The sequence below is a fragment of the Notamacropus eugenii genome, chromosome 4 (genome assembly GCF_028372415.1).
Source record: "Notamacropus eugenii isolate mMacEug1 chromosome 4, mMacEug1.pri_v2, whole genome shotgun sequence".
In the NCBI taxonomy this organism is placed as follows: domain Eukaryota; kingdom Metazoa; phylum Chordata; class Mammalia; order Diprotodontia; family Macropodidae; genus Notamacropus; species Notamacropus eugenii.
In genome coordinates, this window is record NC_092875.1 from 387,468,173 (window position 1) to 387,756,530 (window position 288,358).

The 288,358-nt window shown below is 35.5% G+C and overlaps 1 pseudogene; it reads left to right on the forward strand.

Annotated features, from left to right (window-relative positions):
• The first annotated feature begins 267,918 nt into the window (after positions 1-267,918).
• Positions 267,919-268,453, forward strand: LOC140502633 (large ribosomal subunit protein eL21-like; annotated as a pseudogene).
• Positions 268,454-288,358: the final 19,905 nt, after the last annotated feature.

Below are 288,358 nucleotides of genomic sequence, written 5' to 3' on the forward strand. Positions count from 1 at the left end.
AGATCCGGGACCATCTCGAGGGCGGGGAGATCTCTCTCCCATCACGTTTCTCACGGGAAGAGGGGGAATTACTAGAGATAGCTCGGTTCACCTCTATTCCCTGCCATTTCCTGGGAGGGTCTCGTGGGAGCTCTAAGATTTAGAAGCTCCCACCTTTACCCGCCCGAGACTGTCCACACAGAATTGAGCTTCCAATCCCAACACTCAACTGTGAGATCCCTTTGGGCTCTGAAACTGTCATTCTATGTACAAAATGGTGAAATTATAACTAGACAGTTGTTTTCCTGAAAAATATCTGGGATCTGTAGTGCATTGCACATTTAGTATAAACAACATTATGGTATAGTAACCTCCTCTCTGTTTCAGGAATTACATTCAGTACTCAATAAGGAAGAAAGAGAGGAATTAAAGCTCTTGATAAGGGTGAAAAAAAGAAGAGTGTAAAAGCTGACATGAAACTGAAAAAAAAAACAGTAATATCTTGACAGTTGGTCCCATTTCTTCTTGGTAAATAGGGAGAGAAGAAATGGAAACAACTTCAGACTTTATATTCTTGTATTGAAAGATCACTACCGATGGTGATTGTAGCCATGAAATAAAAGATGTTTGCCCTTTGGAAGGAAAATTATGGCAAGTCTGGCCTGCATACTAAAAAACAGAGACATCACCTTGCTGACAAAGTTCCACATACTTAAATAATAATAATAATAATAATGATGATGATGGTGATGATGATAATAATATATACATAGGAATATATGCATAGTGCATATGTACACATCTGTATATACATGCACACACATATATATGCATATATCTCCATCTATAAATACACACGTGTATGTATGTATATCAAAAAGTGAGTACTACAGAATCAATGCTTTCTAATTGTAGTGATGGAAAAAATGTTGAGAATTCCTTGTACAAAAAGGAGATCAAATCAATCAATTCTTAAAAAATGAATTCAGACTAGTCATTAGAATATCAAATGCTGAAACTGAAGCATAAACACTTTGTCCACACAATTAGAAGTCAGGGCTCATTGGAAAAAGATATTGATTTGGGAAAGATTGAAGGAAAAATGGGGGAAAAGAGGATAGGATGGATAGTGTCATGGAAACATTGAACAGATTTTGAGAAATAGTAGAGGATAAAAGGGTCTAGCAGACTATTGTCCATGGGATAATTAAGAGTCGGATGTGATTTAAGCTTGAACAAAAACAACAACAATTACTACTACTAAGACTACTACTACTACTACTACTACAACCACAACCCCCTCTCTATTCCCCTCCCACTCAAAAAGTAAATGCTACCCTTGGCTATATAACCATAGTCCCAGAGGCCATTGTTATGGTCTTTGGTGATGCCCTGATCCTGGATGAAGAGTGGGGTGGAGCTGGTGAGAGTGAGAAAGAGGATAGCTCTTTAGTTTTCCTTGAATTGCTGTGTTGCTTCAGACCTTCTTAAAGTATTGTTTGAGTTCTGAGGTTCCTTTGGGGTATTCTGGCTTCCATCTTTGAGAGAAAACATGTAAGATACCACTTCAGATGGATTAAGGTAATATGAGAGGAGTGAGCAATATCCATTATGACACTATTTTCTTTTTGTTCACACTGGAGATTGTGAAACTTTCCCTTTGTATGAGACTGAAGACTCTTATCTTTTTTGAACTGAGTTTTCCCTGTCCCATTGGCAGTGTTTTCTGCTGTTTATTCTCTTAAGTGTACTTTCTTTGATTTGTTTCACTATCATTTGGATAAATGGGTTTCTTTGTTAATTGCTGCTGAAAGTGGAATTGATATTTTATGGGAAAGGGAAATAAAATAGTTGTCAGAAACTGAATTGAACCTGAAAAATCACAAAATTCTAGCTTTATACTCCCCTTCTCAGAAGAGATGCAAGTGGCCAAGCCCACTATTTCCTATCGCTTTTCTTCTTAAAAGAAATTGAAATTTCCTTTAAAGAAGGGTGGGTAAGAGAAGTGAGGAGAAAAATCTATTCTGCCTTTCTTCAATCTACAAAAACATTCCCATGTTTCATGTGTGGGAGATAACCCTCACAACAACTGCTTTAAGAAATCTATAGGCATACTAAGATGGTGGAGTAGAAGGACAGATCTGTAGAAACTTCCCCCTCCCCCAATAGCCCATAAAATACCTGGAAAAATCAAGTAGGATAAGTAGAGAAAAAACTGGGAAAAGAAATGAGAGCACCGCAAGAAAATCATGAAAAGTGATTCAACAGCTTGCAAGAGGAGATCCAAAAACTGCTGAAGAAAATGATTTTTAAAAACAGGCTAACTCAATTGGAAAAAGAGGTCCTAAAAGCCAATGCAGAGAAGAATACTTTAAAAAGCAGAACTAACCAAATGGAAAAGGAGGCCTAAAAGCTTACTGAAGAAAACAATTCTGTAAAAATAGAATGGAGTAGATGGAAGATAAAAACTTTATGAAAAACCAAGAAATTACAAAACAAAACCAAAAGATGGAAATCTTTTATGGAAATCTTTTGCAAAACTACACGTATATAGCCTATATTGAATTGCTTGCCTTCTCATTGGGGATGGGTGGGAAGGAAGAAAGCGAGAGAAGCTGGAACTCAAAGATTTAGGAGCGTATGTTGAGATTGTTTTTGCATACAACTGGGAAATAAGAAATGCAAGTAATGGGGTATACAAAGCTATCTTGCCCTACAAGAGAAGAGAGAAGATGAGGATAATGAAAGGGAGGGATGCAATAGAAGGGAGGGCAGATTGGGGGAAGGGCTAATCAGAATGCGTGGTGTTTTGGAGTGGGGGAGGGGAAAGATGGGTAGAAAATTTAGAACTTAAAATTTTGTGGAAGTGAAGGTTGAAAACTAAAATAAATAAATAAACGCTTAAAAAAAGAAATCCATGGTGTCTAGATTTAGTGCAAAGATAGTCCTACTGTACTCTCTCCAGATCATATCAAATCTTTCAGTTTTGGTTACCACATTACAGCAAAAAAGCTAAGAAAATGGTGATGAAAGTTAGATAAATTGATCTTCCTTCCCTCCCTCTCTTTCTCCCTCTTACCTCCCCTAACCACTGGACAATTGTGTAAACACCTTCCCTCAACTTTGCACAACAGAGAAGGACATTCTGCTCCAGTATGCTTAAATATTAAAATTTCCTCATGTGAGTAGAAAACGCTCTTCATATTACTTTGAAGTTGTTTTCTGAACTTGATGAGAATCAGGATTGCATACAACAGAACCTACTGATTTCAGGGGGTGTTTTATGAAGAGCTATTTTGATGAAAATAGAAGGATGACTGCTGTGTTCTCCCTCCTTGAAGGTTTAGGGCTCAGCTTTGTAGACCCTGAAGGATACTGTGTACAGGAGATAAAGGAAAAAACCTGGATGCTATACAAGATTAACTTGGCAATAGTGATAAGAACATTTAATCAATCTTAAGAAAGCTTCAGGAAGTAGATCAAATCACAGTGATTAGAAAGCAAGGTACAGCATCTACAAGTGAATGATTGTTATTTACCTTTTGAAAACAATGACAGGGAGAATTTTAGTTTCCTTGGCTACTTTGATCAGAAATTTCAAAACGTATGGTGTATGCTAGTGTGCTAAGTCCCCTATCACAGGTATGGGTTCACTTAGCATTCTCTAAAATCTGAATGCATATATTAACATTATTAAGCCTCCTCCCATAGGTATGTACTCAATTGGTATTTTCTAAATGATAGGCAAGTTGGTTTTCTGATAAAGGAAATATAAAATGAGTGGTGGATTACAAACGCTTTTTGAAAAATATTCCATACTTCAATCACTGTGGATAAGGGTTTTTGTTTCACATAAAAAGGACATTAAAACTCAACTCAAGACACTCATTCAGAGTCTCTGAATATGTACTTGTGATATTGTCATGCAGTCTAAAAACACTAAAGTCATCTCTAGAAGTGAATAGGTTTTATATTAATTCCCATAAACGAAGGCCCTTAGAAGTCTTGAGTGAGGTGAAAAATTCAATGAATAGCCTTAAGTCAAAGAAAATATAAGATGATCTCAGGTAGCATGCAATGCAGAAAAACAAGAACTTATTTGGATTAATTGGATGTCCACTTAAAACCTAACTGCATTACCTGTGCTTGCTACTTATGCAGCAGAAATAAGAAGTAGTAGAGAGAATCCCAGGTAAGTTTCTGAAACTCCTCTCAACAATAAGCTGAAGTCACTCTTTTTTTTGCTATGTAAATATATAGCAAAGAATTTAAAGAAAACAACCACTCTTTTCCAAATTCAGAGCATACCATAAATAGTATAGGACATGAGGACAAAGATAATTTGATGTAATGGGAAAGTCTCTGTTTTACTTGCATTCTAGACTTAACTCTGCTATTAAGTAGGGGCATTTAAAAAGCTTCTACATCATTTAAAAAATCAACTTCCTAATTCAAAACTTCAAAGAAAATTTCATTTATAAGACAGGGTTCTACTTTGTTTTTTGTTTTGTACTGTTTTGCTTTTCTGCTTATGTACTGTATGACACTAGGGACTTTCTTAGAATAATACTTTTAAATGAATAAAAAATTCATGCTATTACAAAAGAAAAAAAATACATACAAGCACATACACATAAACTTTGTTCTAAGATCTTTTCTAGGTCTAGTATTTTAAGTTCGAGGAGATGTAAACAGTCTATTTCTTCCTTTATTCCTCTCTTTCTTTTCCCCCCTAACTCCTCTTCCTTCCTCCCTCCCTCCTTTCTTTCTTTCCTCCCTTCTTCCTTTTCTTCCATTCTTTTCTTATTTATCATTCTATCTTACAGAAAAGTCATTAGCTATATAAACATGAATACTGTATAATTCAACATATAGAAAGAAAAAAACTGTAAAAGTCAAATAGCAATTGAAAATATTTAGTACAGTTTGTCTCTTTCTTTTACAAAGTATCTGCAACTAACCTATCTTTTTCTAAAATTTAATATTTCAGGAACACAAATGCAAAATATTGCCATGTAATTTTCAGTCATGTCTAACTTTTTACGACCTCATTTGAGTTTTTCTTCATAAATATACTGGACTGATTTGATATTTCCTTCTCCCGTTCATTTTACAGATGAAGAAACTGAGGCAAACAAGGTTAAGTGACTTGCCCAGGGCCACACAACTAGAAACTGTCCAAGGCCAGATTAGAACTTAAGAAGATAAGTCTTCCTGACTCTGAGCCTGGCGCTTTGTTGTGCCCCCTAGCTGCCCCTATATTGTCATAAATCATTGTATTTATTAGTTATAACTTAATATTTCTTAAGCTCATACATTTTGTAGAGATTTTTGTGCTACTGTGATGCTAATTGATATTAATATAAATTTTAATTAATTTGATATTGATTTGAATATAACAATCCCTACTTGTCTCAAGGATTTTCAATGTTTTGTTTTGTTTTGTTTTGCTGGTCACATTAATTATTTGAATGAAATGTAAAACCTTTCATTTTCATTATTTTTAAAGAGCAAAGGGACACATGACATTGCCACGTGATTTGTTACAGATTGTTTTACTTTTAACAAATATAGAGGACTGCTATTATTCTGAAATCAAATACATCTGCCACCTAGATACCAAAACTATTGATATTTAAGATTAAATCCACATATAGTGCCTAAGCAGCAGAAGATAACTGTGAAAAAAAAAATTATCAATAAAGGAAAAAAGTCTAAAAAGTCATTTTCATTAGCATTTAACATTTGCAAAATGACCTATATTCAAATGTATAATATATATTTTTGAGATAATAGAAGTGAATAAAGTGTTGGATTTTAAGTCAAGAAGATTTCATATTCTATCTCTGATATCTATTAGGTAATAGACCACTAGGCAAGTCACTTTACTTCTTTGTGACTAATATACTATACTATATAGATAAGTTGCCATTCTTATTCTGAAAGGAAATTCCTACACAGAGGAAATCATGGATCTTTCATGTTTTTTAATCTAACTGTAGCAACATATTTATTATATATAGACATACCATTTGCTGATGGCCTAAAAGTCAACTTCTTAACATAAAAAATATATTTTTCTAAGCTTTGGCAGATAGACAGCTGTTTCTATATTTGCTAGGAACTCTAAATTAATACTTTCTGCTGCCATTCAGCAACTAGTGCAAATTGGTGTCAGTTGTCCCAGAACTCAGTTATACTCCAAAAAATAAAGATTAATAGAAACAAAGGCAGCATACATATACGTTGAAGTATGAATAATCCTAAGCAAAAGAGGATGATCTCATAGCCACTACCAATAGATGAACCTTTTTTTTGACCTGATGCTTCTTCAGGGACACTAGCATAGGGTACTACTCTCTGTGATTAATACTATACTCTCTGTTGGGATCCTCATAGTCCAACTTAGGCCATTTTCCTGTGCTGAAACCCAGAAGGTTCTTCAATTGACTGAAGTTTTTCTGAAGCTGGATATTTTTTGAAGGATGATTTCTTATGGACCAGCCCTTGGTTAGATTTGTGCTTTCTGTCATCTCTACAGGAAATATAAAGCTTTTAGAGGGAATATAGCTAAATAAAATATTTTTTCATTTGATTTATTTTTTTAATTTTTTAATATATAAATTAGCTATTTTTCAGTTCTTAACAAGAACTTCCACAAGAATTTGATTTCAAAATTTTCTTTCCATTTCTCCCCACATCCCATGCCAGGAAAGCATGAACCCCATCCAACCCTTCCTCCAGTCTGTCCTCCCTTCTATTACCCATCCTTATTCCATTCCCATTTCTCTCTATTTTCCTGAGGGGCAAAATAGGTTTCTATACTCCATTGTCTGTATAGCTTAATTTCCAATTGCATGCCAAAACAATTTTTAAAATTCATTCTTAATGCTTTGAGTTCCTTATTTTCTCCCTCCCTCCCCACCCACCTTCACTGAGAAAACAAGCAATTAAAAATAAGTCACACTTGTGTAACAATGCAAAACACTTCCATTATAGTTACACTGTAAAAGACTAACACATTTCCCTCTGTCCCATTCTGCCCTCTGGAGTTTAGCTACAATATTCCTAGGAGTTTTCCTTTTGGGATCTCTTTCAGGAGGCAATTGGTGAATTCTTTACATTTCTATATTATCCTCTGGTTTTAGAATTTCAGTGCAATTTTCCTTGATAATTTATTCCACTCTCTCTCTTCATCTGTCCACCCACAATTGTGTTTGCTTCTAATTATCCCTTTCCCCATTTTCCTGTCTCATCTATTATCTTCTCTCTCCTATTCCCTTATCCCTTGCTTTTCTGAAGAATAAAATAGATTTTCATATCCAATTGAGTGTGTGTTATTCCCTACTTAAGCCAAATCCCATGAGAGTAAAACTCAATTATTTTCTTTCATCTCCCCCCTCTTCACCTCCATTGTAAAAAGCTCTTTCTTCCTTCTTTTATGTGACATGATTTGCTACATTTTACCTCTCCCTTTCTCTTACTTTTAGTACCTTTGACTCAAGAGTAAATTTAATTTTTTTAGGTATTCACCCTGCATATTCAGCTCAGCCTATGTCCTATGTGTGATATGTACATATATATATATATTCATATGCATACACATGTGTATACGTATGTACATAGGTAAATATGTAAATGCATATATATGCACACATACACACATATGTATGCATGCCTACACATACATAATATACACATACATACATACTCATACACACTTGAATATTTATATTCCCTCGAACTCCCCTAATACTGAAAAAGGTCTCATGAATTACAAATAACATCTTTCCATGTAGGAATGTAAACAGTTCAACTTTAATGAGTTCCTTATGGCTTCTTTTTCCTGTTTACTTTTTCATGTTTCTCTTGATTCTTGTATATGAATGTCAAATTTTCTTCTCAGCTCTGGTCTTTTCAGCAAGAATGCTTGGAAGTCTTCTATTTCACTGAAATTCCATTTTTTCCCCTGAAGTATTATACTCAGTTTTGCTGGCTGGGTGATTCTTGGTTTTAATCCTATCTCCTTTGACTTCTGGAATATCATATTCCAAGCCCTTTGATGCCTTAGGGTAGAAGCTGCTAAATTCTTTGTTGTCCTGATTGTATTTCCACAATACTTGAATTGTTTCTTTCTGGCTGCTTATAATATTTGCTCCTTGGCCTCAGAACTCTGGAATTTGGCTACAACATTCCTAGGAGTTTTCCTTTTGGGATCTGTTTCAGGAGGCAATTGGTGAATTTTTTCCATTTCTATTTTGCTCTCTATTTATAGAATGTCAGGGCAATTTTCCTTGATAATTCCTTGGAAGATGATGTCTAAGCTCTTATTTTGATCATGTTTTTCAGGCAGATGAATAAATTTTAAATTATCTCTCCTTGATCTGTTTTTCAAGTCAGTTGTTTTTCCAATGAGATATTTCACATTGTCTTCTATTTTTTTCATGCTTTTGGTTTTGTTTTATAATTTCTTGGTTTCTTATAAAGTCATTAGCTTCCATCTGCTCAATTCTAATTTTTACACAACTTTTTATTTTTTTTTCAGTGAGCTTTGAACCTCGTTTTCCATTTGGTCAATTCAGGTTCTTAAAGAAAGAAATTCTTCTCCTCATTGACTTTTTGGACCTCTTTTTCCATTTAGTTAGTTTATTTGTCAAGGTGTTATTTTCTTCAGCATTTTTTTGTGTCTCCATCAACAAGCTGTTGACTCGTTTCTCATGATTCTTTTGCATCACTCTCATTTCTCTTCTCAATTTTCCCCCCACCTCTTTTACTTGATTTTCAAAATCATGTTGAGCTCTTCCCTGGTATAAGAATACTGCACATTTTTTTGGAGGTTTTGAGTGTAGAAGTCTTGACTTTTATATCTTCCTCTTAGGACATCCTTTATTATTCCTCATCAGAAAAGATGTAAAAAAAAAAAATACCTTTTAACCAATAAAGAAACCTTCTGTATTCTTATTCTCCTCTTTTGTGAACATTATTCCAGCCAGTTGCTTGACTTTTTAGTCCTTTCTCAAATGGAGGGTATACTCTGGGATGTGGGGGGAGGGAGCTAGGTGGATATAGCACCAGTGCAGGAGTCAGGGGGACCTGACTTCAAATCTCACCTCAGACACTTGATACTCATTAGCTCTGTGACCTTGGGCAAATCACTTAACCCCAGCTGCTTTATCCTGGGTCATCTTCAGTCACCTATCCTGATGAATATCTGGTCACTGTATTCAGATAGCTCTAGAGAAGTAAGGCTGGTGACCTGCACAACCCTCCCTCACTCAAAAGAGAGTCAAGTGCAAGTCATGTCATTATTTCTCTGATGGTATGGTCTTCTTCAGAAACGAAGGATGAACACACACTGTATGAACCAGTAAGTTCTCAGTTCCTCCAAGATGGCACAGTCAAAGGAGAGAAGTTTACTCCTTTCCTGGACTGCACTCTGGTCTGTGAGCAATCACAGGCAGTCTTTTTTGCTCAGGATCTGAGTATTGTCTCTCCATAACGTCCACCAGCTCTACTACACCGGTCTCCTCCTTACCCCAGGACTGCCACTCAGAGCTGAGACTCAGATCAGCTGCTCAATTCCCCCAGAGCCTTTAGGCCAAGAACTCTAAAAGTGGATGCTGCTGCAGCCCTGGTGCTGGGGCTGGGATCCAACTGAACACCTCTCTTACCCAGATAAAAGACCTTTCTTACTGACCTTTGAAGCTGTCTTTGGCATTTGTGGGTTAAGAAATCTGGGAACGGGGGCAGAGCCAAGATGGCGGAGTAGAAAGATGCACATACACATAGCTCCAAACCCACAACCCATAGAACGGCTACAGGGAAGTAACTCACGGCGAATTCTGCACCCAGAGGCCACGGAACATTGGAGCGAGGGAGATTTCTGTTCTGGAGAGACCTGCAAACCTCTCGCAAAAGGTCCTTCGCGCTGCGGACTGGGCGCCGGGACTGGGAGCTGAGTACAGCCCTGCTGCGGCCACAGCACCAAGAGGAAAAGATCCGAGCGGGCTTCAGGGACGGGATCTCCAGCGGCCACGTGGGTCCCTCCAACCACAGAGGGACCTGCAAACCTCTCGCAAAAGGTCCGTCACACTGCAGACGCGGAGCCCAGCCCAGACCTGCCCCGGCTGCGGCATCCAAGAGGTACAGATCCAAGCAGGCTTCAGGGACGGGATCTCCAGTGGCCGCACAAGTCCCTCCACTGACAGGTGACTGGGGTCGGTGAGAGAGTCTCATTGGTAGGTCGAGAGGGGAGTGGGGTGCCCCCATAACTCAGGCCCCCCCCAGGAGGTAGAAGCTGAGGGGCGGCGGCAGACTGGGGCTCCCCAACCAGGCAGGAGCCTGGATCCATTGTGGAAGGTCTATGCATAAACTCCCTGAGGGAACTGAGCCTGAGAAGCGGCCCTGCCCCCACCTGAGCACCTGAACTTAATATCACACTGAATAGCAGCCCTGCCCCAGCCAAAAGCCCTAAGGCTGGAAGCAGCATTTGAATCTCAGACCCCAAACTCTGGCTAGGAGGATCAGGAGGCGAGGTTGGTGTGAGGAGAATATTCAGAGGTCAAGTCACTGGCTGAGAAAATGCCCAGAAAAGGGAAAAGAAATAAGACTATAGAAGGTTACTTTCTCGGTGAACAGGCATTTCCTCCCTTCCTTTCTGATGAGGAAGAACAATGCTTACCATCAGGCTAAGACACAGAAATCAAGGCTTCTGTGTCCCAGCCCACCCAATGGGCTCAAGCCATGGAAGAGCTCAAAAAGAATTTTGAAAATCAAGTTAGAGAGGTAGAGGAAAAGCTGGGAAGAGAAATGAGAGACATGAACAGCGGATGAGCTCCTTGCTAAAGGAGACCCAAAAAAATGTTGAAGAAAATAACACCTTGAAAACTAGCCTAACTCAACTGGCAAAAGAGGTTCAAAAAGCCAATGAGGAGAAGAATGCTTTCAAAAGCAGAATTAGCCAGATGGAAAAGGAGATTCAAAAGCTCACTGAAGAAAATAATTCTTTCAAAATTAGAATGGAACAGATGGAGGCTAAGGACTTTATGAGAAAGCAAGAAATCACAGAACAAAGCGAGAAGAATGGAAAAATGGAAGATAATGTGAAATATCTCATTGGAAAAACAACTGACCTGGAAAATAGATCCAGGAGAGACAACTTAAAAATTATGGGACTACCTGAAAGCCATGATCAAAAGAAGAGCCTAGACATCATCTTTCATGAAATTATCAAGGAAAACTGCCCTGAGATTCTAGAACCAGAGGGCAAAATGAATATTCAAGGAATCCACAGAACACCGCCTGAAAGAGATCCAAAAAGAGAAACTCCTAGGAACATTGTGGCCAAATTCCAGAGTTCTCTGGTCAAGGAGAAAATATTGCAAGCAGCTAGAAAGAAACAATTCAAGTATTGTGGAAATACAATCAGGATAACACAAAATCTAGCAGCCTCTACATTAAGGAATCGAAGGGCATGGAATAGGATATTCCAGAAGTCAAAGGAACTAGGACTAAATCCAAGAATCACCTACCCAGCAAAACTGAGTATAATACTTCAGGGGAAAAATTGGTCTTTCAATGAAATAGAGGATTTTCAAGCATTCTTGATGACAACACCAGAGCTGAAAAGAAAATTTGGCTTTCAAATACAAGAATGAAGAAGAACCATGAAAAGGTGAACAGCAAAGAGAAGTCATAAGGGACTTATTAAAGTTGAACTGTTTACATTCCTACATGGAAAGACAATATGTGTAACTCTTGAAACATTTCAGTATCTGGGTACTGGGTCGGATTACACACACACACACGCACACACACACACATACATAGAGACAGAGTGCACAGAGTGAATTGAAGAGGATGGGATCATATCTTAAAAAAAAATGAAATCAAGCAGTGAGAGAGAAATATATTGGGAGGAGAAAGGGAGAAATTGAATGGGGCAAATTATCTCTCATAAAAGAGGCAAGCAAAAGACTCATTAGTGGAGGGATAAAGAGGGGAGGTGAGAGAAAAACATGAAGTCTACTCTCATCACATTCCACTAAAGGAAAGAATAAAATGCACACTCATTTTGGTAGGAAAACCTATCTCACAATACAGGAAAGTGGGGGATAAGGGGACAAGCAGGGTGGGGGGGATGATAGAAGGGAAAGCATGGGGAGGAGAGTGCAATTCGAGGGCGACACTCATGGGGAGGGATAGGATCAAAAGAGAATAGAAGTAATGGGGGACAGGATAGGATGGAAGGAAATATAGTTAGTCCTATACAACACAACTATTATGGAAGTCATTTGCAAAACTACATAGATTTGGCCTATATTGAATTGCTTGCCTTCCAAAGGGAAGGGGTGGAGAGGGAGGGAGGTAAAGAAGTTGGAACTCAAACTGTTAGGATCAACTGTCGAGTAATGTTCTTGCCACTAGGAAATAAAAATACAGGTAAAGGGGTATAGAAAGCTATCTGGCCCTACAGGACAAAAGAGAAGACAGAGACAAGGGCAGAGAGGGATGATAGAAGAGAGAGCAGGTTGGTCATAGGGGCAATTAGAATGCTTGGTGTTTGGGGGGGGAGGGGATAAAAGGGGAGAAAATTTGTAACCCAAAATTTTGTGAAAATGAATGTTAAAAGTTAAATAAATAAATTAAAAAATTAAATTAAATTAAATTAAAAAAAAAAAAGAAATCTGGTAACTACAGCTGCCACCCACAATTATGTGCCCTGAAGCCTGCTCTGGTCCTGTCTGTGCCATGCTGTGTGGCCAAAACTGGGCTGTGCTCTGCTCTAAGCCTGGTGTGATAGACTTTTGTGTTGGCCTTCCAGGCTGTCTTGGGCTGGAAATCTCTTTCCCTCTATCATTTTGTGGCTTCTTGTGTAGAGTCATTTTTACAAGTATTTTATGGGCCATGAGGAGAGAGCTAGAGCAAGTCTGTCCTTCTCCTCTTCCGTCTGGGCCTTAATTTATATTTTTGAAATGTTATTGAAGAGTTTTCACTTCTTTCCTTGCCTTTTTTATATTACAGCATCCTACCATATGGTATCATATTTATGGGAAAAATAGATTTGAGACTTGTGACTGTTGGTGAAATTATTTGTATGGTGCACTTAATCAAATTCTACTTTAACTTATACAAAAACTCTGAAAGCATTTTAATCACCTACCATATAGTACTGCCAGGTTATGTGAAAGGTGCTGGTGATAGAAGAAAACATTGAAACAGACCCTACAGTTAAAAGCATTACATCTTAGTGAGTGAAAGAATATGTGTGCAAATAAGTACACTTTGGAAGAAGTATGTTTCAGTGAAAGCAGTACTGATTGACTTTGTGAAGTAAAAGACTTGGTTTTATAGTCAAAATCTGATGACTATCCGTGTGACCTTCAGCTAGTCACTGGAACTCGTTGGATTGTGATTTCATCATCCTATATCTAGATGACTGCTGAGGTTCTTTCAGTCTCTGGATCCATGGGTTTTTGCTAATATGAATTATAGAGGATTAGTTTAAAGTATTTTTAACAAGCTATGGAAAGTATTATCAATTATGGAACACTAAAAAACATAAGTGTCAAGGGCGAGACCCCGACCACCGCATCAACTTACCCTGCCCACGGGTCTTCAGACATCTCTGGCTCCCCCCTTGGGGATCAGGGGGAGAAATTACCAGGCAGAACTCCGGAGGTGGATAAGAGCACCTTTATTACATGATGGTCAGCAAGAAGTCCCCCCGTCCCCTTCCGTGTTGTGCCTTATATCCCCCAGAACTCGCCCTCCTATTCCGGGTAAGCCCCTCCCCAGTTCCTCCCTGAGGGCGGAGCCCAGCCCAGTAGAGCTGCCCCAGTGCCACCATGGCAAAGCCACGTCAGCAGGTCCAGACTCTCTGGCGTCTCCTGTCCTCTCAGGGGGCCCAGGTCCAGAGCGCCCCTCACAACTCCCCCTTTTTGTTTTAATGATGGGGGCGGGAGAGTTCTGCCTTTATGGACTCAAAGGACTCATGGACAGCTCTAAACAAACATGAGATGAGGCACGGTAAGCATAAGCATACAAGAAACCCAAGAATCAACATGACGCCCCCTAAGGACACCCACTGGAGCAGCTGGTGCAGGTTCAACCCGTCCCACCAATCCCTTGCACCATTATAGTTTTTCTCCCAGTCCTCATGGAATTGTATTGTTGCTTTCTCCATAGCTCTAATCACCAAATCTAGTGCTGCTAACTCAGAGGTAAAGTTAGTGACCGTAGTGGCAGTTTTCAATATGTCCTCGAGCTCTTTGTATCCGGCAAGGGGGCCCTTGCTCCCCCCGCAATGAGGGTGGCATTCCCCGTCACTATGAGCGGAATTGCCTCATGGTGCCAGGTCACTAGCTGAAACACTGGGAGATGGGGAGTGACGGCCCAATGTGTAGGCGGCTGCGACCGGGCGGGCGCTAGAAGGGTCTCGTTAAAGTGAATCCCAGTCGTCAGGGAAACTGCCTGGACTAGCGTCAGGAGCTGCAGCATCCTAGCCATCTGCATCTTTCACTGACTCCGAGATTTCCTCTTCCCCCTCTTTCCTCTGCGCCATCTCTTGCTCTTCTGTGGCAGGTGGTGCCTCTCTCGTCCTTCGGAGGGGGACCCAGACTCCAGGTTCTTTGTTGCCTGTGGAGACACAAAGATACCCTTTCGCCCTCACAATGACCTCGTTGGGACCCTGCCATTCTCCCTGGTCGTCTTTCCACCAGACTTTACTCCCTACCGGACAAGGGGGTGCTTTATTGCATTCGGGACTTTGGGGGCTCATGCTTTTACAGTGCCCGTAGAACCTCATGGATGGGGTGAGGCCATCGTCCCGGAATTGTAGAAAATTTAAGGTATAGACAGCGCGGGCTAGCTGTGCGCATGTCAGCTGTCCCGCAACTCCCCCTTTTTGTTTTTTGAGCATGTTTTTTAAGGTTTGGTGTGCTCGCTCAACAATGGCCTGTCCGGTGGGGTTATAAGGGATCCCAGTGACATGGCGTATGCCAAATTTGTCAAGGAAGGTGGCAAAGCCATTAGAGGTGTAGGCAGGGCCATTATCGGTCTTAAGGACCTTAGGGACGCCAGCGATGGCAAAGCATTCAAGGAGATGGGCAATAATGGCTGAGGTCGTCTCTCGGGGTTGTAAGGTGGCCATAATGAACCCTGAGGCGGTATCTACACACACATGGAGGAGAGACGTATGGTAGTGGGTAACGTCCATTTGCCAAAGATCATTGGGATGTTCCCCTTTGGGATTAACGACCTGATCACGAGGGGGTGGACGGAAAGGAACACACGCAGTACAGCGCTTTACAATCTTTCTAGCCTCGTCACGTGGGATGCCATAGAGCATCCTAAGGGAGCGCGCAGAAAGGTGGAATCTGTTATGCGCCTCTGTGGGGGTGACATAGAAAATGTATGAGGCTGGGGAGTAGAGGGAAGAGTCAGCAACATGATTACCATGAAAGATAGGGCCTTCACGAGAAACGTGAGAACGAACATGAAGCACATAGATAGGGTGCGAGCGACATTGAAGAAGACTCTTAGCCTTGGAGAGTAAGTTAGCAATAGTAGAGCGAGATGGCACCACAATAGCTTCTTGCAGCTGGAGAATAGCATTAGCACAATAAAGACTATCAGTAATAAGATTAAAAGATTCTGCGGAGAACATCTCAAGAGCACAAATGATGGCGGCCATTTCATTCTTTTGTGCTGATGAGTATGGAGTAGAAAACACATGCAAAATTTTCCTCTACGGAACGTAGACTGAAGCCCTCCCAGCCTTAGTAGCATCTGTGAATACGTTGGGTCCTTTTACTGGCTGTGATGCTACAATTGGCGGTGGCCTGGAGAGGGGTAAGGTGTGCCAACCGCGTAAAGGGAGTGGTAGTGGAGTATTTGAGAAGTCATGGTTGACATAAAGTGCAGCCCACTGCAAGGAGGCCTGTGCAAGGGCACGCAGGGCCTCGGGAGAGGTCGACAGGTTTATGATAGGCCGGACCCCAAAGTTCTGCACGCACTTTTCACTAGCTCGTAAAAGGAAAAGTGCGCGTACCTCCCACTCATTAGGCAGAACCTTCTTCTGCTTAGGGCTGTAAATCCACTCTAGAATTCCATGGGATTGGTAAAGGGCTGCGATGCCTCCAAAGTCCTGTGGTAAGGCCAATTGAACAGGTTTATCGGGATCAATGCGAACCAAGGAGGATGAGGCTTTTTGATACACTAATTCTATAACACGATAGGCCTCTTCCGTCCATTGACGAGGGGACATAAGGTTGGAGTCACCCCGCAGAATACGATATAGGGGCTCCATCTGTTGGTCGGTGAGGGGAATGACTGACCGGAGCCATTGAATGGATCCTATAAGCTTCTGAAAATCATTGAGAGTTTTTACTTCATCAGTTCGTATATGTGGGACGGAGCGAGTGATCCTGTCCCCATCAATGTGATGACCAAGATATTGATAAGGGGAGGTGATCTGAATCTTTTCAGGAGCTATGTATAGTTGGTAGGCCTTAAGGGCGTTGATGACCTCCTGTAAAGCCCGTTGGGTTTGTTTTTCGGTGGCACATGATACTAGGATGTCATCCATGTAATGTATTATCATGGCCTCTGAGTGTTTCTTTCTGACTGGTTGTAGGATGGTGGCTACATACGCCTGGCACATTGTTGGGCTATTTGCCATCCCCTGAGGGAGGACTCTGAATTGATACCTCTCTGTGGGGGCGGCCAAATTGATAGAGGGTATCGAAAAGGCAAATTTCTCTTTATCCCTAGGGTGCAGTGGTATTGAATAAAAGCAATCCTTAATGTCTATTATTGTCATAGACCAATGTCTGGGGATTGCGGTTGGCGTAGGGAGGCCAGGTTGCAGCGCACCGAAAGGTAGGAGCGCCGCATTGACTCTTCTCAGATCAATGAGCATGCGCCATTTGCCACTTTTCTTTTTAATCACAAATACTGGGGAGTTATAGGGGCTAAAGGATGGCTCAATTTGCCCCTTTTTCAACAAATCACTAACAATCTCTCGGAGGGCCATTAGTTTTTCCATTGTAAGGGGCCACTGCTCAACCCATATAGGGGTGTTATCTTTCCACTGCATTCGAATGGCCCTCACTGGAGGAGTGACCCCAACTAGTTTAAATGGCTCTCTGTGCAAAGGTGGGCACCCATAGCGCTCAGAACGTCCCTTCCCCATAAGTTAACGGGGAGACCAGGCACGCAGAGCAGTTTGAATTTCCCTTGTGTATCCTCATATTGCCACGCCAGAAAGCTCTCCGACTTCCGAGCTAACTGGGTTCCCCCTACCCCGGCCACAGTTTGCGAAGCTCGCTGGGTAGGCCATTGGGAGTCCCAATCTGAGTCTTTGATCACCGAGACGTCTGCCCCGGTATCTACCATTCCCTCCAGGGGGCCCCCATCCACCATTAAGGTGATTGTGGGCCTCTCTGACAGAATTTGTTGTGTCCAATAGAGAAAGCTTCGTGGGCCCTGTGGACAGTGATCCTTATCGAGCCAAGGTAGATTGATGGCCTTTGCTATTTCAGTTTCGGGAGTCAGCGTCACTGACCAGGAGTGAGGGTTGGTGACCCATATCTCTCTTTCCTGGGGGGAGAGGAGTTGGCTGTGGACCACCACGGAGGGACAATGTTCTGATCCAATTACCAAGCGGGGGAAATTACGGCTCAGGACTGAGACCGACACGGTGGTCCAGGGAGGGATTTCTAATGGGCATTTATTCTTTTGGTCTACCATTAAAACCTCCATTAGTTTCAGGGGTGTTGCTGAGTCCTCTGAGATGAGTTTCGGGGGCCCCCTCCCCCTGGAGACCTCCTCTTCCCGTTTCCCGACCCCTGTGGGTTGGATCTACAATACTTAGCTATGTGCCCGGGCTTTCCGCAAGAAAAGCACTGAACTCCTTTGGGGGTTTTTCGGCAGGCAGCCTTGAAATGCCCTTCTCTGCCACAATTAAAGCATGTTGGCCTGCCTCCCTTCTTGTCCAATACTGCCGCCAGGAGGCGCTGTTGGCCCTCCAAGGTCTCGGCTATGGCTGTAAAGGGGTCTTTCTGGGGGAGGTCCATCAACTTCTCAACTATTTGCTCTAAGGTGGGTGGATACGGGAGTGAGGAAAAGATGGTGCCAAATTCTGGCTTAAGCCCTTCTTTGATTAATTGCACCACTAAATGGGGGGCTGCTCCCCGGTTGCCTCCAAACGTGGCATGGACAGTTTCCTTTACCCTGCTTACAAAGTCAAGGGGGCTCTCGTTCTTTCTCTGTTTTAGGGAGGACAACATGGTCCCCGCCCCAGGGGTACCTAACCTCTCCAGAGCCCTAAGATAGACCACATTCACGGCATGCCTGACGTTCCCATCAAAGTTTAACTGCCTTTGTAGCGTGGACCAAGTTCCCGACCCGGTGATCATCTCTATGGCTTCCTCGGTGTTGGCTATTCCGGCTTCCTCTATATAGGCTTTAGCAGCGCGACGCACATAGGCTTTATAGGCTATGAAGGTGGCTGGGTCAAGGATCGCCTGCATCACCTCTAGGAAGTCATATGGAAGCCAAGGAAAGGCTGCCACCGAGGAAGCCAATGCCTTCTGTACGAATACTCAGCCTAGGCCATACTTGGACACGGCCTCTTTCAGCTCCTTCATAAACTTAAAGGGAACTGGCCGATGATGTCTAGTTTCATTTTCCTGGCCGGGATTCTCAACTAAGACCGGGTAAAAGCCTGTCCCCCACTCTGCCCATTCTACATCTTCCCCGTCTCTCGCAGCTTGCTGGAGGCTACGAGTGAGGAGGCTCTTTGGCGGGGGTGCTGTCTGTGAGGGCGGGCGATATTCAAACCCTGCATTCTTACCAACCTGCTCGGACTTATACTGAAAGTTCACTGGGGGCCCGGTGGATAACTGGGCCATAAGAGTAGTAACTTCTCCTTCCCCGCCCTCTTCCTTTTGTCCTGCTCCTCTGTGGGTTGTTACCCCTTTAGGCGTTTTCTGAGCAGCCTGAGCTCCCTTTGGAGCTTTCCACCGTTCCTGTTTTTCTAGCTGGTCCCAATCGGGAGGCGGAGGAAAGTCCCATTTAGGGGGGTCAGTATTCTCACTTCGCCTCATCTCTTCCCAGGGGTACAGTTTCTCTCCCTCGTCCTCGCTGTCCGACCCCATAATGGAATCTCCCACCTGAGTACTCTGATTTCCAGAAATGGGAGGCAGCACGGGGTTAAATGCCACGCCAATTGCCGAGTATACTACAAAATCCTTGGGCATTAAGAGCGAAGGATTATCCTTATGGTAGGAGGCCATCTGTTGGCCCACCACCGCCCATCTGCCCGGATCTATTCCTGCGTGCTCTATCCAAGGGCTGACCATCCAGATCTTATTCACCCATTCTCAGCAGTCTCTGATGTGAATCCTGATGCCTTGTTCTTTACAGACTTTATAAATCTGACAGGCGAGAAAGCCTTTATCCTCCGGATCAATGCAGGCTTTTATCTGCTTCTGTCCCATCCTTCCTAAAGTCCTCCGACTCTAGGACTGCCTGATCTTCCCCCACCCGCCTGCGGTCTGGGGGGCTAGCGGTCTCCTACGGCGGTCCCTGTCAGGGGCGAGACCCCGACCACCGCATCAACTTACCCTGCCCACGGGTCTTCAGACGTCTCTGGCTCCCCCCTTGGGGATCAGGGGGAGAAATTACCAGGAAGAACTCCGGAGGTGGATAAGAGCACCTTTATTACATGATGGTCAGCAAGAAGTCCCCCCGTCCCCTTCCGTGTTGTGCCTTATATCCCCCAGAACTCGCCCTCCTATTCCGGGTAAGCCCCTCCCCAGTTCCTCCCTGAGGGCGGAGCCCAGCCCAGTAGAGCCGCCCCAGTGCCACCATGGCAAAGCCACGTCAGCAGATCCAGACTCTCTGGCGTCTCCTGTCCTCTCAGGGGGCCCAGGTCCAGAGCGCCCCTCACACATAAGTACATATGTAGAACTTGTGCAATAGCGTCTCTAGGGAAATTGTTCATAATGAAGGATTCTGGATAGTATCTACCAGCTCTATAATTTCTATAATGGGAGGAGTAAGATTAAATTCTTCCCCCCCAAGCAGTCTAGGAAAGCTAGAGAGTTAAGAGTGGCAAGGGCTCCCAACACCTGAATTATCTGTGCGGCAATTTATATTCACAGATTAGCATTAGATCAAAGAGAGAATCATAGATCTAGGGAAAGGACCACCAAGAATACCTAGTTCAACTTATACTTAACAAAGATCCCATTTTTGAAGTCTTCCCTGTGCCCTGCCCCATGAACATTCATTCTCTATGTGAAAAACTCCAGTAAAGGAATATCCATTACTTCCTAAGGCAATTCATTCTATATTACAGCAGATGACTTGATCAAAATTTGCCATACTTGAGCCTTTATCCTTTTTTTTTTATCTTTGTTTTAAAAGTGAAGTCTTGAAAATAGATGGCCTCTGAGGTTCTGTTCTCTTCTAGATCTATGATACTATATGCTTTGGGATAAAAACAAATATTTATGTACAATTCCCTTTCCTCTTGCCAACCAATCAAATATTTAAATAAAATGACCTTGTTCCTTTTCCAGGCTCAACTCTTTCAAGTGACCCTCATTTTGCAAGGTCCTGAGTCTCCTCAGATTTATGGTTCCCCTCTTATGGACACAGATCAAATTTTCAATGACCCTTCTAAAGTTTGGTACACAGAATTGAATGCAGTGGTGCAGATGTGCTTTGACTAGAGCAAAATACATCAGTATAATCACCTATCTCAGGTTTTAAACTCTTCCAGACTCTTCAAGGATAACATTCAATTTATGGAATATCATATTTAACTCTATCCATATTTACCTATGAATGTACCTGCACATAAACTGTCTTGTAGCTACATCTCCTCCATACTGTACTTTTGAGAATATTTATTCCAGATGTACATCTCTACCTCAATCACCATTACATTTTATCATTCCATTCAGCCTATAATTTTAGCTTTTCAAGATGATTTCATGGGTTTTCTTTTTCCTGTTTCCCCAATGCCTTAAAAGGGCAAACATTTGATACTTAAAAAATATTTATAGAATGTTATTTGTTGATTGAATAAAGCATATTGTCATTAAAGGTCCCTTATACTTAAGCTTCAAATAAACTTTTTATCCCTTTATTATGCTACTAATCTTCCTATTTTCTTAATTTCAGACAAAAAGAATACTCATCAACCTGCTTCTCATACTTCCCTTTACCAACTCCAACCCCTTTTACAAAATGTATTCTGTGTGTTGAATTCATTCTTCTCTCTCAACCTGTTTGAATCCTAAATTCCCTTCATATTGCAGCCAATTCTACAATTCCTTCATGAAACTTTCTTTTCTTTTCTTAGTTTAAGTTAACCTCCTCCTCTTCAAACTTTTTCCATTAATTGTAGCATGTATGCTCACTTCAAATCAATCTATGCCTTCTATGAGGTTATTAATCAACAAAAAGGACTTGTTTTTATCAATTTATTCAAGTGCTCATAATACTGAAAGATACAATGTCTGTTTAATACATTGAATTCAACATGAGAATTGAAAGGGATAGGAAAATTCATCCATTCCCCCACACACACATACTATGAGACCAACAATTTGATATCAGACCCCACTTAAAAGTTTCTAGTGAAGCCTCTTCAGGCAGCCAGTTTTATTTCGAGAAAATCCTGATTAGTAGGAAGTGTATTCTTCAATCAAAGATAAATTTCCCTTTCTGCAACTTTTATTCACCACTCCTACTTTTGCCCTCAGGATATAAGCAAATTGAAACCTGCATTATATGACAACCTTTCAAATTCTTGAAGACAGAAACCATGTTTTCCCTAAATCTTTTATCTCTAGGCTAAATATCCAGAGTCTCCTCAACTTATTATCATAAGTTGTGTTACTCAGTCTCCTAATCATTAGAGGAACCCTGCTCTAAACCACTCATTATGATCCTTCCCAAGCTATAGTGCCAGGAAGTGAACACAATAATCTAAATGTATTATGGCTACAGGGGAAATGGCACAATCGTTTATTAAACAGTTACAATCCATCTTTTAGGCACACTGTTAAGTGCTCTGAAAATATTTTCTCATTTGATCCTAAAGGAGAGGCTCATGGGGCTACCATCTCCACATACTTGTCTTGTATAGGTACTCAGTTAGTTGGACCCAAACTTACACAGGAAAGATTGGTCAAGATTTCATAAGACAAATTAAATAGAAGGAACTAATATAAAGAAGTCACAGATAAGGGGATATAATAAGGGATATAATTTAATCACATAAAATTTATTAGATAATGGAAATGATAAAGGTGAATCTAAAGAGACAAGGGAAGATAAAAGAAAATTTCTTTGGAGAACAAATCTGTCAATGAGCAAAAAGATGAAAAGAAGCCAGTCAAAGAGGCAAAAGAGAAGCCAGATGTAAGAAGGGAATCATTAAAATTCAGTGTCACAGAACTCAAGAGAAAAGATTTTGAAGGTCTGTTATGTCAAATACTTCATCTTATGACTAACACAGAAAACCTTGTAGTTGTTTACTAATATGTTATCCTCCTCTTTATCCATCTCCATTCTCCTAACATATTTACTTAGAGAAATACTAACCATTCATTTTCCAAATTCAAATGTCATTTCTTCCATGATATTTTTTCCCTGAAGAATACAGTAAAAGTAATCTCACCCTCCTATGAAGTTTTAAAGGACTTTGTATCTATTATGGATTAACGTTTTTTCTTTCTTTCTTCCTTCCTTTCTTTCTGTTTGTCTAGTTTCACTTGCAATTTTATGATCTTTTTGAAGTAAGGAAATAATAATTTATACACTATTGGATACCACAATCTCTTCACACTGTACTTTATCTATAGTAACTACTCAATATGGTTAATAAATAAATTAATCTAATGAATAATTGAATCTGTGCATGAATTTAGTTTTATTTTTGTGGCTTTGTTACCTAGTTTAGTCCCTACATTCCTAAATCTATGAGAAAGCATGTTTTTGAAAGAAAAATGATCAAATATATTTCTAAAACAACTATGCTAGGTACCTTTCTCTATTTATTATTCTCTTTGTGGTAAGCATAACTATTAATTAATAACTATTAATTAAATATGTAGCATTTTAAATTACAAAGTACTTTGCATGCATTATCTCATTTGATTGTCTCAATGATCTTGTGAAGTAGGTACTATTATTATCACAATTCTATAGGTAAAATGTACAAGGTGTAATGGAAATGATATATGTTGAAGAGAAAGAGATAGGAGAACTGGTTCAAAATGTGAATGAATTCACTTAGACCTTCTCTGTAGCCATTGGGAGCTTTACTGACTCAAAAGCAGCAGGCCTAAGATTTAGCAAGATATAGGAATGGTATAGGAAAAGGATCAGCCTTATACATAATGAATTTAGGGTTTCCTTGTGGGGGTTGGAGATTTAGAGTAAGTCTTGCAATATAAAGTCTTGCAAGATAAAGGCACAGGGTGAGGACGATGAATGGCATACAAGGAAATCCCATTCCCCAGGATGAGGGGTGGGGCCATGGAATTATATTGTCTAGGATAAGGAGAAGTTGTGGTAAGGAGAGACTTTAGGGGACCAAGGGCTTCACAAAGTTGGTCAATAATATTTTAACTCTTAAGGCACTGTTCATATCCACATCAACATGTACAAGGTTAAACTACTTGCCCAAAGACACATAACTATCAAATTTCTGGGGAAATATTTTGATCTCAGGTCTTCCTGACTTGAAGTCAATCACTATTCAGTATGCAATGTGGCTGCCTCTATTATACTTAAGTTTATGTCAACCTATGTTAGATCATAAGTAGAGCTATCTTGAATATCAATAAAAAAATCAAATCTAGTGTATGTCTAATTTTCAATTATATATTGTTCATTGTATTACTTCTAATTGCAAAGAATTTATGCTTTTCTTTTAGATTTATTTCCATATATGAATAAGGTATTTCCATAATAAATAAATGTTTAGATAGAATTATTTTTATTATACTATAAACATCAATTCTTGCTAATTATCACAGGGCACTAAAACAAAATTTTTGACCTTGTAGGCATTTCTCTACAGAGGTAAAGACTGAAAAATTCAATAAGCATAGTTTAAGATCAGTCCTTATTTTTTATGTCAATGATGAAGAGGGTTTCAGGAAATACACTATAATAAGTAAGTGTCAAATATCGTACTATTGGTATATAGTTTGCTTCTTCCATGGTTGTTTATTTCTAATTACTAGATATTGTAAATGAATCCAGAAAGAATATTTTATTTTTCCCCATACGTTCAGATTTATTCAATATCCCTTGTACAAGATAAATGCTTAATTGATGAAGAAATGCTATATGAAAATACCCATGTTTGATTTGATGTTTGCCATTAATTAGCATATAGAGTGCTTCTTAGAGAGAGACATTCTTGAAGAATGGCATTAAATCATTTTATATATAATGGTGTATTAAATAGCTATCTATGTAATGAAGGATCATAAGGAGAAATTCAGGGGAGTAATTAGATTCCTACTTAGGGCCTAATTATGCATTCCTAATGGAGCTTTTAACCACCTACTGAAGTTGATGGGTACCACACCTGCAGAAGGGGATATGTTAAGTATGGTTCTACTATAGTACTGGTTGGTAAAGAATATACATCTGCAGATTTTCTTTTTTATCACTTAAAGTAATGAAACTATTATTATTGGGCTAGATTAGAAAGCACTAGAAGTGAGAAAAGATACATTCTTTAGAACCAAGAGTTTAGATGTGTTTTCAAAATGATAATACCTTTTTGTACTTATTCCTTGTCAACTTGAATGTGTAATTAAGAGGGAAGAGGGTTTATATCTTTATAAAGATTACATCTCTATAAAGTTCTCCAATGTTACAAATTTTTTGTTTACTGTTTCTCAATGTTATAGTCAATAGAAAGTAGGATACAGAATTAGGAAAATCTGATTTCATATCCTGCATATGATATTTAATAGCTGAGTGTGTAAACCTCTTAATCTCTTTGAGCCTGTTTCCTTATCTGAAAAACAGAGAAAATGCCAATAAGACATAGAGAGAAAGAGAGAGACAGATAGCACACAGAGAGACAGACAGAGACAGAGACATAGAGAGAGAGACAGAGATAGACAGAGAGACATACGGACACAGAGACAGAGAGAGAGAGAGAGAGAGAGAGAGAGAGAGAGAGAGAGAGAGAGAGAGAGAGAAATAATACATAGAGTTTTCCTTGAAGTCAGTAAGAATTAGGTTCATATAAGTTGTCTGACACTTTCTGCCTGTTAGTGGACAAAAGCATGTAACCTAGGCAACTTTCTAAGAATATAATTTCAGAAAAAAAGCTAACTTTTATTGGTACAGAGTTTCTTCCCCTGGGAGTGCCTTATAACAATGAAATTTAAGTTCAGTACCTTCCTTCCTATTCCCTTGCCCCTCTACATTTGTAAATTCTATCTTACAATTTTGTTCAGAGGATTAATTGAAATGATGAATGCTAAGTGCTTTACAAAGTTTGACATACTATAAAAATAAAAATTACTATCTTAACTCTACTAAAACAATTTTTGTTCTCTCAGAATGTCCCAATCGGTCAAAATTTTTGAAGGAGGAAGGCGGGAGCTACATACAGGCAACAAATTACTAATAAGAGCTATATTCTTCATTGGGGATCATCAGATAGTTCTTGCTTCATGTAAATTAGAATTAGGCAAATTCGACTTCACAGCAGGTAGAACCCTGCTCTTTTACCAGAAGGAGAGCCAGCAACAGTAACATCAGTCCCCTGCTCTGTAGTAAGGTCCACTTATGTTAAGGGAAATATGTTTAACTGGGCAGAATTGGATCTTGTTTATGGGTGACGCCTGGGTATGCAATTCTGAAATCAATAAGGTCTAACTTACTTAGGTGTTAACTTTAAACTTCCAAACTGTAGACAGATATGACAGATGTGACTTGCAAGAAAATTTTTGTAGGTAAATTTAATTTTCCTGTCATAATTAATAAAAATTGATATCTACCTTTCTATAATCCCAGAATAGTGGAATTTATCTAGTTCGTTTAGTATTATTGATAGTTGTGGTGCTTATAAGAAGGGCTGAATTGTCAATATGCTTTGGTCAAGGAAAAGGACACTCAGTCTCCCTCCTGTGAAGAAGCCAACTTTCCCTTCAGTTCCATTTTCCCTTAGGGGAAAAGCTTGTTTTATATAAACACTGGACCACAAGAAATGGCAGCCACCAGTGGTTTGATAGTGAAATTAAATTTATCTTTTTTTCTCCTCTTTTAAATAAGGTATTATAATCAATTCACATTTTAGGAAGAATCTGGCCCTGTATATTATTCTTTTTCTCTATTTAATAAAATGTTTAATCAATGTAACATGCAACCTAAGGCTGCAGTCAATTACTTAAGTATATACAACAGGATTTGTCAAACTCAACACTTTCAATTTGCTTTTCTAATTCATTTTGTCTTCACACCATTCCCAGTCTTATATTTACCATTCAAGACAGGAGAATTGGGCCAACCATATTGGGATGGTTGTCAGGATTTTAATTCACTTGTTATCATACTTACACTGAGAAAACACTTAGAAAAATTTACAAAGATGACAGTTTTAAGTCACCATAACCTATAGTCACATGCAGAGAGAAGAAAATAGGTCACCAGCTTCCTTTCTAGAACAACAATATAGAATTCACACCAAATAATGGGAATTTTTCCATCATCTTCATCACACTAGCTGAGTACTTCCCACAGTAACTGTTCACTTCTCATCTCTCACCAGACTTTTTAATTTGCACTTTGCATAAGCTTGATTTCACTTCATTCATTCATCTCCTCCTTATGTTAAGGTCAGTTACTCAGGTCAATTTGACCGTAAGTCAAATCAGAACATATTTAGAATTTAGCAAATTCTGGAAGGTAACTGATCAGCAATGAGTTGTATTGCTTTTTTCCATGTCTAAGACTTTTGAGAGATTCCAAAATATCACATTATGGGAGAGAAAGAATTTTCAAAGTAACATTAGTAAATTTAATTTTCTTATAATAAACAGGTCAATCTTCAATTTTCTGCAGTTACAGAATTATTGAATTTCCCAATTAAATCTTTATTCTTCTTTCTGGTCAGAATGGACTTTTCAAAGTATCACCTTATTAAAATAAAATTATGAGTAGCTGTTATTGATTAGTTTATCGATTACACATCATCACTCACTACAAATTATTCATTGCTTGTCACTATTTTGGAATTTCTGCATCTTGGGATTTTCCTACTAATTCATGGAGTCCCCATTTTGCTTTTGGTTTTGTGTTTATTTGCTTGAGAGGAGGTTATTGTCACATCTGATTGGGAAATTTACAAAGAATTTGCATATAGAAAGGATTCAAAAACTCTTATATCACTCTGATATCTTAGAATGACCTCATTTGAATGGCAGTCAGCCTGTGCTACAATGTGACAATACACGTAACACTTCTCATTGATTTTTACTTTCCATCACTTGATCTACTCTCAGTAGTGAAGTGTCCAATAGAAATTAAGCACCACATTCTTACTACTCAAAAGAAATGACATTTTAAACAATGGGAATATGCTCAAAATGTTATAGATGTATACACACATCTAACATCTTTAGCGATCTATCTAGCTCTACATCTCTATAGGTGAATGTATACACAAACAAATGTATACACATGTGTATGTGTGTGTGTATGTACACATGAACATACCCAGCATTCAAGAGTTTTGCTACGTAATTTTAGATAAATTCCACCATGCCTGGCAATGTAATTGTTTCAATCATTCTCTCTCTCTCTCTCTCTCTCTCTCTCTCTCACTTTCACTCTGTCTCTTTCTCTATTAATTTATTTTTTATTTATATATTTTACAAATTACAAAAAACTTTTCCATATATACATAATTATTTCTAATAATAATAGCATTTACATAGACTCTACTATGTAGCAGATGCTGTGCTAATTACTTTATAAATATTATCTCATTATCTCAACAAACTCTAGCTTTAAAGGGTATTTTACAGGATGAAGAGTAGGTAGCAGGGCACCTGAAGAGATGCCCAGGTTTATTTAGATTGTCGCTTAGTGGATGAGAGCAGGAAACATCTAGCTACTCCTTACTCCCCAGTTCTAGAGCCCCCTTTATCAGAATCACTTAGTAATCCTTGAAGTTCACTCTATCTCTATATGTTACCTTGTCCAGATTCTTGTTACTCTCATATACAGTGCTTTCACTTTCCCCCACGACATTCAGCATTTTATTCATGGATTCCCTCTTGTTCATAGTTGGGAATCACTGCTCTACCTTAATATTGTATTGCCATAGAGATCATCAGATTCCTTACCCACCATGATCTACATTTCCATTCTAATAGATGGTGGAGTTTGGATACTAGAACTGGGCTGAATTTAGTCAGTCAAGCATATATTAAACTCCTATTATATGTGCAAAACTTCTAGAAATAAAATGAGATGTCCAGTGAGTCAAGACAGTGATACCATTGACCTGTTGGCCCTGAAGCTGAAGTAAAGAGTACTGCTTCAATGAAGGACAAATGCTTCTCCAGCCTTAAAGTTCCCAGCCTCCTATTATCAGAGACTATAAAATGAGAGAGACTATAGGAGGGAATAGCTGCAGAAGCATTTCTAATGGGTAAAGAAAGAAATGGAACTAGTTTGTTAGTCATGCACACTTTTACTTTCTCTCAAAGATTTCCCTTTTATTTCTCAAACTTTCCTTTGGTCTAGAGGGCATCAGTATCGAGATTGGGGCTATGGTGTACAAAGGAAAACCTTCTATCTCCTTTCCTTTCCCAGCTGATTGTTCTCAGGCACGATACCAAGATTTGTTAGTCAGGATGAACCAGGGCCCTGGAACAAAGCTACTTTTCAAAAATCTTACTGGAAAAGTTTTAGACTCTAAAGCAAGAAAACTGGGTTCTAGTTAAGATTTTGAGAATAATTTTTTTCTTGTTTCCTTTTCTGTTAAAATCAGAAGATTTAACAAGGTGATCTATAAGGTCCCTTTTAGCCTTGTCTGTATAGCTATGAGAATTAGATTCACTTCAATTCTGCTCTGATTTGTGACCTGGGGCAAGTCACTTTAACCTTCCAGGGCTTCAATATTTTCCGCTGTAAAATGGAGTTAGACTAAATGATCTTAAGTTCTTGTCCATCTCTAAAACGATACTTAGAGGGTGTGATTGCTTAAATTTCCTTTTTTTGTTTGTTTACTATCATAAAGCATGTATCTGCTTGCTATAAGGATTAACCTTCTACAACTTTTCCCCTTTAAATGTTCTTGTGAGGTTATGAGAATAGGAAAAAAATAAATGAGCTGTTAAACTGTTAACCTTTACTCTTTCTCTGAAACTCATTTTCTAGATACAGTTTGTAGCACTTGCCCCAGGTAAAAAGAAAAAAAAAAAGCCTTCATTACCACTATGCTTTCCCTCCTCTCTGTTGTTTAAATTCCTTGAAGTAGGGGCAATTTTTTTTTTTTGTATTTGTATCCCAAGATCTAACACAGAATTTTGTTCATGGTAGTTAGTGATGTTTTGTTTAGTTTTGTTTTTTATTTGAATTGGAGACTGTTGCCCAATATTATGAATATCCATTTTTTTCTATAATATTAGAAGCATGTTATAAAATACCTCCAGTTCTCTGCCGCTACTGATTCCAGATTGTACTGTTATACTTATTATATTATAAACTCCATTGATCATCTTTTTAATCAAATTAAATTATACCCTCACTTGTTAAAGTAATTGATAAAGATCATAGATTGACCAATATCTTAAACTTAGACATAGAAGTGTTGTCCAATAAAGAAACTGCCTGAGTAATTCACCTATTACTACATTTTAAAGACATACCCATTGTACCATTATTGCAAGTTTTCCGCCCATATGTAATACTTTTTTATAGAAAGTTCTCCCTTCCCATATGATGAATGTCACAATCCTTTTGTCAAGTGTAGAAAAATGCCAATTCTTTTCAACAAAGTGATGAAAAGATATTTCTCCCACAAGGCTTAACACAGTTACTGCCTTCCCCTTTTCAGGAAATAAGTTGAATAGGTCAGGAAACCACATCCAATTATTTGGAATAATTTATTTTGATAGTCAAAAGACAATAAGAGATGACAGCATATAATATACTGATCTATGCAGTATAACTTACCAACTTCAGCCACTTTTTTATGAGAAATGAACAAGAAATCTCAGTCACAATTATGTGTTGATTCTATAAGACTCTCTCAAGGAAAGCATTTTTTTTTAATGTATGCCTTTAATTTTCAGTTCTAAGATATCTGCAGAGGAAAACTGTAAAAAAAACCCAACAATTTATAACCCTTGGCACTAGTAAAGTGGAAACACCTGATATTTCTTTACTCCCCAGCATGATAAAGACACAATTTGTCAAAAAGGATACCAATTGTTAAGAGATAACATGATCTAAGTGAAAGGTGTGATGTGAGTACTTGGTATACTATGGGGAAATGTTAGTATGTTTGCTGTTTGCTTGTTTGTTTTTTAACTTTTCTTTGGAATTTCTCTTTGTGTTTTTCCCAAATGAAAATAAAAAATCTTTTCATCTGGAGCTGCACATATTGTACCACAAAATCTAGTCACTTTGCATTTAGATATGTGTGAGTACAAGCAATTTATCCCATTAGTAGTCAATCAATCAATATTCATAAAGTGAATAGTATTCTCCAGACACTGTGATAAGGGTAAATATATATGCAAACAGGTAAAAAAAAAAAAGCACCTGCCCTCAAACAGCTCACTGTCTAATGGAAAAGACAACATGCAAATAACTGTGCAGATAAGACAAATACAATATAAATTAGGAGTAGTTTAAGAAAGATGGTAGTAAGATTAAAGAGGACTAGGAAAGGCTTCTTTCAGAAGGAAAGAATTTAGCTTAAACGTCTTAAAATGCAAGCTCTTTGAATACATATTTTGTTTCTATTATTTGTATCCCAAGCACCTAGTAGAGTGCTTGGCACATCGTGGACACTAAATAAATGCTTGTTGAATAAACACAATGAATGTTTTAAGGCAAGGAGAGCAGGGGAGTGTTCCTGCACAGGCTTATCAAATGACATTATATATTGGTCTCTAGGGCAAGTCTGCATTGTCATGTGTCATATTTTTCTCCTTTTATTGGGAGATCATCAGTGTACATAATTATCAAAGGGGGCATCCCCTCAGTCCTAGTCAATGAATGTTTGGTAAGAAAACACTCTCAACATCTTTGTGCTCCAGAGGAGGGTCCTGGTCCTTTAACATGACTTTCCTAGGGCTAGGTCTTACACACCATTATTATATAGAAATAACAAAATAAAATCTAAGGATTGAACAAAAAGGAAGGAAAAAATGCAAATGATACAAATATACAGCCATAAAGAAAGAGTTCTTGCACAAAGGATTAATAGTGTGGTCATACAAGATTTGGCAGAAGTTTTCATAAAGTATAAACTTACAAGGCAAAAAGTAGACTCAAAGAAATTGAGAATTTCTGATCATTCCTGATGCTGAACTGAGTATGACAGAAAGGCATGTACTGGAAAGGATTATACAGTGGGGAATTTTTTTTTTACATGCTAGTACGGGGAGAAGAAACAAATGTTCTCTCACCTCAATATATTCACATATTATGAAGATGAAAAAGAGAAGAGGTAAGGAGAGGAAAATAAGGAGAGAGAGAGTTTCTATGAAAGAGAGAGAAACCAGGTATGGTTTTGTTCTATTTTTGATGATCTTATGGGAAAACAGAAATGGGAGTCATTTGAACTATAATGGGAATTTACTGGTTCACATAATAAGGATTTATATAATGAATAGTATACAGATATTGAGAGATGCATTGATAAAATGAGCATCACATGAACCTGATTTTCCTTTGAACCAAATATGGAAGAGAGATTGAAATTCATCTTTAAAAACTTTGCTTTATATGTACTCACTAATAAAGAGATAGGATATGTAGGTGGCACAGTGGATGGAGTGCCAGACCTGGAGTAAGGAAGCATCATCTTCCTGAGTTTAAATTTGACCTCAGACTCTTATTAATTGTGTGAACTTGGTCAAGTCATTTAACCCTATTTACATCAGTTTACTCATCTGTAAAATGCAGTTGAAATGGAAATGACATACCATCCCAGCAGCTTGTCCAAGAAAACCCTAAATGAGGTCCTAAAGAATTAAACATGACTGAAAAGGAACTGAACAACATAGACACACACAAACTCACACAAAATGTCATGGAAAGCATTAAACTTAAGAAGAAAATATGTAGGGATAACAAGAGGAGAGAAGAAAGTTGAAGAGGGAAAGTAGGATAGGGAAGGAAATAATCATAAACAAAACAAACTCAATGGGGAGTCTAAAGACTGGATTAAATTGAGTGGAAAAAAATTAAAACTGCAATCAGGTAGACATAATGGAAAAGGAAGGCAATGGAATAAAAACAGACAATTTGATTATAAATAAAACAAACTGTGATATACTCTCCTGTTCCTCTATACTATTTCACTGGTGATCTTCGCAGATCCCATGAATTCAATTATTATCTCTAAGCTTAACATCAGTTTTACTTATCCGGACCCAACTTCTCTTCTTTCTTATAGTTGCACAGTTAGAACTAGCTACTGAACATCTCAAACTGGTTGTCCCATACGTAATTTAAACCAGACATGTCCAAAACCAAACTTTTTCCCATTAAATTCTCTTTAACTGAATTTTTCTGTTACTGTTAACATTAACATTCCCCTCAAAGTTACTCGGTCTCAGACCCTAAGTGTCATCTTTGACTCCTCACAATCTCTTTCACCCATAGGTAAGTTTTTGCCAGACTTTATTGATTGTGCCTTAAAACTTCTCAGATATGCCCCGTTTTCTACTTTGACACTACCATGATATTGTTGCAAGCCCTTACTACCACACATCTGAACTATTGCAATACCTTTCTGGCTGGTGTCTTTGACTTAAATCTCTAACCATTCCATTTTTTTCTCTGTTTCACTATCAAAGTGATTTTCCTAAATCTTAGGTCTGAACATGTTAGTTCTCTATTCAACAAACACCCATAGCTCCTTATCACCTCTAAGGTCAAACAAAAGAACTGATGTTTGGGTTTTAAACCTACTCATTCCCATACTGTTAGTTTTTCTTTATTTCACACACTGGCTCATTGATTCTGACCTCCTTACTATTAGTGGATGAAAGCACGATTTCTCAACTTAGTGCACTCCACATTTCCTACATTTCCAGGTTCTTAGATGATATTTCTTTTTGGCCTCTTTACAGATTCTCATTTAGGAACTTACCAGCAGTACAGTAGTTGAATTTGATGACATGTTCATACTCATTGAAAGCCTTTGGCAACATGGCTGAAAACATCATGCTAAATAGCATGGGAGAAGCACACGGCCCTGTTTCACTCTGTTGGTGACTAGGAAGGTACTAGACCATTATCCACTATCCAGAACCTGGGCGAACATGCCATCATGAAATTGACGTACAATATAGATGAAATCTGGGCAAGCAAATTTTGACATAATTTTTCATAAGCTCTCATGACTAACAATGTCAAAGGCCAGATTCAGGTCGACAAACTTTGTGCACACACCTCTGTTCTGCTCCTGGCATTTCTCCTGGAGTTGTTGTGCAGCAAAGATTATATCAACTGTTCTTCAGCCCTTTCTGAAGCCACACTGGCTCTCAGGTATATGACCATCTGCCAGGTGAAGGATCAGCCTAATAAGTAATACTCTAGCAAAAATTTTGCCAGCAATGACTAAGAGAGAGAGACTCTGTGATGATTGTCGCAGGACAATTTATTCCCTTTACCTTTATAGAAATGGACAAAGGAGGTATCCTTGAACTCTTCTTGCCATACAACCTGGAAAATTTCAATTACCTTTTGTATGAGCAATGGTCCACCTACCTTGTAAATCTCAGCTGTAATGGAATCAGCGCCAGGTGTTTTGCCACATGAAAGGAATTAGCCTCCTTTATGGAGCCTAATTGTGGCCCTCAAAATCTCTTCTTCAGATGGAAGTCCAGCTAAGGAGGGGTTGACTTCAACCTCAGGTAAATGGTCAGTGACCTCAGCATTGATTGATGATGTTCTGCTGAGAACACTATGAAAGTATTCAGCCCATCTCTCCAGGACCATGTCCTTGTCAATAATCAATGTGGCTCAATCAGCACTGAGTAGGTGTTATATACCTTAGGTTTTTGGTCCATAAACAGCTTTCAGAGAATCATAAAAGCACTTTCAATTGTTACTACCAGCATAAAATTGAATTTCATCTGCCTTCTTACTGAGACTGGAATCCTGCATCTCTCTAAGCTTTTCTTGTACTTTGCTTTTGATGTAATTAAATGCTGCCTTCTTAGAGATGGATGAACTATCCTACTGGTATATCTTATGGAGTTCTCATGTTTTGTTTAGCAGCTTCTGAATTTCCCCATCAGTTTCATGAAACCAGTCTTGGTGTTTGCGAGTGTTCTGACCCATATGAGCAAATGCAGTGTTGCACACCAAATCTCTGAAAGCTGCCCACTCCTTTTCTGCTCCACTCTAGCCAACTATGTGTTGGCTCAACTTTGCCTCCATGTTAGCAGCAAACTGTTCACGCTCAAAGAAGAGCTCAAATTTGTTGACATTAATTCTTCTGGTGGTCATTTTGCCTTGGGGACAGCCCTTTTGATGAATGTGAATATTTAGCTTGGAAAGGATGTCTATAATCAGTCCAGCACTCTGCACCACACATTGTCTTTGTCACAAGTTTGCAAGCCAAGACCAAAGTGGAGGGAGTGTTGGTGCATGATTTTCTGTTTGCAGATGATTGTGCACTCAGTGCAGCCTCTGAAGATGAGATGCAACAAAGTATGGATCAATTCTCTGTGCTAATTTTGGTCTAATAATTAACACCAAGAAAACAAAGGTGCTCCATCAGCCACCACCACACCACCTATACATGGAAACATTGATTACAACACATGGAGAAGTTTTGAATGCTGTGCATAAGTTTGCTTTACCTTTGTAGTGTACTTTCCAGGGATGTACATATTGACAATGAGGTTAATGCACACATTGCCAGAGCCAGTTCAGTATTTGGGAGACTCATAAGAAAATTTGGGGAGAGAAGTATTAGACTGACTACCAAACTGAAGATCTACAGAGCTGTTGTGCTGACCTCATTGTTGTGTGTCTGGTACTGTATGGATAGCGTACCAGTGCCATACCAGGAAACTGAATGCTTCTATTTGAAATGTCTTAGCAAGATTCTGAGAATCACCTAGAACAATAAGGTACCAGAAACTGAAGTCCTTGTTGGAGTTGAACTGCTAAGCTTTAAAACTATGTTTCAGAGAGTGCAGCTCTGACATGCTATTCACGTTGTTCGAATGCAAAATATAAGCTTGCCAAAAAGACTATTTTATGGAGAACTCCCATGGGGCAGGCAATTACATGGTGGTCAGAAGAAACAATACAAGGTCAGTCTCAAGATCTCTCTCAAGAACTTTGAATTTGACCCTTCAACATGAGAGGCACTGGTGCAGGACTACTCAGCATGATGTGCCCATATCATAAAGGGTGCTGTGTTCTATGAGCAAAGCAGAATTGAGACAGCACAAAATAAACATAGGATGTGCAAATTTGGCATATCCACCCCAAATATTAACACAGACTATCTGTGCCCAACCTGTGGTAGCGCATTCCGAGCTCATATTGGTCTGATCAGCCACAGTCAGACACAGTGAATTTTCACTCTATCGTGGTGATGTCATTTTGGTCCTCTTCAAAGATGAAGGACAGCCACCAACCAACCATTTCTCATACACAGTACTTCAACTTCCTACTTTTTACGAATATTGCTCATGCTTAAAATATTCTCCATCCTCATCTCTAACTCTTGGGATGCATGACTTTTTCAATCAACTCAAATGTTATCTTCTTCAAGAGCTCTTTCCTTTTCCACTTCAGTATTAGTACCCTCACTTTCCTAATTCTGCCCAGTATATCTTGTAAATGAACATAGTTGTTTGTATATGCTAATGTCAGCAGTTGAAAATGAGTTAAATATTATTTTAGAACATTTTCAATCTAATAGCTGTATGAAATTTTTCTTATAAAGGAGATTGTCCTATGGGATTGCGAAATGTTTTCCCTTTTCTCCCTGCTTTTGAAATTTTTTATGTCTGAAATATGTTAATGTGTTATGAATGTAGATTTATTTTGGTATTATTTTTAATCTTTTAAGATTTATCAAAATATATGTTTTTATACTAAAATTATTTTGTGGGGATTTTTTTGTTAATATTAAGAAAGTTTGCATATTTTATTTTTGTGATAGTATATATAAACATATAATATTAATTAAAATAATAAACTTTAAACTTATTTAATTTGGGCTATCTTATATTTCTTTGGAGTATCTCTTTAGCTAAAGGCTTTTGTTTATTAATTTATTCTGCTTTTATCTTGTCAGTGAATTCTTCTATCTAAAATAAAGTATCATATCTTAGGCGAGTAACTTTGGATGTGATACTACTTTTGAGACATATATTATATTAAACTTTTCTATTATTTGATTATTTAACAGCACTGTTTTTCATAAAAACAAACACATATTTATAAAAATTTTCATATTCCTAGATTTTTTCATTCCATAATTTTATACTTTCTTAATGATATGTGTTGCTCTATTATATATGCACATTGTTTTTTTCTGTGTATTCTTTCAGATATCAATAGTTTTAGAAAGTTTAATCACCTTTCCCACTTTAGAATTTTTCTTTAATCAAGTCCTTGAATGTTGATTTAAGAATGACTTTGACTGAATAATTTATTTTGTCTATTAATTTTGCTTATTTTAATATCTTAATAAACTATAAAGGATATATGAAGAAACATGACATCTATATCCAGAAAAGGAACTGATAAATAGAAGTATGTATAGAATAATGTTTATATATGTGTGTATGTATATGTATATACATATATGTGTATATATGTATATATGTATGCATACATATATAAGTATATATGCATATGTGTGTATATATACACACAAATATTCATTCATATATAGGTATATATATATATATATACAAAAATATGCATTCATATGCATGTATACACACATACATACATATATGAATGTGCACATACACACATTCACACACATATACCTATTTGAGTCTAATAGTAGCCAACTCTAGGCAAGATAGGATAGGGAAGAAATAAAGAAAAAAGAAATTTACATGATAATTTTTCTGCATGTTTGAAAGAAATATCAGGTTTTGCATAGTAGATTTGCAGTTTCAAGTACAATCATTTTTATGGTACTATGCTATGGAAATGCTTGTTTTACTGTATTTTAACATAAAATAAAAAAGAATTAATGCACTAAAAATTAGGTCCTCGAATAATATGTGCAACATCTTCTTTTTCTTAATTGTCCTTATTAAATCTCTCCTAGTATCTTAACTAAACTAATATTATAATTTTCCCTTTTCTGGAAATTATGTTATGTTTTGACACATACAAAACCTTTTAGTTCTAAGTTGTGTCATTACATTTTCTTGTGTGTCTTCTCACTCTTGTTTTAACTTCAACTGTTGTGTTTATTTGCCACATTAATATTTTTGTTGTCTATAATTTTATAATTTCCCCCAATCACTCCATCTTTTTGTATTTTTTATCAAATATAATTATATTATTTAATAAATAAGTAAATTAAATTATGCCACAAATATCAAACGACGTATCTTTTTTTTTACTTTTAACATTTGTGATAAAATTTCATTCATCTTTTATTATTTATAACATAACATCCAGTGATATTTCAATGTGACCTGAGAGAATTCTCCACCTTAGGTCTCTCATATTGAAAACATTTCTTCAATTAAATTTTTGGGGGTTTTGTTTTAGTTTTATTTCTTATTCATTACACTATGATGCAGTTACAATGATCAGGTTAGAAAAAGTCTAAAAATCATTTTTCCATGTATTGAACAATGCAAAATTTTTGTAAGTTGCAGGCATGATTATAGAGTTACTTCCTTGGTCAACTAAATATAGTAGGGAATAGAGATAGAGGGAGGTTGGGAAATCACCTTAGCACAAGATGAAAGAGTGTTACAGATATTTCAGGTCAAGACAGCTTTGTGAAAGGTGATGGGAAGGCTAATTGAGATAAATACCTATTAACTTCTTACATTGAGTCAGATAAATACCTATTAATTTCTTACATTGAATGTAAGAGGGAAGAGATGGGTTTGCCTCTGTTGGGGCAATATAAAGTATCACTGGGAATTCAAACTATCATCCAAATTTCTAGATGATGATATACTTTACACAGAGCTAGAGACAAATTTGCCTTTAGCAAAGCTAGTAATGAGACTGGTTTATACCTGAGATTTGTGTTAGGACTCTCAGAGAATCTGAGGCATTCCAAATGACTGTGAGGATTCATAGGGCTGAGTAACAGCTGGTGAAGAGTAAGTACGTCCAAACATTAGGAAATAGTAAAGCTAGAGGACTGTGGAGATGAAGTTAAAATGTGGGATTCCATGAAAATTTTCTGGGGAGAGGGAGGATAGATAGAATTCTCAAGACTTTATATAGCCAGGAAAGAAGAAAATGGCAGAGGGTATCAATCAAAACTTCTATCAGGTTTTGGAATTAAGGAATGGAAAGAACCTCCATGGTTGTAGCACCTCAAGAGAAATAATAATGAATAGTGGGTCACAATCTGATCCAGGACAATGGGAAAGAACTTATGTGAGACAGAACTTTAATGCTTTGACCCACCCTAGCAGTGAGGTCTGATGGAGAACCATTATCTAGATAGTAGAGTCTCTGAAAATAGAATGGATCAAGCAAAACTCAATGGCTGCTTAAGACAAGAAATATTTTTTTTTAAATAAAAAGAATAGAAAATAAAACAAAATATAATAAAGAAAAAAACTGACTCAGGAAACAGGTTTAGCAGAGAACATTTAAGAATGGTCATATATTTTTAAATATCTTTAGTAAATAAAACAAATTCAATAACATATTTCAAGCAATCCTAAAACTGCCTAGATCTATTAGAACCAAATGGCAAAAAAACAAATAGAAAGAATCCACGAATTACTATCTGGAAAGAAAGAAAAGAAAGAAAGAAAGAAAGAAAGAAAGAAAGAAAGAAAGAAAGAAAGAAAGAAAGAAAGAAAGAAAGAAAGAAAGAAAGAAAGAAAGAAAGAAAGAAAGAAAGAAACACTCCATGAATGACAAAGGCAAAATCCAGAGCTTAAAAGTAAATGAAAAAAAAATAATGAAAGCACCTAGAAAAAAATTAATATCAAGAGCCATTCTAGAGTTGACTTTGAAGTTGTTGATTTGGAAGCACATGTCAAAAGGTAAAAATATAAAGAAGTGCAACCAAAAATTTGTCCTACATGAGTAATTCATTATCCTACAGGAGAAAAGGAATGCACTTTTAGAGAAAGAGAGGATTTTATGGCATTCAAGATAAATAACATAATGAGGCAGAATCACTTACATGAAAACACAAGAGATAAGAGAAATCTACTCAGATAAATATACTATACTTGAAAAATTAGTGTAGCTAATTGATAAGGAAATGCTTACATTACAATAAAGGGAGCAGTAAGATCTCATCAGAACTCCACCATTTTCAAGGATTATGGAGGAACATGTTGTAAGACAAGCATTATACTAAAAGTAAGGTTGTTTTATATTACAGGTTTTAAGAAGGGAAGGAAAAAACAAATAGACTAGAGAAAAATGGGAAAGAAATGAGAAGAAGTTAGGTTCACATAATTGACACATAGTAGAAGAGTATCCTAATAGGACGGAGGGAATTTCATCAATTTTACTCCTATCAAAACTTGGGGAAGAAATTTTGAACATACGAACAACAATAAAAAAAATTGGAGAAATATACTAAACTCAAGAACAAAACAGGCAAGGACGAAGAAAGAAAAAGGAGAGTGAGTTTAAGAGTCAGGAAAAAGTAATGATGGGAGGTCACAGACATACATAATTCAACTTTTGAGGGTGAAACATAAGGAGGAAGGGAATTGTGAAAGGGAGAAGGGGAATAAGAAATAAGATAAGACCATTTAACTCAACGTGGAGAGGTGGAAGAGAAGGAATAAGATCAGACCACTACAGTAATAGATTTCTAGCGTTCATCCAGTCATATATTTTCTACCACCTCCTTTTGTTTAAAGAGTGAGTTGGTGGCAAAGAAGAAGAAACTGTATAAATTACTATGGTAGGGAAAATATCACCAAAACAAAGTGCAAGTAAAATGTGAATAGGATGAATTTGCCTCCAAAACAGAGCAAGGTGGTATAATAGATTGTTTCTTTGGTGATTATTCAGTGGTAGCTTTGTGGGGGGGGGGGGGGAATGACTATATGATAGGGCAAAAAAACTTTGTAAACCAATACAAAACAACCAAAAATATTAAATATACCCTTTATTGACCAAAGGGTAATACAAAATTTAGTCAATAAAGGGCTTTTGAAGAAAGTGTTCGAACTAAAAAGAAGAATAAATAATTTCATCCTAAATAATTGATGTCAAACAACAAATCAAAGAAATAACAGATAATTTCATAAAAAAATACAATTAAACAATATACCAAAACTTTTGAAATAGAATGAAATTATTTCAATGTGGCAGTTAAATAATAAAAGTTTTCCTCAACAAGAGAGAATCTTTAAAAAACAGGTGAATTGGATGTAAAGCTTGAAAAAAATCTGTTTTACAGGCCACAAATCAGCAATACAAAACAACGCAAAAATATAATTTGGAATATCAAACAAAAAATAAATGAAAAGAAAGCTATTGACTTATAAACAAAACAAAGATGATATTATGAAATATCTGATAAGTAAATCAAACATTATCTCATTTTATTTTTTAAGATATAGGAAAACAATTTGCCAGACAAAAATGAAAATGGAGACCTCACAAAAGATGTAGAAGGACTCAAATTTATTAGAAATTATTTTTATCCAAAAATTTGCCTTGACAATGTTAACCTTAAAAACCGGAAAGATTTTAAAAATAAAATACATATGTGTCATCAGAATAAAAACAAATTAAATATAGATCCTAGACAGAGAAAAATTAATTGATTAAGCCATAAATGAATTGCCACAGGATTAGGAGGGAACAGTACTAAATGGTTAATAACAATGAATTTGGTTAGAGAACAATTAATCCCAACTTTATATAAATTGTTTAGAAAAAAGGAAAATATATCTATCTAAACTTTCTATGAAAAAGGAAACATTTATTAAGCACGTACTGTATACCAAGAACTGTGCTAAGTAGTTTACAAGTATTGCATCATTTAATCCTCACTGCAACCTTCTGGTTTTAGTGATATTATTATCTTCACTTTACAGTTGAGGAAACTGAGGAAAACAAACATTAAATGACTTGCACAGGATCATACATATGAATGCCTGAGGTGAGATATGGATTCAGTTCTTCCTGGTTCCACACCCAGTCATCCACTCAGCTATCTTTTTCAGAACTTTACTTTCAACATTTTGTTTTCTTCAATGAAAACATATAGGTTTCCAATATGTAAAAAAGGGAGATACAAAAGGGGAAAAAGAAAATTATGTAGCAAGATCTCTAAGGAATTCCATGACAAATGTATTGAATAAGCCATTAGCAAACATACTACAGTGCCTTATTAAAAAAATATTGCAGACTCTGCCTAGGTTGTATTTAATCAAGGTTGCTGGGTTCGTTAGGAAGTTATAAATATAGAATACATTAATTATAAAAACAAGAAAAATTATCATTGTATCAATATATATTATTTTATGTCTAAAATATTACAAAGTAGAGACTTAAATACAAATTTCTTTAAGACAAAATGTATCTATCTACAACTTAGAGTCAGATGGTTTCTATTGAAAAAACAAAATACTAGAGGCTCTTTCAATAGTAGCAAGGGTAAAACATTGCTGTTCGTTATGACAACAATGATTTGATAATGGTTCTAAAACAACTAGCTATAGAAAGGATACAAAAAAATAAACAGAAAACAAGCAGAGACAAAAAGGGAGGATTATATTTTCAAAATGATATGATGGTTTGTGTACAAACTGTAAAGATTCAATTAGAAACAATTTAAATAGAAATGATTAATAATTTTACTGTTATAAAATAACCACCAGCCAAAACAAAAACAAAACCAGCCTCTCTGAAGAATGAAGAAATGTAAAGGGAAATTTCTTTCAAAATAAATACAAAATGTATGAAATATCTTTGAGTTCACTCATCATGGCACCCACAGTCAGTCAATATGCTTTTATTAAATACCTGCCAAACATAGGAATTGTTGTTGTTACATGTATGTTCTTATAAAAAAATGATTCTTGTAAATTTAACACATTGTTTACCAAAATAAAGACAAGTAGAGATTAATCTATTACTTATTTGGGAGCTAAGGTAATATAATGACAATGCAAATTTTTCCTAAACTGATTTACATTTCCAGTGCTGTTCTAATGAAACAATTAATAAAATATTACTTGAGGGAATTATACTAAAAGACATTCATCTGGAGAGGCAAACGTTTAACACTCAAGAGAACTGGTGAAAACAAAAGGTGGGAAGAAAGAGGACAAGATGCAAAATTTTACTGTGATGAAATAATCTTTCAAAATATGCCATACAGGTATATAATTTGCAACAACAATTAAGCATAGTTAAATGGCTTTTGGTAAACCCAAAGACACACATTATTTTAGTAATATACACTATTTAAAAAACTGAAAATGTGGGAAGAATTTTGCGAAAACTTCTGGTTAGATTAACTTCACACCTCATATCATTCACCTCAAATAGTTCCAAAAGGAACTTACCATCAAAAAGTAATTTATAAACAAATTAGAGGAAAATGGAAGGAGATACCTTTCAAAAATATGGAAAGGGAGGAATGTTCATAAACACATAAAATTTAAAATACTTTATATACAAAATTGAAATGTTTCACTTTGTTTAGTGCGAAAAAAATCTATAGTTATTATGAGAAAGGAAAAAAGTAATTGGTAAAAAAAAAATCACAGTTAATTAATCTTTAAAAAAAATTTGATATTCCAGATATATGGGAGATTTGTAAAAATATAGAAAAGGAAGAAAAGTCCCTGATAAATAAATGTTCAAAATTCATGAACAGGAAATTTCAGAAGAAATCTAAGTTACTTCCAAGCATATGAAAATTCTCCAAATCACAATTAAAAGGAAAAATGCAAATTTAAACAAATCTGATATTCTATATCATTCCTATCTAGCTGGCAGAAAATAGACCTTAATTGGAGAGACTGGAGGTAGGAAGGAATATTAATGCAAAGTTGTGGAAAGTAATTTGGCACTATAACCAAAATGTCACTGAGTTGTCTCCCTTTGACCCAATGAGACCATTACTAGGTATACAGTTCTAAAAGGTCAAAGATAGAGGAGAAATGAAGTATATATACAAAAATAGTTATAGTAGCAATTTGTATTGCAGGAAAGAACTGGGAACAAAGTGGGTATCCATCAGTGATGGAATAACTGAAGAAATTATGTTATATAAAAGTTAAGTAATATTATTGATTTTAAAAAAAGATAAATAAGAATGATTCAAATAATACTAGGGAGATGGATATGAATTGATGTGGCATGTGGTAATACCAGATTAAGTATTTATTCACAGAAAGATCACAGCAGCATAAAATAAACAACTCTGAAAACCTTAAGAATTCTGATCAGCATAATGACCAATTAATCACATCTTCAGACCATTAGCAATAGACAAGTCTTCTATAGCTTAATGTAGGAGAAATAAACTGACCAGTGGAATGAGTTGAATTTGGAACGTAACCAATACAACGCAAATTTCTTTAGTTTGACAGTTGTAATCTGTTAAATGGGGGAACGTTTAATTGTTAGGTTTGTGTTTGTGGGTAGTAAAGGAAGGTTAGAAAATGATCAACAAACAATAAAACACTGACTAGTGCAGAATAAAGTTCAGAAAGTATACAAACAGGGCAATATTAGTACTATCATGTGAAATTTTAATATTGTATATGCATAATATTATTAAATATATTTAAATTTTTAAAATAAGATTTATATTAGATTTATATACATATAGAACTAAATAATAAGTTTTATTTACATTAAAATACATGTTAATATGTTAATATATGTATATCAAGCTGTGTAATTCACAGTTTCATATATAATTCTCATTATATGCTTTCATTTATGCTTTAAAATGGTCATTTTTTGATACATTTCTAATTCATTGGAAAAAAAAACCACATCATTGCTCCTCATATTGGCTTGTCTAGGTATATTATAAGAAGGGTAAAGAAGTGATTTCCTATTTTTCACCTTTCAGTGCTATCCTTTGGCTCACTTAGAATTAGAAGATATAAAATACAGTCATCTTAGGCAAGGGTAGTGTACAAATATAATTGAAAATTAGAAGGGAAATGGAAAAATGTAACACTTGGGAGCTCCTAGGAGGTACTGAGTGTATTTGAAAAAAAAATAATTTTGGATAAATTGATATTTTTAATCTTATTTCTCCTCTCAGCTCATCTTATTCTTTTGCATATTTTTTTTAAACGTCAAGAAATTTGTATTTAACAATTTGCAAAACTAACTAAATGTATAAAAAGCAAATGGTCTTTTTATAAAACTCATCTGTTTTTATAGAAATCAGGGCTCATGCATGTGTTCAACCATTATGGTTATGATTTGGTTCAGTGTTGTGTTCTTTTTTTTTCTTTTTAAGTGCCAAATACTTATATCAAATCGTCCTAGTCTCACTATCCTTTCCTTTCATGGCACTTTCAGCAACATTAACAACTCTTGAATTTTCCCTCTTTATATTTGAATATCCAGCTGTTATTTTAATTAAGTCTGCCACAGGCAAGGATTTGGCTCTCTATACCTGTGGAGAGACTCCTCATGACATTTTAATGACTTACTATGTAACTAGAGGAAAGGGACTCTAAAAATAGCATGAACTATCGTTAGTTCAAATAAGAGCCAAACCTGTCAATTTCTAATTAAGGTATTTCTTTTTTTTACACTAGCTCACCACTAAATGTTATTTTAGAATTATTCATTAATCTCTCATCTTACAAAGAAAAGTGAACCAAAATAATTTCAATTTTCTGTTTCAGAATACAAAATTGTTAATGATTTGATTCTATCAAGTTTTGATATAAAGACCTATGTGAAACAAAGAAGAATGAAGCAAAATATTTGGGTCACCCATGACATATCTCAGATACACAGAAATATATGATGGGAGATGGAATTATGGAATAAGGTTTTGAACTTAGAGATAGAAATAGCAGTTCCAATCCTGCTTCAGATAGGAAGTCATTTAAAGTCTCTAGTCTTCAGTTTATTCATGTAGAATTAATATTGTAGCTGTTTTTTTCTTTATCTTCTAGCTCTGAGACTATGACCTGTGATACAAGGAGCTCTCATGGAAGAATGGAATCTTTTAACTTATTATGATGAAAATGAGCACTAGAAATCCCAACCTAGGAGAATAGTGGGGTGATGGGGAGGTGGATAGAATTCCTGCAGAGGAAAGTTGGAAAAATAAAGGACAAGTAGAAACAACTCCAGAAAGAATGGAGTGACTGGGCCAAAGCTGAAAGGGTGCTCAGCTGTGGATGTGTCTGGTGATGAAAGCAAAGTTTGATGTTGCAAAGATCAATATTGCATAAGAACCAGAAATGTAAGATCTACGAACCAAGGGAAACTGGATGTGGTCAGATAGGTGATGGAAAGATAAAACATAGATATCTTGGGTGTCAGTAAACTTAAATAGATGAAAATGGGTGAATTTAATTTAGGTGATCATTACATATATTACTGTGGGCCAGTATTTCTTAGAAGAAATGAAGGAGTCCTCATAGTCCATGAAAAGAGTCAGAAAAGCAGTATTGGGTTATAATCTCAAAAAATGATAGAATGGCACCTGTTTGAATGCAAGCAGAAGCACTAACATCACAGTAATTCAAGTCTATGCTCTATCTAGTGATTCCAAAGAGGGCAGATTGGATCAGTTCTATGAAGACCTTAAAGAGATGAAAGTAAGAAATCATATTATTTATCTTCCTGCAATTGTAGCAGCATGCACCTGACCATCCAGGATGGCCTGCTTTTAGTTCTTAGGTCTGCTTTTTTAAAAGGAAAGCAACTTTTGAAGGGTCAAAAGACTTCTTTAATCACATAAACTAGGTAGAAACAGGGATCTGCTTGAGTTCTCACCCCCAAAACCCCTCAAAATACCTGTAAAAAATGATTCTAAAGAAATTCTAGAACAGCAGAAGTCACAAAATGACAGAGTGAAACAAATTTCCCTTGCAGGACAATCTGGAAGGTGAACAGGAAGAGCCTATTGCAGTAGACTCAGAGCTAAGTGCGTCTGAACAGAGGGGACTGGAGCAGGCCTCAGGTCACTTAATTGCTGGCAGATGCTGTGGGTTTCAGACTTCTCAATGCACAAATGCCAAAGACAGTTTCAAAGGCCACCTAGATGAGAGGAAAGCATGGTCTGGCCCCAGTAGCAGGGCGGCAGCAGCCACTGCCACAGTGGCAGCAGCTGATTCTGCAGATCACAGCTTACAGACAATTCAGGAATCAAGCAGTTGATCTGGGTCACAATCCAGAGTGGTGGTCCTGGAGTGAGGAGGAGCACTGGAGTGGCAGAGCTCCTGGTGGTTGTGGAGAGGATATCCTACTCACAGTTCCAGAGCAGAAAAGAGTGTTTGTGTTTGGTCACAGTCCAGAGAGCAGACCAGGAGATGAGTAAACACCTCTGCATTGATTATACCACTTTGAAGGAACTGAGAACTTACTTGTCCCTAGAGATATCTCTGAAAACAGTTTCACCAAACCTCTGAAATTTGGGGTTAATACATCCTGTGCTCAACAAGGTGCTCAAAAGTCAAGCAGTTGACTCGGAAAATATTCAAAAGGGGAAAAATAAGATTATAGGAGGTTACTTTCTTGATGAAAAGGTAGTTTCTTCCACCCTTTCTAATGAGGAAGATAAAAACATACAATTGGAGAAATATCAAAGGAAACAATTAGAGGAAGATAGCAAGGTCAAGCCTCCTATATCCAAAGCCTCCAAAGAAAATGAAATAGTCTCAGCCCATGGAAGACCTCAAAAAGGATTTTGAAAAGCAAATAAGAGAAGTAGAGGAAAAATGGGAAGAAAAATTAGAGTGATAGAAGCAAATCATGAAAAATGAGTCAACAGTTTGCTAAAGGAGACCCAAAAAAATACTGAAGAAAATAGCAACTTTAAAAATAGACTAACCCAAATGGCAAAAGAGGTCCAAAAAGTCAATGTGGGGAAGAATGCCTTAAAAAGCTGAACTGGCCAAATGGAAAAGGAGGTCCAAAAGCTCACTGAAGAAAATAATAATTTCAAAATTAGAATGGAGCAAAAGGAAGCTAATGATTTTATGAGAAATCAAAAAATTATAAAATAAAACCAAAAGAATGAAAAAAAATGGAAGACTGTGATATATCTCATTGGAAAGACAACTGACCTGGGAAATGGATTGAGGAGAGAAAAACTGAAAATTATTGATCTATCTGAAAACCATGATCAAAAAATGAGCCTAGACATCATCTTTCAAGAAATTATCAAGGAAAACTACCCTAATATTCAAGAGCCAGAAGATAAAATAGAAAAGGAAAGAATCTGCCAATCACCTCCTAAAAGAGATCCAAAATGGAAAGCTCCTAGAAATACTGTAGCCAAATTACAGAATTCCCAAGAAAAAAATTTTGCAATCAAACAGAAAGACACAATTCATGTTTTGTGAATATACAATCAGGATAACAGGAGTTAGCAGATTAGTCTCCGATATTCCAGAGGTCAAAGGAGCTAGGATTAAAACCAAGAATCACCACGTAGCAAAACTGAGTACAATACCACAGGGAAATAAATAGAATTTCAGTGAAATAGAGGACTTTCAAGCATTTTTGTTGAAAAGACCAGAGAAACATGAAAAGGTAAACAGGAAAGACAAGTCACAAGGAACTCATTAAAATTCAATTGTTTGCATTGCTACATGGAAAGATAATATTTGTCACTCATGAGACCTTTCTCAGTATTGGAGTGCTTAGAGAGAATGTATGTGTGTGCATGTGTGTGTGTGTATACACACACACACATGCACACAAGCATATACATAAATGTATATGTGTATACATACATATGTATATATACATATATGTGAGTATATATACATATATGTGTATATATACACATGCATGTATATGTGTATACATGTGTGTATTGTGTATATGTAGGTATGTGTGTTTATACATATATATGTAAACATACATATTTGTATATATGTGTGTATATCCATATCTATCTCTCTATATCTATATCTGTCTATTTACATATATCTGTATAGATCTATACATATTGAGAGAGAGAGAGAGAGAGAGAGAGAGAGAGAGAGAGAGATGCCACAGGGTAAGGTAAATATGAAGAGAGGAAATCTAAAAAACAAAATTCTAGAGATAAATGTTCTGGGAGAGAAAGGGAGGGGTAGAATGTAGCAAATCATCCCACATAAAAGAGATAAGAACTTTTGCAATGGAGGGCAAGAAGGGAGAGTTAAAAGGCTTTAAGTGAGAATTACAATTATCAGATTTGAATTAAGGAAGGAATAACACAATAATACAAACTCAACTGTGTATGGAAATCTGTCTTAGTTAGAAGGGGTTGTAGATTGGCAGAAGGGGTAATCAGAAACAAGCACTATTATTGGGAATGGTTCAAGGGAGATAATGGAATAAGTGGAAGGCAGGACAGGATAGAGAGAAATATGGTTAGCCTTTTGCAACATGACTCTTATGGAAGTGTTCTTCATGGTTACTCATTTATATCCTACTTCGAATTGCTTGCTTTCTCAATGAGGATGCCTGGGAAGAAAGAAGGGAGAGAATGTGAAACTCAAAGTTTTAAAAATAAGTGTTAAAAATTGTTTACAATATAGAAATCTATCTTGCCCTTCAAAAAATAGAGGGGAAGGGGAATCTGAGAAGGGGCTGATAGAAGAAAGGACAGGTTGGGGGAAGAAGTAGATGGGCTGCCCACTGTCCTGAGGTGGGGAGAAAATTTGGAATTCGAAATCTTGTGAAAGTCAATGGTCTAAACTGAAAATAAATAAATTATATTTACAAAGGTGAACTGCAAAAAAAAAAGAAAAAGAAAAAGAAAACAAACAGTTCCATAGCACAGTAGAATAGAAAAATAAAAAGATGATTGCACATGAAATCACAAATCTATTAGGTACCACTTGCTGTTCCTTTTAAATATATATTAAAGTTATCATGTAAAAAAATCACATACCAATAGAGACAATATAAGTGGAGAAATAAAACCAATAGAGGAAGCTTCTAACTGTCTGACCCTAAGCTATATATGCATCACAGATCAACAGACCTTTCCAACTGTCTGACCATTACACACTTACATAGCTACCAGAGAGACAAACAACAACATTTGGGTTTTCAAATTGAGGAGAGGGAAAGCTCCTTAACTACTACCTAGAATCTCATCTGACACATGAACCTTCTTCCAAAGAGTAAACCCTCAAAGCAAAATCTCATTTGCAAGCATATACACACTTTTGAGAGCCAGAGAGCATGACCTTCAAGACCCAGTGCCTCATTAGGTGTGAGCCTTCCTACAATATAAGCCTCCCCTAATCAAGTTTCCCTTAATGGGCTCCACATGAGGCCTATTAATAGGAGGGGAGGTTCTTCAACTCCCACTAATATAAATCTCATTAATATTATAGGAACTTGTACATAGGTAAAGAAACCATATTTAGAACCAAACATGTAACAGCTGAATGATTTAACATTGGGGAAAGACTACAACAAGGTCATACATTTTCTCCTTACTTATTTAACTTATTTGCAGAATTAATCACATGAAATGCCGTGTTGAATACTCATTTGACTCACATCTAAAGCTGGAATTAAGGTTTCTGGGAGAAATATCACTAATCTCATATATGCAAATGATACCACTTAGATGGGAGAAAGAGAAGAATTAAAAAGGCTCTTGATAAGATAAAAGGATAACATCTGGCTTGAAATTTAAATTTAAAAAAAAATAAAAACTGAAACTAAGACCATGACTACTTGTCTTGTTAGACAAGATAAGTGTAAAGGAGTATAGTATATCTTAATCTAGCCTGCATATGATCAGTCCGTGAGTAGTAAATGGTGTTATGACCCAGTACATAGCCAGTACAACCAGTACAAAACTGGTTCAAACTAATAAGTTCTATAGGTGCAGCTGGCTACTGTATCAGGAAAAGAGATAACTCTTTTTGCTGGAGCAGGCTGTCTTTGGACTGGAGAGAAACTGCTTGAGACAGAGTTTAGAGGCTAGGGAGAAATGTGATTTTTAGAGAGAAATGTGATTTTAGAATTGTGGTTGAACATAGGTGCCCAAGCTCCCCATCCACAGTAAGATTAGAGCAGAAACTGAGTCTTATAGAATCAAAACTTTTGAATTGTGATGTTAGAGAAGACTTTTGTGAGTTCCTTGGACAACAAGGAGAACAAATTAGTCAATTTAAAGAAATCAGTTCAGACAAATTAAAAGAACAAATACTTTGTTGGGGGACAGCTCTGGACCGGGGTCCCCCGTGAGGACCGTGAGACGCCTGAGGGTCCAAACCTGCTTACGTGGCAGGCTAGCTGGTCTAGCAAGCCACGAGGTACTGGGATGGCCCTGGTAACAGGCTGGCTCCACCCACGGGGAGGCACTTGGGAGGAGCTCGCCCGCCCATGGGAGGTACGGGGGAGGAGACAGGGGATAATAAAAGAGGATGACCATGAGAGCTGGAGAGAGAGAAACGGAATAAAGCTTGCTGGCTGCAACTCCTTTCGGGTGCTCTGCCTGTTTATTCCCCTTCCCCAACAGGGAGAGGGAATTCCCTCCCCCGAACCAGGAGGAGGGCCAGAGACGTCTGAGGACCGGGGATAGGTAAGTAGAAGGCAAAGGCCCGGGAGTCGCCCCGGGCAATACTTAAGCTGAAACTTAAATATTTTTTTTTTTTACAAAATGAAAAGATAGAACTCTTTGAAAAAGACCCTAATGTGAAAGATTGAAGACAAAAAGAAAATGGGAAAGCAGAGGATGGGTTGGACAGACTATTATGAAAGCAATGAACATGAGCTTGGAGAGATTCCAGGAGATAACGAAAGATAGAAGTGTCTGGTGTGTTATTATTGTCCATGAGATCATGAAGAGTCAGACATGACTAAATGGCAGAAGAGCAACAAAAACAAATTGGGTCACATAAAGAGCATTTTTTTTTCAATTTCTAATTCAGTGGAAGTTGAAAGAGTTAAAAAGCAAGCAAGAGTAAGGGCCTGATATGAAGTTTGATCAGGGGAATAGAGACTGGTTAGGTTGTTGCCATTCAAACATATCTCTCTAGTAGGACCTATTGGTTTTTTTCTTTTGTTATTTAAAAGAAGAAGTATGATAGAGGAATTTTTCAATTTTTATGCTCTGACATTTAGAATTGCAAGTTAAATATTCACAAATATACCTGGTAGGCTTCCTGATTTTCTGTAAGGTTATTAATGAAGAGTGGCATCTGGCATTATGTACATTTCAAAGGAAAATGGTGAGGAGAATGGAGAAGGTTGGAATCATAACAAATGAAAAGAAAATTCAATGTTACAATGAAGTTCATGTCATTCAATTTGTTCTTTGAAATTTGAGAGTCAATTTAAGACGGTGAAGCCTGAGAAAAAATGAAGCATGCAGTGAAGTCATTTCAAGACACCTATATCACACTGAGTGGCCTCACAATAACACTAACTGTATTGAATATACAGATTCTTACTAAATTTTGCATAAAGTTTTTGTAGGCTGTTACTCTAATCCATTGACTTAAGGAATCAGTTAAAACACATGTACTCTCGGTCTCTCTCTGTCTCTCTCTCTCTCTATGTATGTATGTATGTATGTATATACAAACATATGTATGTATGTATGTATATTTCCACACATGACAAGAGGCCTAATGAACATTGTCATATCTTCACAGTGTATTTCCCCAGTTCTCATCTTATTCAACTTTTACACGATTGTGGAAAAACAAACTACTATATTTCTTAGATTTATAAGGGAAAATGAAGCAGATGAAGATATACTCTTTCTCCTCCCTTCATAATAAATAAAATGTAGGTGTTCATATCACAATTAATATTTGAAGTGGTATAGGTGAGGGCAATTACCAGTAGAGGCTGAGTTTACTGAAAATCTTTTCAGATGTTAATAAAAGTTCTTTTTGCTTAAGTGACTTCGAGGCAATGTTTTTGCAAGAAAATAAATTCCTTCTAGGAAATTAACTCCCATGTAACATTAAGTTTATAAAGTGACTAGTAAACATTACTTAGGCTGATCAAGCTTGCCCATTTTTCTCCATACTTCCTATTTCAAACACTGAAAGCTGCTGAAGGAAAAAAAAAATTTTACCTCTTTTAGAGTAGTAGGGCATTTGTTTTCTTCTTTTATGTGTTACTGAATCTTTGCTGCTATAAATGCTTCTTCCTATACTTCATATACAAAGGTTGACAATGGTTATCATGTTCCCTAGGAGTAATTTTTAAGCTGAATTTTATATTTTCCATTTTTTTCCAGTCCACTCAACCCATCCCCCAAATAATTATAAAATAAAAACAAAACCCTTATTACATATATGTATAATGGAGAGCACAAAAATGTGTGTACGCAAACATGTATGCATGAATGCATGCATATATACACACTTGTGTATATGTATATAGGTGCATGTGTCTCTATGTATATACACATATGGATGGGTGAGTGCGTGTATGTGTATGCATGTGTTTGCACTCATGATTGGTGATTAGAGTTCCTTGGTCTTTCATAGTTTTTGCCTTTGCATGGTTGTTATTGTTATAAACATTTTTCATATGTTTTGTTCACTTCATGCTGCATCAATTCATAAAGGTGTCCAGTTTCCTTGAAACTTATGCCTTCATAATTTTAATGACAGAAATATTCCACAAATATTATATGTAACAAATTTTTCAGCCATTCCTCAAATGATGAGCATGAAAAAAGAGTTGCTATAAATATTTTTTGGTGCATTTCTAGAATTTATTTCCTTAGAATTTATCACTCTTTTTCTATCTGTTTCTAATCTTCACTTTCCTTCCAATTTCCGTGCTGAGCAAAATGAGTTTCTTTAGCCGATGTTGTGTGTTTACATGTGTGTATGTCTTTGTATCTTTCAAATCTCTAAACGATTTTTGATGAGAATGAGGTTCAACTGACAGCTGTGTTCCCATCACTTCTTCCTTGTGTGTGTGTTGTGTGATAATTTTCTTTAAAATTCCTTTCCTTCCTTTCATAGGGTTTTTCTCCTTTCCATTCTTCTCAGATCAAGATATAATAAAATCACTCTGTGGGTTTCTCTCTAATTACATGCCTCATATTTCCCCATGATTCCTTACAATGATAGACCTCTGAAGGAACACATGTGTCATTTCCTGATATTGGAATGTACACAGTTCAAACTGCTTTTAGTTTCTTATGAGTGTTAATTCATGTTCGTTTTATGCTTTTCTTAATTTCTGTATGTATGTATGTATATAAGTAGGTATGTATGTATGTATGGATGGATGAATGGATCAATGGATATGTGTGTTTTTTTTGTTTCATTTATGATCTGGATACTCTTTATTTTGTCCATAATTTTCTTAGAAATTTTAATTTTAATGTTTATTTCAAGAGTGACCCAAGGTGGAGGAAATTACTTACCTTATTTAATATTTTATTTCCCCCCAGTTACATGTAAAAACAATGTCTAATTTTTAAAACTGTGAATTCCAAATCCTCTCCCTTCCTATCCTCTGCTCCATTGAGAAGGAAAGCAATTCAATATAGGTTATAAACATATAGTTATGCAAAATGTTTCCATATCAGTCATGTTGTAAAAGAAAATATAGACAAAAAAGAACATGAATACAAGTAAAGAAAGTCAAAAAACAGTATACTTCAACATGTATTCAGACATCATCAGTTCTTTCTCTGGGGATGGATAAAATTTTTCTTCATACATCCTTCAGAGTTGTCTTGAATTATTGTATTTCTTAGAATAATTGACATTCAGTTGATTATCTGATAATACTATTATTACTTTGTGGAAAGTGCATTTCACTTTGCATCAGCTCATGTAAGTTTTTCCAGGTTGTTTTTTTTTTTTTTCCTGAGAACATCCTTTTCATCACTTCTTATAACACAAGAGTATTCCATCACAACCACGTGTCACAATTTTTCAGCCATTGTCCAATTGATGGCCATCCCCTTGATTTCCTATTCTTTGACTCCAGAAAGAGTCATCATAAATATTTTTATGGCATTTTCCTTTTTTTTTTTTGTTTCTTATCTCTTTTGGGATACAGGCCAAGTAGTGGTAGATCAAAGGGTATGTATGGTTTTGCAACCTTTTGGGGAAAGTTAAAAATTGTTGTACAGAATGGTTGAATCATTTCACAACTCTGTCAACAATGCACTAATGTCTCACTTCCCCCAAGTCCCCTCCAATATTTGTAAGTGTCCTTTTCTGTTCTATTAGCCAGATAATCCAGTAGGTATGATGTGGTACTTCAGAAGAGTTTTAATTTACATTTTTCCAATAAATAATGAGAATATTTTTCCCCAATGTGGCTATAGATGGCTTTTATTGCTTCATCTGAAAACTGTTAAAATATTTTCATCACTTATCAAGTGACGGATTGCTCTTATTTTAATAAATTTGACTTAGTTTTTCATATGTTTGAGAAATAGGGAGCTTATCAGACAAGCGTGCTTCATTTTTTTTTTCACAGTTACTATTACTAACCGTATTTTCTCCATCCTATTCCACCTGTTTATTCTATTCTCTCTCTCCTTTTACTCAGGCTCTTCTAAAAAGTGTTTTGCTTCTGCATGTCCACTCCTCCAATATGCTGTCTTTCTTTTCACAAACACTCCCTTTCTCTTTATTTATCTTCTTTCTCCCTTCTACTTTCTTGTAGGGTAAAATAGATTTCTATACACAGTTGAATATGTATGCTACTCCCAATTAGAGCCAATTCTGATGAGAGTAAGGTTCACTCACTTCCCTTTAACTCCAACATCTTCCCCTCTACTGCAAAAGCTTTTTTCATGCCCATTTTATTTGAAAAATTTACCCCATTGTACCACTCCCTTTCCCTTTCTCCCAGTACATTCTTCTCCTACATCTTAATTCAATTTTTTTTTGGGGGGGGGGCATCATCCCTTCATGTTTAACTCATGCCTGTGTCCTCTGTCTACATATTCTCCTTTTAACTGTCCTAAAAATGAGACAGATCCTGTGAGCTACAAGTATCATCTTCCCCTGTTGGAAGGTAAAAAAACAGTTTAATCTTATTAAGTCCCTGATGATTTCTGTTTCCTGTTTGCCTTTTTATGATTCTCTTGAGTCTTATATTTGAAAATCAAAATTTCTATTAAGCTCTGGTTTTTTCATCCAGAACACTTAAAAGTACTCTATTTCATTTAATGTCCATTCCTCCCCCTCCCCCAGCATATAGTGCAGAGCTTCACACAAAGTGTTTAATAAATGGTTAATATGGGTGGAGCCAAGATGGTGGAGTAGAAAGACACATACACTCTAGAGTTTCCCCCACAGCCCACAAAATACCTGTAAAAATGACTCTCAACAAAGTCTAGAGCAGCAGAAGCCATAGAACAACAGAGTGAAAGAGGTTTCCAGACAAAGGTAACCTGGAAGGCGAACAGGAAAGGTCTATCTCATGGGATGCTGAGCAGAGCTGAGCCCAGCCCTGGCCACATGGCACTGGGAAGAACAGGATCTGAACAGACCTCCAGACAGAGTTCCTAGCAGGGAAGGTCCCAGATACCTCAACCCACAAGGGAAAAAGAAAGCTTCAAACATCAATGGGGGAGGGCTTTTTCAACTGGGGGAGAGAGAATCAGTTTTCTCCAGCAATAGCCTCAGGTGATGGCAGAGGCTGCAGTAGCAGGTCATAGGCAGCTAGAGAGGCTGGAAAACAACCTGGTGCATTGATCAGACAGCTCAGCTTAAAGCCTCTGGTGATAGGGAGCAGCTGATCTAAACCCCAGCCCTGAGTGACAGCCCTACCCCCACCCAAAGCCCAGGGGAACCGAGCAGCTGAGTCAAATCTCTTCACCAGTGATTCAGAAGTCAAATAACTGCCTGGGAAAATGCCCAAAAAGGGAAAGAAATAAGATCATAGAAGGTTACTTTCTTGGTGAACAGGTGTCTCCTCCCGTCCTTTCAGGTGAGGAAGAACAAGGCTCACTGTCACAGGAAATTAAGACCCCTGCTTCCAGGGCCTCCAGAGTGAATTTAAATTGAGTTCAGGCCATGGAAGAGCCTGAAAAGCCAGTTAGCGGCCTACTAAAGAAGAACAAAAAAAAAATGTTGAGGAAAATAACACCTTTAAAAAGAGGCTAATTCAATTGGAAAAAGATCCAAAAAGTCAATGAGGAGAAGGAGGCATTACAAAGCAGAATTAGCCAAATGCAGGAGAATGTTCAAAAGCTCACTGAACAAAATAGTTGTTTGAAAGAGAGAATTGAGTTCAGGAAAATGAGTGAATGTGAGATAAATCAAGCAGTTAAAAAACAAAACCAAAAGTTTGAAAAAATAGAAGATAATGTGAAACATCTCATTGGAAGAAACAACTGACCTGGGAAATAGATCCAGGAGAAACAATTTAAAAATTATGAGACTACTTGAAAGCCATGATCAAAAAAAGAGCCTAGACAATATCTTCCATGAAATTATCATGGAAAACTCTCCTGATATTCTAGAACCAGATGGTAAAATAAATATTGAAAGAATTCACCTATCACCTCCTGAAAGAGACCAGAAGAGAGAAACTCCCAAGAATATTGTGGCCAAATGTCAGAGTTCCCAGGTCAAGGAGAAAATAGAGACTAGAAAGAAACAATTCAAGTATTATGAAAATACAATCAAGGATAACACAGGATCTGGCAGCTTCAACATTAAGGGATCCAAGGGCTTGGAAGAGGATATTATAGAAGTCAAAGAACTGGGATTGCAACCAAGAATCACCTACCCAGCAAATCTGAGTAGAATACTTCAAGGGAATAAATGGTCATTCAGGGGTATAGAGGACTTTCAAGCATTCATGATGAAAAGACCAGAACTGAAGAGAAAATCTGACTTTCAAACACAAGAATCAGGAGAAGCATGAAGAGGTAAATAGAAAAGAGAAACCATAAAAGACTTTCTAAAGCTGAACTGTTTACATTCCTACATGGAAAGAAAATATTTATAACTCTTAAGACTTTTCTCAGTATTTGGGTAGGTGGAGGGACTGTACATACACACACACACACACACACACACACACAGAGTACAAGCTGTGTTGAATCAGAAGAGATGATTTCCACAAAAGAATAAAATAAAATAAAAATTAAGGGGTGAGGGAGGAAATACCGGGAGGAGAAATGGAAAGTGGCAGGCTATAACTCATAAAAGAGATAAAGAAAAATCTTGTTCAATGGAGGAGGAAATGGAGAAGGGGAGAGGGGAAAAGTGAAGCTACTCTCTCCACATATGGCTTAAGGAGAGAATAACATGCTCAATAAATTTGATATGAAAATCTATCTTATACTGCAGGAAAGTAGGGTAGGAGGCAACAAGTGTGGTGAAGGGCATGATAGAAGGGAGGGCAAATGGGAGAAGGGAGTAGCTAGAAATAAACCCTTTAGGGAAGGGACAAGGTCAAATGAGGGAATAAAAAATAAGGGGTGCAGAATAGGATAGAGGGCAATATAATTAATATTGCACATCATGATTATTATGGAAGTCTTTTGCAGAACAACACATATTTAGTCTGTATTGAATTGCTTGCCTTCTCAGTGGGGATGGGTAGGGAGGGAGGGAGTGAAGTTGGAATTCAAATTATTAGAAACGAATGTTGAGAATTATTGCATATAACTGGAAAATAAGAAACACAGGTAATGGGGTATAGAAATCTATCTTTCCCTACAAAAAAAGAGAGAAGATGGGGATAAGGGGAGGGTGGGGTGTGATAGAAGGGAGGGCTCATGAGTGAAGGGGCTATCAGAATGCAAGGTATTAGGAGGTGAGGGAAGAGGAGAGATGGGGAGAAAAATTGGACATGTTATAAAGTGATGTAAAAGCAATTAGTATTGAAACAACTGAATTAATTACTGAAAAATCAGATACATCTTTAGTTTGGGGAAAAGAATTTTAGTCAAAGTTTCCTAGAGGCAGGTAACTTCGGGCAAAATTTGGCATTGGTGGAAAAGTTAAGGTTTTAATGGTAAATTTGATTTTATGATTGTTATTTAAGCAGTAACTAGAACATGTATAGAAAGGCATGTAAGCCACTTAAGACTTGCCTCAAAAGATGTTCCTTAGCCAATGTGAAATTATAGTCATATCTGAAACCTGGTTATTGGAACTCGATATTTAAAGATGCTATAGGTCTATTAACTTACTGTTCTTCTGAGTATAACTCCAGGTATGGATAGCAAGAAAGGCAGTCTGAATCTCCACTCCATAATTCCAGTAAGCCTGTGAGATGCTGGTATGAACTGAAAAAGATGATCTCATGGGAAGAGTGGGAGAGCGACTGTTCAGCCTGGGCTGAGGTAGGTTTCTCCTGATTCAATTTCCCCACTGAGGCCTGGCAGACTTTAAGCCTCACTGAAAGCAAGTTGACAATCTACTCCTGCCTGGAATTGACATGAAGTTGGGGAGATATTGTTTCCCTGCAATATCCCTACTCTTAGTGACAATTTCTTATAGTCAAAAGGTTTGTAAGCTTAATACCAGATATATTAAATAATAGATTGTTGGTAGGAGAACATCCGAGGCTAAGTCTAAAATTAAGCTATTATGCTTAGGACTTTAGACCAACAGGAATAAGTTAGGGTCCTTTAATTTTTAGTAATAATGTGGAGACAATTGGGTCAAGGGCTTATGAAGTTAGCATACATAGTTATTATTTTTGTCTCAGTTGGTTAATATTAAAAAAATAATAATTTGTGGTCCATATTGTAAATGGTTTAAAAGAAGTGTCACTTAACCAAAAGTTGGAATTGTTTTATGTGATATGACCTGTGTTAAAAATGAAAAATAAAAAAAAAAATAAATGCTTAACGCCCCCCTTCCTGTTGTTCTATCAGTTTATGAAGTTGGTGCATTGTTTCATCTTGGACAGAGAAAAGAGACAACAACATGAGTCAATGACTGGAGTCAGATAATAAGTTGAATTGCCTTTGGGTAACTGCATAGTATATTTAATGAGCTCATATTTCTCCTGGAAACAAATACCCATTGCTTTTGTATCAGTAATCTTCCACTGATACTACATAACTGCCTATCATTGGGACTCCAAATTTCTCTGTAGATATAGGTCAATGGGTGTGAATGTGGAAATGTCTTATAACATATTAGCATAATTGTTAAATAGCAAAGGTCCCATGTATAGAGAGATTTAAGGTTTTCATAGAACTTAGTGAGTGAACCAATTCAGATTCAGTTAATACAGAAACATCAGAAGTGGAAGAATAGAAAACTGTTATCAGAGAGTGGAATTTCAAAGGATTTTGTAGATCATGCAGACATTTTTGATCGTGAACATATTCTTGTGTGGCTAAAGATGACTGGAGAAACAGATCACAGAGAATGAAGACCTATGGTGGTTAGTGTTTTAGATAGCTTCTCAGATAACTATATACTCTTTTTAAATGATGACAGAGGATGGAGAAAGAACTTCAAAGAGAATTGATCTGTTGAATTGGGGAAATATAAAATTAAATTAAGCATTTAAAATTCTTTAGAGCACTATATTTATTTCAATCAGTGATTATCTCTTTGCTGTCTATTTCTCTGACTGTTTTTCTTGGTGTTTCTGTCATCTCTTTCTCCCTCTCTCTCACACTCCCCACTCCCATGTCTATGTCTTTCTATTTAAATCTCCTATTCTCTAACCATCATATTTATCTAAGGATATATATTGATGGGGTGCTTGTGTTTGGGCCCCAACTATTGGTGTCTCCACCCAAGGCACCTGGTCCAACCCAGACTACTTACCACTCTTTAATCCCATGAAGCTCTTCCACTGCCCTTTTTGTATATGAGCATCAGTCTCATCTTCATTAGTTTGCAGTTTTCCTAAGAACCTTACCTGCTTTATTGGCATTATAATAAACTTTTCCACTTGACTGGAAGATGGTTTAAATGCATGAATTCATTCCAAGGGGATACCACTCTGTACCCTGACATTTCATGGTTCCCTGAAACCCTCATCATCATGATATGTTTTTGTATATACATACAATATGAGTATTCAAGTTTATGCATCTGAACTGCATAGCACATTGCATTCAAATATGTTCATATGTACTTATTCAGTAATACATGCAAACACATATGTAACATGTACACACTTACACTTTTCTTAGTCACATCCAAAAATTAATCTCAAGAACACTTTGAATATATTTATAGGCCATAAATCATAATTTTTGTGTAACATGGATTTCTCTGGTCCTACTGAGGGTCGAAATTATTTTATTTTCCCTCTCCCTAAGGATTTTCAAGTATCTGATGCTGGTTTGGGAATTTTTCTTCTATGTTATTAGCTTAAATTGTGAACATTTGTATTCAGTTTTACAGTCCCAATGAATAACTTTCAATTTTATTCAAACATTTCAAATTTGATTAAATTTTACAAAGGGAAAATGGGTAACTCTGTGGATAAAGTATTGGGCTGGGAGTCAGGAAGGCTGATCTTCATGTGTTCAAATTTTACCTCAGAAACTTACTAGCTCCATGAATTTGGGCAAGTCATTTAATCCTGTTTTCTCAGGTCCTCATCTGTGAAATGAGTTAGAGAAGAAAATGGTGAACCACCTCAAAATCTTGGCTACGAAAACCTCAAATGTGGTCAAAAAGTGTCTGATATGATGAAACAGTAACAAAAAAAATGGTTAAGCAGTTTTAAAGATGAAGACCATTCAAGCTAATGGAAAAAAAAATACCTACTAAATAATAGGTTGACACTAGAAAGATGTCCCAGTACAGTCACATGGGTGATGCCATCTTCAGTGTGCTAAATATGTATTTAAACTCCGTTATATATGTATGCTTGTGTGGTTTGAATCCACATGCATGTGAAATATGTATAAAATGCATACATCAAATCAGATTCCCATTCTCTTTTCTTAAAACATTACACTCTCTAATTCTATACAGTAACTATAAAGCAGGAATGCTTTCATATAGCTGGAAAAGGTTTCCTAGATCATCCTTAATATTTCTAGGTAATATGGGTGGATGTTTTACAGCCATATTCAGAGTTCTCAGCAGCAAGTTGTACTTATATTTCTAAGTATTTGATGTATGTTATCACTATTTACACTGAATATCTGAAATCAAATTTCAGTAGTTTTTAGGAAAGATCATGAATCTAAGAATTAGCTACATATTTGCTTCAATTGAATATAAGGTTTCGTAAATATTATAAAAATAAAAAGGCTAAGAGATAAATGTAATCACAATGTATATGTGCTCTTAAAAGCTACAAAGGAAACTAAAGGTTTGAACGTCACAGCTATTTATATTACAACCATACAGGCTATCTTGAAGAATGTGGAAAAAGAAAAATCTCCATGGGAACAGAATGCCTCATCTCAACAATGGAGAATGAAACATTAGAAGAGGAAGAAAAAATGATTATTCTATAACAAAACCCTTCTTCATTATAAAAATGGAGTATGTTTCCTACATGTATTTTTAAGAAATTTCCCTTAGTTCCATTAATAATGTTAATTGATTGATTAAAATCATCTTATGGGTTTTCCAAACACAGCTAAATCAACTTATTTGAATAAAGATATTTGAGACATGGATTTCTTTAAGAATAATAAAAAAGAAAACTCTTGCTACATATAACTTCCAGAGCAGAGTGGGGTGTGTTATGGAGGTGTGCTTAGCTCTTTCACAAACTGTTATTTTCCTGATAGTTGGTTATGCTGGGATACTCCTTTTCATTTTCCATTTACTAATTGTCTTCCTATATTCCATTCAGTCTTTCTAATCATTAAGTAAGAATCTACAGTCTATTATTGGTCTGCCATAAATATATTGCAGACCATGAAGACTTGAAGTGAAAAGTTGTAAAATAACTTAAACTATGAAATAATGATATAATTACTATTAAATATGCATACTTTTATAGAATTCATTTCTATTCAGCAAAACATTTTATTTCTCCAAATATTTGGTAACATTTTTAGACACAAACTCAGTGTTAGATGCTGAGGAAATATGATGAAATAGCATAGCCATACCCTGCTAGGAACTTATATTCTACTCAAGATTGGGGTCACAATATTCTCACAAATAAGCATATCACAAGGTAGAAGTGATAGGAGCAATGCTGAGACTCAAAGTGCTCAAAAAATTGAAGTGGGAGAAAATACTTCCACTGGGGAAGAGATACAATGAATGAAGCTTCCTTGTAAGTATCGATATTTGTATTCAACTTCAAAGTAAGAGAAGTTTTAAAAGGCAAAGATAAGGAGGAAATGCATCACAGTCATTGTGGCCAATTCCCATGCATATTTGAGGGAACATGTTGCATGACGGGTTCAGGGAAGATTTAGTACTAATTTGGTTAAGATTTGGAGTTTGTGAGAAGGTCTAATGGGAAAGTTTGAAAGACATGTTGGAACCAAATTTTTGGCAGCTTTTCCTCGGTTAACGAAGTTAAGGTGTCAATGATACGAAAACCAGCAAGTTAGGTTCTGAAGCTAGGAGATGCATGAGATAATCTGTTCTCCAAGAAAATCTAATGGTGGGGGGGGGGGGGGTCATTTACACAGTGATTAAGATAGAATGGAAAGTTTTATGTTACATATAAACTGGGATATATTTTGCTTTAATTTTGACATGAGGGTGTCATTAGTAATCATAAACTGAACTATTTCAGTATCAAAGTTGGGAAAAATGAAGGTTGCAATGAACTGTGGAATATCTGGATGGAAGAGAACTGCAGGTAACAATGGTAGGATACTGTTTTTATAATTTAAGTAGGAAGAGTAGAAAAAAAGTCTTAGGGTTTTAGATCTAGAGCTAGAAAAAGTCTCAAAGGCTATTATTTTGCATTTCAGGAAACTAAGGTCCAACTATAGTAAGTAATATACAATGTTACAGAGGTTTTAAGAGTCAAAGATGGGGCAAGATAATAGATTCATGGGGTAACAGGATCAAGGAATGATTTATATGTGTGTTGGTATGTACAGTCATATAAGTGCATGTAACATTTTCTTTTAGGTTTGGAGAAAAGCAGTTTTGTAATTTATAGGGAAGGTTCCATAAAAGATCAACAGACCTCAGATAAATTAGAAGAATGATAGATAGACCAAGTTCAGGTAGGTGTGGACGGCACAGGAATAGCAAGACCTTAGAATACCAGATTTGTCTTAGGCATCTATTGAGTTTGCCAGCAAAGGAGCCCCACTAACATGGGTATAGCCTCCCCAAGGTGACTTTATATTGTGTTTCTATATGGTTAAACTACAAAGTTTCAGCTGAAAGACATTGGGAGGGAATGTTAGAGCTAGCTGATTGGATAAGTAAGATATCGACCTGAATGACCAAACTAATTCCTGAAACAAGGGAGCTTTGAAGTTTTCCTGAACAGATGTTATCATACAGAATGCTTTTTTGGGGAGATTATTTGGGGTGAGGAGGTCCTTGAATTGGTGAGTTAATGCTTAGCAAGAGATAGAGGGAATTGACATCCAAATAGACAACAGAGAAGGATGGGATCCAAGATATAGGTTGAGGAAATTAGTGTTAGTAAGGAGGATTACCACTTCATTTCAAGATTATAGAGAATGAGAAAAAATAGTAAAGGAAATAATGATGTCTAGAGGACCGGAAGAGAACTAAGGAAGTTATTAATATATATCCTCAACTTTCTCAGTAACAGTGGGTAAAGTTGGTTTTGTGATTTTTATGGCCTTGATGAGAGAAGAAAATTTTGACATGAATTCTGAAAAAAATGAGACAGGCAAGTTGAAACTGCCAGGATAGATTAACTAACACATGGGCAAATGACATTCATATAGTTTCCTTACAAATGATTTCTTAGAATAGTGTGAGTTATTCTAAGCTAATTATTTCATCATGTTTATGATGATGATGGGACTCCAAATGATTAAACCACACATTGGAACAGTGCCTAGCAAGCAGGTAACTAAAAACCCAATATTTTATTCTGTGAACTAAAAAAACCCAAATATTCAGGAAGGAGACAGACAACACAAAAAGAAGAATAACTGGAGACAAATATCAAACAGATTAAGAATCATGTGATTACAAATGTTACTACATGAAATTAATGGATGATTAGGTCTTGCTAGAGGTAGAGCCAAGATGATGGAGAGAAACCAAGAAGTTGCCTGAGCTTACCTTAGTTTCCCTGAGAAGCAACATTAAATAAAATCTCTAAATGGATTCTGGAAAGACAGAACTCACAAAACGGAGTGAAAACAATTCAGTGAAGTAAGCAGAACTGGGTGAACAATGTACACAGTAATATGAATATTATGCAATGATGAACTATTTTAGATTTAGGTCTTCTCATCAATACAATGATTCAAGACAATTTCAAAAGTCTCATAAGGAGAAATGTTATCTACATCCAGAGAAAGCACTGTCTAAGCTGGATGCCATTCAAGGTAGACTATTTTTACTTTTTTTGGTGTTGCTTTTTTCTTTCTCATTTTTTCCCTTTTATTCTGATTCTTCTTTCACAATATTAGTAATGTGTAAATATGTTTAACATGATTGTACATGTGTTATCTATATCACATGCTTGCTGTCTTGGGGAGGCGAGGGAAAGGGAACAGTGACAACAATTTAAAACTCAAAATCTTAGAAAAATGAATGGTAAAAGCTATCTTTAAATGTAATTGGAAAAATATATAATATTAAGTGCAAAAAAGTAGAAAATGCTGATGCTATTTGACTTTAAAGAAAAGATAGTCTGGGAATTTTAATTGGTGGAATTAAGGCAGGCAAGTTTTCTTCAACAGATTGAAAGATTGAAATTTTGATACAAGTTGACTTTTCTGTGCCTAGAAGTTACTTTCATACCTACCGTTCCCTCTTCAGAAAGTTCCTGTCTCACCAGTATCATTTTAATTCATTACTCATAGTCCTTCAGGATAACTTTAAGGATTTGAAACTACATGAAGCTTAAGTGTAGGTTAAGTGCTATGAGAAACCCAGACCACCCATAGATTACAGAGATATGTAAAATTGATTTATAGGTGAACCTCATTCAATGTAATGATATTAATTACTAATTGGACTCTTTTATCAATTTTTTTTTTTTTTAGACAGGAAGTGGTGCAGTGAATAGAGCACCAGTGTTAGAATCAGGAAGACTCATCTTCATATATTCATATCAAACCTCAGATACTTACTAGCTGTGTGACCTTGGACAAGTCACTTAGCCCTGTTTGTCTTAGGTTCTTAAACAACATCAACAGAATTACAGAGTTTCTACTTGAACATAAAGTCACAGACACTGATACTATCTGTAAAATAACCTTGTAGAGATAACATATATTACTGTTTATTGAAATATAAAATAATCTACATATTACTCAAATTTCATCTGAAATATCCTACCTTACCTGGTAGTATTTTCCCATTCAACTAGCTAAGGAATGACAACTGCAAAGATGAATAAAATTGAATAATTAGGAATTTTATATAAATACTTTTATATCCCATGTATAGTATAACACTGTGACCTCTAAGTTTTCCATTTTTCTCATTTTGATAGTTCTCTCAGATCCTTTAAAAAATGCAAGGCTTTGCTTTTCCTTTTTTTTTTTTTTTTTTTTTTTAGGGGAACTCAGGTATCTCAAAGGAAATTCAAGACAAAAGGCTGGTGGTTTACTACTTAATTAATTTTGCTCATGCCTCAAACCAGATTCTGGAGAAGTCCAGAAGTAATTGTAGGTATAACTATTTAAGGGAAATTTTCCAATTCAATCCTGTTTCCCCTTATTAATTAAAATTATATAAATATGTTATAAGGTAGTTCTGTTTTTTATTATGTTAATTGAAATTATATGTATTTCAGTGTTTGTTATAGATTCAGACATTTTATATGATAGAGCACAGAGCAGGAAATAGTTAGTCTTAATGTTATAGATGAACTTTGTTAAATAGCATTTTAATTATGAAGTGAATGATGGATTTTTGTAACCATTAGTATGCCAAAGGGGTAAGGAAAACTATCTGTACCAATTGTAATATAACATTCATTTGTCAAAGTCAAGAACTTCTCTCTCTGTAGGTGCTAATTATTATAGACATGACTCATTGTTCTCTACATGTGAATGTAATATGTCAAATTATTATGCTTGATTTAATGTTGAAAACCTATGCATAAAATTCAAGAGATCTTCATACTTGAATGAAAAAAGAAAAAAAAAGGAATAAAAGCACTGCTGTTTCCATAGGCAAACCTTCATCCTATAAAAAGCGATGACTTGTCTGACACATAGGTTTGTTCTATTTTTTAAAAGAACAGGAGAAGAAAATTCATTAATTCTAAAAGATTTAATGTTAATAGACTACTTAGTCAAAAAGAACTTTAGACAATAGCTCTTTAGTGGTTCTCTTGAACTCCACTTAAGGCCAAATACAATATCCATATATCATCAAGGAACTTAGAGCTTTAATTGCTCCTTATCATTTAACAACTTATTTAGAATCACTTTTCCTTTGCTATCTGAGTACAAGAGAAAGAAATCACTGCCTGCTGTATAGACACATATGAGCTATGTGACTCTGGGAGAGTCACTTAGTTCTCAGTGATCCAGGAAACTCTGCAGCATTACAGGGAGCAAAATGTTGTCAATCTTTATTGGTAGGTGTAGTTTCGTCATCAGAAGTTTCTGATTATTTGGTTGTCATATCCTGACAGAGGACCAAAATGGCATTGTAATTGCAGTCAAGGTACAGTATATCTGACTGTGACTGATTAGACCAATACAGGCTTGGAATGCTTTACCACAGGTTGGGCACAAATGCTCCATATAAATATTTGATGTGAAAATATCCTTAAATTTACATATCTCACCTTTCTTTTGAGTTATTACAAGTCTGTTTTGTTCATAGGGCACAGTGCCTTCCGTAGTTCCAGTATATTGCCAGCATCTCTCCAAGTCATGCAACTGATTTCAAAGTTCCTCAGAGAGACCCTGAGATTGTCCTTTATAACTTCTTCTGACCACCATGTGAATACCTTCCTTGCATGGGTTGTCAGTAAAATAGCCTTTTATGTAAATGTACATTTGGTATTTAAATAACATGGCCAGCCCATCTGAGTTGCACTCTCTGCAGCAGACTTTGAATGAATTTTCCATAAGCCTTCATAACTGACAATATCAAAGACCATGGCAAGATCAGTGAATTTTGTATATAGACTCCTGTTCTGCTCTTGGCATTTCTCCTGGAATTGCCAGGTCGCGAATACCATATCAACTATTCCTTGTCCCTTCCATAAGCTACATGACTCTCACATAGACGGTCATCCTCCAGGTGAAGAATCAGCATATTAAGGAGCACTCTGGCAAGAATATTGCCAATACTGACTAAGAGGGAGAATCCCCTGTAATTGACCCAGGACAGTCTATTTCTTTACCTTTAGAGATGGAAAACAGAGGCATCCTTGCACTCCTAAGGGATAACTTCTTCTTGCTATATAACCCAGAAAATTTCAGTCAGCTTTTATATGAGCAATGGACCTCTCACCTTGTAAATATCAGCTGGAATAGCATCGTCACCAAATGCTTCAACACAGGAGAGGAGCCTAATGTCATTCAAAAACTCTTCTTATGCTGGAAATTTGACTGAAGAGGGAGTGACTTAAATCTGAGGTAAATGGTCAATGTCTTCGGTATTGATTGATGACAGTCTGTTGAGCAAAATATGGAAGTATTCAGTTCATCTCCTTCAGGTCATGTCCTTCTCACTAATCAATGTGGCTCCATCAGCACTGAGTAGTTGAGACGCAGCATAGTTCTTTGGTTCATAAATAGCCCTCAGGGAATCATGAAAACACTTTGGATCTGCTTTCTTACTGAGCCAAGAATCCTGCATCTCTCAAAACTTGCACTTTAAATTTGATGGAGCTAAACACTGCCTTCTTAGAGATGGATGAACTATCCTGCTGGCAAACTCTGTGGATTTCTTATTCTTGTTTATCAGCTTCTGAATTTCCCCATCATTTCCATGAAACCGATCTTGATATTTGCTAGTTTTTTGACCCAGATGAATCCATGAAATACTGTGCACCAAATCTCTGAAAGCTACCCAGTTCTTTTCTTCTCTATTGTTACCAAGTGTGTGTCAGATCAGCTTTTCCCGAAAACTGGTAACACATTATTCCAACTTGGAGAATTGCTCTAATCTGCTTACATTGTCTTCAGGTAGTGGTCTTCCCTTGGGACCATTGCTTTCATTTCATGCTTATATTTACCTTGGAGAGGATAATTCTATGACTAGTTTAGCACTCTGTACTACACATTGCCTTTGTGACTCTCACATCCTGTTTGACACTTCTCCTTAGAATGACATAATTTACCAAGTGCCAATGTTTGCAGTGAGGGTCCATCCATGATGTTTTATTGCATTTAGGTAAACAGAAAACAGTGTTGGTGATGAGAAGGTCATGAGATGCAAAGATCTTTTGTAGGAAGTGACCACCGCTCTTACTGTTTCTGATTCAATTCTTCTCAAAGACTCCCTAACGTGTCTAGTTGTCTGTGCCTAATTTTGCCTTAAAGTCACTCATAATTAAGTTTTTATTCTTTCAGCATATTGATGATGAGGATCTCCAGGTCTTCCAAACATTTTTCTTTGATTTCATCAGGGTTCATCAAGGTGGGAGTACATGCAGTGGTGATGGTGGCATGGCTCTTTCCTGTAAGTGTCAATCATATTACCATGAGACTGTCATTCACTACTTTTGGTAGGCATACAAGTTTGTTGACTGGATTAGTTTTGATTGCAAAACCTACGCCAGCTTTTCGACATTACCCTTTACTGTGATAACTCCAGAAAAATGTGTATCCAATTCCAACTTTGGTATTTGCCAGCCTTATGTCACTTAGTGCTCTTATTTGGATATGATATCTGTTGAGTTCTCTCAAAACAACAGCCATTTGTCCTTCAGATTTACTGAATTTTATGTTGTCCATAAATGTGTGTACATTCTATGTACCAATGGTGAGTAGAATCACCTTTGCAGAAATTTTTGAATATTTTGTGACTGTGTTTCCAGTATACAGTGGCATCCTTGCATGTTGCAGCAAGCAGGCCAAAGTTGGGTAAAGTAGACAACTTTTAGGGCACCTTTTCTAGCCACTTCCTCACACCAGGGGTTGAGCAATATGATCCTTAAAAGGCTGCTCAGACACTGAGGGAGCGATGAAATCTCACTGCTATTTCCACTAAGAAGATGACCCTATGACTTGGACCACCTGTGTACAGGGTTGTAATGATAGCTCCCAGTGTATTTATGGCTGCTTCTTCATCACTTGCCTGTCACCAGAAGACTTTGAGATAGGTAAAAATGCAAAATGGGATGGGTGATGTCTTTTGGTTTGCACATAAATTGGATTTATGTGAGCCAGAATTGTGCAAAGTTTTTAGCTTCACTCTCTTCTCTCGATGCAGCAAGTGGCCTTGGTGTCTTTGATATCTAGGCAAAGCTTTAGGTGTTCCAAAGGCTGCTTAAGCTACTTTCATGACCCTTGGAACAAATTTTTCTCATCCAACCATTCAACCAGTTCCAAGAGGAACTCTTCACATACTTGGGTAGACATACCTCTAACTCATCTAAAGTTTTGAGACCCTTCAGTTACACTCAACAGTTTACCTGAGTGTGACCACTGTTGATGCTAGAGTTTCTGAGAGACATAGGTGAGAGTTGGGTGGATATTATGGACACCAAAATTGGAAAGAAGTCCTGAAAAAAGTTCAACAGCCCTCACACCAGAGGTGCTAGTCTTCCCTGAATATACCCTACACCTGGAGTTCATGATACCAGTGAAATCATAGGTTAAGTTTTAAAAAAGAGCATCAAAATAAGACAAAAAATTCCCAATGTCAACAAAAATTCATAAAATAGAAAATGATTATAATTGTTCTTTACCTTAATTCCTATTTGTTCAAAGAAGCTCTAATTTACACAGTTTTGTTTCCTTTGGATGCTTCTTACACTCAAGATATGGTAATAGGTATAATAACTATAGATCTAATAATTTCAGCATTTTTTGCAACATTTCTGATTTGTATCATTTAAAAAACAGAGCACAACAGAATAAGCCCAAAGCAAGTGTGAACTGCAATTAGTGCTGAAGAGTACATTTTATAGTATGATCATTCCTTGTTATCTATCACTGTTATGCAAAAATATATTGTAACCCAATGAAAATAAACAAATATGCATATTTTGCAACATGGATCTTTCATTTTTATTACTCACAGATTTTGAAACATAAGAAATCTCAGATAGAAAACCAAGAACCAATGCGGATAGATGAGTGATTTATCCAAGATCATACAGATAGTAAATAGTAAAACTAAGACTTGATCTTAGCCAATTTGTTTACAAAACTAAAGTGTTTGCTGGTACATTACAACACTCCTGGTTTACTTTTTAACAAATTAAGCAATCTTACTCATGGCATAAACAAAGATATCAAAGTAATTCAGTGTTTTCCTAGAAAATTTACACTTTAACATTGCATGGATTTAGTGAATATGGGGTTCTTAAAAGGCAATTTACAACATGTTGAATGAATCGTTGCTAGAAAAGATTCATACTCCGTCTCTTTCTTTCTGTCACTATCACTCTGTGTGTCTCTCTTTTTCTCTTTCTGTCCCTCCTTTTCTCTTTGAATCCCTCCCTCTCTGTTACTCTGTCACGGTCTTTCCATCTCTCCCTGTTCCCGAGCTGCAACATTTTTAAAGAAGAGACAAAATAATTGAGGGAATTTCTTTCAAAATATTGCCACATTATTTGATTTTCCTATTATCTCCCTACTTATTAAAGAAACAGTAACGAATAATAAAAATAATTTAATACATTTTAAATTTAAGAAATGTGGCAGGGACAAGGGTATCCTAAGGAATATGATTCAGTTTGTTATTTTTGGTTGTCCATATTGAAGTTTTGGGAATAGATTTTGGCACAGTGCTAAAGGACACAAAAGTCCTGAGTGATCCTTTGGTCTTGAATCTACTCCATGAGAGTGACACCAGGGTTCTGATCAGTTAAGAAAACATTTTGTTCAGAATTTTTATTGGACTCTCAAGTGTAGAAGGTCTACCTATAAGAGGAGTGAATCAAAGTAAATATAATTTCTATAAATCAGGAGCCTGATTTTACTGATTTTACTGACTTCTATTCTCACATGTGCAACTGTCTTTCAGACATCTTAAATTGGCTTCCCAGTAGATATCTTAAACACAACACATAAAAAATTGAACTCATAATATTTTCTTCTAAGTGCCCTTCTTTCCCCTAGGTTCCCTGTTACTAGAAAGGGCAATTTCAACCTCCTAGTAACTCTAGTTTTAGGTGTTATCCTTTACTTTTCAATATTTTTCACCTTTCCACCTCATATCCTATCTGTTAATAAACCTGTTGATTGCAGTTTTGCAATTTCTCTCAAATTTGTATGTCCTGTCATACACACTCCTCTTACTGGACACTTCCACCACTCAGGTACACACCCTACATACTTCATACTTAGACTGTTGTAATAACTTACTGGTGGGTCTTCTTGCTTCAAGTCACTCCCTACTTTAATCCATAATCCCTAAAGTCAACTATGCAAGTTTTCTGAAGACAGATAGTTCCATGTTACTCCTCTACAAAATGAACTCTGTTGATTCCTTATCGCTTCCACCATCAAATACAAAGTCCTATCTTTGGCATTAAAGTCTTTTTCAAACTTGTCTTTTCTGATCTTTCTGGGCTTTTTACATGGTATTTGCTTACTCAAACTCTTTAATGCTCTTCACACTGGGTTCCTTGCTTTTCTATGAACAAGATACTCCATCATATACATTAATATTTATTGACAAGAGACTATCATTGATTATACCATAGTAGCTTTCCAAAAGATGATACTGAGTGCAATTATAACAGTGAAAGCTTGGCATTTAAATATAATTCGGATTACTATCATTTCTCATGGAATTTGAGTTTATATAAAAGAATTGACATGAGAAGTAGGAAAAATGAACTGAAATCCAACTCAGCTAGCAAATATTTTATTTTGCCAAGCACAGAGACTTGGCAGACAAAGTCTGCACCTCTTGGAATTTAAGATCATTTACAAATACTCTGGAGGAGACAGTGAACATTTATAAACAGTATTATATTACAAAAGATCAAAAGGTAAATAAGGTAAAAATGAGTCTTTAGTGTGACTTACATTATCTCTTTGCCTTTTTTTCTTTACCAAGCAAAGAGAATTTATAGCTAACTAGCAAAAAGAGATATTATTAAAACTATTGGACAGATTTGAGAATTTTTCGTTAAAAAATATTGAAGATGATTTAATTACTACAATTGGACTCTACTATCTCAGAACCCAGTGTCCTACACAAGGAATTGGAAATGACACTTGTAATGGTAATTTAAATGGGAAAATCTTTATCATTCATTAATAGTCCCACCACACTACATGAAGCCTTTGAGGGGAGGAGCTTGCAGAATGGGTATAAAAAGAAGGGTGGAGTAGGAAGAGACAGAGTTAGAGCAGAGCTGAGAGGAAGTTAGTCTTGAAAGAAGCCAGAGATATAAAGGATGCAGGCTGTTGGCTAGTGTGAGTAAAATAACTTGTTTGTGATTTTGCTTAAGAGATCCTGCTTGTGATTTGTTTAATGGATCTGGTTTGTGGGAAGCCTAGCAGGTGTAAGGTTTGGGGATGGTGTTTTTCTTTGCATTGTTATTGTGTATAGATTTTTGTTATTGTGATGACTTTGGCTCTCAGGTGTCTAAATAAATGTTTTGGTTCTGCCTTCCATGTGGAAGATCTGTGGTATTTCGTAATTCTGAACTGTGCCACAATATTCATGGCTGCCTTGGGTGCTGTGAATATCTCATTGGTGCTATGACACTTGAGTAGATAACTTTTGGAAGAAGTTCTAGAAATGATTCTAATTAAAGCTAAAATTTTAAAGGTACTTATTTTGAGATAGAAATTTTTTTAATCTTCAAGAGGAGATCAACCAAAAAAATGAACTGAATAATTGCCTGAATTATAAACAACAAAGAAAAATAACCAATGAAGTGAGAACATATCAACTCAAATGCATAATTTTCATGTCTAAAGTATCCTCCTAGACTAATCTAGATGCATATGGAGGATACCCTTCATAACAATTTGGTGAATGTATATGCAAGCTATTGCATCTGTAAAGGTCATTTTTTTAGAGACCTCTCTGCTTTAGGAAAATAAAGGAAAAGAAACACTGGAAATCTATTACATAGCTGTTCATGGAAAAATAATTATATTGGTGCAAATATCCTACTATAATTTTCTTATTTTCCTATTATATCCAAGGGTACTTCTAAGGAAATAGCCTTAAGCTTATTCTCAAATGAAAAGATTAAAAGGTTTTTGTTCAAAAGATTTGTAGCTTTAATTTGGAGTTTTACAAGTTTATATTAGAGGTTGGGGTGTGGTTTCTTCAAGGAAATATAGAATTGTATTATTCAATCTACCAATATTAGAGACTTCTAATACAGAAGAAATATAAATTTAGGTGCATGGAATTATTAACTATTAATATCCCTGCATATTACCGTGGGAAAATCATTTAATCCTGTTTGCCTCCTTTTCCTCATCTGTAAAATGAGCTGGAGAAGGAAATGACAAACCACTCATATTCCCTAAGAAAACACCAAGTGTATTCATGAAGAGTAAACCACAACTGAAAGGCCTAATCAACAAATCCACAAATGTAAATTTGCATATGCTTACTTGTGTTTTTTTCACAACTAAAGTCAATTCATTTACACTTACAAAGAAATTAAAACTTCCATTTAAAAAAAAGAAAACCAAAATGAAATAAAAACAGTTAAATTAAGAGAAGTATTTTAGCAGCTACAAACTGTGAAAATAAATATAAAGCTTGAAGCAACCTTAGAGGATAGCTATTCCAAGTCTCTCATTTTTGTACTTAATAGTAAATAAATATTTAATAAGAGTTAATTATGTGCCAGACACTGGGCTAAGCACTGGGCATAGAAATAAGAAAAAAAAAAGATAATCCCTATCCTCAAGGAACTTGCAATCTTATGAGATAGGACATTATGCAACAGGAAGATGAAAGGAATCAGTCAGGATTCAGAAGTTTCCTGATGTAGGGGGTATGGTGAAGAAGTAAGAAAGAACAGTAAAAGAGAATTACAGTCAGATGAGAAATAAGGAAATGTCTTAGGTGAGCTCTCTTCTAAAAGGAAAGATTTGGAGTTCATCACCTCCCCTTTCAATCACAGAGTTATTGAATGGTGATGTGGAGTACTAAGGCTGAGGGAATTTAGGAGAGTAACAAGGTTTTTCAAAGCAAGAGTTTATTGGAATATAGTAGAGAAGTGAGTCAGAAAAGTCCCAGATGAATGCAGCAATATAAGAAATGAGGAGGAAACTAGCTCCCACATGTGTTATTTAATTTAAACAAGTGAGAAGACAATAAATGAAGATTTGGGATTTAAATTTAAGTCCTCTGACTCCAAACACAAGGTCCTTTCTACTATACCATACTGAGCCTCAAATGGACAATATTATTTTTTGTAGCATTCGTAATTTGGCTGGTATTAATTCATAACAACACCATAGAGATCAGTGAACTCTCTAATCTTCCTCACCCCACAAATCTAATCATTTCTGAAATTTTATCATTCCTCCTCTCATAATATACTTCTTAACTCACATAGTCACCATCTGACTTCAAATCCTCTTCACCGCTTACCTGGACTACTACAATGTTCTTCTAACTGGCTTCCCTACCTGAATTTTCACTGCAATTAAATGTAGCTTTCACATGATTGCCAAAATAAGTTTTCTAAAGCACAAGCTGACTATGGTCAATTTCTTAAATTAAACAAAAATCAAAAAAAAAAAAATCAGTGGCTCAGTATGACCTAGAGAATCAAATATATAATCTTCTGCCATTTAAAATTTTGCAAAATCTGATCCCAATTTGTGCTTCCAGCTTTAGGATATTTGCCTTTACACACAAACCCAGGTAGTAAAGAGTGGTCACCTTCCTATGACACAACCAAGATACTGAAGTTCTAGCTCTATAAATGAATTAAAAAAAATATTCATCCCGATCAGCAACTACGTAGTGCAGCAGAGTGCTGAACCTGGAGTTCAAAAGACTCATCTTCATGAATTCAAATCGGGCTTCAGATTACTATTATTAGTTGCACGTCCCTGAGCAAATCCTTTAGTCCTGCTTACCTTAGTTCTTCATCTGTAAAATGAGCTGAAGAAGGAAATGGCAAGCCACTCTAGTATTTTTACCAAGAAAACATGAGATGAGGTCCTATAAAGAGTCAAACACAACTGAAACAACTAAACAATAAAAATTCCTAGAAGTTACCACTCCTCTTGAAATGTTCTTTCTTTTTGCTTTTGAATAGTGCAGAGAATAATTCATTCACCCAAACCATATGCTAATACATCGAAGTGACACAAACTATAGTTGACTTGAAAAACAAAAGTTCCCTCTTACTGACATTTATCAATGACACGTTTCCTTATTGTACTCTTCTAGCCTCAAAGAAAAACAAACCACATTAGTGCCTGTTAGTGAACTATATCTTCTTTCTGGCACTAGACATATACTAACTCTAAGTGTCTTACTGATCCTTTCATCATAGCTCCCTTCCTTTGTTACCACTACCAACTAGCAAATTATATTGTGCTATAATTCTGTAATACATCATTTATTGAAATGAAAAGAGACCACATTATAATTGTGACATGAGTACTGTCTCCACTATGTGTACTCCTAGAGAGAAGGTACTGTTTTGAAGTTATTTGTTCACCTTTATTTTTTTTTTTATTGAGTCATTTATTTGTTTCGCCTTTCTTTTTGTTCATAGCACTTAACACTGTAGGTGTCACATAGTAGGAGTTTAGTTAGTGCTTGTTGATTTGTCTGTAAAGATATCAACTAATATCACTTTATGAACAGCAACTAGACAAGCCTATTTGAACATACACAAACACATAGTCCACACAGCTGAGAAAAAATACACTTTATATATGGGAGCCTATTTGCAGAAATATAGAACATAATTCCAGATGGCTTATTTTTGGAAGAATTTTTTTTAAGCCTTGATGCCTTAAAAAACATTGTCCTTGAAAAGTTTTGCATGATTTGCTTCATAAATGGCCTATTATTTTCTTAGTGTGTATATTTCAATAGAGCTTTCATCTTAAAGAGTCACTGTTGGCAAGGCTGTTGGTAAAGAGTGTCCCCAAAGCCATGGTCTCCAAGTCTAGAAGGCCCTTTGTTTCAGTTTCTTTATACTTTTGCTTACATTGAATGAGTTTCGTTGGATTGGTTTCTCCTAAATTTTGGATGGATTGACAGTTAAAGTTATCTACTCTTACTTTTTTTTTTTTATAAACAACTTTGAAGGAACATTTTTTAAAGAGTTTTTTCCTTGTAATAGTGAATCTTGTGAATATTTCTTTTACTTTCTTTCTTACCTGATTTTTTTATTTATTTAAATATATTTTGTTTTTCCCTAATTACATATTAAGTTGCTTTTTTTACATTTTTAATGTAAATTCTATCCCTGCCTCCCTCCACTCTCCCCTTTCTAAGATAGTAAACAAACAGATGCATGTTATACATATGAAATCATATTAAGCATTTCCATACTAGTCATTTTATATAAGAAGACTCAAATAAAAGAAAAAAATAAAGTGAAAAATAGCATACTTTTGTATGTATGTATTTATATATATATGCGCATATACATATGCACATATGTACATATATCAGTTCTTTCTCTGGAGACAGATAATATGCTTCATCATGAGTCCTCTGGGATTGTCTTAGATCATTGCATTGCTGAGAACAGCTTAGTCATTCACAGTTTTTCATCATGAAATATTGCTGTTACTGTGTACAATTTTCTCCTGCTTCTGCTCACTTCACTTTGCATCAGTTCTTGTAAATCTAGTTTATTTTTTTAAAATCATCTTCCTTGTCCTTTCTTACAGCACAACAATATAACATCACAATCATATACCAGAGTTTGTTTAGACATTTCCCAATTGATTCCCATCCCTTAGATTTCTAATTCTTAACTATCAAAAAAAGAGCTGCTATAAATATTTTTTTTTGTAATAGTAGGTCTCCCCCACTTTTAATGTCTATGGGATATAGAACTAGCAGTGATATCTCAGAATCAAAGTGTATGCACAGTTTTATACACCTTTGGGTGTATAAATTATTCCAAATTATTCTCCAGAATGGTTGGATCACTTCATAACTCCACCAGTAGTACATTAGTATCCCAGTTTTCCCACATACCCTCCAATGTCCATCGCTTTACTTTTCTGTTGTTAGCCAATCTGATAGGATGAGGTGGTACCTCAGAGTTATTTTCATTTATATTTCTCTACGCAATAGTGATTTAGACCATTTTTCATATGACTACAGACAGCTTTGATTTTTTTGCCTGAAAACTGCTCTTTCATATCCTCTTTTTCATTTATCAATGGGAGAATCAGTTGTACTTTAACAACTTTGACTCAATTCTCTACATATCTAAGAAATGACACCTGTGTGAGAGATACTTTTAATTTCCTCCCTCCCACCTCTTTTCTCCTATCTTTTTAATTTTGAATGCATTGGTTTTGTTTCTGCAAAAACTTTTTAATATAATATAATCAAAAGATCTACTTTAAATTTTGTAATGCTCTATATATTTTCTTTGCTCTTAATTCTTCCCTTATCCACAGATCTGAAAAATAATCTGTTTGATGCTCTCCTAATTTGCTTAGAGCATCAAACTTCATACAAAAATCATGTACCATTTTGACTTTATCTTTGTATACCTAGATGTTGGTATATACCTAGTTTCTGCCACACTGTTTTCAAGTTTTACAGTTTTGTCAAAAAATGACTTTTTTTATTCTTCTACATGAATTTTGTTATTATTTTTTCTAGCTCTATAAAATATTTTGAAAGTCTGACTAGTAGGGCATGGATAAATAAATTGATTTAAGCAGAATTGTCATTTTTATTACATTGGCTCAGTCTACCCATGAGCAACTGACATTTTTCCAGTTGTTTGGATATGAATTTATTGTGTGAAAAGTGGTTTGTAGTTATGCTCATCAAGTTCTTGGATTTGTCATGGAAAGTATACACTCAATATTTTTTTTTTTGTCTACAGTTATTTTAAATGGAAAATCACTTTTTATCTCTTACTGTGGGACTCCATTGGTAATATATAGAAATGCTAATGATTTATATGGATTTATCTTTCATTTTGGAATTTTGCTAAAGTTGTTATTTACTTCAACTAGTTTTTAGTTGATTCTCTAGTGTATCCTAAGTATACCATAATATGATCTACAAAGAGTGATAATTTTCTTTATACATTGCCTCTTCTAATTCTTTCAAGTACTTTTTTTCAAAAGCTTGGGGTTTCACTCTTCAGGAAGTGATTCAAGGCCTTGAATAACAATTAATGGTTGCAGTTCTTCCAAGGCTTTGGGCTTAATTAGATATTGACTGTGGTGGAGGAACCCTTTAGGGTCTGGGAGGCAAATAACTGCTGGAGTGGCCCAAGTAACTTGTCCAGGAGTTGTTGGATCCCAAACAATTGGCCTGACTGTCTCCTACACTTTCTTTCTTTTTTCAAATTATCATTGTTTTATTTGTTTTCAGTGTTCTACAATCACTTCCATATATCTTAGTTTTTTCTCTCCCTTCCTCCCACTCCCTCCCTTGTATCTCCTCCCTCCCTCCCTGAGATGGAATATAATTTTATACAGGTTCTACTCATAAATTTCTATTAAATACATTTTCAGTTTAGTCATGTTACATAGAAGAATCAAAATGAATGAGAGAAATCATAAAACAAACCAAAACGTAATACAAAAAAAAAAAAAAAACAAAAAATGATCAGCTATATTCTGCGATCGAATTTCATTTTCCCTAAAGAGACCACTGGGAATTTTTTAAGTCCTTGTATTGCAATGAAGTTCTAAGTCTACTAGAAAATAATTCTCACACACTGTGGTTGTTGCTGTGTACAAATTTCTCCTGGTTCTGCTCCTTTCACTCAGAATCAGTTCATATAAGTCTTTCCAGGCCTCTCTGAAGTTTTCCTGTTCATCATCTCTTACAGTACAATAACATTCCATTACATTCATATAATACAATTTATTCAGCCACTCCCCAATTGATGGGCATTCCCCTGATTTCCAGTTTTTGACCTCCATAATGAGAGTTGTTATAAATATGTTTGTATATGTGGGACCCTTTCCCATTTATATGCTCTCTTGGGGATAGTCCTAGAAACGGTATTGCTGCGTCAAAGGGTATGGATATTTTTGTAGCCTTTTGGGCGTGGTTCCAAATTGCTCTCCAGACTGGGTGGATCAGCTCACAGCTCCACCAACAATGAATTAGTGTTCCAACTCTCCCACATCTTCTCCAATGTTTATCATCTTCCTGTTTTGTCATGTTTGCCAATTTGATAGGTGTGATGTGGTATCTCAGGGTAGTTTTGATTTTCATCTCTCTAATCAAAAGTGATTTAGAGCATTTTTTAATATGACTAAAGATAGCTTTAATTTCTTCCTCTGAAAATTTGTCTCCTACACCTTCAAGAGAACATGGTGATATCTAGTAAACAGAGGGAAAAGGGAGATGGGAGGTTTAACTAGAGAAAACTGACTCCCCAATTTCACCATCAGGTCCTTTCTCAACAAGGAGCAGGGCAAGAGGAGATCATAAGGAAGGAGCGTTTAAACAACAGATCCTCAAGCAGACAAGGGAATGGGTATGTCTGGAGATACCTCTTAATTTCTCCTTCCATTCTCAGGACCTGACTGGTTGAGGGAGAGATAGAGTTAGAGCAATTGATTAAAAGAAAGAATGTAGCCATGTTAAAAGTGGGTAACCTTACCTTCAGCCTCTGTTTTTTTTCCCAGAGCTTTGGCAAGAGAGGTAGAGAAAGTGGGAGCCCTGCCAGGTCCCAGTCTTTTCCATGTTTCTCAGTCTTGAGAAGACTGGAGGACAGGGTGCTCGGAGGTGACTCCATCACTTTTCCATCCTTGAGGACAATCCTTCCTCCAATATCCCTTCTGGTCACATGGGCTTGGTTCCACAGGCTTTGGTTCCTGGCACTCCCTCTGTGGTGGGGGGATCCCTGGAGGGGTATGGCTTGGTTCTATTCCAGGCCATGGCATCAGCCAAGAATTGAGCATGTTCTCTTTTCTTTCCTCTGCTTCACCTAGGTCTCTGTTGTTAAAGATTTCAAAGGTTGCCTCTAGTAATTGGGCCTGAGATGTTTGGGGTTCCAATGCCAATTTCTGTAGTTCTTTCCTAATATTTGGAGCAAACTGATTAATAAAATACATGCTAAAAATTGCTGCCCCTTATATATAGTTAGGATTCCAATTTGTGTACTTTTAATGGCTTCTACTAGCTGGTCTTGAAAAAGGGCAAGATTTTCCTTTTCTCCATGTGTAATTTCTCTCGCTTTTTGAAAATTTGTTTGCTTTTGAAACGCAGTTCTTAGAACTTTTAACGGGTAAATCACCATATTTCTCCTCTATCCTCACTCTTTTAGCAATCCCATCTTGTGTCACTAGTTGGAACAGCAAACAGGGGGATATTTTGTGTGTTCATCACTAGCAAAACAATCCCCAAAATTCTGTCCTTGTTCTCACATTCTCCTCTTCTCCTCAGTGGTACAACAGGTGAAGTAAAGGACACATGAATTACTCCAAGAAAGCTCTGGTTGTAGGGATATGTGCCTAAACCCTCCATAAAATTAGTGACTTCTGAAAATCTCCCCAGTTTCTCTTTAACCTGAATGAGGTCTGAATATGGAGAATGGGACATGCACTCTAGTTGTCCTACTAGGAGAGGTAGGAACTTCGCTCATGGGAAAATGTCCTGAAGTCCTCCTGAGGATGGTAGCTTGGGAAGAGATAGGAAGTCCCATTTCTTGTGAGGGAGGGGCTAGCCAATGCTGCCTGAACTGGATTAAGCTGCAAGGCAGGGGAAAGTTATGAAGGAAACTTCTATCCATTTTCCATCTCTGTGACACCGTAATTTTAACTGCAAGAGAGTATTAATTTTTAAAGTTCCAAAGATGGGCAACTAGGTGATACTGACATAAAACAGTGTTGCAAAAGAACACCAACTTTTTCTTTTTAAATTTTTTAGAGAAACTAAATTTTTCATAATTTTGTAAAAGGCAACCTAAAGGCAAATTTTTGGGAATTTCAAAGGAATGATCCATTATCCTCCATAAAGGAAGATCTAGGAGTAAGCCTTAAAAATAAACAGAACAAACCAAGGGAAAAAAGTGCAAAAAGGTACCTGAAGCTTTCCCATTTGCCTAGTGCCCAGATAATTGAAAAACTCTGGCATACACTTTTGATTATGGCATCTGTCCCCATGTTCCATGTTTCAGAAAGTGTTCCCAGGTCTATGGCCTCGCACATAAGCACTGGACCAAAAAGTTGCCTGAGACAGCCCCCTAGCTGTTTCACCTACTGAGACCTGACAGGTCAGGCCCGAAAACCACTTCCAAGTCACTTGGAGAGAGAGAAGGGAATAGGGAGAGGGGGAGGTTACATACTTTCCAGTCTTGGCTGTGGTTCCTTGTTCAGGTAGCCACATGTTGATGTTTGGGAACCATAATGTTGAGGTTAGGGGAGCTAGAGACTCCAAAATACCGACACAACGTTTCATGCCAAATGAATTTGACCTAAGCCTTCTTTCAGCCATAGTAAAACAAAGTTTATTAAAAGTTCAATATATTGGGTTGACTCTTAAGGAGCTTAGCCATTTGTGACACTTGCATTGATAAGTGCAACAGGCAGAATCCCAGCTCGAAAAATTCAGAGCTGGATTGAGTCTGAGCCTTTCTTACCTCTTTGAATTAGATCTATTTTTGCTTTTGCTTCATTTGAAACCATGACTGTTAGTCCTGCCTACTTAGCTTCAGCAAAAGCAAAATATATTTTACTCCAGCTCATTAACTTTACTGTGTGTGTATGTCTGTGTGTGTGTGTGTGTGTGTGTGCTTCAAATATATTTCTAGTACACAACATATTGCTGGATTCTTGTTTTAAATCCATTCTGCTATCCACTTCCATTTTATGGGTGAGGACACCCCATTCACATTTATAGTTTTAATATCCACCTGTTGTATTTCCTTCCATGTTAATTTCCCCGTTTTTATTCCTGTCTTTCTCTCTTACCCTCACCCTGTACCTCCTCAAAAGTGTTGTTTTTGTTTTTGTTTCTTTTGTTTTTTTCCCTTTCTAATTACCGCCTCTCCCAGTTTGGACTCCTTTTTAACAATCTCCTCCTCCTTCCATTATACTATCCTTTTTTACTTCCACATAGGGTAAAACAGATTTCTGTATTCACCTAAATGCATATATTCTTCCTCCTTTAAGACAATGCTGATAAGAGTAAGGTTTAAGCTTCTGTTTCTCTTTTATAATTAATTAAGTAATTTTTAGTTTTCAGCATTCATTTACACTCGATTTTCAGTTCCAAATTTTCTTCCCATCTCTCCCCTCCCCTTATCCCAAGACATATTGCATTCTGATTAACCCTTCCCCCAATCTGCCCTCCTTTCTATCTCAGCCCTCCCTTCCTGTTGGGGGTGTAAGCTCAGTTCCATGTGGACAGTCTCGGGAGGGTAAAGGTGAGAGCTTCTAAACCTTAGAGTTCTCATGAGGCCCCCCAGGAAACAGCAGGGAATTGAGGAGTGAGATCTCGTGTATTTCCGCCTCTTCCCATGAGAACGTGATGGGAGAGAGCATCCCCGCCCTCGAGACTGGCCCGGATCTGGGCACACCTATTGTAATCTAACAGGCATGGTATTCAGGTGCAAACTATGTGGCAGGAGAGCTTAAGTAGGGTCAGGAAAGCCCGAAGGTGCTCTTAGCGCTGAGGGGCCCTTACAGGACAGAAGGCCCCTTTTCCTCTCTTCGCTCTTCCCTCCCCCCTCTGTCCCCACTTCCACTTCTGCTTCCAATCTCTTACTGTAAGATCTTTGCCTCCTTGGGAGATTTCTCTCTCTCTCCTAAGGAAGAGTTCCCCCTGCACATGTAACCAAGACCCTGAATAAAGCCTAACCCTTGTTCGACTCCGGAAAGTCTCTTCTCTCATACGTTTATCCGGTTTGGCCAGCCAAAGACCTGTGATAGGTAAGGTAAGACTCGGGTAGCCCTCAGGCCTCTAGGCCTGGCACCTTCCCTTATCCCCATTTCCTCTATTTTCTTGTAGGGTAAGATAGATTTCTATACTCTAAGTATTCCATACTCCAGTATTTCTTATTCCACAGTTGCATGTAAAAACCATTTTTAACATTTATTTTTAAAACTTTGAATTCCAGCTTCTCTCAGTTCCTCCCTCCACACCTATCCTCACTGAGAAAGCAAGCAATTCAATATGTTATACATGTGTAGCTATGCAAAAGACTTCCATAAAAGTAATGTGAAAGACTAACCACCTACCATCCTATCCTGCCCCCATTTATTCTATTCTCTCTTTTGACCTTGTCCCTCCCCCAAAAGTGTTAACTTCTAATTACCCCCTTCTCCCATTTGCCCTTCCTTCTATCATTCCCCCCACAAACACCACTTATCCCTTTCTCTCCTACTTTCCTGTAGTATAAGATAGATTTTTCATACCAAATTGAGTGTGCATGTTATTATTCCCTCCTTAACCAAACGTGATAAGAGCAAGCTTCACTTTTTCCCTCTCACCTACCCTCTTTTCCTATCCATTGAAAAAGTTTTTTCTTCTCTCTTTTATGAGATAATTTTCCCCATTTCACTTCTCCCTTTTTCCTCTCAATATATTTCCCTCTTATTCTTTATTTTTTTCATGTCACCCCTTCCTGTTCAACTCACCCTGTGCCCTCTGTCGATATGTTTGCAATCCCTCCAAATACTCAAATACTAAGAAAAGTCTCAAGAGTTGCCAATATTATTTTTCCATGTAGGAATGAAAACAGTTCAACTTTAGTAACTCCCTTATGATTTCTCTTTCCTGTTTACCTTTTCATGTGTCTCTTGTTTCTTGTGTTTGAAAGTCAAATTTTCTATTCAGTTCTGGTCTTTTCATCAAGAACTCTTGAAAGTCCTCTATTCCATTTAATGACCATTTTTTCCCCTGAATTATTGCACTTAATTTTACTGGGTAAGTGATTCTTGGTTTCAATGCTATCTTCCTTGACTTCTGGGATATAATATTCCAAGCCCTGCAATCCCTTAATGTAGAAGCTGCTAGATCATGTCTTATCCTGACTGTATTTCCATAATACTCATCTTAGTGTTTTGTTTTTTTTTTGTTTTTTGTTTTTTGTTTTTGTAGCTGCATGCAATATTTTCTCCTTGACCTGGGAACTCTGGAATTTGGCTACAGTATTCCTAGGAGTTTCTCTTTTTGGATCTTTTCCAGTAAGTGATAGGTGGATTCTTTCAATATTTGTTTTGCCCTCTGGTTCTAGAATATCAAGGTAGTTTTCCTTGATGATTTCATGAAAGATGATGTCTAGGCTCTTTATTTTTTTTGATCATGGCTTTCAGGTCCCCCCATAATTGTTAAATTGTCTCTCCTGAATCTGTTTTCCAGGCAAGTTGTTTTTCCAAAGGGATATTTCACATCGTCTGCTATTTTTTCATTCCTTTGGTTTTGTTTCATAATTTCTTGATTTTTCATAAAGTCATCAGCTTCCATCTGCTCCATTATAATCTTTAAATAGCTGTTTGTTTCAGCGATCTTTGGGATCTCCTTTTCCATCAGGCCAATTCTGCTTTTTAGGACATTCATCTCCTCATTGACTTTGTGGATCTATTTTGCCATTTGGGTTAGTCTATTTTTTAAAGTGTTATCTTCTTCACCATTTTTGGGGGATGGGTCTCCTTTAGCAAGCTGTTGACTAGCTTTTCATGATTTTCTTGCATCACTCACAGTTCTCTTCTCAATTTTTGCTCTACTTCTCTTGCTTGATTTTCACAATCCTTTTTGAGCTCCTCCATGGTTTGAGACCAATTGGGGGTTTTGGATGAAGAAGCTTTGACTTCGTTTTCTTCTGTTTGCATGCTTTGGTCTTCCTTGTCACAAAAGTAAGATTGTATAGTCTGATTATTTTCCTGGTTTTTGCTCATTTCTCCAGCAATGTGTTTGAATTTTGGGACTTTGTCAAGGTGGTTCTCTGCTTCCAGTGGGGGTAGAAGGTGAAATATCAGCCACTGGATCTCCCCACAGTCTGTGGTCCTAAAACTCCAGAAAGAATGGTTGCAGTTGCCCCTACTGCTGCAGTGGCTGCTGCAGGTTCCTCTGCCCCCTTCTCTCTCAGTTGCACTGGGAATGGGGCCAGACCATTCCACTCTCCTGAATTAGTCCCACAAGGTTTTACCACTGACTTTCCAATTTGTCCTCTGCGTTTTTGATTCCTGATTTCTGGAAACTACCACAGCTGTGAGAGATTCAGTCTCCCCAAGACTGGCTCTGGTCCCCTCTCTGCACTTGCAGTCTACACTGGACTGCACTCTGTTCCCAGTGTGGCATGGTAGATACTTCCTGGAAATCTTCCAGGATGTCTTGGGCTAGAGATTTGTTTCACTCTGTCATTCTGTGGGTTCCATAGCTCCAGAATTCAGAGCCATTTTTTACAGTTATTTGGCTGGGCTTGGTGGGGGTACTCTAGCAATTCTGTGCTGTTAGTCTGTTCTCTTGGCTCTGCCCCGTTTGCTTCTGTTTCTAATACATGAAGGAATTTTTCCTTGACAATTTCTTGAATGATACTGTCCAGGATTTTATCATTATTATTATTATCATGATTTTTAATTAATCCAGTAATTCTTACATCATCTATTCTAAAGCAGTTTTCTAGATCAGTTGTTTTTCCAATTAGAATTTCGCATTTTTTATGTTTTTTTAACTTTATAATTTTGTTTTATCACATATTGATATACAATTGAGTTATTATATTCTTTTTTCTCAATTCTAATTTTTTTAAGGAATTATGTTCTTCAGTGATATTTGTATTTCCTTTTCCATTTGACCAGCTTTATTTTTTAGGGAATTATTTTCTTTGTTGAATTTTTGTATATCTTTTTCCATGCTGTTAAGTCTTTTTTTTTTTAAAGGATTCTCTTACATCACTCTCACTTTTTCCTGCAATTTTTCTTCTTCTCTAATTTGCTGTTTAAAGTCCTTTTTAGTATCTTCTAGAAATTCTTTGTGGGTTTCAGACCAAAATACATTTTTCTTGGAGGCTTCACATGAAGCCATTTTGACACCATTGTCTTCTTCTAAGTTTGTACCTTGATCATCTTTGTAATCATAGTAACTTTCTACAATCAAGTTCATATTTTTTTGCTCATTTTTCTGCCTATTTTGTGACTTGGTGTTGTTGCGGGTATTTTTTTTTTTTTTTTGTGAGAGTTGGATTCTGGTCCTGCACTGTCCCAAGCTTTTTTTTTTCCCCTGGTACTAAGGGTCTTGCTAGTGGTATTAGCTGGACTTCAGAACCTAACTGCTTGCCTGTTCTGAAGGTTATGCTTTCCTTCTGTCTTGTACTGATATTAGGGCACTCCCTGTTGTCCTCCTCTGGGTGTATGCTTTTGCTGCTGTTCTGCTACATGGATAGGGCCTTGCTGTTGAGTTGCTATGGAAAAAGTTTTTCTGTTGGTTGAGTCTAGAGGAGGGATCTTGCTACTGGTTTACCCGAGGGTCAGGACCCTGCTGCTGAGTTGTTATGGAAACAAGCCCTTTCCACTAGAAGGCCCTGTAGGTTTGGTTTCACTTCTGGGTAGTCGTGGGGGTGAGGTCTTACTGCTGGCAGGTTCCAGGGGCAGGGTCTTGCTGTTGGCTAGCCCTTGAGCAGGGCCTTACTTCTAGTCAGCAGTGGAGTTACAGCTTTGTGGTGGACTGAGCCGGGGGTGGAGCCATTGGGTTGGGGTCTTGTGCTGCACCAATTGTTCACTTGCCTAGGGGCTTGCTGCTTTTTGGGAAAGTGGGGTCTCACTGGTGGGTCACCCCAGGCTTGGAGCCTTGCTGCAGTCCCCTGTTGAGAAGTCAGGTGCTGCACTGCACTTGGACCTTGGTCTCTTTCCACTCAGTCAGACAAACATTTCACACTGTGCTTGTAAGCTGCTTTCCCTCCCAGAACAGGTCTTTGTGAGGTAGTTTTCAAGTTATTTGGGGAGGAATTTGGAAATGTTTCAGGGAGTTCCTTCCTCACTTCACCATCTTTGCACTGGAAGAGCTGCCTGGCATTTTGTCCTTGAATAGGGACTGTGTCAAATTAGTAATTTTAATTGCAGACAACATTTTGACTTGGAAAATTGCATATATTGTTGCTATGGCTAATTTTTTTCCTTTTCCACCAAATTATGGAAAACCAGCTAGATCTTATTGTTGGGACTGTTCAGTCCCATTAACTGTCCTTGAAGTGTGAACCTCAGATAAACTTTAGACATGAATCCTAAGAGCACCAAATCACCAGTAAATGTTATCTTACTAGACTAACACTAATGTCTCCAGGTAACTTCAAGATGATATGGATATGTTAATGAATGGAACATGCATTAGTATTAGTCTGTCACCCAGTATCAAAACTCCATAAAACTGAGTTCCCAAACTCCTATCCCTCAGCTCTCTTCTATCTGCTTGGAGTTAAGCTGCCTGAGTTCATCTAATTGCAATCTCTGATTATGTAAGTGACTGTGTCCCTCTCCCCCTCCCCATTCTCTTTCCCACTGCTGCCTAACTCCTTCCACCTCCCCATTCTATATTCACATGCTGTCTATCTGAACCTTCCTCCCCCATCCTCTGACTGTTTACTTGTTGTGTCTTATTAACCTATGATGACTATTAGTTCAACTTTCTATCAACACTGTTTTTCCTGGTGATTATCCAAAAATGAGGGGTGAAGTCTGGTCCCATCTCAAACCAGAGTTTCCCTTAGACATAAACTGGGGAAACTAGGCCTGAGACTATATTACTCATAGTTGTACCAACCTCAGAAGAAGCGTGGCACAAAGAATTCATGGTATAAAGTAAATGTGTGCAGCTGATCCTCATCTCTTCTGTCAGGAGGAAAATGTTTTCCTTCATTTGGGTTGCAATTAATCAATCAATGAAATTAACTGGTAATTCATATTGATATATGAAAATGTCATTAGTATTATTTGTGCACATTGCATTAATCTAATCAAATTACTGAACATTTACTTAATTACCATTTTATCAGTACGGGAAAGCATTTAGCAACTTTTAGAAAAAATATGGGAACCATGGTGGTTAAATGATAGTATTTTATTTTTGCAGTTTAAAATCAGGTGGAGGAGCCAAGATGGCAGAGTAGAAAGATACACATATGCTAGCTTCAAACCCACAGCCCATAAAATGCCTGTAAAGAAGAACTCCCAACAAATTCGGGAGCAGCACAAGCCACAGAACAATGGAGCAGAGGAGATTTCTTTTCCAGAGAGACCTGAAAAACCAACATGAAATGTCCCTCACGCACTGGACCCAGAGCAGAGACCACATAATTGCTAGCTAAGGAGTTTTTGAGAGTAGTCCTTTATATACAAAGTATATGAGGCAAAAATGGGAAGCACAATTATTTTGTGATATTGCTATAGATTCCATACTGAAGGAGAAATAAATATTAAGAAACTCTACAAGGTCATGGTAAAGCAGATGATCTCTAAAACTGTAATAACAATTATTTACTGCTTTTGGATAAAAGAATCTGCCATTTTGTTGAAAAAGACTTCTTTCACAAATTGTTAAAAAAAAAAAAGGTCACTCCACCTTTTCTCCTGCGTTTGAACAATGTTTTCTTATTATGATAAGTGAGTGACATTACAATTACTCTCCTTTTATCCCCTCTTTCTTTCACTCTCCTTATCCTGTGAAATGTTTATTTATCTTTCCTAAATTGCCAGATATTACTAATGATTGGCTATGTACTCTAAGTGATCCTGAAAGCTTATAAGAACCAGATCTGTACCTTAGGAAGTTGAATCTGATATTAGCAAAGGCAGTATTCTTTAGCATGCTAACACAGCTCTTTACTTTTAATTTCATTTCTGATTTTTGCCCACAGTCATGAGACTACCCTTTGCAAATATGCCTCACCCAATAGTTCCCATTCTTAGTCAAGATAATTCCCTGAGAAGAAAAATGGTCACTAGAGGCCAACTGAATTCTCCAGTAAAAGTTTGACAATGGGTGGGGTAAAGATGGCAGCATAGAAAGATGAACATGCAGAAGCTCCCCTCCCATAGGCCATAAAATACCTGTAAAAAATGACTGTAAACAAATTCTATAGCAGCAAAAGCTACAAAACAAGAGTGAAAGAGATTTCCAGATGATGACAGCTTGGAAAGCTGACAGGAAAGGTCTATCACACCAGCCATGGAGCACAGCTCAGTATTAGTAGTGTGGCAGGGACAGGACTGACCCAGAACAGGCTTCAAGGCACCACCAGCAGCAGTGGTTCCCAGATTGCTCAACTCACAAATGCCAAATACAGCCTCAAAGGTCAGTGAGAAAGCTCTTTCACTTGGGTGAGAAAAGAATGTGATCTAGACCCAACAACAGCAGCCACAGCAGCAGCAGCATCTACTTTTGGAGTCCTCCGCCTAAAGACCCTGGGGGAATTGAGCTGCTGACTTGCATCACAAGGTCAAAAAAGAGAATAGAACAAATGGGGGGCACGATAGGATGGAGGGAAATTGGTGTTAGTCTTACACAGCATGACTATTATGGAAATCTTTTGCAAAACTACACATGTATAGCCTATATTGAATTTCTTGCCTTCTCAGCAGGGATGCATGGGGAGGGAGGAATGGAGGGAAGTTGGAACTCAATGTTTTAGGAATAAATGTTAAAAATTGTTTTTGCATACAACTGGGAAACAAGAAAAACAAGTAATGAGATATAGAAATCTATGTTCCCCTACAAGAAAAGAGAGAAGATGAGGATAAGGGAAGTGAGGGGTGTGATAGAAGGGAGGGCAGATTGGGGAAAGGGGCAATAAGAATGCAAGGCATTTTGGGGTAGGGGGATAAGAAAGATGGGGAGAAAATTTGGAACCCCAAATTTTGTGAAGATGAAAATTGAAAACCAGAACTAAGTATATATAATCTTCCATCATAAAAAAGTTTAACAATGTTTCATTTTTAAAAATTACTCATTTTCAGTTTTCAGCATACATTTCCTCAAAATTTTGAATTTCATATTTTCTTCCCACCTTTCCCCTCCCCCACCCTAAGACAATATGTGTTTTGATTACCTTGTCCTCCAATCTGCCCTGTCTTCTATCATCCCCCTTTTATCCTCTTCCATTCTATTTTCCTGTAGGATAAGATAGATTTCTATAACCCAATACATCATATTTCTTACTTGCATGTAAAAACAATTTTTAACATTCATTTTTACAGGATTGAGTTCCACATTCCCTCCCATCACTCCTCCCCATCCACCTTCAATGAGAAGGCAAGCAATTAAATAGTGTTTATACATGTGCAGTCATGCAAAACACTTCCATTAAAGTCATGTTGTGAAAGACTAACTATATTTCCCTCTCTCCTGTCCCACTCTCCATGTATTCTGTTCTCTCCTTTGATCTGTCCCTCTGCCCAAATATTTACTACCTATTACCCCTTCCCCCAATCTGTCATCCCTTCTATTACCCACCCACCCCCTCTCTTATCCCCTTTCCCTCTGCTTTCCTGTAGGGTAAGATAAACTTCCATACCCAACTGAGTGTGTATGTTATTCCCTCCTGAAGCCAAATCTGATGAAAGTAAACCTTAATTTATTCCCTCTCAGTGCCAATTTTTTGTAGCTGTTGCCATTGCTGCTGCTGATGATGATATTATGTAGTTACAAACTTTTCCCAGCTAATTTTTCAAGGGACTGTAAAAAGTTTCAGCCCAAGGGAACAATGTAAAACAGTGTTCGAGTTCATTTGCATAAGACAGTTCTTCTTTTGGAGAATTACCTTATGATCTGGCTATATGTGAGAAGTAAAGTTAGAGAAAGCTTTAGAGAATTGAAATCCTAGTTTTCAAGGCTTTCAGTCTTAAGAGAGAATGCATGAAGTTCTAGCCTTTTTTCAGAGAAAAGTCTCTGAAGGGAGTGAAAGATCTCTCTGTCAATTTATATTTATTAAGCACACCAGGTGTTGTGCTAAATGCTGAGGAGACAAGTACTGAAAAGAAAGACTGTCTTTAATATCAAGAAACTCATAATCTGTTGGAGAAGACAATAGACAAAATAATAGGTGAATAAGGAACATATGATCAGGATGGAGGCCAATTCAAAGTAATGCAATGGGAAATGAAGGGCTAGCTGACCTGAGAGCTCTCCTTAAATGGATGTTTTGAGAGGACTGCTTTTCTTCTCCCTTCCCAACCCTCCATTCAGAAGAGAATGACTTGGTCTGTACAACAACCTTATAAAGTAGTAGGTACTATTATTATTATTCCCATTTTGCAGCAATATTGATATTTCAGTTAAGATGATTCTGGGTGCTATGACAATATCAATGAAATAAAGCAAAATTCATGAAGGCATAATTAAATCCAGTACAATCAATTCATTTCAACAGATATTATTTAGCCACTTCTGGGGCAAAGAACTATGATAGGTACTAGGTATATAAAGATAAAATAATCACATAATACGATTTGGGTGTTGTAACAAATATCGATAACAAAAATAAAACTATAACTTTTACATAAGGACAGTTCATTCAAATGGTTCTAATAATTAAAGTAGAAATTAACTAAAATCTATTAAAATGGTCAGGGAAAGATTAATTAGACAGGTAATAATTGAATTTACTCTTGATGGGAAGAATGAATGAAGGAAATCTTACTAAGGCTACATGGAGGAGACTACTTCAGTTAAATAAATGATAGGGAAGGCAGAAAAATGCAGGATGCTCTTAGGAAATGGCAATTCATACCACAGAGAGTACATTGAAGTATAATGAAGTTCCTGAAGAAATGATAAAGCTGGAAAGTTTAGGTTGAAGACTTTTTCTAAAAGGATTTAAATAACAATAAAAGAATTTCATCTTTTATTCAGAAACCAATAGGAAATTATGGAAGGATTCTTTATCAGACGAGTGAAATAATTGGGTGGAGGAAGAAGATCATGAGTTCAAATCTAGCTTAAGATACATAAAATCTGTGTTTACATGGGTAAATCTCTTAATTTCTTCTCATCTCAGTTTCCTCAAATATAAAGTGGGGATAATAACAGAACATATCTCAGATGGTTCTGGTGAGGGTCAAATGAGATAATCTTTTTTTAAGTGCTTAGTACAATTCCTGACACATAGTAGGTACTTTATAAATACTTATTTGCTTTCTTTTGCGCTGGGGCATGAGAAAACACGAAAACTTCAAAGTCATGGAATTAAAGGAAGGACAACATGGATAAGGAAGTATAGCTTAAAGATTCTGATTTATTGAGGAGTTAAGGAAAGTGATGTCTGAAAGAAGAAAGGTCATTGGATTTGATAAGGGTAACCATAGTGCTTTCTAGGAAGCAGATTCTAGGAGTATATGGAAAAAGTAGTGGAAAAGTGGAGGCAGTAATTCAAGTATGTTCATTTCAGAAGTTTATCAAGGAATGGTGGTAGTAGGGGATGGTGACAGGAAGGTATGTCATCTTTTCAGACAAATATGAGGAGACCATGAGAGAGGACAAGACTGGAGAGGAAAGAGCTAGAATATATAAGTGATGGTCAGGTCTAGGAGAAGATGGGTGGAAATAAAGGTAAGGGAAGACTTCTAATCAGTAGTCTCTGGGTTAAAATTTATACTTCTATCCTGCTATTCTTGCTGTATTGTCCAAACTCAATCACCAGAGAACATGCCTCAGGCCATCTAAGCTATTGGTCTCTGTACTCCCATGGTGCAGAATCCTGTCTTCAAGCAGAGCATTTTCAAAGCTGGCAGAGTGTACTCACACCCACACATGCCTGTCCTTCACCTCAAACACCCCTTGCACACACACACACACACACACACACACACACACACACACACATACACACATACCCCTTTTCTCCTTTTGCTCAGAAATGACCAAATCAGCACTAATAACACTCTGGAAAAGGTATAAATGGATTTCCTTGCAGTTGAAGTTAGAGTGACTGTAACATAGGAGTGATTAATAAATGTTCATTGACTTGACTTGAGTCAAAGAAAAGTGACTTCAAAGTCTCATCGAAAAAAGCAAAGGTAATTCATGCAAGTTACTTAATGAATCTAAAGTAAATTATTCAGTTTTTCTGGAATATGTGTGACTTTCTACTTTAAATAATAAATGCAAATCATTTCATAAAGGTTATACTTTTTCAGGCCTTTCTTTAATGACATATATATATATATATATATATATATATGAACACATAAATCAATATAGGTATGCTAACAGTCCATATCTGGAACTTCCAAATTCAACCAGTTAGCCATATCGATGAATAGCCATGTAGGATATATGCAAGTTTAAATAATTACCTTTTAGGAACTATCTCTAGATAAGAGGTCAGTTAACTCTGTTTCAGCCAAAAATAAATATTCTCTTGCTCACATGAGAATGAGTTTTCTGACTTTCAAAGTTATCAAGGCTATTGATGGTTCCAAGATATCTCCCAGTTTAATTGTAACATATATTCTGTTTACCAGAAAATACATATAACTTCACTGTACAGTGTTAAAACTAAGTTTCAAAGTGCATCGATATTTTATTTTTGAAAACATACATGCACTTGGGCTAGGCCATTTGCAAGTTTTCCAGTATAATTCAACATATGTTTTTATGTGTACATACTAGAAATATTTCTATACATGCAAAGTGGGGTTATAAAATGTTTATTTCATTCATGAAATATGATTGTATGTTTTGGTTTGCCCTCTGAACATCAGGAAATACAAATATCCTTTCTCCAGTCCATGATACATTTACTGCCTCATGTGGTAGCTTTTTCTCTACTGATATAAATTTGAATATACATAAGTTGTGTTTCCCTCACTGTTAGTGTGGTAGTAACTAGCATTCCAACAAATTTATCCACTTATATTTATTAGCTTTAATCAGAAGATATTTACTTCAAAGGCAGGAATAGAGTAAACATACCATTTTTTCCCCTAATATCTCTAGAGCATTCTCTCTTCCACATCACATTGGTTCTTGGAGGGTAGTAGATCTACCTAGTTGAATCCCTATATAATATTGATTCCAAGAAGCTTATGCCAAAAGCAGCAGCAACTCTGTGGGATGTAAAAGATGAGAAGAGGACCTAGATTTCTCTCTGGAAAATCAACTCTTGTTTTTTACAGCTTGGTCTCTGACTTATAGAACCCTGTGACTAGCTCTCCTTACTTTTCAAAAATCCCAAGCGTTTTGCAGAAGATGCACTCCCTTCATCAGACACCTTATGCTTGAATAAATGATTCACTGGCAGAAACAAATGAGCCAAATACATTTATTTGAATCTGATAAGCCTCTTTGAATGCTTCTGCAGCCTGTCAAAGAACCTCCTTTTCAACATGTGGTTAACCAGAACTAGTGATGGGATGTTTTTGCGTTCTCCATAGTCTTTCCTAAGTACTTTCTGCTCAACACCATTTTCCCAAGAGTTGCCTGATTCTTCAAGTGGAAATATTCTTTTCTAGGTACTCTACCATTCATGTACCAGATCTACATTACAACAGGAGTATTTTCATTTTGTCTCAGGCAACACTCTTAGTTATAAGTGGACTGGCCATCCGAGTCCCTGCAAGGAATTTTTCATGCCTTATATATCACAATTCTATGGCAGATCATTATATTTTAAATTATCTCTTCAACTATTGGAGTACAATTATATTTCTCTAGAGATTTAAATATATAATGTGGGAACAATAACATAGCAACATATTTACACTCATGTATCATAATTAGAGATTTATAAATTACATTACTCACAATAATGTAATTATTGATAATAAATAATAATTGCAAATATATTTGAAGCATTTCAGGTAGAATTAAAATTGCAGATTTGCATTTAATTACTGTTTTGACCTGAGGATTATTTTTTTAAAGCTTAAATAAAATAAACCTTGTCTTCTTCCTGTGCTTTCCATTCCCAATAAATCTCAGGAGAGTTCTTGTTGGAACAGGGCAAATTGCTTACATTTCACCATTATGATAGTGTAGGTACATTTGTTTTTCTGGGAATCAGAAAAAGGTTCCAGTGATCTTAACTAATTAATGAACTTATCCATTAGTATTTTTCTTTGCTCCCTTAAGATGTAGAGCTTATGACATTAATATGTTCTCCTCTATTTGAACTGTAGGAACTTAGTATTCAATCATGCTTTTGGTGTAAAGATCTACACTACTCTCCCTTTCTTAGCATTGTAAAGGAGAAAAGTCAAACAAGCTTTAAAGAAGTTTAAAATTACAAAAAATATTTCCATGAACAAATAGGTGTTACTAGTAGTCATGTGCATTCCTAGAGTTAATGTAACATGTCACACAAATCTAAAGATATATTTAAAATGTCTCTGGATAGTCACTGAAATGAGGACACAGGAGGAGAACGTATAATGTGCCATCCAATTTGGATAATACACATTTTATAACGTTTAAAGATATTTTTAAAATATGAAAAGATTTTATGTAATCAAAACAATATTTAAGGCCTTTTGTTCACTTGACAAGAACAAAGAAATTCATTCTCTGGAGCTGACATTCTTAACTTCTATGCTGACTTGTTGATTCACAAAGGCTTTTTAGATGGATGTCAGCTTTAACTTATCTTTCCTTAGTTTAATTCAAATCCTGGATGTTATTAAAGTTAGTTTTTTTCAATTTAGTTTTCTTTCCTTTTGTTATTGAAATGAATAACTATGATATTTTATGCCACAGCCACTATGGTATTGTCTAAAAGAAGTGGGAAAAAGTTTTGGGAGAGAAAGAAATAATATAATAGAAATATTCAGACTGGTATAGCCTGTCTGTGGTGCTCATAAAGAGCTGGTATTTTACTATTTTTGATTATAAATTCAATAGTATTTCAATATTTGTTCTTTTATACGTTATTTTTTCTGATGTAAAGTTAGAAAAACTACAGACGATCTAATCTAACCCTTAACTGAACAAGAATATTTGTATAGCATATCTGATAAGTTATTCAGCCTTTGATTGAACTCTCCAACTAAGAAGGAAGCCTCTGTATCTTAACAAAATCCATTGCATTTTTGGAAATATCTAGTTGTTAAGAAGTATGTTCTTAATGTTTCCTTATATCAACTATAATTCACCTCCTTTACAATTTCAGCCCTTACCTTTAATTTGGTCATTGGGGTTCACTCAGAGAAATAGGGACTGTTTATCTTCCCAGTTGCTCTTGTCTAAGCAAACTCAAGATTTTTGGTATCCTTTAGAAAAAATGTTATTCACCAATGACCTTGACTTCAAACACAATCTGACAAGGTCAGTGTATAAACTACTAATTCACTGGGCAAGAACACTATTTCTTTTATTCATTCATTCATTCATTCATTCATTCATTCATTCTTCCATTCATTTATTCATTCATTCATTCATTCATTCATTCATTCATTCATTTATTTATTTATTTAACTTTTAACATTCATTTACACAAAATTTTGGGTTCCAAATTTTCTCCCCTTTTGTCCCCCCCCCAAAACACCGAGCATTCTAATTGCCCCCATCACCAATCTGCTCTCTCCTCTATCATCCGTCTCTGCCCTTGTCTCCATCCTCTTCTCTGTCCTATAGGGCCAAATAACTTTCTATACCCCTTTACCCGTATTTCTTATTTCCTAGTGGCAAGAGTAGTACTCGACAGTTGTTCCTAAAACTTTGAGTTCCAACTTCATTTCCTCCCTACCTCCCCACCCCCTCCTTTTGGAAGGCAAGCAATTCAATATAGGCCAAATCTGTGTAGTTTTGCAAATGACTTCCATAATAGTCATGTTGTATAAGACTAACTATATTTAATTCCATCCTATTCTGCCTCCAATTACTTCTATTCTCTCTTTTCATCCTGTCCTTTCCCACGAGTGTTGACCTCAAATTACTCCCTCCTCCCCATGCCCTCCCTTCCTTCATCTCCCCCACCCTGCTTATCCCCTTACCCCCCACTTTCCTGTATTGTGAGACAGGTTTTCATACCAAAATGAGTGTGCATTTTATTCCTTCCTTTAGTGGAATGTGATGAGAGTAAACTTCATGTTTTTCTCTCACCTCCCTTCTTTATCCCTCCTCTAATAAGTCTTTTGCTTGCCTCCTTTATGAGAGATAATTTGCCCCATTCAATTTCTCCCTTTCTCCTCCCATATATTTCTCTCTCACTGCTTGATTCCATTTTTTTAAGATATGATCCCATCCTCTTCAATTCACTCTGTGCACTCTGTCTCTATGTGTATGCACATCTGCATGTGCGTGTGTGTGTGTGTAATCCCACCCAGTACCCAGATACTCCTGAATAGTTTCAAGAGTTACAAATATTGTCTTTCCATGTAGGAATGTAAACAGTTCAACTTTCATAAGTCCCTTATGACTTCTCTTTGCTGTTTACCTTTTCATGCTTCTCTTCATTCTTGTGTTTGAAAGTCAAATTTTCTTTTCAGCTTTGTCTTTTCATCAAGAATGCTTGAAAGTCCTCTATTTCATTGAAAGACCAATTTTTCCCCTGAAGTATTATACTCAGTTTTGCTGGGTAGGTGATTCTTGGTTTTAGTCCTAGTTCCTTTGACTTCTGGAATATGATATTCCACGCACTTTGATCCCTTAATGTAGAAGCTGCTAGATCTTGTATTATCCTGATTGTATTTCTACAACACTTGAATTGTTTCTTTCTAGCTGCTTGCAATATTTTCTCCTTCACCAGGGAACTCTGGAATTTGGCCACAATATTCCTAGGAGTTTCTCTTTTTGCATCTCTTTCAGGCGGTGATCTGTGGATTCCTTGAATACTTATTTTGCTCGCAGGTTCTAGAACCTCAGGGCAGTTTTCCTTGATAATTTCACGAAAAATGATGTCTAGGCTCTTTTTTTGATCATGGCTTTCAGGTAGTACCATAATTTTTAAATTGTCTCTCCTGGATCTATTTTCCAGGTCAGTTGTTTTTCCAATGAGATATTTCACATTATCTTCCATTTATTCATTCTTTTGGTTTTGTTTCATGATTTCTTGGTTTCTCCTAAAGTCATTAGCCCCCATCTGTTCCATTCTAATTTTGAAAGAACTATTTTCTTCAGTGAGCTTTTGAACCTCCTTTTCCATTTGGCTGATTGAGCTTTTGAAAGCATTCTTCTCCTCATTGGCTTTTTGACCCTCTTTTGCCAATTGAGTTAGCTTATTTTTCAAGGTGTTATTTTCTTCAGCATTTTTTTGGGTCTCTTTTAGGAAGGTGTTGACCTGCTTTTCATGCTTTTCTTGCATCTCTCTCATTTCTCTTCCCAGTTTTTCTTCCAGCTCTTTAACTTGATTTTCAAAATCCTTTTTGAGCTCTTCCATGGCCTCATCCCATTGAATATTTATTCTGGATGTTTGGGATACAGAAGCCTTGACTTCTGTGTCTTTCCCTGATGGTAAACCTTGTTCTTCCGCATCAGAAAGGAAAGGAGGAGATATCTGTTTACCAAGAAAGTAACCTTCTATGGTCTTATTTTTTTTTCCCTTTTCTGGGCATTCTCCCAGCCAGTGACTTGACTTCTGAGTTTTCTTTCCACTCCCACCTCACCTCCAGATCTGCCCAGCCAGCACTTTGGGTCTGAGATTCAAATGCTGCTTCCCAGCCTCAGGGCTTTGGGCGGGGGCGCGGCTGCTATTCAGGGTGAGATTAAGTTCAGGTGCTCAGATGGGGCAGGGCAGCCACATGGGGCTCAATTCCCTCAGGGGCTTTATGGGGATACCTTCAACAATGAATCTGGGCTCCTGCCTGCTTGCGGAGCCCCTGTCTGCTCCTGCCTCGGCTGCTGCCTCCAGAGGTGACCTGAGCCATGGAGACGCCCTGCTCCCCTCCCAGCAAGCCAAAAAGGCTCTCTCACTCACCCTGGTCCCTGTAGGTTGAGGGACCTGAGTGGCTGCTGGAAATTCCATTCCTGAAGCCTGCTTGGATCTTCTCCTCTTGGTGCTGCATGGCCAAGGCAGGGCTGCGCTCCACTCTGGGTCAGGTGCATGACAGACCTTTGATGTCTGTTTTTCAGGACTCTCTGGAAGAGAAATCTCCTCCACTCCATTGTTCTGTGGCTTCTGTTGCTCCAGAATTTGTTGGGAGTTCTTCTTTACAGATATTTTGTGGGCTGTGGGTTTGAAGCTAGCATATATGTATCTTTCCACTCTGCCATCTTGGCTTCTCCCCTCCCATTATAATCTTTAAGGTATTGTTTTAATCAGTCAACGTTTTGGCCTTCTTTTCCATGTGGCCAATTCTGTTTTTTAGGGCATTCTTCTCCTCATTGGCTTTTTTGGTCTCTTTAACCATTTGGGTTAGTCTATTTTTAAAGGTGTTTTTTTCTGCAGTATTTTTGGGTCCCATTTTGCAATCAGGTGACTCAGTTTCCACGATTTTCTTGCATCATTCTCATTTCTCTTCCCAATTTTTGCTCTGCTTCTCTTACTTGATTTTCAAAATCACTTTTGAGCTCTTCCATGGCCAGAAATCAATTAATATTTTTCTTGGAGACCTTACATGTAGGATCTTTGACTTTGTTGTCTTCTTCTATTTGTATACTTGGAACTTCCTTGTCACTAAAATAAAATTCTATAGTCTGATTCTTTTTTCCATTTTTTGCTCATTTTCCTAGTCATGTACTTGACTTTTGAGCTCTTTGTCAAGGTAGTACTCTGCTTCCAGTACGTTTGGGAGGTTACTGTCAGCTACTTGATTTTGCCACAGTCTGTGTTCCTAGGGCTCCAGAAACAGTGGCTGCAGTGGCTGCCACAGGTTCCTCCACCCCCTCCTCCCTCTGCCACTTTGGGGCTTGTGACTGACCACTTCATCCTCTCTCACAGTTGCCACAGGTTATTGCCACTGACCTTCCAATTTGTCCTTCATTTTTTGGGGTTGTGAAATTTTGAAAACCCAACAAGTGCCACAAATTGAGTCCCCTGATGCTTACTCAGGTCCCGTCTGTGCTGGTGTAGCCCATGCTGAATTGTGCTCTGCTTCCAGCAGGGCGTGATAGACACACCCTGTCAACCTTCCTGGATGTCTTATGTTGGTAATTTGCTTCAATGTATCATTTTGTGGATTTGGCAACTCCAGAATTTGTTTAGAGTCATTTTTTTACAAGTATTTGCCTGGATTGGTGGGGAGAGCCATAGAAAGTCCATGCTGTTACTCTACCATCTTGGTTCTGCTAGTTGTTCCTTTTCATACCTATAATTTGCTTCTTCTGTCTTCAAAATTTATTATTCAGAAACCCTTTCCTCTGGAATAGTTACTCCTGGAGAAATTTCTATTTTTATTTCCTACCTAGGCTTTCTCTCAACCCTTTGAAATCACTTCTTTCTAAAGCAGGGGCACATATACATCAATCTATTGATGATTTTGTTTGCCTTTATTGTCACCAACTCTATAATAGTTCACTCACTCAAGGTTTCAATAATTTCTTTCTCAGCTTTCCAATCAAACTCTTTGGTGAGACTCAGAAAGAAAATAGAATTCTTCTCCCTTATTTGTTCATGCACCTTTTGTGAGAATAAACTAACACTGAGGCAATTTGAATTTTGCAGAGAGAATGTTGGCAGATGTATAGAAACTGGAAATGCCCATTATTACTGTATCATTCATCAATTCTAGGAGTGCCATCTATTTTCCAAACACTTTTCTCATTCCCCAGGACAGATGTGTTGCATTTTCACTTATGATATTATACTCAATGTTCTGACTTCATAGCTTTTCATTCAAATGCTGTCTTTTTTATTTCTCCTTGTCTTCCCACTCCAGTCCTATGATCTGGTTTTCTTCTGTGAATATTCCTTTTAAGTGTATAGCATTAACCTTTGGCCCATCACCCTTTTTCAAATGAAGCATATTATTCAAGATGATTATTCTTAACTTTGATCTTATTTTACTACATCTCATTTATGTTTTTCAGAACAATTTCACCTACTTTGTTAGAACTTCTACTTTATCTTGTTTATTATTTCTATTTTCGGCATTTGTTCATAATCTTCTGAGTTCATGGGTTTTGTTATTGTTTTCATTGTTGGATTTTGTTTCTTGTGAACTTCTGGGTGTCTAATATTATTCTTTTTTATATTTTAGTTATTTTCTATTGTATCTAGGTATCTAAGTTTTAAATATTTGTATTTATTAATACATAAAAATATGCCATATGAAATGCTTAGCTTCATAAAACATACATATGAACAGTTACATCCTATTTCTTTTGAGTAATGCTTATATATACACATACATGTGTATATATAATGTGTATATTTATATATACACACATACATATACACATATGTAATATGAATTTTTTAATATTTATCTATATCTGTATGTATATAGAAATAAAATGGACATATATATGAAGGTAGAATGATAAAGGTAATATAAAAGTATGCATATAGATTCTCACTTGTATCCCTTAATTTAATTTTAAAGGTGTGTAAAAATTTGGCCATTTATTTGAGGCAGCATTTATTATGGATTTGTTCCCAACTATACAGCAAGTTGTAGTAGGCTGAGGAGAGTAACAAAGAATGGGCAGTTGTAACCCATGCGATGATACCCTTGTATCAGTGAAAAGAGAGGGCAATATCTTATTTACCCCCACTACATATATATGTCAGAGACAATTTGTTAATAGCTACAAACTCAACCACATTCCTGACAATGCACTGCTAAATGAGAATCTGTCTAAGCATGACTTGAACCACTATAGGCATATAAAAAACAATGTTTTCTTCCATGAACTGGAATCACTGTGTTGTAAAAGGATATTTATACAGTGGTCATTTGCTTTAAAGGAAAATTGCTAATGGCCATAGGTAGTTGATATAAAATCTTTTGGTAGGTGGATAGTCTTCATTTTCTCATGACTTCACCCTACCCCATGAATAAAAATAAGGATCAAAATTTAATTCAATGAGATTAAAAATAAACATTTATATGTTTGTTGTACACGGCATTGGGCTGTCTACGGTACTGGAGATATAAAGATAAAAATTCTGGGGGCTCTGCTCTGAGGAGCTTTCAATCATTTTTTGGACATAATATAACATATACATAGATAAGCCAGTGCATAATATCATATCATATCATGTCATTTATATATGTTTATGTACACATATACCTACATGTATACATGTATACACATGTATATGTAAAATCATAATCATTTTAAGAAGGCAAGGGGAGATTTCTGGGAGACAAAATGATGGAGTAAGAGTAAGTTGATCACACTCTCTCTATTTACCTTGAAAAACCCAGAAAATACCACCCCATGAAAAATCTTGGAAGAGTAGAGCCAGCAGAAAGACTGGGTGCAGCAATCTTTTACCTCATAAGACTAGGGGATTAATGAGAAAGATCCGTCTTGCTATAGCCTAAGGGAACCATTACAGGATGGCAGGAGTCTTGACAAGTCAATAGCAAGTCCCACCTCAGCAGACCAGAGGGAGATCCTGAGCCCCAAGGCAGTGGGATAGGCAAGGAACAACACCAGAACCCCCATCCCCATCTCATATACCTTGACAGAGCCAGGGACATCTGCACATGATGGTGCAGGAAACTACCACTTGCATCAGGATACATATGTACACCAGTAGGTGATCATACCCTTGCTCTAGCGAAGCTTGGAGTGAGGAAACAGTCTCCAGTGGTCAGACCACCCCCACTGCCACACCTCAAACCATGAGCTTCAACTGACCACCCCCCCTACAACTCCAGTTCAACACCAGGTAAACTACATCTTCTACAGCCTCCAGCTGCCAGCACCTGAGGCCCCAGTATAGAAAGCCAGTAACCAGGCTCTGAATCCCCAGCAGAAGAAGCATGGGACAGTGGCTCTTGTGCCTGAAAAGAACAGTTTAACTTTAAAAGTGAACAGAAAGAAAAACACCATGAGCAAAAAGGAACACAGAAAAATAAAACCCATAATTTCTTACTATAGGGACAGAAAAGATCAAAACACAAATTCAGAAGAGGGTAATATTGTCAATATACCCATCTGAATCATCAAAGGGGAATATGAACTGGTCTTAATCCCAAAAAGCCTTCTTGGAAGAGTTCAACATGGATTTTACAAGTCAAATTACAAAAGAAGAAGAAAAATCAAACAATTCCTTTACAAATAAAATTGACAGAATGGGGGAAAAGTACAGTGAAGAAAACAACTCCTTAAAAAGTAGAATTGGCCAAATGGAAAAGGAGGTACAAAAGGTAACTGAAGGAAACAATTCGTTAAAAATTAGAATTGGATAAGTGGAAGTTAATGACTCTATGAAACATCAAGAATCAGTAAAAAGAAAAAATCAAAAGAATGAAAACTTAAGATATCTCACTGGAGAAACAACTGACCTAGAAAACAGATCTGTGAGAGATAATGTAAGAATTATCATTCTACCTGAATGTCATGAGTAACAAAAGAACCTGGACAGAATCTTTCAAGAAATCATCAAGGAAAAATGCCCTCAGATCCTCGAACAAGATTGGAAAATATTGAAAGAATTCACCAATGACCTCCTGAAGAAGATCCGAAATTAAAAATGCCAAGGAATGCTATAGCCAAATTCCAGAATTATCAGTTGAAGGATAAAATATTTCAGGCAGTCAGAAAGAAACAATTCAAATATCGTGGAACCACAGTTAGGATTATGCAGGACCTTGAAGCTTCTATATTAAAAGATAAGGGACATGGAATATGATATTACATAAGGAAAAGGAGTTTGTATCACAACCAAGGATCAGCTACCCAGACAAACTGATGACAATCTTTCAGGGAAAAAGAGGGATATTCAATATAATGGGGGACTTCCAAACCTGTCCAATGAAAGAACCAGAGCTCAATGGAAAATTTGATATTCAAATACAAGACTCAAGACAGCCATAAAAAGGTAAATAGCAAACAAACAAATATATTATTCAGTAACGGAAAACTGTTCAGTCCTTACATGGGAAGATGATACTTATAACTCTTGAGAGCTGTATCTTTATTATGACATTTGTAAGGGATATACATAGATGATGTGGGTATAAATTGACTTTGATGTGATGATAAAACTTAATTATGTGAGGAAAAATGATTGTACTTGGAGAAGAGTAAAGGAGGAAGCAGAAAAGAGCAATCTATCTCACATGAAGTAGCAGAAAAATATCACATTAGTGGGAAATAAGGTAGGGAGGTGAGCATTGTTTGAACCTTACTCTCATTGGAAATTTGCTCAAGGAGGGAATAATATAACCAGCTAGGTAGAGATATCTAACCTGCCCTAAAAGTAGTAGAAGGGAAAGGGGGAAAGAAAAGGGAGGGGTGGTTAGAAGGGAGGGAAGAAGAATTATGGGAAAAAGAAAAGAAAAGGGAAGGTTGACAGAAGGGAGGGAAGTTGAGGGAGTAGGCAGTCAAAAGCCAAACTCTAGTGAGGAGGGAAAGAGAGAATGGAGAAACAAAAGCATAAACTGAGGCAGAGGATAGGATGGAGAGAAAGACACAGATAGTAATCTTAATTGTGAATGTGAATGAGTTGAACTCTCCCATAAAATGGAATTGGGTAGCAAAATGGATTACAAACCATAATCATACAGTATGTTTTTACAAGAAACCCATTTGATAGAGGAATACACACTGGATAAACATAAAAGTCTGGAGTAGAATATATAATGCTTCAGATGAAGCAAAAAACAAAACAAAACAAAAACAAAAACAAGGATAGCAGTCCTGATCTCAGAAAAAGCAAAAGCAAAAATAGATCTAAACAAATGAGTTAAACAAAGAAACTATAACACTAGAAGACACCATAGACAATGATGCAATATCATTACTGGACGTATATGCACCAATTGGTATAGCATTCAAATACTTAGAGGAGAAGTTAAGCGACTTACAGAAAGACATAAACAGAAAACTATACTAGTAAGGAACTTCAACATTCCGTTCTCTTAATTAGCTAAATCTAACTACAAAATAATAAGAAAGAAGATAAGGAGATGAATTAAATTTTAGAAAAGTTAGGTATGGTAGACGTCTGGAGAAAACTGAATGTGGATAGAAAGGAATGTACCTTTCTGTCAATAGAGCATGGAACCTATACAAAAACTGAACAGGTATTAGGACATAAAAACTGCACAATTCAGTGTAGAAAAGCAGAAATATTAAATGCATCCATCTCAGATCAAGATGAAATGGGAATTACATGTAATCAAGGGCCATAGAAAGACAGATTGAAAACCAATTTCTAAATAATCTAATCCTAAAGTATTACTAAGTCAAACAAGTCATAGAAACAATCAGTAACTTCATACAAGAGAATGACAATAATGACACAACCTACCCAAACTTATGGGATGCAGTGAAAGTGGTTCTTAGGAGAAGTTTTATATCTCTTAATGCTTATATGAATAAAATTAAGAAAGAAGAGATTAATGAATTGGTCATGTAACTAAAAGAAGTTAAAAAGTAAAAAAAAAAAAAAAAAAATCCCAATTATATACCAAACTAGAAATACTGAAAACCAAAGGACAGATTAATAAAATTGAAGTACAAAAATTATTGAACTGATAAAAGAAAACTAAGAACTGATTCTATGGACAAAATTTAAAAGTAGATAAACCTTTGGTTAATATGATTAAAAAAGGAAAAGAAAGAAGAAAATCATTTTACCAGTCACAAAAATGAAAAGGGTGAATTCCAAACAAACACCAAACAAAGAGGCAATTAAAAAAATAATTAGGAGCTATGTTGTCCAACAACTGTATTCCAATAAATCTGAGAATCTTAGTGAAATAGAAGAATATTTTCAAAAATATAAGTTACCCAGATAAAGAGAAATGGCAGTGAAGTACTTAAACAACCTCATCTCAGGAGGAAAAAAAAGAAAAGAAAGTGAACAAGCCATCAAGGAACTCCCTAGGAAAAAATATCCATAGCTAGATGAATTTACAAGTGAATTCTATGAAATGTTTAAAGAACACTTAATTCCAATACTATCTACACTATTTGCGAAAATAGGTGGAGTCCTATCAAATTCTTTTTATGATACAAATATGGAACTGATAAGCAAACCAGGAAGAAGTAAAACAGAGAACTACAATTATAAACCAATTGCACTAATGAAAATAGATCCAAAAAAGTTTAAATAAAATATTATCAAGAAGATTACAGCAATTTAATATTACATAATTATATATATTTATATTTTATATATTTATAATTTATAATATTATGTAATTATGTAATATAATATGATATAATTATATAATATATTATATATAATATAATTATAATACACTATGACCATGTAGCTTTTATTCCAGGAATGTATAGATGATTTAATATTAGGAAAACTATCAGCATAATTGGCATGTCAAAGCAAAACTTACAGAAATCGTATGATTTTCTCAATAGATGCAGAAAAAGCATTTGACAAAATACAACATGCATTCTTACTGAAAACACTAGAGAGCATAGGAATAAATGGAGTCTTCCTTAAAATGATAATTAAAATCTACCTAAAACCATCAGCAAGTACTATATCTAATGGGGATAAGCTAGATGCATTTCCAATAACATCGAGGGTGAAACAAGGGTGTTCATTGTCACCACTGTGATTCAGTATGGTACTAGAAATGCTAGGTTTGGAAATAAGAGAAGAGAAACAATTGAAGGAATAGAAATAAACAAAGAAGAAAAAAAGCTATCACTTTTTGCAGATGACATGATGATATACTTAGAGAATCCTAGAAAACTAAGCAAAAAATGAACCTATCTGAAATAATAAAGGAATTTAGCAAAGTTGCAAGCTATAAAACAAACCCACATTAGTCATTTGTCATATCTATATATTACTAACAAAGTCCAACAGCAAGACATAGAAAGAGAAATTCTAATTAAAGTTATTGTAGACATTATAAAATATTTGGGAATCTATCTGCCAAAACCAACCCAGGAACTATATGAAAACAATTACATAACACTTTTTCACTCAATAAGTTCAGATCTAAATAATCAAGAAAACAACATGTACTTTTGGGTAAGCCAAGCTAATATAATAAAAATGACAATTTTATCTAAAATCATTTACTTATTTACTGCCATGCCAACTAAACTACCAGAAAAGTATCTGCTAGAGCCAGAAGAAAATAATAACAAAATTATCTGGAAGAAGAAAAGGTCAAAAATGTCAAAAGGATTCAGTGAAAAGAAATTCAAAAGAAGATGGGCTAGCCACACCAGATCTTAAACTGTATTATAAAGCAGCAATCATCAAAACTACTCCATACTGACTAAAAAATAGAATGATGGATAAGTGGAATATGTTAGGTACACAAGACACAGCAGTGAATGACTATAGTAATCTGCTGTTTTATAAAACCAAAGGCTCTAACTTCTGGAATAAGAACTGACTATTTGACAATAATTTTTGGGAAAGCTGGAAAATAGCATGGTAGATAATTTTGATTATATTAAATTGAAATATTTTTGCAGCAACAAAGTCAATGCAACCAAGTTTGGGAGGGAAGCAGAAAACTGGGATAGATTTTGTTAGTGCCTCTTATAAGGGGCTCATTTCTAAAATACATAGAGGACTGAGTCAAATTTATATATATATATACACACAAGTCCTCCCCCAATTGATAAATGGTCAAAGGATATGAACAGGCAGTTTTAAGATGGAAAATTAAAGCTATCTATAGTCATGTAAAAATACTTTAAATCACTATTGATTAGAGAAATGCAAATCAAAACAGCTCTGAGGTATTACGTCACACTTATCAGATTGACTAACATGATAAAACAGGAAAATGAAAAGTACTAGGAAAAAGGTGGGAAAATTGGAACACTAATGCATTGTTGGTGTAGTTGTGAACTGATCCAACCATTCTGTATAGCAATTTGTAACTATGCCCAAAGTGCTATAGAACTGTACATACCCTTTTTTCCAGTAACACTCCTTCTAGGTCTGTATCCCAAGAGATCACAAAAACTGGAAACAGGGCCCGGATGTGCAAAAAAAATATTTATATAGCAGCTTTTTTTGTGGTGGCAAAAAATTGGAAATTGTAGGAATGCTCATCAATTGGTGAATGACTGAACTAGTTCTATTTTATGAATATAAGAAGATGAGAATACTAATCCCTGGGGAAACCAGGAAGAGCCCTGTGTGGAAAGAGCATTTGATTTGACTTGTCTCAATTGAAATGTTTCAGAAAAATAAAGTTAGAGATATCTCTGAGCTTGGTATTATTTATGATAAAGCTCATTTGACCTGATAATAAAAAAATAGGTCTAGTGGCTCTCCCTCTGGTCAAGAGACCTGAAACTGAGGGTGCAATGCATTTTTATAAGCATAGAACAATCATATCAGAAATTATCTAATTGGCCAGCATCACAGAAATGAAAGATCACTGTTGATTGCATTAAAGTGTGTGTGTTTGTCCTTAGTTGCCAAAGAAGACCATGCCATCAGAGAAATAATGACGTGACTTGCACTTGACTTTGATTTGAGTGATACAAATCTCTATTTCCAAGTTTGTTCCTCACTCGTACTCTGATCCTATATTTCCAATTATTGAAAATATCGTTCTGTTGCTAGTGCTTTTGCCAAACTATGTCGTAACTATTGTTTGAATGCTTACTTCCCTCCCCAATATGAGCCATGTTTATTAAGATATGATATTATATAACATAACATAACATAACAATATATCATAGCATAACATACTATAATACAATATAACATAAAATAATATGATACAATGTAATGGAACATAATACAATACAATGTTACATAACGTAATACAAAGTAATATAATGTAATACAATGCAATGTAATAATATGTGTAATTGCAATATAATATACTTATAATGTAGTTGAAATATAATGTAATTAAAATACAAATATAACAAAATTCCTGATATTGAATAATATTATTTTACTGTTCCTCATCCTCATCAGAGCTTTTTATTTTTGCAGTAGGCACAATGCAGTTATGACCCAGGTCATTCACTAACAAAATGGATTTATTAGAGCGGTTATACAGTGCTCAAGGCAAAATCATGGATATTACGCCTCTTTACTGCTGGAAACTTCCTTACAAATAATTCAGTCTTGAAGCTGCAGGTCAGAGAATTTAAAGTATTTTGAAGGAAGAGGATCTCTGAGCAAATTAGACATTAAAACAAGTTATTGAAAGACAATTGCATACTCCTCAATTTGGGAGTAAATGAACAAAAAGGACATGGAGAAAATCTCTACTTGCTCAAACTAAATTGATGGTAATGAGGTCATTCTCCATTTGTCATTAAGTTTTCTTAGTCAAGGTCCCAGAGGTATAAGAACATAGAAGTTCAGTTGTAGCTCTAGAGTGAAAAGATGTCTTACCTCACCTATTAAATTCCAACCTCCCTGCTTTCAGGAACTTTACAATCGCCTTCTTTGTATAGATTTTTCATACTATACTCCATCAGTATCATGTTTCCCTACAGTATTATTATAATAAATTCACTTCCTTAGGTTGGGATGTTTTTTGTTTTGTTTTTTTTTTTATGAAAACCTAACACACCTGACTGACTCATAAAACATTTCCCCCTGTACAAGGAACAATAAACTAATGAGAAAATAGAGGAAAATTTCTTGACATAAATATCTTGGTATATAAGCATTAGTTAAAGTTGATTATTACATAGGTTCCCACTTTGGTGGATCAAAAACAGTTGTCCTTTCTCCATCACTGTACTTCTTCCCAGCATCACACATATGAAAAGGGAAGTATGATGATATTAAACTCCATTCTCTGCTTGGAAATCCTGATAATTACATTACTTTGTTTATGGTATAATCCTTTAGCATCTGAGTGATAGCATCACCTTACTTATATAATTGAAATTAAATTTGCAGTGCTCTAAAATACACTAAATGTTTAAGATTAACAGTGGTAGCAGGCATTGCATTTCTCTGATTCACCTATTCTCCCTTCCTAACCCTCCTCACACATAAAATCATGCTCATTTTGTTCAGTTGAATTCCAGGTTATAAACTACATTGAATACCTCCCTATACCTCTGGCTAAAGTAATCATCTTTTATTTCTCTTTCTAATGTCTAAAAACAAAATGTCCTGCCATTGTCTCCTTTTAAAAACTGTATTAATGTGATTTTGTTGGCATAAAAGCTCTACAAGGAGTAATCCATTGTTATGAGAAAAGTACCTAGTACAGGCTCCAAGATGCCAAATATAATGACCAATAGCTGCTGGTGTTACTTTCTTCATTTTTATTGTCCCGAGCTGGGCTGGAGTCATAGGACTGTAATTTCTAGGGAGCAATGAGTGGACTCTCTGTTCAGCGTTTTTGGTGGTTTATGTTACTTTGTAACTATGATTAGTGAGTTTCCTCAGATTTTAGGAGGGTGTAAGTGCTACTACATCACTGATTTTATTCATAAGATGGATACAACAGTTACATTATAGTTACAGGATTTTTGCCTTGCAGAATATGCCTATACAGGCAAAATGCAATGCAGTATGGGGAGAAATAATTGTGTAGTTCAAGCTATCTATCTTTGTTGCCTCCTGTAAACTCCTAGTTTCTTGCAGTCAAGTGTTTTCCTCACTCACCCCACCTCTCAGTTACCAAAATGGATTTTCTATATCTTATACTTCTAGCTTACTTTTAAACCTTTACCCTTCCATAGGGCTTTTTCATACTATGTTCCATAAGTCATGTTTCCCTACAGTATTATATAATATCCTCATTTCATAAGATTGAGCTAAGTTTTTTATTCACAGGACCACAGGTAAACATGATTGATTCATAAGAAATGATAAAACAGGGAAAAATTCCTATGTGATAATCAAGGGTTAGAAAAAACCCTAGAACTCAGATGCTGTAATCTCTTTGTTTTGAAAATTAAGAAAAAAAGAGATCCAGAGAAGTTAATTAAATTTTCCAAGGTTACAGTCATGAAAACAATTCAGATTCATATCCAGATCCTTATTTTACATGGTCTTTCAATTTTCCAGCATTTATAAAATAAAATATAAAATAATAAAAAATAAATATAAAATACTTATAAAATATAAAATAAATATTATCCCTTGAGGAGAATATTAGAGAATTTTCTTCATTTTAGATAAGTGAGATAGCATATTGGTCTACATAAAATAGGAAATTCAAATTGTAAGCTAACAGCTGAAAGGACTGAATGTCAAGAGCCATTTGATTCTAAGCAATATAGACTGCATAAGGCTAATTTGAGAATCATCAGCACAGAAATGATAATTGAATGCATAGGAGCTGATTTGGTCATCATGTTAAATAGTACAGAGGGAGAAGAAAAGAGAGCTCTGGAAAGAGCCCTGAGGGACACCAAGTTAGTAGGAATGAAGTAGATCCAGGAAAGGAGATTGAGAAAGAGGGGTTGGAAAGGCAGGAGGAGGAACAGGAGAGAGTAATGTCCCAAAAACTTACAGAGAAAAGAGTAACAAGGTTAAAAAGTGTGACCAAGAGTGTCATTGGCTACAGAGAGGTTAAAAGAAAGAAAGAAGAATGAGAAAAGTACATTCAATTTGTCAATTAGATATTTGGCAACTTTGGAGAAAGCAGTCTCAATTGAGTATGAGTTCAGAAACCACACTGCAGAGAACTAGCAAGAAAATGAGAGAGGAGGATGTGGAGTCACGGATTATAGACAGTTTCTCTAGAATTTTAGCCAGAAAAGGAGGAGGATATGGGATGACAGCAGGAATGGGTGGATGTAGAGAGAGTTTTTTTGAACATGGTTAAGAAACAAACATAATTGTAGATAATAGGGGAGTAGCCAATAGATTGGGAAATATTAAAAAAAATAGGTTGTAGGGATGAATGAAGGAGACAGGATGGAATAGGATGATTTATGCATATAGAGTGAATGGCTTTCACAGTTATTTGAAATGGAGAGGAGGAGAGTTTCAGAAAGTTCTTGAGTAAGGTTGTATAAGGAAAAGGAGATAAGATAAAGATTTAGCAAATCGTCTCAATTTTTATCAATAAAATATGAGGGAAAAGGGGACAGAGCCAAGATGGTGGAGTAACAGCACTGATATTCTAGAGCACTCCCACCAAGCCCAACTAAATACCTGTGAAAGATGGCTCTAAACAACTTTTAGAACTAAAGAACCCACAGAATGATGGAGTGAAGCAAATCTCTAGCCCAAGACAGACTGGAAGATCAATGGGAAGTGGCTATTGCACCACCCTGGGAGCACAGTGCAGTCAGGTATGGGCCACTAGTGCACAGAGGTGACCTGATCATACCTTGGGGAGACTGAATCTCTCACACTTGTGATGGTTTCCAGACTTCTTGACCACAAAACGCTGAGGATAAATTGGAAGATCAATGGGAAAAGCTTGTGTGACCAGTGCAGGAGGATGGAGTGGTGCAGCCCTAGTCCTGGGGTGGCAGAGGAGGATGTGGCAGAGGAAGCTGCAGCAGCCATGGCAACAGGAATGGCAGCTGCAGTCACTGCTCCTGGAGCTGTAAGCCCACATATTGGGGAACTGAGCTGCTGACAGTAAATCCCCCACCCCCACTAGAAGCAGAGAACTACCTTGACAAAGAGCTCAAAATTGAAGTAAATGACTGGAGAAATGAGCAAAAACCAGAAAAAAGAATCGGACTATAGAATCTTACTTTGGTGACAAGGAAGACTAAAGCATGTAAACAGAAGAGAACAAAGTCAAAACTCCTCTATTCAAAGCCCCCAAGAAAACTATGAATTGGTCTCAGGCCACAAAAGAGCTCAAAAAGGATTTTGAAAATCAAGTAAGAGATGTAGAGCAAAGATTGGGAAGAGAAACGACAGTGATACAAGAAAATCATGAAAAATGAGTCAACTGCTTGCTAAAGGAGACCCCAGAAAATACTGAAGGGACTATTGCTTTAAAAATAGACTAATCCAAATGCCAAAAGAGATCCAAAAACCCAATGAGGAGAACAATGTCCTAAAAAGCAGAATTGACCAGATGGAAATGGAGATCCAAAAGCTCACTGAAGAGAATAATTCCTTAAAGATTAGAATGGAGTGGACAGAAACTAACGACTTTATGAAAAAATCAAGAAATTGTAAAAGAAAACCAAAGAAATGTGAAATATCTCACTGGAAAAACAACTGACCTGGGAAATAGATTCAGGAGAGGCAATGCAACAATTGTTGGACTATCTGAAAGCCATGATCAGAAAAAAGGGACTAGACATTATCTTTCATGAAATTATAAAGGAAAATTGCCTGATATTCTAGAACCAAGGGTAAAATAAATATTGAAAGAATCCACTGATCACCTCCTGAAAGAGATCAAAAAAAGAAAAAAACTCCTAGGAGTACTGTAGTCAAGTTCCAGAGTTTCCAGTCAAGGAGAAAATATTGCAAGCAGCCAGAAAGAAACAATTTGAGTATTGTGTAAATACAATCAGGATAATACAAGATCTAGCAGGTTCTACATTGAAGGATCAAAGGGTTTCGAATAGAATATTCCAAAAGTCAAAGGAGGTAGGATTAAAGCCAAGAATCACCTACCCAGCAAAATTAAGTATAATACTTCAGGGGAAAAAATGGTCATTCAATGGAATAGAGGACTTTCAAGCATTCTTGATGAAAAGCCCAGAGCTAAATAGAAAATTTGACTTTCAAACACAAAAATCAGGAAAAGCATGAAAAGGTAAAGGTGAAGGAGAAGTCATAAGGGACTTACTAAAGTTGAACTCTTTACAATCCTTCATGGAAAGATAACCTTTGTAACTCTTGAGTCTTTTCTCCATATTTGAGGAGTTGAAAGGATTATATACGTATAAAAGTAGGGCACAGGGTGAATTAAATAGGAAGGGATGTTATCTAAAAAATAAAATTAAGAGGTGAGAGAGGAATATATTGGGAGAAGAAAGGGAGAAATATAATGGGGCAAATTATCTCACATAAAAGAGGCCAGAAAAAGCTTTCTCAATGAAGCGGAAAAGGATTGAAGTAGGAGGGAAAAAGTGAAGCTTACTCTTCTCACATTTGATTTAAGGAGGGAGTAACATGCACACTGAATTGGGTATGAAAATCTATCTTACACTACAGGGAAGTATGAGAGAAGGGGAGAAGTGGGGTGGGGGATTGATAGAAGGGAGAGAAAATGAGAAGAGGGGGTAATTAGGAGTAAACACTTTTGAGGGAGGACAAGGTCAAAAGAGAGAATAAAATAAGTAGGGGACAGGATAGGATGGAGGAAAATATAGTTAGTCTTTCACAATATGACTTTCATGGAAGTCTTTTCCATAACTACACATGTATAACCTATATTGAATTGCTTGCCTTCTCTGTGGGGATGGGTGGGGAAGGAGGGAGAGAAGTTTGAACTCAAAGTTTTAAAAACAAAGTTAAAAATTTTTACATGCACCTGGGAAATAATAAATAATGGGGTGTAGAATTCTGTCTTGCCCTAAAAGAAAATAGAGGAGATGCAAATAAGGGAAAGGATGGGTGTGACAGAAGGAAGGGCAGATTTGGAAGGGATAATCAGAATGTATGGTATCTTGGGCTGGATGAAGGGGAAAGATGGGGAGAAAATTTGGGACTCAAAATCTTGTGGAAATGAATATTGAAAACTAAAAATAAATTTTAAAATAAAAATTCAAAAATAAAACAAGATTTAAAAAAATTTTAAATTTAAAAAATTTAAAAATTCTTTTTAAAATAATTTTTAAAAACTAAAAATAAACTTTAAAAAATTTTAAAAATAATAAAAAAGTACTTTGCTGTGCACATGGCAGTGTTTTTTTGAAAAAAGTTCTGTGTCATGCTAAAGTTTTTAATTTTTCTTTTCCTTTTATTATTTTGTATGTAAGTTTTAGTGTTTAAGTTTAAAATAAATTAGTTAAAAAGAGAGAGAGAAATACAATAAATTACAGCTATTCTTATTTTATCATTATTTACCCTACCAATTTTTGGTTTTGTTGTCTGATGATGACCTAAATGTCACCAGAGTGTGCTAAAGAGTGCTGGGTTCAGATTTCTACAGTTTTGTACTTCACAAAATACATAAGCCAGATCATCAAATCTATTTTGACAGCCAAGGAAATCATCTGGTAGAATACTTTGTAGGTTATTAAACCCTATACATGAATGCTCAGAATTAGAAGAGATCCTGAGGCTTGCCCTTGAAACCACCATTCAGTATTTCCTGTTCCTTGTTTTTAGGCACCTGACTTGGCTCTTAGCCTAGATGACTGAAGGGCCTAGGCAAGAGATGAAATATGGTCATTCCCTTTCAGATGCCTCCAGTCTCTAGAGAGAGGAAGAGAGGGAGAGTGAGGGGAAGCAGTTAGTAGAGAAAGTCCATCATAAGCCAGCCCAAGAGACAGAAATGGACCAATCTGGAAATTTTTAATTATATTCCTTCTATGCAAGGAGGCTATCAGCAGTGAAAAGGGCACAGACAGACCACTGGTCCAATATGCCCTAGGAGCTACATTACAAAAGGGAGAGAGAGAACTAATATTTTTTGGCACTATGGCAATGTCAGGATACACTTGGAATTGTTGGACTAGAGCATATCTCATGGAACTATACCAATGTTCTGGCCCCTTAAGGAAATACACTTGATGGGATGAAAAAGGAACTCCTGTTTGGTCTCTAGCAACTAGGGAGTGGTATCAAGGATTTTCCAGGATAGAAAATCAATGAGAGGAGATTATTGATGAGGAATTCGCTGTAGCCTATAAAACCTAGGAAGAAGATAGTGTCTCCATTTCTTTCCTTGATTCTTCATCATTTATACAGTCTTTCTCTTCTTTTTCCCTCCTTTTTAATAGCAATAGGCATTGGCACATGACAACGTGAGAGACGATTTCCATTCCCTGACTACTTTCTTCTACCTAACTCATGACTTCCTTGGGCATAGGTTGGCAATTATGGATCCCTAAGAAATAGATAATTACAGACTTAGAAATAAGGATCAGGAATTACTGAGTTGATTTAGTCATGAGCCAACCAGAGGAAAAAGGATTTCCCTAATAATAAACTTCTCAGAAGAGAAAAATTTACAACCACTGAAAAACTAAAGAAAAATCTGTCAGGGCCTCCATGGAAAGAGCATCTCACTGTTCCAGTGAGTTGATTGGACAGCAAAATGGAGGTTGATAATAAATGTGAAATATCTATTCAGCAGCTCCATAATTTTACTTGTGGGGCCTGTTTGTTTTTTGCTTTTTTTTTTTAATGTGTTATTTGACAATATTTGTTATTGTCTCTATTTGTGGAAATATGGCTTAATGCTTTATGTAATGTTTCTGATGAAGAAATCAATGGCACTCCTAAAATTGATATTCATATTGTACAACAAACATTTTTATATAACAATATTTTACCCTCATTTGGGGATAATCTAGACATAATCCACATCTAAATTTTAATTTACAGGATTCCCATGAGATTTACTTTAACTGACTGTAGGGGAGAGGAAGAGCACTAACCAAGAGTGCATGTGAGAGAGAGATTTGAAATCTTTAGGGTCAGCCCCCATCCCAAGATAAAAATGAGATCTGTGTACACCTGGAGCCCTTTACTGGGGTTCCCTGGGACATGTGCTACAAAGATAAATTATAAACTATACCTGTGGAATCCATAAGTCTTTATTCTGTCAAAGATGAATTATTATTATGAACTGACTTATTATGAACCCACTATTTTTGGTAGAAGATACGTAAAAACTTTCTTCATGTGCAGTTATATCTGTGACCTACATTTCCAGAGTAAGGCAGAAGGATGTGTGAACACACTCTCACAATTAGTGGTTCTAGATTGTTTTATGCACAGAGGTCTGTCCTGTGACTCCAAATCCAATATTGTTTTACCACACTGGCACTAAAGAACTTTCCGTATTAAAGTTGATAATAAATTTCTTTCACAATATCTAGTAAATTTTCTCCATGAATCTGAGGCACCTGATTTCATCATATATTAAGTCAGGCATATGCAGCAACAACACGATATTCACAGCACCTATAGCAGGCATGAATATCATGACAATTCTAAATTGTGAAATACAACAGACTCTCGACGTGTAAGAAAGAACCAAAACATTTATTCAGACACCAGAAAGCAAAATCCATCATAGTAACAAAAATCTGCATACCTTAACAAAGTAGAGAACAACACCAGGCCCAAGGCCTCCTCTTGCTAGGCTTCCCACCAACCAGCTCCCTTAAACAAGTTACAAAGAGCTTCCCTTAAACAACATACCTTTCTCAAACTCACAGCCAGCTGTGGGTTTTCCTTATCCTTCCTTTCTAACTGTTCCCATGACTAATTTCCTCTCAGCTCTGTTTTAGCTCTGCCTCTTCCTGTTCTATCCTTCCTATTTGACCCATTCAGCAAAATCCTCCCACTACAGACTCCATGTGACTCAGACTCATGATACTCAGACTTCCTTGTGAACCAGTCAGGCCACATGGCCCTATTAACGAATATGAAAGATTTTACATTTAAATTACCATTATAACATATTTATCAATGTAGCAATTTGCCATATTACCCATGGGAAAACCAAAAAAAGAAAAATTCTAAGATTCTAATGCTTTGCTCAGACATTATTTGCTAATAACAGAATCACATATGTAAACAAATATCTACAATGTTTGTTAACAATGAAGAACAGAAAATGATAAGCACCAGAAGAGTCGCACAAAGTTTGAGATTTCAAAGGAGGAAGTGATCACTTTTGACTAAGGGATCAGGAGGGGCTTCATGGAGCTAGAAGCTTCTGTACTATGCTGTTAAATATGAAGAACATATTTGAAAAGAGTTGTATGAGCTAAGTAGTCTGTACTGGAAGATTAACTTCTCTTTCATCACAGAACATATATAGATAACTCAAATAAAATGCACTGGAATTTGAGGCTTAATTGTCTAGCAGACTTTCCCTGTCATGCCCCCTCTCCTCTCCATGCAACACATCCTCTGAAGTTAGAATGGGAAGTATTTCTTCAGTTCCATATAATATAATCGCAAAGGGAATTTGGTGACAAATCGGCTTTGACCTTAAAACTAAGCATTCTTATACTGGGCATATGACATCATTTCCTGACACTGAGTCTACAATTAAATCAAATTAGCATACCTGTTTGCAGTCATTTTTATAAAAGCTTCAAATGGAAGAAGCTTTAGGAAATGTATTCCATTTGCCTCAGTTTGCAAGAGGACTGGAGTGCTTAAACTTTGAATTTACATTTATTGTTGCCTCAAAAGGTAAAGTTAAGTGCAGTCTCAATAAGCACTGTGATAAGGAAAACTCTGGGCTGCTGAAAGATAACCAAAGCTCATGCTTAAATCCTTCTTAGAAACTTACTTTGAATTACAGGAGCAGAAGCAAAGAGGAAAGGCTAAACTGAAGCTTTTGGGGGAGGGGGCCAGTGAGGAGAGCAGACAAACAAAATGTATAGCTGAAGAGAAGGCTGAGGAAAGCAATTCCAATTAAACACCATAATGACATAAGCCAGAAGGATGGGATCAAAACCAGTTTGGGTTTTAGGCACTTACAGAAAGAAATAGAGAGGGGAAAACACAAAAAAGGAAAAGGCAAATCTGCTTTTTTAAAAATAGTTATTGAGCTAAGCTAATGCTCCAGCCAAACTACACCAAGATGAGGGTAAATGGAGTTTTGGAAAGGGTCCATTAATTTTCACTTTTATTTTTAGCTGTCAAACCAAACCGTAGTCAGAGCTAGTCTAAAAACATGCTTCCATAAATCATAAAAAAGAAAAAAAAGTTTTTGAAGACTTAATGTTTCATTGGGCTTTTTGTTGCAACTGCTTTCATCTTTCAACACTGAATATATTCCTCTAAGTGAATAGGTAATAAAAGGCATGGGGGGAGGGAGGCAGGCAAAAAGGGGCGACTTTTGGTTGCCTTGACAACTCAAACCCCTCCCACTCTGTTCACCTTGACAAAAAAAAAAAAAAGTGCCCCAGATGATCTGGGATTTAGAAACCAAAGGAATTTTAAACAATATCAAGTAGAATCACCTCATTTTATAGTTTAGAAAATTAAGACCTAAAGAGGTTTAGTGATTTGCCCTAGGTCAAAGACATTACCATAGCAAATATTTATTTGAATCTTAAGCCTAGGACACCAAATTCAGTATTCTTTTGACTTTACTATACTTGTTAAATCTTCAAACTATATTGACACAATAAAATTTGACATGATAAATAGTAACAATTAATGATAATATTGTACAGAACAAATTATCATAGTCCAATGGTTCTCAAACTTTTTGGTCTCAGGATCATCTTATACTTTTAAAGTTTATTGACCCTCCAAATGTCTTTTGTTTCCTTGAATTACATGTATTAATATTTATCATATAAAATGTTAAATATCTTCATATTTTTAGAAAAAATTGTTTTGAACTCACATTGCTCACACTGATCCCCTGAAATGGTTTCAGAATCCACCTTGGGTCCCTGGACCACAGCTGAAGAACTTCTAGACATAGCTACTGAGCACTCTTTCAATTTCTTATTTCATTTCGTCCACACATTCATGTTTTTAAGAAAGAATTTTGTAATGTATGTTCTAAATTAATAGAAGTAATGATGATATAGAATATCTTTTCCTGCAGTTTATGTGTAAGTTAACAAAAAAAAAATACTCCAAGATATTCTTTTTTTTTTTAAATATAGAATGATGTGCCAAAATTAAAAGCATTAGAAGATATAGACTTTGCTAATCTGTACAACTATACTCTAGTGAATTTCAAGTCGAGTTTTTTTTTTTTTTGTTCTTTTGTTTTCAGTATTTTGTACTCTTGGAAATATACATATACATACATACATATATACATATATGTGTATACATATAAATCTGCTTTTGTTTGTTTCTGCTTGCTTTTATTATTTTGCTTGACATTCATACTTTAGGAATAGAGATAGCAATAACTAGAAATAAGTTGAAAAGTGACAAAGACAGATGCTAGGGAATGTTCATCTACATGAAAAAAATCCAATCAGAAATAGGGGTGGACAGAAGCCAGATGTGCACTAACACTATTTCCTAACTGGCAGATACTAGAGTTTGATTACTTTCCAAGTCAATTTTAGATAGTTCAGCATGTCTTTACTTGAGTGTCTATTTGTAAGTAATTCACAGTAAACATATAGTTGATTTTTAAATAGCTGAATTGGACAGTCTAGAGCATTAGCTCCAGCATTTGACAGCTGCTACACAGCAAATAATGAAATCAAAGAGTGAAAGATAATTCCTACAATGAAGAAAAAAAGAAAGATTGACTAGTCAATCATCAGAAGACATCAATCCTAAAACTTTTCTCCTTCAAGGTTTTGCTGTAGCTATAAGTATGGAGGGAGTGGAACATGTGGATGATTAGGAAAAAGCTACATCAATTGGTTAGGAAAGTGAAACGTCCAACTTTTGCAAACTGTGATTCAACCTGCAGGATTCATAAAATCCAAACATCCACAGGGATTCCTTCCTTTATGAAGTACCTCATAGAAAAGCTGTCATAATATGTTCAGCTATTACTCCTAGCTGATGCCTGAAATCTCTTTCTTGTTTCTGCTATACATAATAAAGAAATATCCTTGATAGTACCATTAAAACTTGGTTTCTAGAAAAGACAGTAAGACTTCTTGATGCTTTTTTCCTTCAGTCAAAGAAGATGCTTGGAAGGAGGGAAGAACAGGTGAGAAATTTTGAGAAGATATGTCTTTTTGTTATCCAAATAACTTTATTGCCTCATAAAATTACAGAACATAGGTAGAGAGAAAAAATAAAATGAAATACAAACATGTTCCATGGGCAAATAATGGGTCTGTAATAGAGATGTTGACTAATTAAAATTGTGGAAAAGATAGATGATATCTATTCACTGCCTCATCCCATTCCCCTTTTTTCTGCACATTTTTTCTTCTTTATTGTAACCTTATAGACCTTCTCAGGCTTATGTGCTATCTTGAACCTCTTGCTCTTTTAAAGGAAATAATATCGCCGTTTATATTTCAGCATTTCAGTCAGTACATTGTCTCTTAAAGGGTCTTTAGTTTTAAATCCCCTACCTAGGCCATGAATGGTTTTGCTTCTATTTAAGGAATTGAGTGAAACAGCAAAACTTCTAATAGGAAGGAAAAAGACAGAAGAAGAAAGAGAAGGGAAAGTTGGTAAGCAGGATAATCTGCCACATAAATATTTAACACCAGCTCCACCACAAAGGAGACTTCCCTACTTCATTTATTAAGGTTGTAATTTTGGGGAAAGATACATGTAAAGTCTGTATCCCTAGGCAATTGGATAGGGAGAGGAGAGCAATTTTCCTCCTCTCTGCCTTGGCCTAAATATTCTTAATCATTCCAAGTGGTCCAAATACCATCGAATTGAATGATTATGAAAGTGTTTAATACATAAAAATGTTAAATTAAGTTATAAAACAGATTTTAAGACAAAAATTATTGACACCTCCCCAATATATGGTATTCAAATCAGAAGCAGGAAAACTATCAAATCAGTCATAAGCCATTGAAAAATGCATCAGAGAGCATTCAGGATTTCAGCAAAATAGTTATTTAAGCTTTAAGCTTCTTGATCCTCAATTAATATAAGCAAAGTGTCAAGAATTATATGATTTTCAAAGAAATCAAAGTGTATTCAATCTGTCTAGTTGAACAGGAAAATGGAAATCTTGTGTATGTGCCATAGCAGGAACAGAATTTGTGTTATATTAAAAATATTTTCTTTTAAAACAGCTTGAAAAATACATAACTTTACATGTATTGATTTGTATGTTTCTCAACAGGAAATAAGATATATGTCTACTCCCACCTCCCCCACTCAACAGTTTTCCAGTGCCATGCTTTGCCTCCAGATAAGGACAAAATTTGGCATCTTCACTTTGTTTTCACTTTGTTAAAAATGTCTGTCTTCTGTTTATTATCTTTCTATATCTCTCATTTTCTTTCTATTAATTTTATGTCTATATCTATAAACATATGCATAAGCTAGGACATATAGTCAGTAACAACATTTTTGGGGGGAACCAAATTATAGAAAATGTAAAATGACCTTCCTACATGGCTTTAAAGCTATCTTATTGTCAGTAACGAAAGCTGTGTTTTATGGAGGTGGGTGAGAGGGAAATTGTGATATAGAAAAAGATGTACTTGTGTGTTTGATGGCAGAAATCACAGAATAATATAATATCAGTATTACGAGGACCTAAGTTGCTATCTAGTCCAACCCATACCAGAAAGGATTTAAGACTATAGTAAACCTGACAAGTAGTTTATCAATCTCTCCCTGAAAAACTTCTAACAGGAAATAATTCCTTTTCTTGCATCAGGCCATTCCAATCTTTCATAGTTCTAATTTTAGGAAGATTTTCTTGGGAATATCTCAAAATTTCCCTTTACATTTGTTTTTTATACTATTGCTCTTAGCTGTGAGCTGATCCAACCATTCTGGAGAGAATTTTGGAACTATGCCCAAAGGGCTACAAAAATGTTCATACCCTTTGACACAGCAATATCACTTTTAGGACTATAACCCAAAAAGATCATAAAAATGGGAAAGGGTCCCACATGTACAAAAATATTTATAGTAGTTCTCTTTGTGGTGGTCAAAACCTGGAAATCAAGGGGACACCCATCAATTAAGGAATGACTGAACAAGTTGTGGCATATGAATGTAATGGAATACTATTATGCTATGAGAAATGATGAACAGGAAGACTTCAGTGAGGTATGGAAGGATTTGTATGAATTGATGCTGAGTGAAAGGAGTAGAACCAAGAGAACTTTGTACATAGCAAAATCCACAGTGTGTGAGGAATTTTTCTGGTAGACTTAGTCCTTCAGAGCAATGCAAAGACCTGAAAAATTCCCAGTAGACTCTTAAGGCAAAATGCCTTCCACATGCAGAGAAAGAACTATGGAACTGATCTCAAAAGGAAGCAGACTATTTTCTTTTCTATCAGTTTTTATTATTATTATTATTATTATTTATTATTATTATTATTGTTTCTCCCATTCATTTAAATTCATCTATGCAACAGAAAGGGGGAAGGAGAGGGAGGAAGGAGAAAAAGCCTAAAATACATGGCAGTGATTGTAGAAAACTGAAAACATACAAAACAATTTTTTAAAAAATAAACTATTGCTCCTTGTTCTGATTTCTGGGGCTAAAAATCACAAGTTTAATCACTTCTCTTCACATGACAGAACTTCAGATATTTGAAGGACGTTATCATGTTTCCAAAGTCTTTACTTCTTCGGGATAAACATGCCTAGTTATCAAGTAGTTCTTTTACAACATGGACTCTGAGGCCTTCACCATCCTGGTTGCCTGGTTCTGGACACTCTTCATTTATCAATGTTTTTCTTAAATTCTAGGACTCACAATCAAGTACAGCACTCCAGACGAGAATTATCAACAAGAGAAAAGTACAGTGGTACTATTACCTAACATGTATATGTAAATATACTTATGTTTGTGTACGTGTATATACATATACATATATAATATATGTATGTGTGTGTCTGTGTGTGTGTCTGTGTGTGTATTGGCTTCCACATCACACTGCTGATCCATATTGAGTTTACAATTCACTAAAACCCCAGATAATTTTCTGTTTCTTTCCTCATTGAGTTTTTGAACCTCCTTTCTTTTCTTGCCAATTCTGATTTTTAAGGCATTCTTCTCCTCATTGGCTGTTTGGATCTCCTTTACTATTTCATTTAGTCTAATTTTTAAGATGTTATTTTCATTAGCATTTTTTGGGTCCCCTTTAGCAAGCAGTTGACTCAGTTTTCATGATTTTCCTGCATCACTCTGATTTCTCGTCACAATTTTTTACTCTACTTCTCTTACTTGATTTTCAGAAGCCTTTTTGAGCTCTTCTGCTGCCTGAGACCAATCCACATTTTTCTTAGAGACTTTGCATGGAGAAACTTTGACTGTTGTTTTCTTCTGTTTGTATATTTTGATCTTCCTTGTCACCAAAGTAACTTTCTACAGTCTGATTCTTTTTCCGGTTTTTGCTCATTTCCCCAGTCATTTGCTTGACTATTGAGCTCTTTGTCAAGGCAGTTTTCTACTTCCAGTGAGAGTGAAGAGTGTATTCTCAACCTCTCAGTCGCCCCACAATCTGTGGGTCTAGAGCTCCAGAAACAGTGGTGCTGTTGCCCCTGCTGCTGTTGCCTTGGACTCCTTCACCCCTTCTGCTGCCCTGGGCCTGGGGCTGGATCACTCTATTCTCTCACACAAGTTCCCTAGGTTTTTCCAGCGATCTTCCAATTTGTCCTCAGAGTTTCAAGGTTGTGAAGTTTGGAAACCACTACAGGTGCCAGAGATTCAGTCTCCTGAGACTTGCTCAGATCCCATCTGGCCCGCACTGGACTATCCTCTGTTCCTGGCCAGGAGTGATAGACACTTTCCATTGTCCTTCCAGGCTGTCTTGGGCTGGAGATTTGCTTCACTTCATCATTCTGTGGGTTCTGCAGCTCCAGCATTTGGTTAGGTTCATTTTTTACAGGTACTTGGGCATTGGAGAGAGAGCTCTTAAAAGTACTTGCTTCTCATCTGCATTCTTGGCTCTTCCCCCCTCACTCCACAGATCATTTTCAAATTAACTTTATTCTTTCCAATTGTCTTCAATCTTATCCTTGTGAATTTTAACTAAAAGTGTTCGTTTATGGCTAAACAATTTTTGAGATGTGACAAGTAAGAAGAATCCATTTAAGTTAGAGGGAGCCAAAGATTTCTTTTGACCACTTTAATTCTCCTTCTCTCACATGCTGTGTAAACATTTCCAGAGCACCCCTCCTAAGATCCTTTCTTCTATTTTTTCCAATCCCACTTCCTTTGTTGTCATGATTTCTATTTCCAATATAACTTCTTTCTGAAGTTTTTGGTAGAGTTCTCCTTGATAGACCTGCCACTGTGGCTTCAGAAAGGGCTGAGGAAGAGTCAATATGGTGTTTCCTGCTCAACAACTCCAGGAGAAATGTCAGGAGTAGAACAGAGGTCTGTACACAACATTTGTAGATCTGACCAAGGCTTTTGACACTGTTACTCATGAGGGCTTATGGAAAATTATGTCAAAATTTGGTTTCCCAGAGAAGTTCATCATCACTGCATGTCAGTTTCATGATGGCTTGTTTGCCTGGGTTGTGGATAGTGGAGAAAGGTTTCATGCATTCCGAGTCATTAATGGAGTGAAACAGGGCTATGCTCTTGCTACCATGCTTTTTAGCTTGATGTTTCCAGCCATGTTGTAGAATGCTTTCAGTGAGGATGAACACAGCATCAAGGTCAACTACCATACTGATTGTGAGTTCTTCAATTTGAAAAGGCTATAAGTCAAGACCAAAGTGGAGGGAGTGTTAGTACATGATTTTATGTTTGCAGATGATTTTGCACTTAATGCAGCTTCTGAAGCTGACATACTGCTAAGTATGTATCAATTCTATGCCGCCTGTGCTAATTTTGACCTAATAATTAACAACATGAAAACGCAGGTGCTCCATTAACCACCACCACACCATTCATATGTGGAACCATTGGGATGTACACATTGGCAATGAGGCTGACATTGCCAGAGCTAGCACCATGTCTGGGAGGCTCTGATGAAAAGTTTGGGAGAGAAGAGGTATTACACTGACTACAAAACTGAAGGTCTACAGAGTCCTTGTGCTGACCTCATTTTTGTATGCCTGCAAAATATGAACAGTCTGCCAGTGCCATGCCAGGAAACTGAATCACTTCCATTTGAATTGTCTTACGAAAATTCTGAAGATCACCTGACTGATAAAGTAAACAACACTGAGGTTCTTGCTCAAACTAAACTGCCTATCATTCAAACTATGCTTCAGAGAGTGCAACTCCAATGGGTTGGCCACTTTGTTTGAATGCAAAGTGTAAGCTTGCCAAAAAGACTATTTTATGTAGAACTTGCATGGGCCAGGTGATCACATCATGGTCAGAAATGATACAAGGACACTCTTAAGGTCTCTCTCAAGAACTTTGGATTTGATTGTGCAAAATGGCAGATGCTGGCAAGACTGCTCAGCATGGTATGCCCACATAAGAAAAGGTGATGTGCTCTATGAGCACAGCAGAATTGAAAAAAGCACAAAGGAAACTTAGGATACACAGATTTGGAATAACCACTCCAAATGTTCACACAGACTATCTCCCCTCAATCTGTGGTAGAGCACTCTGAGCTCTTATTGTTCTGATGAGTCACAGTCGCATGCATTGAAACTTCACTTTATCACGGTGATGTCATTTTGGTCTTTTTCTAGAATGAAGGACAACCATTGGTAATTAGAATTTCAGAAATGATTGGGAAAAGGGAATATATTGGAATTTTCTTTTGGCTATATTTGGTTGATCTGAAAATCTGGAAACAAATTATTCTTTAAACATATATGAAACTTTTGGTAACCACAGATGGCAAGATGAAAAAAGTTCTCTTTCAATCAATGAGACATCAGTGTCTCTTTGTCTCTCTTTTCATCTATCTATCTATCTATCTATCTATCTATCTATCTATCTATCTATATATATATACACATGCAAGTATGCGTCTACATAACTTGCCACATGCATCACTTTTTACGCAATGTTTGTTAAGTTTACAGCTAGTTATTTTCTTTAGATTTACATTTAAATTTTTAAAATTCTTCTTGGATATATAATGAATGAATGATATATTATGCCCAAGCTAAATTCAGTTTTTTGGTTGTCTCAGTTGCTTAGGAACTATGTATAAGGGTTGGTTCAACCTCAGCGCTCCCCAAACTACTTAAGGTACCCTCACTAATGTTTTGAGCTAAAAACAGACAGGGTGGCTGAAGATTTATGGGACAGCCATATCTTTGTGACCAAAGTTCGGTTTTGATGGAAATAGTGTCCAATAAGTGTGAGAAAACTCCACGTACATTAACTCAACATGAATGGTCACAGCCAAAATTTCTAAAAATTGATCTTTGGAAGGATTATGCTAGAACAACATGTATCTTAGTTTTTAGTTAAAGCTGGTATATTTTGCTATAGTACCTTGCTTTGCTGGTGGACTGTTTAAAATCAGTGAGAGGTGTCAAATCCCTCCTTGAGCTTTAGAAGAATTATCACATGTCAAATCAGTAGACATATCTACGTGGAAGGAAGAGATTCAATGGCAGTTTTTACTGAAAGCTAAATAGGAGAAATTCCTAGTATTGGAGGCCCATGAGCACTTGACATTAGATAAAGAATTTTGAGGATTCCTTCTGTTACCTAGTGAAAGAATCTCTTGGAATTTGTACTATATTAGGAAGAGAAGCTGTTTCCACAGTGACTAATACTTTTGCATCAAGGAAGTGAAATACCAGAAACACAAGGCCATCTTCCAGAAGCTGAAAGTATTTCAATTCATCAAATGTTTATTTATTTATTTATTTATTTATTTACCATTCAGGACTAAACTCAGTTTTCTTGAAAGAAGTATTCTTTGATGCAACTCCAGCTACTTTGGTCTTCAAAGTATAATGTTCCAAGACCAACAGTATTTTAGTGTAGAAGCTTCTAGGTTGTCTAAAATCCTGATTGTTTTTCCATGGTACTTTTTTTGGTTGCTTACAATATTTTCCTTTACCCCGGGAATTTTGAAACTTGACCACAACAGTACTGTAAGTTTTCTCCCTGGGATATTGTTGGGGTGGTGATCAGTGGATTATTTCTATTTTTACTTTACCTTTTTGTTCATGAACTTCAGGGCAATTTTGCTTAATAATTTCTTGTAATATTGTATTGAGATTTTGTTGTGATCATAAATTTCAGGTCGTATGATAATTCTTATTTTGCCTCTTCTCTATTCATTCTCCAAATCAGTTGTTTTTGTAATGAGATATTTCATATTTTCTTTTACATTTTCTAATTTAATTATATCTTGTTTTCTTATAATGTCATTCAATTCTGCTTACCTAATTCTAACTTTCAAAGGGTCATTTTTGTTCCTAAGATTTTTTATCTCTTTTTTTAATTGATTAATTTCTTTCTCATTATTTTCTTGGATTGATTTCATTATTTTTTTAAATTTTTTTCCTAAATCACTCTTCTTTGATTTCTGAATTTCTTTTCAAGTTGCTCCAAGATTTTTTTTTTTTGACTTGTGATCATTTGATGTTATTCTTCAGGGAAGGAGTGCCTTTCTTACCTCACTATCTTCCTCTGAATATGAACCCAGATTTTTTAAAAATTATTTTATTGTTTTCAGTGTTCTACAATCACTTCTAAATATCTTAGATTTTTCTCCTCCCTGCCCCTCCTTCCCTTCTCCCTTCTTACTCTTCCTTTGAGACAGTATGAAATTATATATATAGGTTCTACACATACATTCCTATGAAATACAATTTCACCTTAGTCATGTTGCATAGAAGAATTAAAATAAATGAGAGAAACCATAATACAACATATAATAGAAAAGAAAATAGTCTTCTTCATTCTGTGATCCAATTCAGTACTTCTCTCTGTGGATGTGGAAAGCATTTTGCTTAAAGAGTCCAATGGAAATTTTTTAGGCCCTTGCATTACTAGGAAGGACTAAGTCTACCAGAAAAATTCTTCTCAGACTGTAGTTATTGCTGTGTACAAAGTTCTCCTGGTTCTGTTCCTTTCACTCAGCATCAGTTCATAAAAGTCTTTCCAGGTCTCTGAAGTCTGCTTGTTCCTCATTTCTTATAGCAAAACAGTATTCCATTACATTCATACACCACAACTTGTTCAGCCATTCATAAATTGATGGTCATTCCTTTGATTTCGAGTTTTTGGCCACCATAAAGAGAGCTGCTACAAATATTTTTGTACACGTGGAACTCTTTCACATTTTTATGACCTCTAGGGGATACAGACCTAGAATGATATTGCTGTGTCAAAGGGTATGCACATTTTTGTAGTCCTTTGGGCATAGTTCAAATTGCTCTCCAGAAAGGTTGGATCAGCTCACAGCTCCACCAAAAATGTAATTAGTGTTCTTACTCTCCTACATCTTGTCCAACATTTATGATTTTGCTGTTTTGTCATGTTAGCCAATCTGATAGATGAGATGTGGTACCTCAGAGTTCTTTGGATTTTCATCTCTCTAATCAACAGTGATTTAGAGAAGTTTTTCATATGACTACAGATAACTTTAATTTTTTCCTCAGAAAATTGCCTCTTCATATTCTTTGACCATTTATCAATTGGGTAATGACTTGTATTCTTGTACATTTGACTCAGTTGTCTATACGGTTCAGAAATGAGATTTTTATCACAGACACTATTTGCAAATATTTGTTCCCAGTTTTCTGTTTCCCTCCTAATCTTAGTTGCGTTGGGTTAGTTTGTGCAAAAACTTTTCAATTTAATGTAATAAAAAGTATCCATTTTGAACCTCATAAGGTTCTCCATTTTTTGTTTGGTCAAAAATTTCTTCATTCACCATGAATGTGACAAATACACTTTTCCTTGCTCCCTTAATTTGTTTATACTATCAATCTTCACATCTCACTCATGTATCCATTTGTGTATGGTGTCAGGCATTGGTCTATGCCCAGTTTCTGCCACACTGTTATCCAATTTTCCCAGCAAATTTTGTCAAACAGTGAGTTCTTATTCCAGAAGCTGGGGTCCTTGGGGTGAGGAAACACTAGATTATTATATACATTGACTACTGTGTCTAGAGTAACTAAATTATTCCACTGGTCTACACCTCTATTTCTTAGCCAATACCAAGTGGTTTTGATGATTGCTGTTGATAATACATTTTGAGATCTGGTAGGGCTGGGCCACCTTCCCCAGAATTTCTTTACGTTAGTTCCCTGATATTCTGGGCCTTTAACTCTTATAATTGAATTTTGAGATTAATTTTTCTAGCTATAGAAAATAATTATCTGGTAGTTTGATTGGTATGGCGTTGAATAAGTAAATTTTTTTTAGGTAAAGTTGTTATTTTTATTATAGACTTGTTCTACTCATAACCAGCTGATGTTTTTCCACTTATTCAGATCTGACTTCATTTGTGCAAAAAGTGTTTTGTGATTGTGTTCATACAGTTCCTCAGTTTCTTTTGGCAGGTAGACTCCCAGATATTTTATAGTGTCTACTAGAATTTTAAATGGGATTCCTCTTTCTATATCTTACTTTTGGGCTTAGTTAGTAATATATAGAAATACAGATGATTTCTGTGGGTTTATTTTGCAACCTCCAACTTTATCAGAGTTGTTTATTATTTCAAGTAGGTTTTTACTTGATTCTTTGCAATTCTCTAAATAGATCACCATATCATCTGAAAAGAGCTATAACTTAGTTTCTTCTTTGCCTATTTCAATTCCTTCAATTTCTTTTTCTTCTCTTATTGCTACAGCTAACATTTTTAGTACTAAATTGAATACCAGAAGTGATAATGAATATCCTTGTTTCACTCTTGATCTTATTGGAAATGCATCTAGCTTATCCCCATTGCATATAATGCTTACTGATGGCTTTAGGTAGACACTACTTATTATTTTATAGAAAGTTTTCATTTATTCCTGTACTCTCCAGCGTTTTCAATAGGAATGGGTACTGTATTTTGTCAAAAGATTTTTCTGCATCTATTGAGATAATCATGTGGTTCTTGCTAGTTTTGTTGGTGATATGATCAATAATGCCAATAGTTTTTCTAATATTGAACCAGTCCTGCAATCCTGGTATAATTCCTACATCATCACAATGTGTTATCTTATGACAAGTTGCTGCATTTTTTGTTAATACCTTATTTAAAATTTTTCCATCTATATTCATTAGAGAAATTGGTCTACAATTTTCTTTCTCTGTTTTGTCTCCTCCTGGTTTAGGTATCAAAACCATATTTCTGTCATAAAAAGAATTTGGGAGGAGTCCTTCCCCAATTTTCACACATAGTCTATATAGTATTGGAATTAACTGTTCTTTAAATGTTTGATAATATTCACTTGTAAATCCATGTAGCCCTGGAGATTTTTACCTATGGAGTTCATTGATATCTTGTTCAATTTCTTTTTCTGAAATGGGGTATTTAAGTATTCAACTTCCTTTCTGTTAATCTTGAGCAATTTATATTTTTTAAAATAATCATCCATGTCATTTAGATTGTCTAATTTGTACACATATAGTTGTGCAAAGTAATTGCTAATTATTGTTTTAATTTCCTCCTCATCAGAGGTTAATTCACCCTTCTCTTTTTTGATATTGGTAATTTGGTTTCTTTTTTTTCCTTTTTTTTAAATCAATTGACCAAAGGTTTATCAATTTTATTGTTTTCTTTCATAAAACCAACTCTTAGTTTTATTTATTAATTCAATAGTTTTCTTAATTTCAATTTTATTAATGTCTCCTTTAGATGTCAGTATTTCTAACTGATATTTACTTGACGATTTTCGATTCATTCTTTTTCTAGCTTTTTCAGCTACATGCCCAGTTCTTTGATATCTTCATTCTCGATTTTATTCATGTAGGCATTCCAAGATATAAAACTTCCCCTAATAACTGCTTTTGCAGTATCCCTTAAGATTTGGTACGTTGTCTCATTATTGTCATTCTCTTGAATGAAGTTGTTCATTGTTTCTGTGATTTGTTATTTAACCTATTTCCTCTTTAGGATTAGATTATTTAGTATCCAAGTAATTTTTGATTTATCTTTCCATGGCCTTTTATTACATATAATTTTTATTGCATTGTGATCTGAGAAGGATGAATTAACTATCTCTGTCTTTCTGCCCTGGATTTTGAAGCTTTTATTCCATAGTAAATGGTCAATTTTTGTATATGCACCATGTACCATGGAGAAAAAGGTATATTCCTTCATAACCTCATTCAACTTTCTCCAGAGATCTATCATAACTACCTTATCCAGAGTTTTATTCACCTCCTTAACTTCTTTATTGTTTATTTTGAGGTTAGATTTATCAGGTTCAGAGAGGGGAAGATTGAGATCCCCCACTAGTATGGTTTTGCTGTCTATTCCTTCCTGTAACTCCCTTAAGTTCTCCTCTAAGAATTTACACGCTGTACCACTTGAAGCATATATGTTTAGTAATGATATTGCTTCGTTTTTTATGGTGTGTTTGAGCAGAATATAGTTTCCTTCCTTATCTCTTTTGATGAGATCTATTTCTGCTTTTGCTTTGTCTGAGATTAGCATTGCTATCCCTGCTTTGTTTACATCAGCTGAAACATAATATATTCTGCTCTGTTTACCTTTACCCTGTGTATATCTCCTTATTTCAAATGTGTTTCTTGTAAACAACATATTATTGGATTATGATTTTTAATCCATTCTGCTATTCATCTGGATTTCATGGGAGAGGTCATCCAGTTCACATTCACAGTTATGATTGCTATCTGTGTCTTTCCCTCCATCCACTTTCCTCCCATTTATGCTTTAAGTTCTTCCTTTTACCTTATGCTCCATAATAGTTTTAATTATTTACTACTCCCTCCTTCAGTTTTCCCTCCCTTCTTTCCTCCCTCCTCCCTTTTACTCTCCCTTTCCCTTACTACTTATTACTTACCTCTCTTTTAGCCTCCCCTCCCTTTACTTTCCCCTTCCCTTCCCATTGCCTATAGAGCTAGTTAAATTTCTACACTTAACTGAGTTTTTTGTTTCCTCCTTGAACTAATTCAGATGAGAATAAATGTCAAAAAATGCACATTTCCTTTCCCTCTTTCCCTCTATTTTAATATATTTTTGTACCTCTTCCTGTGATATAGTTTATCTTTTTTCTGCCTCCTTCTTTTCATGTCTCCTGTTACAATGCCTTCACACTCTTAAATCACATTTTTCTCATCCCATCATTTACTTTATATCCACTCCCCCTATCTATGAATATTCTTTCTATATATCATAATAATTATGCAATTCTCAAGATTAACAAATATCATCTTCCTTTATAGGGATGTAAACATTTTGCCCATATGAAAAAGCAAGTTTTTTTCCCCTGTTTACCATTTTATGCTTCTATTGGGACTTATGTTTGAAGATTGAGTTTTCTGCTGAGCTCTGGCCTTTTCCTCAGGATGGTCTGGAAATCCATTATTTCATTGAATGTCCACCTCCTTGCATGAAATATTATGCTCAGTTTTGCTGGATAATTGATCCTTGGTTGCAGTCCCAGCTTCTTTGCCTTATGGAATATCATATTCCTTTAATGTAGAAGATTCAAGGTCCTGGGTGATCCTGATTTTAGCTCCTCTATATTTAAATTGTTTCTTTCTGACTGCCTGCAGTATTTTCTCATTCACTTGATAGTACTGGAATCTGGAAATCATATTTCGTGGTGTTTTTATTTTGGGATCCCTTGGAGGAAGTGAACAGCGGATTCTTTTGATGACTATTTTGTCTTCTGGATCTAGGACTTCTGGGCAGTTTTCTTTGATGATTATTTCTAAGATATTGTCCAGGTTCTTTTTGTCATTGTGGCTTTGTGGTAGACCAATAATTCTTAGATTTTTCTCTCCTGGATCTATTTTCCAAGTAAGTTGTTTTTCCAATTAGATATTTTACATTTTCTTCTATCTTTTCCTTCGTTTGATTCTTTTTGATTGATTCTTGATGTCTTATAGAGTCATTAGGTTCTACTTCACCAATTCTAAGTTTTATCAAACTGTTTTCTTCAGTTAACTTTTGTATCTCCTTTTCCATCTGTCCAATTGTTCCTTTTAAGGAGTCATTTTCTGCAGTTAATTTTTGTACTTCCTTTACCATTTGTCCAATTTTCGCAGTTAGGTTTTGTGTTTCCTTTTAGATTAATCTAATTTACTCTTAAATTCTTTTGTGATTTTTTTTCATATTTTTAAAATCATTGACCAATTTTTCTTGTACTTCCCTAATTTGGCTTTTAAAATCCTTCTTGAGTTCTTTCAAAATGCTCTTTGGGCTTGGGACCAGTTCATCCTTCCTTCCTAAGTTTCATATGGGAGTACAGTCTCAATGCTGGCCTCGTTGGTATTCATGCTTTGTACCCACAGAAAGCTTCTATGGTCTTATCTTTTCTTCTTTGCTTCTTACTCATGATTATCATGGTTTTCCTGGATTTTAAAGTGTATCTTTGATTCTGGGGCATGGGGAGCTCTGTCCCATCATTCTTCTGCTTAGAGCTTGAGGTTTTATGTATTGTGGCCTCTGGTTCTTTCAGCTGGAAGCTAGAGTCCTGTACCTTACCTAGTGCTGAGTTGGCTGATGTGCCAAAGCAGAGGCCAGATAAAGTCTTTCTGAGTTTTCCAGGAGCTACCCTGAAGCTAGCTGTGTTAAGTGTGAGGGAGGAGTGGTCTTGCCACAGGAGGTCTCCCCTCCTGAGCACAGGCAGGCTTTGTGATTAGTGAATCCTGTATGCACTAGTGTCTTCCCTATTCCCCTGAGGCACTGATTCACACCTGTGGTCCTGGTATTGATGATTGCAGATTCCACCCCCTTGGGGCTCAGGATCTCCTTTCTGTCCACTGAGGTGGGATTGTCTGTGATGTCTCCAGGCCTGTATTAGTCCTCTTCAGCCACAGCAAGAAGCACCTCCCATTGCAATTTTCCTAGCCTCATGGGCTAAGAGACTGTTTGCCCCTTCGCCTAATCCCACTGTTCCAGGATTTTTTCCTGGAGAAATATTTCATGGGTTTTTCAAGGTCAACAAGGGAAGGGGGAGAGCATTTACCAATTACTCTGCCATTTTGGCTCCCTGAAGTTCAGGTAGGTGACTTACAGACATTTCATCTGCAGGCTTATAGTCTCAGGAGCAGCTGCTGTAGTTATCTGGGACTCTGTGGCTCTCTCTTGATCATGTCCCCTGGATTTCTGTCCTGGGGTAATATGTTTAAGATTCTGCAGTGCGGCTGCTACCTTAAACCCCGGGATTTTCTTTTACATCGAAGTAGCTATCAATGGTCAGGTGATTTTTCTTTCCTTCCTCACTTTTGTGCTTGTCTTATTTTATTTTTAGTAGCTTAATATTATTATAATCAAGTTTTAATCCCTAATTGTATGTATGTATATATATATATATATATGTACATATATATATGTATACACACACACACACACACACACACACACACACACGCAATCCTTAATATGGTGATCTTTCACCTGGAAGATAGGCATATACCTGAGAGCCAGTGTGGCTTCAGAAATGGCTGAGGAGCAGTTGATATGGTGTTTGCTGCCCGACAACTCCAGGAGAAATGCCAGGAACAGAACAGAGGTCTATCCACAGTGTTTGTAGATCTGACCAAGGCCTTTGACACTATTAGTGTTGAGGGCATGTGGAAAATTATGTCAAAATTTGGTTGCCCAGAGAAGTTCACCAATATTGTATGTCAATTTCATGATGACATGTTTGCCCAAGTTCTGGATAATGAAGAAAGCTCTTGTGCCTTTTCAGTCACCAATGTAATGAAATAGGGCTGTGTGCTTACTCTCATGCTCTTTAGTATGATGTTTTCAGCCATGTTGAAAAATTCTTTCAATGAAGATGAACATGACATCAAGGTCAACTACCAGATTGATGGTAAGTTCTTCAATCTGAAAAGACTACAAGCCAAGACGAAAGTGGAAGGACTATTGGTGTATGATTTTCTGTTTGCAGATGACTGCACACTCAATAAGCTTCTGAAGCTGAGATGCAACAAAGTGTGTATCAATTCTCTGATGCCTGTGCTAATTTTAGCCTAATAATCAACACCAAAATACACAGGTGCTCCATCAGCCACCACCACACCATCCATATGTGGAACCATTGGTTAAAACAAATGGAGAAGTTTTGAATGCTGTGGATAAGTTCACTTACCTTGGTAGTGTACCTTCCAGTGATGTACACATTGACAATGAGGTTAATGCATGCATTGCCAGAGCTAGCTCAGTGTTTGGGAGGCTCCAAAGAAAAGTTTAGGAGAGAAGAGGTATTAGACTGAATACCAAACTGCAAGTCTACAGAACCATTGTGCTGACCTCATTGTTGTATGCCTGTGAAAAATGGACAGTCTGCCAGTGCCATGCCAGGCAACTAAATGGTTTCCATTTAAATTGTCTTAGGAAAATCCTGAGGATCACCTGGCAGGATAAGGTACCAGACGCTGAAGTCCTTGCTTGAGCTGAATTGCCAAGTATTCAAACTATGCTTCAGAGAGCACAACTCTCATGGGCTGCCTTGTTGGTTGAATGTCAAATGTATGCTTGTCCAAGAGACTATTTTATGGAGAACTCGCATGGGGCAGATGATCACATGGTGGCCAGAAGAAACGATACAAAAACACTCTCAGGGTCTCTCTCAAGAACTTTAGATTTGGCTGGGCAACATGGGAGATACTGGCACAGGACCACTCAGCATGGCGTGCCCACATAAGAAAAGATGCAAAGCAAAATTGAGACAGCACAAAGTACTCGCAGGATGTGCAAATTTGAGATATTCACCCCAAATATTCACACAGACTATCTGTGCCCAACCTGTGGTAGAGCATTCTGAGCTCATATTGGCCTGATCAGCTACAGTCGGACATACTGAAATTTCACTTCACAGTGGTGATTTCATTTTGGTCTTCTTCAAAGTTCACGGACAATAACTATGTGTGTGAGTAATTGCCTTGATCATAAAAACAAATAAACAAACAATAAAAAAAAAACCCTCAAGTTTTATTTCATTCTTTGTGCTTATATCACCAGTGCCTTGAGTCAGGAGCAGGGAACCTGTGGCCTCAAGGCCACATGTGTCTTAAGCTGTTAGGTGCAGCCTTTTGACTGAATCCACATTCTACAGAACAAATCCCATTATTAGGTATATTTGTTTTATGAAGTTTGGATTCAGTCAAAGGCGCCTAGGGCCTAGACACTTAGTATGGATTTGTTGATTGATATTCACTTACAGTATTTTATTTTAATTTAATTTAATTTAATACATTCAGGTAATTAATTATCTAATTTGCATATTTAAATATTTTGCATTTTGTTAAAGCAAAATTTCAAAATGCTAGAAAAAAGAATGAATTTTAATATAAGCTCACTTGGTACCTATAAAATTACTTCAATTGTCATTTAATGTCTAACTATTTATCTTAGGTGTAATTAATTTAATAGTCAAATGATCCTAGGTGCATATTAAAGACCCATATGTTTAAATGAATAGTAGAAAAATTGATAAAGAATCATAGTGCTAAATAAATGATTTCATTAAAAATTGGTTGCCAGATTATTCTTCTAAGTATTTAGTTCTTTTGAGTATCTGGAGGTATATAAAAATATAAGAAAGAGCCCTCAAAGTAGAATCAAAACCACTGAATTAAGTCCTGACCCTAATGCTTGGTAACTTTATTACTCTGAGGCAATCATCTAACTTTTCAAAGACTTACTTTTATCATCTATAAAAGTGAAATTTTATACACCAGACAGAGTTGTGATGGAAACATTTTGCAAATTGTGGCATAGAGAGTAAAGCACTCGTCTAGAATTAGAAAGACATGAGTTCAAATCTCACCTCAAACACTTGTTAACTGTGTGATCCTGGAAAAGTCACTTAACCCAATTTGCCTCAGTTTCTTCATCTCTAAAACGAATTGAAGGAGGAAATGGCAAACCACTATGGTATCTTTGTCAAGAAAACCCCAAATGAGGTCACAAAGAGGAACAATTACAACAATGAAACATAAAATGGAAACTGTGATTAAACATACCTGATATAGCCATGAGTATTTTTTGGTCCTGCAGGATAAGGAAGAACTTCTAACAAAGTGAGAATATAATACAATGTCTCTGCTTTCAATGAGTGCATAAAGAACAAGGATATCAGTCAATGAATCTCTGAATAATAAGAGACCTTTGAGGACATGAAGTCCATGCTGGATAAAAAAGTGAAACACAGGAGTAAGAACCACGGTTTTGAAGTCAGACAGAGATCTACTCTTCAAGATTTACCTGATGTCTTCCCCTAACCCTGCCCCTAGGTACTAATATATTGCACTTGAAAATTACAATTGATTTTTTCCTATGGTATTTTGTACATATATATATATATACTTATATTTATATTAACTTCTCCATTAGAATATAAGCTCCTTGGGTTCAGAAACTGCTCTGTTTTGTTGGGTTTTTTTAAAGTGTCTGAGGTATTTAGTACATTGTTTGACACATAGAAAATAGGTGATAAATGTTTGATTCATTGGTTGGTTGAGTACCAACCACAGCCTTAGTACATACTACATCTTTGACCTTAAGAAAGCTATTTTCCTCCTATGCTTTAGTATCTTCATTTATAAAGTGAATTGTTAAGGTCTGATGAACTATTAAGTTACTTTTTTATCTACCTTACTAGCTTGCCTTCACTGTCAGGGAAATTATTACCATCTGAAACAGCCTATTCTAATATTCAGGGCGTTAACAAAACTCTTAGTGAAGATATAAGGTAAAAGTTTTAAAATGTATTAAACTTTTGAGACACTGTGTAGGTTAGTTCTAATCACTGAAACTTAAGAGTAGAACTTCTTCCTTATAGCTTCCATCTACTGGTATTTTTTTTTCCATTCTGGGTCTAGGCTTAATATACCTAATTTTCCTCCAATGAGACAATTCTTCAAATATTTTGAGACAGAAATAATTTCCCTGCTACCTTTTATTTTCTTCATGCTTAAAACCTGAGGGTCCTTTAAATGAATTCTCATATAGCATGGTTTCAAGTCCCCTGATTATCCTGACTGTCTTCGACAGACATATTCTCACTTGTTAGTGTTCTTTATGTAATATAGCACTGAGAAATGAGTATATTATTCAAAATAGTATTGGTCTTATCAGATCAGAATTCAATGGAACAATCTGTTCTTTGATAGACCAAAAATTTGAACATTTTTTTCCTACAATATTAGTTCTCTAGATATCTGAGAATCTCAAAATGTTTTTGAGAAAATTGATATAACTCATTCAAAAACTTCCTTTCTTGTCCAATATACTTTAATTTTGTTTGTGCAAGAACTTTTTCAATTTCAGGAAATGATTAATTTTATCTTTTACGTTTGTTTCTATCTCTTATTTCCTAAAGAATGAACCCTGTATTCAGAACTGTGGAAGTTTTATATGATGCTGGTTTTTTTTATTATTTTTCTATTAGTGTCACCTATTAATTTTGGATTTATTGAGGAATTTAGGGTAGGGTGCTTCTGCAATTCTAATTTTTCCCAGATTATGTTCCAGTTTCCTAGCAGTGTAGCTGAAGTAGGGAATCCTTTCCTAATCAAATTCTGCTTTTTGTTTTCTCAAATATTATGTTCTAAAAATTCATTTTTTTTCCTGATTCTTCTTCTGCTCCTTTGATCTGAATTAAAAAAAAAAAAAAAGATCTAATACCGCAATATTTTGGTTAGTCCTCCTTTATGATATAGTTTGACTCCTGGGAATGGAATTTTTCCTTATTTCCTTTAATTTTCAAGATGTTTTCTTTCTCCAAATTAATTTCATTATTACTTTACTGAGTTCTTTAATGTATCTCTCTTATACATTAATCAGTATAGTATTTAAAAAGAAATTAATATTGGTAGTCTCAGAGAAAATCCTATCTTCTATATGATTCTTCTTTTTATCTCTCTTAATTATAGTACTTTTCCTCTGGTGATTATTTTCTATTTGTTTTCTCTATAGATTCTACATAGTTATTTGCTTGTTGTCTCCATCATTAGACTGTGAGTTCCTTGGTGGAAGAGACAATCTCTGTATCTACTTATTTTAGGACAGTGCCTGTCAGTGGACATTTAATTTATACTTGTTGGCCTTTTGCTACTTTCTTTAAAAAAATAATATTATTATCTCTCATTCCATTGTTATTGCTAACATTTCTAGAACTCTATGAAATACTAATAATAGGGAAAGTGGTCATCCTGGCTTTACCAACGTATTTATTGAGAAAGTTTCTAGTGTATTCTAATTGCATATGATGATTGCATTTAGATGATAAGTTTATGATTTAAAATCATGCATTTATGCATATTTTATAGCATTTTTTTTTAGAAAAAATGATTGTTTTCCTAATGTGAACTATCCTTAAATCTCATTTTGTTGTAATAACTGACATATTTCTTGGACATATTGTCATATTCTATTTGATAATATTTTATTTGGTAGTATTAATTTAACATGGTTCAATCTATGTTCATTAATTATATTGGTCTATAGGTTTTTTTTGTTATTTCTCCTTCTATGGTTTAGGTATTAGCATAATATTTATCTTATCAAATGTAGTCTGGTATAGTGTCACTTTTATCAGTTGTTGAGAATAATTTACGAAGTTGGTGTTCACAGGTTTGAGAGAACTCTCCTCTGAATCCATCAGGAATGAAAATTTTTCTTTAGTAGTTCCTGGTGGATTAGTTATTTTTTCTATTTTTTCAGTTTATATTGCCTAAAATTTCCATTTGAGCTCCTCAATTCAAGAATTTTTTTTTATTTTAATGTATTCCATTATTTTTATTTTTTGATGCTTTTAGTTTTTTAAAAGCATATAGAGCAGCAGAGCCAAGATGGCAGAATAGAAGAATGGACCTATAGAAGTTATCTCTCCATAGCCCATAAAATAACTATACAAAATGACTCTAAAGAGATTACAGATGAGCAGAAACCACAAAATGAAGGAGTGAAACAGATTTCCAACCCAAGACAGCCTAGAAGGCCAACAGGAAAGGTCCATCGCACCAGGCTCAGAGCAGAGTGCAGCTTAGCATGGGTCACAAGACACAGACAGGACTGGAGCAGGCTTCAGGGTGCAGAATCATGGGTAGCTGCTTCAGTTCCCAGATTTCTCGATCCACAAACACCAAAGACAACTTCAGAAGTCAGTAAGAAAGCTCTTTCACCTGGGTGACAGGGGAGAATGGTCTGGCCCAGGTTCTGGCCCCAGGGCAGCAGTAGCCACTCAGGCAGCAGGGTCTACTTTCAAAACCCTAGGCCTAGATTCTGGGGGAAATGGCTGATCTACATCACTGTCTTTAGTGGTAGTCCTGGGGTGAGGAGGATTCCTGGCATGGTAGAACTCGTGGTGATTGTGGAGAAGGAACCTTACTCAAAATTCCAGAGCAGAAAAGCGTGTTTATGGTTGCTCCCAGGCAAGAGTACAGGCCAGGAGAGAAGTAAACTCCTCTCACTTGATTTTGCCAGTTTGGAGGAACTGAGAACTTATAGGTCCCTAGAGATATCTCAGAGAACAGCTGCACAAAACCTCTGAGGCCTAGGGTAGTATACCCTCAACTTATTGACAAAGGACTCCAAAATCAAGTAACTCATAGGGAAAATGTCCAAAAAAATGGAAAAATAAGACTATAGAAGATTACTTTCTTGGTGAAAAGGTGTTTTTGTGCATCCTTTCAGATGAGGAAGAACAAGACACACAATCAGAGAAAGGCATCAAAGTCAAGGTTTCTACATCCAAAACCTCCAAAAAGAAAGTATGCAATAGTCTCAGACCATGGAAGAGCTCAAAAATAATTGTGAAAATCAAGTAAGAGAGGTGGTGGAAAAATTGGGAAGAGAAATGAGAGTGATGCAAGAAAATCATGAAAAGCAAGTCAACAAAACCGTCTTGATATTCTAGAACCACAGGGTAAAATAGAAATGGAAAGAATTCACCAATCACCTCCTGAAATGTGTCTCAAAAGGAAAACTCCTAGGAATATTGTAGTCAAATTCCACTGTTCCCAGGTCAAGGAGAAAATATTGCAAGCAGGCAGAGAGAAACAATTCAAGTACTGTGGAAATATAATCAGGATAACACAGGATTTAGCAGCTTCTACACTGAGGGATTGAAGGATTTGAAATATGATGTTCCACAGATCAAAGAATATAGAATTAAAACCAAAAATCACCTACCCAGCGAAACTGAGTATAATACCTAAAGGGAGAAAATGGAATTTCAAAGAAACAGAGGACTTCGAAGTATTCTTGTTGAAAAAACCAGAGATGAATAGAAAATTTGACTTTCAAATACAAGAATCAAGAGAAACATTAAAAAGCAAACAGGAAAGAGAAGTCTTAACAAACTTTTTTAAGGTTGAAGTGTTTACATTCCTACATGAAAAGGTTATTTGTAACTCATGAGACCTTTTTCAGTTTTAGGGTCATTACAGGGAATTCATACATACATGCATACACATATATATATATATGCATATATATTTAAATATATGTGTGTATATTATATATATATGCATATATAGGTGTATATGAGTATACATGTATGTGTGCATTATTTAGGTGTAGGTGTGTAGATGTAGATAGGTGTATGTGTGCATGTATATTTGCATATATATGTATATGTATGTGTGTATATATGTATATGGAGGGAGAGAGAGAGAGAGAGAGAGAGAGAGAGAGAGAGAGAGAGAGAGAGAAAGAGAGTGTAGGATGAGCTGAATATGAATGGAGAATACCTAAAAATAAAACTAACTCTTGAGTGGAATGCACTAATTGTAAGAGAAAGGGAGAGGTAGAATGTAGCAAACTGAATGGAATGAAGTTAGTGAAGACTTCTCAGTGCTAGTAGATGGTTAAGCCTAAGTTTTGGTTTCCCAGAAATCATGTGATTTTTGGGAATATGAAACTTAAACTACCCCCCTTGGGTTTCCATATCTGCATAACACAACCGCCATTGGGTTTCCATATCAGCATAACACAACCCCACCTTGGGTTGCTACATCAACATAATGTCTATTGCTTATTCCAAGGCTATCTTGTCCCCCACAGGGTCACATTTAGATTGTGAGCCTGATTCCCAGCCAATGGTAGTAAAAGGCCAGCCAGGTGGTGGGATCTGCGTTAGGGCTATATAATCTCTATTTTTGCCTTCTGAAATTGCCTCACTTTCCTGATTACTTATCAGAGATGAGATGGCCTTTTTCTCAAGATTGTAATAAAATCTTGCTGCCTTGCTTCTACCTTGAGAATTCTCTGATTTTTATTTGAGTCGGTGGTCTCAGACCCACATAACATCATATCACATAAAAGAAAGAAGAAAGAGTTTTTACTATGGAGGGGAAGAGTGGGGAGATAAAAAGAAATGTGAGCCTTACTCTCATGGGATTTGGTTTAAGGAGGGAATAACACACATTCCACTGGATATGGAAGTAGTTGGAGTTGTTTCCATGGACTAAGACATCAAGTACTCTAACAATGTAGCTTCTCCATGAACTAATAATAGAGAAAGCTAATTCTAAGCACTAATGTACTCACTCTGTCCTCCTCATGATATAATAGGAGAGTCCAACAAAGTAAAGAAGTAATAATTATGCAAGAGAAAATTATAATGATGAAACAGCATACCAACATTTAGGGGATGTATTCAAAGTAGTCCTTGGTAGAAAAATCATATTATTCAAATATACATCAAACTAAATAATAAGAGGCTGTCAATGAATTGATTATATATTTAAAAATAAAAATAACAAATAAATGATCCTAGAATAAATTTTAAAAAAGAAAAGATTAAAATTATAGGAGAAATAGATAAGCTGGAAATACAAAGTTTAATTTATTTTTCTCAAGTTTCATGAAAAATTCAGGACTGGAACAAATTTTCTCTGGTTTCCAATCTAGTGGTCTTTGAAACATCCATGCTGCTCCTCCTAATAATAATTAAGTGGGGAATTGGATTAATACAATGCAGTGCTATGTAATGGCTAGACAACCTACGTGACCTTGGACAAGTCATTTAAATTTTCATTGGCTCAAAATAATTATTGTAGAACAAATGAAATCATGTCTAGTGCAAACTCTTCCCCTGTCCAATTTTTTTACTATGCAAATACTCACATAATATCTAAATGCTTTGTGGGTATATTTCATGTTGAGGGAGTAATAGCATCTCTGATATGAGGGCTTGTCAAGCCCTTTTCAGTGATAACCTTATACCTTAGATGTCTATTTATCACCCAACTCTCACCTTTGGTTCCAATAAGCTGTAGTAAACAGTTGCCATACTCCAGTAAAACCATTTTGCCAGAAAGACTAATGCCTTAGTTGATGAACTAGGGGGATGTCTACCCCAAGAATGTGAAGATTTCTCCCAGTGGAATGGGTAGATAACAACATTTTGTTTTTCAAATAGCCATAAAGTTAGAGCACTTAAAGTTAGATCAGGCATTGAATATGCAAAAGTCATCCACTTCATCCCAGGCCATAGCGATTTGTCCTGACTTTTGTCCTGTTACTGTACTTTGGTAACAATAGAAGAGAGCGTGAGGCTGATGACTTTGTGCAACTTTGCCTCACTTCAATCCAAATTGGGTATAAACCAAGATATCACCCATTCATAATGTTATTGGAACTCTTCAAGAATGAAAAATGAAAAGTAAGAATAACACAAAAGTTTCATGAATATATATGTAGTATGAAAAAAAAAAAGACTTAATTAATACTACCACCACCACTACAACTTCCATCAACAATAAGCTACTTTTTCTTTAAAGAAATCATTGTGATCTTCCTTGCAATTTGATTGGTCCAGGGGAAGAAAGGTCACCACTTCCTTATTACCTTCCTTATCACCATAAAGTAGACACCAGGAGTGATTTGGATAACAATGAATAATGTAAGTAAAAAGAGCTTCACTCAGCAGAATCAATTTAAGGTTTTCTAAAAGTATATTCTTTTGGAATATTTTTCTACTGCTATGGCTAAGTAAATATCTATTTCTTTTTTAACTGTTACCTGTTTAAGTGGCATAAATTTCTCTTTTTGGTTCAATATTAAACCTATACTACCACGGAACTGACCTGAGTAAGGCCCAGTCCAGAAAAATTTCCAGTCTATAAAGTCAAGTACTTTTCAAACCATGGCAAATATTCAAAGAGCAAATCAGGATCTTGCTTGTCTCTTGTGCATGGAGTAGTGTAGTTTGCTGAAATGTTTTAAAATATTACTGCTGAGGAAGAAATATTCTTCCACACTTTTATCATCAAATATTTGTTTGAAAATCATCTTGTGTACACTTATTCAAAAGGAACAACCCAAGGGAACATCAGGGAAGAATTTTGAATGAGTTTGTTTCCTTTTATTTAAAAGTAAGCCAACATGGTAGATTGGTTAGACTGCTGCAAGTAGAGATTGAAAGACCAGGGTTTGTTCGATCCTGCTGCTAACTCTTACCAAGTGTGTCACTTAGAGAAAGTCACCCTACCTCTTGGGACCTTCTATCAAATTGATTTCAAACTTCACTTTTTAAAAAATTTCTCTCTGTAAAGTGTGGAAGTTGGACTTGATGTCCTCTAAAGCTCCATTCAACTCTAAATCTATGTTTTCATGATGTCATCATTGTAAATTAAAAAGAAAATTCATACCAAAGATAACGCAAAAGCTTAAAATTTCAATAGTATTACAATAATACTTATTCTCCAATCTAACCACAACTAAGGTCTTTAGACTTCAGAGTCAGTAGTCATTTTATTATACCATCATATATATTGAATCAAACATCTAAGACATGGGAAAAAATATGCCCTTAGTGATGTATAAATTAAAACATAATAAAATTGAATCTTTGTAATTAAATGGTTCCAAAACTCTGGATGCTATCTCCTCCTTCCTGCATGAGTTATTTTACTTACGTTATTTTGTATTTCATACTGTTATGGCTACTGACACTTTTATTTTCAAATTATACAATGATTAAAATTTCTGTGTTGTTTAAAGTTTCCTCCTATACTTCTTTCATATTAGAAAAATATTGTATAGATTTAAAGAAAATAAGATCAGATTTATGCGAATATTAAAATTCTTTATGAAAAATAATTCAGTGGGGAGTACAATCAACTTGCCATTTTATATTTTTTACAAGACCTTTTATAAGGTAAGAACAAATCGCTGCTAAGAAAAAATATAATGTTAGAAACTAGGATGTATTTTCATCTATTGGTGCAATAGTTATGTTATACCTAAAAGAATGAGATTATGAAAGGATTAGATCCTCTTGGATAGAACATAATTCTTAGGGACAAAAGGATTTTAAATCCTCATTGTTCCGAAAAAAATTTAATATACCATTATATCCTTTAAAGAACAATGTTTCTAGCTGTAAAGTCTTTTTAAAATGTATGTATCTTTCTAGTCAAGGCAAAAATGAAAGATAAAAATAGCTCTGCCTTATTCAGAGAAAAGGATTTTAATAGAGAATAGAAGATTGAAGTGTCATGTAATGATATTAATAAAAGAATACGGACCAAGGTGAAGTAGTCTGCACCTTCAGTAGCAGTGATTTGGACTATGTATCAGAAAGCTTTTCTTAAAAAAGAAAGTGAATTAAACAATGGACAGTACTACCGAATTTGATCATGAACTTTCTTGACCACATTTTGAGTAAAAGTATTTATCATTAACCACTTTGGTATAGTTAAGGAGCACCCCCCAGTCTAGCTAGAGTTGGGAAATTTGTGTTAGGTACAATCTGAGATTCTGTGATTCCAATATATTTTAATAGAATCAAAGAGTGGTAGAATCCTAGCACTGAAAGGAACTTCAGAGGTCACCTAGTCCAAAAACTACTCTCTCTCTCTCTTTCTCTCTCTCTCTCCATATAGATAGATAGATAGATAGATAGATAGATAGATAGATAGATAGATAGATAGATAAATATATATACACACACATACATACACATATATGTGTATGTGTATATGTATATGTGTATGTATGTATATATATATATATATATATATATATATATGCACAAGTTCCCAACTTAATTCATTCTACTTTTGGATGACTACACTCATTAGGAAATATTTTTGCTCAAAGTATGCTTTAATTTTCTCTACATAGTTTCTCTTTATTGGCCTAATTCTCTTCTACTTCGGAAAATTAAAGGAGATCTCTTTTCTTCTTCTATATATATTATTTATAGCAGTTTGTGTGTGTTCATCCTTCCATCCAAAGAAGACCATGCCATCAGAGAAATAATGACATGACTTGCACTTGCCTTTGTTTTTAAGTGAGAGAGTGCTGTGCAAATCACTGGCCAGTTTAAATAGTTGCAGACCAAGTTGTTTTTCCTATATCTTTCTTTCCCATTACAAACATAGTTTCTTCGACCTTTACTCCAACAACATGGTGTTGATTGCCTTCAGGAGGTGGTATGGAGTAGTAGACATCCTTAAATCCAAGCAGGCCAAAGGTCAGGTCTCATTTCTGACACACACTGACTACATAATTCTAAGAAAGTGCTCTAACCACTCAGTGCTCTAGACTGCTTTCTAAGATTATAGATTGCAAAGAAGGTGATAAGTCCATTGGTTAGAGGTAGCTTCCTTATTTGGGAGTTCCTTTAACCAATGAAATTACAGGTCTTGACCTTGTTTCCATTCCTGCCCTCACTGCATTTCTTTTCTGCACTCTCTATTTTAGCAATAAACTTTATGAAATACCTGGAATTGTAGAAGGTGTTACCCAGTGCTGAGCACATTACTGTAGATGTAGTTTGATTAGAACAGAAGTACAAGAAGATTAATATATTATTTCTTCTGGATAACATTCCTTTCATGATGAATACTGTGATAATGTTAGAATTTTTAAATCCTATGTCACTGTTGATTTCATATTGACCTCACTATCCTTTAAAATCCAGCTGTTATCACAAGAATTATTTTTTAGTCACATCACCTTCTTATACTTCTGAAGTTGCCTTTAAAATCTGAAGGAATAATTTTATATTTATCACAATTAACATATTTTCTTAATAGAAGTATCCAATTGCTTTAACATATTGCAGATTATGGAATCTTAATTAAGCAATCAATTTTCTTTCTTATCTCTCTAAAATATTTATTCCTTTTCTAATTTTTATAAGCATTCTATCTTTGCTTTCTTTCAAGTTCTTGCTTAAAATATTGTCAGAACTCTGACAATGCCCTGCATCACTCCTATATATTTTCAATAGACTAATGTTGGTTCCTTAATGACAAGTCTCTCTGATCATCTGCTCAGTTATACATCTTAATTATGCTTTCATTCCATTTAAGTTTAATTGTTTTTCATATAAGCACAAGCATACGATGAAAAAATAATAAAATGCCATGCTACAATCTACATACATTTATACATACATAACATACAAATAGATTTCTTAAAAATCAGATCCAGAGAGTTCAGTCAGGCAACAAATATTTATTAAGCATCACTATATGCCAAAGACTGCTAAACTGTGAGGCTACAAAAAGAAGCAAAAAAAATAATCAGTGCTCTCAAAGAGTTTAGAATATATCTATTTACATAAATACCTCCATCACATCTACATATTATATCTGTGTTACAGCAAGCAGATCTTTTTGTAACTGCAGCAAGATCTTTTTTATCCAATTCCTCCTTATGACTAAGTGGTTTGTAGTATACTTCCACCTTATCTCTCCCTCCTCCCTCATTCAGATGTTCTCTCTATACTTCCTCATTCAAATATAAATTTTAATAGGAGTTACCTTCTTGACACCCAGTGTCACTGTATCACTACTTGTATCTAACGTTTCATCTGAACAATTCATATACTTCCTTTGACATTTTGTCACTAAACTTCTGAATACATTGCAATTTTTTGAAATTATCGTCATTTAATGCTCATCATTTTAGAGACATGAGGCCATAATATACATTTCTTCCATTGTGGTCAGTTTCTCCTTCAAATTACTTAACTTGTTGCTTGATACTCTTCATAAGTCATTCTTTCACTTCTTTTTGCTATCTATTTTAGCACATATGTCTGGGATCTTCCCCCTCTTTTCCCTATTGCTGTTACTTTACAAGCAATTCAAATTAAATCATCCATTTTTCTATAATTTTTTCTGGCCTTTATTTGATGTACTCTGTTCCTAGCAAAATAACAAAGAAAACACTGACATGTACATTTTCACCAAATATCTAGAAAGCAATTCTGTCCCCAATACCAACTTATAATTTTAATTTCCTTATTGATATTTTGTTTCCTTCATTCAAAAAGAATTTATTATGTAGCTTCTATGTTCCAGGTACTATGTTAGGTGAGAGGAATACAAAGGCAAAAACCTTCCCATTAGGGAACCTACATTCCATTGGTGAAAATAACATATACACAAATGTGATTACAAAAAATAAATGTGAAACACATACAAAGGAGATATAAAGAAATCTCTTGCAGGAGGACAAGAGTAGATGAATGGAAAGCATAATTTGGAACTCAGATAAACACCTGTGGACAAAATATTCCTTTCAGTTATAGCTTCTTCTAGAATTTCCTGAGAAATAATGGACAGCTATGACAAATGAATCAGAGGATGTACTACTAGAGATGAGTGAAGGACAACAATTAGGTAATTACTCCTCAAAAAATTGAAACACTACAGCAACAAATGATCACACTTACATTATAAGAATACAGATCTGAAGAGGTACCTGAAAGCACTTCTGTTTTCCTCATGGCAGCCTCATTTTAAATTGTGGAAGAAGACAACTTATAGAGAATAGAAACTCTGCTACGGGTCCATATCTAAGAAACCTCTGGCCCTGACTCTGCAACCTGTTCAAGACTAGCAATTCCTTATCTACTACACTGGGGATCAAAGGAGGATTCAAAAAGGGAAGTGAGATTTCCTCTTTCCATTCATAATTCAAAGACGAAAGAGGATCATCCCTGGCTATTTGAAAAGGTGAGATAGTTTGGAGATCACCACAATCCCACCTTGACTATGAATAAAGGAAGAACACAGAGACTAGGACCTGAGTTTTACATGGCCCATTTATAACCAGAATCTCCAACTGTCTGCCTCAGCAAAACTGTTAGAGGGCACAAGGATAAGAAAATGTCATACAGACTTGTTGGTTCCATTTGTCATGACCAGACCAGAAGTTTCCTTATAGCTGCTTGAAGTATTGCATTCCTGTTCAGGTCCGAATCTGAGGAACCAAAGTGGCATTAGCTCCTGAAATCATAGATCTAAGACAAATTAGATTAAAAAGAAACAGCAAAGAAGAGGATCTTCAATAGCAGTCTCTAGTAGAGAGTACAAAGATATGAGCAAACAGGGAAAAATATTACTAATACAAAAAAGACACACTATGGCTTAATAGAATAGCTGTTAATTTACACATGTTCCTTTTTTCGCCTGTAATTCTTACGTTCAATCCATTGAAGCCCTTTTCTTCCCCAAGTGCTTTATTTTTCTTCACCCTCTCACCCCTCCTTAAAACTACATAATGACTAAAATGATTTCCAGGTTATTTCCAGATATTATTGCTTTCACCATCAAGAGAAAATTATAAATTACTTTTCTTTTTCTAGAGGAGGGATTTTTTTAAACATAATTCACCAACATTTTTTATTAAAAATAAGCCCATTTAGAAATCTAAGTGTGGGGAAACTGAGGAGATTCTCCCCACTCCATTGCAAGTATGCCACATTTCCTGATATATGAAGTGTAACTTCAAGTTGATATGCATAACTGGGAGTTTCATAGAAAGTGGCACTTTGGAAGAATTAACGAACCAGGTAGCCGAGGTGAAAAGACTCTTTTCTTTAGAGTCATGAAACTCCTTAAGGGAGGAGTTGTCTGTGTTCAGGGATCTGGCCCATCCTTGGGCACATACATCAGGGCAGAGAACTGGAACTTCGGCCAAGGTTTTCTTTCTTTGGTCTCTCTGTTCTAACGGCCGTTTTTTCCTTGAAGCTACATGTATAAAGGGACTGAGTGGGAGAAGGATCTTTGGAGGTCTTTGCTTCAGAAACTGGAACACCTGCTTCTCTTGATCCTCTCAGTCAGGACCTTTACTGACTGATCCTTGCTTTCAACCTCTCTGGTCGCCTAAGTGATAGAGCTCAGAATTGGCTGGTGATGTATTTCTTCTCTTTTTCTATTATCTTTACTGTTGTCTATTAGATTATATGTATATACTTGCTAACATTTACTGTTTGTATTGTTTAATGTTACTTGCCTATTAAGCTTGTTTGAGCATGCCATTGTATCTTAAGATGGAACCTAAAGTGAAAGTACTGCGCAGTCCATAATTCCTTTCGATTATACTAAGTACAAAAACAGAAAAAAAGCTTAGGAGAGTATGGAGTAATTTATTTGCCTTGGCCACATCCTTGCCTTTTGAACTTCTTTGTAAAAACTGGTGAGTAACTTTGCCTTTTGCTCTGAAACTTTTCAGTTGTGAGGCAAATTTGCTGCAACAACTGATAAAAGCCTTCATCGTGAGGAATTTCATTCTTTGTCAAACCAGTGGTGTGTGTGTGTGTGTGTGTGTGTGTGTGTGTGTGTGTGTGTGTATGTTACGGCAATAAGAAAGGGCTGGCTGCAGGAGTTACCATCCTGCAGTCAACTCTATTTTGAAATGTTGGTCTCAGCAGTTGTCTTCATGTACAAAAGCAATTCTCTCTCAGCTCCTGTGTTTGACCTGTTCTTTTGATAAGAATTTGGTTGACAGGAATCATTATAACCCAGTGATTTTTCAGGTCCCCACCATGTCTAAGTTACCAATTAAATTGATCTTTTTCCAGGTCAAATATTCCAAATCACCATTTTCTCCAGTCAGGTTTCTGGATTTATTAAAAAGGCATCTGTACTATTCACTCCCCAAAGTACTAATAGCCATTACACATTTAGCTAAAATTCTGCTCGTGCTTGGAATGGTGCCTGGTCATCATTGTCCTTTATTGTCCTTGAGCAGGAAAATGCAGTGCTTTCCTGCATTTCTCCTTGATCCTTTACTATACTCAGAGTCATCCCAGAATGGTCTGTTTGGGTCTTGTGGAGAACATATAAGCTCCAGATGGTTTTCTGCACCAACTCTTAAGCTCACAGTCTTACAACAATTAATAATTACTTGCCTTCTGTTTTGCTATAACACCGCTATCAGACTCTTTGACATGTATAGGTATGTGCTTACTCAAAAAAAAAGCACAAAGCATCTCAGCCTAGAGCCATCTAGGGAAAAGCAAAGCACTAATGCACAAACCAACAAGGATATTTTTTCTCTACATTCCTCAAGGCAATATCCCTGTTCCTTGTCCTTTCAAGCCATGAATGAAAAACAAACAAATGAGATTTTTATTTGTTTTTTTTTTTTTTTCATGTCTGAGGAAACTGTTCTATCCAGCTACTGGAATAGGCAGGGTTTTTTACTTCTTTCACTTAAGTTCAAGATTTTACATGGGCAAAGCAGAACCAGAATTCTGAAAACACATTGACTTCACAAGCTTTGTCTTGTTTATTCCTAGGACTTGAATATGTATCAATTTTATCAACTCTCTGACCCATTTCACTCCCTCCCCCAAACACATACTTTTTAATGGGGGAGTAGGAAGATCTGGAATTTCTTCAGTTTGGAAAACTCCCAGTTAAATCTTCCACTGATGGAGTCTGGACACTCCAATGTAACTTTTTTGTTTGAGTTATCAAGGACACTGAGATTTTAAGTGACTTGCCCATGGTCAGTCAGGTAATACGTGTCAGAGAGAGGTCATGAACCTGAATCTTCTAGATTTTAAGGGTAGGTCTCTATCCATTACATCATACCCTCATATCAAATTTACCTGCCAATATCATCAAAACATATTACAAATGAATCTAGAAATGAATGTTAGAAGTTGTTTAGTTGAAATTCATCATGTTGCATATCAGAAAAAATGGTGAGGATTGGAAAATGATTTGTCCATGGTCACAGAATTATTAAGTGCCAGATCTGGCTTTTCAATCTAGTTTATTTTACTTTGAATCTAATACTGCTAAGAATGTTTGTAGTGACCAAATTATGCTTCTTCTAACTCAGGCCAGTTATGCCATATATCACTACTGCTAAACAGTTAAAATATGACAGGTTGTAAGTGTTTCTGAGCTGTGTATATGTGAGATTGTGTGTGTGTGCATGTGTGTGTGTGTGTGTGTGCAGAAGAAATAGGTCGATACCATATAGTTGTTTTTAACATGTTCCTTGGAATGAGAGTTATAAACAAAAGGCATATTCTACAACATGTATTAATTTGCAGAATTCAAGTCCTATGATCCCCAAACTCAGTTCAACAAATTCACTGAACTCACAAATTGGGCCCATTGAAAAATAACTGAGAAAATGTGATGGAGGAGACAGTGAAGTTTCTTTCTTGGGACAAGAGAACTATGTGCATTGGAAAAAGAATGAGAGAGGAATGGGTTATAGGAGAAAGTGCTTATGTATGCATATTTATGTGTATATAATTGTGTATGTATGAATAAATTATATATATGTGTGTACATCTACATGCACACTTTCAACTATACATATATAGTATGTATATATGCATATATGTATATACACACATATATGCATTATATATGTACATATGCATTTATGTAACATATATGTGTGTTATATATGTGCACACATGTGTATATATGGATATACAAATATGTGTATATGTACTTGCATGTGTATAATCATGTTAGAAAACATAACTAAAAGAAATGTGCCACAGGCCATTATTATATTTTAAATCCAGACTTCTGATTTCATTGGATTACATAGCTCCCTAGTGAGTAAATTCTTTCTACTAAAGAAGATCAAGAACTGCTGTGCAGCTAATAGTCTTAAAGAATTGACTGGTGCATGGAGAGGTTAAATAACTTTCCCAGGGTCACCCAGACTGTATGTTGAAGAGGCAGGACTCAAGCTAGGCCTTCCTGACTCTTAGGTTAGACCTTAATCCCCTATAGCACACTGCCTCTTCTTTATTCAATCAGTATTTACTGAGTTCCTGCTATAGAGTCCTACGGCAGTAAAGTAGGCAGTGGCCCACTGAGGATTAAAATAGTGGTTCTAAAGTTAAAACAGAGTAAAGAATGCATTTGGTTTTCAGTGAGCTGAGAGATGAAATTCTTTAAGGAGGCAGCTGTGCATGACATGGATTATGAAAATCTGTATACTCTAGGTATATTATTAATTTACATTTACATTTATAGTCACTATATAGAGTAAATCAAATTGTTAATGTTGTTATGAGTATTTTAAACTTTTTTTCAAGGTTGTACCCAAAATCATTCTATAATGACAAGCTACTTAAGAATGATATATGACTGATCAAAGTCCTGTGCAAATCCTAAAATGTTTTGAAATTGTGATATTTACTGAATGAATAGAGCACAAATATGATAAAGTACATGATACATGAACCTTAATGTAATAAAGTGATTTTATTTCATCACAAATTAAAAAAGGATTTAGATTGATTCTTGAAAATATTATAATTGGAATGATGATTCATAAAATGAGAAACCATGTTTTAAAAATGAAAAGTAAAGAGTTTGTTAGGTATCACTAGGTTTCTGGAAACTTCCCTTCCTCAACCCCTCACTTTGTGTTATATGGTATTTTATCAACAACAGAACATCTTTATTCCTAATTTTGGGAGGTACATAGGTCAATTGAATTATCGTTGAATTTTTCCCCCCAAGACTAAACTATTCTGCAGTGGCTTTGAGAATTGCTTATGATCACAAAGACAGAAAATATGTTTCACAGGATGAGTTTACTCATGTAGTTTGCAATGTCTATTCTAACTTATGAACTCTTTACATTCAATAAGTGATTTTCTCCACTTTTCTCATTAAAAAATGAAGGTGTTGGACTAGTTGATCTCTAAAGTCATTTATTAATTTTTTTAATTCTATGTAAATTGTTTTGTTTTTGGTTACTGTTGTCATCTCACCAATTTCTACTAGTGACATTTTAGTTTAAAAAGATGGCACCATTGCTTCATGGCTCTTTTCTTCCTCTGGTGCTAGAATTGAATATTTTCTCTGTGTGTATGTGTATGTATACATAATCCCTAGTTAGAAAGAACACTCGAAATTGGAAATCAATAGTACCCTTGCTTGGTATTAATGCAACAGAGAAAGTCAAGTTCATATTAGATCTCTTTTAAAACAAACAATGGCAGCATGGATCACTACCAACAGAAACAAAAGTTCAGTCATCCTAAAGAGGTGATAACTCTGTTGTCATTGATTGCATTTTCAAATATCAGCTGAGACACTGCCCTGATTTTAGTTCTGTGAACTGACATTTCTCACAGGTTGTAATCGATAAAAATCTACCCAGGGGCACACTAAATTTCACAAAGTTCAATAAGACTATATTTCTCTCATTTTTCTAAATAATTTTGAAATCAATATTTAAGCATAAGAAAATACGGAGTCTTGATTTCAGATGAACTTTGGTAAAATGGACTGGTAAGAACCATGCAAGTTAATTTAGGTTAGGATTGCAGTTGGCTTCCCCAACAGAGTCAAAGTTGTGGGAATAGGATCATTTATATTTTCACTTGGGCTCAAAAATTGATATAAAAAGCAACTCAATCATATACAATCTTTCAAAATATTTATGATGAGGAAAAGATGAAAGAGAAGAGGTCTATTTTATTTAGTTGCTAGTATCAATAGATAAATTTTAAAAGAATAATAAAGGTCTTTAGGCAGGAAAGACGTCTCAGATCTCTTGTATGTGAAAATTCAGGTGTGGGTCATGTTGAGTTAACTTTTCATTAATTAGAATGTACTGATGATGCATAGTGTCTTTGAAACACTTCTTTTCCTTTTAGTTCTAAGACTGTAACTTTAAATATGTGAGAATTAAAGGGTATGTATGTGCACATTTTGGGGCTTCCACTCTATTCCCTATCGTCTTGCTTGAGACAGTGTTTCGTTTTGTTTTCCTCTTTGTTTTTTATTTAGTAAAGACACAAAACTGAATAGCATACAATATGTGTTAGATTTTTTTGAAACTCTTCTACTCTGAGAGTGTGTATCCCGTATTTTCTGTAACCTGGAAGAAAGGGGGGAAAATTAAGCAGCATGAACATGTTTTGTTATAGAATTTACCATGTAGTTAGCTTTGTGTGGCAGAATGAATTTCAAGTAATTTCAAATAGTAAAACATTTATAATTTATATAATCATACAAATAATATAATGAAACTGAGTTAGGAGGGCTTCTTTCTATTAACCATAGAATAAGAGAAGGTATAGAAAAGTGGAAGAATTAGATGAATTGTTCCAAAGAATAGAATTTGCAAGGTGAAAGGAACAGGACGTGTTGGTTACTTAACTCAGGTTGAGTAGGAGCAATTATTTAAAATTTTAAAAGCAGTTTAATTAATTTGAGAAGGTGCCAAAAAGGAATGGATCTTCTCATTATTAAATGTTTGCCAGTTAAACACAATGAATATCTTTCTCATGGATTGCCAAGGTAAATAGCTAACTATTTAGGAAATAAATAAATGGTAGGATTTGGTATGAAGATCTGAAGAGAATTTAATCTTCACTGTGTGAGTTTCTGGAAAAAATTGAGAACAGTCTTCTGTAAATGTATAATGATTATCATATTCCCTGTAATGTTTACTGGATTTACAGGACTAGTTACTATTTCTTTGTCCATGAAAATGGCCTTATCAGTCTGCCCTTGGATTGATCTATGTACTTTTGTACACAGGGTAATTCCTAAAGGAAGTACAGGGCACAGGATATATCACATTACATCTCTTCCACCAATTTTCAAAACATTTTTACACAGATGAAATCAGATTAAAATCAAGGACATATCCAGAAGGGATAAAATCTGCTATGGTAGAAAACCTCTGGATTGAGAATCAGAAGGCTCTACCACTCACCATCTATTGACCTTGGGCAAGTAACTCAAACTCTCTGAGATTCAGTAGAATGGAACAGGACATATAAGCACTGCCTTTTCAGCAAGAAATCATATGATCCTTTGTTACACAAAGGCAGCACGACCTGGATGTGTGGAAGGATGCTGGAGTGATACTGTCTGTTTTCTTTGTCTCGATGGTGTGAAGATATTTATGATACCATAATAATAGCAGCAGCAGTAGCAGCAACAACAACTAGCATTCATGTAGCAACTAATATGTGCAAAGCACTTTATCAAGTGCTTTATAAATATTATTTCATTTGATCCTCACAAGTACCTTGATAAATAGATACCACTATAACCTATCTATCTATCTATCATCTATCTATCCATCCATCTATCCATCCATCTATCCATCTATCCATCCATCCATCCATCCATCTATCCATCTATCTATCTATTTTTCTTGAAAAATAAGTCACCTTTAGCACTAGCTTCTAGAACTGACTCGTTCTAAAAGAAGGACTAAAAGACTCATTCCAAAAAAGCGTCTTGCTTGTCTTCCACAGTTATTGTGTGTGCAGTGATATATGTATGTATGTGCATAAATATGCAAGTTTCCTTGTAATCTTGAATGATTACAGCATTTACCAAATCTGTAGTTTCTGCAGACAAATGCAACCTTTTTACAATGTATGGTGTAAGGGTTATATAGTATTTAATATGTATATGTTGCCCAAAATAAATGGAATATTACTTCAAAAGTGTTTTAAAATTAAATAAATTGCAAATATATGGTAGATGTGAGAATTAATATCTCACTATTTGTGGATTTATGCATATGAAACATACAAATTATTCTGATAGAGAAACAAACTAAGAACAAGAATATGCTTAGTAATTTCTAAAATCAGAAATAAATCCCTTAAGTGCTTCACCCAAAGCATTGTTATTTTATCGGATTTACAGTAGGTTTCTAGAATATGCATATATACATATATATGTATACATATACATATACAACCATAGATATGTAGAAAGAAAGAGACATGGAAACAGCCATTTACCCTAAATAAATAAATAAATGAATAAATAAATAAATGAATGAATGAATGAATGTCTACCAGACAATGGCACTGCACAGTGTCATCATTAAAAAAACCAAAAACAACGAAAAGCAACTATAACAACAAAAATAACAAAGCCTTCCAATGAAGGAAGAAAACAGACATTGATTAAATGCCTACTATGCATCAGACACTTTGCCAACTACTTTGCAAATATTAGTACAACCAAATAAAAATTGAGCAAACTAAGGTTAAGTGTCTGCCCCATCATCCTAAAGCAAATAAGTTTCTGAAACCAAAATTGAACTTAGGACTTCTTGACTGTAGGCCCAGTCCTCTACCTATTGTGTAACCTGGTTGCAAATGAAAGAGTAAGACAACATGAACAAGATTTTAAAGACGAATTATCTTTTTTTTTATTTTTTGTGTTTTGAATGCATTTTTTTCTTCATAAACACAGAATTCCAGAATCTTAGAATTCAGAGGGACTACTGAAGCCATTTACCTAAATAGGGAAAGCTTTCTACATCTCTGAAAAAAAAAAAAAAAAAAGAAACTAGGCTTCCTGGGAGACCTCAATAAGCAAAATGTCACTAACTCTCAAATAATTATCTTTCACCATTGCCAACCAAGTGACTAATTGTTAGCAAACCTGCCCAAAAAAAACCTCCATACAGAGGCACAAATTTTTCCTCTGTATCATTTATCCATTACTTAGTGGTAGTTCTGCCCTCTGGGTCCTAAAAAAATACTTGCTTGGTGGTTTATCCAAAAAACTATAAGCTTCCTTTGAAAGACTTTTGGTGTGTCCACTGGAGCCAGTCAATTTTTTTCTTACTATATTTGGACTTTGGGAAAAAGATTAGAAAAAAATAGTGGATTGTAAAACAGCTGCTTCAAGAAAGAAAGTAAAATTGTTTCCTTCAGTCTTTTACTCCTCCTCTTCTACCACCTTCTTTTCCTTCTCTCCTCTCTCATTTGCTTCTTTGTTGCCAGCTATATGTAGAAAAGAGAGAAGAATATTGCTTTTTCCTTCTTTGTTTTTGGAGAGGGTGAAGGACACCACAAGGGAATGTCTTAACTTCCCTGTGAGTTGGATTTATGTGATGCAGAGCTGCACAAAGCTGCCAGCCTCACTCTCTCTTCCAGAGTCTTTGAAGTCCAGCAGCAAGACAAAAGTTAAGATGAATGGCAAAGGCCCAGGTTGCAGTGGATGGTGTTGTTGTCTTCATTGACTGATCAAGCTCTAAGCACTTCATGATGCCTGTTTCAGTCACGTTCATGGAGTTGGGGACAAATTGTTCTCCTCTGCCCATTCCATTGCAGGAAGTCTTCACATGCTGGGACAGACAAGCCCCTAACTCACAGGCAGTTTGAAGACATGCTGGTTTAACCCATCTGACTAGATGGTTTTACTGGAGTGGAGCTGCTGTACATGCTACAGCTTCTTGGAGCCACAACTGAAAATTGTGTGACTGGACAATTAAAGTGTCTTTTAAAAGGCTCAGCATGCCCTCACACCAGAGCTACCAGTCCTCCTTAAACACCCCCATACATCTCTGTTGGATATGAATACAACATTCACAACAGAGATAAACACAAAAAAATTATAATTTTGTCATTCAGCTTGTCCAATATTGATGTACTTCAAAAAAAGTGAAAATAGTTTTTAAAATATTAAATATAAACTTGGTTCTTTATCTAAAAGAAATCAAATCAATGAATATTTAATGAGCTGCTCTTATGCGCAACATACTATACATACTAGTTACTGTTGTCAGAGTTTCCTTGACCTCTAGAAAGCCAGAATTGAGTTAGTTCAGCAAGACACATACAAAAACAAAGACAGAAAGAAAGGAATGATGAAAAGAAGACAGAGAGAGGAAGGAAGGAAAGAAACTAAGCCTTTAAGATTATATTGATGAAAAATAAGGCAAAATATATAAATATTATAACTATTATTAAAATGCTAAATAAATACTATAATACTAATTGAATAAATTGTGGATTCTGGGCGAGTATCAAAAAAGTTAAAAGGAGAGGCTTAACTGTGAGTGGTAGAATAAGAAAAGGTCACTTCACAAAAAGGGACATACTTTTATCTTTAAATGATGGATAAGATTTAAATAAATTGAGAGAAGAAAAGAAGAATGTACAAGATTAAATTTTAAGAGAGACACAGTATCCCAGAGATTAAAGAATCCCAGAGACTATCTTACATGACTCAGACATGATGACAAATCCCTTCTTCAATATCTATGACAAGTGGTCATTCACTCTTTACTTGTAGATCTTCAGTAGAGAGAACTTCAGTACTTCTGAAGTCAGTCTATTTTACTGTTGGATAATTTTAATTGTCATGAAGTTTTTCCTTACGTAAAATCTAAACTATCCTAATGAAACTTTCAACCTTTATCCCTAATTGTTCCCTCTTGGACCTGGAAGAAAAATCTAATCCCTCTTCCTCCTGACTAGCCACCAAATAATTGAATATAGTTAACATGTTCCTCCATGTCTTCTTTTCTCAAGGGGAAATACATCTGATTCCTTCAGCTGATTATCTTATACCATGAACTGAAGGTCCTTCATCATTTTTTCTGTCTTAGTAATATTGTTCCTAAAATATGGCACCTAGACTGGAAGATTTAAAACATAATGTTTTAAAAAAAAATTCCTATTGGGATTATATGTCTGCAAACAACATTTCATATTTATACATGTGAACACTTGTCATATCTCTCTGAGTGAGAGAAGGGAATTTTAAGGGAGCCTCCTTGTGATTTGTTTAAAGAAGCCTATTTGTGATTTGGTTAAGGGAGCTGGTTTGTCAGAAACCTAACAAAAGCAAGGCTTGGGGCATTGTTATTGTGCAGTGATGTCTTTGTTACTATAATGAACTTGGCTTTCCGGTGTCTGAATAAATGTTTTACTTCCGTCTTCCATGTGGAGAGTCTTTTGTATTTGGTGATTCAGAATTGCACCAGCATATTCATGGCTGCTGCAAGCACTGTGAATATCAGCTTGGAGCTCCAATAGATCCAGAGGGTATGCAAGCTCATCTCACAATAAGCATAATTATTTGTCCTCCTTTCTCTCTGAGGGAAGGTAGGCAATTTCCCAGGGAATGTCAACCCAAACAACACATTTGCTACAAGCCTGTGATGGTGTCCCCATTTTGTTATCTTACTTTATACTAATGGAAATTCATGTGACTAGAGGTGTTAAATGACTTGATCATAACCAAGCAAATTCTGAAACCAGGATTTGGACGCAGTTCCTCTTATTTCAAGTTCAAAATTCTCCATTCTCCTCTCCCCTCCCTGTCCCACTCACTCTTTCCTCTTCCTCCTTTTCTTCTACCATTCCTTCTTTCCTTGTTTTGTTTTGGCTTTTTTTCTTTATGTAATAGATACTGTTCTGCGAAGTCTAGCTTGGTAAATATGCGTGGGATTTCCCCTATGTGACTTTCCTTTTCAGTTTAATTCTCTGTTTATTGCATTTTCAAGATTCCAGAAATACAAACTCAGTATTTTCAGTGAAATGTAAATACCTTGAGGACCTAGATTTTGTTTCTAATCTAGCAAGTTCCTTGCATATTGTAGCCTTTTAAAAAATGTTTGTTGAATTCAGATGAATTAGGTGATATCCTTCTCTAATCAATTACTAAAATCCAGTATTTTAAGATGTAGTTAAGAATTCTGGATCTTATTCTTGGACATAATCATTGGAATCAAAATTTCACTTCCAAAAGCCATGAAAGTTTCCCTAAAAAAATGTTGTTAATAAGCAGCAGCATGAAGAACATTACCTGCTCATGTAAGGTTTTTAGTGTTTTAGCCTAGATTTCACCAAAAGAAAATTGGGTGGTCTTGGTGTCTGGACTGATCTAGGATACTTAATATTTAAATTTGAAATGATTTTTAAAATAAAACATAAATATACAGAAATGGGCTGCTTCAGATAGTTATAGCATTAAAGTGTGTAATTCATTTTTTACTCTTTTTGATATTAGAACATTTTCCCTCGTACTATAACCACATATACACAGATGTGTTTTGCCAGTAAGTATGTATTCCGGGGTTATCATTAACCTTCTTTCATTTCTACTTGTGTTTACCATTTTTGAATCTTTAAGACTATAAGCTAGATAATATACTGTACTATTAGCTGTAGAAATAAATATATTTTAAATTTATATGTATAGGTAAATACACATGTAATTATACACATATATATGTGTGTGTATATATATATATATATATATATATAGTATGTGTGGCAGTAGTAAACATGAAATAGCAAATCTCAAACTAGAAAGCATAATTACTAATTTACTAATTATTAAATGGATAATTTTACAGGGACTGAAGAACACATCCTGAATTTTTCAAGTCAAAGAAAAGTACTACATTTTTTTTTAAATAGGCACAGAAACGATGATTTGAATCACCAAATATCTAATTTAAATGTAAGAAATTAATTTATAAATTGATAATTACAGATAATCCCACCTGGTTTATTAGCATTTAGAAAGCAAATATGCTGGTGAAAAATGAAGAAGATATTAAGGGCCTTAAGAGTGATGTCAAAAGCCACAGCTCTAGGAAATATTAATCTAAAGAACTTAGTAAAAAGACATTTTTGCCAGCTGTTTCCAGATTTTCTAAATTAGAGTAAATGAGTTTTAAAAGCCATGTACCAGATGGGGGAAATATTCACATTTCCTAAAATGTTAATGAAATTTAGTTATAGGAAAGTTAGATGAAGAAAAAAATGTATACAGAGTTTTAATGACAGTATCAAGCCTGCAGCTGTCACAATAAAGTGCTCATCTTCTCAAATGTAGGACATATTTCCCATATTGATACTCAAACTTACAGAGATAGTGAAAAATGTTGAATTTTGATGCAAATTGGGTTTAATGGGTGCCATTTTTTTTACTAGACAGAGGTTCTAATGTTGTACATATATCTCATAAATGTAATACTTCTGAGACTAGTGAATGATTTAGAAAGACACAAAATTCATTCAAATCGATAACAAGGACAATTGCACAGAGGACTTACATTTGAAAATATCTCAAATTTTGATTTGAAAGTTCATACATGTGGAACCCTATTCCTCTATAGGGATCTTGTGTACTTTTTGGAAGCAGATGTTTTAAGATGCAGACAATCAGGGAAAGAAGCAATAGGTTGCTAAGGCACAGGAGTGGAAGGAAAGTGATAGATGAGATTGATACCACAGGGAGCTCAAGTGACTTCTCATATTACCATTTACAAAAGGAATTCCCTCAGATATGGTTACTATTTTCTCATAGGGGAGCAGGTAGAAATAGTAGATGCTTTTTCCTGAAATGCTGAATATTCCCCAATAGAATAAACCAGAAAAACTCATTGAAAAATGATGCAATAGCAATTGATCAGAATGGATTTTGCCCTAGAAACAGGAAGGGGATAAAATACTTCATTCTGAATTTTAATAGAATAATTATTTAAAATAGATGTGTGGTAGGACTTATGACAGTAAAATGCCAGCCCCTGTTTCATGGTTGCCTATCCTTTAGATCCACAATACTGGAAATAATAGATTGAGCAGAAAGTGGGTCAGAGAAGTTTTGGCACTGGATTCAGACCAAGTTTTAGCCTCGGCTGTTGGTGATTGTGTCGGTATTGTGTGTTTGTACGTGTATATAAAAATGTGAGTGCGTGTGTGTGTGTGTATGTGTGTGTGTGTGTGTGTGTGTGTAAGAGAGACAAAGACAGAGAGATCGACAGAGGAGAGATTTCACTCTAAAGTAAAATATAATTGTATAATAGTTTGGACTATTTTATATTATTTTATTTTGCCTCCACTTTTCTTTATTCCATAATGTAAGCAGTTGAAGATTAGGAATTTGCCATCACCAATGAAAATGTGGAATACCATTATCATGAGATTGTTTCCATTGTTCAAGGCAAAAGCAGAGAAACAACTATTTTCAATAAAGACTTAGAATAAAAAGAACATGTTTGATTTAAATCTGGAAGTGATTTCAAAGGTCTTTTAGTTCAACCTTAAACTTTACATATGAGGAAACTGAGATTTAGAAAGGTTCAGTGATTTCATCAAGGTCACACAAGTCATGTAGGATAAGTGACAGTACTGGAATTTAAACCCAGATTTTCTTCATTTCAAATACAGTTCCTTTTACAAAATATTTCCATGTCTCCTCTTAAGCAAGAACAATTTAAAATAATTATTTAAATAATGTTTCCTGTTGTATTTAGTACATGAAAAGAGACTTAGCTTCAAATACTGCCCCTGGCACTAACTACTTGACCCTGGTCAAGTTTTGTAACTTCTTCTAGTCTCAGGTTCCTCATTTCTAAAATAAGGATAATAATACCTGAACTATAAGTATGTATAATAATAGAATTTTAATGAGGTTCAGATAATGTAATATATGGCAAGCACATTCCTAACATTAAAGACTCTGTAAATGTAGGGAATTTTTTCACAGAAGTATTGAAATTGGTTATGAAAGCCTCTCCAATGGTATTTGTAAAAAGCCATAGTTATTAATATAAGATGATTTAGATATAGTCTTTCCTCAAGACAGAAAAAAAGGTAGGCAAAGTAAAGCTTCCTTGAGCTATTCACATCCGAGTTCTTATGAAAATACATGAAGAATAATTTTACAAATGTCAATGTATTATGAAAAATAATAATTTAATATCAAAAATTTCCTTCCAAGATTTTCTCTGAATTCTTTCCTCTTATGCTTTGCATACATTCTTCAAAAAATACCATTTGGTATCTGCTATGCAAGCTTCAATTGATTTACTTAAGAGGCCAAAACTGTGCCCCACTGCTGATATTGCATTACTACCTTGGCACAGTGGCTCATGGCTTTGAGCAAGTGAGCAATCAGTGACACTGTGAGATCAGATGAATAAAGCACTGGAGTTAAGAAATCCAGATTACCTCCTGGGGTTCACCACTATATGACTTCAGTACTTAAACTACCTTTTTTCAGTCCCTAAGAATAACATTTCCTCTCTCACTGGAAGGCCATGACAATAAGTGAAATAAGTTCTAGTGATGATTAATGAGATAAGAGATCACTTTTATTACTCTATATACCACCCTTAGATCAAGAAATTCTGCATGCAGAAGGGAACATATATAGCAAGTTTGGCTGTAGGTGTCCAACAGTGATCAAAGGAAGAGGTCCTGATGATGGAGGTGGGGGCCTGAAGAATGTATGAATGGATGTGACCTGAATCACCTCTATACACTATTGGTAGAGTGAAATTGTACCTATCCAACAGAGGTGAACTTCTGTCTGAAACAATAACAGCAACAACAACAACAAATAGATATGTTGAATCTAATTAAAATTGTCCTTTTCTCAACATCTTGCTTTCTAGTGTAAGCGAGTTCAGCATTCTACTATTATCTCTCAGTTTTTCTTTAAATCTCTTTGGGCTATAACTATCTGGTTCGAAGAATATAGCCACCAAAGAAGCAAATATCAGTTTCTTTATAAGATCCTTGTTATTCCTCAAGCTTTACATACAATGGGTGTCTAATAGACATAAAGGAACTTTATTAATTGATTCACATAAATGAAAAAAATATGTAAGATAATTATTCTCTTAAATAATAACGTAATTCATTGAAATTTGAGACATATTTATTCTTTTCTGCCTAAAACCTTCAATTTTCAGGAAAAAAGAATTCATAGATAATATGGTATAATTAGACATTTCTTTGGGGGAAAACCAGAGTTCTGTAGCTTTTTTTTTCTCACATAATATGTTTTCACTAGTATCTTTCTTGTTTATAGATTATTCTGTTCACATAGTCCCCATCTGCATCACCAGCTTGCTTGCCTTCCCTTAGGACTTTGGGGTGTTTTCATAATAGGCCTCCCAGACCCCCTCAGCAACAAGAAATCTGATAAAATAAAGAGAAAAGAGAACTGAAGTAATCCCTAGAGAAAGAAAACATATTTTCCTATTTTCCTTTTCACTCCACAACAGGATGATGGGCTGTGCTAATAAAAGCCCACTGGCATTTTAGCAAAATAAAATACATTTTGCTTGTCAGGCAGTAATTATGTGTTCTAAATATTAACATTCATAATACAATTTTGCTCTGTTTCTTTAAGTATGCATAATTAATACACATGTCTATATTTTGGGTCTCATTTCAATACTCATTTTTAAGAGATATATATGAAAATTTGTTCAATGAGGCTCTCTTGATGACTAGTCAACAGCTGGGTGACTTGAACAAATTAGAAAATCTCTGTGTAAGCAGAATCTGAACACCTTCCTTAACAATGGTGAAGGAATTTTAAGTGGAACTTTCCCCTTATGCAAAGTTGACCAAAACATACTTTTTTAACCACAAGCGTCCTCTCTGTAGTCAGCAGAACAAGCAATCTAGGTGATAAGAGAATAAGCAATCTTTGCACAAAAGCGATGGGTAGGTTCTTAAAAGGACCATTCACAATTGCCATTTTCCTCTTGTCCTAAAATTTGCAGCCTCTACTATAGCTATCTTATAGAAACAGATGTAAGACATGGTCCATAAACCAGAAATGTCCAGTTGATGAATCTATCCACTGTTCTGCTGCACATTGCCTAGACTTGTAACATATTATTTTTATTGAGAAATTAAGTAATCAACAATATCAAACATTTTAACATAAGATATTAACTTTTTTACAAGACCAAATTGTTGCTCTGGCCAGCATGATCATGACTTGCAAGTAATCTATAGGACCCATCTTCTTAATCAAAATGAATATAACAAAATCTAGAATTAATATTTTAACTAAATTAGAGGTGTATACCCATTTTGTGAATTAATTCACCAAAAGTTGGAAAGATATTATTTATTTAAAGTATATATTCTTTGAAAGTTTCTAAGGCCAAAATAGTAGCTGTAAAGGCCTACTAGGTCTGGTTAGACAAACCATAAAGTAAATCACTCAGTTTTCAATGTCACTTTCTAGGAAGGATATTGAAAAGCTGAGACCACACATAAAAGGTCCACTAAGCTAGTAAAAGGGTATGAATTCATATCATGGAGTGGTCATATAAGGAAGTGGGTATTTAGCATATAGAAGAGAAGAGTTAGGAAAATAACAATAGATGATTTCTCAGATTAAGAGAATTGTAATATGGAAGAGGTATTAGACTTGCCAGAGAACAGTGTTGGGAGCAATGGGCAAAAGTTGCTAAGTGGTAGAAATAAATAAATGTGTATGTATGTATGCATGTATGTATGTATGTATGTATGTATGTATATCTATACATATGTACCTATATATGTATAGATATACATACATATGTGTGTGATTAACATATGGACTGTCTCAAGAACTCCCTCCCTCCTTTCCCCTCACCTCTTCTCCACTAGAAATTTCCATTCAAAAGTGAAGTGACTACTGTGACTCTATGCTTTAAAAGAAATTTGTGTTCAGGTATGGATAGAACTAGATGGTCTCTGAAGTCTTTTTTGACTCTTAGGTCTTTCAATAATAAAATTTAACATTTATATAAAAATTTCTAATTTTAAAGGTGATTTCTATTTCACAATTCTGCATGGTAAATATTGGAAGCATTGTTACCCGTTTTTAAGAGATGAAACCACCTGTAAAGTGACTTCAGCATAGTCAAATAGCTAGAAAATATCAGATAGAGGATTTGAACCTCTATGTTCCAGTTCCTAAGTTTAGTACTTCCCCACTCCCTCTACCTCCTCGCCACCCAGGATTCTACAATACTTTGTAGGTTACATAAGATGAATAGTCTCTCTTCACTTCATTCCATCCTATTATTTTGAAAGTAATTTTCCTAAAGTATTGGTCAGACCACCCTCTCACTTATTCCCCACCCCCATGCCTTCAAAATATTTCGGTGGCTCACTATTACTTCTAGGATCAGTATGAAATGATCTTTTTGGCTTTAAATGCCATTCACAAGTTGATTCCTTCCTACCTTTCTGGTCTTCTTACATTTTACTTCCCCTGATCGCTTATTCTATGATCAAAATACACTGGCCTATTTCTTTGCCCACAGTGTTCCATCTCCCAATTCTAATGTATTCTCATTGGCTGGAAAGTTCTCTGGTCCTCACCTTTGAGTACTGGCTTTTGAAGACAATTCATATTTCACTATACACATTTTTCAAGAGGGCTTTCCTGGTCTCTAATCACCCTTGAACCCTATTGTCTCTCACTATGATCACTTTTCATATAATGCTTAGTGTAACGCTTGGCACATAGTAAATGCTTAATAAATGCTTGATGAATGTTGACTGATTTTGCCCATATTAGGTACTAAGCAATGTAGCAGTTTGGATAGTTCAGAGCGATGAAAATAGTACTAAAAGTATAAATAATTATATAAATATTTTATCAATAAGTGATGCAGCAGAAGTTACTTGCAGTGGAAAGTGAACAAATTAGGAAGGAATGAGAACTAACTAAATAAACATAAAAATTGTTTTGGAACATAAAAATAAAGCCCAGCAATATGTTATTGGAATTATGACAAAATCAGTATATTAGGGAGAAAGAATGCAGTTTGGGAACATGCAAGGGTAATTCTGTGGTTTAAATAAAACTGTTATTGCTACTCAGTCACTTTAAGGCCCACTAGAATCTCAAGTTATAGTATGTTTACATACATAATATGAACTAGGAGACAAACAAGAAAGGAGTTTTCCAACTAGAAGTATGCAGTGATCATAATGATAATAATATGGATGAATTAACAATGTTTTGGTGTTGTCAGTAATAACTATTCTTCTAAAAATCCTTGCAAAGAAGTTAATGATCTCATTATTTAGGAAGTATACTGGGTCTGTGCCCATGTAATAATATCTCCCCCCTAATGCACACACATACACATACACATATATACATATACACATGCATACATATGTGTATGCTTGTATAGGTGTGTGTATGAGAGTAAGTTCAGGCATAGACTTATGACCTAGAACATCTATTCAAATTTATGAGACCAACATTTCATTCATTTAAGAGTGAGGGCAATGGGAGAGAACTAAAAAATACTTTCGAGGATTGGAAATAATTTCTTTCTTCTGAACTCCAAACTCTTAATCCGTTACCCAAGGGAATCCTTATTTTTAATTTATTCTTTCTCCATTTACCATCAATCCAAACTGAAATTTCTTCTGCATCAATAAGTGAACTTGATAATCTCTTCTGACTCTTTGGACTTAGAGTTATCAAGATGTCTGTTCTTTAATTAAATTGAGATTTCACCAGAATATAAATGCTTGACTAACTAAGTATGGGAAGAAATAAAGAGAAACAAAATAAAATATAAATATAGAACTGTGAGTCATGAAATTATGGTGATATTTAGGATTAATCTACCGAATCATCAAATATTGAAAAGTTGTGGGGGTGAGATCTATGCTGAAATTCAAGACATACTACTTGGTGGTAGAAAAGATTCCTGCCCAAATGTTGGTAATCAGTGGAAACAATCTTATATTTTATCATTAACTTTTCCCATTGTCAACACCACCAACTTAAAATCACTTTGCCTAGTTAAGAAGTTTAACATTTGGTAAGGGAATAATATAACCTTGAATATTTTAAGATATTATCTCATTCATCTGTTTTAGAGCTTTTCATTATAACTCCTTTACCATATAGAACGAATGCCTAGGATTGAGGTAAACATTTTGAATAACAAAACTGTAGAGAATATAGACTGAGCTCTTGTTGAATTCACAAATTATTTGAGGAAACAAAACAAATTTTTTTATAACCAAAGAACAATTTTAAGATGTCATAACAGAAAACAGGAAAGAGACAGATATTGGAGTTAAACATGAATGTCAGAAGTTTATTTACTTTTATTCATTAAATAACATTTATTTGTTTATTGTGTATGTATTATGCATACATACATGTATGTATGAATGCATATTTTAATTTAATTGAAAATATTTCCCTAAGTGTTGATGCCCTGTTTTTCCGAAGTGTATTAAACATGAACTTTTCCAAACTAAGAAGGTAACTCAGAAGTTTCCCGGTCTAACTTGTTACCTGACACACAAATTTTCTCTCCATTATTTGAAACAATTGATCATGCAGACTTTACATGATGATCTTGACTGACTGAGATTTAACTACCTGTGGTGATAACCCATTCCATTTTTGTCTATCTTTAATGGTCAGAAAAGTTTTCCTTACCTAGTGAATCTATTGAACTATCATCTAGGTCATATCTCTCCATCTTGTCTACCAGTATGTTATGAGAAATTTTGTCAAAGGCTTGCTGGAACCCTGTAGCTTGAATCCATTAACAAAAAAAGTAAGGCTAACCTTCCTTCATGATTCTTCTTAAAATATTTGAAGGCAGATATAATGTTCCATTTAGGTTTTCTCTTCTTTAAACTAAAAATCCCTAGTTCCTTCAAACAGTTTTCATATTTCATGGCTTTGATTCTTTTATCATTATGATCATTCTCTTCTAGACCTTTATCATCCTCTCAATCTTCTTTCTAAAATTTCACCCTGAGAACTCAACTCAATATTCTAGATGTAGTCTGACCAAGATTGTGGATGGTAGCATAATCAATATGTATACCAAAAATATATCCATACGTTTTCTATGGTAGTATCACATGATTAAATTCCATTAAGATTACTCTTCATGAAAAGTTAAGGTATTTTTTTTTCTAATGAAGTAAAATGCAGGTATAATTCCTCCATTCTGATAGCAAATGAAGGTTTTTTCTGTTGGTTAGAGATTCAACAAGACTTCCTTTGCTAAATTATAGATTTGTCTGAAGTTAGGGATTATATTACATTCATTTCTGCATCAGAGATCTTTACACATAATAACAACTTAATAAATATGCAACTGAGATGATTGACCTGAAGCATTTCTGCCAAATCTAAGATGATAGGACTTCACGAGGATGCAAGAGAACATCACCTGATTTCTCCAGGTTCATAAAAGATTGTTTTCCACTTGCTTCTCTGTGTTAAAACTCTATTGTTGGTTCTTCTTAGTGCAGTTCCATTGGCAAAGGTGGTAGCTCATGTGATGTTAAGCGTTTCTTTCTTGTAAAAAGCATTTATCAACTGAAAATAAGTTTTCTATTAAGTACCTTCTATGTTTCAGGAATTTTGCCAAGTGTTCTGCTTAACTTTACCAATTTAAATTTTACCAGTTCTCCCTTTTTAAGATCTTACTAAAAAATATTATATTGAAAATATTTTATTTTTCTTTGTATTTTAATCATATTAATATGTGATGTCTTCCATCTTTGCGTTCCTCCATTGATAAATCATGTTAAAAAGCCTGGATCACAGGACACTAAGGATACGATTTCAATAGTCCACAATATGTGACCCTAGTCATTCAACTGATTTTGAATCCATCAAACTATATTATCATTTAGGCCATAGCAATCAGTTCCACAGATATACTTTCTGACTCCTTTGACTTTAATTTGAAATTTGCCAAATTTTGATTCTATCAAAAGATGTACCAGTTGTATGACCCTGAGCTAGTCACTTAACCTCTACCTGAATTTAACTACTCTGAACTTCAATTTTCCCATTTGTAAAATTCAGCTAAATAGCATTGCCCATATCAAAGTGGTTATTCGTGTCAAATGGGATTGTGTTCTTATAGTTTTGCAAGCCTTTAAGTACCATGTATACTAACTACCAGCTATGCTATTACCATTATTTGTTGCTGTTGATATTGTTGTGGTTATTATAAGTGTCCCCTATGATTTTAAATGTATTTTATATAGTTTGCATGTATTTATCTGTGAAAACATTGTATTCACACTCTAGGAAGTAAGTTCCTTGATGACTGTCTTGCTTCTATATTTATTTGTTCACTATTTAGCAAAATGCCTGGCACATTAATATTGTAAGGTACTTATAATATTAATAGTTCTAATTGTAAGGAATCTTTTCAATATTGTGAGGTATAACTTGCCTCCACTTAGGTTTTATTTTTCAAACATACAAGTAAGTATAAACACACACACACACACACAGACACACACACACACACACACACATACACACACACCCTAGGTTACTGGACAAAGGCCCTACTGGAAAAAAGAATGGTTTGAAATCAGGTGTCCCTCACATACTTCTCTTCTATATGGGCTATGACTATATGTTACCTGTAAAAACAATATCTGTACCTGACACACAAGTAGGACTACGCTCTTCAGTATACTACCAGATCTATTACCTTCCTAGGGACTCATAATAATTTTGAAATAGATGGGTCTAGAGTTATTCCCATTTTAGAGATGGAAAGATTGACTCAGATAGATTATACAATTCATCCAAAGCGACACGGAAAATTATTTATGAAGTCAGGGTTCTCATTTCAGTGCTTTTCCAGCAGCACATGTTAAAAAGACATATTGAATAAAACTTTTAAGGATATACTCAATTCAATGTAAGTAGTTTACTTAGAGACAGAATAAAATAACAAGGAAGTCTATGCTCAAGAGAGGGATGTATTTGTTTCTGGCAGTATTTTAAAGTCTTTCTTTTCAACAAAGTCTAGAGTTTGAAGAAACTCTTTGATATTTTGACAAAACTTTTATCTTGAAACACTTTCAGGGTGTGAAAGACAAATACCCTTTAATATTCACATTATCAATATATTTCCAAGAACACTGGCATGAAGGGAAACAATATTGTTTCTACAATCTCCATGAAACTGCAAGTCCTGAAGTGGAACGTCTATCTTTTCAAGTAAATCACACAAAAGTTGAGCCTTGATTTATGGGGACAGCTTGCAGATTACATTGCTTTGCATGCATTTCAGGTAAGTATAACTGAACCCTCTTTGGATATGAGTTTCATGGGCTAAAGATGAATCTCAGTTTTCTGCTTTCCATGCTGAAGCTCTGGGATTGTACATAACATCCCAGTTCGAAGGCAAGGAAGATTTGAATGAATGGAAGAATGAGATAGATTACAGGAGGGCATACATTTATTTAACTTACTCAGAACTTAAAGAAACTGAATCTGTCCTCATAAAGCAATGATATGACACTGGAAAAAAATATTTGAAAATTGGCATTTTAATTTTCACACCAGATTTCTTAAAGCTTAGAGTCATGGCTTCAAGAGCGTTTCAAAGTGTGCAAAGTACTTCAAAGATAATTGATCTCTTTAAACTCTTTTATTCTACACAAGAGGGAAATAAAGATGAGAGATGTTAAGTGACTTGGCAAAGGTCATATAGTGAGAGCCCAAACTAGAATTCAAGAATCATGACTGCCACAAATGTTTATTAGATGCTGTTAAAGGCACTATACAAAATCAAAAACAAACAAAACAAAAAAATTAATCTTCCACTTAAAGTTTTGAATTTATATTCAATTTTGAACCTACTGTGCTTTTTTGACTTGAACCACAGAATGAAACGCTCCAGCTATTGTTTAAACCACCGAAAGATGTTAACAACCTTGTTGCTTCATTTCTAAAGTACAACTTAGACTTCTTTGGCTTCTTGATCCAGGATTCATATTGATCACACAAGCTGGCTTAACTGCTGCATTCAAATGAATGTCCAGAAGGAGGACACATAGCCAGGCAGCTGTTGCTTACATATCTGCTGTTGCTGTTGGCACCCCGACTGCTGTTGTTACTCCCCTTCAATGGCCCCCTAGGGCTTAGTGACAGTGATCAGGGTTCTCCCAGGCCAGAAGGAGGAAGCCAAATTTTGTAATGAGAAAATTGAAGTGCTAGAATTGAAGATTACTGATCCTCTGTTGTTGTCTGCTCTAAGACGATAGGACTTGGGTGAATCAAAGCTTGGTGAGTAGTCAACACACTATCGGTAAAAACAGCAGCTTCAGAAAGCAAACAGAGCACTTATCTGGCACCACAGCTAAAGGAGAGTTGAAGTCTTTTGACAATAGTTTGGATTAAATCTAGAAGCAGTTTAAATATATGCATTAAACTTGGTATAGCATGAATCCTGCATATGTAATTTCAGGCAAAGGTGACCAGATGTTCCACTTTGACTGATTAAATTGTTTCCTCAATTAAATGTCCTTATAGCTTGATAGTTTTGGTCTAAATTCTTAGTAATTCCACTTGTTTTAGCTCAGTATTGTATTCTAAAGAAAAAAATAAGTAGAACTAAATTCCCTAGAAATCATATTTCTTTTTTATAATATGTATTCTCTACCCTTTTTACTTATTTAGTGATTACCATAAATTCAAATTTATTTTCTGATAAATAGATGACTCTAATGTAACTAAAGAGTGAAATGGATTTGATTTCTGACAGTAATTACTGTTACATGCAACAGTTTCTGAAACCATCTATTCATTCATAAACACATCTACTTAAGTTTTGTCTATTTCTACCCAAGCAAAATGAGTGATATACTATCACCTATAATAGTCTTGATAATTCAGGACAGATGCTAAGGAGGAAAGTCTAATAAAATAATTCAGCATAGTCCACATTAATCAAGGTTTCAATTCATCGCGTTCATCAGATCCTTAGTGCACACAGAGGCTGGACTCCCATCAAAGAGTATGGAAAATCAATATCTACCCACTAGGTAACAGTAGATTCTGATATGTAGATTGTAAAAACTACTCATAAAAATATTGTGAGTTTTCTAAAATTCTTACCTGGAATTTTATTGGTGTGTGGAACTCCATCTTCCAGTGTGGATTCATAACTGTTCCACAGTCTTTCCTATGTCAATAGAACATTAAGTAATTTGATTAGCACTACACAGCCAATATTTATTGGAGGTGGCACTCAAACCCAGGTAGTCCTAACTTTGAAGCAACTCTCTATCCATTATTTCAGTTGTCTCCAAAATTTGTTGATAATCATTTTCTGTGTTCAAAATGGAAAAAGAAAAAAAAGGTTCAAATATTTTATACTCATATGTATTCATGTATAAATTATTTTTATGTCTCAACATATAATTGTTTAAATCACGAAACTTACAAAAACAATAATAATTTTAGAATGATGAGATAAAGAAGAAATGATATTTGATCCTATAGTAACAGAGAGCCACTGATGGGAGAGGGGGAACACGTGGTGAGCCCTGTGCTTTAGTAAAATCACTTTGGTAACTGTTAAGAATTGATTGGAGAAGGAAGAGATCTGAGGCAGGGATATCTGGTGGACTATATCAGGTGAGCTGTGATAAGTGATAGAACTAGGAAAGTGACTTTATAAGTAGAAAGGTATAGAGGTAGGAAAAAATGACAATGGGTCTTATATGTCATGTGATGGAAAATGAGAAGCTAAACGTGCTATCAAGTTGTGAACCTGGATAATTGGAAGGATAATGTTGTCCTCTACAGTAGTAGCGGAGTTTGGGAGAGGGCTAAGTTTGAGGTAAAATACTGTAAAGTGCAAGGAATTCTTAACTTGATATCTATGAACTTCTGTAGAAAAAGAATTTGATTATTACATTTTATTTTTAAAAATTGTTTCCCTTGAAATTCGACATATTGTATTTTAAACATTTGAAAATTAAATTCTAAGAAGCAATACATAGCTTCACTCATCTCCCAGAGGGTCTTTGAAACAACAAAAAAAGTTAAGAACATCCATCATAATGAGATGTGTAATGAACATCACAATCCCTCAATGGAGAAGAAAGGCTTATCTAAGGAGAAATAGGAAGCAACATGAGCCAGGCCAAGTTAAACGAGTGCCAATTTCCTGTCTAAGCTCAAAAAAGACAACCTAGGACATTCAATTCCAACACCTTGGAAACAGCAATTTCTACCCCAATTCCCCGCCACCACACTTGCTTACACTAGCCCTTGAAAACTTCAATGGAGAAATCTTTGTGCTGAACAGGCGTACTTTTTTTTACTACAACTAATAACAATGGCCACCAACAGGTCAACAGGTCACTGGAGTCCTGGGGTGGCAACACTCCCTTGACCATTGGTTCTGCCAGTATCATTCTTACAGTTATTATATGAGTAAGTAACTCCTATGAAGAGGTTACCCCAATCGTCTAGTAACTGCCATTTACAGGGCAGCCAAAATAGCCTGAAGCAGGTAGATATCTACTGAGAGGGAAAGAGGCTAGGTAACAAATGCCAGGTAAGTTTAATCATGGTCACAAATTTGAATACCACATCACCTCAGACTCTAAAGGAGAGAGTCCAGGACCCTGAACACAAGTGCCTTATAGCAATGCTTCATGCACAGTGCACATAGTCCTTATCTTTAGAAGCAATTTCAGTGGAAGTACAGACACACAAATTATCCCAAATGGAGTTAAAGGAACAGGTACTGAAGAGTCCAGAAGATAATTTTCTTACCACAAAAGTGGCTAACACTGTCAAATGGTTCAACGTTAGAAAACAATGTTATTTTTTTCAGGGAAAATGACATTAAAGAGGTATTGCTATCCACTTGGTCACTGCATACTATGAACCACAAGGCATTTCCATTCAACTTGAAGAGGAAATTGTTACTCTGTTTTCTATTCCTTATTAGAATTAGAGCTTCTTAAGGGTGGGGAAACTCTTATTTTTCTTTTTATATACCACCACCTGGCACAGTTATTTGCACATAAAAAGTATTTAATAAATGGTTCTTTCTCATTACTCATTGATTTATTCACTCATTTGAGCTTATTTATCATATAAAAACATCATTTAAACTGTTGGACACTCTACTTCAACGAGGTAGTTTTGTTTCAGTACTGGCCAAAATACCAATTCACCTACAATGATTCAGGAAAGTACTCTGATATTTCAGCTTTGATAAAGGAATGAAATACAACACTCATTCTTGAGCTAACAAAAAGAGAATGACTTAGTCATAGCAATGGAAAGATATTCAAAAATGATATGTATCTAGGACACCATGAGCTGCTTTAGCTGAGTGAAGTTCTTTTTTCCCTGAGTTGCTCATCATGATAAATGCAGCAGCTGAGGTTCAAAGAGTCTGGCTGTGCCTTACTTTTATTTTTTTTCCTTTTTGGAACCCTGGCAACAGTCAAAATGTTTAGATCCCTGTACCAATCAGATTTCAAACACAGTTTCAATATGTTTTAAAAAAGAAAAAAAAATGCTATCTTAATTTTCATGGATGAAATGTTAGGAATTTCCTCCCATAATAGTCTTTTATGACAATTAGAACCTTTCCACAAATTGAATACCCAAAGCAGCAGCTGTGTAAGTGTCCCTGAGAAAATCTCCACCCCTTCCTTCCAGCATGTCTGCCCAGGGTTCACATCAGGGACAGAAAAGAGATGAAAGGAAAAGAAGGAAGGGAAGAGAACAGGAGAAGGGAGGAGAGAAGACAAGAGAGAAGAAAGGAACAGGAAATAGAAAAAGGAGAAGGAAAGGAGAGGGTGAGGGGAGGAAAGAAGAGAGGTAAAAGGAAGGATGGAAAGAGAAAAAAGGGAGAGGAAAAGATGGCTGGGAGGAGAAAAGGGGAGAAGAGGTTGGAGGAAAGAAAGAGAACAGTAAAAGGGTAGGGAACAGGAATAAAGGGAAAGGGAGAGGCAGAGAGAACAATAGGATTTTAGTTGAATATAAGTGCGCCCTTCCATATTGCTCCTGATACAAAAATACATGGGGGTCATTAGAAAACTGACCCCATACCTCCTGGAGAGCTTCTAAGACCAACAGATGGCATTAGTGGAAAGTGGCTTGCTTTTGGTCAACAGAAGTAAATAACTCAGGTAAATTGAAGCATTTTTCCTCATTGAATTGTATACTTATTTAAGTGATATTGTGAAGACATTTTGAATTCCAGATGGGGATAAGGAGAAGGGTGAACAAATAAAAGTGACTTTGTGCTTTTAATTTCCTTTTTTAAAAATTCAATTTGATTTTTTTAACTTTGTGGAATAAAATAAACATTTCCAAAACATGGTATAATAAAGATGATTGCAGACAAAACTGCAAATCTATTGTGTACAGCTTGTTATTTATTTAAAATATATAACAAAGTTATCATGTAAATTTCTTTTTTTTTCTTCCCCCCCACTCTAGGAATGGCTAAAATTAGACACAAATAGGCAAAATTATCCTATAAATATTTTTATTTATCAGTCCTTTCTCTTGGTGCAGGCAGTGTCTTTCTTCATATGACTTTTATAGTTATTTTGGGCATTTACAGTAGTCAAAATGATGTATTTGAAGTCAAACTTAAAGCAATATTGCTGCTACAATGAACAATGTTCTCTTGCTTCTGCTCATTTTGCTCTTCATTTATTTTGTGAAAGTCTTTCCATGCTTTTCCAAGACCACTGAGCTCATCATTTCCATAGCATTCCATCACAATCATACACTACAACTTCTTCAGCCATTCTCCAATTAATGGACATCTTCTAATTGGGTTCAGTTGTTAATTGAGATTTAAGTTTCTGTACTCCTGGTTTCTCTATGAAGTAGTTAATAAATAATAAACAATCCCCTAAGCATACTCTATTTTAGAAAGTGGCACAAGTTTGAACAAAACCAATTATGAAGGATCTTAGATTTAACCTATAAGAGCATTTACAGATCATCTGGTCCAAGCCCCTCATTTTACCAAGATACTAAGTAACTTACCCAGAGCAAATTACAATCATAATTTGAATTCAATACCTCTGTCTCCAGAGATAGCATTCTTTGCATTACACCAATTGCCTTTTGAGGAAAAGTTTTTATTAGGCTTAAGTCTACAAATATAGAGTTAGTAGACTGGTCATTCATTCAACATATTTAATAGTTGCCCACTATGAACCAGAAAATATGTAGGGTTATAGAGATTCAAATAAAAAAGACAAAATATCCCTGAGCATCCAAAAGTTTAAGCTGCCTTTTGGAGGAAAAAATATGAATGCAGATATGTGTACACATATACGTACACACATATATGCTATACATATATATATATACATATTCACATACACATATACATATGTGTTTATGCACAATATATTGTGTATATGTTCATGTATAAACATACATGAACATATACATATGCATGCATAAAGTATTTACAAAGTAAATACTAAGTAAAGTTTTTGTTGGATGGGTGTTGACAACTAGAAGAATTAGAATTAGTTTCATGAAGAGGGATGCTATAATACAGAGGTAAGGAGGAAGCGAATTTGAAACAGAGAGCTACCCCACGGAAAAACATTAAAATGGAAGATGAAAGGCTTTGCTTATTCAGGAAAGAATAGTTCATTTTGGCTGAATTTTAGAGTTCTTGGTGATGAATCATGTGCAAAACCTAGAGACAAATTTTGAAGGGGCTCAAAAGCAAGACAGAATTCATAAACAGATGTATGAATGAGGAGCCATTAAGTGCTTATTATGTACCATTGTACTAAGTACTAAAGATACAAAATGCAAGCAAGATAGTCCCTGCCCTCAAGGAATTTAATTTTTTCTTGATATTTTTTATTTTTGCTATATATATATACACATATATATATATACATATGTATACATATATATATACATATACATACATATATATATATATATATATATATATATACAATTTTTTTTTCTGTCAGTCCACCAAATGGTAAAGAAACAACAACAACAAAAAGAAATAGAAAATAGAATCCTGTGTTAAATGAACATAGTTAAACAAAGCAAATATCCATGTTGGCCACATCTGCAAAAGAAATGTATTTCTCACTCTATATTTTTAGTCCACCATCTTTCCTAATCTATAATATTCTTATGGTGGGAGAACAAAACATGAAAGGAGCTGGGTTTGGGGGGAAGTACATATGACATTTATGGTTCGCCACTGGGCACCAAATGAAGTAAATACTTGGTTCTGGGTGAGATGTGGTGAAAACTAAGCTATCAGATCCCAATATCAGAATCCAGAGTAAAGAGGTAGAAAAGCATGCTAAGTGTACAAAGGAAGGGGAAGGAAATAAACATTTATATAGCACCTACTTCCTGTCAGTCACAGTGCTAAGTGTCTTTTGCAAATATTATCTCATTTAATTCTCACAATAGCTCTGTGAGAGAGGTAATATTATCATCTCAATTTTACCTTCCAGGAAACTGAGATTAAAAGACTTAGCCAGGGTCACACATTTAGTAAGTATCTTAGGCCACATTTAAACTCAGGACTTCCTGATTTCAGTCCCAGTGTTCTCTCCATTATGCCACCAGCTTGAAAAATACTACAAAAATAAAAACTTATATGGAAGAGTTGGTATTTTTTTCTTCGATGTAAAAGGGAACCGCTTCTGGTATCACTTGAATCTCTCAATATCCACAATTGATGTTATGACTGACTTTGTGGTTAGCATCATTGTCATTCAGGAAGTTGGTTAAGTTTGTCAGAAATATAGAAATTATTTTGCTTTGACAATGTTATTTTTTTCTCTTAGAAATTTTCTTCCATTCTTAACTTTTTTGTGTTTCATGGACCACTTTGGCGGTCTGGCAAATACATATGGACAATTCTCATAATGTTTTAAAATACATGAAATAAAATGCATAAGATTGTAAAGAAAATCAATTATATTGAAATTAACATGTATTTTTTCTTCACCCAACTTTATGGACTTCCTAAATTTTATTCTTAGACCCTTAGCTGAAGAACCTCTGATTTAGACTAACACCATTTTTGAATGATTTAGGAATTAATAGAGTTAATATCTAGGCACTTATTAAGACATTTTTCCTTGTTGAATCACACTTGTGAAATTGTTACTTCATGCTGATAAAGTGTCAATATTAGAATGCTTATTTTCACACAAAACAGAGGACAAGAATTTAAGACTATAGCCAATAAACTTTAATATTTCAGATTGTCTCCATCCAATTGACTAGGCAAGTACCTACTTGTCAAATATAAGGCACAGGAATTTAATGTTGATGACCAAGTCAACTGAAACAACCTTAGCTTCAATATCTTTTTGTAATTTTTTCCTTCAGGCTGTTCTGTCCCCAGAACTATAGGTGCCAATAATTGCCTATGTAACTTTAAGCAGATCCCTTAACCTCTATAGACCTGTTTGTTCATCTGTAAAATGAAGGAGTTGAACTAGATGACCCTTTCTGTCTCTTCTAGTTTTAGTGTTCTCTAAGTCTATGAATGTAAAGATCTACATTTATCATGAAATATTTTTTTCCAATCAATGGAATTCTGGGAAGTAGTAAGTGCATACATGGTTATTTTATCTAAAGAGAAAGAATTATTGAAATACAAACAAGACAGTTCATACTGTGTCATAATTTCTCTTTGCTAGATTATTGGATATAAGAATAAGACAGCAGCATTTCAGTAAGAACATAGGAAATAATCTTTGCTGACTATTTAGGGTCTCCACTTCCATTTGTAGGCTTAAAAAAGAGACATTAATTTAATGTTAACAAATTGAAGGCCCAACGAAAAGTAATACAAGTTAAAATAATACTTAGGTATTTTTCCAAAAGAGGACAGTTAGAGGTCTATGAGAGCTTTTTGATTGTTTTTGTTTTGTTTTGATTTTATTTTTAATTTAGAATATAACACCATCAGGGTTAATTTCTAAAATCTATAACTAGGCAATAAAAAAGAGTGTAAGACTTTTTTGCATCAGGGGAAATTCAATTTAGATTATTGTATTAGAGGGCAGTTATTAAAGTTATTCCACTAAAATTCCTAAAACCCCTGAACTCCTGTAAAATATGCCCCAACTCCACCTTTTGCCCACCCATCTCTGAGATGTTATATGGCTGGAAATCATGAAATATCACAATATCCAAAGAAAGTTGTAGTAGTTGTAAATATGTTATAGCATACTATTAATGAAACATTAAAAGCTAGAAATGATGGTAAATATTAGCAAAGCTAAGAATTTTGGGGAAAGAAGCAGGCCCTTTGTATAACATGAAAAAGGGATAAATGATAGGGTCCATGAGCTCTCTTAATTTTCATGTAATTTCAAGAGATCTAGAACTAGTCTGTCATTATATATGGTAGCTATTGAAAGTTGTTGGGGGAAAATGTACAGGATACATTAGGATGGGTTTTAATCTGAACTGTTAATTTGGTCTCATTGATATGGGAATTCTTCTACCTCCACCAGTAAGATAAAAATCCACCAAAGAATAAATACCTTGGAAATAATAAGTAGTTAGCAAAAATTTGTTGAATTAAGTTAAATTTATTGAATTTTCATTTTTAATGTTTACTGAACCCATACCCAGTTAAATAACTGCATACTTGTCATTGAAGAAAGTTTAGGGAATAGGGCTGCTGAAGCAAGAAATGGAACCCAAAAGGTAGAAAGTATTGGGCAATTCTCTAAGTCTCTTGGGAGAGGCATATCCATCAGCAGAAGTCTAATGAGTATGGGTCATGAATAGAAGGTCAAACTGAAAATAGATAAATTAACATGTTAAGGAGTCTTCTGTGGCAGATAGCAACTTCTGAGTACTGAGGTAGTGATCTGGCAACTTCAGGAGTGCTGAGAGTACACAGCCAATCAGTTCTATTCAGCACTTACAAAGAATGGAAAAATAAATCGTTTAACTTGGGAAGGAGGGGTAGAGAAAGAGAGGGGTCAGTCAAGGGAAAAATGAGGAGTGTTGGGAATTCAAATGAAAGAATTTATTTTCAGAATAGGAGCACATTCCTTCTTCAAGGGAAGGAGACAAAGGGATAAGATCCAATAATTTTATAATCATGGGAAAAAGTCTTTTTAGTCAAAATTGTAGTGAGTCTTATCCAAGGACTGCAAGTTGTTACAAATGTATGCATCCATTTGCTTTATTATGTCCTTGCATAGAGACTGGGAACTAATATTTGGCTCCTACGTAGTTGATGGATTTCTACATTGTTAGTTTAAAAGATGTGGCATAATGGTTTTGGTTCTTATTTTTCCTATACAGAAGAAAAAAAAATAGTCTTTATAGCAAAGCATGGTCAGTTACAGCTGAGTCACATCGTATGAAAGATTTATATTTTTCCTGATAGTATAGAAAAATATAGGAAATATGACTACATATCCCTGGAGACTTTCTAGTAAAGTCTGATGGGAGAATGATAATTTGAACTATCAGCATCCAGGGGAGATCTTCAATTGTTTGACCAGTCCAATCCCGATTAGGGACTAGTTTGGGGTATTGTCTACCAGTCTACTGCCCTGGAATTTGTTACCATTATTCCTAATTCATCAAAACAATATCCCAACCTTCCTTTGCCACAAAATACCAATGGTAACTCGAAGACACCTATTCCTGGACAATTTCTCAACCACTAGACCTAGATGAATGAAACCTGTCCTCAGTCTTCCCTGCCAGGGACTGGATTTCAAAATCTTCAAAGATGTTAAAAACTCAAGGTCCAAGGGTCCTAAACCTCCCAGAAAACTCCCTAATATATCCCAAACCAAATTAAAATGTAATTAGCAAACATCTAACAAAGCAAATAAAAATGAAATGGATACAAATGATATTAACTCATGGATTTCTAGGTTACCTAGTGTTGTTGGTAGAGACATTACTTTTCTCAATATCTGAGGAAATCAACAATGCCTGATAACTTCATGAGCATTGGGCATACAGAAAACCAAACATTTTGTCACAAAGAACCTAATTAGTACTTGATCCTTAGATAACATCCTTCCTGTTGCCAGAACCCCATCAAGTAGTAGGGACTCAAACAGAAGATAAACAACAACAAAAACTGAAAACAAAGAAACAAACCAAAAGCACAGAACCCTAAGTTTAAGTCACTCTATGATCAGAATTTCCTTTGACTGTGTACTAGCAAAGATCCTGAAACATATTAGGCATTTCACAAATTCTTGTTAACTGTCAATTGGTTGATTTATCTTTGGATGAGGAGATGAATTTTCACTGAATATGATTACAGTCAGAACCCTTGGGGGACTTATGATCAGGTATTTATCAATTCAATCTAGTACCGCTTGTCTAGTATTAATGAAGGAATAGGATGCATAGAATTTGACAAATATTATGATTAAACACCTTATAAAACCAATCTGTGTATTTGCATTATGTAGATCAACCTATATTTATATCTACTTATCAAGGAAGGGAAAGAAATAAGCATTTATAAAGCACTTTGTCACAGGCACTGTGCGAAGTTCTTTACAAATATTATCTCATTGGATCTTCACAACAGCCCTATGAGGTAGATGCTGTTATTATCCCTATTTTTCATGTGAGGAAACACAGGGAAGCAGAAGTTGTGTGAATTGCCCAAAGTCATGTACCTACTAAGAATTTGAAACAGAATTTGAACTCAGGTCTTCCTAAGTCTTGGCCCAGTGCTCTATCCACTGCATTACCAAGCTACCTAACCACTAAGAACTCGCATACAAACAGAGATATAATTCTAAAATAATATTCTTATCATATTAAAAAATGTGTCAGCCAATTTTTCATAGGTGTTTTATTTTTTTGCAAGGCAGTCCAGGTTAAGTGATTTGCCAAGTGTCTGAGGTCAGATTTGACCTCATGTCCTTCTGACTCCGGGGTCAGTGCACTTTCCACTATGCCACCTAGCTGTCCCAGTTTTCCATACCTTAATAAAAGAAGTTGATTAATATAACTGTTTAACTACATCTAAATCAAAAGCTGATATTTAGTCTTAAAATTATAGAAACATGATTTTGACTATGTATGTATGTGTGTTGTATATGACTGGCTTACTTTTAGGGCTAATGGCAATGGTAATAATAATGATAATTAGTCTTAGGAAGAGGCTAAGGAACACTGTGGTAGAATCCAGAAAGTTTGTTTTTTGGCTGAAGACCAAGAAATGTAAGACTATTTTCATCTTTTATATTTAAGTTAGTAAAGAATGTTAAACATATTTTATATGAGCCTAGAGCCAAATTTGAGAGAAGTGTCCTTGGTATATATCTGAAAAGCAGTGAATGTTAATAGAAATGACTTCTTCTTGGTAAAGTTAGGAGATTTGGTTTGTAGATACTCTTATAACAGCCAACTACAATGTATGGTTTTCTTTTTTTTTTTAATTTGTTATTTTGAAGTCCCCTACAACTCTTCCCAAAGTCAAGGCCAGACTTTATAAAATCCCCAAAAGATTTTGTTTCCTTCATATTGTTCCCTCTCAGAACTTTCTCATGGCTCATTCCATTTTTATTCTGGATTCTGACTAAGGTTAATGTAAATTCTCTGAATATAGAAAGATATGTTCATTAGTAGTTGATTTCCTCTCTGTCATTGCTGTGACACAAGACTACTTGTGTACTTCTACATTTTATCATGCAGAGAGTTAATTAAGTTAAGGAACAGAGACCCGGTTTTGAGCTTTTAGAATTATACTACATTTTGATTTATCTGTCTAGTTACTACTATTAATACTGATGTAAATCAGTCAGTTCAACAAGTGTTTACTGAGGCATTATTCAAGGCAATGTGCTAGGCATTTGTCTCCTTGCTTAAAAACACACACATTCTTTTGTATGGTGCTCTTCATAATGCAGAAAGAGAAAGATTTTTCTACTTTTGTCTACACATATTTTTCCAAATTAATTTTCTCTTTTCATTTTTTTATTCCTTTGGATGATTAATTATATTATCAAGTTATATTTTGCCAGATTTCACACTTGTTCATATTTGATCTTGGAAGCATAGCATTTTCTCTTATTTCTTTCTTCTTTTGGTATAATCTTTGAATAAGGCAAAAAAAAAAATATCTGTGTATGTACTCCCCTTTCTCTTAAGAGGGACTAGCTTCATCTCTCAAATCACCTCAATGATCTTGTTTATTTTATATTTACAAGCAGATGGATCACAGAAGACCTCCCCTGGTGGGAAAATAATTCACTTCCCCATTCTGGAATACGCTCTAGTGCTTGCTCCGGTGACAGTATTTCATTCTCTTGCTTAAAGAGCATTAAAGGACATCTAAAACTTTCCCTCAAATCTGGGAGGGATTCTGGGACTACAAAGATTCATCTCTTATGAGGGAACGCTAGTGTTATACCTGATTTCTTCCTCTTTCCCTGTGTGCTGACCAACAAGCACATTAGGACTTTGACAGATATTTTGGCACCTGTTTTCTTATTGCAGCAAGCAAGGCATTAACATCTGCAAAGAGGAGATTACAGTCATGCATCATATTGATATTTTTTATGTACACTTCTGGTATTGCTTCAAAAATCCCTCCCTTGTGACCTACCCCACCAAGGAGCTAACAAGTCTGCAGGCAACAGACAACCTTGAAACATTTCCCCTGCTATTGAAAAGTAATTAATGGTAATGTGTTCCTCTCACCCTGAGCTTGCTACAGATTTTTTTTAAAGGTACCTGACTATAGAAATATGCAGTACTTAGATTACAGAGAAAAGCTTTCAAAGTAATAGTTTCATATTTACTTGTTTTCCTAAACTGTACTCTTTGTTGATCAAGAACAAAGCATCTTCCACATAAACAAAGTTATAATATATCAGTTGAACTGGAGAGTGACTGTTTATCCTTCAGTGATAAGGGCAATATCTTTCATAGTGATTCCCTAAGACTGGAATTTAGCTTGAGTCTTTGCAGTCTATTTCAGGGCTTGGAGATTTGTAGGATTCATAACGATTCTTCCAATTACTCTGAGGACTTGCCATAATCATCTTCATCTGGAAATAACTTCCTGCTTTGGGACATGCAATTGTTTATTACTGAATATTCAGATCTGTGTGATTCTGATTTTAAGTTGGATTAAATGTAACATGGAATTTTCCTCATTACATCAAAGTCCGCATTGGATTGGATTGGATTGGATTAGATTGGAGAAAACAGGATGGAAAATGTGCCATCTCCACCAATGGTGGCTAATGTTTAACTGCTACTAAGCAATAAATGGCCACAAAAGCTCTGTGAATATCAGTTTCCCTAAGATCACTTGTTTTACCAGATCAGCCCTTACAGCCATCTTTCAGGAAAACAAATCTTGTGGAGAAGAGGTCAGCCACCCCAATAACCCCCTGATAAGAAGCAGGTAAATCAACCTAGCTGGAACAACAGGGCACCTTGAGAAAAAGAAAAATTAAGCCATTGCGAACATCTTTCGTACCACGGTCTTCTCTTAGAACAATATATAAAAAGACCAGGATCCTGAACCCAAGAGGCTTGGGAATGACAATACTTCCAGCTCTCTGCTATCAGGTATCATCCTTGGAATTAACCCTGTTGGAGAAGCAACCCTGCAACTGCTCCTGTGGGTCTTTTAGGCACTGCTATTGTTGACCCAGAAAAAAAGAATGTTCTTCCCACCCAAGACCTTGACACTATCAAATGATTTAACATAACAAACTAATATGATTTTACTCATAGAAATGACACTAGAGAGGAGGCATTAACCACCTACTTTATTTTTGTACCCTAAGGACTATAAAGGCATTATATTTGACATGCAGCTGAAATATTCCATATGCATTTTCTCTCCTAACAGAATGCGAGGTTCTTGCAGGAAGTATTGTCTTACTGTTCTATTTGTATCCCCAGAGATTAGCATGTAGCAAGCATTTAATAGATGCTTAACTATTTACCCAAATCGGTTAAAAATGAAGGCTGTTTCTGCTATTCAAATATAATAATCTCTATTCTTCCCCTATATATATATATATATATATATATATATATATATATATATATATATATATATATATATATATATATATATGAAGCATCATGGTGTATAATTGTCTATGAAATGGCCTCACAGCCAGGAAGATCTGTGTTCAAATCCTGCCTCTGGCACATACTGTTTTTGTGAAGTTGAATAAGTCACTTACCTTCTCCGTAGTCCAGAAGTGGAAGACTTGAGGCCCACATCCCAAACAGAATTGGAAAATGTTAAACAAAATAAATAAAAGTGGAATACAACATAGATATGCTAATATACAATTTTCTAAGTCAATATTCTGTCTACCATTTTTCTATTTGAATTTTATGTCACTGGCAACCATCTATATACTATACAGTATAAAACAAGTGCATTGGTAGATGGAATTTGCCAGTTAGGAGGGAGTTTCCTAAGCAAATGAAATCATAGATCTAGAATGAAAACATGCACTTGATGAATCTGACAATATAAAAATTTCCTCAGTGCAGAGTTAGTGATGTAACCCCTTCCCCAATCAATCCCAACACCTCTTACTCTAGCAGTGATGAAAACTGGCTTTGGTACCAATTCTACTGCTATGTGACATTGGACAAATGGCTACAACAAAGAGTTATTGTGAGCACTGAATACAAAAACAAAGAAGAGTGTGTGCTTTGGGGGAGAGTTGGGAGGAGGGCTTTACAAACATCAAGTATCTTGCAAACATAAGGCATTATTATTCTATATTTTAATTTTGTTTTTCTATTTTCAGAAAAATATTTATGTAACAAGGGTCGCCGGCCTTAGATCACAAGGTCTCTAAGGGCAGGAACTGTATCTAGTGAACATGAATGTTAAAACATACCAAACTAGCCCCACATACTTCACAATGAGCTTTCTACCTGCATATAAAACAGACTATTATGATTGATCTGATTATAATCATCGTTTGGTTATTTTTATGTCTTCTGAATGACATGGTCCTAGGAATATATCTTTGAAGTATAGCAAAATTATACTTCTCACCTAGTGTTTTATTATAATCTTGTACAAGAGAACTTTGGTCTGTTCCTCCCAGCAGGCTGCTCTGTCTGATTCATTTACACAGGTTATGTGGGAATTCTATGGTCAGAAGTGGAGTAAAACAAATCTTCATTCTTAATAAGAGAGAACTATTCCTTGAAGTATATATCATTTCAAAGATTTTTTTTTTAAAGGACAACTTTTGTCTTAACCATTTAAATGCAGGAAACGTTAATTCATATGCTGGCACAATATTTAGATGAACTATCTCTTTTAAGTTTCTGTAATTGTCAACATTTAAGTAAACAAAAACTAATATTAAAAAGTAAAGGGATAACAGCATCTTACTGAGAATTTTTTGACAAATAACTAACTGACCTTCTTAAACATACACTATTATGTTATTAGAAGAGCAGGTTAGGCTTTCTAGAGCCAATATATGGGGTGGGAGATGACATCCACTCAACACATTGCCAATCTTTTCAGTAGCATTTATAGATAAACTAGATGTTCATAACTGGATGCAGAATCACAGCCTCCTTCCTCACACTTCCCCCTCCAAAAAAGGAAAACCTAGAGGGTATATTTTTTTGCTTTATTTTTTCTCAGGAGAAAAAATAGATTTAAATTGTAATTAACAATATGAAAAGAAATTGGTTTCTAATAAGGCTTTTGGATATTGGTTGTCTGCCATTAAAAAAAAATGTTCTCCCAGAGGAACAACCTTTTAAATGGTGGTGCCTTGGCCAAATAAAAATCTGTTTAGCCCAGAATGCCACTGAAATCCAGAGACTATAAACCCATAATCACCAAATTATAGAGATAGACACTTGGAGAGTTTCTAGACTATCTTGTATTTGAGGAAACTGAATTTTCAAAATGGATAAATGATCTGCTCACATTCACAAAAATACTGATAACAGTTCCACCTCATGTTCAAATTGCTTGACATAGAAGACACCAGTCTTCCCGTTGAATGACTATTCTCCATGTTATATTGGTCTGTTAGGCAAATTTAGTTTCTCTAAATTTTTATTTAAAATAGGACAAGTAAAGGTAATTAAAATACATATACTTTAAGCAAAAAAATCTAATAAAATGAATTATAAATATTTTTTTCTTTACATACATTGTCTTGAATTTGCTTATCCACCTCCAGGGGTCCCTCTCCTGTGCTCCCATTCTGGTAAATCTAAACACCTTTCTATAGATCCTTTTACTTATTTCCTCACCCTCGCCTCTAAAGATCCCTCCCTTGTCCTTTCCCCCCTCCCTATGTCCCTAACGTTTAATTTCTTCTGAATTCCGAAGACTTTTATACTCTTCTAAATATGTATGTATTGTTCCCTTTAAATCCATCCAAGTAGGCTACTAAAACTATCAGTCTTTCTCCCCCACATAATTCTTCTGTATAGTTTCTTCCTCTCACATCTCATTTGTGTAAAATAATTTCTGTTTTTAGCTGTTCCTGAATGGTTTTATTTTTAAATCCATATCCTAGTCACGTTTGCCCCAATCTTTCTTATGAGTTACCTAATTGTTAATAAGAATTTTAGTCATTCATTTTGTGTTATATATGCATGCACATGCATTTACATAATACATACACATACATGTACATGTATAAACACTTACATGTATATGTGTGCATATGTGTATATGTGTGTGTATGTATGTAAACTAATGGTCCTTATGAATCCCTTATAATCAGTCTTTGGTGTACACTTTTTTTTCTTTTTTTTTTGTTTCTTATATGTCAAGTCTTTTAAGTTTAGGGTTTTTATTTGACAAAAATCTTGAAAACTGGAGAGTATATCAAATGTTCTTTCTTTTCCATTCAGGGTAATTCTTACCTTGGCAGGTTGTGGTATTTTTGTCCTGAGCCCCAGGTCTTTTGCTTTTTGAAATATTATGTTCCAAGATCTGCGGTCATTTAATATCTCTCCTGCTAGGTCTTCTGCTATTCTAATTGTGGCACCATTGTATTTAAATTGTTTTAATCTTGATGTTTTTAGTATTTTATTATTGAGCTGGGGGTTTCAGAATTTGACTATGATATGCCAATGAATTTTCCTCATAGGATCTCTTTTGAGAGATGATCAATTGATTTTTTTTTTCTATTTCTACTCCCCTTCCCCCTTTTTCTAAGGCTACAGGACAATTTTCTCTAATTTTTTCTTGTATTATTGTATCAACATTCTTTTTTTAATCACAACTTGGTTAGTCTGATTATTTTTATACTTTCTCTTCTTGATCTATTCTCTAAATCTGTTGCTTTTCTTATAAGATGTTTCACTTTCTTTTTTATTCTTTAATATTTATATTCTGTTCAATTATTTCTTCATCTCTCATAGTTTTGCTGGTTTCACTTTGTCCAATTCTAATTTTCAGGATATCATTTTCTTTTTTTGAGATTCTGAATCTCTTTTTCTAATTGGTTTTACTTTCTTTTCATAACCTTCTTGTTCTTTTTGGATTATTCTTATTTTTTTTTTTTAGTTTTTCTTTCATTTTTGTCTTGATTTTCAAAGTCTTTTTAAAGATCTCCTATAATTTCTTTTTGGGCAGGTAACCATTGACAATGATATCCTTACTGTTTGGGAGTTTCACTACTTTAATATCCTTCTCTGAAGAGGAACCACATTCTTCTGTATTCCCATAATAGCTTTCTGTGGTTGTATTCTTTCTCCTTGACCTGTGCATTTTTTGTAGTAATAGCTTAATTTTTGAATCAAATCCAGCCCTGGGGTATGGAAAATGGTACCTCTTGCCCCAGATCTTCAGTTCTAGCCTGGAACCAAAGCCAAACCTCCAAGTTCCTAAAAGTGCCCACAGTCAGAGGCTTTCTTTTCCACTGCTTCTGCACTCACTGTTGTGTGTTGGTTCTTTTTCACCCCTGCCATTCTTCACAGCACAGCTGGATCTTGGTTCCTTATCAATCTTCCCAGGTTCTAAAGGCCAACTGTCCACACTGTTCTGGGGGTGAATATTTCTGTAGCTGGGGCTGATGCAGCCTCTCAGCCCACAAAATCCAGGAATTGTTGCTTATTGTTAGAATAGAACCTAGTCTGGAGCTATTTACTCTTCACCAGGACCAAACCTAGTCCTAAGAGTTTTCTTCCATATGGTTGTGCCCATACTCTTTTTTATCTCTGCCAATACTTTGTTCACCCTGCAGTGCTATTTTAACTCTTTGTCGGGGAAAATCTTAAGCCTTTGGAATTTTCTGACCTACTCCATCATCTTCCAAGAATCCTCTCATACAATTCTTTATGTGAAAGACATTATCACCCTCTTCATTATAATTCTATATTTCAATTAAAACACATGATACATAAAATTGGAATTTGCTCAAATGACATATTGGATAATTATTAATACAACAGAACAACTATTTTTATAATGCACTTGCATAGAATTACTTACAATAGCAATTTTACTTGGTAATTTAATAGAGAAATGCTTTCATCCGTGTAAGTACTTACACAGATTCCCACTATTTCATGTCTTCTCATCCTGGAAGATTCTCCACATTTTACAGGAATTTTTCATATACTCTTATCCAAAATATGATAGGCCTTGCTTTTTTTTTATTTAGGTACTCAGTAAAATAATATGCTACTCAGACTTTCCCTTTACAGGGCCACGTCTACTAAAAAATTCCTGGCACATTAGATTATTTGTGTGCAAATAAAACCTACAGAACTCCTTCTGTGGTTATTCCTGTCGTTGATGCAGATAACACAGGCATCTAACGTAACAGGTAAGATCTAGGGAAGTAGTAGTCACATACAGATTAAGTGAAGTTATCTGAGATAACCAACTAAATAATAAATGTCAAAAGTGTCAAAATGTGTCACAAGTGGGATTTAAAAGTAGCTTTCCAAGACTACAAGCTTAATATTCTATGCATTAAAAGATGTTGCCTCTTCAATTGTGCTTTTATGTGTAGCATAATATTTTATGTACTTCATTATTTTGGGTGATCTTTAATTTTGTCAGTGTGAGTATCTGATCCATCAATTCAGTTGCTAGGCCCTTTAATCACAAAGCACATGCACTTTAAGATGTCCTGTGACTGAAATAATGCAGGACCCAGCAGTCACCTAATGATAATTCTCAAAACTTAGATAGACTGTCCCTGGAATGGCAGACATAAGAGTCCATCACTACGCCTATACTGGAATCTTTTCTGTAATGGCAAAACTTCATAGTTTGTATGCCTGTGAAAAAAATCTTTAAGAACCTACAGTTTCTCTATGCCAAAATGAGATATTAGAGTAGGCCTTTAGAAAAGGAATATTTATATAAACATTTTAGAAATTAAAATCTTTCAGAAGAATGTATGCAATTTGACAATAAAAAATTTCTTGAGTGCCAAATATATTCATCTGTGAAACTGGCCTATATTTACACAAGTATCAGTTTGATTCATATATAAATATTTGAATTCAAGTCTAATTTAATTGAAAAACATAAGAAGTGGAAGAAGAACCAAGATGATAGAGTAAAAGCAGGGGCTCAACTGAGCCCTCCCCCAGACCTCTTGAAATACCTCTAAATAATGAAAAAACAAATTCTAGAGCAGTAGAACACACAGAAAGACAGAGTGAAATAATTTTCTAGCACAAGACCACTTAGAAGGTTGATAAGAAAGTCTTCTGTACCAGTGTTAGAGTGAGGCACAATCCAGCACAGGCTGTGCCAGCACAGACCTGGCCCCAGCAACCCAGCAACAGTTCTTGGGGTGACTGAATCAGTAGCATCGGTTTCCAGATCTCTCAGTCCACAGATGATAAGGGGATTGGACAGTGTATCAGAACGAGATTTGAAGGGGTCCCTTTGCTGGCACTGGGAACAGGAATCTGTTGCATTGCTCATACTTGGATTTAAGTGGTAGTCAGAGGTCTTAGTCCCAGTGCAAGGAGGAGCACTAGCTGATCAGAAGCTTTTGGCCACTGGGGAACATGGGTCCTGGTCAGAGTTCCAGGGTTGAAAAGAGTACATGGTCACTCACAAAAGACTGTATAGTATGGAAGAGTAGTAAACACACCTCCCCCTAGACCATGCCACATTGGAAGAACCAAAAGCTTAAATTTAGGTATTACTAGAATTAACCATGAAAACAGCTACAGAAAAAACATCTGAAGCTTGGGATGGTGCTCTCTCCACTTGGAAAGCAGAGCCCCACTTTCGCATGGAACTAATGGTCAAGAAAGTGGCTGGAAAATAAGCTAATAGCATGAATAATGAGTCAACAGCTTAGTAAAGGAAGCATAAAAATACTGAAGAAAAAAACACCTAAAAAACCCCCAACGGAATAGGAAAAATGGTAAAAGAGGCACCAAAATCCAATGAAGAGAAGAATGCCTTGAAAGGCAGAATTAGCCAAATGGAAAAAGACATACAGAAATTTATTGAAATCAAAAGAATCCACTGATCACCTCCTGAAAGAGATGCCAACAGGAAAACTCCCAGAAATATTAAAGACAAATTGTAGATTGCCTGGGTCAAGGAGAAAATATTGCAAGTAACCAAAAAGAAACAGTTTAAGTGTTGTGGAGTTACAGTCAGGATAACACATTTAGAAATATCTATGTTGAAGGATTAGAGGGCTTAGAATATGACATTGCAGAGGGCAAAAGTGCTAGGATTACAACCAAGAGTCACCTACCCAACAAAACTCAGTATAATCTATCAAGGAAAAAAGTGGAAATTCAATGAAATAAATAACTTTCAAACATTCACGATGGAAAGTGCAGAGCTGAATATAAAATTTGGTTTACAAATACAAGATGACAAAAGCATAAAAGGGTAAATGGAAAAGAGAAAAGGATAAGGGATTGGATAAGATTAAACTATTCATATTACTACATGGGAAAATTTATAACTCCTATAAACTTTATCATTATTAGGGCAGTTAGAATGTGTATACATAGACAGAAAATAGAGGTGTGAATTGAATTTGATGATATGATTATCTAAAAAAAATTACATTAAGGGATGAAAAAGAAGAATTCTTTGAAAGAAGGAGAAAGAAAGAGGTAGAATGGAACTCCCATAAGATGGTGGAGTAGAAAGATACACATACGCAGGCTGTCCCCACACAGCCCATAAAACACCTGTAGAGAGGGAATCTCAACAAATTTTGGAGCAGCAGAAGTGGAGAACAACAGAGTGGAAGAGATTTCCAGCCCACGGTGACCTGAAAGGTACACGGGAAACGTCAGTTGCACTGGACATGGAGCAGAGCCCAGCCTAGCCTTGGCCATGCAACGTGGCACTGTGCAACTCTGGGAGGAGAACACCTTGGGGGCAGCATCTCCAGTCGCAGTAGCACCAAATCCCCAGTCCCAGCAGCAGTGGTCCACAGATCTCTCAACCCATAGGTGCCAAAGGTCAGTAGTGGGGATTTTTCAGCTGGCTGGGGAAGGAGAAGGGCTTTCCCATAGCTCTGGCCTTAGGCAGCAGCCACAGAGGCCAAATCCAGCAGGCAGCAGGAGTTACCACAGCAGCATACAACTGCTCACATCCATTGTTGGAGCATAAAAACCCCTGGGGGCACTGAGAACCAAATATTACCTCAGCCCTGTGCAGAGGCCCTGAGGGAACTGATCTTTATCTCACACTGAATGGTGGCCCTGCCCATCCAGCTTATCTGAAAATCAGCGCCCAGTGCTAACTTCGTGGAACTGGAGACAAGGTGACTATGGAGAGGTAACTGCTAAGATTCTGGGCACAAAAATCACTGCCTGCATCCAGACCAGTATATATGCTCGATTGTGCCACCTTGGAGGAACTGAGATCTTGCAGATTCCTAGAGTATACCCTACTCTTGACAAAGGACCCAAACGTCAAAGAACTGGTTGGGAAAATGCTCAAAAGAGGGGGAAAAAAGACGATAGAAGGTTACTTTCTTGGTGAACAGATATCTTCTCCCATTCTTCTAGATGAGGAAGAACAATGCTTACTATCAGGGAAAGACATAAAAGTCAAGACTTCTGTATCCCAAATATCCAAAATAAATATTCAGTGGTCTCAGGTCATGGAAGAGCTCCAAAAGGATTTTGAAAATCAAGTAAGAGAAGTGGAGAAAAAACTGGAAAGAGGAATGAAAGAGATGCAAAAAAAGGATGAAAAGCAGGTGAACACCCTACTAAAGGAGACCCAAAAAAATCCCGAAGAAAATAACACCTTCAAAAATAGGCTAACTCAATTGGCAAAAGAGATCCAAAAAGCCAATGAGGAAAAGAATGCTTTAAAAATCAGAATTTGTCAAATGGAAAAGGAGGTTCAAACGACCACTGGAGAAAACAGTTCTTTAAAAATTAGAATGGAACAGATGGAGGCTAATGACTTTATGAGAAACCAAGAAATCACAAAACAAAACCAAAAGAATAAGAAAATGGAAGATAATGAGAAATACCTCACTGGAAAAACAATTGACCTGGAAAACAGATCCAGGAGAGACAACTTAAAAATTATGGGACTACCTGAAAGCCATGATCAAAAAAAGAGCCTAGACATCATCTTTCATGAAATTATCAAGGAAAACTGCCCTGATATTCTAGAACCAGAGGGCAAAATAAGTATTCAAGGAATCCACTGATCACCACCTGAAAGATATCCAAAAAGAGAAACTCCTAGGAACATTGTGGCCAAATTCCAGAGTTCCCTGGTCAAGGAGAAAATATTGCAAGCAGCTAGAAAGAAACAATTCAAGTACTGTGGAAATACAATCAGGATAACACAAGATCTAGCAGCTTCTACATTAAGGGATCGAAGGGTATGGAATAGGATACTCCAGAAGTCAAAGGAACTAGGACTAAAACCAAGAATCACCTACCCAGCAAAACTGAGTATAATACTTCAGGGGAAAAATTGGTCTTTCAATGAAATAGAGGACTTTCAAGCGTTCTTAATGAAAGACAAGAGCTGAAAAGAAAATTTGACTTTCAAACACAAGAATCAAGAGAAGCATGAAAAGGTAAACAGCAAAGAGAAGTCATAATGGACTTACTAAAGTTGAACTATTTACATTCCTATGTGGGAAGACAATATTTGTAACTCTTGAAACTTTTTTCAGTATCTGGGTAGTTGGTGGGATTACACACACATACACACACACACACACACAGAGACAGAGAGCACAGGATGAATTGAATAGGATAGGATAATATCTTAAAAAAATGAAATTAAGTGGTGAGAGAGAAATATATTGGGAGGAGAAAGGGAGAAATTGAGTGGGGCAAATTATCTCTCATAAAAGAGGCAAGTAAATGACTTTTCGGTGGAGAGTAAAAGTGGGGAGGTGAGAGAAAAAAACATGACTCTTTCATCACATTCGACTAAAGGATGGAATAAAATGCACATGCATTTTGGTATGAAAACCTATCTTACAATATAGGAAAGTGGGGGAAAAGGGGATAAGCAGGGTGGAGGGGCATGATGATAGAGAGGGCAGTGGGAGGAGGGAGCAGTTAAAAGTCAATATTCTTGGGGAGGGACAATATCAAAAGAAAGAATAGAAGAAATGGGGGGACAGGATAGGATGCAGGGAAATATAGTTAGTCTTACACAGCATGACTATCACGGAAGTCATTTGCAAAACTTCACAGATATGGCCTATACTGAATTGCTTGCCTTCCGAAAGGGAATGGGTGGGGAGGGAGAGATGAAGAGAAGTCGAAACTCAAAGTTATAGGAACAGCTGTTAAGTATTGTTCTTGCAACTAGAAAATAAGAAATACAGGTAATGGGGTATAGAAAGTTATCTTGCTCTACAGGACAAAAGAGAATATGGAGATAAGGGAAGGGAGGGATGTTAGAAGGGAGGGCAGATTGATGATAGGGGTAATTAGAATGCTTGGCCTTTTAGGGTGGGGAGAGGGGAGAAATGGGGAGAAAATTTGGAACCCAAAATTTTGTGGAAATAAATGTTGAAAACTTAAAGAAATAAATTTAAAAAAAAAGAAAGAGGTAGAATGAGATAAATTATCTGACATAAAAAAAGCCTGAAAGATTTTACAGTGGAGAGGGAAATGGGTGAAGGAGAAGGGGAACACATGAACTAAGGTTCATCATCATCAGAATTATCATCTCTCATCAGAATTAGTTCAAAGAAAGAATCATATATCCAACTACACAGGAGGGTGTAGAAATCTATCTCACCATACAGGAAAGTAAAAGAAGAGAGAGAATAGGCTAAAGAGGAGGAAAATAGGATGGAGGGAAATACATAATTGGTAACCACTACTGTTAAAAAAAAATTTAGGGTGAGTTTCTCTGATAAAGACTTCATTTTTCCAACACATTGAAAACATAGTCAAATTTATGGAAATAAGTCATTCCTCAATTTATAAATGGTCAAAGATAGATATGAACAGTTTTGAGACAAAGTAGTCAGAGCTATCTATAGGCATATAAAATACTGTAAATCAGTATTGATTAGAGAAATGCAAATTAAACACCTCTGAGCTTTTACCTCACATCTGTCAGATTGGTCAGTATTACAGAAAAAGAAAATGATAAATGTTGGAGGGATGTGGGAAAATTAAGACACTAATGCACTGTTGGTGAAGTTGTATACTAATTCACAAATTCTGGAGAGCAATTTGGAACTATGCCCAAAGGGCTATAAAACCATTCTTATTTTGACCACTGAAAAACACTACTCAGTCTGTATCCAAAAGATATTTTTTTTAAAAAAGGAAAAGGACATGTGTTAAAAAAATGTAGTTCTTTTAATTGTGGCAAAGAATTGGAAACTGAGGGGATATTGATCATTTGGTCTGAACAAGTTGTTGTAGAGCAGGATCCTGTTCTAAGAGCAGGATGCTCTTAGAAAAAACTTGGAAACACTGATGAACTGATGCAAAGTGAAAGGAGAAGAAACAGGACAACAATGTACACAATAGCAGCAATATTGTATGATGATCTACTGTGAATGAGTTTGCTACTCTCAGCAATACAGTGGTCCAGTAGTTCTGTAAGATTTATGATGAAAGGTGCTGTCCATTACTAGAGAAAGAACTGGTAGAGCTCTAATGCAGATTGTAGATACTTTTCTTAAATTTATTTCTTTTTTCTTCTCTTCTTTATCTGTGTTTTGTTTCACAGAATTGCTTACATGGAAATGTGTTTTGCACAACTACACGTGTATAACCTAGGCCAAATTGCTTGCCTTCTCAGTGAGGAAGATACAGGGGCAGGAAAGAATTTGAAACTCAAAACTAAAAAAAAAAACAAACACATTAAAATTGTTTTTACATGGAACTGGGAAAAATAAAATATTAAATGAAAACACAGGAAGGAGCTATGTGTTCATTATAGCATACTATATATAATATACATCCATTTTTCTGTTCAGTCATGCAGAAACCTTAATAGGCAATTGGGTGGCTAATTAGATAAGACAAGATTCCTTCTAACAACCAACTTACTGACTAGTAGGTGGGAACAGGGTCTATGTCACATTAATTTTATAAAAATTAAGTGAATATCTGTATAAAGATGTATATAAGAAGAATTTTGTTATTCTTAGAGTTAGTTTCTCAGGATCCATGATCATATGGGGGAATGTCTAGTTTCCAGGAGTTAGATAATAGTTTTAAGGATTTTGGATAGTAATTCTCGGAATCATAGTGACAGTTCTACTGAGGCTGTGCCATGAGATAAGAGGTGATATAATGTAATATTTAATATGCTTGTACAGAATGACCATATTGCTAAAGGCAACCTGTGAGCTTAATGTGGGCCAGATGTCTTCTTAGTCTGATTGCCCTATGACGTAGTTAGGCATTGGTTGGTAAATGGGGAAAAATCACAAGGAACATATGGGGAAAAACCATGAGGAACCCACAGGGGATTCTGTGTGTGCCTCAACCAGCCCCCATTGAGGACTGAAAGATTTAGGGGAGTGTGCTTGTCTCAATTCACCCCATCAAGACATAGGGGTAGTTGCCCCCCACTCCCCCTTGCTGGTCCCTGCAAGAAGGGTCATTAAGGAATGCAATAGGAGCTGGTTGTCCCAACAACCATTTGAGAAGACTAGAGTGGAATAAAGCTGGTTAATAACCACTCCGAAGCTATCTGACTGTCCGACTAGATCAAGAGTGAGCCTGTTAGAGGCTGGAGTCCAAAACTTCCAGTGCCTCCTGTATGTGATCTGTGAAACAAAAGAACAATAGATCATAGACTTAAAAAGGTATAAGGTCATTCAGCTCAACCTCCTCATTTAGCATCCTGGGGAAACTGATCAAATCATTGAAGGCAGGACTGGATCCCAGATTTCCTTCCCACAACATAGCAAACTAGTTTTAAATTCTATATTTCACTGTTTTAGGGAAGCTAATGTTTACTTTCATTTGAGATAGTTATAAGATCACAGGGACTATCTAGTCCAATTCTCTCATTTGACACATGAAGAAACTGAGCCTAGAAGAGGATAAATTACTCACCCCAAGACCATACAGATAGAAAATGATAGAGGTTGAATTTGAGCCTAGTTTCTCTGACTCCAAATCCCGTGTTCTTTCAATATTGTTCTTTTTCAAAATGGAAGATTTCATGAAAGAAATAGCATTTAGGTAAAGAAATCATATAGGTAATTCTTTGGACATTTTCTTCACAATAATTCTATGAGAGAAATTCTAGTTTTATCTCTATTATAGAGAGGAGAAAATTGAGATTCAGAATTAAGAGCTGTGGCAGTCAGCATCTGAACTCTTCTCATGACACTATTTTCAAGTATTCTTTTTGTGACACCATGGTGATGGATCTGGGAATCACATGGGCAAGAATACTTTTGGGGGAGAGAAAAATAAGATCTGTGATGCAGAAATGGGAAAGACAAAGATCATTCAGGAGAATGTGTTTACAGGTATAGTGGGAAAATTAATTAGCAAGTAAGTTCATTTCAGTTGTTGGCAAATATACTGGAGTGGTGTGTTATTTACTTTGTCAGTTAATTTTACAGATGAGGAAACTGAGGAAAACAGGATTAAATGACTTGCCCAGGGTCACGCAACTGCTAAGTGTCTATGACCAGGTATGAATTCATGAAGAGACATCTTCCTGACTCTAAGCATGACACTATCCACAGCACCACCTAGCTTCCACCTCAGAAAGTAAGGCTTTGGCCAGATTTTAGAAAATCTTTCTGAAATGACCAAAGTATCATGTTTTTGAGGTCTATTCTTTCTGACCTCACCCATTCTTAGAACTATAGTAGTGGTGTATTTGTCTTTATCTATGTCAAATTCTTCATCTATTTCCCTTGTACAGAATGTTGTTAATTTAGGGGAAGAAAAAAAACTATCCAGGATAAAGGGTGCCATTGAGAATGAATTTCATGGACTTCACCACAAACCCAGTCTTAACACAAATATTATAAGACTATCTCAACTCAATTTATTTAAAAATATTTTCGTAGTGTATGCTCAATGCTGCATCTGAAAGAATATTCAGAGAATCAGAGAGTAGAAATGAGATAATTCTTGAATCATTCTGTTGTAATCCCTTATTTGATAATGGAAAAAACTGAGGCCCGGAGATTTAATATGGATTTTCCAAGGTCACACAAGTATCCTGTGACCTTAAATCCATGTTTTTTGACCTTGGCATCTATAATGGTAATTTGATTTGGAAAATCTTTCTTACTCATTAATAGGCCCATTAAGTCACATGAAACCTGTGGTGGGAAAAGTTTATTGATTGGGTGGAGCAGTAAGAGGCAGAGCTAAAGCAGATCTAAGAGGAAGTTAGTCTTGAGAGCAGTCAGGGCTAGGAAGGATGGAGGCTCCTGGGTAACGTGAATGATTTCGTGATTGTCTGTGATTTTGTTTAAGATGGCCTGTTTGTGATGAGTGTGATGGACCTGGTTTGTGGGAAGCCTAGCAGGTGGAAGGCTTGGGGACTGTGTTGTCCTCTGCATTGTTATTATGTATAGATTTTTGTTGCTGTGATAGATTTGGATCTGAATAAATGTTTTGGTTCTGCCTTCCATGTGGAGAGTCTGGTATTTCATGAATCTGATTTGTGCAGTGATATTCATGGCTGCTGTGGGCGCTGTGAATATTGCATCGGCACTACAAATGGCAATGAAGATGGGATTGGGAAATATCAGACCTCTATTTGGAGACAGAAAAGCAGAGGAGACAGAGGAAGAAATGGACACCCCGGCTTGGAAGGATTTTTGTTCCTCCCTAGAAAGAGAATGGGCTATGGGCACAGGGCTTTGTGAAAACTGGGAACTGAGGCTATGGAAGGGAGAACCCAGAGACCTAAAAAGATGTTTGCAAGGAATAACTTGGTAACAGGCTATGGAATTGTATGTAAATGCCGAGACAGGCTGCCGGAGGAGAAGGCTCTGATGGAAAGGGAGCTAGCTGGTTTACAGGAGAAGCTTTTTGCCCTGCAGTGTTTCAGGCTATCCTTTGGGAGAGGAAGTTGGAGAGTTTTGGGTTGTAGAAGAGAGAGCTGTTGTTGGTTTGGCTCACAGGAGGCAAAAAGTTAACAATAGGAAGGTGAATGCAGCCCTTGCATAGCCTGGGCTTGATTAGGCCTAAACTCAGACCAAGAGGATGTGTGGGAGGAGAATGAAACAAGTGAGGAGGCTGAGGTTCCACCAGTACTAAGAAGGAAGCAGGAGAATCAGGGAGCCCCGACAGTGTTTGGGGAGGTGATCGAGGATTTTGCTCAGCAGGAGGTCACAGATGTTTTGAGTTGGTTCACCCAAAAGATGGGAGAATCATTGTTATCTTGAATGGTGAGAATTAGTGAAAAAGACAGGTTGTCTCGAGAGAAGATTCAGTGGATTCAGGGTCATAGTGGATTGACAAGAAAATAGTTGAGAGCAGGGGTAGATTTTAGAATAATAGATGGCATTCCAACTAATGAACTACATAAAATGTATCTAGGAAAGAGGCTTAATTTTAGACTGAACAGGGAGGTAAGAGCTGCCCATGTAGATTATTCTGAAACATTGTATCCAGGTTCATCACACCTGCAGGGAGAAGGGGGAGGAGAGTGGCCAGGCCCCAGCTCGGTTTAAAGAGGATGTACCTCTAGGCAGAATGATGACCCTGGGACTGTAAATTGGAAAACAGTAAACAATAGTGAATGAGGGTAAGATAATGGGTTCATGCACTCCAGGATTATGACTGACCCTGTATCTGCCCTGTGATTCTGCATTGCACAGTGATATTCATGACTGCCATGGGTCTTGTGAATATTGCATTGGAGCTACAGCATCTCACTGAACTGCCTTGTTTCCATGACTTCTCTTAAGTGAGCTTTTATCAGTAAAAACCTTACTGAGAATCCCAAGATCCTGTTCTTCAGTCATCCACATATGTTGTAACAATACCTGATTCCCTCTCATTTCTCCCAGTCTCCAAATACTTTATGTATAACACTGGGGAAAATAATATAAGCAATATTACCATTCCTGTGAAAGTCATTTTTTCTATGACTTCACTTACCAAAACATACCTGGACACAATTTCCATGTCTATATTGACTTTCTCTACTGGAATATGAGATCTTTATGATAAAAAATGCTGTCGACCTCCAGAGAAAGATGTGATAGAATCTGAATGCAGATCACAGATTTAAAAAAAAGGAATGTTAAAATTTTGTTTACATGTAATTGAGAAAAAATAAAAACTAAATGAGAATAAAAATGTTCAGTTCCTTGAGGGCAAGGATTGTATAAATTTGTATGCTTGTCATATAAGAAGTGGTGAAACGTTTTCTCATTTAGTCATTCTTTCCTTTATGTAAAACACTTTTGTCTTGGATATTTATAAAGTTTTACTAACAAAATACAAATTAAAAAGTGTGACTCAACCTTATTACATTTCTGCCCTTGGTGAATGTTATTCTGCAAGACAGTACAATGTTTTAAACTACATTGGAAGTTCTCATGTAGATAGTGTATGGGATGACAAGATTCCCTACTTAAGTTAATTACTCAGAGGCCTCTCAAAGTGATGACAGAAAGTTTATTTATTTGATTCTCGAGAAGCGGGGCAATTCCTCCACCAGGTGGTCTGGAGCAGGAAAAGCCGAAGACAAAGGAAAAGCAGTGATATATATAGACCCTAATGCAAATCCCTCCCTCCCCACTGACCATTATCCTCATTAGGTGAGAATATGATCTTACGTTCTAGATGCGAAATCTAGCCAATCCCTTTTGAAATGAAGGCATCAAAAAGTTATGTAAGTTTTATCCAATCATTGAGACCCTACATAATTTATATCCTTACATGGGAAATATTCCACTCTGAGGGCGTGGCAACCTGAGTCTCTCAGTCTCCTTTACCCCTGGGAGAAGAATTTACAATCTGAGAAGTCTTCACCGAACGTATTCCACTCAATAGTATGAAATGCAATTGAGACCTATTTGTGTTATTTATCTGTTTTTATAACAAAATTTTAAAAAAACAGAAAATGTGCATTTGACTTTTTTTTTTCCAGGAGAAATAAAAAGAGGTTGTCATGAGAAATAAAGCAGTATAAACTAAAGGTTATTAATTACTCAAACAGCATTACCATTAAATGACCCTAAATGTTTTCATAGAACAAACACTCATTTCTCACTTTCTTTTCACTTTATTCAAATCTTCTTATACAAAATAGCTTCTATGGAAATGTTTTACATAATTGTACATGTATAGCCTATTTCTAATTGCTTATCATCTCAGGGAAGGGGGAAGGAAGAGAAGAAAGTATAGAATTTGGAACTGAATACTTTAAAAAATGTTTTAAAAATTGGAAAAAAATGCAAGTTCTTTTCTTTGATTTTTTTTCCTCTGACTAAAGAAGATGATTTTCTAGGTTTTCATCTCTGAATCTTGGTAATAATGATTTTACCAAGCACTTTCCTTACAATAAACTAATTTGGTAAGTATTGAGTGGGATAGGTTTACTGAGGACTTCTCAGATTGTAATTCTTCTCCCAGGGGTGAGGTAAGGCCTAGAGGCTCAAGGTTACAATATTTTTAGAATGGAATAGTTCCATATAAGCATATAAAACTGTGTAGTGTATTGGGGTCTCAGTGATTGGACAAAACTTACATAATTCCTTGATGTCTTCATTTCAAGAGGGATTGGTTAGATTTCGTGTCTAGAATGTAAGATCATATTCTCAGCTAATGAGGCTAATGGTCAGTGGGGGGAGGAGGGACTTGCATTAGGGTCTATATAAATCATTTCCCCTTTCTTTGTCTTCGGCTTTCCTACTCCTACAAGTTAGCCCCGCTTCTCGAGAATTGAATAAATCACTTTTCTGTCATCACTTTGAGAGGCCTCTGAGTAACTGATTTATGTAGGGACCTGAGCCATCCCACACAGTATCTAAAGAATTTTTATACTTATTTTTTAAGATATAGAACATGAACCTTAGAAAGCTTAGGCAACTCCTTTGAAGTCACACAATCATAAAATTTCAGAACCAAGATAATAAATATTACCTTTAAAATACATGTTTTCCATTTTGTATTAAAATCAAAACAAGCTTAAAAAACATCCTGTGTCTATACAAGTATGTTTTTATTAATTAGCTGAAATCTCTCTCTTAGATTTCTACTAGATTTTTTGGAATCAGCCCCAAGTAATTTTAATAATCTCACACAGTCAACCGGAAAAAAGTTGGGGAAGCAATTGACAAGAGAGTGGGAGTGTTCCTTTCTGAATCTCTATAGAATAATGCAGTGGTTGTGGATGTAACACTGATGCCCTTGGGAAAAAACAAAAATTGAGCCTCTGCCCCAAACACTAATAGCCCAACTCTCTCTGGGGTTGCCAAGTGGCTAGAATTAAATAGGTTTTTATGTCACTTGGATTAGTTGGAAGTGATTAGCTATAAGATTTGCAGTGAAATAGAGTACCCCCAAACCTTACTAGATTTTTCCTGCCTGAATCCTGAAGAAGTCCTCTAGGTCTTACCATCTGTCACCATTGTGCCCTCCAAACATCTGAGGACTGTCATCTGATCTGTTGGTATACCTTAAGGATGCTCAAGCCTTAATATGTGCCAATATGCCTTTATGTTGTCAAAGCCTGTCTGTCTGCCTGCAGCTGAATTCATCTGTCTGTCATCTGTGTGTATTGTCTCTTTTAATTTATGTGAGTGCCTTAAAGCAGAAAGTGTTTCATTTCTTTTTTTTTTCTTTTCTATTTCTGTCTTCAAACTTGTTACAGTACTTGGCATAAATTAAGTGTTTAGTAATTGTGTTTTCATTCATTCATTCATTCATTCATTCATTCATTCATTCATTCATTCATGTTTCAATTAGAAAAGTAACCAGCTTTTAACAGGCAAGGGAAAACCTGTTTGGTGTAAATCATGAGAGTTATATTTCAAAAGTAGACATTAGAAATAAAGATATCAAGAAGGACATATGGAAGACTGGAAGACAATCAGAAGTTGACCTATAGGTAAAAATCTATGGTGTGCTGGAAACTGCAGATAACTGTAAGGGAGAAGTGGAGAAATATAGGAAATAATGCCTAAGACAGAGCAGAAAACACTGCCATCATTAGTTGCAGACGAAAGTGTCAAATGGCTAGTGTTATGGCCTGCAGGCAGAAAAGCCCAGACAATCACAGTTTAGGAAACTGGCATCAGTATGGAGGAACGCTGAACATATCTCTAGAGGTGGTTCCTAATGCTTGAGTAATGAGAATTTCCCATAGAATCCTATAAAAGTCCTTTTCACAGTTAAACGAAAAATAAAGCCATTCATGCTTGTAGTCTTATGAACTGGTGACCATACACATCCATGTCACGAAGGGGAGGTGGCTCCAGATACAACAGTGGCTAGATGATCTAAGTGGGACCAGAGAGTGAGAGAACAGGTAAATATAAATACTGTCAAGAGGGAGAGTTAAAGTTGCCTTGGATGTTTTTTGTTTGATTTTGGTTTTTTTTTTAATTTTTTTATTTTATTTTGTATTGTGTTGTTTTTGCTTTCTCCATAGCTGAAGTATCTTAGGATCAGTCTCAAATCTATACCTGCTTAAGATTAAGTGGAAGCGGTTAAGTGGCATAGTGGATAGAGTGCCAGGCCTGGAGTCTGAAGGACCTGAGTTCAAATCTGGTTATAGACAGATTTGGCTATGTGACCATAGGTAAATCACTTAACCCTGTTAAGTTATTCATATATAATAAAAAGAAAATATGATCTGGAAAAAGGAAATGGCAAACCACTCCATTATTTTTGCCAAGAAAACCCCAAATGAGGTCACAAAGAGTCAGATTTAACTGAAATGACACAACAACAACAAAAAGATTTATTAAGACATAACTTTCTATTCTCTTTTAAGATTGTAGAAGAATGGGCTGTTATTCATCATTCTCATGATACTTGATAGCTGTCAATAAGAAGAAAGATTCACCAATACCACTCATCAGTCAAGAAGAATTTTTTAAAAATACAGGAATTTAAAAAAAAGAAAAAAATCCTCTATTCCACATGTGAATTGTTGAATTTTTTAAACCTGCATGTGAAATGTAGCCAAGAAAATATCCTAAAGTGGTACAGCTAAGAGTGGCACATATGATTGCATGCTCTCTCTTGTGATTACATTAAAAGAATACATAAAAGCAAATCGCTTCATCATATTAAAAATTGACTCCATGCAATGTTGGGGTGATAGCAATGTATATAATAAGGTTAAAACTTTCACAGTTGCTAAGAAATCAAGAATCATCCTAAATGAAACCCACATTATAAGTTTCCATGTATCATATAAAACATGTTTTCTTGCCACAACTATGAATAATATCTCCTAAATTTTGGTAATGGAATGCAGCAGTTTTCACTAAACATGCACAATTTTATGTGGGTAAGTGGCAAGAACAAGTCTGAGCAACTACAAATGATCCTTTTTAAATGCAGTTTGAAAAGATTACTGCAGCAAAACGTAAGGCTAAGGTAGGTGATTCCCTTATCAGAGGGAGCCTTTAAAGTGGCTAGATAAAGTCTCTCTATGGCTATTTCTCAAATTCTGATGCATAATTTTCAGCTTTTCCAGTCAAAAGGCAATCACTCAGTGTGCAAGATAGTGTGAGGTTATGTTAAAAAAAAAGTACTTTTCAAATGTGAAAAGTAGGGTATCTAAATGTCTTTGGATTAGTCAAGACCTGCTGGGAATGCTGAAGCTGGAGGTGGGGTGGAGAAGGTCATGAGAATGGTGGAAGGAGAATGGTAAATAGTGAAAAATGGTAGAACAGAAGGTAAATTCAAGAAAATGGGGCTTGGATAGGTAAGGCTTGCCCTAAACAGTGGGAAATTTACGTGGGGCACAGACTATCACAGGAAAGGTAAGGGAAAAAGAGTTTATTAAGTGCCTCCTCTGTGACAGGCACACTATGCTAAATGCTATACAATTTTCTCATTTAATCTTCGCAACAGCCCTATAAGATAGGTGCTACTCTAAACCCCTTCCACTTTTATAATTTAGGAAACTGAGGCAGAGGTTGTGACTTGCCCAGGATCATATTAAGTGACCTCAGGTACTTTAAATATTTGAGGATAGTTCTGAACTCAGGAATTTCTGGCTCCAGGCCTATCATTCTATCTACTGTGTCACATAACTGCCCTTGGTCTCAGAGACAGCTGAAATGGCCCTTAAAAGACATCTTTGGTTGTGGCAGAGATACTGCTGAGGAGAAATAGCTCCTACCTTGATCAGAAACCATGTCTCCCATGTACCAAGAGAATAATCTTAGACTTTCTCTGCACAGAGGTTGATGGAAAAAAAAAAAAAACTTGATTCCCTCCCTTAGCATTCCCTATGCCACTATTGTGGAAAACATAGCAGTAAAAAAAAAGGAACCACCATGGTTGCAGTAGCAAACCGAACCTTGATAAGCCTTCTAGAAATTAGATCTGGTGACTCTGATTGCCATTAATATTTGAGGAAAATAATATCATCTATACTGTTTCCCGATCTCAAATCAACTCATATTTCAATAGCATTAATAGGTAAAATTAATGGGGAACAAATTTAACATTTGAGGAAACCTCAGAAATAGTGTTATAACATGCTGAACCAGTAGTGTCTGCAAGGAATATGTGACAAACTTGCACAAGTGAATTTGGTATTGAAAAGCATGGTAGCAACAAGTTCTCAGAACTGCCTTTGTCTTTATATCATTAACAGGAGAATTAGGCAGACAGCTGGTAAGACTTGGAAGCTGTTAGAAGCAAAACAGGAAGATCAGATAAGGGTTTGATCATAAGGAGTTCAAGAGATTTTCTAAATATCAGGCGATATTTTGGAAAGCTTAGACTAGCAACAAACTAGTAGAGAAAGTAGGTGGTTATAATATGAGTGTTAAGAATGGTTTAAATTTGGGATGTGGGCTAGGTGGAAATAAGAACTTTAAAATTAATATTGTTCCATCACTGTAATCCCAAAACAGAATTAATTTCAAATAAAAAGTCTGACAATTCTTTATTCTCTTTAGCAATTTTTTTAGCATTTAAAAATAATGTTAAGCCTATCTCTATATTGGAGGACTTTTGTTAACATTATGTTAATTTTGTCAGTGAGTAGGAAGCATATTAGAGTTCAGAGTCAGAAGAGAACATAGGTAGTAATGCTTAGGCAGCTTGCTAGAGTTTTATGTTGGTATTTATTGACTGGGGACAGACCTGCATGTTTATTGTTCAGTTTTTCAGTTATGTCCAGCTCTTTGTAAACCCACTTGGGGTTTTCTTAGTAAAGATACTGAAGTGATTTGCCATTTCCTTTTCCAGCTTATTTTACAGATGAGGAAAGTGAGGCAAGCAGGGTTAGCTGACTTGTAGAGGGTCACATAACACCAAGCATCTGAGGTCAGATTTGACTTCAGGTCTTTCTGCCTCCAGGCCTGGTGCTCTATTCTCAGCAATGATTAGATGCTTTTGTTTGTCATTTGCTTCCTCAGTGAATTAAATGACTTGATTAAATGAGAAAACGGGGTTAAATTACTTGCCCATGCTCTGTCTACTGAGCCACCTAACTGCCTCTACCTGTGTTTTAGGCAGCTTGTATTTACAGCTAAGTCGGTCATGGACCTAGGTGGAGAGAGACTTGTGGCAGGGAAATGAACTAGCAAAGGTGGAGAGAGACTTGTGGCAGGGAAATCAACTAGAAAACTACCGCAATAGTCTGGGAATGAGATGATAACAGCCTGCATCAGTGTATTGGCAAGGGCAGAAGGGAGAAGGAGGCATCTGCCAGAAAGAGTACAAAAGTAAAATCAACAGAACTTATTTGCATATGGGGGATGAGAGAGAATTGAGGATGACACGTAGATTGAAAACCTGGGTAGCTGACAGAATAGTTGTATCTTCAATAGTAACAGAGAATTTCTAAAGAGGCGAAGGTTCCCAGGGTAGATAATGAGGTCAGATTGAATATGTTGGATATGTTGGATATTTTAAGAAATCCAGTCAGATATATTTAATAGGCAGTTGGATTTGTGACACTAAGGGTGAACAGAAAAATTAAAGCTGCATAAGTAGATTGACCAATCATCAGCACAGAGATAATTGAATCCATGGAAACTGATGACTTAAGTAAATTTTTCTAGTCTTTAGAAGCATTTAGATAGTATAGTGAATAGAGCACTGTACTTGGAGTCAGGTAGATGAGTTCAAAACCAACCTTAGCCATTTTACAAGCTGTGTGAATCTGGAAAAGTCATTTATGTGCTTTCCATCTCAGTTTTCTCAACTGTAAAATGGAAATAATAATGCATCTACTTTCCAGAGCTCTTGCAAGGATCAAATAAGATAGTTAAAAAGTGTTTACCATAACTGCTGGAAACTAAGTGCTTGATAAATTTCATTTTCGCTTCCTTTAGCCTTACAGATTTTAAATAACACTAAACTTAAGTGAATTCCTTTTTATGGGAGGGAATCTGAGTAACTCATAATGAGTACAAAAAATATTTCTAGTAGATAATATATAGGCACTGAATTGAATAAAATCATCAAATTTAGAAGTAATTCTATAGACCTTTAGCACTTAGTTTCCAATTGACAGATAACAAAAATGGCACCTAGAAAAGTGAAGCAACTAGTTCATGGTAGCACATTTAGTGACAGAACCAGGACTAGAATCCATTTTTTTGAACAGATACTCCAGGGTTCTTTCAAACTTGACTTGGAGTCTTAATTAGTAATCCTTAGGAAATTTTGCTGTCTCCGTATGTGTAACTAAATTGTCTTCTAATTCAATTTATAATTACACTTAAATGTGTCATGTACTAGTGATGGTGTTGAAAAAAGCATAAATGTTACACAAAGATTTGTGGACACTTGGTATTCTTACATGGGGAATCTGGATCTCTCCAAAATATGATGTATCTCTGTATACCTTATTCAGTACTGAAAGCTATTATTTATGTTTCCTTCCCAAAAGCATTCAACCAAGAGGGAGAATAGATATTTTAATTCTCAGTTCAATTTCAAATTGTTCCTTTGCTGTTATTGTTTATCAGCTTTTCTTTCTTTGCTTTGTCATTCAGTCATGCTCTTTGTAGTCATTTACCAACTTCCACGACATTCCTCCCCATCTTGATCGCCCAGAAGTACTAAATGCTTGACGATTTCCATGTAACCACTGTTCCCATATTTGGGGACTTCAACCTACATATCCATATTCTGTTAAATGTACACAAGCCTCCCAGTTCTTCCTTTTCCTAAATTCTCATGCTCTTCCTCTTCCTTCCATCTCAGTCACAACAAGCAAGCATAATTCTAGCATTGTCTATAATTGCTTAACTTCCTTCTTTCAGCCTCTCACCCCCAAATCATCTTCCACATGTCTGTCAAAGTAATATTCCTAAAATACTGATCCAATTATGCCATCTTCTCATGCCACTGCAATCCCTAACTCAAAATTCCTCAGTGGTATCCTACTCATTGCAGGAAAAAAGTGAAATTTTCAGCTTGGCTATTAGCATCCTCTATAATTTGATACCTACTTACATTTCTACTCTGTCAAAATATTCTCCTTGTCTGTTTTAGGCAAAATATCTTGTTAGCCATTTTCTGTATACCTCTCTGTCTTAGCTCAAATGATGGGGGCAGCTAGGTGGTGCAATAGATAGAGCACCAGTGCAGTTGTCAGGAGGACCTGAGTTCAAATCTCACCTCAGACACTTGACACTTACTAGCTGTGTGACCTTGGGCAAGTCACTTAACCCTGATTGCCTCATCCTGGGTCATCTCCAGTCATCCTGATAAATATCTGGACACTAGATTCAGGTGGCTCTGGAGGAGAAGTGAGGCTGGTTACCTGCACAGTCCTCTGTCACTCAAAACAAAGTCAAGCACAAGTCATGTCATTATTTTTCTGATGGCATGGTTTTCTTCAGCAACGAAGGATGAACACACAGCTCAAATGATGCCCAGTGTTCTTTTCTCATGTCTACGTTTACAGTCCCCAAGTTCTTTTAAAGCACTGGTCAGGTATAACCTTTTGCATGAGTCCTTCCTAGTATCCCTGATTGCTAGCATTGGCTCTGGTTTTTTTTTTTTTTAATAACTTTGTCTGTATGTATTGTGTAGTTGCATATTCTCAGTAGAGTCCAAGTTCCTCAAGGACTGATACTCACTTATCTTTTTTTTTTGTCTGTAACCCAGGGCTAGACCCGTGAATTTTATGTAGTACTTAATAAATATCTAATGAAGTGTTGTTACGTTTTGAGAATACAGATTGATCTCTCATGTTAATGTGGATAAGATTGCATTGTGTGAATGATAAATTCAGAAAAGTTAAAACACAAAATGAAAGCCCTTCTCATTTCATATTGAGATCATAACACATTATATCTCTAAGATATTTCATACTTTTCAAACTATTATTTGGCCTTCACAAGAACCTGGTAACATACTGATGTTGGATGTAGCTCTTCTGTTTTTTTACCCTTCTTGTTAAATTTACTAGCAAAGTGATTGGATGAAATTTTTATTCTTACCCGTTTTCATTCAGTATCATCCTCAACTTTTCATGTACCCCATTTCTCAAGCTATTTCTGTGCTTGGATTGGAGGTGGTAGACCATGACCTAATGTCCTGCCCAGTGATATTTGAGAAACAGTATTAATTTGTATTCTAAAGCAATTCATTTTGCCCTAATATGTATGTGTGTGTGTGTGTGTGTGTGTGTGTGTGGTTATAGCCGCAATTTTTAAGTATTTGGATATCAACATGTACAAGTAATTTTTGCTGGATTTGTATGCTTATATTTAGCTATAATATCCACATGAGCTTCTTTCCCTCACCTTCCAACCTCCATTTCCCTCCCTTCTCCTCTCCTTTTTGTTTGAAGCTCATTCATTCCTTTCAGTATTTGTTTAACTGTCAACTGCAACATCTTATTGGTAGCCACTTCGTAAAAATTCTACCATAATTGATTACAAAAGGAGTGAACTACATACCAAAAGATGATCATGGAGGTGGCTAATTACCAAAATAAGAGATAATATGGAATGTACAGTTCAAGAAACATCTGTGAAATATATATGTGTGTGGAGAGGGGTGTGGGGGTGTGTGTGTAGGCAGAAATTAGCTACATTTTACTATATACATTATACATTTCACATCCCAAAATTCAAAGTTCTCTCACAATCTGATCCTAGTCTACTTTTAAAGTTTCTCTTTCACTCCAGTTCTTCTCACATACTCTACATTTCAAACAAACTGAAACCAGTGATCAAATATATTTATGCTAGTCTCTTCCATCTCAATGCCATTGCTCATGCATTATTCTGTATGTATAATCAACTTGCCTAATTGCTCTCCTATCTTTGTATATTATCATAATTATTTATTTATTTATTTATTCATTCATTCATTTATTTATTTATTTATTTAACTTTTAACATTTTCATTTTCACAAAATTTTGGGTTCCAAATGTTCTCCCCATTTCTCCCCTCCCCCACTCCAAAACGCTGAGCATTCTAATTGCCCCATCACCAATGTGCCCTCTCTTCTAACATCCCTTCCTTCCCTTGTCCCCATCCTCTCTTTTGTCCTGTAGGGCCTGACAACTTTCTATACCCCATTACCTGTATTTCTTATTTCCAAGTAGCAAGAACATTACTCGAAAGTTGTTCCTAAAACTTTGACTTCCAACTTCTCTTCATGCCTCCTTCTCCACCCATTCCCTTTGGGAAGGCAAGCAATTCAATATAGGCCATATCTGTGTAATTTTGCAAATGACTTCATAATAGTCATGTTGTGTAAGACTAACTATATTTCCCTCCATCCTATCCTGCACCCCATTGCTTCCATTCTCTCTTTTGATTCTGTCCCTCCCCAAGAGTATTGACTTCAAATTGCTCCCTTCTCCCACTGCCCTCCCTTCCATCATCATCCCCACCCTCCTTATCCCCTTTTCCCCCATTTTCCTGTATTGTAAGATAGGTTTTCATATTAAACTGAGTGTGCATTTTATTGCTTCCTTTAGTCGAATGTGATGAGAGTAAGCTTCACGTGTTTCTCTCTCCTCCCCTCTTCTTCCCACCACTGGAAAATCTTTTACTTGCCTCTTTTATGAGAGATAATTTGCTCCATTCCATTTCTCCCTTTCTCCTCCCAATATATTTCTCTCTCACCACTTAATTTCATCTTTTTAAAGATATGATCCCAACCTATTCAGTTCACTCCGTGCTCTCTGTCTCTGTGTTTGTGTGTGTGTATGTGTGTGTGTGTGCAATGCTACCAACTACCCAAATACTGAAAAGTTTCAAGAGTTACAAATATTGTCTTTCCATGTAGGAATGTGAACAGTTCAACTTTAGTAAGTCCCTTATGACTTCTCTTTGCTGTTTACCTTTTCATGCTTCTCTTCATTTTTGTGTTTGAAAGTTAAATTTTCTTTTCAGCTCTGGTCTTTTCATCAAGAATGCTTGAAAGTCCTCTATTTCATTGAAAGTCTAATTTTTCCCCTGAAGTATTATACTCAGTTTTGCTGGGTAGGTGATTCTTGGTTTTAGTCCTAGTTCCTTTGACTTCTGCAATATGATATTCCATGCCCTTTGATCCCTTAATATAGAAGCTGCTAGATCTTGTGTTATCCTGATTGTATTTCCACAGTACTTGAATTGTTTCTTTCTACCTGCTTGCAATATTTCCTCCTTGACCAGGGAACTCTGGAATTTGGCCACAATATTCCTAGGAGTTTCTCTTTTTGGATCTCTTTCAGGCGGTGATCTGTGGATTCCTTGAATATTTATTTTGCCCTTTGATTCTAGAATCTCAGGGCAGTTTTCCTTGATAATTTCATGAAAGATTCATGAAAGATAATTTCATGTCTAGGCTCTTTTTTTGATCAAGTCTTTCAGGTAGTCCCATAATTTTTAAATTGTCTCTCCTGGATCTATTTTCCAGGTCAGTTGTTTTTCCAATGAGTTATTTCACATTATCTTCCATTTTTTCATTCTTTTGGTTTTGTTTTGTGATATCTTGGTTTCTCATAAAGTCATTAGCCTCCATCTGTTCCATTCTAATTTTGAAAGAACTATTTTCTTCAGTGAGCTTTTGGATCTCCTTTTCCATTTGACTAATTCTGCTTTTTAAAGCAGTCTTCTCCTCATTGGCTTTATGAACCTCTTTTGCCAGTTGAGTTAGCCTACTTTTCAAGGTGTTATTTTCTTCAGTATTTTTTTGGGTCTCCTTTAGCAAGATGTTGATCTGCTTTTCATACTTTTCTTGCATCTCTCTCATTTCTCTTCCCAGTTTTTCCTCCACCTCTCTAACTTGATTTTCAAAATTCTTTTTGAGGTCTTCCATGGCCTCAGCCCATTGAATATTTATTTTGGATGTTTGGGATACAGAAGCCTTGACTTCTGTGTCTTTCCCTGATGGTATGCATTGTTGTTCCTCATCAGAAAGGATGAGAGGAAATATCTGTTCACCAAGAAAAAAAAATGTAACCTTCTATGGTCTTATTTTTTTCCCCTTTTTTGGGCATTTTCCTAACCAGTTCTTTGACTTTTGGGTCCTTTGTCAAGAGTAGGTATACTCTGGGAATCTGTGAGATCTCAGTTCCTCCAAGGTGGCATGATCAAGCATGTACTGGTCTGGATGCAGAGAGGGATTTTTATGTCTAGAATCTTAGCAATTACCTCTCCACAGCCACCTAGCCTCCAGTTCCAGGAAGTCAGCACTGGGGACCGATTTTCAGATAAGCTGGATGGGCAGGGCCACCATTTAGTGTGAAACAAAGACCAGGTCAGCCAAGTCCTCTACCCAGGGCTGAAGTAAGGCTCAGCTCTTCAGTGCCCCCAGGGGTCTTTTCGCTCCAACAACAAGCAGTCTGTATGGGTTGCTGTGCACCCTCTGTGGCTGCTGCCTGCTGCTGGAGCTATGGGAAGGCCCTTTTCCCTTCCTGGCAAACTGATAAAACCCCATCACTGACCTTTGGCGCCTGTAGGCTAAGGTATCTGAAGCCCTGCTGCTGTGACTGGAGATTCTGCCCCCCGAGGTGTTCTCCTCCCAGAGTCTAGTCGTACCATGCCACGTAGCCAAGGCTGGGCTGGGCTCCTCGCTCTGCTCCACATCTGGTGCAACCAGTGTTTCCGTGGGCCTTTCAAGTCACCATGGGCTGGAAATCTCCTCCACTCTGTTATTCTCCACTTTTGGTGCTCCAGAATTTGTTCAGAGTCCCTCTCTACAGGTATTTTGTGGACTGTATGGGGAGACCCTACGTGTGTCTTTCTAGTCTGCCATCTTGGCTCCGCCCCCCATCTTTGTATATTAAAATATCTACCTTCCTTCGTAGTACAACTGAAATTCTACTACCAAGCCAGAGGTCCAATAATCCCTAGAGAGAAAGTGAAGAAACATTTATTAATTGCTTACTGTGTGATAATCATTGGTGATGTGGTGGTTGTTGTTGTCCTTAGTTCTTGAAGAGGGCCAAAATGATATCAGTATGTTATAGTCAAATTACAGTGTGCCTGACTGTGGCTGATCAGATCAATACATGCTACGAATACTGTCCCACAGGTCATTCAACAATTTGGGATGAATTCTCTAACTCTGCACATCTAATGTTTCTTTTGACTTGGTTCAATTCTGCTTTGCTCATAGAGCATAGCACCTTCCCTGATGGGGACATGCCACACTGGGTAGTCCTGTGTCCAGGTCTTCAGTGTCATACAATCATTTCCAAGTTTCTTAAGAGAGACCTTGTGAAAAGAATTCTCTGAAGATGAAAGAATAGGCCAGAAAATTCCAAGCTCTCCAGATTTTCCTCACAAACAAGACAAAATAGTGCCTCACTGAAAATGTGGAGTGGTAAAAATAAGAAAAATTTGGGGCAGAATGGTAGTCTCCTAGGACAACCAGGAGAATATCCAAAGAAAAATCCAAGGACTGAAATTTGGTCCCTGTCAAGACTACATACTTTCAGACAAATTTTGCTGAAACAGCAAGAGATTCCTGGAACACCTGCATTGGGAGGTAGCCCTGGCCTTAGCAACAGGAACTTTAACTTACTAGACCATATCTCACTCACTCATCTGAGCAGAGGAAGATTAAGGGAATCTCTGTGGATACCAGACCCAATAATGATGCTGAGACATGGCCTTAGGCAAAGAGGAACCAGCACATATCAGGTGAGCACAAAAGCAGTGGGGCAGGGATTCACACTGTGGGTATTTACAGGAGGGCAGAGTTTTTGATTTTCGTTTAGAGCACAGAAGTGGAGAATGATATGAGGCCAGAGGCACCATCCTTAATACCTCAGCACTAGAAGTGATTTTAAAAATGTACCATTACAAAAAAAAATGCACAGGCAAAGAAAAAGGAATCCAACCATACAGAGCTATTATAGGAATAGCTTCATTTTCAGAGGAACATACTAAAGTAAAGATACCCTCTTCTACCCCCAAAGAGTAATGCCAAATGACCACTTGACCTCCCTCTAAAATTCACTGAAGAACTTTAAAAAAACTTTAAAATTTAAATGAGAAAGATTGAGGGAAAATTAAAAAGAAAAATAAGAATAATCCAAGAAAACAATGAGGGACATTATGAAAAGAAAGTCAGCCAATTAGAAAAGGAGATCCAGAATCTCAAGGAAGAAAATGTCTCCTTGAAAATCAGAGTTAGGTAAGGGGAAGCCAGAGAAGTTATAAGAGATGAAGATATAAGGACTGACAAAACAGAAGAGAATGTGATACATCTCATAAGAAAAACAATGGATATGTAGAACATATCAAGAAGAGAAAACATAAGAATAATCACACTTCCTGAAAGCTATGAAAGAAAAAAAAGAATCTTGATAAAATAATCAAGAAATAATTAAAGAAACAAAAGGGGAAAGCAGAAATAGAAAAAAATCTGCAGATTACCACCTGAAAGAGATCCTATGAGGAAAACTCACAGTAATATTAGTCAATTTCTAAAACCTCCAGCTCATGGACAAAATATTACGAGTAAGAAAAAATCAATTGGCATATGGCAGTATTACAATTACCCTCACACAAGCCCTAGCAGTGGTGACACTAAAAGATCATATGTCTTGGAATACTATGTATCAAAGTGCACAAGAACTAGTTTTCTGGACAAAAATATCATGCCCAGCAAAGCCAAGCATATTTTTTAATGAAAAAAAATGGACATGTAATGAATTATCAAAATTTCAGGACTTTGTTTAACAAAATGAAAAATAAAAAGATGATTTGACATACAAGAGCCAAGAGAAATATAAGGTACATAACCAATGATCAATTACAAGGGACTCAAAAGGGATAAATATTTATCTTTTATGTATGGAAAATATAAAACCTATGTCTAAGATTGTTTCTAGTAATTTGGTAGTTTAAAAGAAAGGTCTGGGTACACCTGACTATGATATGATTTCAAAAAGTAAAACTGTTCAAGAACAGCTAAAAAAGTAATTATCTTACACAAAAGAGATGGGAAAGGAATAACCAATATAGAGGAATTGGAAGGGAGAGGGGTCTATTAGTTCTGGAAACCTGCTTTCATGTGGAATGAAACGTGGAATGTGAGTTCAAAAGGGAAAAATACATATATATCTAGAAGAGTATAAAAGTCTTCTAAATTTAGATAGAAATAAAACTCTAAGGGGAGTGGGGAGAGGATAAAACAGGGATCTTTAGAGGGGAGCGTGAGAGAACAGGTCAAAAGGAAAATATAGAAGGGTGTTTAGATCAATGGGAATGGAAGTATAGGACAGGGATTCTTGGGAGGATAAGGTAGGGATCTTTAGAGGGAAGGGTGAGAGAATAGGTTAAAGGGTTATACAAAAGGGTGTTTAAATTTAGGGGAATGGGAAGATAAGGGAGAAATTGCTGCATGGGGGGAGGAAGCCAGGACAAATAATAGGAGGGCAAGATAGCTGGTGGAAGTAAAGTTTCCTTGTATGGGTTCTTTTGACCACCATGTGATTGCCTACCCCATGTGAGCTCTACATGAAATAGTCTTGTTTGGCAAGCTTACATTTTGCATTCGAACAATGGTGGGCAGCCCATCGAATTTGTGCTCTCTGAACCTTAGTTTGAATACGTGGCAGTGCAGCTCAAGCAAGGACTTCAGTGTCTGGTAACTTATCTTGCCAGGTGATCCTCAGAATCTTCCCAAGATAGTTCAAATGGAAGTGATTCAGTTTCCTGGCATGGGACTGGTAGACTGTGCATGTTTCACAAGCATATAACAATGATGTCAGCACAAAGGCTCTGTAGACCTTCAGTTTGGTCATCAGTCTAATACCTCTTCTCACCCAGACTTTTCTTTGGAGCCTCCCAAACACTCAGGTAGCTCTGGCAATTCATGCATCAATCTCATTGTCAATGTGTACATCCCTGGAAAGTACACTGCCAAGGTAAGTGAACTCTCTCAAGAACTTTGGACTTGACTGTGCAACATGGGAGACACTGGCACAGGACCACTCAGCATGGCGTGCCCACATCAGAGAAGGTGCTGTGCTCTTTTAGCAAAGCAGAATTTAGACTGCACAAAGTAAACGTAGGATGTTCAAATTTGGGATATCCACCCCAAATATTCATATGCACTATCTGTGCCCAACCTGTGGTAAAGCATTCCAACCTTGTACTGGTCTGATCAGCCTCAGTCAGACACACTGAAATTTCACTTTATCATGGTGATGTCATTTTGGTCCTCTTTGAAAACGAAGGACAACAACCAATCAACCAGAAGTAAAGTGGAAGAGTTAGGGGGAAAAAAGAGTAGGAGTAGACTCTCTTAGAGAAAATATATGTTTATGTATGTAGGTATGTATGTGTATACATGTATACATATATATGCATATCTGTATCTACAAATATATCCAAGCTTAATTGTAGCCTGGGGAGGAAGGTATTGAAAGAGGAAAAGGAAAAAAAAAAGAAAAAGTGTGCAGCAGAGAACAAAAGGAAGACTATAAAGAAGCAAAGAAAAGATGTACAGTATTCATCATAACACATAGTTTTTTAATATATAGACTTTCTTGGAATAGAAAGTTATTGGCACATATTCTGAATCTCTCTGATGTTCTGCTGTGCACAAGATTTGATTTTCTTTTTTTCTTAATTTATATTTGTTGATCATGTTTCTTTTTTCTTTTTTCATAATGTATTTAAGTTTTAGTATTTCTCTAAAATATTTTTTTAAGAGAGAACAATACATATACATCAAGGAGGATTAAAAATCTTCTAAATTGAGAAAGAAATAAAAATCTAACAGGCTATTCCCTTATGGAAAGGGAGATGATAAAGGAGGGATTTTTAAAGGGGAGGATAAGAGAATAGGATAAGAGGGAGTATAAAAGGGTGTTTCAATTAATGGAAATGAGAAGATAAGGGAAGGATCTTGGAAGTGGGGTAGGTTAAGTAATAGGAGGGCAAGGTAGCAGGTAGAACTAAAGTGGAGGAGTCAGGAGGAAAAGGAAATAAAGATACACACAAACATAAAATAAAGATCTGGAGTAGAATTTATTAAGAAAAAAAGCAGGAGTAGTGATTAATTCAAAATGAAAACTAAAATAGATTTAATCAAAAGAGAAAAATGGGAAACTATACTATATATCAGCCATATTAATCAATATTCTTTTAGACTATTTTAAATAACTAGACAGTATGGGGTTGAAATATTGCTGTGATTTAAGAAATGATGAGTTGATGGAGTTTGAAAAATATAGGACTCCGATATACAAAGGAAGAGATTACCCACCTTTAAAAAACCAGAGAATAAATAAGTATAGTATGATATTTCACAGAAGCATATGAATGTATGTTTATATATGAACATGATTATAGATTTCTAAGGATATTTATGTGTATGTAAGTATATTTATGTATGTGTATATATATGCATATATGTATGCATGTGTGTATGTACCTGTACATATGTACATATATGTACTTAATTGCAGCCTTCTTGAGGAAGGAGGGGAAGAAGGGGAAAGTAGAATAAAGTAAAAAAGGCCCAGCAGAGAACAAAAGAAAACTTACAAGGAAGCAAAATGGACACCTCTGAACACAGTGCATAGTATTTATTATATAGGCTTGATTGAAATGGAAATTGATTGTTGTATATTTTGATTCCCCTCGTGTTCTGGTGTGCACATGACAATGTTTTTTTTTAATTTTGCATTTAAATTTTAATATTACAAAACTTTATTTTATTATTGTGTATTTTAGTATTTAAGCTTAAAATAAAAAAAAAAAATAAACTGGTAAAAGAAAAGACCTTGAGAGTGTCCTTTTATTGCTTTTTCTGACCACCAGGTGAGCACTTGCTCTGTGTAAGTTCTCATAAAATAGTTCTATAGGCAAGTATACATTTGACATGTGAACAATGTGGTCATCCCCTCAGATTTGTTCTCTCTGCCATATCATTTGAATGCTTGGCAGTTTAGTTCAAGAAAGAACCTCTGTGTCTATCTTATCCTGCCAGGTGACCTTCAGAATCTTCCTAAGACAAGTGGAAGCAATTCAGTTTTCTGGTATGTTGGTGGCATACTGTTCAGGTTTCACAGATGTACAATGAGGTCAGCACAACAGTTCTGTAGACCTTCAGGTTTTAGTCTGTCTAATAACTCTTCTCTCCCAAACTTTCCTTTTGAGCAACCCAAACAATGAGCTAGCTCTGATAATAAGTGTGTCAACCACTTTATGAAAGTGTACATCCCTAGAAAGTATACTACCAAGGTAAGTGAACTTACTCACAGCATTAAAAACTTCTCCATTTGTTGTAACCAATGATTCAAGGTATGGTTGATGTGGTGGTCAATGATGGAGCATGTGCGTTTTCTTGGTATTAATTGTTATGCCAAAATCAGCACAGGCAGCAGATAATTGATTCATATTTTGTTGCATCTCAGCTTCAGAGGCTGCATTGAGTGCACTATCATCCGCAAACTGAAAATCATGCACCAACACTCCCTCCACTTTGGTCTTAACTTGTAGCCTGTTCAAATTGAAGAACTTACCATCAGTACTGTAGTTGACCTTGGTGCTGTGTTCATTCTCATTGAAAGTATTTGACAACACGGCTGAAAATATCATGCTTAAAAGCATGGGAAGAAGGACACAGTCTTGTTTCACTCCATTGGTGATTGGGAAGGCACAAGAACATTATCTAGTATTCAGAACCTGGGCAAACATGCCATCATGAAATTGATGTACAATGCCAATGAACTTCTCTAGACAACCAAATTTTGACATATTTTCCATAAGCCCTTATGACTAATATTGTCAAAGGTTTTGTTCGGATCTACAAATGTTGTGTACAGACCTCTGTTCTGCTCCTGGCATTTCTCCTGGAGTTACTGGTAGACACACATCATATTGACTGTTCCTCAGCCCTTTTTGAAGCCATATTGTCTCTCAGATATATGACCATCTTCCAGGTAAAGGATCAGCCTATTAAAGAGAACTCTAGCAAGAATCTTGCCAGCAATGACTAAGAGAAACACCCCACTGTGATTGTCATAGGACAGTCTGTTCCATTTACCTTTATAGTGATGGACAATGGAGGCATATGACTTGGAAAATTTCAGTCAGCATTTGTATGAGCAATGGTCTCCCTACTTTGTAAATCTCAGCTGAAATAGAATCAGCACCAGGTGTTTTGCCGCAATAAGGAGCTTAATGATACTCAAAACCTCTTCTTCAGTTGAATGCTCAACTAAGGAGGGATTAACTTCAACCTGAGGTCAAAGTCAATGGCCTCAGCATTGATTGATGGTGGTCTGTTGAGAACACAATGGAAGTGTTCAGTTCATCTTTCTAGGATCATGTCCTTATCACTAATCAATGTGGCTCCATCAACACTGAGTAGTTGTGATGCACCATAGGTTTTTGGTTCTATTTAATAGCTTTCAGGGAATCATAAAAGAACTTTGGATTGCTACTATAGGCATAAAACTGAATTTCATCTGCCTTCTTACTGAGACAGGAATTCTGCATCTCTCTAAGCTTTGTTTTTACATTACTTGTACCTTTACCTTTATGTAGATGGACAATGATGAACTTTGAACTTTTAGGGTATAACCTCCTCTTGCTATATAAACCAGAAAATTTCAGTCAGTTTTTATGTGAGCAATGGACCTCCTACCTTGCAAATCTCAGTTGGAATAGAATCAGCACCAGGTGCTCTGCCACAAGAGAGGAAGTGAATGTCATTCAAAATCTCTTCTTCAGTTGGAAATTCGGCTAAAGAGAGATTGACTTCAACCTGAGGCAAACCATCAGTGGTTTCAGCATTGATTGATGCTGGTCTATTGAAAACAACACAGAACTGTTCAGCAGTTCTCTCTGGGATCATGTCATTGTCACTAATCAATGTGGCTTAATCAGCACTGAAGAGCTGAAATGCGTATGTCTTTGACCCATAAATACCCTTCAGGGTAGCATAAAAGTGCTTTAGATTGTTACTATCAAGACACAACTGAATTTCATCTGTGTTTTTACTGAACCAAGCACCTATTAGAAAGGAAAAAGAAAGACAGTACTTTCAAGAAACTAAAAGTTGTTACTAGGGCAATAACAGGCAAACTGTATTCAAACATTTTGGACAAAGGAGTAATTAGAGGTAATCAACCAAGGGAAAGCACAGCACTAAAGGGAATCAGGAAAGGCTTCTTGTAGGACGTTGAATTTTATCAGTGACTTGAAGAGAGCCAGAGGATGAAAATAAAGAAGGAGACAATTCCAGGTATTTGGGAGGGGATAGCTAGTGAAAAAAATGGAGTAAGGAAATGAAATATCTTGAAATGAATAGCATGGAAGCAAGGATCAGTGGTTCACAGAGTACATGAAAAGGGTGAAGTGTAAGAACATTGGAAATATAGGGGCAAGTCAAGTTATTCAGGTGTTTCAAGAACAAACAGAGGTTTTGATGTTTGATCCTCTGATGTGAGAATAGAGGTTATAAAATAAGGGGTAGTTACATCTTCAGATCTTTTATTTAGAAAGATCAATTTGACAGTTGAGTGGAAAGATTAGTGGAAAGAGACTTCAGTCAGATCAATCAATCAGCATTGTATAGCAGTAATCCTGAAATTATTTCTTGGGGGGCCCAAAATCAATGTAGCAATGTTTGTGCCTCATTTTTTGACATATGCAATAGACATTAAGAATACAAGCCTCATATTGGATATGACATTGCGTCCCTCTTAACACATTGTTGAGATGGACTTAAAAACAGATTCTATATGGTGGGAGAAAGAGATTGAGAAGTTGAGGATAACACCAAATTGTGAGTGAATAATACAGAGGATAGTGATATCTTCAATAGTAATAGAGAAGTAAAGAGGAAGAAAGGTTTTTGAAAAGATGGGGATAATGATTTCAGTTTGGAGGTACTGTATTTAGGGTATCTGAAAGACATCCTATTCAAGATGCCCAATAGACAATTAGAGATATGATAATTGAGGTTATCAGAGAGTTTGGACATATATAAGCAGTTTTGTGAATCACACTTCTCAAATAATTGAAAATTGTTTTTTAAAACTTCCAAACAATTTCACATATTTACCAGCAGCAAATTAAATGCCTGTCTTGCCATTGACTTTAATACAATTTCCTTCTCATATGTATACATACATCTTACATAGGTCTGTACTTATTCATGTACGTGTACACATATAAATTTAACATCGGTGAAAATGCATCCCAGGGTTCTTTAAACTTCAATTTTTACAGTTTAAGTAATTTTTGAGTTTTTCAAATCATATTTGATACTTCATATTTTTTCTAAAATGTTCCATGCTGGAGGCAGAGCCAAGATGGCAGGATAGAAGGAAGGACCTGTAAAAACTCTCCCCCACAACCCATAAAATACCTTTAAAAATGACTCTAAACAAATTCTAGAGAAACAGAGGCCAAAAAACGAGAGAATGAAAGAGATTTCCAACCCAAGGCAGCATGGAAAGCTGATAGAAAAGGTCTATCACACTGGGCATGAAGTTGAGCACATCCCAGCCTCAGCAGTATAGCAGCAAGGACAGGACTAGAGCAGGCGTGAGGGGGTGTAATCCCCAACAGCTGCTTCAGTTTCCAGATGCCTCAACCCACAAACACCAAAGACAGCTTCAAAGGTCAGTGAGAAAGTGCTTTCACCTACTTGAGAAGGGAATGTGGTCTGGCTCTGGTAGCCCCAGGGTGGCAGCAGTTGTTGTGGCACAGTGACAATTTTAGGAGCCCTCAACCTAAAGCCTCTGGGAGAATTGCCCTGCCAATCTGGATCTCAGCCCTGACTGGTGGCCCTGGGGTGAGGAGGAGTGCTGGCTGGCCTGGTTGAGGTGGTGGAGGCTTTGGAGAGAGAATTCAGCTCATAGGTCCTGGGTAGTACAGAGTGTTTGTGGTTGCTCACAGACAAGAGGGCAGGTCAGAAGAGGAGTAAACTCATCTCCCTTGATTGGGCCACCTTGGAGGAACTGAGAACTTATAAGTCCCCAGTGTATACCCTCCTTTTGAAAAAGGACTCAAAAGTCAAGTAACTGGCTGGGAAAATGCCCCCAAAAGGGGAAAAAAAAACAATAAGACTATAGAAGGCTACTTTCTTTGTGAATAGGTATTTGCTTCCATCCTTTCAGGTGAGGAAGAGCAATGTATACCATCAGAGGAATACCTAAAAATCAAGGCTTCTGCATCCAAAACTTCCAAAATAAATATGCAATGATCTCAGGCCATGGAAGAGCTCAAAAATGATTTTGAAAATCTAGTAAGAGAGGTGGAGGAAAAACTGGGAAAAGAAATGAGAGCGATGCAAGAAAATCACGAAAAGTGAGTCAACTAAAGGAGACCCAAAAATATGCTGAAGAAAGTAATACCTTTAAAAATAGGTTAACTCAACTGGCAAGAGGGGTCCAAAAAACCAATGAGGAGAAGAATGCTTAAAAAAGCTGAATTAGTCAAATGGAAAAGGAGATTCAAAAGCTCACTGAAGAAAATGGCCCTTTAAAAATTAGAATGCAGCAGATGGAAGCTAATGACTTTATGAGAAACCAGGAAATTACAAAACAAAAATGAAAAAACGAAACATTGAAGACAATGTGAAATATCTCATTGGAAAAACAACGGACCTGGAAAATAGATACAGGGGAGACAATTTAAAAATTATGGGATTATCTGAAAGCCATGATCAAAAAATAAACCTAGTCATCATCTTTAATGAAATTATCAAGGAAAATTGCCCTGATATTCTAGAACCAGAGAGTAAAATAAATATTGAAAGAATCCACTGATCATCTCCTGAAAGAGATCCGAAAAGAGCATCTTCTAAGAATATTGTAGCCAAATTCCAGAGTTCCCAGGTCAAGGAGAAAATATTGCAAATAACTAGAAAGAAACAATTCAAGCACTGTAGAAAAACAATCAGGATAACACATGACCTTGTAGCTTCTACATCAAGGGATCGATGTCTTAGAATAAGATGTTCCAGAAGTCAAAGAAACTAGGATTAAAACCAAGAATCACTTATCCAGCACAACTGAGTATAATATTTCAGGGGAAGAAATGGTCATTCAATGAAATAGAGGACTTTAAAGCATTCTTGATGAAAAGATCAGAGCTGAATAGAAAATTTCACTTTCAAACACAATTATCAAGAGAAGCATGAAAAGGGAGACAGGAAAGAGAAGCCTTAAGGGACTTACTAAAGTTGAACTGTTTACATTCTTACTTGGAAAGATAATATTTGTAACTCTTGAAACTTTTCTCTGTATTTGGGTATTTGGAGGGGTCATACACACACCCACACACACACACCCACATCCACACCCACACCCACACTCACACACGTACACACACACACACATATAGATAGAGAGCACAAGGTGAGTTGAATAGGAAGGGATGATATTTAAAAAACTAAAATTAATTGATGTGAGAGGGCTATATTGGGAGGAGAAAGAAAGAAATGGAATGGGGCAAATTATGTCTCATAAAAGAGGCAAGCAAAAGCTTTTTCAGTGGAGGGGAAAAAGGGGGAGGTGAGAAGGAAAAAGTGATGCTTACTCTCATCATATTTGGCTTAAGAAGGGAATAACATGCACACTCAATTTGGTACGAAAATCTATTTTACACTACAGGAATGTAGGGGAGAAGGGTATAAGTGGGGTGGGGGTATGATGGGAGGGCAAATGGGAAGAAGGAGCAATTAGAAGTAAACACTTTGGGGAATGGACAAGGTGAAATGAGAAAATATGATATAAGGTGGGCAGGATAGGAAGGAGGAAAATATAGTTAGTTTTACACAACACGACTATTATGGAAGTCTTTTGCAAAGTTACACATATATAGGCTATATTGAATTACTTGTCTTCTCAGCCAAGATGGGTGAGGTGGGAGGAAGGGAGAGAAGTTGGAACTCAAAGATTTAGGAGTAAATGTTGAGAACTGTTTTTTTCATGCAACTGGGAATTAAGAAATACAGGTAATGGGGTATAGAAATATATCTTACCCTACAAGAAAAGAGAGAAGATGGGGATAAGGAAAGGGTGGGGTGTGATAGAAGGGGGGGCAGGTTTGGGGAAAGGGTGATCAGAATGCATGGTATTTTGGGTTGGCGGTAAGGGAGAGATGGGGAGAAATCTGGAACTCAAAATTTTGTGGAAATGAATGTTGAAAACTAAAAATCAATAAATAAACATAAAAAAATAAAATGTTCCATGTTTTTTGACAACAGATCTGTTGTTGGAAAATAATATTTAATCTTATAGATTTAATCTTATAGATTTATGTGAATATCCCATAGATTTTCTGTGTCACACTCTTCTTCAGAGGCATAAAAATTTTTCCCAATTAATAATTAAATATCGCAAATATTTATTAAATGCTTATCATATCAATGTATTGTGGTAAGCGTGAGGATGTAAGACAAAAATGAAACAACCTCCACCCTCTGTAGGTGACAGAGTTATCAGTAAATTTTCTTAAGTTAGCTACATTTATTTTCAGTTGAGCAGCTTTTTAAAACTTTGGAACACCTTGGTTACATATTTTCTCTTTTTTGTTAACATCTCCTATATCTGATTATGCATTCGTTTACTCTCCAAAGTAGTTGAAGACAAGTTTCTAGTCTTTCTTTCTATGTAGCATGACTTTTGAAGTTTGTATTTTAAATAAATCCATTTAGATTTTATTTTCATAGATGACATAAGATAGTGTTCCCTATGTATTTTTCAAACTGTTTCTAAAGTTCTCTAGCAATTCTCAAGGATAATGAACAACTTACAAAGCAATTGTGTTTCCGAGCTTATTGAAAATTATGCTGCTGTGTGCATTTGTTTTTAAGTTTTACTTATCCATTCTATTATACTTACTAGCATCATGTTATTTTGTTTTTTAAATCAAGCACCAGATGCTTTTGCTTATTATTGCTATATAGTGACTTCATTGATTAAGATCTAGTAATTCAACATTGACTGTTCCTAGCTTTTAAAAATTATATTCCTTAAAATTCTTGATTTTTTATTTCTTCACTTACATTTTGTTAATTTTTCTTCTATAAAGATTTGATCATTTGATTAATATAATCCTAAATATGAAATCTATATTCTAGTCTAAGTATGCTTTGTTTCTTTACTCAGGTCATCATCTTGATCCATTTGCCACCGAAATCCTAGACTCTGCTTAAAGAATGTGCAGGCTTGGTAGGTGAACTTTTGTCACATCTTGCCAGATCTTAGCATGCCATCATATATATTTTTTTCCTGGCCCCTTTTCCAATTTTAACTTTATTTTTGTTTCTTTGCTTTTCTTTGCCAATAAGAGTTTATGTTCATGGAGGGCAGGGAGTATTTTACTGGATGTGTAGTATTCTTTCTGAGAAGTCTTGGTTTGACTTTCCTAACTTGCTAAAGACCTGGAAGTTTAACCTCCCTTTTTCACCCTCAGTTCCTACAGATATTATAATTTTAAAGATACTTTCACAAAGGATAGAAAACACCTTATCTCACTAGTGGAACACAATCAATAGCAGAATTACCAATTACTTAATATGTAAAACTGTGAATTTAAAAAAAATAATGGGTTCTTTCTTATGTGGCTAGAGCAGGGAGTGTTAGGGGAATAGATAACAGAAAATTTTATGGCTCTTATATGCTTCAAGATCTTAATTAACCTTTGCCTGAAGGTACCTTTTTCTTTGGAAATCCTTTTTATTCTATTAAGACTGCATCTGATAAATCTTATGTGCCAAAAGTATCTGTGGTCTCCCCTGTCCTTTGTTTTCCCTTATATCCTTTTGTTTAGGGAATAAAGTTATAGAGTAGTTTTGGGACCCACACAGCGGAGTGAGCTTTCAAAGAGTGGTCTGGGATCTTAAACCCCTACGCACTGTTAGGGATTTAGCTTTCTGTAAATAATGGTATAATTACAAGCCATTCATATATTTTATGACTGTACTTATGAAGGCATAATTACTATGAACTATGTTCATTTGAAATCAGCCTAGTAAGACAATAAACAACTACTAGATTTACACTTGTATTTGACTCCCCAGTGATCAGTTCAGTGCCTAGCAAACTGGGTGGAAAAAAAAATGAATTGTTTATTGAATTATTTGTTAGTATCTGCATTTAAAATATTGGTGTAGATCAACCACAAATAATGATTATATTTCCAATTATTTAGATCTTTTATCTGTGACAAAATATTTTTTGGTTCTATTAATATGTCTCATCTCTTTCTAAGAAAGTTAATACCCAACACTTGATTTCATTGTTTTTAATTTAAAATTTATTTTTCTCTGTTTCTTTGAGAACATGTAAAAGTTCTGATTTAGCATGGATGTGTATTCTATCTTGTTAAAAATAAACATCAGTTGTCTCAATTTTTTTTTGCTTAGATTTTTATTAATTTTCAAATATCTTATAAATAAGTTAAAATTCCATTCATGGAGTTTTTTTTGTTACATTTTATGCATTATAACAAAAATAAAAAAAAAATAATGTATCACTTACAAAACAACTTAAAACTTGCAAGTTATTTGTACTCATCACTTGAAATTACAGCTACCTTGCGAGTTAGGTATTACAAGTATTATTTTTTGCATTTTTCTGATGAGAAAATTAAGGCTTAGAGAGCTTGTGACTTACCCAAAGTAATGCACTCATATCTAACATGGTTTCCAATAACACTGCCAATAGTAGTCATCCTTCCTTCATCCTAGAATGTACTGAGAGCATTATGTCTGTATTAGGAAGAAAGCTACTTTGTGCTTTTAAGCAAAAGTTTTTGGTCTTATTCAAGAAAAGTCACTTCAAACTTTACCTTTCTATTTGTTTTTATTTTTACTCCATTTAGGAAGCATCTACACCCTTTCCCCCACTTTCCACCAAGGTTCTGAGAGGATAAAGAAAGAAAAGAGAAAAAACAAAACAAAACACTGGCACAAATAAAAATAATCAAGCAAAAAATACACTCATTATCCACTGTGCTCCTTGGGTACCACTGATTAAAAAAAAATATCATAGATAACCAATTCAAATCATATTATGAATATGAAGATGCTTCATCCTTAGGAAAATTATTGGCATGATTAGTGAAATATTGAATTATTCATATGTACAAATGATCACATTGTGATATTTCTTCTATCAGTACTGATCACAGCTCATCCATACATCACCATATTTTCCCACTCTTGTTCATGGATGCATACAATCATTTTCTCCCTCTTCATCATGTGGCAATATCAAAGGAGAACATGAGCTAGCTTAGCGTATAACCAGTTCCTCAATGTTTTTGATCATTTCTGTGATAGCATTCTTTAGTATTTATCTTTTCCACTTAGATCTACATTTTTTGATAATATTTCTGTTATTATTGTAGATTTTATTATTCCACACTATAATAATTAATGGATCTAATATCTTTTATTTATTTAATAATTCCTCATGCTTTATTGCATGATCAATGTAAAACTGAAAATAAATTCCTTAAAATTCATATTCAACAATTCTCAAAATTATATCATATCTCCTTTTTTCTCCTAATATTCATGTCCAAGACAGTCTTCAAATTTCTACTTCTACTGTATTTAGCAAAATCTGAAAGAGATTCATGGAAATATCCCTCAGTTATCTTAATATTTATTTTATAATTTATTTTTTTTAATTTAAATACTTGCACATTGGGGTATCCTTTGCATATAAACTTGTATGTGTTTGTATCTATCTGTCTATATGTCTGTATGAAACATATGTATGTGTACATTTTTTATCATTTCTTTTTGAAGAGGACTTTTGATATCACTGTTTATGCATTGACTTGTACATGAATTGGATTTAAGTGAGGAAGAGTTCCACGAAGATGTCTCTCTTCTAGAGTCATTGAAGTCTAGACAAGACAAAAACAAGGATGACTGCCAATGACCTGGGATGCAGTGGATGACTTTGCTGTCTTCAATGTATGATCAATCTCTAATTAAGCCACAGTTCCCTCTTTCACATCTTTCATGATGTTTGGTACAGATTGTTTTCACTGGTCCATTCTGCCATGGAATATCTTCACATGGTTGGAGTAGACATTCCTCTAACACACTAACAGGTTTGAAATCTGTTGGGCATCCTGGCTCAGTCCATCTTCTGAGGTTGTTTAATGGGATATTGTCTCTATCCATGTTATAGCTTCCTGGAGTCACAGGTAAAATTTGGGTGAATCAGGTAGACACCAAAGGTGGATGAGCATCCCTGAAAAGGGTTCGGGCAAGCCCTCATACCATAGGTGCTATTCCTCCTGAACACCTCATATACCCAGTTGATTAATTATGCACACCATATATATTTGTGTGTGTGTGTGTGTATGTGTGTATACATATACATATATATATGTGTGTATGTATATATATACGTATATATATGTATGTGTATATATATGTGTGTGTGTGTATATATACATATATATATATATATGTATGTATATTTTGCCTGCTTCTTTGTCTCCATCTATTCCTCTCTCTCTGTGTCTCTGTCTCTGTTTCTATCTGTCTCTGTCTCTCTGTTTCTCTGGACACACAGACATGCACACACATATGTATGTGTGCGTATATATATGCTGTTTACTATTGCTTTATTCAAAATAAAAAATTCCACTATGTCTTTCTTTGATTAAGGTGAAACATTCTTTATATTTTAAGTATGTATCTTTTATTGAACAAGTTGTTGGGTTTTCTTTCTTATTCAATTTAACAATTTTTTCTACTTTTATGGGTCAAGTACAAACGTTAACAATCCAGATTATACTATTAAAATTTTCTTCATGTGATCTTCAAATCAGTGATATGATGATAAATGATTAATAACTTCTCATAAAAATTTATATAGGACATGATTTTCAACTCAATCTGTATTATTGAAATTATCTCCATCACTTTGTTAAGAGTGGAGAATCAACAAAACAACAAATTGAGCCCTGATTTGTAATGTTTGCTAATTTTCAAGTTGTAAATGTTTACACTGAAACTTAACAATTAGCAGTCATGAATTTGAGCTGGCTTTAGCACACTACTACTTAAAACACACATATATAGCAGCATTGAGTTCCTGGGTACTTGAAGCTTGATTTGTTTGAAATAATCCAAACTTAATCTCGTCCTTCACAAACTCTCAAATCTTCCCTAATCAGTTTTGTCTCAGATCACTCTACCTTTTCTTTTCTGCTTTGCTGTTATTTTTGTTTGTTTGTTTGATTTAGGTTCACCTTTCATTTATTTAGTTTACTTGGAACAAGCAACTTCTTTCTTAATTGTCAGACACAAACACATGTCCTTTTCCTTGCAGACCTCAGGTCACTTGCTTCTTCTTTTCTTCCTTTGCTAATACATAGACGGGTATTCATACATACACACCTCTGTCTGTCTATCTGTCTATCTGTCTGTCTGTCTGTCTCTCTCTCTGTAACTCTGTCTATCTATCTATCTATCTATCTATCTATCTATCTATCTATCTATCTATCTATCTGTCTGTCTGTCTATCATCTATCTATCTATCTATCTATCTATCTATCTATCTATCTATCTATCTATCTATCTGTGTGTCTGTATGTGCATATATATCTCAATACTCAGTATTTTCATGGTTCATTCTAGATAAGGTGATTTGTATAATTATTTATTTCTATCATCTCCCTATTTCTTTGAATGAACTTCTTTTGGAATTGACTTCAAAAGTAGATACTTTTTGTCTTCCTAACCTTCTTCCTTTTCTAGAATATTTCTACTTGATCACGCAAATTCTGTTATCATTCTCTTAATTACTATTAGATAACATGAGATTCTTAGGGATGATAAACTTTTCTACCTTTGATTGAAAGGAAAGAAGAAAGCATCATTTTTTTTAACAGCATGGATACTTTGTATGTGTTTATTAAGTTTCTTTTGCCAACTAAATTTGAATTTAAAAAATTGCTTATATTTCATTGATTTTGCTTTAAAACCTACCCTTTTAAATAAGAACATGATTTCTCAGAAATATTTGATGATTCTTACTCATTAATACACTCAACTTTGCAAAATAAATTATCCTTGAATACAAGCCATTTTTCTTTGGCTTTTCTGTATATATCATCTATGCATTTCTTGCCTTTTGTTTAGGTTTCCATCTGTTTAGATGTCTAATATGTCCTGAATTATTATTGTTTGTGAAACAAATTAATTTTATGCTATCAAATTAATAACTGCTTAAGAATTTCCAATCCATTCTTTTCTGCCTATTTCTGTTAAATTTCAACTCCTGAAAAGGTCAGTTAACCTCTGAAGGGCATAACTGATCCATGGAATTTTCCAAATCTCAAGGTACATACTCTGACTCCCATGCAACAGAAGAGACCTAATTTCTTTTTAGAGTATAAATAGAATCCAGTCTGGTCAAGCCTTGCCTGGGGGGAACAACTCAGGTCTTTGGTCATCTCCATCAGAATTTAAGGCCATTCAGTTCATGAAGGTGAAAATGAGTTAGAGAGGTCTGGGTGGAGATGGCTTCCCCTAACTAGATGCCTCCAGTGTGTTGAGTCTCAAGATCAAGCCTCTCTTAACCAGGATGAGCTACAGACTTTATGTCTACTTCCTCATTAAATGTTCACAATCAAATTTGATTTTCACTTCTCAGGAAAATTCCCTTTCAAAAGGGATTTAAAGCTATTTAAGGGTCTCCCTTGGCATGTTTGAATACTAACAGAAGCTACTTACCATCAACTTATTGATTGACAGCTAAGCTTATTAATAATTGATTATTAATTACTCAGAAATCTCTTGGGGGTTTCATTCATCACACTTGATATGTCACATTCTTTCAAGTCTTTCATTGACATCAGACTCAGGGTGTTATTGATAACATTTCTGGTTGAGTTGATTTTGATTTTCTCTCTATTAGCATGAAGTATCTTTCATTCATCTATAGTTTAGTCTCTAATTCCAATTTTCCATGCTTTTAAATATATTTTCTGACTTAAAAAGTGTTTATTTTACCATGTATTTTATAGAGTACTAGTGATTCTTAGATTAGCTCAATAAACACTGTCTTCAAGGTCAGATACTTTGCTTTATAGAAACATAAGTGATCTTTCGCTTGTTTTTTGTCTTTTGATTTTCATTAGTCTTATATTTGTTATTACATTTCTGAATTTTCATGTACTTTTAGTTTCTCTTTTTTAGACTGTACTGGTTATACATGTTGACTTCCTGTTCTCAACTATTGATTATTTTGTTTGCCTTTTTGATTTGAATAATAATTTTGACCCCTAAATAAAAAATCATCATTATCATCACCATAGCTTCCCAAACACTCTGAATGGGTCTTCCAGTTATTCCATTCCCATTTCTGGAGGATGGTTTTGTTCCTTAGCAGTATTCCTTTTTTTTTTTTTTTGCCACTTTAGCATTTTTTTCATTATATCATAGCCCTTTTTGGTTTTATCCTTTCCTTAGTTTCTCATTGTCTTCTCCTCTGACCTTCTCTCTATGTGTGATTCTTCTTTTGAGAATTTCTTTTCCCCTCTTTCTTTGTTGTTGTTCTTTTGCTTGAGTTGATACATTTTATGCTGTTTTGAGGTGATGGAAAGGAGGCTGGCTTAAAACATGAGAAGCATCCTGCTGGAAGGTGTTATCCTAAGATTTTTTTTCCAGTTCTTTCTTCTTAAAGGTTTGAGTCATATCTTATGATCTTATTATCAAATAACTTTTGTGTTAGTGTGCAGAAGACATCAATTATTGGGTCAGGCTATTCTGTAAAAAATGTAGAAGCTTCATTGCTCAGTTAGAGGGATGTTTTTCTGCATAAGATCTGGTGTGCAATTTCTGAATTGAATGCTATATTTGGAGACAAAGGAGCACATGCATGAATAATGATAATATTTTATTATAGAGCAGTTTCTGAAACTATCACAGAAGGCAAGAGCATTCTAATTTAATTCCAGAAGTATCATTTGTTTTGGTACATTGGGATCATAGATTCTATGCAGCATTTTATGCAGTGCCAATAACAGCTTCTGGAGAATTGTAAACTCATCTTTGCAAGGCATACAGATTTTCTGAATGAGTAAATTTTACAGTGAAGTTAAAACAAAAAAAACAAAAAAATATTAAGATATACCCTCTTCTGATTTAGTATACAGAAAATCTCAGTGAACATTACCCTTTAAAATGGAATAGGTTAATGCTGCAAAGAATGATAGCCAAGTACCAATAACACCTGGTATATTAGCTTTAACACATAAACTAATCAGTTGTAAAATTAGGGACATATTATGAGGTATATGCTGCTTTGAAACATCCGCCAAAGTTTCAAATATGAAACTCAAACTATTCATGCTGGTGGGGTTTTAAGCTCTCTAAATCAGAGGAAATGAGTTTTATGAATAATCTGCCAGATGGGAAAATGTTCACATGCCACAAAATGTTGATCAGATTTATTTGAAATGCAATCTGTAACCATATGTATATCAGGGAAAAGATAGTTAATTTTCCAAGAAGCAGTGACTGTTGTCAGTTTTGCAGCTGTATGAATGTAATGTTATATTTCCAGTAGACTCACTTGATGACACTTGTTTGCCAGCTATTCTGATTAATATTGATTCCGTTTTGTAAGTAATTAAATCGAAAGGCATAAACAAGTTTTTATTGGCTAGTCACTAGACTGAACTAAACATTTGAATTTTTTCTGAATGGGTGTTATATTAAAGTTAAATCAACAGGAATATTCATATTCAGAACACCAAAGACATTACAGAATGATATTGCATTATTTGACCTCAAATATTCCTGCTTCATTGTATGGCTTACTTTGATGACAACAATTGAAAGAGGGGAAACGGTTTTCAATGCATTTGTGTTTCACTTGGGCAACATCTGGCCTATATTTGTGTCTATATATGTACATGTATACATGGTCACATAGCTTCTGCTTTTAACATCTGGAATGATATTTCTCCATGCAATTACTATAATGAATAGCTCTTTAGCAAAATATATTCTTTTAAAATAATAAGGAAGATATTAGGCAAACATAGTATATATTTTTCTAGTGCTTTTATAATATCAAAGAAATTATTTATAGTAGATTAGGAAAGAAATTATATCTTTGCGTGTTTTACTTTGCTTTTCTGTATTGAGATGTAGGAATTTTTTTGTCAAATGCATACTATGGAATTAGCTACATATATTTTTTAAATTATTGCTAATATATTTTACCATTGAGTTTCTTTCAACATTGGATGAAGTATGGGTAATGGAAGTTAATATGCTTCATTTGTAAAAAGTTTAAGTGCTTCCCTTGTGGCAGAGAGAAGTGAAATGCTAAACATAGAGGGGCTAGGGAAAATCCGGCCACACAATTCCTCTCTTAGTTTCTTTTTCATTTTAATACTTACTTATAAGCTCAGACTTGGGGAAAATGCAGGTATTTTTTTTCTCTTGTACTGGCTTAAAATTTAATGGGTATTTATTTACCAAGATAAGGTCAAAATGGGTACACAGTTTAGACATAAACTATAAGCAAATTAGGAGAGCAAGGAATAGTTTGCCTATCTAATTTATGGAGAAGGGAAGAAGTTATGACTAAACAAGAGAGGGGGGGGGGAATATTATGAAATACACAATGGATAATTTTGATTGCATTAAATTAAAAAAAAAAGTTTCTGCACAAATAAAGCCAATACAACTTAGATTAGAAGGGAAGCAGAAAGCTGAGAAACAATTTTTACAGTCAATGTCTCTGATAAAGGCCTCATCTCTAAAATACATAGAGATCTGAGTCAAATTTATGAGAACACAATTCTCCCATAGATAAATGGTCAAAGGATATGAACAGGCAGTTTTCAAATGAAGAAGAAATTAAAATTATTTATAGTCACATGAAAAAATGCTCTAAATGTCTAATGATTAGAGAAATGCCAATTAAAACAACTCTGAGGTACCACCTCACACTAATCAGTTTGGTTAATATGATAGAAAAGGAAAATTTTAACTGTTGGAGAAGATGTGGGACAATTATAACACTAATGCATTGTTGATAGAATTGTGAAGTGATCCAACTATTCTAGAGAGCAATTTAGAACTATGCCCAAAGGGATATAAAACTTTGCATATCTTTTTATCCAGCAACACCACTCCTTGGTCTGTATTCCAAAGATATCATAAAATGAGGAAAAGGGACCCATATATATATAAAAAATGTATAGCAGCTCTTTTTTGTGGTGGCAAAGAATTGAAAATTGAGGGGATGCCCCTCAATTGAGAATGACTGAACAAGTTGTTATATGAATGTAATGGAATACTATTGTTCCATAAGAAAAATAGCTGCAGATTTCAGAAAAGCCTGGAAAGACTTGCATGAACTGACACTAAGTGAATTTATTAGAACCAGGAGGACATTGTACATAGCAACAGAAATATTGTTCAAAAATCAACTTTAATAGACTTAACTGTTCTCAGGAATGCAATGATCTAAGTCAATTTGAAAAGACTCATGGTGGGAAATGCTATCCATTTCTTCTCTCACTTTGTTTTTAATTTTCTACAGTCTGAACTTCAAGCTTTTTATTCAACTGTAACTGTGCAAGATCATTAATGATCCTTTAAATGTGAAATGCAATGGCCTTTACTCAGTATGCATCCTTCTTGATATTTCTATATTGTCATTACCCTCATCTCTTTGAATCTTTCTTCTCTCTAGATATTTATGACAATACGTAATTCTAACTCTCCTGCTATATATCTGACTTTTCCTTCTCATGTTCTTTTGCTGAATCTTTATCCAGGTCAAATTGCCAAACTGTGAGTTTCCCACAGGGAACTGCCCTAGATCCTCTTTTCTACTACCTCAGTAGTGATGTTCTTAGTTCCCATAGGTTCAGTTACCATGCTTATGATTCTCAAATGTATTTATCCATAAATGTTTTGCTGATTACTAGTTTTGCATATCCAACAGATAATTAGACATCTCATAAAATAAACATGTCTGACACTGAATTCATTATCATTCCTTTAAATTATTCTCCTCTTCCTAACTTCCCTAATACCGTTGAGACCTTTACCATCCTCTCAGTCTCCCAAGTCCACAACCTATATATTAACCTTGACTCCTCACTCTCTCCCACTCTGCCATCCAACCTGTTTCCAAACCTTTTCATTTTATCTTCAGAACATATTTCACATATACCTCCTTCTCTCCTCTGACACTGCCATCACCATGGTGTAGTCAATCATCACCTCATGCTTGAACTATTTCAATAGTCTGATGGTTGTACTGAAACACCTTTCCTTTCTAAACTTCTATTACTAAACTCCAGTGGCTCCCAGTCACCTATATGATCAAATATAAAATCTCTGTGATATTCAAAACCCTTCATGTTGTTCTTCTTCTCCCATTTATTCTTTTACCTTACCCCACCACCTCCACCTACTCCCACAAACACACCACTGACCTTATATTACCTGACACTGACCTCCATGTTGTTCCTTGAACATAAAGACTCCATCTCCCTAGTCTGAGCATTTTTACTGGTTTTACTACATGCATCAAATGTACTGTCTCCTGATCTTTAGACCTTTAGACTTCTTTGGCTTCAAATAAATCTTGAGTGAAATCCTACTTTCTATAGTATGCCTATTCTGATTCCTCTTAATACTAGTTCTTTTATTTCATTGATCATTTACAATCTATCCTGTATATAGCTTGTTTGTAGTTTTTCCATGTTGTTTACTCCATTATATAGTTAACCCCTCAAATGCAAGGAGTCTTGTATTTTGTCTTATTTAAATCCCCCTTAGCACAGTGACTGACTCATCATGGGCACTTAATAAGTTTTTACTGTCTGACCAACTAAATGCAAGTTCTGTGGAGGAAATACATTTTCCTCATCCTCTAGGTCATACCTGAACAACTTGGGGCCCAAATTAAAGTAAACTAAACTTCTTCTGGACTAAGATAGGTTAGACTACAGACAAACTGAAAATGGTTGGTTGTGACCAACAGGAGAGAGTGCAAAGTAGCAACCCTGCATTTTCTGTGAACCAAGCCCCAAATCCTTTGACTGGTCTCAAAAGACCTGTGGGTTATATGTTATGTAGGCCTGTCCTACACAGAAAGTACAGTCATCCCATGTGAACTCTGCATGCTTCTTGTTTTTCAGCCCAGAATTCCCCACGTTTGCAATCTATTCACATACCAATAATTGCCTCTAAAATTTCCTCCAACGATTCATTGCTTTGAATAATGGGATTTCTGAACATTGACAGGTAGGTTGCCTATTTAAATTTTATTAAATTTAAGAAAGATGCTACCATCAAATTTGAGATTTTTTTCATTCATTTATAGAAGAGATTTTAATCATTATTTTTAAAGAAAAATAATTTTATTCATAGAACAAGTATGTCCATGAAATTGTTCTCAATATAAATAGAAGAACACGATCATTGTCCTTGAATGGCTGCTGGAGAAAAATGGAGATCTGAAGAAGCAAAGCATATTTAATAATTATTAAACTTATATGTTATCAATAAATCAAAAGGACCGCATCATCTTTGCTATGGCTCTTATGAAATAGTATGGTAATCAATTTGATTCATACTTCCTCGTCATCATTAATTCTTTGAAGAAATTTGGGCATTATTTTTGTGTAGGTAATTCTTTCAAATATATTTTGAGTGAATTAAATTCCGTCTGAGCAGTTTGTTTCGCCTGATGTTCAAATATGTCTTGATTCTGTAATTTTAGTAAACTGTTTTGCTCTTCTTCAAAAAATGAAACTTAAAGCTTTAAGTAAAGTGTAGCCAATTGCAAATTAACCTCATAACTGGAAAGTTCCTTTATATTCACACCAATTTCTCTATTTTTAGTTAACTAATAATATGATATATTATGATTTTAGCAGGACGCCAGGTTTTGATGTATTTAGATTTAATTTTTCTTTATAGCACTGGAAAATCCTAGACTGTCAACTCATCAGTTAACTGTATTTTAAGGTTTATAAGTTAGAGATCAGACTTACATGAACCTGAAAAATTGTGTCCCTTGAAGGGATGTAGAAGAGAGAATTGAATAATTCCCAACATGTTCTCTTTTCTCACCATATGTTATGTGACTTCTCTGTAGAAACACCTGTCAGAATGTACATGAAGAGCTGTTTTCTTGATCCTAATGAAGCTTGGAGTCTTCTAAATCTAATGAAAGGAAATGAAAAGGGAAAGGAAGAAGTAAAACTACTTATAAAAATTAAATAACATACCTATACCACATGGAAGCTACAATATGAGGAGATTAGAAATAGAGAAAACTAGTAATTCCCAAAATACTGAATACAAGAGAGAAGCCAAGAATAAAAACCATAGCCATAGTTATATATACAAAAACATAAGGTCTGAGTAACAATCATGGTGTGCTAAATAAATTAATTTTAAATAAGCAAGCTGTATATGATACAGTATTATCGACTCAGTGGATTGGAATACAAGACTGAAAAACATCTCTGTTGGTATATAATATATTAAAAAAGGAATAGATTCATAAAAGTAGGAAATAAATATTATTTTTATTTTTTATTTAATTTGATGTGTATTGATAATATATTGATATATTATGATACATTGATATATATGAATAGTAATTTTGTTATAATTTTATATGAAATATTTGAAAAAAAAATCCAATATAGAAGAAGAGTGGAAATCAGCAAGCTGAAGCTCAACAGATGGATAAATATAAGTGATATTGTCAAATGAATAAACTGCAGACCACTTGAGAAAGAAGAAATAAATAAGGAATTGAGGACATAAATCACTAGCCTTGAATGGAGGCAAATATATATATATATTTGTGGTCTTCAATAATTCAAGTTAGAGTTCTCAATAATTGCTAGTTGCTAAGTGTCTCTGACAAGAGAACAGCAAATTATTTCTTAATGGCTTTAGTGAAAGTTTTATTTTAGAAGACAGAGGAAACAACAAACTTAAATTTTATTATGTTTGTGATTCTTACCAGTAGAGAGAATCGAATTTCTTAGTTTGAAATTGCAAGGTTGGGAATGGGGGTGAAGTGGATAAATGATCGTCCTGTCTTTGGAACTGTGTTTGAAAGTTAAAGGAAAGCAAGTCCCCATGGGCTACATTGCTGTTTTGAACATTTCCCAACTATAGACCTGACCAAATTAAAATGTAATTCAGAAATATTTAAGAAACCAAACAAAAAGAACCATCCAACAGAACAAAGATAATATTCATAAGTTGTTTTATAAGTCAATACAATGATCCTTACATATGTTTTAGTGGTCCCATTTTTTGAGTTTGACACCACTGATCTAGAAGGTTACCCAGATTTTGAGAAAGTAGATTTTAAACAGTTTTGAGAAGCAATAGGTGGGATTCTGCAGACTAACATTCTAAAAAAAAACATCGGATGAAAACTGTACTTCTGAAGGTTTCTGATGGCACAAACAGAAACTATTTCAATGACAAAAGAGATTTCTATATGTATGAATATACAGTGAATTCTTCTTCTAGAATTTTAAAATATAATCTTAGAAGGTAAAAGCAAGGACAAATATGTACCAATACAAGAGAGTATAAAGTTTCTCTAACTTGTGTCAAATTCTTCAATATTCAGAATGGGATATGGCTGTCAAATAATTCTATGGAAAAGGTGATGATTAAAAATTAAAAAAGAACAACAACCCTAAGTTATAAAAGAAGGTTGGAGAAGAGAAAAATCCATGGATTTGAAAGAAAGGGTCAAGATAAAAGTTGATGGTCAAAAAACAATAGTTTTCAACTCATTTTACTTATGTTTTGTAAAAATAAATTTCCATGGACATAAAAGTAGACAAAAGAGACTAAGGGAAATTGAAATTGAAACCCCAGAAAAAGAGAGAAGGAAATATCATGTTTTCTCTCCTCCGTTAGATTAAGTGACTGTACTTGGGCAAATATAATCTGTGTACTTTAAAAAATGGTAAAGGCAATGCAAATGGTAAATAGCAAAGGTAAACCACAGAGAATTAGATGTGTCATGAAGAAGTGAAGAAAGGCAAATGCCTCAATTAAAAAACAAAAGAAAAGGTACATTTTGGAGAGCAATATGGAATTATACAACAAAGAGTTATTAGAGTTATTAGAGTGTCTATGTCCTTTTACCTAGGAATGCCATTATTATCTCTGTATCCCAAGATAATAAGTTGGAAAAAATGGAAAGAATCTCCAAGTTCTCAAATATTTGTAGTACCCTCCCTTTGTGATGGCAAAGAGCTGAAAACTGTGGGGGATGCTTGTCATTTTGGGAATTACTAAACAAGTTGTGGATGTGATTTTGATGGAATACTATTGTGCTATAATGATGAGATCATTAATTTTAGAAAGAAACATAGAAATACTTGCATAAAATAATGAAGAGCAAAATGAGCAGAAGTAAGAGAATGCATATAGCAACAGCAAAATTGTTTTAAGAACAACCTTGAACAACTACATCATCTGAGCATTTTACATACTCAAATCAACAACAAAAGATCTATGAAGGTAGATGCTATTTGCTTCCAGAGAAAGAACCAATAAATAGAAGTGTATATGTAGTATTGTTTGATAAGTGCATATCTACGTGTGTGTACATACACATATACCTACATACATATACATGTATGGATGCATATATACATATATGTACACATATATATTTCTGTCCAATGGTAGTCATTTTTAGGGCAGGGGGTGAAGAGGAAGGAATTTTTGTTTTAATACATAGCAGAGAATAAAATAAAATATAGAAGCAACCATAGAAAGCAGAGTAGCTTTGAAAATAAGTAGTACTTATATGATTTTTTTTAAATAAACAGTGTGAAATGTAAATTCATGGTTTTATAGTAAACCTTCCTTTTACGTTGTGCTGTGTATGTGGAAATACCCTTTTTTTGTTTTTATGAATTTAAGTTCAAAATGAGTAGTAATAACTAATTTATGGAACTAATTTGTGGCTTCATATCAAAATGGGGAAGGTCTCTAACTGATTGTCCCAGGAACTAGTCATTTTATCAATGACTGTGTGTATGTAATTTGAGTTAAGGTATAGATGAAGTTGTCACTTTAGCAGACAGTGTAAGTTGAGTAAGGCTAACTAACTTTTCGGAAGAAAAGCTCAGGATGAAAAGATGAGGCAGCAATGAAATCTCAAATTAAGAATATGAAGTAGAGTAGATACCTATGAAGTCTTAATGGCATATTAAAAAAAAAAATCAATGTCACAAATACATAATATGGAAGATGTTGCCATTCAAGAGTTTATTTGAAAAAAGAAAGGAATTTATGTGAGAGTTTTTTGGGTTTGTCATGAATTACAAGCTCAATACAGGTCAACTATATATCATGACAACCAAATAAATGAATACATTTTAGGCTATTCTATATTTTCTAGTTGCTATGCTTTAGTATATTATTACTACTCTATATTCTCTTATGTCTTTGAAGATATAAGACAGGTGGACAATTATAGCTACATTTTCTTTCCCATCCTTCCTATACTTACTGATTTGGAAAACTCTATTATTAGAAAGAACTGGTTGTTTAATTATAAATGGTAAAAAATATTGGGAAAAATAACGATTGCATCTCATATATACTTTCATTCATCTAATGTCTTTTGGAAGACTGAGTTGCTAATTAGGTAGAAAAGTTTCCATCTGTAGCTTTTGGTGGAGAAACTATTCTGTTTATTTAAGCTTACTGGATTCTTACCCAGAGCCCTATAATGAAGGTTGGCAAATATTTTCATACCCATTTGCAAATAAGGGAACAGAAAAAGCTAATTTTTTTTTTTTTAATTTTTCTCTAAGTCATATGGTGAGAGTCACTGGTTGGAACATCTGTCCTAAACAATACTTATGCTGCTGAGCATATGTTAGCATTTGCAAGAAATTGGATTCCACCTTTTAGCAAATAAAATATGTCACTTCACAGAAGTTAAGCAATATCCCGTGTTGAGTTGCCTCATTATGAATATTATAACACGTAATAGTATCAATCATTAAACTGCCTTCAAGCAATAAAATGTGACTGCAACCTAGATGAAATGACCATTCAACTATTTTTAAGGTGTCAAGAAAACTCTACCTCATGTAATTATATTAAATTGAATGATGACACACCAGATATAGCCTTTGATACCTTCATTCTGAGTTCAGTACAATGAATAGGTGATTAAAGAAGAGATACATTTTATTGAACAGAAGAATTGGGGAAGGAGTAAGAAATCATGTGTCATTAATGACTAAATGTGCATTGTCATATAACATTTGTCATTTCCTCTGAGATATTGTTGTCTGCTTTTACCATTGCAATGGAAATCTATTTCCTGATACACTGTTAAACAATGAATTTAAAGTAAATTGAGTATTGATATTATGATGAAAATGTGAAAATTTCATCTGGAAAATTAACAGGTGCAGAAAGAACCTTAGCCAATACTGAAAAGCAAAGAAAATTTAAAAATACAAAACAAAATAGAACTTCACGGCACAAAACAAAATCAGCTCTGAAATGGGTGGAACTCACTTCTTTCCTTATTATGCCAAAGAACACTAGTCATATAGACTCCTTTCCAGAAAGTGAGAGAATCAATCTTTTTGTCCAATGTCTCAATTCTCTGTGAGATTTACATTTGAAATGTTCGAATCTCTTTGTGCTTTCATGAATTTTAACTTTTAATGACCTTTTAAAAGAATGTAACTTAGTGAGTGGAGGGATAAGGAAAGGACCATCGCAATATGAGCTTCTGTTTACAAACACAGAAGGCAACATATCTGTGCCTACATTAGCCAGAAGCTCAACTCTTTTTTTTTGCTATTTAACATAGTTTTATATTAATCATCTCATCTCTACTTCAGTAGCTTATCTATAAAATGGGAAAGTAGCTGCACTTTTCACCTCACAAGTTTGTGAGCAAAAGACTTTGAGAATAAGTATCAAAGAAACCTTAAGGATTAAAGTGTTCCTTTCTGGCTCATATCAAAGGCAGAGTGCATAGCAATTAATGTACTAGACTTGGTGTCAGCATGTATGGGGTCTAATTACAAATATGTCATTTATGAGTGGTATCAAAAGGACAAGTTAAACTCTTCCAGACTCAGTTCCATTATCCATAGAATGGTATGATAATAATATTTGTACTGCCTGATATTATAAATAAAGTCATGCTGCAAAGGTACATAAATGTGAAGTATAATCATATATCTGTATTGATAAAGGGACATGTTATTTTTCAGGGGTAATGCAATATTAATGAAATAAAGCAGAAAATAATGAGTTTGTGCATAAGATATTTTGAACTTTCAAGTGCTGTACCCCATTCATACACACTCCTTCTTTATGGCAGTGTATTAAAGATACTTCCTGGAAGCCCAAGTATAAATGACAGTCTAAGAATGAATTCATAATACTTGCACTGATATTTAACACAATTCTAGCTATGTTGTCAAGCTTTTAAATAACTCTCCATGGATTGTACCACTATTTTCCATTATGTCATAGGCAGAAATATGGCGGGAAACTGGTAGTTCTTAGGTGGTTGATGAATACCAGTGGAATCTTCTAAGACAAGTATGGAGAAATTAAAAAAAAAGACTTCTATCTTCCTATCCTAGGTCAAAAAGATAGATTACTGTAATTTCTCGTGCCTGAGGGAGGATAATCTACCTCAATATAAATGTAATTGAATTATATACTATTTCTTTATGGTTCTTTATTTCTCCCCTCTCACTTTCAGAAATGCATCTTGTGATGATCATACTGAGCAGTAATAGGGACAAAAAAAAGGAACTTAATCACCAAGGCACATAGGCCTAGAGATATAGCAAGAGACTTTGGGTTAAAATTCACAAAACCTCGCTAATGAGCAGCTAATTCTTTTGTTGAACTAATGAAACTCTCAAATTAAATAACTTCTCTCTCTTCCAAAATAAATATTGAGTTAAATGTGATTTTAATGTGACAATTCTCCACAGGGTATTTTCTAATTACTATTACTAGCTATTTAAAACCCAACCCAGTTTATCATAAAGTAGATGAAATGGGTGTGTGGGAGTAACTAAAGAAATTTTGAACAGTGCCATCACACATGATATTGACAGAGCCTTGAGAATTATCATTTAAAGAGACAAAGCACAACTTCTACTCTAAGTAGCAGTGAACCCTATTCATGGAATTTCCTAGAATCATCAGGGTGGTAGATGTATTACACCATCAAGGATATTCTGAAGATTTCCCAGTTCTTTTCAAAGGACACATTTATGTAATACTCTGGTAACATTGCCAGAAACCATGAGACATTTAGTCATTTATTTTTAAAGTCAAACCTCCAGAGAACATTTCCATCTGGTACCTAATCTGTCTCATTCACTAGCTGTTCCCTAATGCTTCTCCTGGCATCTCTTGACAAACAGAAACCTCATATATTTACCTTCTGGTCTGAAAACACAGGGATTAGTAGCTTTACCAGTTATTCCCACTGAGTAAAATAGAATTACAGCAGAACAAATTTAGCTCCACCTCTGAAGGTTATATACCTTCTGTCTCATGGAGGGATTATCATTTTAGACCTTGCCTGGGTCTAACAAAAAGACAGAATAGGTATTATCTTGACTGTGCTATTCATTATAATTTAGATTTATGATTACAGTGGCTTAAGAAATGGATCTTTCTCAACCTACATTAAAGTATTAGTTTCCATTTTGTCCAAGAATAAGATTAATTGGCAAAATTCCCAATCCCACAATAAGATGGGAAATAAATTATATATATGTGCATTGTACTTTTGTACATTCTTAATTAAGAAATGGTAATCATCTTCTGAGGGAATGCATTTTATTTAGCAAGTTGAACAGATTCATTAACCTCTATAAATTTCAAGATTTAACAAGAGAGATGGATTTATGGCTGCTGTTAATTTTTCTCCACTGTGTTAAAAAAAAAGAAAAAAACCTGACTTTTTTATATTGATTAAGAATAAAAGGTCCATAATTTTTTTCTTGCTGTACAGGTGTAACTACCCTTTTGACAATTTTAGCATAAAATATTTAACGTAGGTAAAATGATGGCTTAGCAATTCTTGTAATATGTAGTGGCTGATTTACTAGAATCACAGCAGGTAAAACATTGTCTCTTTATGTAGCTAGGCTTAAATTATGCAACAATTCATTTAAGATCTGTTTCTTGATCCAGGTGAATACAATTTTGACATTTGACTGGATGTGATTTGGATAAAGAGATGCCCAAAGATATATGCGTTTGGGAAAGTCAGCTTTATAAAATAGACGTGAGCACTGAGTTGGAAATCAGGTAACCTGGATCCTACTTCTGACTCTGTGACTACTAGCCATACCATTTATCAAGTCACTTCAACTTTCTCAATCCCAGTATCTTCATTTATAAGATGATACAGCTGAACTAAATAATCTTTAAGAACACTTCCACATCCGCAATTCTCTGCTTTTATTTCTGGCTGGTAGGAAAATTGGGCACATCTCTACGATAAAGTCACTCAAAGAAAATTATACATTCAACAAAACTATATCGTATGAATATCATATAACTAATTATTTTCTCTTTTGAGAGAAAAGATAGAAAAATATATGGTCATGAATCACTGAGAAATTGATTGTATAGAAATATATTATTTTATTATAAAACACATAGGTGAGCTTTGTTGATAACTAAACCTAAACACACAGCATAATGACTAGTTCAATAACTCTATATCAAGCTGTCTTGGTTATGTGAGTTATTGGACATTTTAGATTCATTGTCTCAAAATTAACTTTGAAAGTCTTTTGCTTTAATGAAGGGATCTTGCATGTATTTGAAAGTTTTACTCGAGTGTCAAAATCCTTTGGTGACTGGACGAAGCGATCTGAAAGTGGTAATTCAAAACTCAAGCTCCCTCTTTTCTGAAAGGTGGACTGGTAGGTGTGTAGACTCAGAAGTATAATGAGAGAATGGGAGGAGAACACATGAGGAGAATAATATGGTAGATTATTGTTCTTGTTGCTGCTTCTAACTTATAATTATTCATTGATACACATACATGGGTTCTCCAAATTCTTATATATAGCATATGGAATCTTTGACCTATTCCATTTCTAACATAGACCAATTCATGTCTCCTCAGGTAGTCATTGAATTCCTAATGGTTTACCAGATTGATATTGGACTTGGAACAGATATCTAAATGGCTTTAGGTATACTGTAGTTCAGAATTCCTGGGCTCAAATGATCCACTAGACAAGGATTATAGGTTTGTGACACCACATCCAGTTTACATAATGTTTTAAGGAATGCAAAACACTTTATATGGGGAAAATTTTAAGTTAAGTGTTTCAGACTCCAAGTCCAACTCACTTTTCTCTACATATTTTCTCTTTGATTAGCCAGCAGTATCTGTTGCTACCAAATGCCATTCTTGCCAACCAAAGTGAGCTGACATGCTCTCTCCCTCTCTTTCTCTGTCTTTCTCTCTCTCTCTCTCTCTCTCTCTCTCTCTCTCTCTCTCTCTCTCTCTCTCTCTCTCTCTCTCAGTCTTTCTCTCTCATATATATGAGTGTATGCATACATATACATACATGTATATATATATGTGTATATGTATGTATGTATCTGTATATTTGTTGACCTAATCAGCATAATTTCATGATTTTCTACAGCTTCATTCAGCAGCACTCTAATAGAAGCAGATAACAGAAAGCAAGACTCATGGAGTAAACCATATTTGGGGTTTGTATGGTAAACATTTTTGAAAGAATAAAAAACCAAGGGACTCTAGAAAAGAGATGGTATAGAGTAGGATTGTTTCAATTATGGTGGGGGTAGAGAAATAGGTGATGGGAAATGAGTCAGTTGAGAAATTCTGAAGTTAGAGTATTTAAGGGACTATCAATACACATGTTGATGTACTTTTGTATAAGGCCAGGATTTGGGGAGGAAATATAAATGGTAAGCTTGTTGAAGACATAATCATAACTGGAATGAAATTTATACTTTATTCCTTTAAGGGTTGTGAAAAATTTTCTCAGTCAAATTGCTGGAATTATATAAGGTAGTTCTTGAACTTTGATCTGTAAAAAACAACAGACATAGACATTTCAATGAAGATGGGCCCAGGAGAACGCTTGTTGGCTGACTGACTGGATAAAGCAGAGGGACCCATGAGTCGACATCTTAGGAAAGCAGACTCACAAAATATCTTTAACCTGTGGTAACCATTCCCTTGGTAACCTTTCCTGTGAGTGAGAGTTAGAGAAAAGAACCAAGTTTGACTTCTGCTTAGTTTATATACACTGCTTAATTTCATCTGTTCCACCTTTTCCCTCCTTGTTCTTCCTCATCATCTAATTTTCCTACATAGTTCATGTACAGAAGCTAAAACACAGTTGGACTACATGACTTCAAAAGGTCAGGTCCATACATATGTAAAACTATTTGATTCTATAATGTAAAATGGATGTTCTTGAAGAAATGCTACTAACTCAATGCTGGAGGCTTTTACTCCCAATTTGAAAGATTCACAGGTCATGCTGATGAAATATGCTCTAGAGCTTAAGATAACATCATTGACAAGTTCTAATGTCAGCAATATTATACTTATGAGAAAGTTTCTTTTCTTAATTTTTTTTAGAATTAAAGGTAAAATAACTTGCAAACATATTGTGTATAGCTATTTGAAATTTTATTAATTTGAGGTGTTTCCCACATATTTTTATCCATTTTATGATAATATATTACTCCCAAGTTAGAGGTACCACTTCAGATTCTAATAATTTTTTATCAAGGCCAGGAAAAAACAAACCCTACGTATTCCTCTGTATTTCTTCATGGACATGCAGTCAAGATTTTCTCTTCTCAGTACATCCAGAAGAATACAATGGAACTGCAAATAGACTACATCTGCCAGATTCCTTAGGGTTAAAAGTGAGGACTTCAAAAACTCTTAAAATGGATCCAGAGGAAGAAAAAAGTTATTCAGGACAAAGAAATAAATGAAACTCTAGTTACGATCTTCAGATAATGTAAAATGAAACTTCTCTTATTTCTTAAACTAGCAATATAGCATTCTTTACAGACAGTCTAATGTGCTTTATACCATAGCTAGCAAATATATTTATGTCTGTGACATTGTCTAGTACAGGAAAATAAAATATTACTGAGAGAAAACTATGCTGAAAGATAGAGAGGGCAGAAATACAGATACACAGAAAGCCAAATGCAGACAGACAACAATAAATGAAAGACAGAAATACAGATCAAAAAGAGACAGAGATAGATAAGAGGAGAGAAAAGGAGAGCAAGAAAGATGGGTGGAGGACAAAGAAGGAGGGAGATAGATTGCATAAGAAAAGGAGATTAAAGGTCAGTGTTCCCCAAAGTCAGAGGCCATGACACAACCACCAGATGTTTGATCAACCATTTGTTGTTGTTCTTGTTATTGTGTTCATCCTTTGTTTTTGAAGAAGACCATAATCTCAGAGAAATGATGACATGACTTGCACTTGACTTTGTTTTGAGTGAGGGAAGACTGTGCAACGTCATCAGCCTCATTTCTCCTCCTGAGTCAGATGGATTGAGTGACCAGATATTCATTAGGATGTCTGGAGATGGCCCAGCATGCAGTGGCATACCTTGGCCTTTCTAGGCTAAGGTCTTTTCAGGTACTCACTTAGAGGAAAGTAATGCTCATTCAGTGAATAGGTCTCTTTAAGGAGTATTTAGGGAGGGGCCCCTTTGTAGTAGGTATAGTAAAGGAGGACATGAATACTAGACAGTATAGTGCATAGAGCTCTAGCCTGAAGTCAGGAAGACTCATCTGTATGAGTTCAAATCTGGCCTCAGATACTTACTAGCTGTGTGTTCCTGGGCAAGTCACTTAACCCCAAGTGCCTCATCCTGGGTCATCTCCAGTCATCCTGATGAATATCTGGTTACTATATTCAGATGACTATGGATGAGGAGTGAGACTGGTGACCTACACAGCCCACCCTCACTCACAACAAAGTCAAGTGCAAGTCATGTTGTTATTTCTCTGATGGCATGGTCTTCTTTGGCAATGAAGGATGAACACGCACCATAGCAAAGGAGGAGGAAGAGGAAGAAAAGCAGCAGCAGATATTTGTATAGCATAGTGTTTTATAATTCACAAACTAGCTTCCTATATATCCTGTAAAACAACCTTATCACATAAATGAGTATTGTTCTCCATTTCACAAATGAAGAAAACTCAAGGTGCTAAGTTAAATGACTTTCCCCAAGTTACAGAAATCCCAAGTAGTCACTAAAACTTGAATCTAGTTCTTTAAAGTCCTGTGCTCTTTCCTCCACACCATGCTGCCCATATTAGAGAACTGAAAATTAAAACTCAAATGCAATAAAGAAAGGCTTCTATGAGCAAAACAACTATTTGTATTATGCTCCAGGAAGTTACTAGTGCATAAGAGCCATTTCCCTCCTCTTGCCCCTTCCCCCCAGCTTTTTGCAGAATGAGTCCACAGTATAAGTAGAAATGTATGGGTTGTGATTTGCATGCAGATCTCATTACATTATTTTTCCTGCACAAATTCATACCTCATCTCAATTTCTTGATTTTTATTTGAGGATACTATAATCCTTCTAAGTTATCTAGATTCATGATTTTGGTGTCATTTTTCAAACCTTACTTTTATTCAACTCACTTATCCTAGCATTTACCAGTTCTTCTTTTTTATATATCTGCAATATGTTTTTCTTCTGTACCCATTCTCTGCAATCACACATATTTTAGGTCCATCCTACATTGCTTCTGTTTTGTACTACCAAAATATTGTCCTGTGTCTCCTTACTCCAAGTCTCTCCCTATTCTGATCCATTCTTAATACACCTACCAAAGTGATTTTCCTAAAGCACAAGTCTAAACATTTCATATGACATCCTTTCTACCATACCCCCACCCAATCAAAAAACTAAAATGTCTCTCTATTGATTCTAGTATAAACTATAGTCTTCTTTGTCATTTAAAACTGTCTGTAATATGGTTCTAATCTTCACTTATTGTACGTGCTCACCTTCACTCACTTTACTCTGCAGCTAAACTGATCTTCTTGCTGCTCCTTGTTGTTGTTTGTCCTTCATTTTCAAAGAGGACCAAAATGGCATCACCAGGATAAACTCACATTTATAGAAAATCAGTTCTTGGATATTCAAAAGCTAATAGGAAATTTAGGCATGATACTTGCCTTTAATCAGGGCCACATTAAAAAGAAGAAATGTATTTATATTGAAAACTTTGTCAATTTCAAACCAGAGATAATTGAAAAATAAATTGGTTCATACACAACATAAATTTATCCAGTGGGATCTGTACCATTCTGTACTTATAAAATGACTGATGCTTATGTCCACATTAGGGAACAGAACTATCTAACAATAGCCCAGGGTTTTAGCTTCTAACCCTTTACTAAGAAAAGTCTCTCTCTTGAGGGGCTCTTGTTTCTCTCCCACACTTTCATGAGCAAACAAAGGACATTAAACAACTTAAAAACAAATTATTCACTGGTATTTGTAAATATTCATATTACAAATACACTCTTCTAACAGAAAAATAAAACATATGTACATGTACAAGTGTAAGTAACACAGGGATCGGGTAGGTACAACCCTTCTTCAAGTCAGATTTTCAGTCAGAACTCCTGTTACTGGTATGAAAGGCTGGCAAACAAACAAGTAAACACAACAAGAATAAGCACCTTTACTCTTTCTCATGCAGAGAAAACTTTTCATGCCTCTGAAAAAAGAAAGGAACTTCAAGTGTCATTCTATCAAAATTATTCCATATTACCAAGGGTGGATCTCATGTTAGTTTTCTTTCTTCCTAAACTGGGAAGAAGTACAAATCTAAAATATTTTTGATGGCCATCTCACCTCTTGTCCTTAGTTGAATATACTTGTTTGTCTTTTTCATATAGAGAAATCTACACATAGAGAACGTGACCTTTGATAAAATGCTATCCTGTTCAGTGAGCATTGCATTGTGAATCTTTCAATAATGGTAAATATAAAAAAAAAAAATGATCTGCCTTGCTAGCTAAATTGATCAATTAACTATATAACTGCCAACAAACCATTATTACCTAATAATTTGCCCTCTCTGAAAGATAATACAGAGGAGTACTTTTAAAAATGAAAAATGTTGCATTTCATTGCTCTTAAGATTATGAATGATATTTTAATAAAACCAACATGTTTCTATAGCATTGGTAAATAAAAATATTTTCAATTTGAAAATGTCATTGTCATAATTTTTTTTATTTTTGAGTATATTTTATAAGTACTTATTATTACAGTACAATAACATTTGTATGTTATTTATACATAAATCAATTCATCTAAATTCATCAGGAATATAACCATATAAATGTTGATGTATGTGCAATCAAAAAATTTTTGGTGTCAATGTCTCAGGTAGCTCTCAAAAGGGAATAAGATGTAGAATAGATGTTGATACTCATTCACTCAAAGTGTTTACATCTTAATGGAGGTGAGTGTGTGGGAGTTGGGGTCACAAAAATCTATTTACTACAAAATATTGTGAGTATGGAGACAATATCAACAATCAGATGAATCATTGATAAAATGACTTCTGAACTGACCCTGGCAGTGTCTCCCTCAGACTACCTCCAATTTTTCCTCTATATAGATTGTTTGTACGTTTTTTTCGCATTCTCTCAGCAGTTAGACTGTGAACTTCTTGATAGCAAGGACTGTCTTTTGTTTTTCTTTTTTATCTCTAGTGCTCAGGGCAGTGCCTGGAACTTAGTAGGTGCTTATCTGTTTATTTACCTACTGACTGATAAGGAATTACAATGACACAGTTGAGAAGAAAGTGAATTTCTAGAATGGGAATATAGCTTGTAAAAATATGAAGAGAGACAACGAATGTTTTATTTCACTAATTGTTAGTAGTCCAGCTTTTTTTTCTTTTCTCTCTTCTTTTTATCTTTTTTATAATGTACAGCAATGAAGAAAACTATATAGAAAGGTTGGGTGTTTTATAAAAATTTCTTGAAAACTAAGCCAATTTAGTAAATAATAAATAGTCACTTCTTTTGGGCCTGTGAAACTGGTAGAAACCTCCCTGAGGCCCTTGGGATATAGTGCCTTAGCTGAAACTTACTAGAAAGCATAAAAAATGGAAATGAACAGTTTCCCTTTTGAGAATTGTCACCGCAAAGAAAGTGACTGTAACATAGTTATAACCTCTTAATGAGATACAAAGAGAGGTCTGACAAGAGTTCATGCTTTTATTCTGCTTTGTTTCTCTTTACTTGTTTCTTCCATCTCAGCCAGTCTGTGCCTTTGGCTGGGCTGCTCCCATCTTTTACCTGGCTGCATCTCTGTTTTGTAATCTGTCTCTTTAAACATCATTGCCTTTATACTGTTGAATATTAGGTTTTAATACAGATCTACTTCTCACACAAAGAAAGAACAAATTCAAGGACCATTATTAACTAGAGCCTCTCAGTCTATTTTTAACCTCCTACAATCTAACTTCGACATTATTATTCCACTGAAACTTTTCTCTCTTCCTGTTGCACCCTGCACGGGGAGTCTATGGCTTCTTGGTTCCTGATTTCCAGCCTTGTCAGGAGACAAGAGGAGTCAAAACTGTCCTCTGATAGAGCTCCTTGCACTTTCTGTCTCCTTCTGGGTAATAATTGTCTGCTGAGGGAAGGCAACAAGGGGCCAGTAGCTTAACATCTTCCATCTGTGCCAACGTAGCAACTTCTCTCTGTAGCAGTCTAACACAACTCCCTCTTCCTGCTGCTTACTTGACCTACCAGCTGGGATGTAGAGAATCTTTGATGGTAAGAGCTACAGGTTTTCCTTTAACCTCATGCCTTCCATCTCCTGCCTCAGCTGTCCCTTGAAGGAAGAAGAAAAGGAAAGGTGGTGGGAAATAAGACTTCTTGCCTCAAGGCTTCTTCACACCAATAAGTGGGTCTAGTTGCTCACATCCTGTATACGGGTCAAGTATCCCTTTCCCCTTGTCTCCTTACTTAATTCCCTTAACTTAATCATGCTAAAACTTCTTTTTATTGCAATTTGATTTTCCATACATGTACCACTCCTCCCTTTCCTAGCAACTGCTCTGTCCTGTGTGAGTTCTCCTTAAAATAGTCTTTTTGGCAATAGTATTTTTGGCATGGTGCATTCGAACATCCTGGGCAGCCCACTGGAGTTGTGCTTTCTGAAGCAAAGTTTGAATGCTTGGCAGTTAATTTAAGTAAGGACTTCAGTCTCTGGAATCTTTTCCTGCCAGGTGATCTTTAGAATCTTCCTAAGACAATTCAAATGGAAATAATTCAATTTCCTGGCATGGCACTGGTATACTGTCTAGATTTCACAGGCATACAACAATGAGGTCAGCATAACAGCTCTGTAGACAAGAGATTGGTTGGCATATGCTACAGAAAGCTTTCTGAAAGCTATATCCTCTCCCAACAGGCTTGGGGTAAATGTCATTCATCTTGTTATCTGTCCAGCCAGGCAAATAAAGGTTCTAAGCTTTACCCTGATATCTCCCAACTGTTAACTTAACCAAGATCTATCAAGAATCTTCGGTGAATGTTGACTTGTGAAGCCTTGGTTTCACTACTTTTCTCATGAAATTCTGATTTCACTTATTTCTCCAGTTATACCCTTCTAAGGCTCAATTTTGGGTCACTCCCACCATTCTACTTCTTCACTCCTACACACAGAAACACACACACACACACACACACACACACACTCACATGTTGCTGATTAAAGATTAAGATAAACATTCAACTCATCTGACTGCTTCCAGTACAAACTCACTATGCAATCTTGACTGAACCCTCACTGTTTGTAGGCAGTCTTTTTATATATGCCGTTTCAATTCACTATTGCATTCTCCACAGTGGCTCTTCCAAATCTTTTTATCCCTCCTTAAATCTCTCATGGCTGCCCTTCCCTTTAGCTTCTCACATGAGAATATTGCCTCATATTTTATAGAAAATATGGAGGATACTCCTCATGAGCTCCCTTTTCTTCTCTTTTACTTATCTTATATCTCTTATATACCTATTTTAGTTATACCCATCTGTAACTGTTGACCCCTAAAAAAGTTGCTTTCCTTTTAGAAAAGTAGATTTAAGAAACTGTACAGCAAGCTCTCTGGTGTATGGTGTGGTCCTAACTGTTACATCCGTTCATCTGTTATCCTGCCCCAACTTCTATTCTAATCTCCAATCTTGCATCTCCAATCGCCTTTTGACATTTCAAACTCTATGTCCTTAGACATTTTCATTCATGTTCAAAATAAAAGTCATTATCTTTTCCCTTAAACCTTTCTCTGTGACTCAATAAAGCAATGCTATCCCTTTAGTCATTCAGGTTTATAGTCCAGGATTAACTGATTACCTCAGAAATCATACAGTGTAAAAGCTTTATTTCACAGATGAAGAAAATAAGCTCTAAATGATTTGCCAAAGTGCAAATTCTACTGCTCTGAGCTTTTGCCTAGGTTCACACACATGCAGCTCTTTACTCCTCCTCTCAGTTCATGGGGACTGTTTCACTCCAAACTCTTCCTGCTTCTGCCTGACAGCAAACTCCAGGGGTTCCTGCCTGCATCTTCTGCTTCTAGGAAAATAAAGCTTAACGGGACTTTAACAATATTTATACAAATTACATCTAAATGGCTTAGTGAATAGAACATTGGGCCTACACTTAGGAAGACCTCAGTTCAAATCCAGCCTCAGCCACTTACTAGTTGTGTGACTCTGGGCAATTTCCTTAATGTCTGTTTACCTTAATCCACTAAGAAAGAAGTGGAAAACTACTCTAATATCTTTGCCAAGAAAACCCCATGGAAAATATTCGTATGCTATGGTCACAAAGAGTTGAACAAGACTGAATGACTGAACAACAATCAATGTCAAACCTTGAATTTAACCTAGAGAATTTAATCTATTAAATTAGATTGATGGTGATACCCATTGTATTTTGTGACCATGGGATCACAAAGAGTTGAACAAGACAGAATGACTGTAATGGCAATTACAGCAACACACCTGAGGACTAATACTATGAATAATTTTAAGAGTCTAATCACATAGTAAAATGAACTCTCTATTGGAATAAACTCAACTTTGTCTAATAAAGCAAAGCATAACATTCATAGCAACATCCTTAAGCAAAATATATCATCTAATACGTGTAAGTATTTCATAACACTCAGTATGTCATATGATGCTTAGCATATATAATTGCATCTCCAAAGTCAGGGTGTCCCAGGCTAGGGTCTTCCCTAGCATAATACTTTCTTAAAGGGTAGTAGAAAATACCACAGCATCCACCACTAGGTTACTGTAAGAACAGTCTTCTTAATCGATACACAGTGTCCAATTAAAATCTTTTTCTCCTCTTGACTCAAGGTTGATTTCCAAACCCTATGGCTCCTCCTCTTTGGGCCAACTGCTCTGAGCTTTTGCCTGGGTTCACACACATGCAGCTCTTTACTCCTCCTCTCAGGTCATGGGGACTGTTCCACTCCAAACTCTTCCTGCTTCTGCCTGACAGCAGACTTCAGGGGTTCCTGCCTGCATCTTCTGCTTCTAGGAAAATAAAGCTTAACGGGACTTTAACAATATTTATACAAATTAGCAGCACCATCATCTCTAGTCACTTATAAAGACCAAGAGACAGCACTTCTGTCTGAGAAATTAACAAAGAACAACAGACAAGACTTCTGGCTGTGAAATCAGCAAAGATCAGCAACAGGGCTTCTGTTTGAGAAATTAACAAAGACCAACAAACAGGACTCTCAATATCACAAACAATTTTTTCTGTTCAGTCTCCCCACAAGCAAGTTCCCCTAGCCTAATCAGGCTCACTTATCTTCTCTCAGCTCTACTTCTCTCTCTGCTCTCTACCATACATACACACATACACACATATGTATATACATATATATATATATACACATATACACACATATATATACACACACACATATATGTATACATATATATGATATAGATATATCAAAGGCACTTGATTGGGTAAAACTCAATCCTGAAAAACAGCAAAAAAATCTTACTTTGCTTGCCATTACAATGCCAAAATTTGAATTGAAGGCTAAGAATTAAATCTATTGAATTGAATTGATGTCTGTATGCATTGTATGTTTTCCCTTTCAGTACACTGCCAGATTTCCTGAGTACAGTGAGTTGAAAACACTCTTGGGAGAAATTCTTAGAATTAATGTATGAGGGAGCTATCATTTCCTTTATGAATCAGGAAGTCAAGAGTTGTGGATAGGAGGAGAGCATATGCTGACATTGATCTAATAAGATCAGAACGACTGATAGAGATGAATAAACCATTATAATCTCATTTTGGGAATAAAAATTCACTTTTTTTATCAGGTAATTTTTTTTAAACTTTACACCACTTTTCCAGTTGAGTTATATGCTTCACATACACTTAAAATTTGATCATTAGACTTTCTCAGTCAATTGAAGAGCAACGTATAATACAATAATGTTTCATCTTTTCTGTTAAGTAAATACTGAGTATCCTAGAGTGTTAAAGGGATTGTAATCTTATAACTACAATAAGACTTTTTGGATGTTTTGTATAATAGTACTTCTGTTGGAGTAAAATATTTTTTTCATTATTGTGAAATTAATTCCTTCTTGTTTTTGCCAGGGGTCATAGCTTTTTTCTTCTCTGTCTTTCTGTCTCTGTTTCTCTGTGCTTCTCTACCTGTCTCATTCTAGATCTTTCTTTCTTTGTCTGCCTGTAAACACATACTCATGCACACAGAGTGGAAGCACACATATATGTAAATATGTGATGTGTGTGTATGTGTGTGTGTATGTTTGAGGAGAGAATGAGAGAGAAAGAGAGAGAGAGAGAGAGAGATATTTCATTACTAGAATTTTTTTCTTTCCCTTTCCTGCTGAGCATATTGTTGGAGTAGTTTACCATAGTGAATACAGAATATTAAAGAAAATATTTTATTCTTCTCTTATTGCTCTTCTCATGATTTTTCAAAAAGGCATTTTAAATCTTAATTCATCCAAACACACTTTCAAAAATAACACAAAAAATGTTACTACTTATAATGAATCCTTTGATTCATCATGAACTCTCAGTACAAATGCAGTCCAAATATTTTGCAACACATAAATTATTGCTATCTAATATACCTTTCAGAGAAAAAAAAAATCTGTATTAAGACAGAAATATGAAGTCAATTAGTTTAACACCAGTATCATCTTAACTTGTTTCCTCTTAACTCTACCACTGTTTTCATTAGTCTACTATCCTTCATTAAGCAGTGAAGTGACTAGGCAGACTAGAAAGCAAAGAAGGGAGGATAGATTTTTTTTTTCCTGACCCTGACACTAGTTGATCAAAATTACAATAAATACAGTAGAAACTACTTGTGTGAGACAGGAGATAAGTAAGTCTACTACTTTTGCATGGAAGGCATGGCTTTATCCAGCTAGACAATTCTGAGAGAGGTTATTTCACTGCTCAGTCCCTTGATCTACTTTCATTACTTCCTAAACACCAGAGGTGAATCTATTGTATTTTCAAAGGTTGCAGAAGAGGATAGTCTACTAACCTTCCTTGGTAATCTGTTTCATAGTTCGATAAATTCCTTTGGCAGTAACATTTTCCTTTTGTTCAATCTAAGTCACTCCTGCTGTGATTTAAGAATATTTTCTCCCATTATAAGATCAGTGGTGATGAAGAACAGCTGATTTTTATCCTCATCATAACCTTTCATTAGTTGAAGGTTATTATTAAAAGATATTCCCCTCATCTTCAATGGAAAAAATAAGAATTTTGTAACCTTTAACTTTAGAGGTAGCTGTATGATTCATGTACTTCATACACAAACTGTATAATGTGCCAAGTTTTCAGATTCATTCAGATTATACAAACATTGAAAAATTCTGCATACATGGTAGAACTTGACTATAAGGTACTTGAATTATAGGGTAGAGATACAAATGTCCACTGTCAGTTGTGACTCAAAGAAAGACTGTAATTTCAATGATTTCCTTCTATCCCATATAGTCCTGGAGAGAAAATAATTACAATAAGATCTAGTAATTATCTAGAAACTATAAACTCTGGTATTTCTGCTCTGATGCTGAATAGGGCTATGACCTTTGGCAAATCACTTTGCATTTCAAAAATATATTTAACTCATTTGTAAAATGAAGTCATTGTTGTATATGGTCCATAAGGTTCCTTCAAGCTCCAAAAGTCAATGACTCTCTGATTCTGCTTTTTTTATTTCCTGCCATCATATTAATCATTTTTATCCACAGGGGTTGTAAATCAATGAAATTCCTGTGGATAAAATTGAGAAAGGAGTAGTATAAAACTTATGAAGTTGGGATAAATATGTATCATTGATGTATGTATATTATTATTTCCCAGTGAGTGTTGACTGAAGAATAAGTATAAACATTCAAATAAATCCTCATAAATGACATATTTTTATTTTATGGCATCATATTATGGAGAGAATGAGAGAGACAGAGAAAGAGAGAAAGACATTTCATTACTAGAATATTTTTTTCTTTCCCTTTCCTGCTGAGCATATTGTTGGAGTAGTTTACTGCAGTGAATACACAATATTAAAGAAAATATTTTATTCTTCTCTTATTGCTCTTTTTGTGATTTTTCAAGGCCTTTTTAAATTTTAATTTATCCAAACACTCTTTCAAAAATAACACAAAAATGTTACTGCCTGTAATGAATTCTTTGATTCATCAGTCTCAAGTTATTTTCAGTCTCAAGTTAAACAAGAAGAACTTGACAGGCTAACAGATTTTGAAGAATTTGGTCAGTTAAGGACTCACTTCCAGGGGCAGATGGGGGAAACTATCATTTTAGTAGTATAATGTATTCATCCATTTATGTTTGCATTATTATCCTGAGAGAGGTGAAATAATCCTTCACATTTCATATTTAAATAATAAACTGGACAAATCATAGGTAAAATTGATTTTGTTAGAATTCTTAAGGAATTAGGTGGATACCAAAATTAAATTCTCATAGTTGCCCTTTCGAAGTAGCCATTAATAAGTTAATTGTGTGATTTTTCTGATGACTTTGGCTAAGTAAATATACTTTATATCAATTTAAATGGTTAGGAATTTTTAAAATCTGTTTTTCCCCCAATTTATTAATTTATTGGTTTTCAATTTTCAACAATCACCTCCATAAGCTCCAAATTTTCTGCCCTTCCTTCTCCCTTCCTCCCCAAATGGAATGAAATTATATATGTGTTTTATCCTTGTTTTTGTTTTAAATTAATGAATTAGATGCAGTCAGCAAATTGAGAGATGGTTCTGGGGAGAAGTAGCAGGATACACATTTATCTCATCAATAATTGTATGTTAGACTTTATCTTTTATAGAATTTACACAATCACAGAATTTCAGAGTGAGGAGGTAACTGAGGTCATCTATTCCAATATGTAGCTTAAAAAAAAGCTAGTCTTTAATATCTCTTTTATTTTGCAGAGTGCTTGAGAAGCTTAAGTGAGTACAAATTAACCACCTCCCATGGTATCCTATTTATTTTATTTTCTTTTGATAGTTTTACTGCTTTTCTTCTTATTGTTTTAATGTATATCTTTCCACTTTCCTCCACCACTCTTATAGCTACAATGGGAATGTTAGATAAGGGAATTTCTGTTCTTGAGTAAACAATCCTTCCCAGAATTTCCAAGTACCTATGTTGTCAAGCTAGGAAAGACACTAGGTATCAAGAGCCATTATTTTGGCATGAGAATGATAATGGCTGATCAAGGTTTAAAGGGGTGGGATTCCCCTTCATTTCCACCTGAGTCTGCTGAAGCAGACTGGTGAAGGTCAGGAATAAGAGTAATAACCAGATACTCTCCAGATGCTGATGAGCAGACATTCATAAAGCAAATTGGGATCCACTGAGATCCTTTACTTATATTTTGCTCTTTGATGAGAGCTTATCCCAAAACTACCTATTCCTTGTTTAACCACATAATGATATACTTCCTAAGTCCCTTCTGCCTTGTAACATGCAGGGGAAAAAAGAAAAGCCAATTGTCTTTTGTTAGCTATAGTTGAAAAAAAAAAATAGTCAGTGCTCTAGGAGCCAAGAAGGTGGAGGAAACAGTAAGATGATATAATTCTCCCATATTCACCTCCAATCAAACATAAAATAGCACTTAAAGTACATTCTAGAAAAGCAAAACTAGCAAAAAGATGGGGTAAAATAATGTTTTCATCCAAAATTGGGGGGAAAAAGGTCTATCTCACTTGGGAAAAAGAAAAAGAAGTCCATTCCAGGACAGAAAGCACTCCAGCAAGCCAGCTGCAAGCCCCACTTCAACAAAGCAGCAGGAGATTCTGATGCCCATGTGGTTGAGCAGGCAATGCCAACACCAGGAACTCCCATGTGCCTTAGCATAACCAGTGGGCAGACTTGAACTCCAAAAACCACTTACGTGCTTCAGCACAGGCCCAGACAAACAGGCATTTTTTCGGCACATAGACTTCCAAGTGTTTCATCATGGCTCTGGGAAAATAGGCATCCTCCAGTGGCCAGACCTCCATGTGTTCAGCTAGACCAGGGCAAATGGGCATCCTCCAACCACCAGAACTTTATGAGATTCAGTGCAGCCCCAGAGAAATGCAGAAATATCCTGCCAGACCTCACAACACATGAAAATCTACTACTAGGATGCCAGCTCCGCACCTGGTAAATTGTCAGATGCCTATGGCCACCTGAAGTGTTCAGGGCAACATCAGTGCAGCACCAGGTAAACAGCAGAGCCTTTCAGCCACTGGCACAAGAAGTCTGAGACAGTGCATCTTCCATCTTGGATACAGAGCTCAAATTAAAAAAAAAAAAAAAAAAAAAAAAAAAGGAAAAGGCCAAGGAAGCAACAACAAGAAAAGAATCTGAACGTAGAAAGTAATTATGGTAACAGGGAAGACCAAGACACAAACTCAGTAGAGGACACAATGTCAAAACACCTATGAAAGAGCTCAAAAAGGAGCTTAAAAATCATATAAGATAGGTAGAAGAAAACAATGAGGAAAGAAATGAGAGTGATGTAAAAGAATCAGGAAAAAAAAGGCAACCACTTAGAAAACTGCTTAGATAGTACAGGTGGCCAAATGGGAAAAAAGTACAAAAATCCACTGAAGAAAATAGCACCTTAAAGAGTACAATTGACCAAATGGAAAATGAAGTACAAAAGCTAATTGAGGGAAAAAATACCTTAAAAGTTTTAATTGAGTAAGTAGAAGCTAATGACTCTGAGACATCAGTAATTGAACAGATTTAAAAGAATGGAAACAAGAGAATATATAAAATGCCTCATGGGAAAAAGCAACTGACCTAGAAAATAGATCCAGGAGAGACAATATCAGAATCATTGGATTATATATAAAAGTCATAATCAAAAGGAGGACCTGAACAACATCTTTCAAGAAATTATAAGGAAAATCTTCCCTGATGTCCTGGAACCTGAGGGCAAAATAGGAAAGAATCCACTAATCCCCTTAGGAAAGGAACCATAAAATAAAAACTCCAAGGGGCATTATAATCAAATTTCAGAACTATCAGGTCAGGGAAAAAATACTACAAGTGTCCAGAAAGAAACAACTAAAATGTTGGGCAAAGCATATTGGGCACACAAGAAGGTTTACACAGGACTTGGAAACCATAACCAAGAATCATTATTTAACTGGCAAAATTAACCATAATGTCACAAGAGAAAAAATGGTCAGTCAATAAAGTGGAGGGATTTTAAGTTTTCATATGGAGAAGATCATAACTAAACCAAAAAATCTGACCTCCAATATCAAGAACCAAGAGAAGTATAAACAAGTAAAAACAGAAAATGAAAACATAAGGGATTGGGTAGAGCTAAACTAGGTACATTCCTACATGGGAAGATGATACTTGAAATTCTTAACATTGTATCACTAATAGCATAGTTACAAGGAATATGTGTGTATATATATATATATATATATGTATATATATATATATATATATATATATATATATATATATATATATATATATATAGAGAGAGAGAGAGAGAGAGAGAGAGAGAGAGAGAGAGAGAGAGAGAGAAGAGAGGGGGGGGGCGGACAGAGGACATGGGTATATGGTGATTTTGAGAGAATGACATAAAAAAAATTAAAGGATGAGAAAGAAGAGCGCAATGGGTACAGAAAGAAGAGAAAGATAGAATGGGATAAATTATTTCATATGAAGAGGTGGAAAAGACAAATGACAGTGAGGGGAAAGACAGAGGGTGGGTTATGAGCATCACTTGAACCTTTTATTAGTATTGGTACAAAGGGAATACTGTCAGTTGAATGTAGAACTCTATCTTACCCGACAGGGAAGTAGGAGGGGAGGAGATCAAATAAAGTGGGGAAATGGTGATGGCAGAGGGGAGGGAAGATCAGGGGAGCTGATATACAGAAGCAAAACACTGGTAAGGGGGAAAAGGGTGAAAGGAGAGAGAAGATAAACAGGAGGAAGAATGGAAAGTGGGAAATACACAGGTAAAAATCATAACTGCAAACAAGTGAGATGAACTCTCGGCTAAAATGTAAGCAGGTAGCAGAGAGGATCAAAAAACCAGAATCCTGCAATATGTTGTTTATGAGAAAGATATTTGAAGTGGAGAGACACACAAGAGTAAAAGTAAGGGGCTGGAGTAGAATCTGTTATAATTTAGCTGAAGTAAAAAAAAATAAAAATAAAAACAAAAGCAAGGGTAACAGTCCCGATCTCAGACAAGGTAAAAAAAAAAAAATAGATCTAACTAAAAGAGTTAAGGTAGGAAACTACATCTTACTAAAAGGTATCATAGATACTAAAGCAATATCAGTACTAAACATATATACATATATATATACATATATACATATATATTATATATATATATATATATATATATAAAACAAGTGGTATAACATCCAAATTCTTAAAGGAGAAATTAAGTCAGGTACAGGAAGAAATGTAGGATAAAACTATTCTAGTGGGGGACCGCAAGTGTTCCCTCTCAGAACTCTATAAATCCACTCAAAAATAAACAAGATACAAACTAAGTAGGTAAATAGAATGTAGTAAAAACTAGACATAATAGATGCAAAGGTCATGTTTTAGGCATAAAGGATGACATCATATGCAAATTAAATGATCAAGAAACAATCTACCTGTCAGATCTATGGTGAGGGGAAGAATTCATGACTAAATGAGATAGGAACAGTTTTTGTACAAACGAAACCAATGCAACCAAGATTAGAAGGAAAGCAGAAAGCTGGGGAACAGTCTTTACAGGAAGTGTCTCTGATAAAGTCCTCATTTCTCAAAGATATAGAAAACTGAGTCAAATTCACAAGAATACAAAGCAATTGATAAATGATCAAAGGACATGGATAGGCCAGTTTTTAGATGAACAACTCAAAGCTATCTATAGGCATATGAAGAGCTGCTCTAAATCATTTTTTGTTAGAGAAATGTAAATTAAAATAACTAAGTTACCACCTCACACTTTTCAGATTGAGCAACATGACAGAAAAGAAAATGATAAATGTTGCAGATAATGCTGGAAAAGTGGGACGCTAATGCACTGTTGGCACATCTCCATTCTGTAGAGCAATTTGGAAATATGCCCAAAGGGCAATGAAACTGTGAATACGGTTTGAACCAGCAGTACCACTATTAGGTACCTCTCCCAAAGAGATAATTAAAAAAAAGAAAGGACCTACATGTGCAAAAGTATTTATAGCAATCCTTTTTGTGGTAACAAAATGTTGAAATTGAGGGGATGTCCATCAGTTGGTGAATGGTTGAACAAGCTGTGGTATATGAACATAATGGTAGACCTTTGTGTGAGAAGAAATGAGTAGATTAAAAAAAAAAAAACACCTTGAAAGACTTACATGAGCTGATGCAAAGTGAAATGTGCTGAATCAGGAAAATATTGCACACAGTATCAGAAAAATTTTGTGATGCTCATGTATGAATGTCTCAGCAACATAATGATCCACCAAGGCAAGCACTAAGGACTTATATAGGAAAATGCCATCCATATGCACATTAAGAACTGATAGACTCTAAATGTAGATTGATGCATATTTTTTCCACCTACTTTGTTCTCTTGTGTTTTTCTTTTGACCTTTTTTTTTCCTCTTTCACACTGTGAGTAACGCAAAAATATTTTTGCATGATAGCACATATATAAAGTATATCAAGCTGCCGAGCATTTTCAGGAGAGAGAGCGGAGAGGATGAGGAAGAAATTTTGGAATTCAAAATCTTGTAAAAAATGAATGATAAAAATTTTCTTGACTTGTAACTGTGAAATAACAGTATTAAAGAAAAAATGTGGTCATTGCCTAAGTTTGCCCTCTGCCAAATGCTCACCTTTTGATCCTTATACTATATCAATTTTCAATAAAAATTGGTAGTTTTGAATGTAAGCAAATATGTTTGTGAAGGGTAAATGTTGGAAGAGGGAAAGATGACTTCCCTTAAAAAAAGAGAAGATATTCTACCCCTTAGTAGAAGTTGGGACAGGGGTAAACCTAGAGCTAGTGAGAAAGATGACATTGCAATGATCATTACCTCCTACATATAAAGATTTCCACAAGGCAAAGGTAGCAAAGAAAAGGAATAGAGCTTTCTCCCAGTTCCACCATGTTCCAATGAGTTGCTAAAATGACAAACACAAAAGGAAAAGGGAGAGGGACATAATACATATTTTCTAGGCCCTTTTGAAGATATGACATTGTCCCTTTGGCAATGTATGTGTGAATATACAAGAAAGGTTATATTGTAGGTATCAAGGGTATGGACACAATTCAGCAAGGAATGCCCCACAAATATTGCCATGGCAAGACTATATGAGTCTATGATGTTACTCAACATGCTGTAGACATTGTTTTAAACAAAATGGTTAAGGGCAAGATTCTAGCCTTGAGAACTAATGTACATATTGAGCATATTAAGCGTTCTAAGAGCAGAGATAGCTTTCCGAAGTGGGCAAAGGAAAATGATCAGAAGAAGAAGGAAGCCAAAAAAAGGCACTTGGGTTCAATTGTAATGCCAGCCTGCTTCACCCAGAGAAGCACACTCTGTGAGATCCAATGGCAAGGAATCTTAGCTTCTGGAACCAATCCCCTATGAATTCGTGACAGAAATAAAAAACAAATTAAAAAAATCTTGGATTAAAAAAAAAAAAGAAAGAGCATAGAGAGTGTGAAGGGCAAGGGATAATAGGTAACAAACATTCTTGGCTTTGATATAACTTTTGCTGGGAAGCCAGGCATGGAATCATTCCCTCTTCTTTTGCTTGATGATCTAATCAGTATCCAGGGATAACATTATACTTCCTATGTTTGTGAATCTCATATCTATTTATCCAGCCCCAAATTCTCTCCTGACAGCCAGTTCCACATCTCCAACTTCCTACTGGCCATCTACAACTAGCCATTATATGAACATCTTAAGCTCAAAATGTCCAAAGCATCTGGTTGCCCTTCCTCTAAACCCTCTTCTTGTTCCAATATACCCTAATACTTATAATGCTGATCTTTTAAAATCTATAATAATCTAAATTCTGCACATCTCTTATATGTTTCCCTTTGTCACCTCTGAACTTGCCTCTACACCCATGGGGAAGCAAATACCTATGTATATAGTTCCTACTGTGTTAAGTGGTTTTTTTGTTTTTTTTTTTTCAAATATTATCTCATTTTGTCCTCATAAACAGCCTGTGAAGTGAAATGTTGTTATTATGCTCATTTTGCAATCGAGGATACTGAGCAGAACAGTGTTTAAGTGATTTGCCTGCGCTAATACAGCTAGTAAGTATTTGATACTGGTTTTGAACTCAGGTCTTGATGCCAGGCCCTATGCGCTAAATTCTGCACTATCTTTATCACTTCACACTTGGATTATTTCAACAGAATGCTGGTTGACATCCTTGTCTCCAGTATTTCTCCCCTGAAGTCCATCCTGCACTAAGGTATGTGATTTTTTTAAAGGACACATTTAGTCATGTTCCCCTTCCTGTTCAATAAACACCAGTGTCTCCCTATTGTCTCTAGAATCATATCAAAATACTTCTAAAACCTTGGGAACCCTTCATAAACTGGGTCCTTCTTACCTTTCTTGTCTTTTCACATTTTTGCTGATCTCAAAATGCTGTGTGATCTGGTGATATTTGCCTCCTTGCTGTTCCTTCAGAGTTCCAATTTAGTCTTCCTTCTCCATACATTTCACTGGCTGTCTCTTATTCCTCAGAATTCACTGCCTCTTTTTTACCTCTTTGCTTTTATATCTTCCCTCCAGTCCAGCTAACAATCTGCCTTCAGTGATAAGTCTATACTGGGCCCCTTTAATGCTACTACCCTTCACTCTGAAATTACCTTCTGTTTATCCTTTACCTGACTTTTTTGTAAGTACTATTTTGCATGCTATCTGCTCCTTTAGATTATGAGCTCTTTGAGGACAAGAAGTATCCCCTCTCCACCTTTCTTTGTATCCTAAGTATTTAGGAACATGTGAGGCAGTCATAAAGGCTTGGTAAATGTTTACTATTGGCATATATTGCTGAAGATGCTGAATTTATCAAGACTTTTAGAGAACCTGATGCGTTGGTCTGCTGTTTAATCTGCCTGGTGGCTTCAAGCAATGAATAACAACCTCATCCTTCATTACAATATGATGCTTATAAATCTGCCTCTTTCACCTATTTATCTTAATCCTACTTTCTGGGGACAGGTGGAATAAATGAAAATTTTCTTGGGTATGTCAAGTCTTCAAATATTTCAAGATTACTTGACATATCCTACACCCTCCCCAATTATTCTCTTCTTCATGAGAAATGCCTTCAGATGACCCTCAAAAAATGATAGTCCTTTTACCGTCCTACTTTAATCCATTTTTGGATACTCTCCAGCTTATAAAAGATCTTCATAAAGGAGAAAAAGAGAGAGAGACAGAGACAGAGAGAGAAAGAAGGAAAAGAAGAAGAGAAGGAGGAGATAAGATAGGCTTATGAGTTATAATTATTAATAGTCTTGGTCATACTATGGAGCAAAAATGTGAACTGAGATTCTTTTCAAATATTGTTTCATCATCTCTATTAGACTTACTAAACTCACAGAATGAATAGCAAATTTTAATAAAATAGTATTTTATGATGAATTTATATTTGTTTTGTTTTGCTACATGTGTTGCTCTCAATCTCAGCATGAAGGAGGGTGATCTAGGTAGTCTTAGATAATTGCTATAGTGGATATCTAGTCTAGGCTCTCTCAGAAAACTCTTTTCACCACAGCTTCTATACCTGAAGACTAACTCGTCAGACGAAGGGCTAATTTGGGGAGGAATGATCAAGGCAGTTTCCATTATTCTTACAAATCCAAGTACTGGATGATACCCACCCAAATCCAGAAAGTCTCAAAGAGCACTAAAATGAAGCATGCAAAATTGTTCTGAGCCTCAGGATTACCTGGAATTAAATATCTCTTTTCAAATTATCAAATCTATCAAAAGCCTTCACAGTTGCAATTCCCTTCACTGAAAGTAGCTAATAGCATTTTCCTCCTCTTTGTTTCTCTCCATTAAACACTAACTTTCCATGCGTGTATAATTTATGTAGTTATCATTCAGCATTTACTGACAGTCAATTATGTGCCCCAAAATGTGTTATTTGCATGCATTGCAGGCTAGTGTGCAAAGGTGTGGAAAAAATGAGGAGGAAGACCTGGGCCCAAGTCTTGGCTCTGCCACATACCATATGTAACCTTGAACTAATCATCACACCTTTGGATCCTTTCCCCCTACAGAAATAAGATGAGGTAGTTAGAATAGATATTATCCAAATTCTCTTTCTGCTCTAAAATTCTGTGAATTTGATTCTGAGAAGACACATTTAATTCCATGACCCTGCACAGCTCACCTCACTGTTCTGGGTATCAGTTCCCTTCTTTTCAAAATGAAGACAAAGGTATTAAATTGGATTTTGTAATCTCAAAGCTCCTTTGAAGCTCCAATATTGAATTTTAGTATTTGGAGAGTTCTTTGAAGACAATTGTATTGCAGTGAACAATCTTCTATCTAATTTAATTTCAGGTGGAGAGAAGGTAATCTTCCTCACCAATTGAGAAGAGTTTCATGCATTCTGCAACCCTTCACAGCCACTACAGAAAGCCCAGAGGTTTGTCCTTACATGGGAAAGCAGAGATGAGTCTGCCTTACATAAGTTTTATTATAAAATATTGAAAAATACTTCCATATTTCCTTTTAAAAAAAGTTTTCCCTACCACACATCAGGCATTATGGTACAGTTTATGGATTTTTTTTTCTAAAGTTCTATGATCTCAGAAATGTGGATGACTTCTCTTAGATCAGAATATCAACCTATTCACATTTCTGTCGCATAAGCATTTTTGCCCATGTCTTCTTATAATGTCATCCTGAAGCATACACCCAGTTGCGAAAGAACTCCCTTCTTTTGATCATTCCATGGGAACAAGTAGTGTATTCATCAGTTACCCCTTACTACCATTAAAAGATAGGTCTACCTCCTATTTTGATTATACAAGTCCTGGCAGAGCTCATCACAGTAACATATAAAACAAAGTTTATAGCTTATGTGTGATAACTTATTTTCTAAAAGTGAATAAACAATATTTTAGTGGAACTCAAAAATAATCTGTAGAACAATAAATAGCTAAAATCAGTAAAAATATTTTTTCAGTTTACTTTTAAACAGCTATGATGAAATCAATGCCAATTCTTTCCTGAAAGCATGAAACCAAAAACAAATTAAAATTATACTAAATTATTGTATCAATTTTTTAAACCAGAAGTATCAATTTGATCAAAGAAGTGGTCTCAAAGAATGCTTCTTTTTAAAGGGAAGAGAAAAATGCTTTAAAAATAAAATTGTGCGAATGGATGATAATTGCTTCTAACATGGATAATCAAATTTATTTTTAGTGAGCTTAATTTACCACTTCTCTGGGATTCAGTAATTTTTTTCTTTGAGATACCATTATGAGTCTGAATGATGGGAATTATCTTCTCCATTTTGATTGCCTTTCAATAGATGTTTGGTACATTAGAACATCTATGTTCAGGACAATGAGACAATTTTAGGTTTTTGGTTTTTTGTTTTTCCCTAGCATCCCTTACTCCTTTCAGGTCAAGACATTTACAACAAGAAACCATACAGGCAGGTAGTCTGGGGATAGCTGCGAGCAGGTGGTCTGAGACTATGACACCATAGTTTTTGCTCACAATTTCTTTATTTGGGGGCATTCTGTATCCATGATAGCAAAAAAAAAAAAAAAAAATGAAATAAAATGACCTGACTAGTACCTCAGTGGAAGAAATCAGAGTCTATGTGGAGGATAAACTAACCAAAAATGCATTAAAATAGAATAATATTTTGTAATTCTAAAATCTTTGGGGACTTTGAGTCTACCTTTGGCTTGTTAATGAAATTAACAATTTAGCAGTTTTTGCTGTGACCTAGGCTGATTGAAATATTATTTTGATTGCATGAGGCACTGATTTCAACAAAATAAGACTGCATTTTGATTACAGAAATGCATTCACATTTTCCTTTTTGATATGCAAGAGCACAGCAGTTCCCCTACTTCTTTCCCTTCTTTATTGTCTCACCACTGTATCAACATTCAGAAAATCTCAGTGAGAAGCAAGACTCTACCTAGAGGGAATAGACAACTCCCAGCTTGCTTCTTTTGTGTGTAACTATAAGGTGAAAGGCATAAGATTATTGTCTGGGGAGATATCTCTCCCTTAATGAGTATTCTAGCATGGGCCTAAGTCAAGCAGATCTCTGGTAGGTGATGTTCAATATTGAATCAAAATAAGAAGTCATTTTCCTGCTAACAAAAGGAGATATATTTATCAATAGCAGGCAAAGGATATTCAGTAATAGGAATTGAGGACTATTAGAATTGATTCAGATTAGAGAAGGATTCTTACCTGAGTTGATCATATTTTCTCATCAGAACTCTCCTGACATTCCTTATGGCTGCTTTGCACTTAGCAAACTTGGGAGAGAAGTTTATATTCAGGGCCTTTAGTCAAGCAAGTTATTATTACAACATTTTAAGGAAATGCATCTCATGGAAGATGGGTTTAGATTATTGATCCTACATCAACAATGAATGCATGTAGTAGCAGGATGATGCACAGAATTGCTGATAACATATTCTTCAGTCTCTGGTACATTCATTGGCTTTTGCACACTTCAAACTCAAAATTGTATAATGGTTACATACCATTACCAATTTTTAGAGGTATCTGAAGGAGTTTGTCTTAGAGCTTAGATGAGTAGTTGCTCTCACTCTGCCATCTTGGTTCTGCTCCCCCAAAGTTTGTTTTCAGTGGCAAAGGACTGAACTAGAAATGAAGGGCATGCTTCTAAATTAAGGAATAGATGAAAAAATTATGGCCTGTGAATATTGTGGCATGTTATTTTGCTGTATGAACTGATGGAAGTGATGATTTCAGAGAAATCTTGGGAAGATTGCAATGAATTGATACAGAATGAAGTAAACATAAGAAGACCAGCCCTCATCCACACTTAACTCAGCTAGCTCCATGGTAACTCCAGGGAAACCCAGAAAGACTTCACCTGGTCTCGGCTTTGGAGCACCAACCACCTCATCACCAAGTAAGCTTCAACATTTTAACTTCTAGCTGAAAGAATCAGAATCCACAACACACAAAGCATCAAGTTCAAGGCACAAGGAATGTGGGACAGAGGCCCACCCCTTGTACGCCAGAAACAGAGATCTACATTAAAAGCCAGGAAAAGGGTGATCATCATGAGCAAGAAGCAAACCAGAAAAGAAAAGATGATAGAATCTTTCTATGGGGACAAAGACCAAAACACTAATACCAAAGAGGTCAGCATTGAGATTGCACTCCCATCTGAAACTTTAGAAGGGAATATGAACTTGTCTCAAGACCAAAGAGAATTCTTGGAAGAGGTCAAGAAGAATTTTAAAAGCCAAATTAGAGAAATAGAAGAAAAAATGATCAATGAGTTTAAAAATATGTAAAAAGAAATCACTGAAGAGAACAGCTCCTTTAAAAGGAAAATTGGACAAATGGAAAAGGAAGCACAAAACCTAACTGGAGAGAACAAGTCCTTAAAAGGAACAACTGGACAAATGGAAATAGCAATGCAAAAGTTAACTGAAAAAAATAATTTGATGAAACTTATAATCAGGCAAGTAGAAGTTAATGACTCCATGAGACCTGAAGAATGAGTCAAACAAAATCTAAAGAATGAAAAGATAGAAGAAAATGTAAAACATCTAAATGGAAAAACAATGGACCTGGAAAATCAATGAAGGAGAGAAAAATCTAAGGGCTATTGGTGTACCAGGAAGCTATGATGAAAAAAAGAGATTGGACAATATCTTCCAAGAAATCATCAAGGAAAACTCAATGGAAATGAAAATAGAAGTCCTAGATCCAGAGGGCAAAATAGTCATCAAAAAATTCACCATTCACCTTCCAAAAGGGATCCCAAGCTAAAGACACCAAAGAATATCATTGCCAAATTCCAGAACTATCAAGTGAAAGAGAAAATACTGCAGGCAGGCAGAAAAAAACAACTTAGATATTGAGGACCTACTGTCAGGATCACAGAGGATCTTGAAATTTCTATATTAAAAGATAAAAAGGAGTGCAATATGATATTCTGAAAGGCAAAAGAAATGGAAATACAACCAAGGATCAATTTCTCAGCAAAACTGAGCATAATATTTCAGGCAAGAAGGTGGACATTCAGAGAAGTAAGGGATTTCCACGCCTTCCTGATGAAAAGACCAAAGCTCAATAGAAAATTCGATCTTCAAACACACCTCCCAAGAGTGTCATAGAAAGGCAAACAGGAGAAAAAAACCTTGTTATGCAACATGAGCAAACTCTTTACATCCCTAGAAAGGAAGATAATTCTTGTTAATGTTGAGAATTTTATATTTATTATGATATATGAAAGGGACATACGTAGATAGAGGGAGTGGGTATAAAGTAAATGATGTGAAGACAAAAATGTGATTTTAAGGGTGGGAATGAATTTGAATGTGAAATGGGAAAAGGAGGAGGCAGAAAAAGGCAAATTACAACACAGGAAGAGGCATAAAAACATACAACTGAAGGAAAGAGGGGAAGGGGATGACTATTGTTTGAGATTTACTCTCACCTCATTTGGTTCAAGGAGGGAACAACAAGTTCACTTAAGTGTAGAAATATAATGAGTCCTGTAGGCAGTAGGAGGGGAAGGGGGAAAGAAAAGGGAGGGGAGGCTAAAATGGAGGGAAGAAGTAGTAAGGAAAAAGGGGAGTAAAAGAAAGGGAGGACTGAAAGAAGTGTGGGAAGATTGAGGGAGGTGGTGATCAGAAATTAAAAATCTGTTGTGGAGGGGAAGGGAGAAAGGAGAAAGAAAAGCATAAATGGGGGAAAGGTGATGGAGGGAAAGACACAGATAGTAATTATAACTGTGAATGAGAATGAGATGAACTCTACCATAAAACAGAGACAGCAGAATAAATTAAAAACCATAATCCAAAAGTATGTTGTTTACAAGAAACACATTTGAAACAAGGAGATACACACAGGGTAAAGGTAAAAGGTTGCAGCAGAATACATTGTGCTTTAGGTAATGTGAAACAAAAAAGCAGGGGTAACAATACTAATCTCAGACAAAACAAAAGCAGAAATAGATCTAAACAAAAGAGATAAGGAAGATAATATTCTGTTAAAAGGCACCATAGACAAAAAAGAAATTTTGTTACTAAACATATATGTTCCAGGTGGTATAACATTCAGTTTCTTATAGGAGAAATTCAGGAAGCTACAGGACGAAATAGACAGCAAAATTATACTAGTGGGGGACCTCAACCTGCTCCCTCTCTGAACTTAGTAAATCTAACCTCAAAATATATAAGAAAGAAGTTAAGGAGGTGAATAAAACTCTGGATGAGGTAGATATGATAGAACTATAGAGAAAATTGAATGTGGATAGATAGGAATATACCTTTATCTCAGCAGTACATGAAATATGTACAAAAATTTGACCATGTCCTAAGGCATAAAAACCTCAAAATCCAGGGCCAAAAGGCTGAGATAGTCAATTCACCCTTCTCAGACCATAATGCAATAAAAATTACATACAGTCAAAGGTCACTGAAAATAAACTAAAAGTTAATTGCAGACTAAATAATCGTGTCCAAAAGAATGAGTGGGTTAAGCAAGAAGTCACAGAAACAATCAACACTTTAATTCAAGAGCATGACAATAAGGAGACAACCTATCAAATCTTATGGGATACTGCAAAAGTAGTTCTTAGAGGAAGTTTTATGTCTTTGAATGTCTACATCAATAGAACAGAGAAAAAGGTTATCAATGAATTAGGCATGCAACTGAAAAAGCTAGAAAAAGAACAAATTGAAAATCCCCAAGTAAATACCAAATTAGAAATACTGACAACCAAAGAAGAGATTAACAAATTTGAAATTAAGAAAACTGTTGAGTTAATAAATAAAACTAAGAGTTGGTTTTATGGGGAAAAAAAAACACAATAAAATTATAACCTCTGGTCAATTTGATTAAAAAAAAAAGAAAGAAGAAAACCAAATTACCAATATCAAAAATGAAAAGGATGAACTAACCTCCAGTGAGGAGGAAATTAAAACAATAATAAGAAATTTCTTTGCACAACTATGTGCCCATAAGTTCGACAATCTAAATGAGGACAATTATTTTTAAAAAATGCATAACTTGCCCAGATTAACAGAAGAGGAATTTGAATACTTAAATAACCCGATCTCAGAAAAAGAAATTGAACAAGCCTACAGTGAACTCCCTGGAAAATATCTCCAGGGCCAGATGGATATACAAGTGAATTCTATCAAACATTTAAAGAGCAGTTACTTCCAATATTGAGTAGACTATTTGGGAAAATTGGGAAAAAGGAGTCCTACCAAATTCTTTTTATAATACAAATATGGTTCTGATGCCTAAACCAGGAAAAGCCAAACCAGAGAAAGAAAATTATAGACCAATTGCTCTAATGAATATAGATGCAAACATTTAAAATAAGATATTAGCAAAAAAAAAAAAAAACAGCACAATAACTTATCAGGAGAATAATACATTATGATCAGGTAGGATTTATACCAGGAATGCAGAGCTGGTTCTATATTAGGATAACTATTACCATTATTGATCATATCAACAATAAAACTAAAAGAAACTACATAATTATCTCAATAGATACAGAAAAAGCTTTTGAAAAAATGCAAACCCATTCCTACTGAAAACACTGGAGATCATAGGAATAAATTTAACTTTCCATAAAATAATAAGCAGTATCTACCTAAAACTATCAGCAAGCACTGAACACAATGGGGATGAGCTAGTTGCATTTCCCATAATATCAGGGATGAGAAAAGGATGTCCATTATCACCACTGTTATTCAGTATGGTATGAAGAATGTTAACTGCAACAATAAGAGAAGAAAAAGAAATTGAAGGAATTAGAATAGTAAAGAAGAAACTAAGTTATCACTCTGCAAATAATATGATGATGTTCTTAGAGAATTCAAGAGAATCAAGGAAAAACTACTTGAAAAAGTAAACCACTTTGACAAAGTGGCAAGTTACAAAATAAAACCAGATAAATCATCTGCATTTTATATATTACTAACAATGTCCAACAGCAAGATATAGAAAGAGAAGTCCCATTTAAAGCTACAGTAGACACTCTAAAATATCTGGGAGTCTACCCGCCAAAGCAAATCCAGGCATTATGTGAACAAAATTCCAAAACACTTTTTCCACAAATAAAGTCAGATTTAAGTAAGTGGGACAGCATCACTTCCTTGTGGGCAGGCTAAGTCAATAAAATAAAATTCTACCTAAATTAATTTACTTATTCAGTGCCATACCAATCAAACTGCCAGATAATTATTGTCTAGAACTAGAAAAAATAATATCAAAATTTATTTGGAAGTAAAAGTGATCCAGAATATCAAGGGAAGTAATGAAAAGAAATGCTAGGGAAGGTGACGTAGCCCTACCAGATCTCAAATTGTATTATAAAGCAGAAATGATGAAAAAAGTACTGGCTAAGAAACAGGGAGGTAGAACAGTAAAATATATTAGGTACTCAAGACACAGGAGTCCATGAATGTAGCAATCTACTGTTTTATAAACCCAAGGATTCTAGCTTCTGGGATAAGAACTCATTGATAAAAATCACTGGGAAAACTGGATAATCATGTGGCAGAAATTGGCCATAGACCAACGCTTGACACCATACATAAGAATAAAATCCAAATGGATTCATTATCTAGATATAAAGATTGATACTATAAACAAATTTGAGGAGCAAGGAATAGTGTATTTGCCAGATTTATGGAGAATGGAGAAATTTTTGACCAAAGAAGAGATAGAGAACATTACAAAGTGCAAAATGGATGATTTTTATTACATTAAATTGAAAAGTTTTTGCACAAACAAAACCAATTCAACCAAGATTAGGAGGGAAACAGAAAACTGTGAAAAACTTTTTTGCAACTAGTGTTTGTGATAAAGGCCTCATTTCTAAAATATATAGAGAACTGAGTCAAATGTACAAGAATATAAATCATTCCCCAACTGATAAATTGTTAAAGAATATGAATAGGTGGTTTTCAGAGGAAGAAATTACAGCTATCTATAGTCATATGAAAAACTTGTCTAAATCACTGTTGATTAGAGAGATGCAAATCAAAACAGTTCTGAGGTACCACATCACACCTATCAGATTAGCTAACATGACAAAACAGGAAGATGATAAGTGTTGGAGAAGATGTGGAAGAGCTGGAACACCATTTCATTGTTGGTGGAGCTGTAAGCTGAACCAACTTTTATGGAAAGCAATTTGGAACTATACCAAAGGGCTGCAAAAATGTGCATCACATTTGACAAAGCAATATTACTTGTGGGACTGTATCTCAAAGAGATCATAGAAATGGGAAAGGGTCCCATGTGTACAAAATTATTTATAGGGACTCTCTTTGTGGTGGCCAAAAACTGGAAATCTAAGGGATACCCATCAATTGGGGAATGTCTGAACAAATTGTGGTATATGAATGCAATGGAATGCTATTGCGCTATAAGAAATGATGAACAAGAAGATTTCAGATAAGCTTGGAAAGACTTATGTGAATTCATGCTGAGTGAAAGGGACAGAACAAGGAGAACTTTGTGCACAGCAACAACCACAGTCTGTGAGGAAAATTTCTGGTAGCCTTAGTACTTCATGGCAATGCAAGAACTTAAAAAATTCCCAGTGAACTCTTGAGGCAAAATGCCTTCCACATCCAGAGAAAGAACACTGGAATTGTATCTCAGAATAAAGCATATCATTTTCTTTTGTACTATGTTTTCTTTTATGGTTTCTCCCATTCATTTTAATTCTTCTATGCAATATGACTAGGTAAAATGCATTTAAAAGGAATATATGTGTGGAATATATAATATTTTACACTGTCTCAGGAAGGGAGTAAAGAAGGAGGGGGAAAAATCTAAGATTGATGAAAGTAACTATAGAACACTGAAAACAAATACAATAATTTAATAAAAAACAAACTTTTATAGATATTTTTGTAGATGTCAAATATTTTTCTCTTTCTTTAATATCTTTTGGTGGCTAACTCCTTAAAGAAACAGAGAATCTCTTAGCTAGAAAGAAGCTTCTAGCCCAAGGGTGGGGAACCTGCAACTTTGATGCCACATGTGACCCTCGAGACACTTGCGTGTGGCCATTTGACTGAGTCCTAGTTTTATGGAACAAACTTTTTATTAAGGGATTTTGTTCTGTGAAGATAACTATCATATACCAACCTATAAACATACACAAACTCCACATATTCACTTTTCAGGCTCAACACTCCCCATTTTTTTTTTTTTTATTTAGCTCTGCAACTTGCGTGGTTGTTAAGCTTGTTACCATCCTGGTTACCTTTCACTCAATGCCCAATCTTAAAATGTTTTTCCTAGGACACAATATTGTAAATGTGATTTGAGTAGGATATTGTAGAATGAGAAGATTCCCTTCTTCAGTCTGAATACCATGCTTCTCTTACACAGCCTAAGATCCCAATAGTTTTTAGAAGTCACCACAAAACACTTCTGATTTCTAATGAATTTTTCATGTAAATAGTGCTCTAGCCATGTTTTCTCCATCTTGTGCTTGTGTGATCTGTCTATATCCATAAGAGACCAATGGACATATTGATAAGTCTCAACCTTTTCTCCTTTATAATTCAATTTGAAGAGACAGAAAAAAATACAAACAAAAGTTTATGAGTGCCCTTTGATTTATGGCATTCTTATGAATTATCTAATTCATGTTTACCATTAGTTATGCTTAGATTTCCATCCGAAACATAAATTTATCTTCAACATGGGACTCTAGTCCCACTAAGTGTGTGTTTTATTAACCCCCCTTTGATGACAACAATGAGCATGTTTATTCTGACTCTTCCACATTTTCTTTACCCTTTCAGTTTACCACCTCTGAAAACTTATCTCTGATTGTCTGTAGGAAGCAAGTCCTCCAATGATCATTAGTCCCATCTTGAGAACTTGACAAGAAATTTTACTAAAGGCACAATATGAGGAGATTGTTTAAAAACAAAACCAAAATATTAAAAAGCCAACTATTTACTGACAATGCAAGCAATTTTTCCTTATACTACTTTTCTCCTTTGTGATTTCAAAAGACACTTTTTTCGTAAAAGAATACAAATTATAAAAATTAAAATGAATTCAAATGTCTTCTTCAAGAGTACTTGCTTGCACACAGTCTGCATGTTTTGCAATAAGAAGGAAGAAAATCTGTGTCATGTTCAAATTTAATATGTCTCTTCTATTTTATTTGAAAGGAAAAATATACTAGTGTCATTCAAAAGAACAAAGCCCCCAATCTGAAATACTATATATTTTTAAATAGGTCCTCTGCTGGGGAGATAGCATCATAAATAAGTAGTGGCTCCCTCTACTAGTATATGTGAGATTACACAATATAGGGTTCAGACAAAGGCATAAGGGTGCTTGCCTTTTTGGCCTCATGTAGGCTATACATAGTATGAGATGTATATGAGTAGGTAAATCAACCTGATTCAGAAACTGAAAACTCCAAACAAGACATTAGAGGACTCAACATAAGTAGTGGATTTGATCTAAGCATTCCTTAAAACCGTTTGACTTCTGGGGACCATCTTGTGGTCAGACTGACTTACACTAAAGCTTTTTGGGTTAGACAATTTCATAATCACATAAATCTAGACTAAAATAATAATAACCAGTAATAATTAGTAATCCATGTTAGAAATATAATTTTCTCTTCAAAATGTTGTGTAGTTCTTCTTTCATAGTCACTTTGTTCTGATTTTTCCATTACAAGGACATATTTATCTCCATAGCCAAAATTGGAATTAATAAAGTACAGATCACTTTGCTTATCAAATTGTAGGAAAAATTATAATTACCATGACAAATTTCAACCCTCGGTTTTTACAATATAGAATAGGGGATATATTTTTAACATAAATTATTCCTTTTACTATGTAAATCCTTGACAGAATGATTGAGTAGTGTTTTGACATATCTCACATCTTGAAAGAATAGCCTTTCTAGTCTTCCTCGGTTTTGAGATAACCAGATCTCTCTTTAAAAAATAGGCACTGGAAAAATAATCTTGGTGGGCATATTCTGTTTCATTCTGTCCATATTATCAGCTCTCAGCTCTAACTATCCTTGTTGACTTCAATAGTCCAGTTTAGGGAAAGTCTTAAGACTTCCTTCAATATTTAGCTGGAAAATGAGTAAATGTATAGTAGATCAATTAATATGTGAATAAAATTTGATGGTTTTATATATATTTATATTATAATTGTTATTGATTTTGATAATAACTATGAAATTGTGTAATAGTTAATATAATTTACATCTGTGTTGTATGATTTCTTGAATTAAAATTGACATGAAATCTTTGTATAGGAGAGATTATTAGAATTATAATAACTCATACTTACATAGAGCTTTAGATATTACAATAGCTTTTTGAGGTGATGTAAATATTACAATCACTATTTTACACCTAAGATTGTAAGATGTGGAATTACTTTCCCAGGCTTAACTAACTAGAAGAGCAATAACCAGGACTCATTTTGAGTACAGATTCAGCATCTTTACAAAGGTGCCTCCCTGTCCCCACCAAAAAATAATACCTAGTTTTCAAAAAACCAGATGCCAGAGAGAGGATAGGTTTTAAAGGGCATTAATGGAAGTTTTACTAATAAAATTAAAATTATATAAAACCATTAGCTCTGCTGAAATTTAATGTATTAAGTTAATAAGATACATAGTTCAACAGTCTTTCAAAAATTCTAGGAAATAATAGTGAAAATAAAGCTCATTATTACAACCTTGCTAAATAAGTTACTTCATCTTTTATTTCCTACTTTTTATCCTTATTACTTTACAGATTGGGGTAATCACTTGTATACTCAAGTATTTAAACACTCAGAAGATCTGTTAAGGTGGGTGTTCCATCCTCTAACGGGACACAGATTACAATTACTGAAGCCTGCATATTCTATGCAAGTCCTACCAAAGTCGTAAAACAATTCAAATCACAAGATTCACAAAGCATTCTGGGAACGTGCCTCAATTTCTTCTGACATCATAAAGCTACCATGCTCTACTGTTTGTCCTGCAATCTCACCATGCAATCATTCTGTCTTCTTTTTTAATACTATATTTATTTAAATATCATTCTTTTGGTCCTTTGTAGTTTCTGATTAATTATACATTAATAACTGTTTGCACCCACTACGTTTCTTAATTTTTTTTTATTTTTTAACATTAATTTTTCAGCATTTTGAGTTCCATAGTCTCTCTTAATCACCTACTTTTCCCCTACCTATTGAGAAGGCAAGTAGTATGAAACATATTATTCATATGAAATCCTGACACACATTTTCATATTAACCAGTCCCATGATGTTTATCAAAAAATCCCTGCTCCAATCCTTCATGATACAGAGGTGGTCCAGTGTTTATGAAATTCGTGCTGAATATTGCAGGTTCAGGTAGGTTCATTGTACTGGGAATGCTGTAGAGTATAGAAGAGCACAGACCTAAAGTATGGACTGGATATACTTTTCAAACAAAAACTTATTTAGCTACCATGAGGCTTATTACCAGTGAAATGGTTCCTTAGTAGCATATTCTTTGGCCATGCCAACATATGAAGCAAAAAAATAACATTTAAAAGGTGACCCATGTACACCCACTTAAAAACAATATTTAGTATTTTACTTTCCCCCAGTTACATTTCAAAACAATTTTCAACATTCATTTTTTAAATTGTCAGTTCTGAATTCTCTCCCTTCCTCTTTTCCCATCCCACACCCCTGTTGAGAAGACAAAGAATTCGATAGGCTATACATGTGTAGTTATATAAAATATTTCCATAACACTAATGTGGTGAAAGAAAACATACGCCCCCCCCCAAAAAAAAATAAAAAAAATAACAAGAAAAATTAACTAAAGAAAATAATATCCTTCAATTTTTATTTAGACACCATCAGTTGTTGCTCTGGGGATGGATAGCATTTTTCATTATACGTCCTTAAGAGTTGTCTTGGATCATTGTATTGCTGACAATAGCTCATAGATGATCATCGTAAAATATTGCTGTTATTTCGTACATAGTACACCTCACTTTGCATCAACTCACACGAGTCTTTCCAGGTTTTTTTTTTCTTCCTGAGGACATCTTGCTTTTCTTTTTTGATGGTAGAATAGTATTCCATCATAATCACATACCATGATTTCTTCAGCTATTCCTTAATTGATGGACATCCACTCAATTTTCTATTCTGTGCCTCCACAAATAAGCTACTATAAGTATTTTTCTACATATAGATCCTTTTCATTTTTGTTTTTCCTCTCTTTTGAGATATGGATTTAGTAGTGGTATTGCTAGGTCAAAGGGTATATGCATAGTATTAGAGCACTCTATAGAATGATTGAGTCAGCACACAATTCCAGCAATAGTGCATTAATGTCTCATTTTCCCTACATCACCTCCAACATTTATAGTTTTCCTTTTCTCTCCTATTAGCCAAACTAATAGGAAAGAGGTAGTACCTCAGAATTGTTTTAAGTGAGTTAGAGCATTTTTTCATATTACTACAGATGGTATTAATTGCTTCATCTGAAAACTATTTATGTATTCTGATCATTTATCAGTTGGAGAACAAATTTTATTTTTTATTAATTTTACTTAGATCTCTATATGTTTGAGAAATGAAGTCTTTATCAAAAAGAAACTTATTGCAATTTTTTTCACAATTGCTTAGGCTAGCTGTATTTCCCTCCATCCCATTCAACCCCTGTTTATTCTATTTTTTCTCTCCTTTCAACTGTCCCTTCTCAAAAGTGCTTTACTTCTGACTACTCACTCCTGCAATCTGCCCTCCCTTCTATCACAAATTCCCTTTCCCCTTCACTTAACTCTGTTGCATCCTACTTTCCCGTAGGGTAAGACAGAGTTCCATAGCCAACTGAATGTGTGTGTTATACTCTCTTTGAGCCCATTCTGTTGAGAGTAACATTTGCTGACTCCCGCTTACCTCTGACTTCTTCCCTTCAACTGTAAAGACTTTTTCCTACCTCTTTTATGTGAGATAATTTACTCCATTCTGCCGCTCTCTTTCCCTTTCTCCATATACATTTCTCTCTTGCCCTTTCATTTTGTTTTTTTTAGATATCATGACTTCATATGCCACTCACATCTGTTCTCTCTGTCTATATATACTCTTTATAATTGTCATAATAATGCTAAAGTTCTTATGAGTTGCAATGATCATATCCCCATATAGAAATGCAAACAGTTTATTATTATGAAATACCTGATAATTACTCTTTTCTGTTTGAATTTTTATGCTTCTCTTGACTCATATATATGACATAAGCAAATGTTCTATTTAGCTTTTTTTCATCAAGAATGCTTAAAGTCCTTTATTTCTTTGTCTATCCCCCCGTCCTCCAAAGGATTATATTCAGTATTACTAGCTAGGTGTTTCTTGGATATAATGCTAAGACTTTCGCTCTCTGGAACATCATGTCCCAAGCCTCATCCTTTAATATAAAAATTCCTAAATCCTGTGTTATCCTGACTGTGTCTCTATCATGTTTGAATTATTTCTTTCTAACTGTTTGCAATATTTTCTCCTTGACCAGGAAGCTCTGGGTACAATATCCCCGGGAGTTTTAATTTTGTGATATCTTTAAGAAAGTTATTGGTGGTTTCATTCCATTTCCATTTTACATTCGGATTCTAGAATATCAGGAGAGTTTTCCTTGATAATTTTGTGAAAGGTGTGTAGGCTCTTTTTCCTATTGTGGCTTTCAGTTAGTCTACTAATTTTCAAATTATGTTTGCTGGATCTATTTTCCAAGTCAATTATTTTTCCAATGGAATATTTCACGTGGTCTTCTTTCTTCATTATTTTGGTTTTATTTCATTGTTTTTTGATCTCTCATAAACTCATAATCTTCCTTTTACTCAATTCTAGTTTTTGTGGAATTGTTTTCTTCAGGGAACTTTTACATTTTTATTTTCAATTGGCCAACTCTAGTTTTTAAAGAGTTTTTTCTTTTCTTCAGTGAATTTTTGCGCCTCTTTTTCCATTTGGCCCAGTCTGTTTTTTAAGGTATCATTTTCTTCAGTGTGTGTGTGTGTGTGTGTGTGTGTGTGTGTGTGTGTCTCCTTTACCAAATTCTTGACTCGTTTTTCATGATTTTCTTGCATCACTTTCATTTCTCTTTCAAATTTTTCCTCTACCTCTCTTACTTGATTTTGAAAATATTTTTTGAGCTCTTCCATGACCTGAGACAAATTTATATTTTTTCTTGGAGTCTTTGGGGGTGGCAGCTTTGAGTATTTTGTCCTCTGAGTTTATATTTTGATCTTCTTTGTCGCCATTGTAATTTTATATGGTAAGAACTTTTTTTTCTGTTTTTTGTTCATTTTCTCAGTCTATTAATTGACTTTTTCTCTTAGTTAAATTAGGGATGTGCTTCCAATTGCTTAACCTTTGAGAATCCAGTTCATCTATATAGCATGGTGAGGCAACAGACTAGAACACTGATTAAGGAATTGTGAAAGAAATAATATGATAAGTGCATGAGAAAGGTAGACAGCAATGTTATATGAGATTAAACGAGTAGGATTGAGAGATTTCATGAAAGAGTAGTTTTGAATTTGGATTTATAGGACAGATAGTGTAGTAGTTCAATAATTATTTTCTTTTGAGAGGATCCATCAGGGCTCCAAAATTTCCATTTGTAATGGAAAATTTTTCTTTCACCCAAAATGATCTCTCCCTGTCTTATACTCCATCTCTATGCTTTTTCAGTAACCCTCCAAATCTGTACTTTTGTGATGGGAAATAGCTCAATCAAGAGAGAGGTCACAGTTTTCATTCACAGGGAAATACCCCAAAGTTTTTACTATGATAAACTGTAGATATGACTTGATTGCCATGGCAGATTCTCTGTATATTGGGTTCTTTCTAGAGTCTTTCTCTCTCTTCAGAATCTTCTCCCTGAAAACCATGGGATGGCATGACTTTTCTCTTGAAACTGGGAATTGGAAGATCAAAATAACTTTTTCTCTCAACTTCTTGCCAACTGAATTCCTCACAGATTTCAAGTTTTATCAATCTCCACCAATAAAGAGAATCTCAGGTCAATTAAGCTTTGAAGTTTGAGTTTCACATAAAACACAATTTATAGCAAATAATGAGATTTATTTAAGTATCATTTGCAAATAGTAGAAAGGCTTAATCATAGAAATGTTAATAATTCAGTTTGTAGTGAACCACTCCTCATTCACTGAGTTCTTTTTTTTTTCTTTTTGGGCATTCCACATCATGTTTTTCTTTCCCTAAATGGAGTTGGGGTGGATAGTGGTTTAGAAGGAGAAAACTCACATCTGTGGCTCAGTTTTTCATGCCACCTTTTTCTCTCTGGCCTTCACAGAATTGCCTCTGCCTTACTCTCAGTTCTTCATGACTTTCATAGTTTCATTGCCCCGATGGGTTTTTTTAAAACAGTCTCTCCATTTCTCCTCTCAATGGTCTGCTCTGTTTTTATTTGAGTGGGATGGGGGGTAGGAAGGAGTCAATTTTAGGTCCTGTCCTAGTCCCAAGTCATATGACATTTATTAGTTTAATGAGATGAGCTGAAAAGCTCCCAAACTCAGAGGGCTATATAAATTCAGAACATTCTTCTCCTCTCCCAATCCCCCACAAGAGAAGTTTCAGAAAAATTATACAGTTTTTAGATAATCCATAAACTTTGACTTTGCTTTTATACCTATTTTCTTAAAGATTATGATACATTTTTCATTTTATAAGCATGTCTTTTGAATAATAACATTGTAACCAATTTGTCAAGGAAAACAGCAATGTCTAGAAAACCATACACCTGTTCTTTTTCTTGGCATTATGAGCAATTTAAATAGGACCAAAGAAAATATACTTTGGTATAACTAACATCAAGGGTAGAAGTGTTTTGTTTTCAAAGAATGTCAGGGCCCAGTACAGAGCTTTGCATATGATTGATTCTTAATAAAGGTGAGATGAATTGAATTGTTTTTCATTAATATCTATTGTATAAACATGTCCCCTAATAGCATTTCTCAATATCGGCGATATTTTAGTAAGGGTAAAATAAGGACACAGATGAAAACTATACATAATTTGTAAGGTATTAGCCATCATCATTATCAAGTGATGTTTAAATTCATTGTGTTATTTTTGTATTTGTCTATGGGGATTCTCCCAAGTCTCTAATTGTATTCGAGGAATTAACTTTCCAGAATAATATATACGATGACAGATAGTTTCACTCTTCTATAACATTAATGCTTTGGAACAGTTAGAAGGATTGGGAGGGGGGAGAAGAGAAAAATCTTTATGAATTCTGTTATAAAGAAAAGGACTAAAACACTCATAAATATTAATGAATTGTGT